Below are 287,947 nucleotides of genomic sequence, written 5' to 3' on the forward strand. Positions count from 1 at the left end.
GAAATATGTTTTTGATGCTGTTTTTCTGTCATCTTGAACACTGAGCAGAATAAAGACATCATACAGCTGTTGTGGATTAGTCACATTCCAAACCCTAGGGCCACAGCAACCAATGATGTTACATATTATATAGGTCACTCTCCAAAGTAGCTAACTATTGCACTTTACTTGCCTTTTAATTTGTGGTAAATAATTCCATTTGAATCCAAACGGTGTGTTACCAAATAGCTCCAGATGGTTGACATGAATGAATAAACATGCAAATACTGGTGCAGCTGATGTGCAACTCAGAATTCTTAATAACAAGACAAATAACAATTACTTGCTGAATTTATGAAAATTCTGGACCAGAAGCTGAGCTGTAGTTTAACAATGAGAACAAGCACATAATGGAATCACATCCACGCTGTTAAGCTGGAAAGATGGCGCACTGCTCAGCTAAAAACCTTTGGCACCATTAACAGTTGACATGGTTGATATTAAATACAGTGTTGCATTCATCACAATTCACATGCCTGCACAGTATTTACTCTCATTTTGCCTAGGAGCGCTTGAACTAGGAATGCATCGCACTACTGTTGGAGGCAATTTTCTTGTATGAATCTTTAATGAAAACGGTCTTCAGGAGGATGGGAGACATTGAGGCTGATGGCTGGGACTCCCTAAAGAACAATTCAAAAGCTTGCAAATGAAGTCCTTGCTGTGCCAAGGCTGTGTTGAAGTTCAAAAAACCAAACAGTTAACATATAGAAGACATCACCATAAAACAAACATAAATACATATATACTTTAAAATTAGTCTTCAATACCAGTTTCACTGTTTTTTCTACACACAAGTACATGTATATGTGCATATAAAGAATGATGTCATCTGAGAGAATGAAGATTTATATGATTCAGAAAGACATTCTTAACCCCTGTCAAACAATACTGATTTACACAGTCCCATCTATGAAAATTTTACTCCAGTCCTGAATATATGCATGTACAGTATTAGATAGAAAGTAAGAGGTCCCTGTGGCTCACCGATTGGATGGGAAGCAAACCGAGCAGTCAGACAGATGATCCCCCGAAGTGGTTTTGGAATGTACATTCATATGCTGCCTGCTGTGGTGAAATATGCACAGTCACTCATTTAAATTGCACTAAACATGTGCAAGGCAGAAAACTGTTCTGAAGAAGTAACAAAAAAAAAATGTTTGCTTCACTTCTTCTTGTTTTACATCCTAAACAGTGATGGTGGATCCACCCTACCCTCCCAGCCCCAAATTAGATAGCAGATAGACATTTTAGACATTGCAGCTGGGTGAAAATGAAACACAATTTGAAGAAATATATGCAGAATAAACACAAATTTTTTTTCACGGTAAGCATGTGAAGATTTTTGTTAACTGACATCACAGATCAATGCTCTCAAACATATACCCTCATCTCTATGGGCACAGATACTAAAATGCACAACACATGCTCAGATGAGTCAGACACATGGGTCAGGTGACCCCTCGCCTCACAGCTGAGTCACCAGTGACGTAGTCTACTGGAGCTGTTTCATGTCAGACACGTGATCACACCTTGGTCCTTTTTTCCTCCTTTACATCTGTGATTTTTTCTTCTACCTGCTTCTTCTGTGATAACAAACTGGCATATGGTGAAAGCAAGAATACAGATACACTACTAAAATACTGATTCTCTTCTACTGTCTATTTGACATAGGTCTGTATTCCACTCGATTTACAATATATATCATTTTACAGTCTAATATATCTCTGTGTACTCTACATATAGGCAGTAAATGTGCTCTCCTGATATTAGCTAAAGAGGAAGTACAAGAGTAGGCAAACAGACTATTACAGTCTTTAGCTAAGCCTCTATTTGGGTCACCTGTCAACTCTGTTAGAGCGGTGATCAGAAAGAAGTAAATGTGGAATGATTAGGAAATTTGTCTCACAGCCTTTACTGTCTGAGGTGCTTTTTCAACCTCCACCAGAGAGCCACCCTATTATTATTCTGTATGTATGTCACTCTTCCCTCTCCCCAGCTTGCTTTCTATAGGCCTCATTGAGCAGCTGTATCTCCTCATGATACCCCGAGCTCTCCTGTGTCTGGCGTCGGCTGTTCTGCCGATGAGCCTCCACAGTGTCAGGTATAGTGATATTTATGGTCTCTGCTTCTGTGGTGCCACTGCTGGGGATGAGCAGGGAGTAAGAGGCAGTCTCACCCAGGTCACAGGAGACAAAGCGGTTCTCCCTTCGGGAGTAACGAAGTGATGGCGAGCGGGCATGGGTGGAGGACTGACTGATGTTAGATATGATAGAGACGCTGTCCATTGCCTCTTCATTGTCACAAATTTCCAAAACTTCAAGATGGATCTTGACATTAGTGTCCCCAACCCCAGCTCCAATTCCCATCTCCATTCCAATCTCCATCCCCATTCCTACACAGCTGGCGTTCACATCTCCACCCTGGCCTCTGGATGCTGTTTCGTCTGCACTGGGCTCATGGCCAACTGACTTCGAACGATAAACTTCCACCTGAGGGGAAGAGAGATTTCATGTTTTGTTTTGGACCACAGTGTACTTGATGTCGTACAAAAATATCTCACAATGTTATAATTGATTTCTAAAACTCTATTCCATTAATCTTTTCCCAGTGGAACTCCCTGAAGAAATTTTAAATCTACTTTTTTAAGCTAGTCATTTTATGAAAATAAATGGTTTCTTTTTATTTGTTACATAGCGCATATGGACATATTTTATATTTATTGATAACTAGGAATTTCCTTTTCCACATTTCACTGATTCAAGGTCTTATAGGGCTAATTCTAGAAGTGAGTTGTGTTGCAATCAGGAGCACATGACAGGATAAATAATCTAGAATGTTTTTGATGGTGAGAGAAATGGCTAAAACTATGCCGCTCTTGATGGCTATATAAGAGAGTAAAATTGATCTCACAAACAATATTTACCTTGCATAAATCTTAAATATGATGCCAGAGCCAGGCAGCTCTTAGCTTAATTTCAGACTAGATTTACTTACAGACTGGAAAATGATTTCAAAGCTTAAAAATGTACCTAACAACATTTTTAAAGCGAACTAAATCATAATTTACCCCTTTCTTTTAATTTAACCCTCCTGCCATCCTTTAAAAAACTCACACCCATCACCCTAGGGACCATTCTCAGCCACGCCATAAAAAGACCATATATCCATATTTTATTCCACTTTAAATTAGCCAACCTTGTAAAACTACTTCTCCCTGAAATATTCATGTAAAGTTTTAATTATATTTTCGTTGTTTTAACCCTTCAAATCCCAGTGTTATTACATGAGCGCCCTGTGTTATAAGCCCCAAAAACCAAAAAACGAAACTAAATATTTCCACAAAAAACCAGTTGAAGTAATATGTGATTGTCATTATAAGTAGGCCTTTAGATGGACCAAAGATTGGCACCAACATACATTTTGACCTGCCATTATTTTTTTTGCATTTTTTTTGCAATTTAAAAATTAAAACTTCAAGGCCCTGAGTCTTCATTGACATCCAAGAAAAGAAGAAAAAATAAAATCATATGATGATAATTTGGGGTTGAAAAATAGCGTTTATAATGGAAGTCAATGGGCAGAAAATGGTCCCCAGGGTGATGGGTGTGGGGATTTCTGCTGCTCAGCCATTTTAGGCTGATTTAAGGAATTCACACTGGAATATTAACATTGACAGGTAAAAACTATCCTGTGGCAAGTTTGGTTATATTCCACTGAACACAGTGGAAATGGCAGCCATTTAACACATAGCAGTGGCACAAAAAGGTCCCAAGAAGGCAGGAAGGTTAAACACAAACAAACACATTTAAGTAAATTATAGTGATCGATGATCACAGCATAACAAAGGAGTAAGCAAGCGATTCATATTTGTATTTATTCTCAGTACGAATGCAAAGAGCATTTCCCACAATGCCATACTACGGAGGAAATAAATTCTGTCTTCCAACGTGAGTTTAAACAAAGAGAGTGCTGAGATGACATTACCTTTTTGGCATTGTTCGGGGAGATCTTTCGACCATCACTGCTGACCTCGTAGGTGGAGAGAGACAGCGTCTTCCCTGTAGGTGCTTGTAAAGATACAGTTCCCTGAAAGGCGCACAGGGGAATTGATAGACCACCTGATGATCGCTGCACAGGAAAAACACAGAAAAGAACAAAAATTCAGTCAGAATTTAGCACATCGTCTTTATTTGAAAATCAAACTGCTATTAAATTCCGCCTTGGCCGCTCATTCTTGACAATAAATCCAAAGCAACTAATACTTCACTGTGACTACAACTCATTTTCCATCTCATTCCTGTTGTTTAAAGTAACTGAAGTTACATTATGTGCCTGATGTCAAGTGCAGTAAGATGAATGTGCTGACCAGTCATTTCTATCCAAGAATTAATGAGGCTTGCATGTAGAGCCCTAACAACAGCACTCGGCTGTTAAAATGAGATGTCAAGACTTCATGCATGTAGAGGCCAACAGACCTTTCAGTGAAAAAACACACAAACACAAATAATGACTGACATATTTTTTTGGCCGTTATTAGATTCGAATAGCAAAGTTTCAGTGCACAGTATCAGGCAGATTTTCTCCAACGGCTTATCAGCTTGCTTTTAATTATGAGTCTACATTTTTAGTTTAATTTTCATTTTTTCAATCATATTTCATGTTTTTCAGTCACACATTTACACTGCTTTTGTAGAGATTATGATGCCAGAGAGTAGATCAAAGTGAGCCTCTGTGAAAACATGTTTGAGACTGTGCATACTAATGGCAGAGGGAAATAGAAGCATCATGTGGCACAGAAGTAGGGAGACCTGTGGCAGGTCTAATTAAGCTTCTAAATTATTTAGTTAAATATAATAATCTTATTGTGACTATGATGCACAACAGAAACAAAGCAGATGCCAGTCTCTTGGCAATCTCCCCCAAATCTGCCTGGTTCCCTGTCATTATGTTTGCCTCATTGTGAATGGAGAGAGACATAGAGGGAGAGACAAAGACTGCAAAGCTGAGCTGAAAACACATTGTCACGTAGATCAAATAATGTTCAGAACACATCATGTGGGAAGCACACGGATGGATTTCTTTCTGGATATTTTCACATGCCTTTCTTCATCTTACATATAAAATACTATTTTAACATGCTCCCCAAAGGATCACCTGGCTTTTCCTTTTCCAAGTTAATTTTTTCTTTTATTTTTAAAATGCCTTTAAAAAAAAATCCACAATAACCATTTTGCACCTCTTTTGGTCTGTCCAACGAAAATCTAACTTGTGCTAGAGGACTTTGTTCAGCTGAAGCTATTTGCAGATCGAATGAGTTATATAAGGTTAAAAAAAAGTCTGCATAAAAAATAAGAAGTGGTGGGACTACACAGAAGGCTTACACCTGCGTGTGAATGTTGTCAGATATTTCCGTGCATATTACCATGCTTTTCTAGTGGGTGTAGGGTGCAATGGAAAGAGGGGCTAAGGGACTAAGGGAGCTAATTTCAAATTCTGCCAATGCAGATGTGATGATATTTTAAAATGAATACTAATAAGGCCTGTACTTGTATAGCGCCCAGTCAGTGTATTCTAACATCCTTTGAACTGTTTCCTTATTTGCTGACAGTAAGTCTGTTCTGATTTTTTATGCCAAATTGATGTTGACCCCAGTGATTAAGGAAATGGCAACAAAACTACTGGATCACCATTAAATGTGGTGCTGACCTTTGCAGTGATGATAACTTTTTTTTAAAATTTGCTAACAGAGTTATGGTGCAATCACTTGCGTAGTGAGTGCGCATAAAACTGAATCAAAATATAGATATTATTTAAATGCACCAAGGGAGAAAATTATAGTAAAACACATTAATATTACTTTATTTAGTATGAAAAACTAAAGTTACTTACTTGCACTCCTAAACAGAAAAAAATATTAGGGGTGGAATGTTGTACTTGCTTAATTCCTAACTTTCTTAAAAATGAATTGAATGAACATGAATTACGTCCAATGAAGTCAGTTATTGTTTTGTATAAAAACAAGCTTCTGAAAGATGCTTCTGTTTTCTTGTTTTTTAGGCTAATAAAGCTAATAAATTTGTTAAGCACTGCACATGGATGCTAACATGTCCAGGCACATGTTGTGATCCAAAAATTGGCATAAAGCTAATATTTGTTTCTAAGGAACAGTAAATAACTTTTACTGTAACAAGTTAGATCCAGTTCGTTTTTTTTCCTTTTTAATTTACAGCAGGTGACAACTGAAGAGCACAAATACTGTACTGAAGTTAACTAATACTGAGATATTTTTTGATGTGTCACTATATTTCATTCCCTTTTTAGATGAATACCAAGGCTTGCTGTTAATAGGTTATATATTGTTTAAATAAGATATTTTGTGTAATGTAATGAACTGAACAGTTAAATAACAAGTAAGTAAACAGTAATTAAGTTATTCTCAATTACTAATTAATAGTAATTAATACGCTTGTGTAGTTCTTTGTGTTTAAGGTTAGTTGGTATTAAAATCTTGGTATTCAAATACACTAAATAAGGATAAACACATTAGGACAGCAAAGCATCAGGTTGTCAGCATGACTCATTTGCTTATTTCACACCTTTAATTAATTGAAGTGTCATTAATTGAAGTGTCAGCATACACACGTACAGTAATCTATTATTTAAATTGTATCAACTTCATACTTATTCAAAGTCAGTATTTTTTTAAGTCTCTATATTTCATTGCATTGGACAATCTTTTTCTTTAGAGTAAATTGGTTTCAGTCCTCCATACCTTAATGCACATTAGTTCTCCATTTCCTCTTGGGGAAAAGGGCTTGTAAGTGGACCCTGACTCTGTGCTTGCTAACAGATATGTCACAGAGAGGGTAAAGATGTGTTTAAGCTCTAATTCCACCTCTTTCCCTGGCTCCCGAAGGCCAGATGGGCTGACAGTAAGGAGAAAAGACGATGGGTAATGACATCCAGTCTGCTAACACGGAACAAAACACAGCTTGGAAGAACTATAAATCACAAAGTATTTTGGCTTGTCTTTCATCTGTTGTTTGGCTTTCTGTATTTATACAGTAATAACACATTGTGTGTGTGTTTCTTTATGTCTTTTGTAAATGTGTTTGAGGAACATAATGGTTGGTGGATACAGAAAAAAAGGCTTCATTTTTCTTTGTTGTTTGGCAGTGTTTTTATCTTTGTTTGTAAACTGCACTGTAATCGTGATTCCACATTTAAAGACCCCAATCAATGATTAAGGCCTAGAGAGACATATATATAGACTGGTATACTGAGAAGTAGGGCAGGGAAACGCACACACACATACACACACAAACACACACGCCAGCAGTGAGCATCTTAGACTTATACATGATGCAAAGTGAGTGCCAAAACCAGGCTGTAGATGCATGCTCCATGGATTTTCCACCCTCTGGTGATTTTCAGAGTGAAACATTTCAAACTTATAAGTAGAGCAGAGAAAGAAAAAGAAGGAGAGACAGCTACAGCGTGCGTTCATGTGTGTACATGCCTGTATGTTTCCATGTCTGTTTACATCCACAGTCTACTGAATGAGCCTATATCAAATCTAATAGTGTTATTGTTCTAATAGTCACAGTTTGGTTTCAACGTTAATGCTTGTGGCTGCTCTGTTTCACAAGAGAGGCTGCTCTCTCATCTGTGTCGTTTATCTCCAATGCCAGGATACATTAATCATTAGGCCTTTACTGCTTTGTCCTTGTTTAACAATTCAGTTGGCTCTAGCGAAACACAAAGAGAATTAAGCTTCTGGTATTATAAGAACACAGGATGTCAACAACAAAGAAAGAAATGGATTAAAATGGATTAGTGGATAGTGGTCTCTAGCAAACTGTCTCAAGCTTTAGTGGTCTTTGACTTTGCTAGTGGATAGAGTAAAATATTGAGTACCTGAATAAATGATAACTTTGAGTCCCGGTATAGAAACACCACTGTACAGTATATACTGAATCAATGTGTGTGTTTGATTAAACTTGAACTACAGAATGAATTGGAAATAAGTTTGTTTTTTTGTTTGTTTGTTTTTTAAATTCAACTTTCACTCAAATATTTAACCTGCACAACTTATTCATAAACACATATGAAGGAGCTAACATCCAACGAATCTCACTGATGCTGATCTTTAAACTGTAAGCATTTTAAAGCTGCACATTCCTCCAACTTCAACTTATTTCTAGTGAAAGAAATTCACTAGACATAATAAATTTTAAGTTTGTGGATGTATATTTGGTTTTGAAAGACAGGCTGGCATTGGCTACTAAAATGGTGTGCGGTAACTTGATCAATTGCTCTATAAGTGATAAAAGCTCAGAACAGATAAGAATATGTGAGGAGAGGAGAGGAGAGAAGAGAGGATTTTAAGCATTTTATCTAAATCTCACGCACAGTTCCAAGGCTGTCAGCCTGATTATAAAGAGGCATATTTTTAGATGTGGAAAAAAAAAATCCAAACCAACAGTATGTAAGCCTTTCTCATCAAACACTTCCTTAAAAACTGTCTGTGTAAATATTGCACCCTATTCCATCGTCTATCATCCTGTGTCTCTATACAAGTGGACCACAATAAAAATTTTTAATTTCCTTTCAAACAAAATGTAAATGCACAAAGGGAGATTATAAAATGTGTCTGTTTTACGGTCGCGAAACACTAATTACTCTTAAATGATCACCACTACACTATGTTACTGCACGTTGCATGGTAAAGCCTAGGTTTCTTTGATTAATTTATGAAAGCAATAGAGTTGCAGTGTGTGGAAAAACTGCCTAATGCCAGCCATAAACCACAAAGTGACAGACACAAATGATTCATTTAATGGTTCAAGAGCCAACAAATAAACTGGTTACACTGAATGCTGGTGTACCTGTCTGGGCGTTCTCTCGGATTTACTCCTGCACCACTCCCAGTCTGTCAGCTCGATTTTCCGACACTCCTCATGTGAAAGCCTCCTCTCAGGCCCCTCAAACACTGATGACGTGTCAGTGAGACTATGATCCTGTTCCCGGTGATGAGAAGCCAATGAAGGGACACAGCAGAATTTCTCATCATTCCCATGGTTCTCATGGGGAAGTGGAGCACAATCAGCCAGTGCCTCCCCGCCACCAGCCACTGCTTCCAATAGAAGATCTGCATGAGAGGAGCTGTCCACTGGGCACGTGGTGCTGAAATCAAAATTGGGCCCCAGCCTAGAGAGCGCACCACTTTGAAGCGCATCATGACGGGCATTAGGGAAGTCACAGTTAAAAAGGCTGTGATAAGCAGGCTTCTCAATGGGAGGACTGTTATGTGACATGGTGGCATGTGACAACTTATACACTCCGTAGCCTTGTTGGAAGGAAAGGTTGAACTTAAATCTTCTTTTCATCACTGTGAGAAAGAAAAGTGAGAAAATTTTATTTTCTTCACCCTGCAAAATCATCACTGTTTCCCCCTGTACCACACGGGAACAGTTGTTTTGGCTTTTACTGTGCAAAAAGACATTTGGTTGTGCACAGTTAATTAATTTGTGCTGTGCCATCATCTACCTGAGGGTTCTGGTGTTGGTTCCCGTTTGCAGTTAATGAAGCAGCCACATGGCATGTGGATCCAGCGCTCAGAAAGCATGAATAACGGAGTGACCGCAGGCGCCAGCAGAGTGAGAAAGAAGCTCAAAGTCTCCAGGGAGGAGCTGCGTGCACTGATTGCGTGGCGCACTAGTACCAAAGTCTGTGAGGGGGGAAAAAAGGAGAGAAATTAAGTCATTGAGGAGTCTCTGACTTAATATGCATGAGGAAGTTGTGGGAGGGAGACACATGAATGAAAATAAATTGCATAGACCTTTCACACATACTGGGCTTTCTTGATTTTAATTTTCCTATGTTCCGTATTCCAGTGGGCCAGCGGCACTTTAGCATTGCACCTGAGTATTCTCAATTTTAAAGATGGCTACAAATAATACAGCTACAATAAAACAAAACCAACACCAATGAAAATATTCTAATCCACAGAAACAAAACAGAAATTACTGTATTTCTGACCGGTGATATCTTGACATTTTTGTATTAATCATCATTTGTTTTTATTCATTTAAGAGGGTTGCAAGTTTGGAATGCCAATTCTCTTTGTCCATCACTGCTGCACAGCATTTATCACCTACACTTTATTCTTTTGCTTTCTTTTTTCTTTTTTTTTGAACAAGAACAACTCTTGTAACAGAGGAACTTGGTGTTGCAAAGCATGGATGTATTTCACAAAGCAAACCCAGTGAATAGTGCCCTAAAGGCTTTACATAAAACTTGCAAACAATTGTTCTCAAAGCCTTTTAGGGAGATTATTTTGTGAAATACAAAAAATGCATTAAAAAAAACGTATTTTTAAAAATATCAAGGTTTTACAAGACAGGCAGCAAACCATGAAGTTAAATTGAAATAATTTATTAATATTAATAAATTCCATAATCTCTGACATCATTCACAATGTGTCCTCCTCACTGTGAAGGATTTCTGATGGAGTCTTTAACAAGATAAGGAATTTCATTCATTTTTAGTGACAGAGAAAGTAAAAAGAGAAGAAAACACTTCTATTAAACGACTCCACTTTATTTCCCCTCCACATTATTAACCCTTACAGCTTACAGCATATGCGCCACCAAGAACAGTGATCTGATTAGGGGATACTGTTCAACCGCGTGCCACACAGAGACCCTGGTAGTCTCTAATTGGCTGTTAAGCACTTTCGTGGATTTGCTCGGATGGTGGCTGCTGACGTCACCCTTGGCCAGAAACATACAATATAACTCTTTACGATAATTTCCAGTGGTCTGCTCACCTCACCGATTACGGCAATAAATCACCAAAACAATCTGTGTAGCTATATAAAGCCAAACAGAGACCTTGGGTTAAAGTGATTTTACTTTAAAGTAAGATATTGAGGTTTTATTTTGTTGTCCAGAGGTTGTTCTATAATTATGAGGCGGTTTCGTGTTAGATTTCGGTTGGAGTTTCATAGATTTTCTACACACAGAGCGCTGAATAGCATTCCAACTAAATGAATAATAAATGATTTCATTTCAAGGTAATACAACTAAAAGGCTCCAAGCCAAGTAGAGCAATGGGTTGGCAGGCCATTTGCTAAAAAGTTATTATGGTGTTGTTTTTGGCACCATTTACTGGGACATTTGCTTTTATGAGGCTTCTTACCATCATTGGCATCCATAAAACAACTCTGACAACCGCCAGGATCATGGAGAAGCGCTTTTGTGCAAACACCACAGGCGAATCCCCGACAGTAGCTGTCCTTTGATCACTGGCAGACACTGGGGACAAACTGCTGTCCTCTTTCTCCCTGATCTCTGTCCCGCACGGACTTGGACTCAGTTCGTTGTACGCCCCGAAACTTTTATTCAGGCTGTCCCGGGAAAAGGACTGCAGATCACAGAGAGGAGTGGTCCCGCTCAGTCCTCTTGCCATTTCTAGATAGCTGGGGTACAATAAAGTCCTTTGGGGCTCCCTGGAGCACAGCAGCTGGTAAGTGAGGGGGATAAAGAAAAATAACAAGCCGCAAAAACACAGAAAATATAAAGAGAAGAGCAGCAAAATGTAAAAACTGTCGCTCTCTGGGAAACACCCGAGAGAGGCCGGCGTAAAGCTTCCCCATCCGCATAAAGGTAGGACACTGACGGCCAGGCTGACCGCCCACACACCGGCAATAGCCCACATTACTCTCAGTGGCCGGCGCACAGACTGAAGCACTCCGAATCTCTTGGTGACATAAAAAGTGTAGGCTGCTATAAGGCAAGCCTTCATATTGCTCGAAACACCTTGGAACACGTACAGAAGTCCAGATAAAGTGCACAGGCTGCCCGACCCTTCACCTCCATTTGCTTCCCACTGAAGGAGCATGAATAAAGCGAGTGGGACCAAACTGAGCAGGTCGTCCACCGACATGGAAGCCACAATGACACACAGGGAGGTTTTTTTCCTCATCCGGAGGACAGACAGCAGCGAATACACACCTCCAACTAACGTTACAGCGGCGATGGTTACGCACAAACCGAAAAGCAGCAGGCGGATTTGCCTCTCCATCCCGGAGGGGTCTGGCGTGTCGTAGGTGGCAGTTGGAAGGTAGCTTTGGTTAGGCGCTGGGGAGCTCTGATACGTCGTAGACATCTCCAGTGAATTCATTGTTCTGCCTCTTTTGGCACTTTTAAGTGTTCAAATTTGACTCATTAGCTTGTAAAGTTCACCAGGCTGGAACGACGCGAGAACAGCACAGCATTCGGCTCATGCTTTTTTTTCTTTTTTAAAAAAAAATAAATAAATCACCATCCAACTGAGAACGTGTGCAGACGCTTTCCAGTCTCTTGGATGTGGAGCTGGTGAGGTTGTGTCGGGAGGCACCTGTGTCCACCGTTCAAACGGCGCAGCCAGAGTGCCTCTCGTTTCCAGCTGCTGATTTACGCGCTGTCGTCATCAGTGGTTACTTTCACGGCAGTCACTGGAGGGTTGAGCCAAACGCAGCATACTACTACAACCGGTTCTATATCCGTGTAGGACCGGTTCGATTCATCAGGGTGTATTTTTATTTGTGTCATGGCTCGACTCATTTGACGAGTCATTCCAATAATCACCCCTGTCTGAACAAGCCCTTTGACAGAATTTAATGCAAATGATAAAAAGTAGAGGGTCTTATTCATGTATTTATTTTTTTTATTTTTGGACAATTCAGATTTTTGTTTATGTGTAATGGTGGAGCCATCACTTACTGAATAATTCCATTTGAAATCCATCTACACAGGCTGTGCGAGCCATTTTCAGCAGATTGGTTTTCATTGCTTTGTTTTCAAACCCCCCACCCGCGCCTTTTTTTTTTTTTTTTTGCTTAATGGAGTCAGGAAACTAAATGCCAGGGCTAAAATAATAAGGGAATCATGTGGGGTGGATGCTCTCTCGAAACAGAGTAAGGCCAGTTTACTGTAAGTGCTTACATGGCTGTTTGTATATGATCCCATGTCCTTAGATTTGAAAAGTACTCGTAAAGTAAGATGAAAAAAAGTGTGGCAAAGGTTCTGAAGGTTATAGAAATAAATTACCCTTATCTGTAAAAGGAAGCTGTGTTACAGAGAGCTACTACATGATGTATTTTCTTTCAGAGAATATTGTGATAAAGAATATTATGAATGTTCATTTACTTTTGTTTTTTCAAGAAAAAGAGATCACACCTCCTGTGTTGTGCTTTGTTATCATTGTTGATAGCTTTTTGGTCTTATGCCCTTTGTGCAAATATGCACAGAGATGCATGATGTCAGCTCAGGCTCATTTATTTACACTCCTCATGTTCTTACTCACTGTATGATATCATTATCTGTGGATGCTCCTGAGTGTAAGTGCATCTGACTTCAGGTCCTGTAATTAAATTATAGTCTGGGCTAAGTGACTTCCAGCTATTCTAATGACTCAACTCTCTCGGGGGGCAGGAGGACACAGAGGGGAATGTAAAAGGACAAAAACACAATCCACAAGGGTACATAAACACTAAAACACAAATACACACAAACCCACACAAATATACCAGCTGAGCACAGCCTCACACATCAAGGTGACCTACTTTATGTGTATCTATCTCTGTGTGTGTACTGCATGCAGTGGTTTGTTCATGTGAGCGCAAGGTAAGTGTGCAGCTCTGTAAAATAAATTCAGAAACACTGTGCAAAAGTGCATCGATGAGGAACAGAGTAAATGCAGGGTCACATGATCTGTTAGAAAAACGAACACACTTTCATTATCTGTTGATGGAACAAAGACCTAAAGTACATTTTAATTCAAGTCAGTTCGATACATGATAAAAGAACTTCCTCCATCTGCAGACTGACACACATGCATGCTGCACTATGAGGGTAATAAGAGTTTACACTGAGCAAATCTGCATAGACTCTAACATGAATTTTATTCTTATTGGATTGTGTGTTGTTGCACCTCATTTAAATCTTTCAAATGAGGCTTGCTATGGCTAGCATTCTCCTTGTGTTAACATGGAACGTGTGCTTTGTAACATCTGACATTTTTATTGGTGTGTCCACCAATTAATGACGTCCCATGAAGGAAAATAAAATTAGATTCAAACTAATAAAGAGCTTCATTTGAGAATTACAGCCATATTACCACATCTAATAAATCCATTTACTGTAATATTGGCTTTGATATGAAACCAAAACCATGGGAATACTTTGAAGTAAAACCTTGGTGTAGTTCATCGGGACCATGAAAAGGAAACAGCTAATCGATGATTGATGATTGTAATATACTGTTCAAATGCCCTTCAAATTCATAAATGATGTACTGCATTGCATCATATACATGAATACGTGTACAAATATAAAACTAACAATCCTCTGTTGCTTACTGGCCTCTGGTGGTACATCACAGCTTGTAACTTTAAACTGTAGAGCTGCTGGAGTGCAGCTCTCGTCCTCTCTCTAAACACAAATGTACCCACATCTACATGCACATACACACATATAAACACAGAGTGTCTAAGTGCATCATTATCCTAAGTCACATCAAATATTAATGAAGCAGCACTTGACAGAGATATAGAGACAGAAACAGGATGGAAGATTATATTTGCATAAAAGAGAGAGCTTTAAATTTAATGAGCAGAGGAGGATGAATAGTTAGTGCCATGAATTTATAATTGCTCAACACTCAATTCTCTGCTGAGTGTACCATGTAAAATACAACTGGTGCATGTTGGCATTGTTCAAATGCTGTTTTTAGAATTAAAGTGACTTTGAGATCCAAATTATATCCAATGTAATCATTAAAACTTGTATGGTACAAACAAGTTAGTCCAGCATTAGTGAGTAGAAATGTCTAAAAGACACATTAAACTTGTGTTAAAAATGTTTTCATAGAAGTGCAACAGTGAATCAAATGGTTTTGTGCAATTAGGTTTTTAGTGGTAAACTCTGAACTAAAAGGAGAACAAATATCTTAATGTCAGTAAGTGAGCAGAAACCATTCTCATAGTTGTTGGAGTAAGCAGTTGCTTCCATACATTCACAACATTGCCTCAGTTCATTGTGGTTTGTGGGCTTTTGTTTATGCACAGCTCTGACACTACTCTGACAGCATTCAGTTAGCTTGAGGTCTAAACTAAAGTCATTGTCCTGTTGCATGAGCCAATTTGATCTAAGCTTTACCTGTCAGACAGAGGGCTTCACATCTGACTGTAGGATGCCATGAGTTCATGGTTAAATCAATGACTAGAAAACGTCTGGGTTCTGTGACTGCAAAATAAGCCCAAGTCATCCCCCCTCCTCAGCTGTGCTGACAGTTGATATGAGGTGTTTATACCGGTGAGCTGTGTTTGGTTTTTGCACGTACATTGCCACTTTCTCTAACTCTCATCTGATATTGTTCCAGAAGTCTACTGTGTACTGTTATAATCTTTAACGTTTAACATACTATCTTAGGCCTGTGGAGTCTAAGATGTAGCTCCTGGGTTTTTTTGCAGTTTCTCTGAGCATTGGACGATCTGGCCTTGGGGAGATTGCTTGGTCGACTCTGGTGTTTTCTGCTAAATGAAAACATTGATTAAGGTTGGTTGAAGAATACAACATCTTTTGTATATGCATATACTATTAACTGTAAGGTGTGTGTGTGTGTGTGTGTGTGTGTGTATATATATATATATACACACACACACACACACACACACACACACACACACACACACAATAGGGTGTTTGATCAAATATCCTGTGAACAGATCCACAAATCCAAACTAATTTCACCAATTGTAAAATTGACTGAATTTTCATTCAGGTATGTAAGATAGTTTCCAGGATCACTGCATTTTTTTTAGACCACTCCCTGTTTGTCCAATTTAGATGGCTTAACAATTTTCAGGCTATGATGCCTCAAACTTGTGCAGAGAAACTCAACTCAACAAAATGTGATGAGACCAGGATCTCCAGCTACGGCCAAGACATTTCCAGTGTTTCCCAGCTGAAGAATATTCAAAGCCAGTCAAATAAAGAGCGAGATAGGGAGCATGATTTGCTCTTTTTTTTTTTTTCTTTTCGAACAGAACTGCTCTTTCCTGCTAGCTCAGAGTGCACTGAAAACACAGGTTTTGCCACAGAAACAAAGTCTGGATCCTTTCCCAGATTTGCCTTGTGCAACTTAGTCCACATCTCAAAAATTTAAATCAAGTTGAAAAGTCATGTTTTGACATGCTGGAAGTGATTTAGTGTCCATTGCAGAGGCTCAACTGCTGCAGAAAATAATGGGACTTACAGCCATGCTGAAAATGGTGCAGACGCGCACCAGAAATATATTCCCAAATCTGTGATTTACCAAATTTAAATAAGATAAGGCTTTTCTTTTTCTTTTTTTTTTGTAGTAAATATACTTAGGTGCATAAAATTTTGATAATAGATTAAACTTCAAGTAAATAATGTCAACCCTATGTTTTAAAATGTTATCACTGAAAATGGGAAATACTAAAAAATGTTCCCAGTTAAATTAACTTTGTATTTTGAATTTCACCTTGATTTTGCAGTAACTTTTTTTTTCTATTTTTACTGGAATCTATACTTAATAAAGGCAGTGTTGAAAAACAGAAAAGGCGCATGGTGAGCAGGCTGAAGGACAAGGACCCTCTCTTCTATTAAAGTGGGCTTTTAAAGGTTATTATAATAAGCAAGCAGGCTGAAAAAAATGCCTAAAATCAATACATAAATCAGCACATTCACTGCTTGTCAGTTTGTCAGTATCTTTTCAGAATGCTTTTCAAATTGTGCAGACAAAATTCAAATGAAACTGGAAGTGCATTTATTGTCCATTTGGTTCTCTGCTGTATGCACCTGTAAATGACTGAGATCTGAAATAATGTATGCAGATGTGTTAGGAATCTATATCTGCACGCAGTTTAAGTGTTGTCATATATCACAAATTAGGCAGACTTGTGAGCAGATTCTTCTTCTTCTTTTGTAGTTTTGTTTTTTTTAACAAAGTAATAATACAGTGTAGTTAATAATTAATTATTCAAGCGCTTAAATGTAGGGATTATTTACAATAATACTTATAAAGGTGAAGCAGTGTGTGTTTGCTTTGAAACAATAATGTGTTGATTAACACTTACTTGTGATTTTTGTTGCACTACATAATGAACTACTGATCAGGGGATGTCAGTGGTAGTTAGATGGTGAAGCACATTATTTTATTACCCACCCTGAGACAAATGAAGTGTTTTTTTTAGGGAGATTGAATAGCATTAGGGGTGTCAGGTGCATAATAGCTCATTTCTACTTTGTGTGTGTGCCATTTCAACTCAAGCCAAGTTGACCATCAGAAATTCTTATCAGACCACAAACAATTCTGCACCTGTTTCCACGGAAACGGTGACAGGAGTTTAGCGATATGCAGGTTTGGTTCGGTGCTGTTTCCCTTATTTATCTCTCACATAAGCAAGGACATATGCACCAGTACTCAGTTTCCATCAGCACTAATTGACTGAGTTTGAATATAAATTTTTTACTTTCCCAAACAAGTTACAAAAGTGACTAATGGTGCACTCATAGAGGTTTAAGTGGAGGTCACATCCCCATCAGCCAAACAAAATGTGGTATACCTTTTAGTAATAACGGTTCCTTTTGTTGGCTGCGATGAGTGCGACAACATATGGCAGTGACAGTACCCACAGAAACAAATAACTGCCTAACACAAATGCTTGAAATTGAAATTAGGCTGAGGTAAAGTTAAAGAAGGCAACACCTTCCAAGTAAGGAAGACAATCCTTTTGCGTTATTAAAAGTTTTTCAAAGCCATAAAGTTCAGTGCTACATTAAGCTGATTTGCATTTGTAAAAGCCGATGCCTTGTTGGGCTGGAATGATTTTAATGCACCTGGTAGAAATGAAAACAGTAAAAAACAACATGCTATTTATAAGCCACAGACCTCTGCGCAACCACACTGTGTGGTTTTTTTTTTATATTTTGACAAGGAAGCAACAGATAACTGGTTAAATGAGGGGGAAAATGTAACACATTCAGATGCTTTCATACTCATTATAAAATTGCATAATGAGAATGAAAATGATCCATGTTTCAGGGGAGATAAACACCAACAGGTAATTTTGTCTGAAAGATCGCTATCCATCACTATTGCCATGATAGTGAATGAAAAGACATTTTAGTAGGAGGAACTTCATCCTTCCAGTACACTTTTGGAGTTTTGGAGAGTCTTGACAAGAAGAACTGAGGCTATTATGAGATCCCAACACCTTTCAAGGATACTCTAATGGGGCTTTGCTTTTTGCTTCGCCACCTATTTTGAGATTTGTAAGTATATGCTCTTTCCCATATGTTCCTCTGAACAATGCCTTTGTTTGTTTAGGGGGATCACTGTGAAATGTCACAACCACTAAATTCATGAATCATTCAATGAATCCTGACTGGAATCATTTAAATGACAAGTTCAAAATGTTTTATTAAACAATGACTAAATTACAGGGATCATGGATCATAATGGATATTGTGGTCTCTGTATGTGATTTTGTTACTTTTCTGTATTAAAGCTATAGATAATAAAGTGTGTGGCTGTATTAGCTAATAAACAATATGAATATGTGTGTTACAGAGTAAATATTAATGGAATATATAACCAGTTTCCTATGTTTTGTGTCATTTATTGACTTAATTTCCAACCTAAGAGCTGCTGTAAGATTTCTAATGCAGGCTGTCACTGGAAAAAAGAAATATGGGCTAGTAATTAATTAATGTCTATTTTTCTTACTTGCCATTACTTTGTATGTGGAAGCAATACCAAATAACTCATCAAATCAGAATGTGTAAGCCATTCTGATTACCCATATTTGGGTAACAGGACCATAATTTGTTCAGAAGCTCAGTCTGAAGGGTCCTGAGACTATATGAAAACGTAAAAGTAGGAAAAAAATCCAGAAGTAGACCTGGCTTTTTCTAAGGGGCCGGTTTGGGTTTCAGTGTGATTGTTCTCATGTTGTATTCCTACTGAAATATTATTTCAAACTCTGTTTCCTGGACTGCACTTTACTGTGGCTAGAAAAACAGATTTTCTACTAAAAAGTCCACTTTGCTCAAAAAGATAAACTTTAGAACATACTTTTGCGTATGTTTGGTGGTTCTTGGTGTCCGGGGCTGGGCGCTCACGTATGTACCAGCTCACTCCCGGTGGCTACTTGGCGGGGCCTGGCGCCTGTTGCTCGGTCAGGCCTCTTCCGGGGCGCGGGGTGCCCTCGGGCCTCCGGCCTCTGGGCCTACAGCTCGGTTCACTCTGGCACAGCTGGCTGCCGGCAGAGCTGGCGGGCACGCCGGTGCAGCCCCCTCTAGCTTCTGCTCGGTGGCTACTGGGTGACCCCTCGTCTGGGGATCCTCAGCCCTTCCCATGAGGGTGGCACGGATGCCCCTTTAGTGGTCCTCCTTGGGCTCTTGCACTCTGGGGCCTCTGGATGTCTGGGGCCTGGATCTCCTCCATGCCTGCTTCATGCCCTGGGGGACAGGGCTATGGCTCTCTACATCCTCTTGCAGATCATTACATGTGGAAACCATTTGAATACAAGCGCGCTGATCCACACAGGTGTGCACACGGGCGTTCACTGCTCGTAGACTTAAATTACACCTTTCTTGGCTGCTACTTCAAAGCACATTGTGCGCTGTCTGTCCTGCGTGCTGCACAACAACATTGAATATTTAGTATTTACTGCTGTTTACACTTAGCTAGATTAATGCGATGGTGTTGTGTTTAGTATGTTGCTTTGTTTTTTTTTTGCTTGTTTTCTCTTCTTTCTCTCTCAACAGGTGATCCAGGAGATTGTTTTCCCCTTTCTCACTGTCCCTCTCCCCTTCTGTTTTTCTTTTCCTTCCTCTTTCTTTCTCCCTTTCCTATCCCTCACTCATGTCTGTCCCGTCTGTAACAACTGAAAATAAAATAAAATAAATAATAAAAACAAGGGTCGATCAAATGGACCAATACGGCAATGCCGTGATGATCCATTTGGCAAAATAAATCCATTGGGTATCCTTGTTGGTCTTCAGACAACAATTCTGACGGCTAAAGAACCAAATGGGACAGACAGAAAAAAAAACAAAAAAACCCCCATACTTTTGCACATAACAAGGATTGCATTGTTTTTACCCAATTACCAACATGGCAAACACACCTGGAACGTCACTTAATGGCCAAAATGAACAGACATGAACAGGTCACGTCAAGATTCTAATTTGGCCACCAGATGGACCTATTGCACTGTGTAATGGCTCAGCTGTGTCAGAGTCAAACATAACCAATCGTGGATCACTCAGGAGGAACCAGGCTTCCAAAGCTTTGCCTAAAGCCAGTGTAAGATGAATACAACCAGAGACAGATAACACTGTATCTGTCTTCTACACTCACAATTCCTTTCTTGCAGATTTGTCACCCTGCAGGGGGTGACAAATCTGAGGGGGGACTCTGGCGCCACTCAGGTGGGCCAGTGCTGTAGTTCTGCAGAGACAGAACTCATCAAGGCAGCTGATTGTGGAGAAATGTGTCAAATTAGCTTTTTGCTTCTTTGACCATCTCTCTCCATGATCTCTATACTCCATCTCAACAACCTGCAGCACACTAATCAGCATAACGAATTCATCCAGCATGCCTGGCTTAATGGAATCAGTTACTAAAACAACAACAAGAGAAAACCCAGCTTGTGTCTGAGATAACGGGGGAGTAATACGTCTGATCATTTATGCAAATCAACTGATGATGATAAACTATTATTTGTTTTATTTCTTATTATACAAAAGAGATGGAAGGGAGAGAAGATAAAAGGAGCTCATATAAAGGAGGTGATGTGACAAGCCCATCTGTCTTCATATGCATGTTTTCATATGTGTGCCCAAGCATTGAGCCTCGCTTCCTTTCCCTATCCATGTGTGTAGTGTGTGTGTATGTACTTCAACATTAATGAGCAGACCAAAGATTTTCATTAAGGCCCCATTAGTACCTCTTTTTCCCTATGGGCTTCTTTGCTCTCATTCATTCTTCTGATGCAATAACCAGAGAGAGAGAGACAGAGAGTGGAAAGAGACATGCCTCACTGTCACAGGAGTTCAGTAAACTGCAATATATCTGGCACCATTTTAGAATACCCCAGCTTGTTTGAACTCCTTTTCATTTTAGAAAAAGAAACATCAGCTGTTGAGTGATGACAAGTAAATGATGAAATATGATTGGTTATTAAATAAACATTTTGGCACTAATCATTTCAACTTGAGAGGCAGATGCTTCAATTATAGAAAACAAACAGATCATAAGGGACTGAGCTCAAATCCGAAAGGTTTCCTTGACTGACATCTATGCACTAGCTTGGCTATCATCCCCGTGCTGCTGACAAGCATGGCTGGGCAAACTTTTAAAAACCTTTCAAGCAGCCACGCTATCAAACTGGAGCGCACTTCAAAACACTGTGGACGGGTAGCGACTCCCCAACAAGTTAACTGGCAGCAGATCTTATCTTGGGAAGTGTGTTTTCAATCTTGGTGTTTCCAATCCAGTGCTCATCTCAGACAGAGATGAACAGTTTGAAAAATTTGGCTGGAGTAGAAAAAAAAAAGCCTTTCTCTTGAACATCACTAAAAATAACAAATATGCTTCACCACAGGGGGTTACAGCTAGGAATAAAACATTGCTGTGCTTTCATTACAGAACATTAGAGGGCAGTGGGTTTGCATAAAGTGCCAAAGCCGATTTCAGATCAACCAGAAACTTGTGAAACAGCAGACACAACACTCAGTGGCTGGTGTTAACTAGTCTCTCTTTGTAGCCCGCTGTGTACTTCACCTTCATGCTTACTTGACCTTAGCTGTTGCATAATTTTCACTGCCAATCAGTATGCTCACATTTTGCCAAAGAAGATGGAAAACTCAAACAGGAGTAGCCCCCTGAAAAGTCCAAGAGGAGAGATAGATGCTTTTTCTGTGTCTCTGCTGACTCTTCAAAGTGAAGTAAAACATTTCCTGTCAGAGGATTTCAGACAGAGGGGAAAACAAGCGAGGGTGAGGAAACAAAGTAAACCCAAATAGAAGCGTAGGAATTTCGGTGGTGGTCGACAGATCATGTTAGAGTGTTAAGACAAATATTGCTTGAAAACATACAATGTCCGCTCACAGAAAATGGCACACTGTAAGAGGTGACAGCATGCAGCAATGCTGCTACTCACGAGGAAGCTTGGCACATAGTAGAGTGGTTAGTCACACAGCTCCAACCCAGATACCACACAATTAACTCTACGATTCCTGCTGATTCCCAATGAATGAAAAAAACTGTTTTGGAACTGGTCTAGACATGTCTTACATTTTGATCAGGAGGTGTATTCAGTGAAATCTCTTTTCAGTGTCTGGATTAGGATAAATCCCACTGTACCTGCATTGTTATGTCCCCACATTTTGTCAAGTCTTGATTCCTGCTGGAACATGTGGTGTGATGACAGAATGAATATAAAAGGCACAAAAGAATATAATCTGTGTGGAAATCAAGTCATTGCTACCCTAAAGATAACATCCTATACATGGAGTGATATTGGATTTAGTGAAGTGTGCGATGTGAATGGATATCACACTTGTACTTGAAGCTTTTTGAAAAATCAGTAATCCGTGAGAGCAGAAGACAGAAGTATAGATACTGTTCCGTTATGGCTCAGTCAAGGGATTATTGCATAAAAGCACGCCTTTGTCCCATTTTAGGAGTAGACTGACTAAGAGCCTTCTCAGAAGAAAGAACCATAATTACTTATGACAGCATTATTGACTTGGAAAAACACTGGTAATGAAATGAGTCAGGATGTAACAGGAACTTTCACAGTGCCTGTATGTTAAATAAGTGCTTTGTGTTTGTTTTGTTTTTGTTTTGTTTTTTCTTACAATTTTTGACTTGACTTGAACTCCTTATAAAGTCTTTCCAAACTCTTTCAAAATTAACGCTTCAATTTTTGTATTTTCCCTGGAGCCGATCTCAGTGCAAACCATTCTGTTTGTAATTTAAGCGGCAATCTCAAAGATTTAAGTCCTGGTTGATTTGGTGACACCCGTAGTTACTAGTGGTAACTCCAAATGCACTTTAATACTGCGTGTGACAGAGTGCTGGGACCAGAAAAGCAAACTATTGTTGTTTTGATAAAGAAGTCAGGCAATAAATCGAGCTTTCTCCATCATTCTGTGAGCAAGTCTGATCTGATTTAATGCTGCACATGGTTTGAGTCTGCAAACAGCAGAGCACAGTGAAAGGACACAGTAGTTACCTTGCTGAGAAGTTGGTGGTGCGCAGCCTGTCACCTATAGTCCATTGTGGCTGCTCCTTCTTGTGCTATTAATCTGTGCAGTATTCTAAACTGAAAATGAATGATGTCCTTTTTGTATATACATTTAGCACTGACCAATAAAGGTAAGTCCTAAAAAGACTAATAAAATATTGCATTTCATGTGACTGTGTGTTACTGCTTCATAATAAAATACAACTTGTAATTTGCCAGTTAAATGTTTCACTGTGAAGTTGCAGCAGGAGGAAATATTGATCCCTCCATTTTCTAAAGCGGTTGAGGATTGAAGGAGGTTCGTGGGGGGATAGGTCACCAGCCTATGGCAGGGCTAACACACAGAGACAACCATTCAAACTCACACTTACGGTCCATTTAGAATCACCAATTTTTTGCCTGTCCCGTTTGGATCTTTAGCCATCAGAATTGTTGTCTGAAGGCCAAGAAAGATGCCAAGCGGAATTACTTTACCAAGTGGATCATCATGGCCTTGCCATATTGGTTAATTTGACTGACCTTTATTATAATTATGTGTTTATTTTATTAGATTTTCGGTTGTTACAGACGGGACAGACAATGAAAGAGGGGGAGAGAAAGAAAAATAGAGGGGAGAAGAGATGGTGAGAAAGGGGGGAAGAAAAAAAAGAAAAACAAACAAAACACCTGGATCACCTGTATGAAGATAAAAAAAAACAGAAGAGAAAACAAACAAAAAAGAGCAACATAATAAATAAAACACCATCACAATACACTAGCTAACAGTAGATAACAGTAGATACTAAATATTACATGTTATTGTGCAGCACGCAAGATCGACAGCGCACAATGTGCTTTGAGGTTCCTTGGCTGCAATGTGCAGCCAAGGAAGGTGTAGTTTGTGTCTGTGAACACCTGTGTGCACACCTGTGTGGATCAGCACGCTTGTATTCAAAAGGTTTCTCCATGTAACGATCTGCTAGGGAGTGTGGAGAGCCATAGCCCCGTCCCCCAGGGCATGAAGCAGGTATGGAGGAGATCCAGGCCCCAGACATTCAGAGATCCCAGAGTACGAGGACCCGAGGAGGACCACTAAAGGGGCAACCGTGCCACCCTCCTGGGAAGAGCTGAGGAGAGCCCCAAACGAGAGGTCACCCAGCAGCTACGGAGCAGAAGCCAGAGGGGATTGCAGTGACGCGCCCGTGGGCTCTGCCAGCAGCCAGCTGTGCCAGAGAGGACCGGGCCTCAGGCCCAGAGGCCAGAGGCCTGAGGGCACCCCACCCCCCGGAAGGGGCCCAGCCGGGCCACAGGCGCCAGGCCCCGCCAATCGGCCACCAGGAGTGAGCCGGTACATACGTGAGCGCCAAGCCCCAGACACCAAGAACCACCAACACACCAACGTCTGAGGGCATCAGCCACCAGCAGGGAGTGTGGTGTAGACATGTAGAATCACCAATTAACCTAACCAGTTTTTAGACTGTGGGAAGGAACTGGAGTATCTTTAGAGAACCCACACAGACATGGGGAAAACATGCAAACTCCACACAGAAAAGCCCCAGTCTGGTTTTGATCTCGCTGTGACTCAGTGGTGCTAACTACCTCGCAGCTGGGCCTCAAAACACAATTTACATTTTGCAGTAATATAACAGCAATTATCCTGTTTATATCTGAAGACAACCAATTTATAGTACTTCATGTATAACTATCATCTGAAAAAAAAGTATAACTATCATCTTACTTAACAGACCTTTATTTTAATACAAATCTTCAAGATTGCCAGTTAAGATCATTTAATTCAGAACTGCTCCTTGGTATTTCTTTTACTAATTGTAGTTAATTCTTTGAGACAAGCTGTTCAGGTCCAAGTCACTCATGCTTGTGGACCAACCTCTGTCAGATCATTTGTGTAGTAAGACAAATTGTTCAGTGGTGGACACAGTGAAAGGGTTTATCACTTCTGAAAGCTTGGAACAGAGGTGCCAGAGGGTGGAACACACTCAGGAGCAGGCATGCTAAATGGCCATGACTGATGAGCACTATTAGATAATTCTTCTGGGTCATGCATAACCAATTCAGACCAACTCAGGAAAATACACTCATGAGCAACACACAGAGATGCATTTATATATTTATATGCATTTAACCAAAAAATAGTGCCAATTAATGATATGCATATTTGTTTCTTTGATGCATCTTATAGAAAATAATTACAAACAAGAGTCAAAAATATGGCTGGATAAGCCCGTATTTGAAGCCAATTAGTCATAAAAACTGGATACCTCTTCATAGCAGAGTGGCTTTATCCCTTGCACACTGGAATTCAAAGAGAAACACATACTGTACTGAACCAGTAGACCTCAGTCTGGGAAGTGATCACACTAAGTCTGAGATCAAAGCTGTGTAGCAGCAATCACCTTGACCTCTTCAACCTCCAGCTGTCAGCAAGTGAGAGCTTTTGGAGGGACAACTTTCTGTGTGTAGGTGTGTGTGTCTTTGTGTGTATGTGTGTGTATGTGTGTGTGTGTGTGTGTGTGTGTGTGTGTGTGTGTGTGTGTGTGTGTGTGCATAGCTGTTAATATATGAGAGTGAAAAATTGAGTAAACAAGGACATGTGGGGCTGATGTGAAACACCTGCCCAGCCACAGTTCTGGACCTGAGATTCTAAGAGAAGTTACTGGCCTACTGGAAAAGCAGGTGAAGAAAAGTAACAGCAGCATCAGTTTAGAACTGCTGGTTGACATGTATTGAACTGGTGTGACATAACAGCTCCCCTTTGGAGAGTCTGTAGCTTGTTAAATGTGAAGTATTGAGTCTGTCACTGAGCTACAAGCCAAGTCCAAGTGGTGCTTCTAGGCAGGAAAAGGACATTTATAGCCAAATTATGAAGATTTTCTTATGACATTATGATGGGGTAAGTATATATGTCCTTCTCCCTCTGGGCTGGAGTGAGGGAGGTTCTGAACAGTAGAAGCATGTGGCCTGTTTTTGGGGGCCCCAATGAAGGAAATTCAAGAAAGAGGTAAAACACATATATTATCAAGTCATAAAATTCAGATTGATGCAACTCGGCACAAAAAACACAGTTTTCATTAATTTAAATGATAAGAGTTTATCACCTCAGCAGTAGAGTCAGTACAGCAAACTGGAAATACAGAACACTCTGGTGGGACTCCTGTCCTTCCTCCTGTACTTCTCCTGCACCACCTACCTGTGACTACACTTGTTACAAGTTGTTGTTGCTACTACTACTACTATTTTGGTGCATTTGTTTTTTTGTTTTCTTACTGACTACTTCCACACTAAACTAAACTAAACTAAACTAAACTAAACTAAACTAAACTAAACTAAACTAAACTAAACAGATAATAAATCTCAGCACAGCTTAACAAATGCGCACAGCTTTAAAGGCTCACTTTCTTCCACTCTTTTAATTATGGAAAGAAATTTGCACCAAAAGGGTTGCAAATGTGTACATAATAAGAAGTAATCTGACCACACATTAAAACAATTTTACAAATGCGTATGCCCAAACCTGAAAAAATACTGATCATTTTTGCACAATTTATTAAGTCAAGCTTTGTGAATCAAATAGTTTTGTCTTAAGTTTGCCAGTGAACATCTAAATTATTCAGATAAGGCTTGGAAGAAAGTGCTGTGGTCAAATGAAACCCAAATCGAGTCCTTTGGCATCAACTTGACTCACCGTGTTTGGAGGAAAACAAATGCAGAGTTTGACCCAAATAACACCATCCCCACAGTTATATATATATATATATAAAAAACACCCAGCACGCCCCTGCGGGCGGTTTATCCTTCAAGCTCGGGTCCTCTACCAGAGGCCTGGGAGCTTGAGGGTCCTGCGCAGTATCTTAGCTGTTCCCAGGACTGCGCTCTTCTGGACAGAGATCTCCGATGTTATTCCCGGGATCTGCTGGAGCCACTCGCCTAGCTTGGGAGTCACCGCACCTAGTGCTCCGATTACCACGGGGACCACCATTACCTTCACCCTCCACATCCTCTCGAGCTCTTCTCTGAGCCCTTGGTATTTCTCCAGCTTCTCGTGTTCCTTCTTCCTGATATTGCTGTCATTCGGAACTGCTACATCGATCACTACGGCCGTCTTCTTCTGTTTGTCTACCACCACTATGTCCGGTTGGTTAGCCATATATATATATATATATATATATATATATATATATATATATCCATCCATCCATTCGCTTCCGCTTATCCTTTTCAGGGTCACGGGGGGCGCTGGAGCCTATCCCAGCTGTCATAGGGCGAGAGGCGGGGTACGCTCTGGACAGGTCGCCAGTCTGTCACAGAGCCAACACACAGGGACAGACAACCATTCGCATTCACATTGATTCACACATTCACACCTAGTGGCAATTTGGATTATCCAATTAACCTATCCCCACAAGCTGCATGTCTTTGGACGGTGGGAGGAAGCCGGAGTACCCGGAGGGAACCCACGCAAACACGGGGAGAACATGCAAACTCCACACAGAAAGACCCCGGCCTGACGGTGGAATTGAACTCAGGACCTTCTTGCTGTGCGGCAACGGTGCTAACCACCGTGCCACCCATATATATATATATATATATATATATATATATATATATATATATATATATATATATATATATATATATATATATATATATATATATATATATATATATATATATATATATATATATATATATATATATATATATATATATATATATATATATATATATATATATATATATATATATATATATATATATATTAACTGTGGCAAAGTCACAAAGTCTTCCAGCATGACATGGTTTCAAAACATACTGCCCAGGCAATAAAGAAGTGGCTTAAGAAGAAACACTTTAAAGTCATGGAGTGGCCTAGCCAGTCTCAAGACCTCAATCACACTAACAAATCATGTTTTTTGGGAGATCAAATACTTATTTCATTAGATAACATGCAAATCAATTTCTAATGTTTATGTAATGTGTTTTTTTCTATATATTTTGATGATATTCTGTCTCTTTCCACTAAAATGATGCTACCATGAAAAATTAGAGACTGTTCATTTCTTTGTAAGTGAGAAAACCTAAAAAGGCAGCAGGGGATCAAATAATTATTTCCTCTGCTGTATGACTTTAGTTTGAAGTTACAGTATACATGCGAGTTGTTAGTGAAGAGTTACCTATTCATCTACTAAGCAGAAAAAAGGAACACACTACCTTCTGAGACACACATTTGTCTTTTTAGCTGCTAACACTCCATTATAGTGGCTTAACTTTTAAGTTTGATGTTTGGTGCTAGGGGCAGCAGCGTCTCCTCACATTAAAAATGGGTTCAGGGACTCAACCTGCTGCTTGGTAATGCTTAAAAGCACAATATTAATAGTAAACCAAAATACTAATGACTTCAGAGCTGACACATTAAACTGAGGGATCGTAAAACATGTGTGCTAATTCTCCTCACTTTTAGTACTATAGGTAACCTTGTTCACATAACTGTTCATATATTTATAACCAGCATGGTTGGTTGCAAGTGCTGGCATGCATCAGAAAAAGTATCAGGTAGTAAAGAACAAAATGTCTCTAGAAAAGAACATACTGAGCTTAAACTAGCACTGCATTTATATAATGTCATATTTATCAAAATATATATTTTTTTACTTTGAGGAAAAAAAGAGAGTTTATCTGATTGGGAAGGAAGTTTTTTGAATCGGTTTGCATTCCTTTCCACGTCAGGAATTCTTAGAGCAGCTCACAACTGCAAAGCAAGAATGGACAAGTGAAGAGGGTAAAGAAGCTGTCTTTTGAATTTTCACAGCGTTTATGATGACTATCGATAATCATAAAAAACAGTGACGCAGACGAACGCACTCACAGTTTGCCTGCAGGCCTTTTTGTCAGACATGATCTCTAAGGTGTGGTTACCAGTTTTAAAAGGGTGAGGTTTAACCCAAACCGTGATCTTTATCTAAATCTGATCACACTGCAGCTGAGAACTGGAAATAGGATAAGGGAAAAGAACGCTTTTATGCCTGACAGCCTTGCTAGCGGAAAGCCCTGAAGGCAAACTTCTTTCAGGAAGACGCAGGAAAGAAAGAGGAATAGATATTTGCCCCACTTTTGCAATTCAAACACAGCAAGTGAAATTATCAGCACAAACAATCTCTGCACAAATAATGAATACAATAAAGAACACTGTATATTAATGGGTGTGGGTGTGAAGTTGTATTATTGATAACAAAAAGTTTTCACAGTAAGCACATGGCAGAGATTATGTTTTTTATTAGTGGTTGGACTTGGCCACATGGTAGTTATGCATATGATTCAAAGCAAGGGAATAAATGTAAGTCACTAACAAATACATGATATACATGCTAATGGAAGGCATTTGCTCAAGTGGAACAGCTTTCATAATATTCCTGCACTCTATGTATACATCTACCTAATACTACATATAGTATTTCCCAGTGATTCCAGTAAATCACTGAAGAGTTAGTGTCGTGGAACTGTAAAATAACAACAAATGAATTTTGTTAGTGTAGTGCAGAGTATATCCAATTCCTTGTGACAATAATTCATAAAAAATAAGAACTAAACAGTCTGAGCCTGTGTGGAAATACTGAGTAATCTGGTACTTTTAACCATTTTCCTGTGTTTTCTATGTTTTGCACTTCTGTATTCCTCTGCAAGCAGCCTCATGACTGTCACAAAGCTTGGGCTGAAAGTCCATCTCTATGAGTGACAAGGTTATTAATGTTTGTGCAGTAAATGTGAGTCATTAATCTTGTGGCTGTGTTTCTGTGGATCTGTACTTCGGGTGTAGATTATGTGTGCATGTTTATGTGTACTGACAGCACATTTTGAGCTGAATTGGATGGCTCGTCCGTTGCTGATAGTAGAGGTGCTCCCGTGACAGTTTCTGAAAGGAGCTGCTGATAGTACAACCCATCTGAGCGACCTTGATACAAACCGAAAACCCTTCGTACCTTGGCTCCTCTGGCGACAAACGCCTAACACTTAGACATCAGTTACATTAATTACGAACAAAGCATATATTTTTAAAATTGTGACAAAGTGCCTGTCCTGTGTGATTCAAGCATCCATCTATTTGTTTTCTTCAGCTTATTCACAAGCATATGCCTACCAAATGCAGAAGTGGTTATTAGTCACGGTTTTTGCTTCCAGTTGTCTGGAAATCAATTACATCCACAAAATTGTCACACAAAACTCAGCTGATGAATCATCTAATGAAAATGTGGAAGTTTTTATTTTTATTCTAAGAAATAAATGGTACTAAATTGAATTAAAATGACAGAAAGGCAGCATTTCTTTTTATTCAACCCATGCGATGTCCACGAGGGTAATTGATGCATATTTGTATCTGTGTAATGCCATTTAGAACTGAGATGGTAAACATGGAATTGAGCTTGGATGAAAATCATTTTAGATTAGTGTGGGACCCCGTTGAGCTTGAAAAATACAGCCTACCTAAAAAAGACCCAAAGACCTAAAAAGAATGAAAAGAGTGTGTGTCTGTATGTTTGTGTCTGTTTTTCCACACATCGACCTATTTTTTACAACAAAAGACTTTTTAATACCTGTGTCACCCCAGGCACAGCGCAATTAAAATCCAATACTCTCCAGGAGTCCATAACATGCTGGGTTTACTGACAGCGAACAGAGCTCAAATGGCCAACAGAGAAGGGGCAATAGGTTTTATGTGAAGAGCACAGAAACACAACGATGGAAAATATGATCACAGTGGTTGCACTCCAGGCAAATGAACATCCTTTAAATGCACTGACAGACAGCTGCTGTGAAAACCGCTGTCAGTTCAGCTTCACAGATATTCAAAAGATATACACAGATGGGAATTCCTTGGAGGGCATGCCTACTGTTTTTGTGATTGCAGACAATGAAACATGGACAGGATAATTGGGTGACATTAAATAGGCTTGCTTATTTTTTTTTCCTGGTGTAATTCACATGATTGATAGTGGAGCTGACAAAGTAGCTTATTGTGATCTATGACCTTCTGTTTTATTGTGATAAGGTCTTTTATCTATAATGACAAGAGCTAAAGAGGAAGTAAGGTCACATAGTTATACAACCACAAAAGCTATCTAAGAAAGAGCTTGGGGTGAATGAATGGATCAACAAAACTATAACTACTAGGCTTTAAAACTATAACACAGGAGAGTGATGTTTATTTTTTGAGTTTTAAACCGGGGGAACTATGAGCACATGTTTATTTCCCCACCCATAGCAATGTTTTTTTCTTCCTTAAACTCCATCAAGCAATCATTTTTTCTCAACCTGGACTAACTGGACCATTCTATTGAATTTGGACATGCACGAAAAAGTAATTTGGAGTTCTGGATCTTAGAGTTTGAGTGCATTTTGCAATAGGTGTAACTAAATCATGTCTCTTTGACCAGATAGTCCATCTTTATTACAATATTGTGAAATGTTTATTATACTTACTAATAAATAAATAAATAAATAAATAAATAAATAAATAAATAAATAAATAAATAAATAAATAAGACATGAATAAATGACATCATTCATTTTCCAGTGTCATGTAGTTTCTACCCCTCTCACTTTAATGCTGACTTTCACTTTCAGTTCAAACACCACTGTTTGTTAACTGGTCTTACAGGAATGGCCCACTGGCGAACATTGTTGTTAAATAGTAAGTGGAGTAGGAGCAAAAGGTCACAACTAACTCAACAGTAACATGGAGAATATAATAAATTTAAGTTTTTTGTTTTTTTTGACTTGTCTTAAAAACTCACTAACACCCAATAGGCACGATACTATGACAAGGCCAAACAGTTCTCATACATCCACAGATATATTTAATATAACACTCCCAGCCCTGGTAACATTAAACATGATTTAGGTAGAATAGACTGACAGTTTAAAAAGAATTAGACAATCTCTATTCACTGTTGAGATCACTCCACATAGACGGTGTAGATTTTTATGGTTCAGTTCAGTTCAATTCAATACAATTTTATTTATATAGCACCAAATCGGAACAACAGTCGCCTCAAGGAACTTTATTATTCTGAGATAAAGACCCTGCAACAATAAGTAGTCAATGGTGAATCAGTGGTGAATACATGTTTTATGTTTGCATCTTTAGGACTGTCTAGGCCTCCAGGGACAAAAAAAAGAAACGAAAAGAAAAGAAAGGAAGACTAATCCACGTGTCCCTATTGCCTACATGTCGATTGCACTATTACAAATCATTTTTTCTTGCATATGTAAATCAATGCAGGCAATATTTCCATTAAAAGCTGCTCGTCCTTATTAATTCAAATTATGCATTTTAGACCCATTAAGCATAGTGTAGCTTAAAAACAGAGAATTTGCTGTACATTTTGCCATTATTGCTCAGGCTTAAAAGCTACTAAAAGCTGTATAAGTAGGCTATACGAAATAAGGTACACATCAGTCCATGGCACTGTTCATCTGAATTTGCGCCTTGGGGCTATTTAGGCACCACTAGTAGCAAGTGCAGCTGACAGGGTCACTTCTAAACGTCGCCCTAGCGGAGGAGGCAACGACTCTATGGACGGCTAACTTCAGAGGGCTACTTCACTGCTTTACTGTATGTCACGGGCTGTATAAATATGGGGTCTCCCCTGTGTGGATCACACAGTTGCGCAAGACTCTGATGGATCATTTTCAATTCAGCGATCCTCTCTGGGTAGATGTGGTATAGTACAGTAGGTAGTTGTAGAGAAGGGTCTGTGCGTGAGTGTGTTCGTTTGTGTGTTCTTGTACTCCTAGAATATACAGCCAGAGGAAAGAGAAGAGGGAGAAGAAGGAGAAGAAGAGAGGCGGGATCGGTTTGTGTCTTGTTGAAATCCCGGGTGAAGCAAATAGATCGTCTGGAATAGATCGATCAGCAGTTCGCGTTCCCTCCGTGGATTTGATGGATGTTTGATCAGTGGATGTGATGCCCATATATATCATCGACCGTAAATTTCCCGACATATCTGGTAAGTCGCTCACGCAAACCAAGCGCTCTTGTAAAGCTGTGCCATCTGTGTGCGTCGGCGCCTCTATGTATGTGTGTGTGTGAGCGTATGTGTGAGTGTGCGCGCGTGTGTGCGCGCGCATCGGTTTTGCTTGTGCGCCCGTGCTGCTTCAGTGACACGGGGCAGCGTGCACCAGTTGATCCTGCCACCCCCCTCGGAGTTTCTGACGTGCAACAGGAGATGAGGAGCTGGCACGCATTTCTCGGTTGCGAAGCACGGTGTGTGCGCTGAGGCTTATATTTTTCCCCACCATAGTTTAAAACTTAGATGCATTTGGTGCGTCAAGAAAACACTGTTCCAGCTGGGTATCCTCTAACCTCTCTGTGATACTAGTGCACTGTATTCCAGCTGTGTGCGGACTGGTGGTGTTGCTGTAAGTTTGGTGTTATATCCCTTTAAAAGTTATTTTTACTGTTGCATTCATACTGCTTTTGCAAAAACCATTTGGACAGCAATTTAAGAGGTGGACTTCATTTCATCTAGATCACAGCACTTTTGCGCACAGGGACTCTTCACTCAAAGATGATTTTAGTCTTCAGTGTGCAGCTATAGGCCCCGCGCTAAAAATCATATCTCAGAGAAGGTGTTATTTTCAGTTAAAGTAGGCCACATTCCTCCATGTATTCAAACCCATTTAGACTCTGGACATATTAATTGCTCACATGTATGTAAGTTGTAAAAAAAAAAAAAGTGACTTTGCAAATAGTGTTGTGTCGATTGTGTATGTGTGCGTGTGCGTATGGGCACATGGGTGTTTTCAGGTGTCTCAGTGAATGATGGGTTTAATTTTGAAGGGGTTTGTGTGGTCTCACAAGATTTGGGCTGTTTATGTTTTAGATATATCAAGAAAGGCAGACAGAGTGGGAAAAAAATGAGTTTTGATTTTTGTGGCTCCTTTCATAAACTATTATCTTAAAATACAGACACAGCAGTGCATACTTTTCAAATACACTCAGAGCCACAGCATTAGAAAAAAAAAATATTGACTGCATCCTGTAACTGGAGTAGCAACATTTAACATAGTAAACCTCTTTAATAAAAGCATCACTGTCACTGCTAACAGGTCCCCTTAACCTAACCAGATCCAATGTTAATGAGTAAATGAGAATAACCTTACTTTATATTTGTAGCCCCAGAAACACAGCAGTAAGCGTAATGACAAATAGAACACGAGTGGGACAGTATTAGTGCTCCTATAGGACTCCGCTAAACGTGCCTGGATACACTTTTAGGGAGTCACTCAGGACCTCTCAGTGTCCTGCTCAGTTTTTCTTGCACCTTTTCTTCCTCTTGCTCTCAACTCTTTTTGCACATTCCTTCACTGCGTCTTTATGTTCAGTTTCCCTTTTAATATATTTTGCAGACATTCGACTTCTTGGCATGCAAAGTGTCAAGAAGCGTGGCTGAATATAATATACAACCTCTACAATGCTGACATGCACACATGGTTTTATTAGAGCTGTGGGACTGCTGTCACAGTGATGTGTGTGTTCGCAGACAACGTTTCTGCCCCCTCCTGCAGTCTGAGAGGGGTTGACAGGAAGTTGCGACTAACATATCAACTTGTGTCATCGTACTGTCTCATCTCCTTTTTTTATCTTTTCAATCACTTGTTTCCCCTCCATATTTTCCCTTGCCTTTATTACAGTTGTAGAAACAAATCCAGTTGTCACTTCCCTGTAGTAAATCTTGGTGATGTCTTACATGCTTTGGTTTCGGTGTAGAGTTGGGAAAGCACCCTGCCTGTGGGGATCTGTGCTTGGTGTGTGTAATAGTGGCTTATCATGCTAGATAACAGCCATAACCTCAGAGGTTTACTTTACCTCGGGTTATTGTTTAGTCATGAAGTGGATTGATAGGTGAATTTACATCCAGCAAGACTGTGGTTACGTTTGATAAATGTGGATTGGGGGTGTGTGGGAGTACAGGACATGATGTGTGTCTGTAGTTGTCTGTTCGTTCAAAGAAAGTTAGGAGACTTTGTCCTTTGGTCACGCAGCGCTCTCATCTCAGCCTGCATGTGGCAAGACTCACCCATCTGCATAGACACCTCATGACACTATAGCTTGTAGTGTGTATGAGAGCATGGCTGTGGATGAGTGTTTGTGTGCAGTCACTGAATGAGTGCATGTCTGTGCAGCGTTGTTAAAGGATTAAGGATTAATTGCCTTCAGAGATAGACTTAACTACTTGTTTCATGAACTTTGTAAAGTTCTCACTTGGCCCCGGAGAGGAAAACAACACTGCATAGAGAAGAGCAGAGGAAAGGTTCTGCTTGTTTTCTGTTCTTCAGAAGTGTGTGCTTCCTTCTCTGTTTTTGCGTTTTGTTCTTTTGTTTTTGTTTTTGTTTTTGTTTTCTTTTGCTTTCCTTTTTTTTGTTGTTGGGAGCGTACAGTCACCAGGGTAAGAACTTCCATTATTTTCACCTTTCACTCCAAGAAAAAAAAAGTTTTTACGGTTTCTTTTTTCCCCCTCATTTGTTTTCCTAACATTGCCGTGTCTTTTATCTCCTTTTAACTTTTTCTTTCTTTTTTCTGCATGTGCCTAAGAAAGCAACAAAAAGATTCAACTAATACCTTTCATGTTAGAAAAGTACATGGTCCAAAAAAACAGAGAAAAAAAAATTCCCAAACTTTAAGGTTCCCAAAGACTGGGATTTTTAGTTCTACTTATATTTTTGGCTCACTGCTATTATCTGAACCCATTCATTTTGTTATATTTAGATTGAATTATTATTTTTATATTAAATTATTGAATCATTTCTAATAAATTAAAGCAACATTTGCCACAAAACTGCAAAAATGTCCCAATGTGCCAACATTAAGTTACTTATTTTGTGCAACCAGTATACACAAACTACAAACGTCAGCATATATGCATTTTAAGGTTTTTGCTTACTAAATCAGAATTTGTTGCTCATTAGAATAGCTGCTGATTAGTTTGCTCTCAGCTGACTAATCATTTCAGTCAAAACTCCGTAGGTGAGTTGATACAGGCGGCAGTTGAAGAAGGAGTGCCAAGAATGACAGAGACCAACACCCCCAAGTCGGCTAAGAAGCTCCGATGGACCTCCCTGGAGATCGGCCTCATTACTATTGTCTCCCTGCTCTTCATTGTCATCATTGCCCTCATCATCCTCTTTGCCACACAGAAGACGGGTGAGTGATCTAACAACAGAAGACTGATAAAGATAAATAAGAAATATCGAAAACCTTGAGTAGCTCAAAGGACAAACATTTTGGGGTTTTTTGTCAGGCTCATGCTGATGAAGGTTTTCTGCACCTAACAAAATCCTTATCAATACAAATGCATCAAGTAATTAAAAATACTTTTGACAGTCACCGAGTGTTACCGAACATTTTTTTCTCATCTTAACCAAACTTTTCCAAACTTTTCAAGATTGCCTTTAAACTGTGTACATGGAAGGACAATTGCTTTCAACTGAGTTCATGGTTAATGGTGAGCACAAAGAAGCCTGCTGAAGAGCAGCACTTTGTTCAGGTGATAGATGACACTTGAGCTGTGTACTTTAAAAACACAGTGCAGAAGTGCAGTCACTGAGACAGAATGAAGAAGACACTCTTAAAGGTCCTTTTTTTAAAGTTTCCATTGTGTTTTTTGGCACCTTTGTACACCCATTGTACAAAATCTGACCTCAGATGAGAATATATGGAAATATATTTTGATGTTTATTTCAAATCAGGAGAAATTATGATAAAAGGACACTGAGAAAACCTTTCTTTGCCAGTGGAAGCCAAATAAGTTTGTTTCATTTGTCAGTTTTTTAACATATACATGAATTTTCGTGCTTTTTTATGTTCTTTATGATTTATTAAACTGTCACTTGCACATGACAGAAGGCTCATTTTACATAATATTAGGAGTTTCACTTATATCACTGCAGATCCAGGGTTAATGGAATGTGGCACAAGCTATGTAGGAATAAATTAACAGTGATAATAGGAAGCTTATTTATAGATGTACAGATTAAATAATAATAAAAGGAATGTGAAAATTTGCAGGTTTAGAAAACAATCATCTAACAGAAAGAGGAATCAAATTAAGTTTGAGGCTTTTATAGCATTTTGCTTCATAAATGTGTAAACTACCAAGTCATGAAGATTAAAGTTCAACAACTTGTTTGTGCCCGTTCATGCACATAGCTGTGCGCACATCATGTGCAATTCCACATAACTCATGAAGCATTCTGTTCAAGGTCGTACAGTACTTTGTTTCTTGTGTCAGACTGAATTTCATTAACACTTTACCATCTAAATCATTCCTGATAGTGAGAGTTACACACGTTATTTGCAAGAAGAAGAACAAATAAACAAAGGAACTGAGAGAAAATGGAAGTGGAGTAAGAGGAATAGGATATGACATCATGACTGATAGCTGCAAAAATCCCACTGAGTAATGATTTGTTTTGCATTTTCTGTAGATGAAATCTGCACCACAGCAGACTGCACACAGTCAGGTAAGCAGTGTTTGTTTGTGCATTCTCTTTAATGGCTCGTTCCGCAGGCTTTGATTCTTCTCAAGGGAAGACGGAGAAGATAGGAAAACTGAGTTTGCCTCATGAAGCCCAGGGATTTCAGATACATTCTTGGAGAAATTGTCACTTCAGATTCTCATAGGAAACAGAAGCTGAGAAACTGGTAATTCGTTAAGCGGGTATAGATGAAGCAAAACAGTCCAAAGCTGAAACTTCTTTTTCTCAGCATATTAAGATTTTGTTATGGAGTTCATTATTTCAACTGCAAATATTCTTTGACCACGTCTCCAGCAATAAGCAATCTTGTATAACGTTTATGAATATCACACAAAGCTGTTGTCACACAACCAATTTTTCTTATCTTTCTCTCTCTCCTCTTTTTTTTATCATGATTCCTGTCAGTGAACATGACATTTTTACTAAAATTGTAAGAGTAGCTCCCAACAACTCTGTTGTTATCCTTAAAAAAAAGAACCCCTGCCTCTCTCTTCATCTATACTAACATAAAACATTATTACTTTATTTTTTCACATTGTTAAAAACATCTCATAGGAGAGAAAAATACATGAAATACAAGTTTAACTGGTTAAAACTCTACCTCCCGTTTCTAGCAACAGATGCTGATTCATTTCTGATGCATTTTTGGGGAGCTGGTGTCCCAGTTCAGTCAAATTTGACAGACAGCCTTGTCACAGGAGATCTCTGAGCTGCCTTGTGGAATTTAATTGCAGTTTAAAAAAAGTATACATATCTCGAGTACCGGTGCTAAGCTGAACTCAATCACTGTCATTATACCGCTTTTTTTCCTTTTGCATTGCTGCAAATGTTACATTTATACCAGAGAATTGTATTTTTGTATCTTCTTTTGTTGAATATTATGCTACTGCAACAGCAAGCATTTCAGGCTTTAGGGAGATCATGATTGCAAATGCTCTTTTCTTTTTACAGGTTATTCAGTGACCTACAGAAAGAGCCCTAACAATTCCTACCTTCGTTCTGCTTAGTCAATGTTCTCTGTGAAGTTTCAGCATTTCAGTGTTTTGAAGTATTTTTCACTGTCTTGCTGAATCGTATGTGAAAAGATGCCGTCAACCATTTATAATGCCTCAGACAGCTCATATCTTTAGCTTTATATAACAACTGAAAACATGGAAAGATTTTCACAGATCACTTATCAATGTGTTATATCACATTATTTCAAGCCATATAAAAATGGAAATGCTGGCTACCATGTTAACTGGAACTTCAAGTTGCCATCTGCCATTATCTACCTAAATTGCAGTGATTAAGAATGGACATGTGTGTTCAAGGAGAATATCAGTTCAGCTGACAGTCATTTATGAAACAAAATTTGATCTGTGTTAGTCTCTGACCTATTTTTCTGCTTGTTATCCATCTATTTGTGCCATCTATGACTGGGAGAAGGGCAGGTTGATCTGCTTTTGGGGAAACCCAATAAAATTAGTTTCAACTTTTTGGTTATTTAACTTCACACACATTTACGGGATTTCATTTACTGTATATTTTCTGTTTTCAGCCTAATATTTATTCTTTGAATGCATTTATTTTTATTAAATCTAAGTTAACAATGGTTTTAATTATTAAACAAAAATGTGTTCACATCAGTAATACTCAAATAAGTCCTTTTAGTGTAGCCTGCAGCTTGTTAGCTTTTTGCTGTCAATACATTTGTCCAAATATAGTGCAATGGTAGGTTTCACTGACTTGCACTTGTTGAAAAAACTATACAGCACTATACACAATTTTGAATACAAATTATAGGTTGCATATACACTGTCATATATTTGTTGGTTATTTTTTACTGAAACTGTATATCCTTAAACAATGGCTTGCTTATTTCTGTATTCCTTCATTTCATGGAGTTTGTTTCCTCTCTGTCCATGCAGCGTCTCGTCTCATTGAGAACATGGACGCTAACGTGGACCCCTGTGACAACTTCTACCAGTATGCCTGTGGAGGGTGGCTTAAAAAGAACATCATCCCTGAAACCACCTCTAGATACAGCACCTTTGACATCTTACGAGATGAACTGGAGGTCATCCTCAAAGGTCAGACACCTACACACACCCACGCAAGCAGATGCACGCACAGAAAGACAAGCAGGCAATCAGACCAAAGTGTTTATACAAATCCAATTCGGAAAAAGTTGGGACGCTGTGTAAAACAAAAATAAAAACAGAATGCAATGATTTACCAATGTCATAAAGTTGTATTTATTTCACAATTGAACACAGAAAACATATCAAATGTTTAAACTGAGAAAAATCTGAAGAAATCTCTGGAAATCATTGAAAAGGCTTATGATCACTTCCAGAAACCACTGTCTGTGAACACAGTTCCCCATGCCATCCACTAATGCTGGCTAAAGCTCTGTCGTACAAATTTGAAGCCGTGTGTCCATGATGCAGAAATGCCAACATCTTCTCTAGGCCAAAGCTCATTTAAAACAGATTGAGTCAAAGTTCTGTAGTCAGACAAATTGAAATTTGAGTTGTGTACTTTAAAAACACAGTGCAGAGGTGCACTGAGGCAGAATGAAGAAAACAGTGTGCAAAGGTCTCTGTTTTAGTTTTCCATTGTGTTGAAATTATTTCTGGAAAACATGGATGCTGTGGCCCCCTGACAAAAGGAGAGAGGGGCCGTCCAAGTTGTTGGATTTAAAAGTAGCCAACATTTGTCTTAAAATTAAGCAATTTCTCAATTGAAACATCTGATATTCTTTTATATTCTATTAAATAAAATTCTGTTTGTCTTTAGATTCTTTTGGAATTAGGGTTGTATCAAAGCTTTTAGCTTATGAAAACTTCTGAAGCACTCGCACAATACGTTCTTATTGGTCTACTTTTTGTAGGACTGAGGACAGCTTGACTTGGTTTCTCTAGTTTACATGTAAGGAGGACTGTCCATCAGGGACCGCAGCTCTATAGATATCATTGATGCCACGGGGGCTGGGAGTTTGTTGGCATTATCAATATGTGTGCATGTGTGTGAGCGTGAGCTGTTTTCTAAAGATCCCAACACATTATGATGAAAAAAGCACAATTTAAGCATTGCATGTGTGAGTGCGCCCAAGTGTATTGTAGGTTTTTAGTAGGCATTAGAGTGTAGTGTCCTTGTTACAAAAAAGGCAGTTAAAGTGCAAATGTGTTTGCAGATTTGAGCATGTGTGTACATATGGGTCCATGCTTCATTTCAAGTTGTTTGCATGAAGGTTGGCAGAGCCCTTTGTTTCAGGGTGCTAAATATTTATGGGACACAAACTTTCCATGGAAAATGAAAACTCTTCATCTGCCATAAATTTAGAAATGTATATATCAGTACCTTTCTCTGTAATAAAAACAGTGTGGAGTGGCTGCAGGAGAAACAGAGTGATTAGAGAGGATGAGAAAGATTCATCCTTATTGGGAAAGGAAAAATGGGGTTTAAAGTGCAGCTTGTCTTGTGGACTTTGCAGCATCCTTGAGTAATCCATTTGTCCAGTCTCGATGGATAAACACACTGTTTAGTGCATTGGGACAGTATCGTCTTTCTTTTGCTTTCTACCCTGATATTTTCAGTTGGTGAGATTTGTTTCAAAACATAAAAATGATTGTGGATGTGAATGAAGTAATTTTTGCATTTAATCCAAAATGAAGTATATATTGTCTGCCGTCTGTTACAATGATTTATCATGCTATGCTATTTTTAAAGTGAAAAGCTTTTCTTTTCTAAAACTTTTTTGTTTTGGAAAACAAATTCTTTAATTTTGTTACTTTTTCTTTACTTCTTGATCAACACCTTTTTACCAATCAATAGAACATTCATTAGGGTTTAGAGATTGCCTTGTAACATAATGATCATTTATTTATATACCTTTGTTCAGAGGGTCCTTTTAGTGGTAGAATTGCATCATTATTTCTTCTGTGTAGTGTAATTATAAAAGTGTATTGCTGAAATTCTGCCTCTTACGCCTTCACAGTGATTTTCTTGAACACGAGATTCTCAGAGGTACTGCAGGGATTTTAAATTAGACTTCTAACAAACAGCCTAGGGATGGTATAAAAAGCAGTGCACATTAACTTATTCGGACTGCACAACTCACAGCCATTCATTTCTGCTTTATTCTGTCTTCTCAATGACAGTATAAGCACTCATAAAAATCACACAAAGGGGGCAAGAAGGAAACATTTCTCAACAAAGACTCATTTGACCATTTGAAAATGCTATTGTATGTGCCGTTATGCACATTGCATGGCTCCGTGTGGGTTTGCGGCATGACTTTACACATACAAAATATGCTTACTCTTGTATTGTTGCTGAGACCTGGCTGATTTATCAGGTCTTGCACTAATATCTGCTGCATTACTATAAAAGGAGAAAGGAAGAAAGCAAGTTTTGGCAGAAACACTGGGCAAAGTGCAGTGGTTGATGTTTTACAATCATTAACTTAATTGCTCTAAATGCTGTGCTTACCACAGAGAGACATGAGGTTCCAGTCATTCATCAGATTAAATCCCCAACAGCAGTCAGTGTTGCGCTCATTCCTTCAGCTTGTCACAGTAGGAACGTCTCAGACTGCACTGTATGCACACATGTTCAGGTTTACTTTCTGTTTGCTTCTCTGTGTAAGTCCTTTTTTTTTCATTTAAAAAAACAAAATAAAAACACAACGCCTTGGATCTGAAGTGCACATTCTATTGTTTTGAAGACTTATAGCCATAAAACCTTTGCCCCTAAAACGTTTCTATTGACTAAATATGTAAGAAGGCAAATTTACTGTAAGTGTGAGACCTAAGAGTTGTGACCTCTGCTCTGAGGTCTCAAATATAAGACCTCTGATCTTAGGCCTGGCTGCCGATGCTTACTTGGATACTACCGCCTACTGATGAGCACATCCTTTTCCTGTCAACAGCTGCAGGGGCCTGAAAACACCTGGATACCACAGAGCTCTAAGCTCTCTGACATGCAATAAAAATGACTCCATCTATGTGTATGTGTGTGAATAGCTGTGTAGATTTGTGGCTGCTTGTAAATGCCTTGGATTGTTCTCAGATGCTGTAAAATGCTGTAATGATCCGTAATGAGGATCTGCACCCTGAATGTGACCACAGCTGTGTGTACGTAGGTGCACGAGGCTGGTAGAATTTTGTTTTTCAGTTCCCCCTCCTCAGGTGTGGCATGCTGTGCAATAATTTAACTAATTGACCGTGACTCTTTTAATTACTAACTAGTGTGTTTCAGGAAGGAACAAACTAGTTAGGAAGGAACAAAGGCAGATATATGTGTGTGTGTGTGTGTGTGTGTGTGTGTGTGTGTTTGTTTGTTAAAGTGCAAAGTGTGTGTCTGTGTCTGTGTGTACATTTATCTGTGCATTATCTGTATATGAGCACACTGCTGCTCTCTTGTTTTGTACACATATTTTGTACATATTTTGTACACATATTTGTAAAATATGTGTACACACACACACACACACGCGCGTAGAAAAATATTTAGTATACACATCCAGAAATGCATATACTATTATATATTGTACATATATTTATTAGTTTCAGATGTAGCCATTCTTGTATTTTGCTTGTTTACATTATTGTATTTTGCACAACTCTGTTGCTTGTGAAGCTCGCACACAAGAATTTCACTCACATGTGCTGTACCAATGTACCTGCACATGTGATGTGACAATAAAAGTGATTTGATTTGATTTGATTTGATTTGATTGTGTGAGGTGCTTCTTATATAGGTCTAAATCTGACTATTGAGAGCAAAATCCAACCAGGGCAGCGCCTGCAGATTACGTTTCTTGTGGAATTCGGCATAATCAAGAGCTTCAAAACAAACCTGTGTGGTAGCTGTGGCATCAACACTGTGTCCAGATATGAGATTTTCTTTCTGCATGATGCTAACAACTTATGACAAACTGAAGAGACTGTCTGTCTGTGACAACAATAACTGAAATACGGCTTTACTGTAAGACAAACAGTACTGACCACAGTAGGACTTGCTCATGATAAATAGCTTGCTCACATGACCTCCTCATATCAAAATTCCAGCAAGAATCGTTGCAAAACACCACAGAAACTCGACTCCTCATAAACACATCAAATAAATATAGCTGACCTGAGGTGTGTGGCCAAGAAAAATAATATGAATATTAATGCAGTAATTCTTCTCCAACAAAAACATATTGAACTAAAATCCTGAAGTGAATATGTTTTTGCCAGAAAAAATGCTTATGAATAAAAGGAAATAGTTTAGACCTCCACTAAGGTAATAACCTCCCCTGCTAGCTGTCCTAAAGCCAAATGTCTGAGTTTCCTGTGTAAATAACACTAAGAGTAATAAAGTGGCATTTTGACTAACAAGAACTGACAGAACGAGTGTATAGTATATACAAAGTTTTGATTTTGCTTTTTTTGGGGGGGAGGGGGGGACTAAATACTTACTACCTTTACTTGAAAACTGCAGTGTTGAGCTATATGGCTGTTTCAGCAACTGCTGGGATTATTTTAGTTTACACAATAGCAAAGTAGGCTGTGGCGCAGCCAAGCTCTAAGAAATTACTGTTTTTGTCACTGAATGGGGAACAAGACTACATGTAATAGCTCTATAACCACTAAGTATATGAAAGTTGCATGTAACTTATGGGTCTGAAACATGAAGCCAGTGCTGATGTGCCAGCAGGAGGCTACTACTTTGATTTCAGAAAGCAATCTAAGATCTAATTAAACATTAACCTGAGTAAACACTTTCCAGATCCGTTGAAGGTTTTAGTTCAATTTGTCTGCTTCTTATTGAACGCAAGATATTATTTATTTTTAAAACTATAATTAGAGTCAAAAAGGATGATAGAGAGGGGTGTGCCTTAGGTGGGCTTACCTGGTGACTGACAATTTGCCACAAGGCCCCCCTGTTCCTTTCTTGTGACCTCTATTTTCTAATAGCTAAGATGATGACAGCAAAAGCAGTCAATGCGGCAACCGTGGTTGGGAAGCGCATCTGTAACCGGAAGGTCGCCGGTTCGATTCCCAGGCTCTCTGTCCTGGTCGTTGTGTCCTTGGCAGTAGGCGGTAGACACTTTACCCTACCACCTACCGGTGATGGCCAGAGGGGCCGATGGCGCGATATGGCAGTCTCGCTTCTGTCAGTCTGCCCCAGGGCAGCTGTGGCTACAGCTGTAGCTTACCTCCACCAGTGTGTGAATGAATAGTGGCATTGTAAAGCGCTTTGGGTGCCTTGAAAAGTGCTATATAAATCCAATCCATTATTATTAATGCGAGGCCTCATAATGGGATTTTTCTATCCAATGACTATATTGGCTATGTGCATCTTTTATGTACATTCTATTAACAAAACATCATTTGTATTAACTAATTAGTATTAATATTAATTGTAATTAATATTTAATTTAAACAAATGGAGATTTAAAGTGCAGTTGTTCAGCCTATTTTAGTTTAAACATAAGTAACAAAAAATAGTTTTTTTTCCAACCTAATTGCTTCAAACGTTTTATTTGTGGGGCAGCTGACCCTCAGAATAGCTCCTCTGCCCAAATATTTCCCAGCAATAGCACACAGAGAGCAAACAAAAACCTGACTAGCCAATTTCACTTAAACAAAAAATAAATAAAAACTCACTGGGCATATGGAGTAGAAATGTATTTTTTCAGAAAAAAAGCAGAATGATTTCCTACCATCCTTTCGCCTAGACCACAGGGGGTTGAATCATAGGATGTTCTGATTTTGATACTCTTTTCAAGTCTGCCACTGATTGGCTAGAATTATGGCTCTAGACTACTCTGTGACATTTAGAAAAATATTATGGTTTTATGCAATTGCTTCTTTACAACATTAACCGATAGAAGCTTCTCCAGAATATTCTTGAGTACACGGTCTGATATAATATCTTTTACCTGAAAATGTACAGCATTAGCAAAGCCATGAAAAAAAGACAAAGAAATTTTAATTAGGAAGTCATTTTCAGATATATCGCAAACAAACAGTCTTAGATAACACATTTCAATAAATTTTAGCTGAATGGGAACAGGAGACGGGGCTGCCTCAGAGAAGCTGAGATGTTAAAGCTATTGCATAAAATTTTTAAAGCTAATCTGTATTCCTTTGGTAAAGACGTTTCCTCGCAGTGGGTTTATTGTCCCTACAAATGTGTAAAGCAGGAAACTTAGAGTCTGAAAACACTTTTGACTCATTTCAGTCTTGACTTCATTTGCAATTTCTGCTCGTAATATACACTAAGTACATCCTTTATAGTCATGTATTGTAAGCAAATCCAGCTGCACTAAAAACACTGCAAGTGAAATGCCTTGTGGAATGAAAAACACTCAGGGATAAAATGGCAATGCAGAGGGTAGAAACTCCAAATTCGGATTCTGTATCATGCTGAGTGGTTTGGTTCAAATTGACGTGACGTCTCAAGCAAACATCAGGTGGCACAAAATCCATTCTCAAATAAATCCAAATACACACATAAGGGGTGATAGAAAGTGTGTCTGTTTGTTTGTTTGTGTTTGTGTGTGTGTGTGTGTGTGTGTGTGTGTGTGTGTGTGTGTGTGTGTGTGTGTGTGTGTGTGTGTGTGTGTGTGTGTAGAAAAGAGAGTGAAAGGGTAAGCCTTTGCTGTGGTTAAACATTAGCGCCAGGCAGTCAGTAATCCAATCACACACACATGATCTGTGCCCTTTTGCAGGAAGCGCCCTGTGAAGGGTCTCTATCTCAGGACATCATTACAATTAAATGAGCACATAAATAGTGCACACATGGTAATAAGAAAATGGGAGGATTCGAAATACGAACACGGTATAAAGAGTCTGAAGTGAAATGCAGTTATGCAAGAAGTGAAAACAAGTAGACCTATGAGGGAAAAAGGAAGGAAATTACTTAAAAAAGTAGCAAATGAACCAAAAAAAAAAAACCCACTCAAAACTACACACTGAGCATTTGGTGCAAAATTCTAGCCTGTGTTTGTATTTGGATAAATGATGTTCTCTGTGTTTCAGCATACCAATTTTGAAAGAAACTAATGGATACAACATCATTATGGTGGAATATAGGAGGATGAAGAATATACTTGTCCCTCACCTGATCTCAGTCCGATTGAGCTGCTGTACCATTTAATTAGGTGATAACAGCCTACTCAGAGGTGGGGGAGGCAGTATCTGAGCCACGTTAATTATATCTTCTATTTTCCGAGGCAGATCTATAGATAACAGTGCTGTGCTATGATCCAAAAACACATATAAACATAAAATAAGCACAATAAAGAAACCTCTAAGTTGGTTTTATATGTCATTTTAAATCTAACTCTCTCATCAGTTGGGCTACTTGTAGGTCTGTGTATAGTAGTCAGGATTTCCTTTGAGGATGTCAATACTGCCACCCGGAGCTGCTGGTTCCTGCTATATTGTTGCCCACTCTTATAGATCTTCCTTTTAAAGAATGCTCCTCATGTTCTTAGTAGGCTTGAGGTCAGTGGATGGTGGCTGTCACAGCGTGATTGTTTTCCTTTTTATTCCAAGGGGTAAAGGATGTTTTGTGCAGCAGGAGATAGAGATACCATTTGAAAAGGTATCTCTTGGAATCATTTCATGTTTTGTGGAAATCTTTTTATGACTCTTCTTTAACACTAGAATGAACCAATTATAATTTGATGGTCACTGGTACAAACCACAGTAACCCATATGGCAAACAAACAAAAAAAGCTGTGTCCAAGGATTTCTGAATCCAACCTTTTCTCATCACATACTAATGTGTGTAATGAGTGGCTGGCTTTGCACATCTCTCACCCCCTTACTCACCCGTTATGAAAGCTTCAAAGGCACTCTTTTGCACCACATTTAAACCTAGTGGTGAGGTGTCATTTTCCTACATGCAGGATTACTGTTGTGAACCATGACCAGCTGTATTCATTGTCTAACGATAACACGTGAGTGACAGTGTAAGTCAAAAGCCCAATGGAAGTCAGATGCTGAAAATGAAATAATAACAATAATAAGAAAAGAAAAACCTCCGGCCATCCCTGAGTCACAGGAATATCAACCTTTGAAACAGAACTGTTATCTTTCTCTGCCACAGCTGCTGCCAAAACACTTTGTGTGTAAGGAAGAGATGCCAGCAACATGTGACAGATCAGCAGTATTTGATGCACTGAGGTAATAATGGGTCACCAGAATCTGTAGAAAACAAATTTAATCCAAACTGAATTTGCAGAAACAAAGAGTGAAACTGCTCAAATATGTATTTTGCAGACCTACTGCTTATAAAGGGGAAAAAAAATGATATTTCATATCAGATCTTGATAAATTAAATATTAAAGTTGATAATCTTTCCTAAAAAAAAATGAATTGTGTAATTTATGGAAACCCAGATCTTTAAACTGTAGAGAGCTGCATTGAAAATCCTTTTTTTTTGAGCAGTTAAAAAAATCTAATTTGTTCTTATTGTTATCTTTTCATATCAACCCAACTCATAGTGACAGGATTGTTGTCCTTTTGGACTCAGGGGAAAGTTGGCTGTCAAGCGCCCGTGTAATTTAAACTCCATCCTCTTTCCTGTATTGATCCTGGTGTGTCACTGAGCTGTGCAGCATGATGGTGTATATCTGTTGATGCAATATTTATAAGATAACTTTATAATTGTCAGGAAGCTTTCAGGTCATGTTGAGCTATGTGACGGCTTGTCAAAGTCAAAAGGTTATCAAAGGTTATCTTTCTAACACATCCTACCTACTTAACCACCCACTGAAGAGTTTACTTTTGATAACACAGAAATTGCTCTCCTTGGATAATGTCAAAACAACCAGGAAGAATAAAACAAAGAAAATATCATTTAAGCTTTTGAAATGTTGGTAGCATTTTTTGTCAGGGATATTTTGTATATCCTTCTTAGATCTTAGTCAAAAGCTCTGCAGCAACACAGCACATGATTTATATATTATTTCATTTCTTATTTTTTATGAGTTTTGTGTTGTCAGAAAGAAAAAGCTAATTTTCAGACATCAGGGTGAGTGCAGCACGGGAAGTAAATTATGTCATCTACTAATTGGAAGGTTGGTGGCTCGGTCCTTGGCTACTCCCAGTCTGTGTGCCAAATATCCTCGAACAAGACACTAACCCCAGATTGCTCTCTATTGCATCCGTTGTAGCATGAATGTGCGTGAATGTTTCTTTCCAAGCTCTTGAGACTGTGTGTGAATGTTAGATAGAAAGCATTCACAAAAAAGTGAATGGGTGAATAAAGCGCGTTGAGTACAGGTAGAGTTGAAAGGTGCTCTATAAGAGCCAGTCTGTTTACCATTTACCATGCAGGTTATACATGCTTGTATTTGCCGAATATTTAGTCTGCTACACTAAAAGCCATGGGGAAAATGACCTTAAATCCTTTCTTTTAGACTCAAGAAAGGAGGATTGTACTAACCAGACAGTGTTTGCACAGCTTGTCTTTGTGGCTATCAACAAGCGGAAGTTTATGAATGCAGAGGAGACACACAGTCTGAAATACTAAGCTAGCTATACCAATGAATTCTTCCATTAAATCTTCAAAAAGCCATCCCTGAGGGACTAAATGTTTAAACATGCTACAATAATCTAAATGAATGACTTCAATCGTTCACTCTTGTTGTTTAGATGACTGGTTCTCTAGACAGCAGGCCAGTTCTGAGAAGCCACGAGTTCATGAACGGGCATTATCTCTGTAGTTCGGTCTGTAGCAATTTCTCTTTGGCTGTACCTTGGCCAAAAGTTTTTGTTAGTTATCTGTGTGCACAGCATTGAAAGAGCTAAATCTACTCTGTAGATACTACTATAGATGTTTTGTACTTCACTTGTCCAGTTTCCTCTATTGTTTTAAGGACACGCTGCAGACTGCGCTGGGATATGCCAGGTTTTCACCTAGCTCCTTGGGAATCACCTTGTTGGTGCAAACATGTTATTTTATGCCTAAGAAACAGTGTTATCCTTGGCATTTTACATAGGATTTAACTATAGAGTTAGGAACAAATGATGTGTTTGTACGACAGGCTAGTAACAAAATACCTAAAGACACCATTTAAAATGGGTTCTTTGCTAAGCTCTCTGTTCTGTGTAGACACAACACTGGTTCATCCCTTGAGTTAGGTGTTTTTTTTTTAATGCATGAATCATACACAGTGTTAAGGGCTAAAAAACTAACAAACAATGGTTAGGTTAAAGGACTGGACTGAAAATAAGAGAAAAAGAAGCCCATGTCCCACGAAAAACTTTTAAAAAGCTTTGAAAAGTGTAGCTTAAAACCATTTAAAATAATTACAAGAAAGTCTGGGTCCTCAGAAGCAAAATATAAAGAAATGGGTGACACAAGACTTTTGCACAGCGCTGTAGTTGTAAGCACGTGCATTTGTACTGGTATTCACAACAAACAACTACTACTTGTAGCTGGGAAAGGTGTTAGTTGTAGACAGATATGAACCTGGGTTACAGTCTTTGAAAGGTCAGTGCACTAGCACATTAAATGCACTATCTTGTGCTGAAAATGTAAATGCACATATAGTCCTGATGAGATACATTTTCAAAATGTGAAATACATAAAGGCTGCTTCTTTCTCTTGAGTTGTCATAAACAATAGCAACAGCAATCATAAGTGCAGCTATTTACATACATTCCGTATGTAGACAAAGCATATCACAAGGCACTTAGACTTGAAAGACATTTACATCATGTATTATTCATGATACAGGCCATATAAAGCAACTATACAGTTGATGAACAGAAACAAAAAATCTAAAAGCTGGGGAAAAGTTGAGACTTTTTTCGATGGAGAAAAATAAATGTAATTATGTTTGCTTTTTTTTGTGATACCAGAATATCTTTAGTCTACATCATGTTGTGTTCCTACATTGTTACAATGTTTCCTATCACTTCAATGCACTCAATGCGCTCACCATCTCTCTAATTTTTTCTTCAAGGTTCCCTGAACCACCCCTAGAAATCCCAGCATACTAGTTGAACTGCAGTGAAACATTATGACGTGATAGTCATGCTCATGAATTTATCAGCGTAGTGCAGGGAGAGTTAAGTTCTTCATATTGTTGGTGCTGAATGACAAACCAGCAGCTGGACTTGAGCTGAAGTTTCAGATACCTCCTGTGTAGGTGTAAGGTTTTGTTATTTTGAAGCACCGAGGACACAGACTCTGTACCGGCATCACATAACAATAAACTTGCTTTAACCATAGCGGTTTGCAGCAAACACAAAAATTACTGACTGTGTGGGTGTTTGAACCTTGATGATGAGAAAATGTATTTAGGCACATCCTCGTGTTGCTCCTGCTCGTGTGCTGCTGCTGAAAAGTGACAGCAGTCCCTGTAGGAATAGTTACACTTTAAAGCTACAATATGCAACTTGGTGCCTTGAGGCGGCACAGGAAAAGAGTATTGGTCCCCATGCCCTCCCCCTCAGTTTAGCAAGTTTACACCCCAACACTTATCACTCATTTTGATTAGCTGTCTACCTAGAAATGCTATCTAGCCTGAGGCTGAGCTAACTGGCGTCCATATGCCCACAACAGGTGTTGAAGAGGCAATGAACGCAGGTAATAAAACAAGCGCTGGTGCTCACTCTTGTTTCCAAATGGCCCTTTACTGCCACACCTTCAGCTTTGTTGCACCTTGATTTCTTTCCACCTCTTTTCGTCTGCTCTGTGCCGTAACTCCCATGCCAAAAGGTATTTGTGACAAGCACAGAATAAAATATGCATTTATTTTTACATGATTTTGCATGATAACATTTATCATGCCCATTTAAAAGATGGGAGCTAGAACACTATTTATTTATCTGTTTACTCATTGATTTATTTATTCATTCAAAGTAAAACTGGTTGTTCACCTTATTCACATTTTGACAGTGTATTGATGTGTTAGCTTTGCTCTTGGGGCACCTGGTATATCAAAGGAAAATTCCAATACACACTATGTTGCTTGTGTTTTTATATAACATTTAAAATAAAAATGATCAAAGCTTTGTTTTTGTCTATTTTCTGCAAACCTAAACTATCTTCAGAAGACCATTTATTCTGTACTTGTTTATGACTCAAAAAAATGCACTTTCTGAATATTTTTTTCATAATAATTATTCAGGTTGTTTTTATTTAGAGAGAAATAAAACAATTAAATTGAAAAGAACAGCTGTGACATGTTTTTCTTCTTAGAATAATTACATTTCTTCTGTTTTGTCACCGGTTACTATCTACTGCAAAGGCTTTATATCATAATTTACTTAGTGTCGCCATTTTCTGACAAAAGGACCGAAAGCATCCCTTAATTAAAATAAATAAAATGCATACGCATGACAGCTGAATTCTTGAATTTTTGAATCCCCAGAGATAAGAAAAATAAAACCTCTATGTTGTACCTGAGGTTATATGCACCCAACTACTCCCTCTTTCCTTATTGTGCAGTGAGCAACTTTGCTTCTTCATCTTTGTCTGTGATTGTTTGCTTCATGCTTGCTCTGTTTCTTTATTTGAAGGTGTCCTTGAAAAAACAGTGGAGGGGGAAGCTGCTGCTCTCACCAAGGCTAAGACCCTTTACAAGTCCTGTACCAATGAGAGTGAGTCAGCAGGCAAAAGACATTAACACGCTATGCCTTTTTAGATCTTCTATTATCCTAATGTGAACAGTCATTTTGTAAATTGCTGTTGAAGGTTAAATGTTTCTTATTCAGTTTTTGTGTTGTCTATCAACAAAACTGTTATGAAAATATACATGAATCATCAATTTAAAAAAAAAAAAGAACTGCAGTATTTCAGCTTTACATGATTCAAATGAATGCTTTCTTCAGAAGTGATTTGCTTTGGAAGCCACATCAATAAACTCCTCTAAGGCCTCTGAATTGCCACAGGTTTAGTATGTACTTGATAAAAAGCAATACAGTGGTTGAATTTCTTTTTAATTGATTTTCACAATTTTATGGGTAGAAAATAAATGTATCTACACCGCAAAACCTATTTTCTTTGATTTTCGCTTCTAACTAGGTTTAATTGAGCTGAGAGGGGGGAGTCCTCTGCTTGACATGCTGCCTGACGTGTCTGAGTGGCCTATAGCTGTTGACAACTGGGAGACCAATTATGGTAGAGAACTTTGGTTCTTTTTCAAGTGTCATTGGGCATGATGTTATTGATGCCATTTCTTTCTTTTCACTTCTTTTTTCTTATTTCTTCAGGGAGAACATGGAGGTTGGAGGACGTTATTGCCAAGTTGAATGAGAAATATGGAACTCTGCTCTTGGTTAACTTTTTCGTCGGCACTGATGACAGGGATTCAACCTCGCATATCATTCATGTAGGTGTATGCCTGTGGCAAGGAAAAGAACTCACCTCCCTCTGTTCATATTCAAAAAGCCCTCATGTCCCTCTGTTCACTGAAGGTAATGACTAAGCCTTTATTTGGCTTTGATACTGAAAATAAATGTCTTCTTCTCCTTGCCAGTTTGACCAGCAAACAAGCCTTGGCCTGGTGTCCAGAGATTACTATGCATGCACTGGTCCTTATGCAGAGGTCAGTTTGCATGTTTACATGTATACAAATCCACACGCCAGTGCAGTGCAGTTAAAGCGTTTTAATCAATGAATAATGAAAGCAGTTCCAACTATTCACCTGAGCCCCTGGATTTCATGTCCCTCCGAATTTGTTCCAAAAAAACCACAAATGATGAGGCTATCAGCCGAAACATCCGTTCACATCAGTGCACAAATAAATTTTATTCCTACTCTTAGAAATGTAGTGAGTTTGTATGTGATGAACGAAAACACACATAATGCTGATAACTCTATCTCAATCCAAACCAGATGTGTGAGTGGAACAGACGTCCGTTGCTCTGGTTTCACTTTACAGCTTCCTATTTTGCCTTAATTGATATGCATGTTTGCTATAGACAGACTTTGTATCAGTCAAATCTTGATTTAGTCAGTGGTTACTGAAATCAGTGAGTTACAAGTTGTGTTTATTTTGCAGGCATGTCGGGCCTATGAGCAATTCATGATTGACCTGGCTAAGCTGATGCGCAAGGACCGAGGATTAGCGATCAATGAAACTCGCATTAGAGAGGAGGTGACACGAGTTATAGACTTGGAGAGAGACATTGCTAATGTAAGTATGGATTTGTGCTTTGCCGTTTTACAAGTAGAAATATGAATTCAAATACTTAAGAACCTCCTGTACTTTTCAAAATATGCTTATTATGGCTTTGAGAAACCATGGGAAAGAGATCTTGTTTTCAGTAATGCATACTGTAGTTCAAGCCTGCTCAGTTCCAAGTATTCATCCAGTTCCAAGTCTGATTATGATCAATAACTGAATGTAAAATAATTCCCGGTCCACTGCGAGAAGTGTGGTAGATATAAAATAGATATCGTCAAACTAAAACTGGCTAGTTGTCACTGGGCACTGTTGCTAGTGTAGACTTCCTGGTGGTTGAGAGCTGTCCATAATGAAACAGCTAGCAAGATTATGTGGCAAACTGAACTACACCACAATCAAAAATAAACCTCTTTCTCACATCTTACCCTTTTCCAATGATAAGCAACAGAAGGCGTGTAGTTAAACACATATCATTTTATAAAATATGAAATACACCTTTTTTTCTGAGCTTCTTCATTCCCGTTCTCCTTGACCTATGTGCAGATAAGGGAGTGACATTTTCTTCTTGTTAGCTGAAAGAGAATATTTTTCAGGTAATGGAAAGAGAGACATTGGGATGTCATTGATTTAAAACTACTGTTAGTGATGCAAAGCAGGCTGGTATTAAGCTAAACTAATCTCAATTTTGAGGCTAGTGAATGAGGTGACAGCCATTGAGACTGAATAGTACAGTCAACTAAAATATTACAGAAGAAAGTTAACCATAACCTGGAATGGTAACTTGGAGTAAACTGTCAGTAATAAAGCAGTAAAATAGCAGATACCTTAATAAGCAAGTCAACATAATGAAAAACACTTGCACATTTTTGAGGAGATTCAGTGAGTTGCCTCCTTGTGAAATCCAAGATTTTCTGAATCATACCTGATAGAGCTCACTGACCTGCAGTTAAATGTAGAGCTGCAGGCTGTGGTGACATAATTACTGTGATCATTTCAGTATATAGAGTGTTACGGATTCAAATATTGGGGATGGACACAAGAGGAAAAACCACAATAACAACACTGGTCCGGCCGGGTTGAGTCAAACAATGATTTTAATGATCACACGCGTGGGAGATGGACACCGTACGCAGACAGCATCAGATCTCAAAATGGTGGAGCATTGATCAACCTCTTATAGCCTCTAGTGGCCCCCACCTAATCATAAAAGCCTAAACATTCACATTCTTTCTCTCACACAGCGCCTAAGCTACGACCTTGGCTCCCTGTTTATCTGCTCCTGCTGAGATGGGGCAGAAAACTCCAGCATGTTCTGTTCTCTTCTAATCAGACAAATAAGGCGATGACTTTCTGCGAACAGTATTTCTTATAACTCAGCAGTATAATGCATCATAAAACAATATCATTCATTCACAATAAATCAGCAGTCTAATGTAATGCAAATCAGTTTAACAAATGCAATAGTTATCACCTTCTTCTAATTCAGGAGAATAATGCAAACTAAAACGACATAATAATTCACAATCTTTATTTAGGGGTATAACATGGCATAAAATAATATTATAATCCCACAAGAGGCAACCTACAACTGATGTAAGTTAAAATGCAGGCAAAAACTTTAGCAGGGCAAAGACTTTGTGCAGGTTCAGTAGCTTTATCTTTCTGTCTAAGCTGGTACTTCTTGACAGACTGGAAAGATGATGGTTCAAAGGTTCCTTCTTCCTTCTGTATTCTAGTTCTGTTTTTTTTCATCTAACTTAACACAAAAGGTTTCTGTTAGCAGGATGACCCTCCTGTCATCCATTTGTAGACCAAACCTCCCTCCTCTGTGTGTGTGTCTGTGGTTCCAGTCTGTAGCAGCTGATGTCTAAAACAAGCTGTTAACCAGCCTGATCCCAACACCGTGACTTTTCATCAACAGTTTTCCACACTCTGTGTTTGTCATCCTAGTCTGTTCTGCTCTGCTCTCTGCCATGCTTCACTTCTCCTCCACTCAGCTGCTGGCTTTTACAAGGCAGTCACACCATTCGCGCTCTGACATTTACAGAGCCAAAGCCTCCTGGGACGCCAAATACTTTTGATGCTGCTGGACCTGCACTGCAACTGTACGCATGTGTCGGGAAACAGGAGGGTTGTGACAGCATTCTTGACTTTTAGCCCCTCTGTCTTGCTCTTTCCAAGGCTACTGATACCCCAGAGGATCGTAACAACCCGGTGTTGCTTTACAACAAGATGGAACTGGGGGACCTGAACGCCAACTTCACCCTTGAGGTTGAATCACAGGTAAAAAAAAAATTCTTTATGTACCACAGTTTGCTGTTTTCATTTCACATAGATACTTCTTTCTCATCTTTATCTTCTTCTCCTCTTTATCTCTGGGGGGATTAAAAAAAACCCAAAACTCCTTTTGAAGCTATTTGACTGGAGTTACTTCACAGCTAAAATAATGAATACAGTCAACATCAGCGTCCCTGACACAGAAAAGGTCATAAACTACTCGCCCAACTATTACAGAAGGCTCAACCTGATCTTGGCCAAATACACCAAGAGGTAGGTGTGTTCATTTAAGTCTGTATCTGTGATGGAGTATAAAAGCCTGTTTTTGTCTCTAAGCTTGTGGGGGAGGGAGTGCACAGTATTGATAGCTTTGTGTGAGTATGATTGCTTTTTTCTCAACATGTTTCTGTCTACTCACAGGGATCTGCAGAACTACATGGTGTGGCGTTTTGCTATGAACATGGTGGTGGGTCTTAGCAGAGCTTACAGAGACACCAGGAAAGCCTTCCGCAAGGTACACGTACAGGACCTTGATGCTGTTATAGTCCATGGAAGGTCCTGTTTGCAGACACTGCTGCTTACCTAAGTTATTAAAAGAAATGCAAACAACACAGGGTGCAAAGCAGTTAAAAATGTTTGCAGTAATGTTCCTGCTGGTATGGGGCTAAATGACAATACTTATGCTTTGAATTAAATGCTAAAGTTAGCATGGGATCATGTTTAAGATGCCAACATGCTGATCATTTGCAGGTTTGTTTACCACTGTCACCACCTTGCTGGAATATGTGAGCATGTTAACACTTGGCAATTAGTGCTAAACAGAAATGATCTAAACCACAGTTACATTAGCACATAAGGCTGCTTCCAAATGGTTATTTACTGCACTTTTTTGCTACTTTCACAAAGCAATATCAGTTACCTTAAGCTGATACAGTTTATCTTCTAACACTGACAAGGCTACTGGAAAACCATCTAAGGTTAAAACATGTTTGAGATTTGTCTATGCAACATGCAAAATAGGCACATTTTTAGAAATTAGAAGATTTTATATTTTCAATGACTTTTTTGGGGGGGGGGGGGGGGGTGGTGTTAAGAGTTTTCATTTTGAAAAATTCTTTAAAATAAAGTGGGGGATGGGAATCAAACCCTACCACCACCCACACACCTATTTAATTGATGCTAAAACTGCAGTATCAGTCAGGCTCTAATAAACAGTCGATTTCAACACGTTGCTTCATTCATATTCTTCCTCCATGCCTTAAAAATCTTGGTAATCCTTTTTCTAATCTAATCATTTCCCCACTGCCCCATTTCCTATTGCCATGAGCCTCTTTAAACAATATGCTGACCAGTTTATCCTTCATCTTTAATTGATCTGTGCCTTGTTACTTTCCCTGCAGGCTCTGTCTGGTACGACGTCAGAGGCAGCAGTGTGGCGACAGTGTGCTCTGTACGTCAACAACAACCTGGAAAATGCTGTGGGACGACTTTATGTGCAGGAGGCATTCTCTGAAAAGAGTAAAGAACTGGTCAGTAGAAGGTGCATTAGGCTTTGTATTGTTAAAACACATTAGACTCAATCAAAGATAAAGAGCTCTTGGAAATATCCTTCATTAGACAAGATACAATCTCTGTAATGGAATTCCGCACCTTGTTTATTGAAAGCTGAAACTGATAATCTAAAAATGCCTCTGCAGGGCATTACAAGAGGAGTGTGGACGTTTATGTATTCAGTTAGTCATACATACAACAAAAAACATGTGTTTCAGGCACATCTGATGGAGAGTATTTTGACACCCACTTGTGTTTTTGTCACATTTGTGTCTTGTCTATCAGAATACTGTAGTTTTTGCTTGCCTCCACTCAAAGCAGCTGAACAAGGTGTCCTTGTTAGCATGATCACACCACCCACACTGTAAATTCAAACTGCCTATGCATGTGTATGTGTGAGCTGTGGCATCTGACATTGTGCATGTGAATCAATTTTTATTTGCGACCATGTACAACTTTCACAAATAGAAATACATTATTGTACATTTCTGTCATATCATCAAGAATTTTACAGTATCTTTGTATGGCAGTACATCCTCTGATGCACACAGTACACACATTTCATTGTGACTAACTGACCTGCAGCTGCCACACTTTCTTTAAGTGACACAGATACAGTATCTTTTTGATATGTTCTTCTTTCCTTTCAGTGCGTACTTTAGGTAAATTGTTGTTTTATACTGCTGCTATTAGTATACCATCGATACAATATTTACTCATCTGCCACTTTATAAACCAAGGTATGCAGAAGAGCATCTCAGAGGTCACAACACCTCAAATCTTAAAGCAGATGGGCTACAGCAGTAGAAGACCACAATCGCTGCCACTCCTGTAAACTTAGAACAGGAAACTGAGGCTGTAACTTACATCAGCTCATCAGAACTAGACAATAAATGATTGGAAACATGGTACCTGGTCTAATAAATCTCAGTTTGAAAGCATGGTTCCACCTTGCCATGAATCAATAGCACAAGCTGCTAGTGGTGTAATGGTGTGGGGGAAATTTAATGATAGACTTTGGGGTTTTAAATTAAGTGTCATTTAAACACCATAGTCTATGTGTATAGTCTATCTATCTTCTGATGTTTTTTGTGTTCCAACAGAATAACACACTGTATGATAAAGCTGGTTTATTGAACATAACATCACCAGATGTCAATACAATAATAAACCACCCTTGGGACAGGGTTGAACGGGATATATGCAGAAACAAATCTGCAGCAGCTGATGCTATCATGTCAATATAGCCCAAAATCTCTCAGGAGTTTTTCCAGCATCTTGATTAATCTAAAAATTAAGGCATGGTACTAGAAAAATATACCTAATAAAGCGGCCAGTGAGTGTATATATGACTTCTCAAAAAAATAAATAAATAAATAAATAAAAGGAAAAACCCTAACAAAAGTTATTATTGCAATGAATAATTTAATTTAACCAACCTTTCAGATGTAATTAGCAAATCTTATATATAATATGCATTCAGAAATATATTTCGGCTAAACATGTCATGGTTGCGGCTGTGTGCAGGCAGGATGAGGACCCAAACGCAAGCTCACGGAGGCAGGATTGAACTCAAAACACAGCTTTATTGCTGGACAGAAAAACCATACAAACTAAACTGGAAACTATAACATATTGCACGGAGAAACACACAGCCATGAATGAGGGAGAACGTGACACAGAACTGAGGGAGACACAGACATAAACACACAGAGGGTTAATGAGGGAAGTGGGAGCGCACGGGGAACACAGGTGAAACTGATAATCATAACAAGACACGGCAGGAGTAAACGCAACACTGACGGGAGACTGTCAAAGTAAAACAGGAAGTACACAGAGGTTCAGACAGGAGGAGAGAGAGCCCGGGGAGAGCACAGACATAACGGGCTGGGGAAAAGATGGAATAAAACACAAGGAGGGGAAACGAGGGCTCACAGATACACAGAGGGTAATCAAATAAGCAACATCTTAACAGAACCTAGGAACCACGGCATAAATAAAGAACAAAATACAAAACACATGGAAACTAAGAATACTGGGCCAACATGGCCCAGGACCATGACAAAACAACACAAACACTCACAAAGCAAATAAGAGGAATGTTTCCAGCACTTTGTTGAATCTGTGCAACAATGATTTAGGACAGTTCTGAAAACAAAAGAGGGTCCAAACTGGTACTTGAAAGGTGTACCTAAAAAATTGACCAGTAAGTATATATGGTATATAAAGTAATTCAAAATAGTTAATGTAGATGGTAAATATGTAACTCTGATAAGTTGAATTACAATATTTTTCATTAGATTGTTGCTAAAGCATTACATTTCTAAGCATCCCTCTTTTTAATACGATAAGGTAACTTTGGGTCCAACTGTCTACTTTTCCAAACTCAGTCCATGTGGACTAAATCATGGTGAATGAAAAATATCTATTTTTGAGCACTTTGCTAGCTTTGGGTAGATAATGCACCTAATTTGCAGCACTGTGTGACAAAGAAGCATAATCATACTAAAACTTTGACTAAAAGAAAAAAACCAACAACTGGAACACAGCGTATCCATGCACACAACACTATCACAAGTATGTTAAAAGGTTTTTAGAAAAGCCTCTTAAGTATAATCGCTGCTGGTTTGTCAGCAACCACAGTGTGCTCTCCAAGTCGTCACGCATTATGTTAGCTAGGGCTCTGCTAATGTGATGAGAAGCTGGTGTGCCTTTTGTCTGCCTACTGTGGCCTCAAAATAAATCTGTGGTTAGAGGACTCTTGAAGGGTGACCTTTGATGTCTCTGAAGTTATTTTTTTTTTAATTTCCTGTTTCTGTTCTCTTTGCATTTGTTATTTGGTGGCGATTCATTTCACTTTCATTTGAATTGTCCCAGTTGTGTATTTGTTGTGCTTGTGGCCAAAAAACCTTTGCCTTTTTAAGTCTGATGGCCAAAGTACAGGCATGGTTTGCACTGGTGCCGTCAGTCAGATCGTGAAAACATGTAGCTCAGGGCAAATACATTATAGAAACATGCACCACAGGTTTCACTGAAAAGTGAGCTTTTGATGTGATGACTGATGATTTTTGAATTTGCATAAGAAAATCTCATTATCTGAAGCTACTATTGCTCTGAAGCATCTTTTCACTTGCACTCGTTCATGTGTTAAATAAAAATAATATAACTGGCCTGCCTATCGCATGGATGCCGTTATGCTGCAATATCTCTTCTATAATTTAAATTCATAAAGCTCAGGATCATTCGAGTAACCAGAAATGAAACCCTAAAATGCTGAATGCATCTATAAGCGAATGTAGATTTTTAAAATATGTAGAGCAGTAGCATGATCAATAATGTATTTGTAACCATGCAGTCAAGGAGTGAAGACATCTACTGTAGAGAATTTTAAAACAAGATGAGACTTTTATATGTACAAAGAAATATCTATTTAATAATAATTTTCTTTTGGTAGTTGTAGTTGTTTTTAGTCACTAATGAAGCATATCTGATTATTGCCAATTTACAGCCAATTTTAACACTTGATAGAAAAAAATATGTCATGTTAAACTAATATCACACTTCTGAAAATGTCTGCCAAGGTCTCCTACACAGAGTGTAACCTGGAGTTGTTCTGCATTCATACGTGACTATGTAATAATGAGGCTTAATTCAGGGAAGTGCATTTTTATGAATTTGTTGCCCAGTATGTTGCAAGATTGCTTGGCATAACTTCAGATGACTTTTGATGATAGTCTCCTTCTGCAGTAAATCTGTTCTGACTGATATGATGAGGTTTTCACTCTTTGTTTGTGTTTGTGTGGTTTGGCTTAGATGGAAGAGATGATTAAAGGCATTCGGGAAGTGTTCATTAGTAACCTTGATGACCTGACATGGATGGATGCAGAGACCAAGAAAGCAGCTGAGGAGAAGGTATTGCTTATACTTTTAGCTATAACAGTTAATGATTGTTATACGTATAGCCCATTCTGAATTTCAGGATAGTTGATGGCTAAAAATGTTTGTTCAATTTTCTCAACCTATTCTTGTGCAGGCCCGAGCTATTCGGGAACGGATCGGCTATTCAGACAACATCATGGATGGCGAATATCTTAACAATGAGTACAAAGATGTAAGTATCTGAAAATATGCAACTGAGAATGTTTTCCTTCTTTCATGGAATCATTTCAGCAGAATACAGAGCGCCTTTATTGTAGCCGCATATCGGTTCTGTGAAAAATCTCTGTGAATTCCTGGCTTTTATGAGTTTTGCTGGAGAATATATGGCCAAGTGTTGATAGCTCTCATCTCGGCTAATCCTCCTGTTTTTCTGTGTGTTGGTGTTAGCTGAGCTACAGTGCAGAGGAGTACTTTGAAAACATCCTACAGAACCTGGAGTATGTGCAGAAGAAACGCCTGCGGAAACTCAGAGTAAAAGTCAACAAAGAAGAGTAAGCTTTCCATTGAGGGGTAGAATAAACTGCCTTATTCCAGATGTATATTAAGCTGCAATTATTACCATTTAAATTAGCAGTAATAAATCAGTTTTTTTCTCTTTTTGCCACTTTTGGTGTACCCCAGTATCTCACATTTAGCACAGTGCACTGATCATTCTCCCACACATACTCCTACCCACGTATAGAGTTCAGCTTTCCTCGGCTGGGAGGCTAACATTAGCCCAGCTATTAATAACTGCAGGTTAATTTTGATATATTTCATCAAACATGCATTTCACAGTAGTCTAGTGCTCTTTACTGTAGCAGTAGTGCTCTTCACTGTAGGTTAATTCCAACATCTTTCTCCAGGTGGGTAACTGGAGCTGCTGTTGTCAATGCCTTCTACTCATCCAGCAAAAATCAAATAGGTATTTCACATATATGCAAAGATTAAACTGCAAAAGACTAAAACAATACATATTTTATGTATTTGCTGATTTATTTATTTTACTTTTCTTGGTGTCAGTGTTTCCTGCTGGAATCCTTCAGCCTCCTTTTTTCAGCAAAGGCCAGGCTAAGTCTCTCAACTATGGCGGCATCGGCATGGTAATCGGTCATGAGATCACACATGGCTTTGATGACAATGGTATGAGTTTCCGCATTGTTACTCTTTGTTCCTCCCTGGGGCAGTTCTGGCAGACTGCATTGATCTTTGGAAAAATAAATTATATATATATGTAATAGATTTCCCCTTGTAACTGGTACCAGAAAAACATGTTTTGTAACACCATTTAGGATCTCAGAACTTTTTTTCCAACTTGGTTCTGCTTCAGAGATGAGAGGATTTATTTGTACTGACATCTACTGTTCACAAACACATAAATGTAATTGAAATATGCAACTAACATAGAATATATATGTTAGTTGCTATATGTTATATAGCATTTAAGTGCTCTTGATATTCTTGTTTTCTTGTTCATCAAGTTCAACCTGTCCACGTCCCATTCATTCTTTAGGCCGTAACTATGATAAGGATGGCGACCTGAAGGACTGGTGGACACCAGACTCAATACAGAGGTTCCTCGAACTGTCGAAGTGCATTGTTGATCAGTACGGAAACTTCTCTTGGGATCTCGCTAGTGGACTACATGTACGTTCATCTGAACTATATCCATCCTTCTTCTTTCTCTTATCAAATTTCCTCCCATATTTTCCCCCAATATTATCATGAACTTTACTTTATCTCATAATTTGCTTTCCTGTTACCTTTGCCAGCTTATCTGTTGGTCATTTTTCTGTCTTTCCACACATTTTGCTGCCTCATACCTTCTCTGCTCCAGGTGCCCTTAATATTTTGTGTTGACATATCAATGGCTCTTCCTCTCCTTCTCTTTGTCTCACCTTCTGTGTCCTTTTCTTTTGAACAATGCTTCTTTTATCCCTTGTGAAATGATTTCCTATATCCCAAAAGTTATATGTACGATTTGCTGAAATACAGAGGAAAAATTACAGCCTCCTTCTGTCCTTTTCCCCTGTCAATCTTTGTGTTCTATGTCCCCATATCGCCTCTCCAGTTAAATGGTAACAACACCCTCGGAGAAAACATTGCTGACAATGGAGGGATACGACAGGCGTATCAGGTAATGAGCCTGGAAAAAAAAAGAGAGAGAGAGAAAGTCTGTTTAAGAGGCCCAGTTTACAGATAAGAGAGGAGGTGATTCAGTCTGCAGCTTGCTATTGTCATCTGCTTTCTAACATTAATAGACTAGTTATTTTGTTAGGTCACAGGCTGGCTCATTAGCTATTGTAAACACAGCAATAAAGGACATAATGTCGCTGCTGGATGTATCAGTTTTAGCTTGGCAAAGCACAGAAAAGACATTCAAAGACTTGAATGCAACATGAAAGAGCAGGTATAGTATTTTCACATAAATTATACATGTCTAACAAAGTACATACACGGTACACTTTTTTTTCTTTCTCTTTCAGCGCAAAGTCTAGATTATTTTTCTAATTAATACGTAGATCTCAGGGAGACAGGATGGATCCATATGCATTTATTTTTCTGTCTGCAAACATGGTGACATAAGTTATGATTTCATAATCAGTGTGATTTTTGGATGTATTCAACATGACTGCTGGGTAAGATTGTGTCACTGATTTAGGCCTACAAGAACTACGTAAAGCAGCATGGAGAGGAACCACCTCTGCCTGGAATTGACCTTTCCCATGATCAACTCTTCTTCCTAAACTTTGCTCAGGTAATAGCCTTACTGTCTGATGCAGCAGTTGTTTGTTGAATAATAAGCCATTTTTTACACATGCATTGTAGTTCTGATCTTTCCTAGGACTGTAGGCAACATTAGAAAAATATCCTGCAAAATGTGCATGCTTCGTGATGGATGGATGGATGGATGACTGGGTTAAGCAATGGATAGATGTGCAGATTTCTTGGTGCATCCTAATCACTGTCTTTTTACAGGTGTGGTGTGGAACACATCGGCCAGAGCAAGCTGTTAATTCCATTAAAGTTGACGTACACAGTCCAGGGAAATTCAGGTAAACTCAAACCAAGAGTATTTTCTCTACATCAATCAGCTATGTGCTGCCGGCAAAGGGCAGAAAACAAATTACAATGGTAGCTAACATTTTAAAACCTAGACAAAATGATATGTCATGTTAATTTCACTTTCAAGTCCCCGTCTAATATAACAACTTCAGCTCCAACCATCAATCTCCTCTCTACGTTCACAGGGTACTAGGCTCCCTTCAGAATTTCCCAGAATTTGCCAAAGCATTCAACTGCAACAAAAGCAGCTACATGGTTCCTGACAACATCTGCCGTGTGTGGTGATTCACATACCTCTGGGATGGGTCCTCCCCATTCCCCTACAGTACCTCTACCCTCTGATTTTTGAAGAACTCACCGGGGGCTGCATTAAAATGGAAGCTTCCCTTAGCTCTTGACTGGATGGACCATGGCTGGTGGACTGACACTGCAGTATGCACTTCATCCAAGGACGGCAGCACACTGTACCCTCGTAGATGGATGGACTGAGCACTGTCTCTCCACCTCTGACACTGTAGTTCATTCATTCAGCCCAATTATTCTCCTACTCATACAATCACTTTTGTATTTTTGTTTTTATTTTTCTCTCAATTTTTCTTGTTTTGCTTCTCATTTATGAGTCCAATGTGTATTTGTGAGTGCACATGTGAGTGTGTTTCAGTCTAAATTCTGCAAAAGTATTTGGCAGAAGAGCAGCAGACAGACAAATGTGCTCAGCCCACTGGCATATGAATACACCAGACACCCACTCACACTCATATACATGTAACAGGGCTGAACCACTCTATTGTATGTGGGACTGAGCTGTACTCTCATAAAACCTCAGCTGGTTTCAGCCTTCATCAACATGCTGATCCACTCTTCAGTGTACTCATAGTGTAATCTTTGGTCATCCATAAAACTAGATTAGATAAATTATTATAGAAAATCAAAAGTCATTTTATTATATAGAGCAGCGAGTATTTAATCGCGATCGCATATTACACAGTGCTGTTCTATAATCAATGCTAACATCTTTACCGCAGTTGGCAGGTGGCTGCTCTTCATTAGCAGAACGTGGATTATAAACCAAAATGAAGTTTTTGCCTTTAAGATGACACCTGGTCATAAGTCATAAAGACGACAATTGACAGACACCAAACCCTTTTCGTTCTTCGAGACTCCTGAGTGTTTCCGTGTGAACGAATGTCTCTGTGTCTTTTCCAGTCTTTGTACGTCATTTGTTATAACTGCCTGCTGTTTGTCAAGCAGATTGGTATGCCTTACAGTTGTGCTACTCTGTGTGAGTGTGTATGTGCATTTGTGGGAGAACAAAGGATAAGAAAATGTATTATTAAACAAGTAGCTCGGCTTTTTCTCATGCTCGTTTGCTTTCTCGTTAAGAATTGGATGAGAAAATCAACACCACTCTCACGTCTCAGTGTTTTAGCCAGCTGCCATATGACTTAACTTAGCATAACGAGTGCAAAGAGCTGTCCGTGGTCTGTCCAGTTTATATAATAACCCCGGCTTGATTTCAGTAATTGCCACATTGCGTTTCATGTTTTTATCAGTACGAAAAGCCAAAGTCAAAAAAGAATCTGATTTTTAACAAACTCATGTGAGCGTATTATTAAGCTTCCAAACTTTTGATAAGACATTGAATAAGTGTGTTCATAAAATGTTTAACTATTGAGAAGAAGCATAGTGATTTCCCATTTTTATCTTGGCTTAATCTTACAAAGTGTGCCATATAGCCAATGTTTTCTGTTTTTGTTTTAAGGTGATTATAAGCACAAAGCAAAAAGATTAAGCTTCTTATATAGTTTCAGAAACATTAAAAAAAATCACAAGTGCATCCATTTTTTGAATACAGGTGATTGTATTAAATCAGTAGAATTTAATTAACCATTTCATGTGGTTTTATTTTTTAATGTTAAATTGTAAGTTGAAAAAGCTAGAAAAGCTAGAAATTAGTGCAATGAATGATGTACATGATCATGTAGACCATGTAGACTGTATACGCCTTCCATGTCCAAACTATATATATATATATATATATATATATATATATATATATATATATATATATATATATATATATATATATATATATATATATATATATATATATATTCAAGCTCCCAGGCCTTTGGTAGAGCACTACAGCTTGAAAGCTAAACTGCCTGCAGGGGCGAGCGGGAGATATATGTATCGATATCTATATAGAGATATATATATATCTATATATATATATATCTCTATACATCTATATATATATATATATATCTATATATATATATATATATATATATATATATATATATATATATATATATATATATATATATATATATATATATATATATATATATATATATATATATATAGACAGATATTCTCAATGCTATTTGTGCTAGCTGTTTTTGTGTCTTTATTGGTCACTCGGTTTTCTTTCTCTCACTTTCAGTCCACTTGTAGAAAGACAGAAATACCTCAGTTGCCTGTATTTAGATACTTTCTAAGAATGACTGATTATCATCTTGAGAAGCATCTTTCTTTCAGAATAAACCTTTAAAAAACACAGTATGTCTGCAGACAGCTTGACTTATTATGTTCATGGGTGTTTTTGTTCTTTAGCTCAAATATATTTCTGAATGCATGTTATCTGGGATAGGAAGGACGTGCTAGTAACATGTGAAAGGTTGGTTAATCTTGTCAGAAATCCTTGAGAAACAAGAAATCAAAATTTTGGGCGAAGCTGAAGTCATTTACTACAATAATTAGCTGATGATATGTTTTTTTTTTTTTTCCTCTTCTTCTCAGTTTTTCAGAAATGCCTAATTCTTAGAATAAACAAAGCACTGGAAACCTTACTTAGCAATTTTGGTTCATATTGACATGATAGGATGCCAAGAGAATATCTCCTACACCACTACAGCCTGAACTGACATAACTGGGATGGATCAATGTTTTTATGTTGTTTAAGTCTGACCATACTATCTGAAACCAACAAGTCAACTTCTTCTTATCTATTCTAATGCTCGGTTTGACCATGTCTACATAAGTGCTGCCATGTAATTGGTTGATTAAATATTTGTGATAAAGAGCAGTTTAACAGGCGTACCTAATAAAATTGTGCAGAAAATCATTCAAATATTCTACATCAAAGCTTGAAATCTGCATTTCCCTGATGGCCTTGTAAAGATTAAAGTATGGACATACATTACATTCCACTCACACAATATTGTTGACTTGATGCGTGTATTATGAATAAAGTGGTTTATTTTTGAAATTTCCACAGAGAGGGCAAATATTTAATCTAAATGCAGCTTCCCCCACTAATTAGGCCTATAAGAATTGGGGGAGTAGGAGCTGAGTGTGAAGCCAGCCAAAAGTTAGTCACAATGCAAACAAATGAATGTGCAATATCTTTATAGCAGCTCCCAAGCTGCCTGCTAGTAAATATACCCCATGCTGCAATGAACTAGCAAGCACATTTCCTGGCACGGGGATGGCTTGCACCTTGGCTGAGACTAGAGAGGGAAACTGTCAGGGACGTACAGGGAATGAGAAGAAGAAGAAGAAGAAGGAAAACAACACTTCAGAAGTTCAGAGGTGAGCCAAAGAGAATTATAACGCACATGATGTGAGGGACAGGGATGCCAAGTAGGAGCACAGGAAATATGACCAAACTCTGAAGAAAAGTGTCAAAAATATCTTAAGAAAGGGGAGAGTGCTGCTGCAGGGGCAAGGGCCAAAAAACACATACTTGTGCAAATAGACAAAAAGTAAAGCCTGGAATTATTTTGTTTATGTCTTCATTTTTGTAGTTCTTCTTTACCACACTATAAAAACTTTCACGTGAGTGCATGCTTCTCATTGGCAGAGCAGACCAGAAGTATTTGGGGGTTATGCTGGAGTCTACAAAATGTCGCCAGTGTGTCAAACAGGGTGACTTTAAAAAGCAAGGACAAACTTTATTTAGTGTTTCTTGACTGCATAAAACAACAAACAGCCAACAAAGATATTTTCACCTGCTGCTTCTGGTTAACACATTTCTGCCCTATCTGAGATTCATTCAGTTACTGTTTTCAGTAGAATATTAGTTGCGGTTGCTTATTTACTGCCAAGATTCCCCCTTTTGCTCCCACTGGCTGTAACACTTTGGCAGTTAGCTGAAAGTTCACACCACCCACTTTCCTCGTGCTCTCACCTTCCCAGTCATTAGCAGCTACACTAGCTAACATCACAGCTAACATTACAACACCTCAGCATGTTCCTAGGAGGCTGAACAGTTTATTTTGCACTGTGAACATTGTAGACTGCTGTGGTAACCCAGAGGGGGGATATTAAACGAAAACACATTAAAGAGTGACTTGAGTTTTTTTTTGTTTTTTGTTTTTTTTAATTTGCTGTTATTATTTTATTTTATATTTCACAACACAACTAGCACTTCTGGGCTTAAAATGTTAAAGCCTACTGCCATTTCAACTTTAAGAAAGTCACCAGTGCCAGCTCTTCTTTTGTTTTCGCTCCCACTACAAAGTTCCCTTCTGTTGCCCTCTGGTCATAAAACTACTCAGTTTTCCATCGTGCGCCCTTTGGGTGACCTTAATGGTGGGTCTACTGGTATGTGTGTGGGTATGTGTGTGTTTGCGTGTGTATCTTGGGGGGGGGGGGGGGGGGGGGGGTGTCTCTTCCAGTCTCTGGAATGCTTGTGTGTGTTAGTGCTTGGGGCACTGCACGGTGTATGCACAAAAGCACATGTGCATAGGCACACTGCCACGTGCAAATAATATGTTAGGAGAATCATAAGTGAGAAAGTGTTTCAGGTAGGAAATCACATCTTGTTATTGCTCACTTGATTCAAAAGGAGCTCTTATTATGAAGTGCCCTCTTGCTGTGCTCTTGTTTTTAATGGCTGCTGATAGCCACCCATTTTGAGTTCAAACTGGTTGAGTTTTCCCTGAAGTTTTTTTTATATGGCTCTTTACTTTTTCATGCATTAGTATAAAAGAAAAGAATTCATAAGATCACACGGGCACGGGAACAATTCACTGTCGCTAGTGGTTTTCATTTAATACATAAATTAACATATAAAATTCTTCAGCTTCACATTAGTGAGTGCAGATATATCAAAAGAAACTGTTTAATGCCTTTTCTAAAAATATTGTCAAGAATTTAAGAATTAAAAAAGACATATGTGTATTAGTTTGCCTCAAGTACTCAGCATAGACAATGTGTAAATACAGTTTAAAATATTTGAAAAAAGGACATGATAAAACTTTAAAAAATATTTTTTGCATCAACAGCTTTAAGGCTTCACATTAGTGTCTGTGCTCACTTCATAATTAATATAAAACAGTGACCTCCTGTGGTTGTTCAGTAAATCTGTTTTTGTTTTTAAATATCTTTTTCTTTGTTTGTTTACCTATTATTATTTGTTTTTTAGCTGAGTCCATTTGGATAGATAGCTGCAAAAGTTTAAAAGTTTAATCCGATGAGGATTACTGATTACTTTGGCTGCACACAACTTTCCACACTGGATCTTGTTTCTCTTTCGCAGGTGAAACTGCATGTTGTAGCTCGCTCTAATCGACCCTTGAGCTGACAGCTAGGCATCCACTTCAGTTATCTGAAGACAGCCACATATGCTTTCCCCCCCTCTCCCTTTCATGTTTCAACCATGTCTACTCTAGTGTGTTCTGCCATTAAACTAACCATTGATCTTCTTTTAGCAGATAACAGGTGAAAGATCAGTTCCATTAATTTTACATTTTGTCTCACTAAGTGGACCACGCATTTCTTATTAACTGCTTCAAGACACTGGCACACAGGTCACAGCACTTAATTGGTTCAGCTGATGAAACACTATTATCTGTCACAATCAGAAATGCCAGTTCGACATGCAGCACTTTGTAGGGCTTTCTGGGAATGCAGTCTTTCCATTTTGCTGGTTTGCTGATTTTGCTGGCCAGATAGTTGCTTTGTTAAACACTCTTGATAAAATATCATCAAATCATCAGCTGCTAGATATTTGGATCAAATCAGACAATTAAAACATGATGTGCATTCTTTCAACCTCCGTCTTTAATTATCAAGAAAAACCATCAGTTCTACTTTAATCTCTTGTCTTGGCTGGTCATGGTGCTTATGTTAAGGCAGTGCTTTTATATATTTGGCTTGTTCACTATGTATCAACTCCACAACAAGATTTGACTCAAGTTTAACTGTCATTTTCCGTGTTTATTTTAAGAAGCTATTGATTTCTTAACTACAGCTGAATTGGCCCACAGCTACTGTTAAAACAAATGCATTTATTCCCCATGAGTCTTTCAAGAGCATTAGATCCACATACAAGCTACTTTTTTCCCATCCCAAAATAAGTTTAAGACCAAAATGGACCTGGCTTTGCCCCAGGTGGTGGTGGTATCAAACAGCCTCTGTTAGGCCAGGTGGTTCCAGGGTTATATATAGGAGAACTGCAGCCGTATTGCCAGCATCATTAGTGGTGTTAAATTTACTGCCAAAATCAGCCTAAAGCCTAAAAAAGACTCTTACATCACTATAACGTTACAATTACAGGTATTATTGGAAACAATAAGCAATATTATTGCTGTTACCATCCAATACTTACAGTAAGGTTTGACAGGAACGATGCATCTTATTAGAATGATCTCAGTTTTGCGTTCCACTCATGCATGTTTTATGTTTTTCTACTAAACAAGGGCAAAACAACAAGGTGGTAATTGTGTAATGTCAAGTGTAGACACATAGAATTAATTTAGAGTTAATGTACCACACCTGGAAGACATGTTTTTGCACAGCACCATGTGGTGTACCTGTAAAGTGATCTATTAGTGGGAAGGCATGCCAAAGTGAGGCTGGCTGCAAGTTTTGTGAAGAATGCGTATCTCGATGTGAGGTGGTGTAAGGCAGGTTTGCTGTGAAGTGAGCACAGTGGGTGTGTTAACAGCATAAAGCATGATTATTCTGCAAAATATCTGTTACGAGCAACCTGACGCTATTAAATTACTACAAATCATTGTATGCGTGTTTAATGAAAGGTTATATGTGTATAAGTAGGATGCAGAGTAATTGCATGTGTTTGCATGTTTGTCAGCATGAAGATGTGTGTGCGAGTCACTATAATTTACATGTGTTTCTGCTATTACGGTGTTGTGGTATACAAAGTTTCCATCTCAGCCTCATTACCCTTTAGACTGATGTTTGCATCTGGTGCACATATTGAACATGACACTCAATGTACAGGCTTATTTGGCCTGTGCCCGATTATAAGGCTTACACCTCTTGCTTACTGGAAAGTGGATGTGACACAACTTGCAGTAAAAAACCAGACAGTGTAATAGCCTCTTATTAAATGCAGTCTTTAAAATGCCTCTTTAAGCTGACAGCGCCATTGCAGTTTGGTCATTTTAACTTATGAGCTAAGATGTTTGATCACTCATAGCTGAAGTCCAAATACTGGCTTCAAACATTTCCTGACGTGCTACAGTAAATTCTGCCTGAATTCAGTAGTGTGCAACAGTTCATCAGGTGCTTACATTTCTTAGAACAAATTATGAACAAAAAGTACTCCTCAGATGTCTAATCTCTCAAGAGTTATGGTTTCACAGCCATTGAGAGTGTGGGACTGCTAAAAAAAAAAGAGACTTGTGGTAGCCATGGTAACAATATTGCTAGTCCTAAGACTAAGAAAGAATTTTGATGCACAGCTGTATGACAGGAATATACAGAGAGGGCTCACGTGCACATGCACACACAGACAACTTTTTGGAACAAGCACCAAATGGGGTGCATCATTTTAGCAGAAATTACACCCAGCTATATACATTCACTGTAGACTATAATTGAGCAGAACTTGGCATGTCCCAGTAATGTGGCTATGTGACACTGACAATACAGTATATTCCTGTTTTTTTTTTTTTTTGGCTTTGTTTTTTTTAACATGAAGCATTATTCTTTTTAAAGTTGAAATGGTTTACAAAGTGAAGTTCAGCAGCCTAAATATGCAAATGTTTCACATTTAACACTATCTGACAAAAAACAGCTGGTGTTCTCAATAGGATATCTACTTGATTGTGGAGTTAATGGATTTCAATCCCAGATGCCTGAAAGTGTTTTAATTCATGTTGTAGTGATTACAGTATAATATAAATACTGCAATTGAATGGGAGATAATTGCAGAAATGTGTTTATTTGAAAAAAACAATATATGACAGGACAGAGAATTATTCATGTGAACATTATTATCAAACAATCACAGTAGGGAACCGTTCCCTAATTTCATACAAACATTTTCTTGTCTGTCCAGACCGTATCTGATAGAAAATTAATATTGAAGCGTACAGATGATCTTTTCTTCCCCGTGCCCTCTGGAAGGAGAAGTTATTTTCTGTGATGAATTGAATTTCTTCCTCACATACCACTTTTCTGCCAAACAAAGAAAATCAAAATGCATTAGTAAAACAAACACACAGGATGTCTGTGAAGGTTCTCAGTCATCCAGGTCATCGTAGTCAAAGGAGCTTGCAAAGAAAAGCGTCTGGACTTCTTTGAATTGCTTGAAGACGTTTCACTTCTCATCCGAGAAGCTTCTTCAGTTCTAAGGTCAAAAGGTGGAGAGTCCCAGATATAAACCCAGTGGGAGTTTCCCCCAAAGAGGGACAAAAAGACCCCCTGATGATCCTCTACCTAATCACATGAGCCAAGGTGTGAAAGCGGGTGTGGGTCACAATCAGCCAGAGTTTCGGGTGAGCTCATTGTGAAACCTGGCCCCACCTTATCATGCGATTTCCTGAGGTCAGATGGCCCAGGATGTGAGTGGCCGTTAAGGGGTCTGGGGAGGGAACTCAAAACTGGATTATAGATGGCAGACAGTTGGTGTCGTAAACCACCGCCTCTGTTCAAAGATGGTCGCTCACAGTGGACATAGATGGCTTCTTTCACTCCTCTTTCAAACCATCCTCTCTGTCCAAAATGTGAACGTTAGCATCCTCGAAAGAGTGACCTTTGTCCTTAAGATGCAGATGGACTGCTGAGTCTTGTCCTGTGGAGGTGGCTCTTCTATGTTGGGCCATGCGCTTGTGAAGTGGCTGTTTGGTCTCTCCAATGTAGAGGTCTGAGCATTCCTCGCTGCACTGTACAGCATACACCACATTGTTAAGTTTGTGTTTAGGAGTTTTGTCTTTCGGGTGAACCAGTTTCTGTCTGAGTGTGTTGCTGGGTCTGAAATACACTGGGATGCCGTGCTTGGAGAAAACTCTCCTGAGTTTCTCTGATACACCGGCTACATAGGGGATGACAATGTTGTTGCGTCTATCTTTCATGGGCTCCCCCGTGTCACCTATTGTAGTGTAGAGGAGTGAAAGAAGCCATCTATGTCCACTGTGAGCGACCATCTTTGAACAGAGGCGGTGGTTTACGACACCAACTGTCTGCCATCTATAATCCAGTTTTGAGTTCCCTTCCCAGATGCCTTAACGCCCACTCACATCCTGGGCCATCTGATCTCAGGAAATCACATGATAGGGTGGGGCCAGGTTTCATAATGAGCTCACCCGAAACCCTGGCTGATTGTGACCCACACCTGCTTTCACACCTTGACTCATGTGATTAGGTAGAGAATCATCAGGGGGTCCTTTGTCCCTCTTTGGGGGGATACTCCCACTGGGTTTAAATCTGGGACTCTCCACCATTTGACCCTTAGAACTGAAGAAGCTTCTCGGATGAGAAGTGAAACGTCTTCAAGCAACTCAAAGAAGTCCAGACGCTTTTCTTTCCAAGCCCCTTAGACAACACACAGGATGAGACTTCAGGCTGGCTTGTAGGTTTTGAAACATAATCTCTAGTCACTATTTTTTCTTTGAGGTACTTTTCCTCTTGTGTATACATGTCATCTTGATCTGATGAAATGTGAAATATTAAGTGGTTGCCAAGGATAAAATATTTCACCCAGATTGAGCCATCCATGTCTATCTTAAATTTTCTAAATTTTAAGCCATCCAGCCATTTCTGTTTTAAACTGAAACCATGACGTAGTGCTAAAAAGGAAAATCAGGGGATCAGCTAAGTCACAGCAAATCATTGTCTTGGGGCTTGCAGGTCTATGCAAAGCCCCATGGTAACCTATCAAATATTTTTTGAGATAGTTCAGTCTGAGTCAGAGTGGTGGGCTGAAAGTCTGACTGACTGACAAGCCACTGGCATTCACAACTTATTCAAAAGTATTCACATTTAAAAACATCTAGCAAATACATACATTATTGCTGTATTACATTTAAGCATGTCATACATTTTAAAGAGAAATCAGATACCCAAGCAAAAATGAAGACGAAGTAGACAACAGCTATGCAACCGAGAATCCATCCTACGATCAACAGAACAGGGAATAGTTTGTAGGATGAATCTGTTGGACCCACAACTAGAGACAAATAGAGAAACAATATCAATGTGATGAGTGGTTGAGGAAAAATTTATTAAACGGAGCCCCCCCCCCCCACCCCCACCCAATGTTGTGTCTCATTTCTGGGTAGTACGTGTGTGTCTTACCTCGCCTGGACATGGCACTTCTCTCTGTTCTAATCTTTTTGTTGTGATGTGTGCAAAACCAGCCTCCTTGCTGTGAGGGCTTGATGTTGGCATCCGGCAGAGCAGGGTGAAACAAATCTGGTGGAGTTGGAATACAATCCATCTTTAGCCCTTCTTCAGTCCCATTTGATTTTAGCCTGTTCTCCTCTACCCAACATTCACAATACACTTTATATTACCAACAGAACATTTACATTTTCCTTTATTTTTATTTATTTATTTTTTTTGGAAGTGATGCAGTGGCTGTCACATTGTTTTCTCTATGGACCAAGTCCCAGCTGTGGTGGGTCCTGGTCTTCTCCTCTCTTATCCTCCCGGGAGAAACTGTTACAGCTGAGGCTGGCAATGTTGTCTCTAGAGTGTATTCTGACTCTCCAGCAGCTCAATACTCTGGGTCAATATTAGAGCAACGTGAGATAAAACGCATTTTTCTGAACGGTTTCTTTTGTGGATTTTGACCTGTCTGTTTTTTTTTCTACACAGATTAGCCAAAACATACAAGAAACTGATTATTAATATTTAAATATTAAAATCAATTTGATTCTTACAAACCATGTGTAAATATATTTTTTAAAAAAGGTTTGGAGTGTGCAGGACTATTTCTTGACCAGGAGCTGTGGCTCCCCAGAGTCTGGGCAGGTTACTTGTCAGTAAAACCACAGTCAGTCATTTCCACACTTTGTGTTTTCTGCACAATAATCACATTGGATGCAATATGCCAACTGATGTGGAAACAGATTTTGTTTTGTACGTTGATAGAAATAGGCGTGTCGACGAGAGAAGGAGAGAGGAGTGGAGGAGAGGAGCAGTAATTACTGGAGACCTTTTAAGACCCAACAAAGGATGAAGGAGGAGAGCAGAGGAAAAGTGAGATCATGTGCCCTGGAAAGCAGAGGGCACAGGAAGATTCAGAGGAAGGGAAGAAAACGAGAACGCAAAAGAGACGGCACTCATGGTGTAATTGGATGAGCACTTGCAACTGACAGGCTGTCCTTCTGAAAATGACAGCTCTTTTTCTCTGGCTAAGCCCTTTCATTGTTAATACCCCTCTAGTCCCCCCTTCTAATTGTAGATCCAGCACCCTCACCTGCTAACATATGGCCCAGAGTCTGTATGCTGAGATCTGAAAAGTATGAGGTTAGGCTGATTGCAAGATTACATGAAAGTGCCCAACGTCTGCTGTCAGTGCAAAGTGTGGGTGTTGATGAAATTGACACAGCTGTTTCCAATGATTTTACACCATTGCTGCAACAACTTACTTTGAGGTGAAATGTAAATATAGCATCTATATTTTAAAACCTCTTTCCCTGGTGATCTGAATGTGCACACCTGGGTGTTACGCCATTCCTGTGTTAACTCCATATTAGCCTGTAATCTCTTTCTCCTCCTGCTAAGCCTTGATCAGACTTTCCATCCTTGCTGCAGTGATTCTTATATATTAGCTACATTGTTTTCCTCCTCTTTCCTTTAGTGTGACAAAGATTACTTGAAACCACTGTTGCTCAAAGTAACTGTTCATTTGTATTGTTGATTTGTGATTAGAGGATTTATGTGAAGTATTTTCATGCGCATATCTGTTGTACTAACTAATCAACTTTGGATATTCTTTGAATTTCTCTTACTGCACTTTTTTCTATCAAATATGCATTTCAGCTCCATGGCTGCTTTGCTGACAATAACCTTTATGGAGAGAAGTAGGAACTCTTGCCAGTGGTAAAATATATTCCAGGTAGTGTTTATCAGGTAGGTAGGTTATTGATTGATGGCCTCATCTGTGTTCATGTGGGAGCAGCACAGCCTGAGCTGGAATTTCAGACTGAGAAAGCTAGTGCTTCCCCTAAAACATTGGACTTTAAAGGATGTAATGTTTTCTTTTCCTTAATATTAGCTAATTCAATTCAATTCAATTCAATTTTATTTATATAGCGCCAAATCACAACAAAAGTCGCCGCAAGGCGCTTCATAGATACAGAGAAAAACCCAACAATCATATGACCCCCTATGAGCAAGCACTTTGGTGACAGTTGGAAGGAAAAACTCCCTTTTAACAGGAAGAAACCTCCGGCAGAACCAGGCTCAGGGAGGGGCGGCCATCTGCTGCGACCGGTTGGGGTGAGAGAAGGAAGACAGGATAAAAGACATGCTGTGGAAGAGAGACAGAGGTTAATAACAGATATGATTCAATGCAGAGAGGTCTATTAATACTATGCATTTTTCATTGTATGGCTTTATTTCTGATGTTGATCTTTCTTGGTGTTATTTTCCTGTGTGACTCATGTAGCAGTTTTAACCAGTCAGCTTGTCAACGCCTTGGGGATACGACCTTCGCAGTGAAGGAAATGAACAGTAACTCAGACCTCCTGTTCAGCGTCACCCTTGACTGTCTGAAAGCTGAGAGTTGCCTAGCAAAGGGCACCACTCTGTTAGCAGCCATGTCTATGGTAACTAGAGATTAAGTTCATGCCCCAAACGTTCCACTGTAGAAGTGATGAAAGGTCAAACAATCATGCTTCCAAGTTTGCAGGTAGACACAAGCCCCTGGATAATGTCCACATGGGTCAGAGCAACACTTCAATTGCAAGTCAGCGACAATATTGCTGTCAACACACTGACTGTTTTGTTACTTTGTTGCTCATACCAGTAATGAAGCGTTACACATTTGTGTTTGAATTACACTGTGTTGCACTGCTACCTCAATAACAAGCTTGCAGGCTCTATATGTTCAACTTTCAAGTTTCCCCAGTTTTCATATGGCTTTCCTCTGACCGCTCCTAATTTCCCACAAATCAAAGGCATCACTGTTAGGTATTAGACATGCTCCCACAATTGCCTTTGACAAAAGCAGTGGCCTCAAAAATGAAGTCTTTCTCTAGGATTACTCATATTTTATAACTCAACTGATGTGTCAATTTCCATTTTTTCATACTCACTGTCTCTGTCTTTTTAAACTGTCTTTCTTTCTCTTTCTATCATCTGTCACTCTAACCACTGCTATTCTTCACAGATGAGCTACCTAGCCTTCATTGCCCAGTGATGCTGCACAAGCATGAGCCATAGTTGAGCTGCTGCCCTTGATGGGATGGACTTGGGTGGAATTGCTGTATGCATATGATGATTCTGGCAGATTTAGGATTCAGGGGGTTGCAAACAAACTCAAAGCAATGCCTCCTTATTAAAGTAGTTCTATGAGTTCCTCCTCTGTATTCTTAAAGCCTCCAGTTCCCGTTTTTATTCAAAGGACTAACCAAAGGTGGTAATGGAAAGCATTGCTGAAAGCTTGAACTCTACATAATACACCTCTGCTTCTCAGCTCTTCGGGTACTTAAGCTGTGAATCGGTAATGAGGCTTGAGTCATATAGATTACTGTTTGCATCCCATGTAATGTCCTCTCATTTGATAGGACAATACTATTTGCTTTGTGGAAGGTTGATATCTCTGGCTTTTAACACAGAAAGGATGCCTCGTGAACTTCATGCACCTCAGTTCTGATCCTTTCATAAAACTATCTCCAAGGAACGCTGTGCGGTTGCTCTCTTAGTGCTGACATGGAAAGAAAATGCAATTAATTAATTAATCCATTTTTTTCCTGCTTATCTGGGTTGGAGTTCTGGGGACAACAGTCTGAGCCGAAAAGGCCAGGATTCTCTCACCCCAGCCCCCTTCTCCAGCTGATCCGGGGGGACGCCAAGATGTTCCCCATCCAGCTGAGAGATATAATCTTTCCAGCAAGCCTTGGGTCTGACCAGGGGCCTCCTCCTTGTAGGACATGCCTAGAATACCTCACCAAGGAGGCAACCAGGAGGCATCCTTGTCAAATGCCCGAACTGGCATCAACTGGCTTCTTTCTTTCTTTCTTTCTTTCTTTCTTTTTTTAAAAGAAAAAGACATGAAAACAGAATTCAATGATTTGTAAATGTCATAAACTGATATTTTATTCACAGTAGAACAGAATATCTACTAAATGACATTTTGCTTTTTCATGTAATATTAGCTTGTGTTGAATTCAATGATAGCAAGATTCTCAATAAAGCTGGACGGGGGCAACAATAGGCTAAAAAGTAAGTGCTACTGAACAGATACAACTTGATTGACATTTAGTGGCTAATTAGCTTAAGTGCCAACAGTATTGGATGTAGGGTTGCCAACCGTCCCTTAAAAAAACGGAATCGTCCCGTATTTAGAAACAAAAGTTCACGTCCCGTATTGAGCTAATAAGGGACGCACTTTGTCCCGTAATACAGTGAGAATCAAAAGTAGTCTATAAATGTTTATGGAATTAACGCTTTGTTTGAAAACATAATTCCCAGCCCCTCTCCTGCTTTGTGACACATGAGCTGACAGCACACTTATGACAATTCGAGTATGACAATTCAGATTACCGCTCATCTCATTGGTCGAGGAAAGGTCGCTTACGGAGAAAATACCGGAAGACAACAGATGACCACAACAACAAGCATGGCCAACAGGGAAACAAACGCCGACACTGCGGTGCAAGTCTCGGACGACAGTACACCTAAAGCTGGGCAAACACTGTGCGATTTTTTTCAGTCACGTTATTCAGCTCCTGCTCAAACTGCACGATTGACTCGCAGGGGTTAGAAGTTCGTAGGTCACGATGCAGGTCTCACACTATACCGCCCGATGCTCTGATGCGACCTGAGTGCGCACACTGTGTCTCCATAAAATGAAGGTTATAACAGAAAATCTGTCGCTCTCCCTCTCTCTGTCTTTCACTCACACAGACACGCACACCACTATGGGCTCAAAATGTGGTCATAAATATTTTGTACGTGTAAAAAAGATTTGTATGTGTAAAAAAGATTTGTGTGTGCGTAAAAAAGATTTGAAATAATACCTCAACTGAAGCCAATTATACTAAATGCACTATATGTGCACTGTTACAAGAATATTTTTCGTTCTATTGTTTTCTATTAATTTATATAATTTTAAGTTAAGCAGGACAGAGTTCTTTTAAAGAAAGATTTACTTATATTCTCAAAAGTTAAGCATGACAGGCTTCTGTTTAAGAAAGAGACCTGTTTTACTGTGTTAATGTTGTCATTTTGAGCTAAAAATAAATGCCTAAATGATCATTTGTTTCCCATATGGTCATATCACAAAGAATATGCATCTGCTTAAATCAAATTCAAGTCAAATGGTTAAAAAATAATTTCACACACAAAAAAAGAGCTACAAAATTCACCACACTGTGAAGGGTGAACTGGGTTGCCCGGCCCTGGCCACGAGGTGTCCCTTATTTATTTTTCAGGGAGTTGGCAACCCTAATTGGATGCCAGTGTTATTTAAGACCACTGGCAGCACTGTGTTAAAACAAAATAATTCCATAATTCATGGAAATCACTGCATAGGCTCAGGAAAACTTCCAGAAGGCACTGTCTATGAACACAGTTCACCACCTTAAATTACTAGTTAAAGCTCTGTTACGCAAAACATGGATCCACCTTGCTATCAGAACTCAGTTCAAAAGCATAAATCCCTGATGGTATGGGTGCACGATTACTTTAAATTGAATTGTCAGTTTGCAGATCTGGAAAGCAACCCTCCATATTGAAAGGTTTAAGAATTCATTTAAGAGTAACATAGGCTTCCATCCATCTATCCATCCATCCATCCATCTATCCATTCTATTCCACTTATCACTTGTGGCGGGGGGTGGGGAGTGGAGCCTAACACAGAGAGACAGACAACCTTTTGCACTCATAATCACACCTATGGGCAGCTTAGAATTACCAGTTAACCTGACCCTATTAACTGCATCTTTGGACTGTGGGAGGAAGCTGGAGTACCCGGAGACAAGCACAGGGAGAACATGTAAACTCCACACAGCCAGGTGGTGAAAACAAAAATCAGGACCTTCTTGCTGTGAGGCAACAGTGCTAACCACTGTTCCACCGTGCTGCCTGTGATGTGCTGACAAATCATGAAACAAAAAAAATACAACAAAGTACGGCCAGGACTGTCAAAAAAGCTAGAATCCTTGATCAGACAATAATAGGACAAAAGTAACAGTAACTGCTCTCCATAGTTCTCAGACATAAACAGGCTTTTGCTAAAAGAAAAATTAATGCTACACAGTAGTAAATATGGCTGTATTACAGATTTTGAGATGTGTTAATGCCATCAAATTCAATATGACTCTGGGTTATGATTTCTATGTTTTATTGTAAATAAAATCTGTGATTTGCAAATCATTGCATTCTGTTCTTAATTACATTTCTGTTAACATTTTGCACAGTGTCCTATCTTTTTTCAGGGATTGTACTATTTATTTGCATTATTTGCAAGGAGAGACATTTAGGCATTGAAATGCATGTGTACACAAATGTGCCTCAACTAAGAATTTCAAAAGCAATGAAATAAAAGATGCACATGCCTTTGAAGCTCAAAAAGAAACGCATGACTGCATGACTACAGTGGGGTTCAACTAGTCTCTTAAAAATATCGTGCCACTTCTTGCAGATAGTGCTATCTGAGACAGGACAGGATTGGTTCTTTTCACTTCTAAAACTGATAACATCTGTGCCTTCTCAAGATTGTAGAATTTCATTTACAGGTACAAACTGAACCTGACCTCTGGACAGTCTCATATGACATTGAATGGTCTCTGACAGGATATGAAACAATAGTTTGACACTGTTGGTCATCTTGTGATGCGAGCATCAGTTACACATTGACACTGACTGAGTGGTTGTAAGGAAGCAATTCCCATAAAGTGAGAAAAGTTGACTTACCCCCTGAATCTCTTTTACGCACTCAGAATCTTGTTCTGAAGTCTGAATGTGACTTCTTTTGAATTCTCAGAGTCTGATGTAATATTACCATGTTAACTGGTCCTGGGTGCCTGGGTGTATATGTGGTAGTCCTTGTCCTCCTGGTTCAAGGAGAGCAGTGCTGACTTACATGTTTCCTTGACTGCTGGCCTTGTGCTGAGAGAGAAAAGGGTATTTTTCAGGATTCATTATACTGAAATAGTGTTTGAATAAATACATAATAATAACTGGAAAATAGCTCTTCTTCACATGCATTTAAGAGAAATGAAATACATAAATAATGTGTGTCTTGTGCTATAGACCAACCCATATCCATAGCCTTTCTTTAAAAAAGTTTTCCATTCATTTTATGTATCAGTAAAAACTAAATTTCACACTTCAAAATGCCTTCAAGTTGTCATATTAATATTAAGGTGAAATGTGGAATCATAAGGTATTTTAATATAATAATTTCATGTAGCTCCACGGTAACTGTTAATTATTTAGGCCTTTAAAATCTTAATGAGAAGCACTTTTTTTTCATTGAAATATTTCCTTTAAAGTTCACGGAATAGAAAATTAAAGGAAACTTTAGGGAAATGTCCTGTACATGCGGTTTCCCTACAACGTGTAAGTCATTACTATAATAGTGCTACTCCTCCTCCTTGTCATAACCTCCAATTGTTCTTGTCTTTCTGCATTTTATGAGTCATTAGGTTTTGTTACTTAACATAAGGAAAAGCCTAAACATAACTGTTATCGATCTCTCTTGTGTGCTGCCTTTCTCTTTGTGTTTTCACAGATAATTTTTTTTTCTCCAAAAAAACACCATCATTCATTCGACTGTCACAGCTTAGGCTGCACTGACAAATGAGCAGAGATTGCCATAGGTGTGTGTTGTTAGTATAAATAACCAATTCAGGAAAAGATGTGCCAGCAAAGTGTAGCACCACCACAGGTATTAAATTACATTTTTGAAAAAACGGCATCTTTTTTTTACCATGCCAAAAAATATAATTATTATATAATCATAATGCAGTTCTGTCATTCATAAAGTCTTCCTTTTTAAAAAAAAAAAAAATCTCCCTTAATTTGAGGTGTGAGCTAATCACCCAGAAATGAACTTCATGCTCCTGCTTTCACTGAATTTGCTTCTTTTCCGAGGGGGTTTTCTTTGGGGAGCCTGCATTTTGGTCTATTGTGGCCAGATATTAGTTGCAGTCTGATTTATGTTGTCTATCTGCTGCCTGCTGAGTTGAGCTTCGGTGGTCCTGGTGGCTTTTCATTCTGTGGTACCACAGGAGAACCTGATGTGTTGTCAGCAGAGGTTGGGAATTTGCCCTCTGTAGAGGTGATCCTATGTTTAAAACATAGCACTTCTTTAGGTCTGTAGTGATTGGCGTACTTTTCATACTAGTGCCCATATGAGGACATGCAACAGAGATTTAGTCTTGTTCAAAGCCCTGTGCATTGCAAACTGCTTTATATTCACAATTTGAATTTCCTAATATGATTTGTATTCTAAACATATTTCCCTTTTCATTTCCTCAGTCAACCTTATTTTCACAGGCACTGATCTGTGCACTGTGGCTGACCTTGCCTGCTCATCAGCCAGCAGAAACAGACATCATGGACAATAGGGAACCAAGATCATTACTGAATGTGCAGTGGGGTCAGTATAGTGCCTCTCACTAGTTTTGGGCTACATTGGTCTACTGGCCTTTGTCTGCCTCCTCCTGGCCTTCTAGCCAACAAATGTCCTGATTTTAATGAAGCCAAACTAATCACCTTCAGTATGCTGATCTTCTGTAAGTGGCCTTTGTGCCAGCAGTACCTTAGTTTTCCTGGAACTGATACTTGCATAAAGAAGGTATTTGCACTGTACTGAAGTTAAAGCACTCTGTTCTGTATTGCACCAAAGTCTTTTTTTATTCTTCTTCTGATGCCTGAGACAAAACACACATACACTTACAAAAAAACCAAACAAAACTAGGAATCAATCAAACAAACAAGAATAAATCTTGATGTCCTAATAGCATGACACATTGATCGATAGGAAAAAACATAACAGACTTAAAACAAAAGTGAAGCAAAATCTGACCAAGTACTGACCCTTTACAAAATGCGATGTATTTATCATGACACCATTCCCTAATGGTCAGATAAAATGAGATTGATCTGTCCATTTTCAGCTTACCTTACTCTAAGGAGGAGTATGTATTTCTGCATAAATAGAACAGAAATTTTATCATACTATCAGCTCATGAGCTCATTTGGTGCTACTCATATGACAGTCCAATAAACATTCATCAGAGCTCACGTGCGAGTGTGCTGCACATTGTGGGAATTGTTTGCTCTGTCACATATTATTCAGTGTGAGAAACTGTATTGCTATCTCTCGTGTTCATTCTGTCAACACATTTCTTATCTGTCCTCCCATTTTGAACCGCTCCAAAAATGAATCTGGTACCTAATTAGATTAACATGGTGACTCATACTATATCAAAAAAAAAGACATCATCACACTTGCTTCTTCAATTTCAGAGGATTTTTTCTAAAACCCTCTAATCATTTGGTGTCCTATATAATGGAGGCAACGATGTGGGCTCCGGTGAATGGTGCTATTATGGAAGAGACCATTAGTTTCTGCTGCAGTTACTATGGTGCCCATCTCCCATGTGACTATTTCTCTTACTACATAATAGGTAAAAGAAAGAAAAAGCAACCTCAAAAGAGTTGGTGTGAGGAGCAGAGAACTACAGAAAGCTTTGGGAATATAGCAAAAGAAAGACCATCATCACAAAAATAGATTTGAGGTCATGGTGCACAATGGTTATACAGTGTGACAAATATATAGACTTACCTTCCTTACCTACTTCCTTAAAATAGTTTTTCATATTCATTACATCAATACATCGTGTCCTTTGATGTCATCGGTAACAATGGCGCATTTGAAAAAAAGTGGATAATAGAAAGACTGCACCTAACAATAAAATGCAACAGATCTGCATCTACGCAAAATGACTCTCAGAAGCTTTTATCTTTTAAAAATATAGTTTTGCACAAATATCCAGTGATTTGCACTTCCTCAAATGCAGGCAAGGGGTTTGTTGTGATTAACTTTTTCTTCTGTTAATCTGTTCTTTTTTATTATCCATATAATGTCTGAATTTTGTAGAACATTTCCCTTCTAGCAATCCAGGAAAGAGATATGACATTTTTTTTCATCTCTGCCAAATATGTTGCTTTGATGGCTTGTCTTAATGGAGTCTGTGAGACTAAAGGCTGATTGCTGCTTTTATTGCTTACAACCCTTTAAGTAAAAGTTTGCTGAGTATTAATCAACAAAGTCAGATTCTCAACAGTTCCAGCTTTTTGACATAATAACAGAGTATTTACCCAACTTTACAAACAGCTCCCTTAAAGTATAATGTAACGAACCGCAGCATCATGCTGTTACTTAATGTAGGGCTGCTGGAATTTATAGTGAATTTAGTCATACGTTTATCTCAAGTTCAGTCATTTCTAATACTTACAGTATATCTTATTTTAAGCACTTCATAATAATGATACAATCTTACTAATAATTATTCTAATCTCTGTCACTGTAAACTCTTGGGTAATCTGATAAACATTTAATCTGCATTTACCACATAACAAAAAAACCCCAAAAAACAAAGAGTGATAAATGATGAGAGTAAATAGCTGTACATAGAAAATAGCTGTATCTATGAAGAATTCATGCTCTCATCCTAACATTTTGTCAGTATTTTTATTAATGGATTTACTCGAATCCTGGATGTGTGCATTCTTCACAGTCACTTATATTTTTAACACCAAGCCACACTTCAAATTAATTCTGTATGTCTGGATATTTAAAGACCATTCATTTTATTGAAGTTTTCTCCTTTTAAACCAAATTAATTATTTAACCTTCCAATGGAGATTGTTTATTCTGGTTTCTTCAATTACATCTAGCAAACACAGTTATGATCTAAATGATTACTCTGAAATTAATCAGGCAGGCAGTGCACTTTGAAGAGGAGTTGTATTGGAATTTGCATACAGAGAAGATACAAAGGCTAAGTGTAAACAGGGTGTAGATTAAAAAATAGTTAATAAATGTAAATCAGTGAGGCACTTTTGTCTATGTGCCACTCCCACTCACTTGTTTTCCCTGTCTATCTCAAATGAATGACAGAGGCCCACCATTTCTCCATTTCCCAAAGTATTCCTCTGCCTTGGGAGGAACAACAGATCAATCAGTGTTGGATAATCAATGTTAGCTTGAGAGCAGCTGGGTAAGCCAGGAAAATGTCTAATGCTTTAGTTTGTTATTGTAAGGAACAGCCAAGCGTGATGTTTATATGTAAAGGCCCCAGGAGTAGGATTTAATTAACAAATGACAGCTGGGATTTCTAGAGAGCATACCTCAGATACCCTGGGCCTCATTATTCTATCTCAGGTCAAATCAGCATGGACACCATTGCCAAAACCCATTCATGTCTGGCAATGACTTGTCCTTCAAATTTCCACTGAAGATGTCAAAGAAGTGTGTAGCCTGAAAAATACAACTGTGGGATTGTAAAGAAAAAGAAGAAGAAAAAATAGTGTTCATGCATTCAGTTAACAGGATAATGAACACGTAAAACCCATGTAGTCAGCACTGACTGGATGACCATGATTTGTGTCCATTATTTTGGCGGTGTTCTGATGATGGATGGTGTGTGTGTGTGTGTGTGTGTGTGTGTGTGTGTGTGTGTGTGTGTGTGTGTGTGTGTGTGTGTGTGTGTGTGTGTGTGTGTGTGTGTGAGAGACAGACACACTGAGACACTTGGAAAAGTTCTTAGAAAGAATAAAGGTATCTGACATTTCCTGATATGATAAACAGCAGAAGAGACAATTGACAGCACACTACCACCATCTGGTGGCAAAACACTGATGCCACCACTTGCATTTATTTACCAATCAAATACACACAACTGTTTGCTGATTAATTAGTTTAAACTATGTGAAAAATAGTGAGTGACTGTAAGTTCAGAAATAAAATTAATACAATGTTCTAAAATCTTTTGGATGTGGATGTTTTGGACATGAGATGTTTCCTTGTGTTCTTTTCTGGCCTTAGTAGAATTATGTAGCACTTGGGGGCAAAGATGCAGCCCAGCAATCCATAACTTGAGGCCAAGATAGCAAACACCTCTGTGACTGTGGAGTACTTTCCAGGAGAGCTGATGTAGGCAGGAATAAACGCTATCCACACAGCACAAAAAATTATCATACTGAATGTGATGATTCTGGCCTCATTGAAATTGTCCGGAAGTTTCCTGGCCAGAAAAGCCAAGACAAGACAGAGAAAAGCCAGCAGGCCAATGTAGCCCAGGACCAGAGCATATGCTAGATGGGAACCTTTGTCACAGAGAAGAATGACAATAGGGCTATCACGTGGCATTAGTTTTTGTGGCATTGGGGGAGCAACAACCAGCCATACTGTACAGATGATTACCTTTATTTTAAAAAAAAAGTACATGTTTAGTATTTCAACTTTTTAAAGAAATGTTCCATAATTATTCTTATCTTAATAAAAAGTAAAAATTCTTTACCTGGACAAGTGTACAACAGGTAATGATTATCCTTTGCTGCAAAGGCCCAAACCATTTTATGACATGACTGCCTGGAAGTGTAGCCTTAAAGGCAATTAGGACCACTATGGTTTTCCCCAGAATGCAGGCGATACAGAGGACAAAGGTAATTCCAAATGCTGTGTGGCGCAGCAGGCAGGACAACTTAGAGGGCTGACTGATGAAGATCAGGGAACACAGGAAACACAGAGTCAAAGACAAGAGTAGCAGGAAGCTCAGTTCAGAGTTATTAGCCCTAACAATGGGGGTGCTTCTGTGACAGTAGAATATGAAGGCCACAAAGCAGGTGCTGAAGATGCCAGTGAGGGAAATAACCATCAGAATGATTCCCATAGTGTCACTAAAGGAAAGGAACTCCATCTGTTTGGGGATGCAGGCAGTCTTCTCAGCACTGGACCAGAACTCTGGCAGGCATTGGATACACTCTATGGCATCTAAAGGAAAGACAGAAAGGCCTTAACTGCCATATTGTGACTTTTCCACAGCAAATGCACTGGGTAAGTCACATTGTAAACAGTAATGTGGCCAAATGGCATTTCCTCACCAGTCTGATTGCTAATCTCCCCAGCTGCACAAACCACACAATCATGGCAGCAAATAGGGAAGTTAGGTCTGATTGCTTTCCGGGTCCCTGGGGGACAAACATTGCTGCATACTGACAAGGGAACCTAAGGCAACGTGGAATCACAAACTACACTGGTCACATAATGAAAACCTGAATATACAAATTACAGTTCAGAAAATTGTTGTTGTATTCTGCTGAGACCCTTACTTTGGTTTGGTTACCAGTCCATAAAATGTTCTCTTCCTGGATTTGAAGTTTATGGTGTGAAGCTGCAGTTGTCTCATCAAATTTACCGACAGTGACAAAATCCATTTTTCCATTTGGCTTCAGCTGCCAGTTAACAAGGTCATACATGGCTCTAGGGTCACCATTCCCATCAAACTTTGTTTCGTCACCAAAAGTGTTGAAATATTTTACCTGTTTTATATAATGAAGCAGCTAGAAAAAAAGTAGATATGATCATTTGAGTAAAGTGACTTCTGTAAATTTATAATGAATTATTAAACAAAGTAGTACCTGCCATGGCTTTATACTGTCCATATCTGGACATGCTTGCTGAAGAAATGGTCCTTTTCCTTTCACACAGCTTCTCATAGCCTTGATTGCATGGGCAAGGGCATACACAGCGTTATAGACATTGTAGGAAATCCTTAGCTGTGACACATCTGAATAGATATTTGCTATGCTCCCCAACTCTTCTGTTCCAGAGCATGGAGGATTACCCTCAGTATTATATTTTTGATCTTCAGCCTCTACACCCAGACTGCACTGAAACACCTCTTCCCAGAAGGGTGCCAGGAAGGGATCATTACTTGCATCTGAGCTTAAGGGATTCAAACGAAGAAGGAAATCTCGCAATCCAGGTATGTCTGCTCGCCGAATGGCAAATCCCATCGAACCCTGGAGGATGTGATGGTACTTTCTAGGGGTGGAAAGAATGGCAGCTGTGCTCCAAGCCTCACTGGCCAGCCATTGTATCCCAGCAAGCTCCATTCTGAATTCATGAAACATGTAGATTTGTGTTTTTACAGTGATAAAAAAACATTATAGACTTAAAGTCAGCAAATAAAACAGATGATACTGAGGACTTGTGGAAGAATCCAACCTGAGCACTTCATCAAACAGAGCTGCTGCGTCTTGTTCCACGGCAAACACCAGAATCACCCAAACCCCAGATGATTGGATGTTGGAAACAATAGATGATATCGTGCTCTGCGCTCTGTTCTTAGGTATAATTTCATGAAGAGCAACACAAGCACCCAACTTTGTAACCTAAGAGAGCAATAAAGAAGATAAATAACAGTAAATATCATTTTCATAGTTATTTTAGTAAGATACTCAAAGAAAAGGAAAAGAATGCAATTTTATTATGAATACCTTTATTTGTAATTGTCTGACTCACCTCATTTACAAAGATATTAGCCCCACCACGACCATAATCATCATCCCCTGCAATCACACCCACCCAAGTCCAGCCAAAATGCTTGACAAGTTGTAGTAGTGCATCTACCTGGCAGTAGAAAAAAAACCAAGACTAACACAGAGAACCAAAACAAAAAACAAATATAAAATAAAACAACAACAAAAAACAATGCAAAATATATTTTTGTTTGAGTGTTGCAGTGAACCTGGAAGAAGTCACTGGGCATGGTCCTTAAAAAGGCAGGGAACTTGTTTTTGTCACTGAGACATGCACAGCTTGAGAAATAGCTAACCTATAAAAACAAAACAAACAAAAAAAATCCCATAAATTTCAATGTAAAATAAAACCTTGATGATGACCGGTATTGAACCTTAAAAGACTCTTAAATTAGTCTGTTGGATTTAATTCACAGGCCTGACCTACCCTAGTGGTAATTCAAAAAAAAAAAAAAGACAATAAGCAATGCACACTACTATGTCGATTACAGAATATTTTACAAGCTGTGAGAAACCTACCTGTGGCACATGAAAGACTCCCAAGAAATGAGCTACTACAAGAGACTGAGTAGAGCCCCCATCTCCAATCACTGCTGGTATGGACTCATGACAGACTCCTTGCTGGTGTGTATTTCCTGCTGAATTGTTCTCTGTACCCCTTAACTCTAATACAGCCTTTAGAGCCTGATGGGGTGTACTGCATGAATCATATATCTTATAGCCCAGTGTGATGTTGGGAAGGAGATTGCCCTTTCTGTTAATTTCCTCAATGGCAAAGATCATAGTTTGCATCCAACGGAATGTCCGAAAATTAAACCTGGAAGAAAACAGCAAGAAATTTACATTTGAGATGCACGGGTTGACTGGCCAGGGACTAGAACTGGATGATTTCCATTGTTCTGAGTCAGGACTGGTAACTGGCATACCAGTCTCACGTAGTCTCACGTCATGTACAACACATGCACAGTGATGCAAGCAAATAGTTACTTGTTACATGGTACCATGTTGCTAGGATACAAGCTCCTTTCTGTGAGAGTAGACACAAAGTTCACCAAAGCTATCAGGTAGGGGACTACAATGAAAATAATCCTGTCAACTAACATTTGTGACACTTAAATTATCTTAAAGATTAAAGATTTCTAACAAAGGCAATGTGGCACAAGCTAAAGCTAACAAGAAGTCAAATGGGTTGATCTAGTCACAACCCAGCAGCCTCAGTATGCACAAAGGATCACTAATTATAAGGAAAATAATGGAAACAAGTTAAAACAGAGGAAATGATCAGTGTCCTGTTATTTGGTCAATTTATAAACATTCTGGAAAATTATGTCAGCAACTGACATTTGTTTTGTTACATAAACGTGTTGCACCTGTGTAAAGCTGGGGGTACAGTGTGTGCATTAATTACAGTTAATTGTTCTTAAAATAACTTTATTTTCAGTTGGTTCAGTGAGAGAAGATTCTCCAACGTATTGCAGTTTGGGGGAAATTGTAAAGCTTAAGTTATTTTGTATCCATAATAAACAAAATATTTTGCATTAAAAGTTTATTTTTATTTGTACATGCTTTTAATTATAGCTCTTCGGAATCAGCAAAAATGATATTCCCAAGTAACACTATATTTCAACATCCTTAATGTGAAGTTCCAAACAGCAATGTTAAGGATATTTAAAGAACTCTTACCTCGTGCACTGGGTAGACGGAGGTGTAGAAGTGAAAGACAGACTGGGCTCCACCACCATGTCATGAAGGGAGAAGAGTCCTCCTAATATGATGTCCCCTTTTTTTTCCAGTGCAGGCAGGCTCATCGTGCCAGGAATTATCTCACATTGATCTTGGTACGAGTCATAGGCAAAAATCCCTGTCCACAAAAGACTAAAGAGGACAAGCCTTGCTCTTCTCCATGAAAGACTAAACTTTGTTAATGTCAGTGTCATCCATAAAGGGTTCATCCTTTCTGGAAAATAAATAACTATATACATCTGATAGTAAATTTTGCAAAACTTATAGAAATTTGACCATGACCAAAAAAAACTAATAAATTAAAAAACAGTTAACTTGTTAAGAAAAAGCATGAAGAATGCATCATTACATCATTAACTTATGCTGACACAAACACAACATTTAAAGAAATTTAACATACAGTATTTGGCCAACATAAGTTGATTAATATAAGCTCAATCTAGTAGTTAAAATACTTTCTATCAATCTGCTGTATCTTCCACCCCTACCAGTGGTGCACAAATAACTGTATAGTCTTTGGCATCAAGTAAGAGATGCTGCCCTGTATGATATATATGCTCTCTGTCTCATGCTGCAACTGTCAGATTGGCACTATCTCCCTGGAACTTATGATCAAAGGAAACAGAACATGAGGTTCACAACAAGTAACAACAACAACAAGGAACTGGGATGGGCACCTGACCATAATGAAGAAAGACATGAGCTGTCTCATGTCTTAGTGTTATGCCTGACTAGGTATTCATCCTTCAGGGATAAGGAAAGGCACATAGTAGTGCAGTGTTAGACAGGGCTTCTACACTACATCACACGTGAATACATTACTTTTAGAACATACACACAGCTGTACTTTTATCAATATAAAATACATTAAATTGACTTACACTGATTTACTCTAACCCTGAACCCTTTCTCCTACAATTCCCTAAACTTTTAAGGTACATTTAAAATAACCATAATTCAGCCATAATTTGATTTTTATGCTTTTAGGATTTATGTTCTGACTTACTTTTGGTGCCTAAAAGAAAGGTCAGACTCTGGAGTAATTTAGTGATTATTAATGAGTCATTGGTGTGTTTTGCATATTGTTATCAAGACAAACTCTGCAGGCTACAAAACACAGCAAAGCAGAATGAATATCACATGTTGTATGTTGTGCTGCCTCAGGCCATGCGATTGTGTTATGCACCTAATATGTCCCTGAGTGATGCTCAGAAGTGGAAGGATGGTGTCCTAGGAGACAGTGTTTAGTATTAGGATACGATAATCTCTGTATTGTTTAGTTGAGCTTTTTAACAAGACCTTGGGCTCAAAGGATCAAATACTCTCATGGGAAAGGATTAACATTATTTTATTCTAAAAACAACTTGATGAAAAGAAAAAAAATAGACTGTAGTTAAAAGCTATCCTCGCTGGGAGATGGGTATCATGGTAAGTGAAGTTCCTCTCTTATAACAATACAAAGACAATATAAATGAATCAACTTTCTAAAAAAGGAAGAACAGAAAGAAAATACTGAGTCACAGTTAAGATCTTTGTCTTGCCTTCCTCCCCTCACCCCAACTGGCAGCCCCTCGCTGAGCCTGGTTCTGCTGGAGATTTCTTCCTGTTAAAAAGGAGTTTTTCTTTTCCAATGTTGCCAAGGCACTTACTATGATGTGTAGGGGCGGTTTTTCTGTTTTCTTTGATTATTTTAGGAGTTCTCACTTGCAACATCGTCACCATTTTCTCTGCAACAGCTGGAGTTAAGCGTGTGAGAAATCGGGCAGGGCAAACTGTATGGAGATCGCACCAGGCTATTGGTTCTGAATGATTATGATTCACTAACATGGTGGCGAGAACAAAATAGACTGGTATGCAACACCGTTACCACACATTTCTGTCATTTGACTTTAACATTCCATCCTTGTACCTTACATCTCCCATCATAAATCAGACAGACACACATACATATATGCACATATATCATTATACACACACACACACACACACACACACACACACACACACACAGTTGCTAGCTCATATATAACAAATTAACTTACTGTTCCTCAGATAGATGATTTTGTTGGCCCTTACTGGACACTGACTTTTAACAATACATGAATGGATGGTTGTTAGTGGCATATGAAGGAATCCAGATGAGGGTTGATACCTTCATGTTTGAGGCCAGTGAAGTGTCAGTTGTTGACTGTGAAGCAGACAGGTAAGACCCATATGCTGGACAAATGCGCAGTTCATTTCCCCAAATTTGAAGTGTAGACCGGTGTAGACTTTGTGGTCCCATATATCCCACAATTCATAGCGCGGCGGTGGGTGTGGATATTTTGTTTCGAAAAAAACGGCGGATGCCTGAAGCGTGGCCGCCAAAGAGTAAACTTCCAAAAGTAAGTACTGAATATTATGTCACTTATTTATGTGCGATGTATGTTTAATAATGAAGAACATTAAAACATTACTGTTGGCCACATGTTGGCAAATATATGTGTCATTAGTGATGTTTGTACTTTCAGCGTCAACTTGGTTTTAAAGCTTTTACTTTAAAATATACGCTGTTCAATAGTTGACTTAATCTTACAGAGAATGTGATGATTTTATAGATAATTAAAGTCAGTCATATATCCACAAACACAACAAGCTGAAAGTCAGTGATGCTGCTCGGTTTGCAGTCGTGAATATCACGGCACAAGCAGGATTCACTGCATTGTTAATGTTTGCTATGTTATATTGCTGCCTCTGTTCGGTGGTGTCGAGCCAAACAGACTTTAACATGTGTTTGAACGAGCTGACGTTTCACTCGTTAAGCTGAAAGAAAGATGCTTTAATCACAAGAATCACACATGTGTCCTGGGAACCAGGGGCGATTCTAGGATCAGAGCTTTGGGGATGCTGAGCACCCAGACAGCTGCGCAGCCAGGCAAGATAAACTTTACTCGTCACGATGAGACTTCTTCCCTGTCTCTGTCAGTCCCTGCATTCCTAAATGTCTCCAGTTTTCCCGAGTTCTTTCTGATTGTCTCCTTGGTGCATTTAAACCCTGTTCCTCCCTGTCCTCATCATCTGTTGTCTTCGTCTCCGTTATCAGTCATCATAATTTTACCATCTCTGTTCAAGTCTGCAAATTTCTTTATTAAATCATAAGATTCTTAAATTCATCAAGTCTCTCTGTGCCTGGGTCCTCGTCACAAAACATGACATCACTGTTTTGTACATCTTAATACAATTTAATCTCCAGACTTGTGAAAGAAAAGCAAAACACTTTTTTGAAAAGTCTGTAACAAAACCATCAAATCTAATCATGGTTATTTAAATGCTGCAAAAGAAGAATGGATTGGAATAAAAACAAATACATATCCTAACCTTAATTACTGGGGGAGAATAATGAATGATGCTCATAGTGAGTGATTTACTTAATCACTTTACTTTTTACATACACATTTTTAATGTGTATGTAAAATATAATACAGATACATAAAAATACACTTCAAAAATAGAAGTCCTTGAAATGTACAAATGTACAAAATATTAATTTAAAACAATTATAAAAATGGAGGCAACTTTGCCAATGGTACAATGTATACTATGTATGAAAAGATCTTTATTGCAGATACTACTATGGCTCTGCAGATGTTTTTATTTCATTTTAACCTATTTCGCCTCACCTTGAGGTTAGCACATCTGTCTATCACTTTTGGTGGTCAACTCTCTCAAGCAGTTTAAAAGTGTCTGTTTTGCCTGTCACTATTCCCTGTCTGTTTTCTTACCTGGTTCTTCCTGACCTTGTAATTTCTCCTCACGTTCCCCTCTTTCCTCTCTCCCTCTTTGGACTGACAATCATACACAAATAGATTGTATTCAATTAAATGAAAAAATTACATTAATATGAAAAAAAAAATACTATTATGATCACTAATGAAAAAGTCCTCTCTCAGTGTACTTTCAACCAAAAGGCAAATAACCAAACTACATGTACAGCTGATAGAAGATATAAATATTGAAACACTGATCCAGCGAACTGCGTGTACTACGAAGCGTGCGGTCGCTGGATTGGGACACAGCCAGAGAGATGCAGTCAATACATACACAGGAGGAGATGGGGAAGTGGAGACAGCTGGGAACACAGCGGGGGCAAATCAGGAGTAACGACACAGGTGAAGCAAAGCTGAACATAATGCACAAGAGACACCGGCCACCACAATAAAACAGAAAGCATAACCACTGAGACAGAGACAAAGACACGAACTTGACATGGACAAGAAAGGTAAACAAACAGAGACACAACTGACTTCATGAGGAAGGACATGGGAGGAATGAAATCTAAAGACTAGATAATACAACAGAAAAAATAAATAAATATAAAACAGAGGGATTACAACTACAATAAGAACCAAAACCTGGAACAGAATCTTAACTGCAGAATATTAAATAAAACAAAATCAAAGGTCCAAACACATAAATGCTAGGTCGCAGACCCACAACTATGAAAACAGATTGTTTTATCTTTTCTGTTTTGGAGAAAGTCACTGCTACAAGTGGTCTGAAGTAGCTTTGGGTATTGGTCGCAATTGAGAAGGATGAAGATTAAATTCCACAGACAGATTAGTTCTGTCTCAGCATTAATGTGGGAATTGTAACCACACTTTTTCACTGATGCTTCCCTTTGTTGGATTTACCTTACAAGCTCATTTCACTGGACCCCGCCTGGTAGAGTGACAAATCAGTGACATGCAACACTAAATCTTGGAGAAACTCTAGGAGAAATTATATAAAAATGATGAAATTATATCTTTCTTGGGACGCCTTTCTAGGCTGCATCACGTTTCATGTGTGTTGCTCCTCCATATCGTCCCTCTGGTGACAGGCTGATTGCTGAAAGGAGCATAAATTGAAAGTTTCGGAGGTCTTGCTTAATTTACAGTCATCTCTGTCCCATCAGTCTGAGTCTGCAGATATTATCAGCTCGATAGAGAACAACTTGTTCATTTTCTTTCTTCCTTATTAGATGTCATTTTTGCGCCGTTATATTGATGTAAAGGGCTACAAACAACTAGTTTGATAATCAGCTAATCCAAATCCAATCTATCTATTTATCTGACTTCTTTTTCTCATCTTTACGTTAGGTAGTGAGGTTAGGTGTAGTGTAGTTTCTTTCTTTTGGTTAGGATATCTTGATCTAATTGGAGATAAAATATCTGAATTTCAGGAGCAGGACCATGCCTCCAAACATGCTCATTCTGGTTCTCATCTATATATGTCCCCCAAGTTTACATGCCCCACCGTCCCAGCCCTTTACAATTCGTTAACGTCTTCACTTCTATTTAGTACATGGGGATCTGCCAGGCCCGGGAACCTCCGCCAGTCCCCTTCGAGGCCTTTCCCAAACCGTAGCTCAATTTATGTCCAAGCCATTCACCTTTATCTACTAAAACGATGTAAAACCTCATATGAGGACGTGGGCCCAGCGAGTGAATCTATCTATCATGGAATGCATGTCACACATATCTAATTCCTTAGATTTGTTTGTCTGATATTTTCAGCTAGAACGATCTCTTTCTCAGCCTCATCCTAGAAGGGACATAACATGACAGTAAAGGAAACACTCTGGATTTAGCAGTCAATTTGAATTTAAAGTATTACCTGTGGCTTCAGCTTTTAAGTATAAGCTGGATTTGCAGAATGCCTGGAAGGTGAAGAGCTCAGAAATCAGGAATAACATTGAGTATAATAAGTGCAAAAATTACATGGCTGTATCGAGCACACAGAAGAGATTAAGAACATAGAATTACAAATTCTAGCTGGCCTGGAAACACATTTTCTCTGCTGTTCTAAGGAAAATGAAAATGATCCAGGCAATATGTATGCCTATACTCTACATGCACTCTGTTGGATATATATGGAAAAATAAAGAACCTCTGGTTGTGATATGATGGTATAGGGCTTGATTCACTATGCAGATCAAGCAATTCCTTGTTGTTTCTCACACAGTGAATATTGAGCAAAATTTCACTGCCTCTCACTGTCATGCAAAAATCATTTCCTTTTGTACTGGAAGAAGTAAGAGACCTGCGGCCTATTAGAGTCTTCAGAATATTCAGTCTCCAGGCTAATAGTCTGTTCAGAGAATGAAGGTTACTTCAAACTTTGCTGTTTGATTTTCAGCATTTTTAGCATGAATATTTTTTCCCACAAAATCAACTTAAAGCCAGTGGTGTGGGGCAACTTTTCTTATTATTATAATAAAATAATAATAAAGAATCAGCTGAATTAAGAGGCTTGAGCAGACAAAGTTAACTGTAAATATCTACACAGTGGGGATTGAAAATATGAATGAAAAATGAATCTGATGTGTTGACAAAGCAGCTGGTTAAACATATTCAGATAATTTCATAGATGCTACTTCGAAAGTGTACCTACTCTCCCATCAGATTACCGTCAAAGACCAGTGGTTTATCCATAATGTGCACGTGCAAATTACAAGAAAAACACAGCTGGCCTTTCAGCTTGTCCAGTTAAAGTAATTTTTAATGGAGAATGGACACGTCCCCAAAACAGAGAGAACTGGGTTTTTTCTGAGATTGACACAAGTGAAGCTGACTGCAGCCACAAGATGGCAGCAATATAAAGGATGGATGCACATGTTAATTGACAGGCGCGAAGATCTCTGACAGTGACAGCATTGTCTGAGATCAAAAGAAAGAGGTTGGTTTCCTATGGTACACATTATTATATATGTATTTTTAGACAGCATTGCTTGCCTTGCTTGTCCTGTCAGAATGCCACAGGAGTTATGGAAAATTTTGAAAATTCTTGTTATTAATTAAAATGGTAACTATTAAGCAAACTTCAGTTAAACACCACAACTTTTGATTTTCCTAAAATAAATCTCATATCTCAAATCCTATACATACTACAGGCTATAGTAAGAAGGAACAATTGGGTGGCATACACACAGTTGTACAAGCTATTTGGATAGAGCACCACTTTGCTAACGTTTGGAAGAAGACCCAAAATGTCACAATAAGAAGAAAGGGAAGTTGGTTAGGATGTTCAGCAACAACCCAGGAACCACCAAGCCTGCCAGAAACTAGAAACTGCTGAAAAAGTAGTGTCACTGTCCACAAGAAGCCAGTTTTACATAACCATGGACTGAATGGTTCAAAATTGCCACTTTCAAATCAATATTCAGCTGCCCAAATTGACAAGCCAAATGATTTCTGGGAGAAATGCTTTATGGTCAAACAAGAAAAAGATCAAACTATTTAGCCAAATTGACAAGAGGTATTTTTGGAGTACGAGTACCAGTTATTAAGCATGGTGGTGGTATCATGCTCTCGGGTTATTTTGCTAGTACATTGCACAAAGTCAATGAAATAATTAACATCACCTCAAATCAACAGCTTCAACTTAAAAACAACTGGTTGTTCCAAGACAACAAACATCAAAAGTGATTTTGAAACTGATAAAGTTATAAAGTAAAGAGTTGTCAGTTATCCAACCAGAATTATGCTAGAAGGTTGTTGCTGTCTACCAGGAGCATTTGGTGTGGTGCAGCTCGATAAAGTCATTTAAGGGGTAGTGGTCACATCACAATTTAGACTCAGTGCCATCTTATAAATGTATAGATATAATATACGATTTAAAATATATATGCATACGCTTATGTATAACATGAAATATGTCACACATATTCACAGACACAAAAGTTTTTAAATATCCTTCACTTGTGGCAAGTTTTTTTGATGTTTGCATGTCACTTGTTTGTGAACTTGTAGATGATGAAAACAACATGTGTTGTCTTAATCTGAATGAATAACAACATGCATTGAAGCATAAGTGTGTGCACTTGGGAAGCACTTAAACTTGTTTGTGAGCATATTATGAAAGGGAAACTATGTTATGACATCAACCTAAACCTGCCAATTTACCTTTTTCCCAGAGGGGTGAGAGGTAGACAAGGGGCAAACTGGGCAAGAAAAGACAAGCAAGTGTTTTCGACAAGACTGATGACATCTGGCCCTTAGGATAGAAAACAAGCGTTCACCAGGTGTTGCGTTGAAAACTAATTAATTTAGAATTTTTTTAATTGAAGGTTACCTTGTTTCTCTCAAAACAATTAGCATTGATGCCATTAATTAGTGAGATGGCAGTGAGACATTAGTTACTGTCACCTGCAATTATTAGTTTAATATTGAAGAGAAGAAAAAAAAACTCTTCTAAGTTAACTTTAAGAAACATACACACATACTGAGTACAAAGGTATACAAAGTATAAAGGTTTCTATTCAAGGGTGTCATTGTTTTCACAATTTGAAATTAAACATTACATTTCAAAGTAGTTTATCTAATTTATGTTCAAGCTAATGCTGTACATATATATTTATATTCATTAGGTTTACAAGGATTAAAAATATCAGTATGAGTTCAAATAACATTGGCTGTATTCAGGCCACTCAAATCTCCATCATGACTTTCAGACTTCATTGTAACTCTAATTCTGCTGAATATCTTCTATTTGATTGTCATCTACCCACAATTTAATTGTAATTCAGTTATCTAGCTGTAAAACCTTTTAGGCAGAACTGGGAAATATAGTCTTTTTCTTCTATGAGCACAGTCATCTTTAGAATTTCCCTCGTTGCAGCCTTTTAAAAAGTATCCACACGTCATCATCAATTCTTTGGTAAATGTCATATTTTGATATGGACACTTGGGCCTGTGACTATCTCCTAGTATGCAGCAGAAATCAGGGCAGTGGGAAAAGACTTGCCGCCAAAGATGACCTTAACCAAGTACCCCTATTGGTTCCATTGAATTTTGGCAAACAAAGCAATTGTTTGATTTCAGTCCTTTTGTGAGTTTGCACTTCACATCAGAAGATGTTTCTCATTATTACTGAATGTCACCGTTATACCTGAAGCCCAGTGATATTTTGCAAACATTTGGATTTACTCTTAAGATTGTCCCTGTAAGAGAAACTACTGTGACCTTATAGAGTCATGAGAAAAGAAAGTACATCTTCTTTCAGTTCTAAGGTTTTATGTATCTGGACATAACAAAAAATAAATAAACCATCTGGTCCTTACCAGGTTCAAAAATTATTTCAACACATTTTGAGGTACACAGCAATAAATAATCTAACATACATATTACATACAGTATATCATTTTTGTTTTTAACAAAAACTATCCCAGAATGAACAAACAATGAGTCAGAAACTATCAAGATGACTCAAGAACCACCTTTAGCAACATAAACTTGAAGTAATGTTCTGCATATCTTTACCAATCCCTCACATCACTGAAGAGGAATTTCAACCCAATACTATTAACACTATTGCTTCAGATTATTGGTATTTGTGGGCATTTTTTTCCCAGTGATAGCATTCTGGCCAGGGTGAGGTCTGTCACCTTGATTCTTTACTTTCTCAGGCATTATGATTTGCTGCTGTGCTTTGGATCACTGCTCTGTTACATGATGTAGTTTAGGCCAAGCTTTAGCTCTCGGATAGATGATCTCACATTAGACTCTACAATACTTTGGTATCAATGTGCTCAGATTCTGTGGTGAAATGGGCCCAAAACATCACCCCTCTACCAATGTGCTTGATATGTAATAATTTCCCCCAGGGATCAATAAAGTATTCTGATTCTGATTCTGATTCTGATGTGGTATGAGGCGTCTGTGCTGATGTGCTGGATTTGGTTTCTAACAAACATGCATTATGGTTAGACATTTCCATTTTCTTCTCTGCTTTTGAAAGGATATTATTCCAGAGGTATTGTGGTTTATTAGGGTGTTGCCATACTTGTTAAGGCTTTTTTCTAATTGTACTGTCATGAACTTCAATATTTAACATGCCAACTTGGGCCTATAGAGTCTGAGATGTGACTCTTAGGTGTTTTTGCAATTTCTTTAAACATTGCACAGTCTGACTGAACAAGTCCCTTAATTGGTTTTAATTAAAGACACAACATTGAATTTTAGGGCTTATCATCATTGAGGTTAAGAAATTAAGAAATTAAGTTTCAATCTATAATAAGAACACACAGCCAGTGTCAATATTGGTGTGTCTGTGGCCATGCCACGTAAAAAAATAAATAAATAAATAAATAAATAAATAAATAAATATATATATATATATATATATATATATATATATATATATATATATATATATATATATATATATATATATATATATATAACTTGTCACTGTGCTTATGTTGAATTTCTTTATATTTCCCTCATGTGTTGGTCTACTTTTTGTTCTGTAATTGTTGTATATGTTTGTATTTATATGCATTTTTGTCCCCTTACAGTGTGTGTATGGACTAGTAATATTGGCTGTATACAGTTTTTTAGTTACTACTACTACTACTACTACTACTACTACTACTACTACTAATAATAATAATAATAATAATAATAATAATAATATGCTGCTGCTGCTGCTGCTGCTGCTGCTGCTGCTGCTGCAGCAGCAAAATATACACCATAACTGGAATTAGTATGGTTTTCAGTAATTCCACAATACTACCAGCAGATGACAGTATTGTCCATGGTATGGTGATCCAATGGAGGTACAAAGAAATCACTGATTTGTGATTGTGTGTATGTGTAATTTGTTAGGAAAAGTATTTTACTTTTTTTCTTTTATTTTCATTGATTTAAATCTTGCACTACATACTGTATTGCTGTCCCAGATGTGTTCTGTATAAGAACAAAATTAGGTTTCAGCTTTTATAATTTCTTATTTATTTCTCTCTTTCCATGTTCTACCCCATAATTTAGCTGACTTGTATTCTAAGTTCCCTGTTATGGTAATACTGACCTTCCAAGACTAACTCTAACACTTTAGTGTAGGCCGTTCACTCTTGCAACACTAAAATGCTCTCCTGAATATAAAGATCATTTAGTAATAATAAAGAACATCACTGGACTGCACAGAGATCTGACCTGATCCCCATTAAAAAAAGAACACAGGTAATAATCATCTGCTGCACTGCTACAAACTTATAAATACTACATAAGTGTACCAAAGGAAGCAGATCGTTTTTGGATTGTTATCGAAATGTAGCTTAAATATTTATTATTTGTCAATGTTTTGCTAACCTACCCTGCAACAACCCTCATAATACCAAAGAGAATAAGCCTAGGTGTATAAAAAGTTCAGATCCAGTTGATTGATAATATGTCTTTTGACACTAAAAAAACATATACGAAGTTACCTTCTGACTTTCATTCATTTCATCAAGTTCAAAAAGTAAGATCAATCATAGACTTTGGCCTTGACGGCACCAGCTCTCCAGTGGACATCATAAGGGTATCATGATGCAACACTCCTGGAAACAAGTATCTGCTAAGAGGATAGGTGTGTGAGCTGAGTGTATTCTGGAGGGAATTTCTCAGTTTGTTATTGTGCTTGTTACTGGGATGAGCCACAGGTGTAGGTCATGGTCAGGCCTTAGGCACCTGCACTTCAGCACCTGTGTTCGAACTTAATCAATACCCAAAGGTAAACAACCGTGACTGAAACACCAATTTAACTTTGCATAAACAAAATTAACAATATCTTTTGGTAATTCAAAAGGGCCCAAGAGGCACACCAGCTGCTACTGAACATCCCTTTGGCTGAAAGGCAACAATAACAAAATTAATTATTGCAAGGCTCAATACACTGCTAAATCAGTTATGCTAAATTGTTTATTTTGCTTCCTTGTCAAAAGTGTAACTTTAATCCCCTAATCCAAATGCAATACCTTCTTAAAGTGCCACACAGGGAAATAACTGAAAATACAAGGTAAACATGCCAAAAGCATTTAGCACAAATTCAAATCAAGAATGATTATGTGTAAATCCCCATGCAATATATAATGTTGTTTTTTGTTTGTTTCTTTTGTTTTTATTTCACATTCAAACTTTCTGTTCAAAGCAGACAGAACAAAGAAAGAAAGAAATTGACCGATTAAAAAAACAACAACATATTAGCCCAGATTTCTAGATTACTAGATGTAGGATTCCACATCACTATGTTCATCCAGCTGAGGTTTTGTTAGTCAAAAAGACTTTCAAATCATCTTCCCCAACTGTTCATAACAGTTTACAAAAAAACAATAGTTACTATCGAAAACTACTGCACTAGTTGTTTTCTGAAAAAAATGACTTACTTGGTATGTCATGTTACAATATTAAGTGTAATGAAAAAGGCAGATATTTGGGTCACATTACCAGGAATAATGTACACGGTTATGACAGTGTTCAGCAGTAATACTACCATTTGTATGCTGGAACACAAATTTCCTATGTGATCTAAAATAGTCAATATTAAAACTTTGCAGCATTTTGAAGCCCTGCAAAATGGAAGTGCCTTGTTTGTATAAGTCCCCAAGATGAACAACTGCAAACCATATACTATATTTAATTATGGTCCCCACTTTTCATACCTTTACATTTTGAGGAACTGTATGTACACTGATGTATAAATTAACTAACTCTAAAAATGTAATCTTATTGAGCTACAGTTACACAAGATATGGTATTACTTGTGTTTTCACAAGTCTGTGTTTAATTCACTTGTAAACTTCTGTTTTTCATTTGCAATGATATGGATCTATATATTATTGTTTTAGCACTGCGGTTATTGGAACACTGTTAATACAGTGGAATAAGTAAATCGGGTATAATTGAAGATATTCACAAATACATGTATGGATAAAATACTCTTGTAATTGTTTTTTGAAGACATATATTCTCATTATTTTCATTACAGCAAACAGAGTGTGTACAATCATATGTATAAAATAAAATATCTGAACACTTTCAAGTTAAACATACGGTAGCATTCATCATCTCTACATTTTGAAATCAAGGCCTGCTGGCCATAACTCTGTGTGAAAATAGCCAAATAGTACATTTTACTCATAAATCAAATCCCACTAAACATCATATCTATATTGGGTCCATCAATTCTGGTCATGGATTAATGTCCAAAGCAGGTCCAGATCTTGGACGTCCAAACTTGGACGTCAATATGATGTTCAACGTTTGAGCTTTGGACTGGGTAATATTTCTGGACATTATGTGTCTATGACAGGTGCAGGAAATGTACATTATTTATACATTTTTTTTAAATCATTTTTTAATTACAAATGTGTTTTATTACAAAGAGCTTATGGTTGTAAGAGGAAGTGAACATGGTTGTGATTGGTAGAGAAGTTGCAATGACAAGTAGGAGAAGTTTGTGAAAGTGTATATGTATGAACTGGACTATCTGCTCGACAGTCTTTGTCAACGCGCACATTTTCCAAACTGTGAGAAGCTGGGGACATGTCCACCGAGCAGCTGCTCACTTTTGTTTTAGCTTCAAGAGCCTGCGGCATCTTGGAGATGTGCACTGATCACTCTGCATTTCTTTGTACATAAATGTTATGATCTAGACCCATTTCAGAAGGTGGCATACTGTTCCAGATCATTTTCCAATAACTTCATTTGATTGTCTCAGCCACAAATGATAGCTATAGACGGATACAAAAGTGTAAACAAAGCAACAAAAAGATTAACTGGTAGTCTATAGAAAACATGTCCTTTACCCTCTGAAAATATGTGACTACTGACACTATCCGGTCTTTAAGTGATGACGTGACGAATCCTGCTTCCGGGCCTAAAGTAGTCTGTGTTTAATATGGCTTTTGTGTTGTTAACATGTTTAATGTTATGTATTTTCTTCTATTTAATCTCAAAAAGCTCCTAAAACAGTCAGTGATCACTGTTGACCTCCCTCGGCTTTCATTACTGCTAATCATTTATTTAAGCTCAGTTTTTAAAACCTTAGGATGTAACTACAGCCCAGCCCATGCAGCAGTATATGAATGACTAACCTTGTATTGTGGATGGATTATCTCAGTTGTTCTCCTGGCTGAAGTTTGGTCCTTTTACAGCATCCTGCCATGCGATTACATTTGTTCCTGACCACCGAGAACACTCACGTTAACTTTTATCGAGTGGAAAAAAGTTAGCTTGTTTATATTATGTGTGTGTGAATGCCAGAGTGAATGAATAAAGTGCTTTGGGTGCCTTGAAAAGCGCTATATAAATCCAATCCATTATTATTATTATTATTATTATTATTATTATTATTATTATTATTATGCTCACATAGCTGTGTCACTAGCGGTCACGTAGCAAATCATTATATACCAGCTAGCCAAACTTCAGTAACCCTACAAACGTCACTGCTGTTCTGACTTCATTTATGTTGGATGTGATAGAAGAGCCGTACGTTTGAATTTGTTTCCAAAATCCATCAGTCAGTATTTAGATGGAAGCTAGCGAGCTAACTTTCTGCTAATTTCTAACTCCGTTAAATGTCATAAATTCCGTTTTCATGGATGCCCGGATGTTAAACTCAATTGTTACACCTGGTAGAGCAGAACACTGATCATTTTATTACAGATGAAAAACTTTAGACAGTTTTTCAGCTCTCAGTGATGCCACAGTGATCATTTGATTTATGGACCTGGAGTTTGAGCCCAGACACGGCTAGTGACGTCAGACTTAAAGACCGGATAACAACAGTATAAAAACAACATTTAAACAGGCTTTAGGCTTTAGGCTAAGTTTTGTTAAGTTTGGCATTGAGAAGATGTCCACAACAACCACAGTTTGACTATAAATAGCCTGTACATGGAGGTCCTACAGACATCTACACTAGATGTTCTGTAGACGTTGAGAAAAAAATGTCACCTGGCATTACAAAACAACCCCTCCAGTGGACCAAAACTGGATGTCCAAAAGTGACATATTAAAAAGGTTACTCTGACATCACTTTGCATAGTGGGATTAAATTAAAATTTTGAGTATTTATGGATTTTTTTTCAAAATGCACAAGTTTTATCTAATATTTTATGTTAAATCCTCAAATTGTGTATAATTATGCATTGATATCCACTGGACTTTATGTTTGTTGGTCTGAAGTTATAATTTGTTTCATTTGTTTAATATAAATTTGGAAATCTAAAAAACCTAAAATTGTAACAAATCATTATCAACACATAATATCATGACGAGGCCCAATGAAAGTTTTCCTGTCTCTGATTGGTTGGTAAAAACTAACGTATCCTGCCATGGTCTAAGATAAAATTCTGCTCTAACCCAGACAAGAGTAGCTTTTTCCCACCATAATGCATACATAGAAGATGTTGTCATTGATAACAGGGCTAGTGTTCATTGGATTTTTTGCATTTCAAACTGTAGAGGAGAAAGCTTCTCTGTGTCAAATACTGGGGAGTCCAGAGTTTCCTATGATGTCAAAAGAAGGAGATGTTATGATCGGTGGAGCCTTTTCCATCCGCAGCAAAATAACATCGCCTTCACTTGTCTTTACAGAGAAACCCAAACGCCTCAGGTGTTCCAGGTAATTTTATGCTATTAACAAAAATACTGAGTTTTGTGACAGTAAACACAAGTTTATATTTCCTTGTCATTTCTCAGTGTCAACCTTAGGGAGTTTCGATTTGCACAGACGATGATATTTGCTATTGAGGAAATAAACAAAAACAGTTCTCTTCTTCGCAATGTTTCTATTGGATATCGTATTTATGACAACTGTGGCTCAACACTGTCCTCAATGCGTGCAGTTATGGCCCTGATTAATGGTGATGAATGGATGCTGGGAAAGAGCTGCTCTGGCCAATCAGCTGTGCATGCTATTATTGGGGAGTCTGAATCCTCTTCAACCATTGTTCTGTCACAAACTACTGGACCATTTAAAATACCAGTGGTAAGAGGGATGTTGATGGATATTCCATGTATGCATATGAAATGTAAACTTTCCTTATTCTGTCTCTCTTTCTTGCATCTTTCTATTGTGTGTACTCAGATAAGTCATTCAGCTACTTGTGAGTGTTTGAGTAGCAGGACAGAATATCCTTCTTTTTTTCGAACCATTGCCAGTGACTTTTATCAAAGTCGAGCCCTCGCTCAACTGGTCAAGCACTTTGGCTGGACCTGGGTTGGAGCAGTCAATAGTGATAGTGACTATGGTAACAATGGCATGGCTATCTTCCTCGCTGCGGCCCAAGAAGAAGGAGTATGTGTGGAATACAGAGAGAGGTTTCACAGGGCAGAACCAGAAAAACTTCTAAAAGTGGTTGATGTGATCCGTAAGAGCACTGCCCGGGTTATTGTTGGTTTCCTGGCCCATGTAGAGATGAACAACCTTCTGGAGCAATTGAGTCTGCACAACATCACTGGCAGACAATTCATTGGAGTGGAGGCCTGGATTACTGCTAACAGCCTTGTGACTCCTACCAGCTTTGCTGTATTGGGAGGCTCACTGGGCTTTGCAGTGCAAAAGGCTAATATCAGTGGCATGGAAGATTTTTTAGTCAAAGGCTTTTGGGAGACAGAATTTCAGTGTAAGGAGGCAAACCAGGACAGTATGATAAATACTACATTTTGCAAAGAAAATCAGGATCTAATGGAGCTGATAGATTATGATGATGATGTGGCAGAGCTGAGATACTCCAGTAACATTTACAAAGCAGTCTATGCTGTAGCCTATTCTCTGCATAATATCCTAAAGTGCTCAAACATTCAAGGGTGTGACAAGAAAGTTCATGTTACTCATAGGCAGGTAAACTAAACTAATGACTAAACGTTTCTTTGTTTTGTACATCAAAATAGTGATATTAATATAATGGCAATATATGACACAGTTTAGTTTTCTGGTCTTCAGGTAGTGGAGTCCCTAAAGCAAGTGAACTTTACTATTAAGAATGGGGATCGAGTGTGGTTTGACAGCACTGGAGCAACTGCTGCCAGGTACGAGGTGGTAAACTGGCAGCATGGACCAGATGGATCTGTTCAGTTTATACCAGTTGGCTATTATGATGCTTCTCTACCTCCTGGTCAGAGGTTTGTTCTTAAAACGGAAGCCATTGTGTGGCCTGGAGGAAGCAAAGAGGTAAATATTTTAACTGATAAAACAACAGTTAAAAATGCGTCTCTTCAAAAACTTTCACATATTCCTCTTTATTGGATCTGAAGTTGCCTGTCTCAGTGTGCAGTGTCAGCTGCCATCCAGGAACACATAAAGTTCTTCAAAAAGGAAAGCCAGTCTGCTGCTATGACTGTATGCCATGTGCAGAAGGAGAAATCAGCAACACCACAGGTATCACAGTCCTGAATTACAGCAACGTGCATACACTGTTTGCTTTCTACAGTTTATGTGTCATGTTTAAGTCTTCTGTGGTACAGTTACTGATTTACAGTTACACTGATTTAATACCAATAACGGCAACACTATTTTCATTACAGATTCTAATGACTGCAAAAAGTGTCCTGGAGAATATTGGTCCAATCAAAACAGAGATGCATGTATATTAAAAAATGTTGAGTTTCTTTCCTTCACAGAATTTATGGGAAAGATTATTGTGTTTTTTACTTTCTTTGGTGTTCTCCTTAATTTGATAGTGGCTGCTCTATTCTTAATCAAGAAGGACACTCCACTGATAAAGGCCAACAATTCTGAGCTGAGCTTCCTGCTGCTCTTCTCCTTGACTCTGTGTTTCCTGTGTTCTCTAACTTTCATTGGTCAGCCCTCCAAGTGGTCCTGCATGCTTCGACACACAGCATTTGGCATAACTTTTGTGCTCTGTATCTCTTGTATTCTGGGGAAAACAATAGTAGTACTGATGGCCTTTAAAGCTACACTTCCAGGGAGTAATGTCATGAAATGGTTTGGACCTGTACAGCAGAGACTGAGTGTTCTAGCATTCACTCTCATACAGGTATTGATTTGCATTCTTTGGCTAACAATAAACCCACCATTCCCCTACAAAAATATGAATCATTACAAAGAGAAAATTATACTTGAATGTGCCCTGGGATCACCTGTAGGTTTCTGGGCTGTGTTAGGATACATAGGGCTGCTGGCTATGTTATGTTTTGTACTTGCTTTTTTAGCTCGAAAGCTGCCTGATAATTTCAATGAAGCTAAATTTATCACTTTCAGCATGTTGATATTCTGTGCAGTGTGGTTAACCTTTATACCAGCTTATGTCAGCTCCCCTGGAAAATTCACAGTTGCTGTGGAAATATTTGCTATTCTGGCATCAAGTTATGGGCTACTCTTTTGTATTTTTGCACCAAAATGCTATATTATTGTAATTAAACCTGAACTGAACACAAAGAAACATTTGATGGGAAAAATACAATCAAAATAAATCAAGGCACCAGTTTTATTTCAAATGCATTTAGTCGTATACTTTTTGATTTCACTACTTACCCTTACGTTTTGGTGTGACATTCATTTTCACATGTATTGTATTTGTATTTTCTAGTTTTTCAAAAATCTTCAAAAAATTGTACAAAGTGAATGTACGATGTTTTCTGTAGAATGTAGAGTTTTCTTTTTTGTATTGATTTTGATAATTTTATAGTGTACTAATTCTAACACTGTCAGTAATATTAACAATAACAATCAACAATAAAAATGTGTAATAAAAATTTGATACACTTTTTTTGGTTCATTATTAAATTGGGAATTAAGTGAATATAACGTTCTTTAGTTTAATATGAATAAATTAAACTAAAAAAAACTACTTGTCGCACTTTATTATTAGCATAGGTATAGTCTACAGTATAGACAATGCCTTCTGATTTGCAAACCTTTATCATGTACACATGAGTCAAAAAGCTTTGTCATTACAAAATAAAAATGCTTGAAAAAACACAGAAACCTGAACCTGATCCTGCAAATTGTTGGATTATTGCAGGGTCTTTTTACCTTATAATATAAAGCACCTTGAAGCAACTGTTATTGTGAATTGCTGTTATATAAATAAAATTAAATTGAATCAGTTCTGAACTGAGTTCTGTGTTTAATATGTTAAAAGTAATTTTTTCAAATATTGCAGTATGCACTTGTGAACCAGGCCTCTTTCTCAGGCATGACCTGTTCACACTCAACCTTTTAAAAACAATCACTCCTCAGCACTGATCAAGTTTGTTGGACATAGTACAGCCTCACTGACAGAAAAGTGCAAGGTACAGTGGGGCAAAAAAGTATTTAGTCAGCCACCGATTGTGCAAGTTCCCCCACTTAAAATGATGACAGAGGTTAGTAATTTGCACCAGAGGTACACTTCAACTGTGAGAGACAGAATGTGAAAAAAAAATCCATGAATTCACATGTAGGATTTGTAAAGAATTTATTCGTAAATTAGGGTGGAAAATAAGTATTTGGTCACCTCAAACAAGGAAAGTCTCTGGCTCTCACAGACCTGTAACGTCTTCTGTAAGAAGCTTTTCTGTCCCCCACTCGTTACCTGTATGAATGGCACCTGTTTGAACTCATCATCTGTATAAAAGACACCTGTCCACAGCCTCAAACAGTCAGACTCCAAACTCCGCCATGGCCAAGACCAAAGAGCTTTCGAAGGACACCAGGAAAAGTATTGTAGACCTGCACCAGACTGGGAAGAGTGAATCTACAATAGGCAAGCAGCTTGGTGTGAAAAAATCAACTGTGGGAGCAATCATCAGAAAATGGAAGACATACAAGACCACTGATAATCTCCCTCGATCTGGGGCTCCACGCAAGATCTCATCTCGTGGGGTCAAAATGATCATGAGAACGGTGAGCAAAGATCCCAGAACCACACGGGGGGACCTGGTGAATGACCTGCAGAGAGCTGGGACCAAAGTAACAAAGGTCACCATCAGTAACACACTACAACGGCAGGGAATCAAATCCCGCAGTGCCAGACGTGTTCCTCTGCTGAAGCCAGTGCATGTCCAGGCCCGTCTGAAGTTTGCCAGAGAGCACATGGATGATACAGCAGAGGATTGGGAGAATGTCATGTGGTCAGATGAAACCAAAGTAGAACTTTTTGGTATAAACTCAACTCGTCGTGTTTGGAGGAAGAAGAATACTGAGTTGCATCCCAAGAACACCATACCTACTGTGAAGCATGGGGGTGGAAACATCATGCTATGGGGCTGTTTTTCTGCCAAGGGGACAGGACGACTGATCCGTGTTAAGGACAGAATGAATGGGGCCATGTATCGTGAGATTTTGAGCCAAAACCTCCTTCCATCAGTGAGAACTTTGAAGATGAAACGAGGCTGGGTCTTCCAACATGACAATGATCCAAAACACACCGCCCGGGCAACAAAGGAGTGGCTCCGTAAGAAGCATTTGAAAGTCCTGGAGTGGCCTAGCCAGTCTCCAGACCTCAACCCCATAGAAAATCTGTGGCGGGAGTTGAAAGTCCGTGTTGCTCGGCGACAGCCCCAAAACATCACTGCTCTCGAGAAGATCTGCATGGAGGAATGGGCCAAAATACCAGCTACTGTGTGTGCAAACCTGGTAAAGACCTATAGTAAACGTTTGACCTCTGTTATTGCCAACAAAGGTTATGTTACAAAGTATTGAGTTGTATTTTTGTTATTGACCAAATACTTATTTTCCACCCTGATTTACGGATAAATTCTTTACAAATCCTACCATGTGGATTCATGGATTTTTTTTTTTCACATTCTGTCTCTCACAGTTGAAGTGTACCTCTGGTGCAAATTACTGACCTCTGTCATCATTTTAGGTGGGGGAACTTGCACAATAGGTGGCTGGCTAAATACTTTTTTGCCCCGCTGTATATCAGACAACAGTTTACGGACCATATTCAGTGTTAGTATTTATCATACAAGCCCAATTCTGAAAATATTGGGATATTGTACAAAATCTGTTTAAAATTTGTTTACGCTATTGTGGATAAAGTATGGGTTTCTACGATACCATCTCACACACATGTCCACACAGAGAGAAAAGAGAGAAAAAATGTCAGCCATAGACATCGCCACTATGATACCATGATGTCACCCATTAGTTTTGGACTGCATTTTAAAACCTCAAGATTAATGTGACTTCTGTGTTAATGCTATAATAATGCTAACATTTCACTCACCACTGCTGTCAGGACACCTGTCAGTCACAGTGGCTATGCAACTAACTACAGTATCTATGTGAACGAGTTACAATAAAGTCCAAAGATATCAACAATACATTTTGTACTCACTTATAAACATGATTTCAGTTGTAAAGCTCCTTGTGATTGCTTTTTTTCTCTAGCTGATTGCCACAGTCACCCACATTTTGAATCAAACGCACCAACCTGTTAGTAGTCATTTACCATGTACTCTCAGACATACAGCGAAACCTGAAAAAGTGTGATGCAGGCCAGAAATGTAGAATATTTGCCCTCAAAGTAAAGGTTGTGCTTCATAACTATAATCAACATGTTTCAAGAGGTAAAACTTTAAAGGTAAATGTTCTCTGTTTCTGGTTTATGGGGCGCCGTTTGTAAACTGAAGCATGCTGAAATTAACTACCAGCATGTCCAGAGATTTAGCTGGACATATGCTGCGGTGATTGTAAAGTGGACACTGCAGTTGCTTAGTGTGACTACTGCTGAACCTTTGGATGGCCAACAAAATGGCTCTTTCGATGTTTTCAGCTAAATCGCTGGACATGTTGGTAGGCAAGAAGTGAAGCAGCCCATGGCGGTTAGATGTGACTGTCAGGCAAGAGCAGACAAACAACCTGACCACTACCGGCACACTTTAGCGCCGGAGGTTTTTGTAAAGCTTTTATTTTGGTTTTCTGTTGACCTGTATGTAACCCATGTGAAATACAGGGCTGCAAAATCCCTTTTTGTAATCTAAGGCTATAGCCTGTTATTGTCACAAGGGGGCGCTGTGATGCAGTCTTGTGTTCTGACGACCTTGCGTCTAGTGCGCAGGAAGTATTACCTCTCTCTTCCTGTGAGATCTTCCCTCTGATGGCGGTCAAGTACGTGTCGGAGCGCATGGAAAAAGTATCTTGGTATGCAATACTGCAACCCGGTTAATGAGACCAGATTGTTTTACGTATAAATGCTAATAAGGTACTCTTTTATTAGGCCCCGAACTCTGACCACAAAGGGAATAACGTCTGTCAAGTTATTTGTGTCTGAAAATCCCGGTGAGTCACGTGCTTTCGTTAGCTACCTGTTAAGTTAGATAATGTATTTCACTAGCCGATTCAGCTCAGAAACCTTTGAACAAAAACCAATCGGGAGCTATGAGAATCTGGCGTGTTGTTTCACTTCTCCTGTTGTTCTTTACAGTGTGTTATAAGTGTTGAATGCTTTGAGCTAAACGATGCCGATGCTAGATGCGATGCTAGCTGCTAATAGCTGTTAGCCACCCCACCCCGCTGAAGCCATATTCCGATCGGGGAGGTATTCAAGTAGAAGCAATAGCTCTGTTTATATTAGAATGGTTATGTCTTAATAGATATGAGCATATTTCAAGTTTAATAGTATTTGCACTGAATTAAGTTACATTTGCTTGTAAGCCTTAAGGATGAATGTCGCTTTCATTGCTATGACTGTTTACATTACAGTTTAAGCTGCTGATGTTCTTTGTTGTGATGTAATTTTGATAAAATTGTTGATACTGGTACAAACAAGTTACTGTAACTCTTGTAACTTGGTAAAGCTAAAGGGAATGCCATTTGTGATTAATACATTTGGAAAAGAAGTTAATGAGCTCATGTTAAGAACACAAAATGGGAAAAGAAATTGATTGTTCTGCACTGTTTGTGTAGATTGGTTTTTTTGAACTACTAGAAGGATTCTGGAGAACCACTGACGGCGAGAACAGCCCAAATGAGATCCTGGATGATCGTGAAATGGTGTGGCCAGCCATGCGATCGGATTGTGGGATTTGCCTGAGAAACTGATTCAAGCAACCCTGGATTACAGATAAGCCCTATGCACTACTTTTCCTACCCGGATAATAGGGTTTGCACACTGACAATTCCCCTACAGTACACCTGTTTGGGTTTTCAACGACTTTAAAGGACAATTCAGACTGGACAATTCAAACTTCACAACAGGAACACTTTAATCTGTTTCATTCATTCCCAAGAGCTCTGATACTGTTCAGTATAAATCTTCCATTTAAATGTCTTTATTTTGTTTTGTTTTACATGTATTCACCTTTAAAATGCACTATTAGTGTGCAATTTGGGTTATTGTGTTGTATATGTATATAAATGGTACTGAGGCAATAAAGGTCCCAGTTATTCACTTCCAAGCCAACTCCTTTTGTGAGTCCCCAAAACAAAACCTCCTCCTGAACCTAGTAAGATGTCTAGGGTCTCTATTTGAAGTGAGAGTGTACTGGTCCTGAGTAGAGGCACTACACAAAACGTGGCGAGCCAGCCAGGAGGTTTAATTCCTTTTATTTTGGAAGTTGAGCAACTGGTGCTTTCATGCCTTTTGGGTCAAATCATTACAATTGTCCATGACATTCTGGGTTGGAGCAATAAGACAACATGGATGTAATCCAAAGTGAAGGTGTCAAAGTACCTAACTCTGTCCTAGTAGGAGGGTTAACAGGCGATGAGGTTGACAATGAGGTTATTGATTACTTAGGGCAGTTTGGTTCTATTGGAAGAGTAATCAAAGTAACTAGCACAGAGGCACAGTTTAAAAAAACAGCCATTGTGGAGTTCCAATCAGGTGAACCAGTCCAGTTCCTTAAGGATAGCTTGCCTTGCAAAAGACAAAGCCGTAACCCAAGTGTTGTCCATCATATCCAGCTTCTGTCTGCGCTGTATGCTGCAGACAGGGGTTCATGTTTAACCCATTCTTACCTAACTGAACTGAAAGGGCTTGCTAAACTGAGTGGTGCAGATTTTGAGAAGGTTTTACTAGATGAGCTGGCCAGAATGAAGAAGTCCACTGAGAGTGATCCCGCAGTTGGGCCAAATGTAACAGTGCCTAATCAGAATCTGCAGCTCACTAGTGACACAGACCAAGATGAACCAGCCATCATAGAGCATCAAAGTCCTCTTAAACTGGGCAGTGATTTAACCCACTTGCCTGAGCATGACTCTCACTCATCCTCTCCAAGTGTAGAAGTGACTCCCTCGCACAGAAAAACCACTATCTACTTACCACCTGAACAGCTCACTACACCTGAAGTACAGAGAGTAGTAGTTGAGCATGTCATTAAGAACAATGAAATGCCTTCTCAAGGTCATGCAAAGCTCAGGCCCTTCTCTGGGAAAACCCCTTGCTCTACTTTCGAAGCTGATTATGATACGTGGCGCAACAATGTTGAATTCCACCTCATAGATTGTACCATATCTGACAAACATATGTTAAGGAAAATAGTTGAGAGCCTTCTTCCACCAGCTGCTAACATTGTAAAGCACCTTGGTCCTAACGCTTCTCCCCATGACTATCTCAGCCTTCTTGACTCAGCATATGGTACTGTTGATGATGGGGATGAGCTTTTTGCCAAATTCCTGAGCACAAACCAGAACTCAGGTGAAAAGCCTTCTGCCTATTTACAGCGGTTGCAGATAACCCTGAGTAAAGTCATTAAAAGAGGTGGCATCACTACAAATGATTCAGATCGCCAACTGCTTAAACAGTTTTGTAGAGGTTGCTGGAACAACAGCTTGATCACAACCTTGCAGCTTGAGCAGAAGAAGGACAAGCCACCTTCATTTCCAGAGTTGCTCCTCATGCTACGTACTGAGGAGGACCGGCAAGCGGCAAAGTCCAGCCGAATGAAACAGCACTTAGGCATTTCTAAACCTAAGGCACATTTGAACTCCCTTGAAGTAGGAGAGTATGTCACTGATGATACAGACGTATCAGCTGTTAATGATAGGCTAGTGCCTTTTGATGCACATAAGTTAGAAAGGAAACTTGCAAAGCTACAAGCCCAAGTGGCTTCACTGAAAGCATCAGCTATTGACAGTTCAAGCCAGAACTCTGACAAGCCAAATAAGAAAACCAAACCTAAGTTCAAGATTCTTCCTAAAGAGAAATCTGACCCAAGTGAGACTAAGCCCACTAAGAAGCCACGCCCATGGTACTGCTTCAGGTGCGGCGAGGATGGTCATATTGCTCCCTCTTGCAGCAATGAACCAAACCCTGAACTAGTTGAAATGAAACGTAAGGAGTTCAACCAAAAACTACAAGTCTGGGAGGAACAGAATATGTCAGCTTTAAACTAAAATCAGTTTCTGGGGAGGGACTACCAGGAACTGAAAGTAATCATGAACGTCCCAAACCGGAACCTCAGAGCAAAGTATCTTCTCTCTCTCGTGCAGCACGACCCCAGATTAGGTTACCCAAGGGACTTGTAGGACAGAAATGTACAGCAAATGTTACCGTGTCGGGAGTCAATTGCAGTTGTCTCCTTGACACTGGGTCTCAAGTGACCACAGTGTCCGCTTCATTTTACAACACCAATCTTTCAGAACATCCCATTCAGCCTATCAGTGGCCTGGATGTTGAGGCTGCTAGTGGCCAAAATGTTCCTTACTTGGGATACATACCCATCAGCCTTAAGTTTCCAAAAAGCTTTATTGAAACTGAGCCTGAGGTTTCTAGCCTTGCTTTAGTAGTACCTGACTTACGCTCTAACTGTGACTTGCCTGTGCTGATTGGGACAAATGCACTTGATGTTCTGTACGACGAATATTGTCAAGGTAAAGATCCCAATGATTTGTCGTCGGTCTATGGCTACAGGCAGATCCTCCGTACACTCAAGGTCAGGAGAGAGATAAACCTAGCCGGAAACGATGGCTTTGTAACTCTTAAGGGCAAGGTGCAACACGTAGTACCAGCTCAAGGGAGGGTCCTCCTTGAAGGCTGTGTCAGATCCAGCAGTGCTGGTGAATGTGCCATTGTTGAACAGCCAACGACATCCACCTTACCAGGGGGAATTTTTGTGGAGTGCTGTCTTGTCACTTTGCCCAAGAAGCATCCTCATAGGTTACCTATATGGGTGAGAAATGAAACTGAGCATGACGTAACACTGCCTTCTAGATGTGTCATTGCAGAGCTCCATAGTCCTGCAAAGATATATGACGAATCACCCATTTCAACCAAAAATGATGACACTGTGAAATGTTGTAATGTTACTGCACAGCCAGTTGATGAACCTGCTCACCCAGATTTGACATTTGACTTTGGCAATTCTCCCCTCCCGCAGGAGTGGAAAGAGAGGGTTACCCAGCGTCTAAGTGCCTATGCTGATGTTTTTGCCCAGCATGATTTGGATCTTGGACATGTATCTAAAGTCACACATCACATAAACTTAAAGGACGAAGCACCCTTTAAGCAAAAGTCCAGGCCAATCCACCCAAATGATTATGAAGCTGTGAGGAAGCACTTGCAAGCACTCCTTGATGCAGGAGTAATCCGTGAATCAGAGTCCCCTTATGCTTCACCGATTGTGGTGGTTAAAAAGAAGAATGGAGAGGTCCGTCTTTGTATTGATTATCGTAAGCTCAATGCGTTAACAATACGAGATGCGTACGCACTTCCAAACCTTGAAGAGGCTTTCTCAGCCCTTGCTGGATCCAAATGGTTTTCAGTAATGGATCTCAAGTCTGGTTATTACCAGATTGAGATGGAGGAATGTGATAAGCCCAAGACAGCTTTTGTGTGCCCCTTGGGATTTTACGAGTTTAACCGTATGCCCCAGGGGATCACCAACGCTCCCAGCACCTTCCAGCGCTTAATGGAACGGTGTATGGGCAGCCTCAATCTGAAAGAAGTTCTGGTGTTCATAGATGACATCATCGTGTTCTCCAGCACTTTGGAGGAACATGAAACCAGGCTTCTACGTGTCCTTCAGCAACTGAGAGAATATGGGTTGAAACTTTCTCCCAAAAAATGCTCCTTCTTCCAAAGTTCTGTGCGATACCTAGGACACATCGTGTCTACCAAAGGTGTAGAGACCGATCCTGAGAAGGTCAGAGCTCTCAAAACCTGGCCAAGACCCCAGACGCTCAGTGACCTCAAGTCTTTCCTAGGCTTTGCAGGGTACTATCGACGGTTTGTGAAGGACTATTCAAAAATTGTCAAACCCCTGAATGATCTTACCAAAGGCTACCCACCATACAGGAAGGGCAGAAAGGTGACACCCGGTCCTAGCGGATACTTGAACCCTAAAGAGCCTCTTTCCAGCCGTTGGACACCTGCTTGTCAGGAAGCTTTTGAGGTAATCATAGAGAAACTGACATCAGCTCCAGTGCTTGGATATGCTAACCCAAAATTACCATACGTCCTCCATACTGATGCGAGCACCTCTGGGTTAGGGGCAGCCTTGTATCAAGAACAGGGTGGTGAAGTGAGGGTTATTGCCTACGCAAGTAGAGGACTTTCACCCAGTGAAAAGCGGTATCCAGCTCATAAACTGGAATTTCTTGCATTAAAGTGGTCCATTGTAGAGAAGTTCCAAGATTATCTCTACGGGAACACATTCACGGTTTTAACGGACAACAACCCATTGACCTATGTTTTGAAGTCAGCCAAGCTTGATGCTGCCAGCTATCGCTGGTTGGCCGCTCTCTCCACCTTCGACTTTAATATTAAGTATCGTGCTGGTAAGAGCAATCAAGATGCAGATGGCCTCTCTAGGCGGCCACATGATACTGTGGATGATGACTATGCTTCTCTTGAAGAAAAAGAGCGAATGAAACAATTCGCTTCCCATCATCTCTCTTCATCTCCCAACAGACAAGATGTGACAGCTGACACATTCAGTGTCTTGTGCCACCGTCATCTCTTAGGTGAATCTGACAATAGCCTACCTTCTATCACTTTGGTAGAGTCCCTTGCTCTACATACCGATGCGGTGCCAGACGTCTACGCAGATGATGGAACATTAGGTTGTTCTGTCATACCTACCTATAGTGAGGTAGAACTCCAACAGCATCAGAGGTCTGACCCAATTATTGGGTATGTGGTCAACATGTTAGAAAATGGAGGTGAAGCAAATTCCAATCCTAACTCTGCATCCTTAGAGCTTAAACTAATGCTCAAAGAGTGGAAACGTTTGGAACTGAAAAATGGTCTCCTCTACAGAACCCGCAAATCAGGTGAAAATGTCACCTTTCAGCTTGTCGTCCCTGAGTCTTTAAGGTCCACCATTCTCACTTGCCTTCATGACGACATGGGGCATATGGGTTTGGAAAGAACCCTCGACTTGGTTAGGTCAAGATTTTATTGGCCTAAAATGGCAACTGATGTAGAGAGAAAGATTAAGTCTTGCGGACGTTGTGTTAGAAGAAAGACTCTTCCTGAAAGAGCAGCACCTCTTGTGAGTATCCAAACAACCCGTCCCATGGAACTGGTATGCATGGACTATTTATCCTTGGAGCCTGACAGTCACAACACCAAAGACATTCTGGTCATAACTGATCATTTCACCAAATACGCTGTTGCTATGCCAACAAAAGACCAAAAGGCTACAACAGTTGCGAAGTGTCTTTGGGAGCAGTTTCTGGTGCATTATGGTTTTCCTGAGCGCCTGCTTAGTGATCAGGGCAGGGATTTTGAGTCACAACTCATTAAAGAGCTCTGTGCCCTAGCTGGTATCACGAAGGTGCGCACCAGTCCTTATCATCCACGGGGAAACCCAGTTGAACGGTTCAACCGAACTCTTCTTGGCATGTTAGGAACTCTACAAGACAAAGAGAAAACTCATTGGCGCGATTATGTGAAACCACTAACTCACGCCTATAATTGCACCAAGAACGAGACCACTGGGTTTAGCCCATACGAGTTAATGTTTGGTCGCCAGCCGAGGCTTCCCGTGGATATTGCATTCTGCCTGCCAGTTAAAGATGGCTCTCCTACATCTCACTCTCAGTATGTGAGAGCTCTGAAGGCTCGCCTTCAAGAGAGCTATCAGATCGCTGCCAAAAACTCTCAGAAGGTTGCTGAACGGAATAAACGCCGTTTTGACAAAACTGTCAGGGAGTCAACTTTGGAGAAAGGTGATCAAGTGCTAGTGCGGAACCTGCGACTTCGGAATAAACACAAACTTGCAGATAAGTGGGAGTCAACCATGTACAGAGTGGTGGAAAAGATGGTAGACCTACCTGTGTATGTTGTACAGCCTATGAATGGAGATGGTCCTATTCGAACTCTTCACAGGGATCTCTTACTCCCTTGTGGTGACTTATCTGAAGCTGAGGAAGTTGACCAGGTCAAGCCAAAGAGTTGCAGGCCAAGAACGAGGCGCAGTCAGCCTCTGTTACTGGAGGAGCAATCAGAATCTGAAGACGACTCACCTGTCTATCCTAGGCAGTCTTCTGTCATTCCTGGAAAGTTGGTTCAGGTGTTTGAAATCCCGAAGAGACGACAGCAAACCGGAAAAACAGTACCGGAGGGTAGTTGTATACCAGCTACGCCAGCAGACTGTGTAAACCCTCAGCCTCAGAATGAGCCTTGCAGAGGCAGCTCCCCTTTGCTGCCTGCAGAGCCTGTAGGGGTACCTCCTGAAGTAGCTGAAGGAGAGGAGCCAGATGTTGTGGCTGAGCAACACCCTACTGAAGACGATGTAACTTTACCAACTATGACTAATCAAAAATCAGCTGTGGCCGAAGACAGCATTGATGTACCGTCCATTGATGTAGAGGCTCCTATAGCTACGGAAACCATTGATCTGAACCCACAAACCCCTGAGGTAGCTCTGGAGCATAAGGAAACTGTTGACAGTGGAGAAAAAAATGACCATGTTCGTAAGTCAGAAAGGACACGTCGACCACCAAGGCGCTTCCATTATCCTGAGTTGGGAAATCCCTTAATTTCCTTTGCGCAGAGCCTCATAGAGAGCTTTAACCAAGCACTTTATACAATAGGTGACTATGAGAGTTCATCTGTAGACCACAGCGTGACGCATGAAGGGGCTCATGCTGGGTCAAAGGGGGAGGGTGTAACCCATGTGAAATACAGGGCTGCAAAATCCCTTTTTGTAATCTAAGGCTATAGCCTGTTATTGTCACAAGGGGGCGCTGTGATGCAGTCTTGTGTTCTGACGACCTTGCGTCTAGTGCGCAGGAAGTATTACCTCTCTCTTCCTGTGAGATCTTCCCTCTGATGGCGGTCAAGTACGTGTCGGAGCGCATGGAAAAAGTATCTTGGTATGCAATACTGCAACCCGGTTAATGAGACCAGATTGTTTTACGCATAAATGCTAATAAGGTACTCTTTTATTAGGCCCCGAACTCTGACCACAAAGGGAATAACGTCTGTCAAGTTATTTGTGTCTGAAAATCCCGGTGAGTCACGTGCTTTCGTTAGCTACCTGTTAAGTTAGATAATGTATTTCACTAGCCGATTCAGCTCAGAAACCTTTGAACAAAAACCAATCGGGAGCTATGAGAATCTGGCGTGTTGTTTCACTTCTCCTGTTGTTCTTTACAGTGTGTTATAAGTGTTGAATGCTTTGAGCTAAACGATGCCGATGCTAGATGCGATGCTAGCTGCTAATAGCTGTTAGCCACCCCACCCCGCTGAAGCCATATTCCGATCGGGGAGGTATTCAAGTAGAAGCAATAGCTCTGTTTATATTAGAATGGTTATGTCTTAATAGATATGAGCATATTTCAAGTTTAATAGTATTTGCACTGAATTAAGTTACATTTGCTTGTAAGCCTTAAGGATGAATGTCGCTTTCATTGCTATGACTGTTTACATTACAGTTTAAGCTGCTGATGTTCTTTGTTGTGATGTAATTTTGATAAAATTGTTGATACTGGTACAAACAAGTTACTGTAACTCTTGTAACTTGGTAAAGCTAAAGGGAATGCCATTTGTGATTAATACATTTGGAAAAGAAGTTAATGAGCTCATGTTAAGAACACAAAATGGGAAAAGAAATTGATTGTTCTGCACTGTTTGTGTAGATTGGTTTTTTTGAACTACTAGAAGGATTCTGGAGAACCACTGACGGCGAGAACAGCCCAAATGAGATCCTGGATGATCGTGAAATGGTGTGGCCAGCCATGCGATCGGATTGTGGGATTTGCCTGAGAAACTGATTCAAGCAACCCTGGATTACAGATAAGCCCTATGCACTACTTTTCCTACCCGGATAATAGGGTTTGCACACTGACAATTCCCCTACAGTACACCTGTTTGGGTTTTCAACGACTTTAAAGGACAATTCAGACTGGACAATTCAAACTTCACAACAGGAACACTTTAATCTGTTTCATTCATTCCCAAGAGCTCTGATACTGTTCAGTATAAATCTTCCATTTAAATGTCTTTATTTTGTTTTGTTTTACATGTATTCACCTTTAAAATGCACTATTAGTGTGCAATTTGGGTTATTGTGTTGTATATGTATATAAATGGTACTGAGGCAATAAAGGTCCCAGTTATTCACTTCCAAGCCAACTCCTTTTGTGAGTCCCCAAAACAAAACCTCCTCCTGAACCTAGTAAGATGTCTAGGGTCTCTATTTGAAGTGAGAGTGTACTGGTCCTGAGTAGAGGCGCTACATGTACAATAAATTTGCATGTTAGCTAAATATTTAGTTTCCCGTAACATTTAGATTTAACATTTAAATTTAAATACAATATTTAGATTTAGTATTTAACATGTAGATTTAACATTTAAAATTGTGTTTTAAATATAAAAAGTTACAAATGTTTTAGTAAATGTTGTAAAAGTGACTCGAAAAAACATGTTTTTGTAAGGTTTTAAGCTATATGTGGAAAAATTTTGCCGTTAATTTCAGCATGTTTCAGTTTACAAACGACGCCCCATACTGGTTTGCTTCACCCTTTTCCCAGTGTAACTAGAGCTTGGCAAGTCACTTGCTTATCTTTATCGTTCATACTAACTTTCAAATGTGGGAACTAGCCAGCCATAGCTACGTATGCTGCAGTGCCATAACGGTTTGTGACCAGTTTCATGACTGCTAGCAATCTCCAGTAACTACTCATGAATTTCAGATTTCACTAGCAACTTTTGGTTGCCAGTGGGTTACTAATCAGTCTATATAAGTGTGTGAGTGTGTGAGTGTGTTTACAAAACAAATATTTACATATATGTCTTGTTTAGAGTCTTTATTTAGTTACCACAAAGGTTATGGAATGTTGCCACCTAAAATATCTTAAATAGAAGTTTGACAGCTGTTTAAGTATTAAGTATTTATTTTAAATTGTGTTGATTTTATCACACTGCCAAATAGTTCCTGTTTTGAACCATCAATTAATAAAGAAAACTGTGCAGCTGAATTAGAATATCTAGCTCTGTGTGTGTTGAGTTGTATGGTCCCACGTGGAGTCTTGTGTCATTCAAAAATTTAATGTTTTTAAATTATTAAATCGTTTCAATTACCACTATTATAACAATTTACATAATTTACAAAACAATTTACACTATTATTATATCAAATGTTTCCAAAGAAGACAGCTTAAAATATATGCATTTTCTGGTAAGGGTGACTCAAAAAAAAAAAGCTGTCTCCCATAAAAATCGCAAAACAGTGTGACAATGTATGTCATACTGTGATATGATAGGAGGACCTCAGGCTTCATCAATTATAGCTCTATAAAGCTCTGCCCATTAAAGAATACACATGCTTGGTCAGTAATATCAAAACAGAGTACAGGGCTGTACATGCATGAGTGTGGTTGTCTGTAAAAGATGTATGACTGCACATTCAGAGTGTTATTTTGGGGTTTATTTATGGGAGTCTGCAGAGCAGAGGAAAATACTGTTCTCTGTGAAATGCTGGGAAGTCCAGAGGTTCCTCTTTTGACTAAGAAAGGGGATATTACTATTGGAGGAGCTTTTTCTATCCATAGCCAAATCTCAAAGCCTTCGTTCTCCCTGACTCATACTCCAGAAACTCTCACATGCTCCAGGTTTGTCTTTTTTCCCTTTGCAGGGTTCATGACTTGAAGAGCTTTACATTACACTTTTTAAAACACTTTTTTTTACTCTTTTCAGGATAAATTTGAGAGAATTTCGTTTTGCCCAAACAATGATTTTTGCAGTAGAAGAGATCAACAATAGCAGCACTTTACTGCCTAATATTTCAGTTGGTTATAAGATATTTGACAGCTGTGGTTCAACACTGCCTTCAACACGTGCAGTGATGGGTTTACTAAATGGACAGGAAAGGACAGCAGAGAAAACCTGCAGCAGTCATTCATCTGTTCATGTCATCATTGGAGCTTCTGAGTCTTCCTCAACCATTGTGATGCTACAAATTTGTGGGACCTTCCAAATACCAGTAGTAAGTATTTATAATATTTGTGTCAATTTTTTATAATGTGACTCTCTCCAAAAATTGAAGTTTAGTAACTTTTTTGGTCACTTACAGGTTTATGTGAATCTTAGATTTAAGGCTTCCAAGCTTTACATTAAATTTAGTTACAAGCCAGAAACAACATTTTGTTTTGTCTCTGAAGACCCAACTGTAAATCTCTTCCCACTTACTTGTCAATTTGTTTTTGTTTTTCTCTTTTACTTCATTTCAGATCAGCCATTTTGCCACATGTGCTTGTCTGAGTAACAGAAAGGATTACCCTTCATTCTTCAGAACCATCCCCAGTGATTACTATCAGAGCAGGGCCCTGGCAAAACTGGTAAAATATTTTGGATGGACATGGGTTGGGGCAGTCAGAAGTGACAATGATTATGGCAACAATGGGATGGCAACTTTTATCACAGCAGCAAGTCAGGAAGGGGTTTGTGTTGAATATTCAGAGGCCATTTCAAGGACTGACTCTAGTGAGGAGGTTGCAAGGGTGATTGAAGTGATTCGTAGTGGCAGTGCAAGAGTTTTGATTGCCTTTCTTGCCCAGGGTGAGATGGACATTTTGCTGGAGGAAGCTCTGAAGCAGAACTTGACTGGGTTGCAGTGGGTGGGCAGTGAATCGTGGATAACAGCAAGTCATTTGACTACTAAGAGGTACTCTGGCATACTGACAGGGTCTCTGGGCTTCACTATCAAAAAGGCAAAGATTGCAGGCCTGCGAGAATTTCTTTTACAGGTTAACCCAAGTCAGGATCCTCAGAATAGTGTGCTAAGAGAGTTCTGGGAAACGGTTTTTGGCTGCAGTTTTCAATCCAGGCTGCCTGGTCAGATTCAGTGCTCTGGCTCTGAGAAGTTAGAGGACATAAACAGTCCTTTTACGGATGTATCACAACTAAGGATATCTAACAATGTGTACAAGGCTGTGTATGCCATAGCTCATGCTATGCATAACTTGTTAAATTGTGGTCAAAGTGCTAAAGCCATGAATCAGTCATGTATATGGAAGGATCATTTAGAGCCAAAAAAGGTAAGACATTACCTTACAAAATCGTAGAAAAAGTATTTATTTGATCTAGAATTCTATATATGCTAAGTTACCAACCCTCGTTTTGGATTGGTAGATTGTGAAACACCTCCAAGATGTCAATTTCACTCTTCAGTCGGGAGAAAGAGTATATTTTGATGAAAATGGAGACCCTTCAGCAATGTATGAACTTGTGAACTGGCAGAGAAACCAAGCAGGAGATATAATTTTTGTGGCTGTAGGGAGCTATGATGCTTCACTACCAAATGAAAGTCAGCTTGCCGTGAATGGAATCAATATAACATGGGTTTCTGAATCCCGAATGGTAAGTCTATTTGAGAGCAAGGAATATTTATTTAATACTTATTTTGCAGGTTGATTAAAATTAAAATTTTATTAATAAAAACTGTCATTCAGAAAGTTTTTTAATATTGAACTTTAGCAAATAAAAACAATCTCTCCCACATACACAGATATGTATAATCCTTAATTTTCAATGTTAATTTTCAATAACAATGTTAACATAACAGCTTCAGAACTATTTTTATGTTAATTTTCCCCTCTGATGCAGAATAATGAGTAAAATAATGGTCTGAAGGTTAAATGCATGTTTGTATGTTTTTCTTTCTTCAATATTATTAATGTGAAATAAATTGAACAATCTAAATTCAGTATGTGGATTACAAGAGGAACAAACTGTGACCTTTGAGTTGTGGTGTTGTTACAGAAGCCATTGTCTGTCTGCAGTGAGAGCTGTCTGCCAGGTTTCCGCCAGGCTGCAATTAAAGGCAAACCCATCTGCTGTTTTTCCTGTATTGCCTGTGCTGCTGGAGAGATTAGCAACTCAAACAGTGTGTAGAAAATTTCCTGTCATTTTTACTATGTAAAAAAGTGTTAATAAGTTGATACATTACTAGGAAGTGTTTATTTCAGTATTAGGTGTATCAAAATACTTTTTTATGTTTGACACTTTCTACTCAGATTCTGCAGTGTGTTTACTATGTCCGCTGGAGTGCTGGTCGGATGAAGATCGCAGCCACTGTGTTCCAAAGGTGATTGAGTTCCTGTCTTTTGGAGAAACTATGGGGGGCCTACTCGCCGCTTTCTCATTGTTTGGAGCAAGTTTAACATTGGCAGTGTCATGTGTTTTCTTTCGGTTTCGTCACACACCTCTTGTCAAAGCCAGTAATTCTGAACTGAGCTTCCTGCTGCTCTTCTCCTTAACTCTGTGTTTCTTGTGTTCTCTGACCTTCATTGGCCAGCCTACTGAGTGGTCATGCATGCTACGCCACACAGCTTTTGGCGCAAGCTTTGCCTTGTGTATGTCATGCATTTTGGCTAAAACTATAACAGTGGTGATTGCCTTTAAGGCTACAAGGCCAGCAAAAACAGTTCCTCAGTGTTCTGCTGCACTTCAGAGAACAAGTGTGCTCAGCTTTACTTTACTCCAGCTGCTGATTTGTGTGCTGTGGTTAATTTTTGCTCCACCATTCCCCTACAAAAACACAGTCCATGCCACTGAAAAGATTATACTAGAGTGTAATTTAGGTTCACCTTTAGGATTCTGGGCTGTTTTAGGATATATAGGACTTCTCAGTTTGCTATGCTTTATCCTTGCTTTTCTGTCTCGAAAGCTGCCTGATAATTTTAATGAGGCCAAATTCATCACCTTCAGTATGTTGATATTCTGTGCAGTCTGGGTCACTTTTATCCCAGCATATGTCAGTTCTCCTGGTAAATTTACTGTAGCTGTAGAGATATTTGCTATTCTGGCCTCAAGCTTTGGGTTATTTTTCAGTATATTTGCTCCAAAATGTTATATTTTATTAGTGAAACCCGAAAGAAATACAAAAAGACATATGATGGGGAGAAACCATTAAAAAATAATAAATGCACGAGGGTTTGCTTACTCAATCTTTAAGATTTGTTTATTTTAATTTGTATACAATCATTGATCAATTTATTACTTTATATATTGGTCCTGGAAACCAGTAATTCAAATATGTATTGCATTTGTTTATGTTTTACTCTTTAGTACGATGTTAAAATGTGAACCACAGATGGAATATGTAATAAACAATAATAACTTAGTATAAAGAGTGGTTATGTTGAATGAAAAGATATTACTTTCGTAGGAGGCCCTCTAAGCCCATTAACATCCCTATTCACTGGTCAGTCACAGCAGAACCAATATCATTGGTAGAGACAAAGACAATAAACACAGCTGTCACCCATAAGTCCCTGTGGCTTTGTGACATAAAAGTCATATTAAAAGCAGTGTTGAGGAGGCTTATCTTTGAGCATTTGTTAGGAAGCATTCAGCTGAGGAACTATGCTGCTGATAGCCAACCTACTACTTCTTTCCTGTCTGGCTGTGAGAGAAGGGAAGCCTGTGTGTCAGACCTATGGGACAAAAGAACTGTCTCAGTTTTCTAAGGAGGGAGAAATCAACATTGGAGGAATTTTTTCTTTCCATCAGAACCCCATCACTGTTTATCCAACTTTTGAAGTCAATCCAGGAAAAATACAGTGTGAAGGGTAAGACTGGGATGAAATAATTTATCTATAAATCCTATTACAATATGGGTTGTTTGTTTATATTTTAAATATAATCTTCCTCTTTGCTTATTTCTGCTATGAAAACTTTGGTCCTTCTTCTTTGTCCAGACTGGACCCAGGAGAGCTTCAGTATGCATACACTATGATGTTTGCTATAGAAGAAATTAATAACAGCTCAGGGCTGCTGCCAGGAGTGACACTTGGTTATAGGATCTTTGATTCCTGCCCCAGTATACCTTTGTCTATTAGGGCATCACTAAACTTGATGAATAGATATGAAAGTGGAGCAGGGAGCTGTAACAAACTTTCCAACGTACATGCTGTCATAGGAGAAACCACATCCACCTCCACGATAGGCATTGCACGCACCATGGGACCATTCCATATACCCGTGGTGAGTGTTGGGGGCATGCATGCTCAATGCACACATAAACTTCCTGAGATGCAATAATCTTCATTAAATGTCTTCAATGCTCAATATGACATTTAACCATGTTATTGTTTTCCAGATCAGTCATTCAGCTTCTTGTGCATGTCTTAGCAACAGAAGAGACTATCCTTCTTTTTTTAGAACCATACCTAGTGACATTTACCAAAGCAAAGCATTAGCAAAGCTTGTGAAACATTTTGGCTGGACCTGGGTAGGAGCTATCAGAACTAATAATGATTATGGGAATGGTGGTATGGCCACTTTCTTGGAAGCAGCAGAAAGGGAAGGTGTGTGTGTTGAGTACTCAGTGGCCATTTACCGAACTAATCCAAGGAAGTGGTTCTTAGATGTGGTAAATATTATAAAGAAATCCACCTCTAAGGTAATAGTGGCATTTGCTGATGGCACAGACCTTGACATACTTTTTAAAGAGCTTCATGCTCAAAATGTGACAGGCCTGCAGTGGGTTGGGAGTGAAGGCTGGATCACATACCGTTATATTGCCTCTCCAGTAAATTACGCTGTGGTTCAGGGGGCAGTTGGCTTTGCAGCATTAAATGCTCACATTCCTGGACTGCAAGAGTTCCTAGCCAGCAGCAGGCCTTCCACCGTACCTGGGAATCAGGGCCTTGTGGAATTGTGGGAGACAGTGTTCAGGTGCAACCTGTCTCCTCAAACAGAGACTCATGCTGAAGATCTGACAATAGCCTGCACTGGAAAGGAGTCTCTCCTGCATGTGAAGACACGTTTCACAGATGTGTCAGATGCCAGCCTGCTAAATAATGTGTACAAAGCCACATATGCTGTTGCTCATGCTCTACATATGCTATTTACTTGCAAAGATGAAAGGGAGCCTTTTAAGAACAATACTTGTGCTGATACGGAAAATGTACAACCATGGCAGGTAAACATAAAAAGAAACTACTGTGTCTAAATGCAAAATGTTATTTTTAATGACTATTGTTACATAGTCAGATAACATTAATGTTTGTCTGTAGGTACTGCATTACCTAACCAAGGTCAATTTTACAACTAAGACTGGTGAAGAAGTGGTCTTTGATGAGTTAGGTGAACCTGTGGCACGTTATGCATTGGTGAACTGGCAGATGGGTGAAAAAGGTTACATACTTTTTAAGACAATTGGTTACTATGATGCATCCCAGCCTGAGGGTCAGGAGTTTAAGATGAAAGCAGGTGTGAGAGCCATCTGGGCAGGAGAGAATTTCGAGGTAAAACAACACAGATAATACTGTTCCTTTCTAACCCTAAAGTTCTGACGCTTGATCTTTTACAATCACACTAAATGTATACAATTGTAAATCTGGAAGTAAATTGTTTTTAATATTGTCCCTATAATGCAGGTGCCAAGGTCTGTTTGCAGTAAGAGTTGTTTGCCTGGGACCCGTCAGGCTTTTGTTAAGGGCAAGCCAATCTGCTGTTTTGATTGCATCACCTGCGCTGATGGGGAGTTCAGCAACACTACAAGTGAGACAGCTGGATTTCTAGCCTTTACTCTTGTGCTCATTGTGTTTCTGTTGGGCAAAATCACTGCCAGCACTTTACTGGTCTATTTAAAGATGTATGTGGTGTACATCATGAAGATATTTATGTTTTCAGATGCAGTGAAATGTGACAAATGCCCTCCTGAATTCAAGTCCAATGAAGAGAGAAATAATTGTGAAATGAAAGCTATTGAGTTCCTCACGTTCACAGAATTATTGGGTATACTGTTGGTCTCCTTTTCTCTCTTTGGTGCGTGCATCTCAATGACTGTAGCCCTAATATTTTTCCAATACAGACACACTCCTATTGTCAGAGCAAACAACTCTGAGCTCAGCTTTTTGCTGCTCTTCTCCTTGACTCTGTGTTTCCTGTGTTCTCTGACCTTCATTGGCCGGCCCTCCGAATGGTCCTGCATGCTTCGACACACAGCATTTGGCATAACTTTTGTGCTCTGCATCTCTTGTATGCTGGGGAAAACGATAGTGGTTGTAATGGCATTCAAGGCTACACTTCCAGGCAGTAATGTTAAGAAGTGGTTTGGACCTGTACAGCAAAGACTGAGTGTTCTAGCATTCACTCTCATACAGATTTTGATTTGCTTAGTTTGGTTAGCAATAAATCCACCATTCCCCTACAAAAATATGAACTACTACAAAGATAAAATTATACTTGAATGTGCCCTGGGATCACCTCTAGGGTTCTGGACTGTGTTAGGATACATAGGGCTGCTGGCTATGTTATGTTTTGTACTTGCTTTTTTAGTTCGAAAGCTGCCTGATAATTTCAATGAAGCTAAATTTATCACTTTCAGCATGTTGATATTCTGTGCAGTGTGGTTAACCTTTATACCTGCTTATGTCAGCTCTCCTGGGAAATTCACAGTTGCTGTGGAAATATTTGCTATTCTGGCCTCAAGCTATGGAATGTTATTTTGCATTTTTTTGCCAAAGTGTTACATTATTTTATTAAAACCTGAAAACAATACAAAGAAACACCTGATGAGTAAAGGGACCTCAAGAACGATCTGAGAGGTTGCTAAAAAAAAAAACCAAAATTGAATCTGTCCTTTCTATAGTTTAAATATTGTTCAAATAATTCAAAACCCACTGACATCTAAGAAAACACAGCAATTAATTGTTTCAAAAACAAATGCTGGTTCACTACATGAAAGAAGGAAAGAAAGAAGCAAATAACTATAGTCCTTCCTACAAGCTCTATATCGTATATTAAATATTCCCAACAAAATCTGTAATTTCTTTTCCATGTAAAAAGTTCCGTTGATTTTTTTTTTTACATTTTTCTTTCCCTTAATTAATATTTGTACAAATAAAGTTTTGATAAATTCTGAATGTTCCGTTGTGTTATTTTGCGCACCCATAAAAAGTGAATAATGACAGACTCCAAGACTGTGTATGTATCAAAATTCCATTCAATTCAAGTCAGTTTTATTTATATAGTGCCAAATCACAACAACAGTCACTTCATGGTACTTTATATAATATAATGTAAAGACCCTGCAATAATGGAGAGAAAACCCCAACAATTCAACAACCACCTGGTGACAGTGATAAGGAAAAAACACTCTTTAACAAACAACCTGTGGAAGAGAGTCAGAGATTCATTATAATTAATGATTAAATGCAGAGTGGTGTATAAACACATAGTGTGTGCAGAAAAAACACTAATTACTGCCCTGAAAAATGACTAGGGCATATAGCCCATTAATAGAGATAGACTGATCATATTTAAGATTGAAGCATTAAGTAGTGGTAAGACTTCTGTGAGCAGTCTTGTAGTAATAGGGTCCAATAGAAATCTTGATGGTTTATTACAAAAGTTGTATTGATCAACAACTACTGATCAACGACCATTGATCAAAGACCAATGATCAATGGCCATGAGTACAATTCAGAGTTGATTCAGAGATGGTCTTTCCCTTTTCACGTAAATGGCTTCCCTTGACTTCCCGCTCAAACCAGCGTTCCTCCCTGTCCAGGATCAAATCAAATTAAATCACTTTTATTGTCACTTCACATTACTGGTACACTGTACATGTGAGTGAAATTCTTGTGTGCAAACTTCACAAGGAACAGTGGTGTGGAAAAATGCAAGAAACAAGAAACAAAGCAAATTATAAGAATTGAGAATTATAAGAATAATACTAAGCAAGCCTACCGTATGCTTACCGTTAGAGATTGACAAGGTACAATGCACATGCTATGGTAAGGGGTAGCCAGGATGACAGGTCAGGGGGAAGACATCATCAGTGCGAAAGGAACTGACTTGAAAGATAGGATGATGGAGTCGGAACAATACTGGAAGAACATATGGGAGAAGGACGCAACTTAAAATACGCTCAGTGGCTAGGGGATCTGAGACAGGGACCAGTAACCATCACAGTGGCAGATATCCAAGACAGGGTCTCCAGTATGAAGAGTTGGACAGCACCAGGGCCTGACATGGTTCACCCTTAGTGAACTACTAGGTATCAACTGAGTTAAACTGAACTGAAGAGCTTCACTCCTCAAAAGCTGTATAAACCAGAATAAAAACATGTCTGAAATTTTTCTTCCTGTTTGCCTATTGTACAAATAATTGAAAAACCAATTGAAAATGTTGAAGTAAAAGGAAAGGAAATCATATGGCTAACTTTATCAGGCTCACAAACGTCTGATTTTCTCGAATCTACATGGACCTATTGAAATGATAAATATTATATTGCATCCGAATCAATGAAAGTTGAAAACAATGAATTTATGGTAATTTATGGGCATGGTAATACAGAGAGGACATTTACAATAATTCAGTAGTGTTTTGCAGGGCCACTCCTCTGGCCCCTCCTTTTGTTCCACATAGAAGAAGCATGATGGTTCTGTTATTCATTTTTGCTGCTTCAAAATGTATAAATAAAGTCTGCATGTTTCACTTAGACTAGGTTACTTGCAATGCCACCCAGTGGTTTATTTTTTACAGACAGCATGTCATTTACACAGAAGTGGCCAGAACAGGGGTGGGCACTTTTCCAACTGTTATTGGTGGCATCTTTCTCTCAGGCAAAAGAACCTGTGTGCATACAAAGAGGGGATCCTGAGAATCCCCAGTTATCTAGGGATGGGGACATTATACTGGGGGGGATGTTCTCTTTTCACAGTAGCTGGAATGACAGAAAGGATACCTACATGCAGAAACCACTGCCACTTCAATGCACGAGGTAAATAACATTATAAAAATAAATTTAAAATAGATAAATGATCTAAGACATAAAACAATTCATCCTTTTATTTCTTGCTTTTATCTTGTTTTTCAATTTTCATATAACTGACTGATTTCAGTATTTTATGTGTTAGTAATCTATTGTCTTTATGTCAACTTTTTCATTTTTTCAATGAAGTTTGAATTTCAGGGAATTTCAGGTCGCCCAGGCTATGCTTTTTGCCATTGAGGAGATTAATAACAGTACAGACCTACTGCCAGGAGTCTCTCTGGGCTATAAAATGTATGATACTTGTGGTTCCATTGCCCAAAGCATAAAAGTTGCACTAGCCTTGATGAATGGTAATCAAATTATTTTCACAGCACCTGAGGCCCCTTGTACCAAACCAGCACAAGTGCAGGCTATAATGGGAGAGACTTCTTCCTCTCCTTGCATGGCAATAGCTACCGTAATTGGGCCATTTTATATACCAATGGTGGGTAGAATAGCTAAAAATATTTTTTTTTTCTGGAAACACAAATGTGACTCTTTAAAAGTTCTGCTTTCTTTGTATTTTTCCATTTTAGATAACCCTCTTTGCAGGGATATAATGTGCTTAACACAGTGAAAACTGAAATTAAATGTGGATGTGTGCAACATTTTTTTTCTATTTTTAATGGTCAGTGTGACTATAATCTCTCTTTCTTTTCTTTTCTTTTTTTCTTTTTGCTTAGATGAGTCACTTTGCCACATGTGCTTGTCTCAGTGACAAAACCAAGTACCCATCCTTCCTCAGAACAATACCCAGTGACTACTACCAGAGCAGAGCCCTGGTCTATTTAGTAAAGTACTTTGGATGGACTTGGGTTGGAGCTATTCGAACCAATGATGATTATGGAAATAAAGGCATGGCAACATTCACAGAAACTGCACAGCAGCTGGGCATCTGTCTGGAATATTCTGTATCTTTTTTTAGGACAGATCCCTATGAAAAAATTCAAAAGATCATTGACATTATAAAAGCTTCAACCTCCAAGGTGATTGTTGGCTTTCTGTCCCACTTTGATATGGATGTGCTATTACATGAGTTTTCTCTCAACAACCTCACTGGTTATCAGTGGATAGGCAGTGAGTCTTGGATATTTGATTCTCAAACCGCAGAAATGGATATACATCACATACTGGATGGTGCCATTGGTCTTTCCATTCCCAAATCACACGTCACTGGCCTGAAGGAGTTCATGCTGAATGTGAAACTTCTTAATTCATCTAATGATTTGTTTACTGAGTTCTGGGAGGCATTATTTAACTGTAAGTTCAAGGAGTTGAAGTCAACAGCAGAAAATCCGAGAGAGTGTACCGGACATGAAGATCTTACTGGAGTTAAAAACAGTTTCACTGATATGTCACTCATGCCTATCTTTAACAATGTATATAAAGGAGTGTATGCAGTGGCCCATGCCCTTCACAATATCCTCAATTGTAATAAAACATGTGAGAAAAATGTGCAACTAGATCCATTCATGGTGAGGTTACATTTAAACAAAAAGTAGCAGTTGTGCTGTCTGTGTTACAAAATGAGATTCAATAAATTAACAGACTGCCTGTCTTCTTAGATTTTGCAGCGCATTCTAAAAATTTACTTCAAAACAAAAGAAGGAGATGAGGTTTACTTTGATGAGAATGGAGATCCAGCAGCAAAGTATGAAATTATAAACTGGCAGCCAAGAAAAAACGGCATTGTGGAGTTTGTGACAGTTGGCCTTTATGATGCATCACTTTCTCCAGGCAAACAGCTGACTCTGCAAAATAACTCTTTAATCTGGGCAAGAAACTCAAAGCAGGTGAGTGATCAATAAACAATGAGTACAAATAATAAGCTTATTAAGAATAAAGAATTAATTATAACCAGGTGTTATTTTAAAACATTTGAACTTCATGCATATAAATATAAAATATGCATATAAAATTAAGAAATGATTGTAAAGATCATCATACATGCAGTTTATCCATGGTTATTATTGTACATTTATTCATGCAGGTGCCTGTGTCAGTTTGCAGTGAGAAATGTCCCCCAGGAACACGCAAGGTTCTCCAGAAAGGAAGGCCTGTTTGCTGCTATGACTGTATAAGATGTGCAGAGGGAGAGATAAGCAACACTACAGGTGTGGTAATATTGCAATAAAAAAACTTTAATGAACTACAAGCAATATTACTGTTCATGTTCCAGCATATTTTTTCATTCTTTCGCAACATTGAGGAAACCCCTCAAAAAATTTGAATAATTATGCTCTTTTTTTCTATACATAAAGCAAATGAAGAGTGAAATATGGGGCTGTTTCAGCCTACTGTGAATAATATGAGCACACTCCCTGCTTCAAAACCTGCCCTATCTATCATAACTTTCGTTGTTGTTCCAGCACCAGTTGCTTTATACCACAGCATGTAATTTCTTGATGCTGCAGTTTGTTCAGAATTAGTGTCAGTTTTACTGAAAAATGGTCAACGATGTTTGAAGTGACTTATTTACCATTTTTCATATTGACTGTGCAAAAGCATTGTCAACACATTTTTTCTCATCTTCTCATTGTGTAGCTTTAGCAGTAGCCTGACCAATGTAGAGTAATACTGTAGTTAGTGTGCTAGTGAGTATAATATGCTGTAAAGTAGATTCAAACGCATAAATCTAGTAAATCTCCAGAATTCTAACATTGTGTTAACATTAATTTGCAGATTCTGTTACCTGTTTGAGATGTCCCCCTGAATTTTGGTCAAATGAAAGAAGAGACACGTGCATAAAGAAGGAAGCAGTGTTTCTATCATATGAAGAAATTATGGGAGCACTCCTGACTGCTGCATGTTTATTTGGAACATGCATGACTACTGGTGTGGCATTAATATTCTTCAAATACAGGAAAACTCCTATTGTGAGGGCAAACAATTCTGAGCTGAGCTTCCTGCTGCTCTTCTCTTTGACATTATGTTTCCTGTGTTCTCTGACATTCATTGGTCAGCCCTCTGAATGGTCCTGCATGCTGCGACATGTAGCTTTTGGGATCACCTTTGTGCTCTGCATCTCTTGTGTTCTGGGGAAAACAATGGTTGTTTTGATGGCTTTCCGGGCAACGCGTCCAGGTAGTAATGTTCAGAAATGGTTTGGACCTACACAGCAGAGACTCTGTGTTACAAGTTTTACTCTTATACAAGTTATCATATGTATCATTTGGTTAACAGTTTCGCCTCCTTTTCCATTTAAGAATTTTAAGGAAATCAAAGACAAGATCACTTTAGAGTGTGCTCTGGGCACATCTGTGGGCTACTGGGCTGTGCTTGGCTACATTGGACTTTTGTCTGTCTTATGTTTCATTTTTGCTTTTCTGGCTCGAAAACTGCCTGATAATTTCAATGAAGCCAAGTTTATCACCTTTAGCATGTTGATATTCTGTGCAGTGTGGATCACATTTATTCCAGCATATGTCAGCTCTCCGGGGAAGTTCAGTGTTGCTGTAGAAATATTTGCTATTCTTGCCTCCAGCTTTGGACTGCTGATTTGCATTTTTTTTCCAAAGTGTTATATCATCTTACTGAAACCAGAAAAGAACACGAAAAAGAACATGATGGGGAGGGGTCCACGATCGCCATCATGAAAATAAATAAATAAATAATTATTTTGTTTGTGTGTGTGTACGTGCTTCTGTGCTTGGTTTGTTTGTACCAGCAGAGAATGCAAAAATGCAACCATAACACATTGCTCAGACATGCTTGGTCAAAATGACTAAGCAAATATTTTAACAATGTCTGCCTTTAACATGCATGATTTAATTTAAAAAAAGAGACCATATTATGATTGACAAACAGAGAGTTTTGAAGAGAAAAAGTGACAAAAAGTATTCCTTTGTACATGAATTAAAAGAAGATCATGTTGAAATGGAGGCTCATGTGAGATTGAGCTAATGGTAAATCTGACTGAAGATAATAGCATAAATTGAACAAGACATGAAGTGAGAATATTAATATGTAACTGAACATTCACATGGAATTATTGACTTTTCTTATTAAAGCAGCAAATAGAAAAGAAAAAAAATGTGATGAATTCATATTAATGAAGTAACCTTTGTCCTCATTAAAAGCGGGTGAAAATTCAGAGAGACTGACATTGAGTGATTGTATGTCAGAATCTGTGATTGGATGTCTAGAGAGAGGGAGAGAGAGAGGGGTATGCAAATCAAATTGACAAATGAGTATAAAAGGGGGTACCCAGGAACATTTGGAGCTGTGTCTTCTTCTAGTTCTCGCAATGAGCAGACAACATCGTCTGAAGATTCGGTCTGTGGACTCACTAATTTGATTTATAATTTTTGACTTTTTTCTGCTCATTTTTGTTGTGTTAGAGTATACATGCAAGAGGATTTGCATTTCCATTGTTTCCTACTGGACTTGGCTCCTCTCCTAATGGGTTATAGTTACACTGAAGAGATAATATTAATATTAATATTCAATTGATATTATTTGAATCTGCTTTTTCATTGCTCCTGCTAAATTGCTTTAATAAAAATATCCCACATTTAAAAAGTAAATTGCGGACATTTCCTTTTTAACCCACTGTGAAACAGTAATATTAAAAATCTGAGTATTGATCTACATTAGTATAAATACTACAGGTTACTCCAGCCTTTTAAAAGTAACAGACCCCTGGGGCAAACTGTTCAGACCACTAATCAAACTCAGCCATATTCCAAGAGCATTGATCTAGATGAAAGCTGCTGCAACAGGTGTTGCTGGTAAATACTGGGCCTGCAAGGCTACTTTTAGCTCCAGGGTTTTTTTTTTTTATCAGAGTAGGCAGGGTAGAAACCTGGGGGTTAGAGGCAGTTAGTCTGGAGGAAGTCCCTTCACCCATCGGCTCTAAGCTCTGCACAACCTACTGAGTAATACACAGTAGGTTTTAAACAGAGTCAATCCAGACTTCCTGTATTGGGGTGCTGGTTTTACAGGTCGACAATATATTTAAAGAAACTTTTTAGTAGTAGTTACAGGTTTTGTTGATTTCAAAGAACGGAATTTCTTTTCATTCACAAATTGTGACTGATCGTTCAGACCCAAGGTATGACGAGACATACAGAAGGTAGGAGACAATGCCACTTGCAGCTTAATAAAATATCACCATTTTCCTTCTCACCTAATGTTGAATTCTATAAGATTATTTGGGTAACAATGGACAGTTTGAGCTGAGACAATGGAGTTGGTGCAGAAGGTTATGTAGTCAGTGATACACTCATTAAGTCCATTGATGTCCTCACCCTTGGGTTCACAGAGTGTCTCCCAGTCTGTCATCTCAAAAACCGCCCTGTAGTTCTGCTAAAGCCTCTCCCTACCACCTCCTAATACTCCTAGTAGTCACAGGCTCCTTCTTCACCATAAGCACATAGCGGTGGATATGGTGATCATCTGACCTACCCAGTGGGGGGAAGAACTGCATGCATCCTTGACGTTAGCATACAGTAGGTCCAAATTCCTCTCCCTCTTGGTGGGACAAACCACATAGTGTGTAAGTTGGCTGTGTAGCGCCCTAGGGGACATGGTTGAACTCACCAAAGATAGCAATGAAGGCACTCGGGTGCTGAGGCTACGTCCACACTAGCCCGTATAGATTTGAAAATGGCATTTTCATCTGAAAACGCTCCGTGTACACACTATCGTTTTCAGTGGTTTTCACAGAGTTGTGTGTCCACATTGAAACAGCCGAAAACACTTACCTTCCAGTAATGCACATGCATGAAACGCATTTATTCTGCCACTTATTTACTTTCCGGCTCTTTAAAATTTCGCGGCAGAATGCTGAGGAAAAGCACTGAGTTTTTTAAATGGACTAACAATGAGGTGGAGTTGTTGCTGCGAGTAACACATAAGTACAAAGTTGCAAAAGCGAGTGAGAATTAAAGAATCTGAAGAAAAGCTATCAGCAGCATGTACAGACTGATATTAATCTTTAATAGGGCTGTCAAAGTTCGTAGCAAACAAAACAACTCAGAATCAGAATCAGAATCGTGTTTATTGGCCAAGTATATGTGGAGACACATACAAGGAATTTGGTTCCGGTAGATGGTGGCTCTCAAGCACAGCAATGTAAATCACACACACACACACACACACACACACACACACACACACACACACACACACACACACACACACACGCACACGTGTCTATATATACACATTACACATACATACACATACATACACAAAGCTGTGTAAACCAACTATAAAGAACTTATATACATAAAGTACAGAAATCAAATGAAGTGGAATGAATACTACAGAATGTACATAACGTGCAGTTGCAGTCTGGCAGTGGGAGCAGTGCGACAGGTCAACTGTTTAGAAGGGAGATGGCGAGGGGAAAGAAACTGTTCCTATGTCGGGTGGTCCTGGTCTGCAGGCTACTGTACCGTCTGCCAGAGGGCAGCAGATCAAAAAGTCTGTGTCCAGGGTGTGAGGGGTCTGTCATGATTTTCCCTGCCTGTTTCCTGGTTCTTGAGAGGTACAGATCCTGGATGGAGGGCAGGGGGGCGCCGATGATCCTTTCTGCTGCCCGTACAGTCCGCTGCAGTCTGCTCCTGTCCTGTTTAGTGGCTGCACCATACCAGACTGTGATGGAGGAGCACAGGACAGACTCAATGACCGCAGTGTAGAACTGGATCAGCAGCTCCTGTGGAAGACTGTACTTCCCCAGTTGTCTCAGGAAGTACATCCTCTGCTGGGTCTTTTTGAGGATGGAGTTGATGTTGGTCTCCCACTTCAGGTCCTGGGAGATGGTTGTACCCAGGAACTTGAAGATCTTCACAGTCGACACAGGGCTGTCTGATATGGTGAGGGGGAGCAGAGTTGAGGAATGTCTCCTGAAGTCCACTGTCATCTCTACAGTTTTAAGAGTGTTCAGCTTCAGATTGTGCTGACTGCACCAGAGTACCAGCCGCTCAACTTCCTGCCGGTATGCAGATTCATCACCATCCTGAATGAGGCCAATGACAGTGGTGTCATCTGCAAACTTTAGGAGTTTAACAGCCGAGTTCTTGGAGGTGCAGTCGTTAGTGTAGAGGGAGAACAGTAGTGGTGAGAGGACACATCCTTGAGGGGCGCCAATACTGAGGGACCGAGTTTCAGAGGTGATCTCCCCCAGCCTCACTTGTTGCTTTCTGTCTGTCAGGAAGCTGGTGATCCACTGACAGGTAGCTGGTGACACGCTGAGCTGGGAGAGTTTGGAGGAGAGAAGTTCAGGCACAATGGTGTTAAAAGCCGAACTAAAGTCCACAAACAGGACCCTGGCATAAGTTCCTGGGCGGTCGAGGTGTTGCAGGACAGAGGTGGGACCAAGTCATTGTTTTGCAAGTCTCAAGTAAGTCTCAAGTCTTTATCCTCAAGTCTCAAGTCAAGTCTCAAGTAATGTCAGGCAAGTCAGAGTCGAGTCTCAAGTCACTGGTGTAAAAGTCCGAGTCAAGTCACAAGTCTGAAACTTTGAATTTCAAGTCCTTTCGAGTCTTTAAAAAAAAAAACACGGAAAAATAATGTTGCAGTTATATGCTAAATGTAAATATTAGACCATGTAATTTTAAAATCTGTGTTTTTCTCAACACATGACAAAATAGTGAACTTAGAAAATATACACAAATTGTGAAATTGCACCTCTTTAAAATGCAGCTCAATTAAACCTAGCTCCAAGAATAATTTTCACCGACAGTTCTTAGCATATTTATATGCATATTTATAATCATACGGTTCTTGGAGTGAGTGCACACACTCGTGAAGTTTAGTAACTTCCGGTCACTGCAACAAGCCCAGGTACAGTTTACCGATGGATGGGTACAGGACCTTGAAATGCACCGTGTAGAACGAAAGACCATCGTACGTATCATAAGTTTACCAGTCTCACAAATTGTCGTCATAAATACACATTTGTTAACCGTTTATTAATAGCACCTTTGAGCTCAATGGTAATTAATTAGTAGTGGAAATAATTTCTGGTACCCATCACAGAAATGTAGCAGTGACAACAATATTGTATGCTGTAATCGTACTGGGCAATTAGTGATACAAAAAACCTGTTTTATCCTGTGAATAAAAGTATATGTTTTTGTCAATGTACCATAATAACAGAAGCGAAACGCAATATTGTGTCAGGGCAATTCACTATTTATGCACAATAAATAAAGGAGCATAGCGCGACAATTTCTGTTCAGCGCCAGACTTGCTTGTAACCTATATCACTAATTATGTTATGAAAATGACGTATTAACTACTAAAAAAACACTGACCTTCGTGTAAATGCTTGGAGCAGACTAACCTGTGAGCTGGAGTGTTCTGGGACGTTATATTTGATCTTTGAATGGCTGCAATCCAGGCCATCCGTCGCGTCTTTGTTACTTCGGAAACATGGCTTGAACAATTTCTCTTCAACGACGTAATCCGATAACAACCGATCTCTTTACCCGTCGGCTTCCCGTGGCTGTCATGCGACCGGCTATTGCAGTTAATAATACAACGGCTTCTTGACATTTTTGTGTTTCTTTTTATCGCTGTATAACTGATTTTAATTGAAAGCCTGCGTGCGCTAGTACCGCTTGCCACGAGTTCCCAGAATCCTTTGTGGTTCTACCCGTGAATGACGTCACATTTTCAATCTCTATATAATATGCATGTTAAATTTTATATTTGGGGTAAAATATCAAGTCTTTTCAAGTAAACCGGTTCAAGTCCAATTCAAGTCCCAAGTCATTGGTGTAAAAGTCCAAGTCAAGTCACAAGTCTTAGAACATTTTTTCAAGTCAAGTCTAAAGTCATAAAATTAATGACTCGAGTCTGACTCGAGTCCAAGTCATGTGACTCGAGTCCACACCTCTGTTGCAGGATGTAATGTAGCCCCATGAGGCGGCAAAACACTTAGCAGGGTAGCCAAAAGAATACACACTCACACTGGCATTGGGAATTCCACAGCGTGTTCTTTAATATACCTTCTCTTCATCAACCATATAAGCCCGGTTGAACGGCTGCAGCTTAACAAACATAGCGCAGAGTGTTCGTACAACCCATAACGTTGCAAACAAAGGTGTCTGGAGAGGTAAAACATAACATCCGTCCCTCCTCATGCACTAGCATGCAAGCACATGTCCACACAATCACAGAGAGAGTCAGTGGCGCATATAGATGACAACATTAACCCTCGACTTGGGTTGTCTTAAAGAGACAACACACCATTGTGACTGTTACAACACTGCGACGTGAAAGCACCGTTTCCAATTGTATGCGTTATCCAGAGCGTTTTCAACACGTTGCGTTTTCCATGAGCGAAAATGCCATCTCAGTCTGGACGAGAGGCCAAAACGGAGAGAAAATGATTAGTGTGGACATAGCCTGAGTCTGTAATCGGGCTATAGCAGAGTGGATAATCTCACATACAGCTGTGGGTTTAGCAGAGGGAGAAACATAAAGAGCCACCAAGATTACTGGGTAAATTCCCTGGACAATTAATATGGCCTGAGTCCAACAGTGCACAGTTCAGTTTCCGGGCAACAAATCCGCTCTTTGATTTTTATTTGAGCAGGGTTACACCACCTATTGTTAACAACAATGACAAGCCCCTCTTCGTTCTGCTTACTGCTCACAGTGCTGTCCAGTTGGCCTGAACAGTGTGGAAGCCTTTCATAGATGCACTGTCATTGGGTGCATCCATGATTCAGTGAAGCCTATCAAGCTTCGATCGTGGCTCAAGACTTGGGAGTTTGTCTTGAATCGGAAGGTTGCCGGTTCGAGCCCCAGCTTGGACAGTCTTGGTCGTTGTGTCCTTGGGCAAGACACTTGACCCGTTGCCTACTGGTGGTGGTCAGAGGGCCTGATGGTGCCAGTGTCCAGCAGCCTCTGTCAGTGCGCCCCAGGGTGGCTGTGGCTACTATATAGCTTGCCATCACCAGTGTGTGAATGGGTGGGTGACTGGATGTGTAAAGCGCTTTGGGGTCCTTAGGGACTAGTAAAGCGCTATACAAATACAGGCCATTTACCATTTACACAGAAATTCAAGCCTGGAACTTATAGCTCATCAAGGTCTTCAAGTCTTTAAGACATTACTACAGTTTAACTAACTGGCGTGTGTCATCTTGCCCCATAGTTAGACAGAGCTAGGTATCATCTGCATAGCAATGCCTTAAAATGATACTGTCCAATGGAAGCATGCATAATATAAATAGAATTTTTCATAGCATGAAATCCTGTGGAACTCCATAATTTACTTCACAGTGTAAAGAAGTCACCCCATTTATAAAAACAAACTGGAGTCTATTAGATAGACATGATTCCAACCACTGCCATGCTGTACATTTAATTCCTATGGCATACTCTAATCTTTGTAATAAATACCGTGATCAACAGCATCGAGCGCTAAACTGATATCTAGCAAGACATGCCCTAAATCCACAGTGGCGGGGCGTTGTCTTTGCCCTGCTGCAAAGGAGGGGTGGCGCAGTGAGTGCACAGGGCAGCACGGAGGTGGGGAGGGAACAGGTGTGCAGAACTGTTTAATGAGGGAGACCTGTCTTATGTCTTTGGCACTGAGAAGGAGCTGACACACGGGGAGTGACGGAGTGGCTGCGTCCAAGGCTGATCCCGGAAACCGCAGGAGGAAAAGACACTGTATTTTGAATAAAGCACAGTTACAAGCACAACCCAGACGTGTGTGTATGTGGGTCCTGTGTCACAAGTGGTGTCGAAACCCAGGTGTACGCCGTGATGTCTACATCACAATAAAATGTACTGACTCCAAAATAAAATGTAGTCAGGAGCCACCAAACTCTGTCCAGCATTATGAAAACGTGCCCAAGCAATGCGCTGCACAGTGGTGGAAATGTCACAGTACTGGTCCACATAACATGGGTTCTTCCCTCCCAGAATCAAGGTGACGGGTGTGAGTGTGCTCAAGAAACTACCTGGTACCAGACCCACCTGGCCTTTTTGACGGCCACGTCTGGCCCATGTACCTGAAACATAAGAACATGTGCTTGAGCACATTGTTTCCACATTTCTCTTATTTCATGAACAAAGTCTTGTTTAGCATTACCACATGTACCAATAATTTAATGTTTAAATGATCAGAATTGTTTTAAATACAATGTAGCTGCCATCACCAGTGTGTGAATGCGAGTGTGAATGGGTGGGTGACTGGATATGTAAAGCGCTTTGGGGTCCTTAGGGACTAGTAAAGCGCTATATAAATACAGGCCATTTACCATTTACCATGTCGGACCCCTGCCAGGTCAGCCCGCCGCCCAGCCTGCCGCCCAGCCTGCCGCCCAGCCACCTGTCCAGCCATTGCAGATTCTGGGGCAGATAATGCAGGATCTGGCTGCTATGTCTGCTCGGCAGGCGGCGGTCCAGGACCAGCAGCTGTCTTTGCTTCGCCAGCAAGCGGTACAGCAGACGGCGGCGCTGCAACAGTCGCTGGGAGGTCCGGCTGCGCCGCCTCAGCCTCCCCCACTGTTGGTGATGCTGGACCGGATGGGTGATGGGGAGGATCCGCTGACATTCATTGAGACATTCCAGGCCACGGTGCTTGCCTGCCGGTGGCCTGAGGAGGAGTGGGCTCCCAGGCTGCTGCCGCTGCTGCCAGGGGAGGCACAGATGGCGGCCCTCAGCCTGCCCCCTGCGTCCCCGAGCGTCTTCGTCAATGTCTGCAGGGCAGTGCTAGATCGGCTCGGGCTTACCCCGGAGGACCACCGGAGGCGGTTTCAAGCAAGCTGGATGTCAGCGGGGGAGCAGCCATTCACTTGGGCTCGTCAGCTGGAGGAGGCGGCGGCGAGATGGCTGCGACCAGGGCCGACGGAGGAGGAGACGTGTCTGCTGAACCTGGTGGTGTCTTTAGTTAAGACAGCTGGGTTATGTGATGGCTTTTAAAGTAATGGTTTAATCACTGCCCCCCAAAATGCCTGTGGTATATAACCCATTAATGGAGATAGACTGATTATATTTAAGACTGGAACATTAACAAGTGGTAGGACTTCTTTGAGCAGTCTTGTAGGAATAAGGTCTGAAAAATTTTGAATGTTTGGAGAAGGTGATTTCTCAAGTTAACCCAGAGAGATCAATTGCAGAGAAAGAGTATAAATAAATATCAACTGAACTGAATAGAACTGAATAGCTTCACTCCTCAAAAACTGTAGATGGCTGTTTTTCCTCACTGTACACAAACTGAAACCAGAATATAAACATGTCTGATTTTTTTTTCTTCCTGTTTGCTCGTTGTGCAAATATTGGAAAAACTGATTGAAAATAAAACAGTGAAAGAAAGGAGATCATATGGTTTCATTTATCAAATTTAAACATTTCCAAATATAATCTTAAAAGATAATAAAGGTTTTCTTGAATCTTCATGGACCTATTGAAACTATAAATGTTATATTGCATCTGATTCAATCAATAATGATATTGTATAGTAGTGTAGTGTTTTGCAGGGCCACTCCTCTGGCCCCTCCTTTTCCTTCCACATAGAAGAAGCATGATGGTTCTGTTATTCATTTTTGCTGCTTCAAAATGTATAAATAAAGTCTGCATGTTTCACTTAGACTAGGTTACTTGCAATGCCACCCAGTGGTTCAGTTTTTACAGACAGCATGTCATTTACTCAGAAGTGGCCAGAATTGGGGTGGGCACTTTTCCGACTGTTACTGGTGGCATCTTTCTCTCAGGCTAAAGAATCTGTGTGCATGCAAAGAGGGGACCCTGAGAACCCCCAGTTATCTAGGGATGGGGACATTATACTGGGGGGGATGTTCTCTTTTCACAGTAGCTGGAATGACAGAAAGGATACCTACATGCAGAAACCACTGCCACTTCAATGCACGAGGTAAATAACATTATAAAAATAAATTTAAAATAGATAAATGATCTAAGATGAAAAAAACCCCAAACATTTTTTTCTTGTTTCTTGTTTTTTTCCTATTAATATAACTGACTGATTTCAGTATCTTATGTGTTAGTAATCTATTGTCAACTTTTTCACTGTTTGAATGAAGTTTGAATTCCAGAGAATTCCGGGTCGCCCAGGCTATGCTTTTTGCCATTGAGGAGATTAATAACAGTACAGACCTACTGCCAGGAGTCTCTCTGGGCTATAAAATGTATGATACTTGTGGTTCCATTGCCCAAAGCATAAAAGTTGCACTAGCCTTGATGAATGGTAATCAAATTATTTTCACAGCACCTGAGGCCCCTTGTACCAAACCAGCACAAGTGCAGGCTATAATTGGAGAGACGTCTTCCTCTCCTTGCATGGCAATAGCTACCGTAATTGGGCCATTTTATATACCAATGGTGGGTAGAATAGCTAAAAATATTTTTTTCTGGAAACACAAATGTGACTCATTTTAGATAGGCCTCTTTGTGGGGATATAATGTGCTTAACACAGTGAAAACTGAAATTAAATGTGGATGTGTGCAAAAAATGTTTTTCATTTTTAATGGTCAATGTGACTATTGTCATTATTATTCCTTGTAACATCTTTAATTTTATCTCGTTCTTTGTCTTTTTCATGGCCTTTCCCCCCCCTCTTAGATCAGCCATTTGGCCACATGTGCTTGTCTCAGTGACAAAACCAAGTACCCATCCTTCCTCAGAACAATACCCAGTGACTACTACCAGAGCAGAGCCCTGGTCTATTTAGTAAAGTACTTTGGATGGACTTGGGTTGGAGCTATTCGAACCAATGATGATTATGGAAATAAAGGCATGGCAACATTCACAGAAACTGCACAGCAGCTGGGCATCTGTCTGGAATATTCTGTATCTTTTTTTAGGACAGATCCCTATGAAAAAATTCAAAAGATCATTGACATTATAAAAGCTTCAACCTCCAAGGTGATTGTTGGCTTTCTGTCCCACTTTGATATGGATGTGCTATTACATGAGTTTTCTCTCAACAATCTGACTGGTTATCAGTGGGTAGGTAGTGAGTCTTGGATATTTGATTCTCAAACCGCAAAAATGGATATACATCACATACTGGATGGTGCCATTGGTCTTTACATTCCCAAATCACACGTCACTGGCCTGAAGGAGTTCATGCTGAATGTGAAACTTCTTAATTCATCTAATAATGATTTGTTTACTGAGTTCTGGGAGGCATTATTTAACTGTAAGTTCAAGGAGTTGAAGTCAACAGCAGAAAATCCAAGAGAGTGTACCGGACATGAAGATCTTACTGGAGTTCAAAATAGCTTCACTGACATGTCTCTCATGCCTATGTTTAACAATGTATATAAAGGAGTGTATGCAGTGGCCCATGCCCTTCACAATATCCTCAATTGTAATAAAACATGTGAGAAAAATGTGCAGCTAGATCCATTCATGGTGAGGTTACATTTAAACAAAAAGTAGCAGTTGTGCTGTCTGTGTTACAAAATGAGATTCAATAAATTAACAGACTGCCTGTCTTCTTAGATTTTGCAGCGCATTCTAAAAATTTACTTCAAAACAAAAGAAGGAGATGAGGTTTACTTTGATGAGAATGGAGATCCAGCAGCAAAGTATGAAATTATAAACTGGCAGCCAAGAAAAAACGGCATTGTGGAGTTTGTGACAGTTGGCCTTTATGATGCATCACTTTCTCCAGGCAAACAGCTGACTCTGCAAAATAACTCTTTAATCTGGGCAAGAAACTCAAAGCAGGTGAGTGATCAATAAACAATGAGTACAAATAATAAGCTTATTAAGAATAAAGAATTAATTATAACCAGGTGTTATTTTAAAACATTTGAACTTCATGCATATAAATATAAAATATGCATATAAAATTAAGAAATGATTGTAAAGATCATCATACATGCAGTTTATCCATGGTTATTATTGTACATTTATCCATACAGGTGCCTGTGTCAGTTTGCAGTGAGAAATGTCCCCCAGGAACACGCAAGGTTCTCCAGAAAGGAAGGCCTGTTTGCTGCTATGACTGTATAAGATGTGCAGAGGGAGAGATAAGCAACACTACAGGTGTGGTAATATTTCAATAAAAAACTTTAATGAACTACAAGCAATATAACTGTTCATGTTCCAGCATATTTTTTCATTCTTTCGCAACATTGAGGAAACCCCTCAGAAATTTTAATAATTTTGCTCTTTTTTTCTATACATAAAGCAAATGAAGAGTGAAATATGGGGCTGTTTCAGCCTACTGTGAATAATATGAGCACACTCCCTGCTTCAAAACCTGCCCTATCTATCATAACTTTCGCTGTTGTTCCAGCACCAGTTGCTTTATACCACAGCATGTAATTTCTTGATGCTGCAGTTTGTTCAGAAACAGTGTCAGTTTTACTGAAAAATGGTCAACGATGTTTGAAGTGACTTATTTACCATTTTTCATACTGACTGTGCAAAAGCATTGTCAACGCATTTTTTCTCATCTTCTCATTGTGTAGCTTTAGCAGTAGCCTGACCAATGTAGAGTAATAGTTAGTGTGCTAGTGAGTATAATATGCTGTAAAGTAGATTCAAACGCATAAATCTAGTAAATCTCCAGAATTCTAACATTGTGTTAACATTAATTTGCAGATTCTGTTACCTGTTTGAGATGTCCCCCTGAATTTTGGTCAAATGAAAGAAGAGACACGTGCATAAAGAAGGAAGCAGTGTTTCTATCATATGAAGAAATTATGGGAGCACTCCTGACTGCTGCATGTTTATTTGGAACATGCATGACTACTGGTGTGGCATTAATATTCTTCAAATACAGGAAAACTCCTATTGTGAGGGCAAACAATTCTGAGCTGAGCTTCCTGCTGCTCTTCTCTTTGACATTGTGTTTCCTGTGTTCTCTGACATTCATTGGTCAGCCCTCTGAATGGTCTTGCATGCTGCGACATGTAGCTTTTGGGATCACCTTTGTGCTCTGCATCTCTTGTGTTCTGGGGAAAACAATGGTTGTTTTGATGGCTTTCCGGGCAACGCGTCCAGGTAGTAATGTTCAGAAATGGTTTGGACCTACACAGCAGAGACTCTGTGTTACAAGTTTTACTCTTATACAACTTATCATGTGTATAATTTGGTTAACAGTTTCGCCTCCTTTTCCATTTAAAAACTTTAAGGAATTTAAAGATAAGATCACCTTAGAGTGTGCTCTGGGCACATCTGTGGGCTACTGGGCTGTGCTTGGCTACATTGGACTTTTGTCTGTCTTATGTTTTATTTTTGCTTTTCTGGCTCGAAAACTGCCTGATAATTTCAATGAAGCCAAGTTTATCACCTTTAGCATGCTGATATTTTGTGCAGTGTGGATCACATTTATTCCAGCATATGTCAGCTCTCCGGGGAAGTTCAGTGTTGCTGTAGAAATATTTGCTATTCTTGCCTCCAGCTTTGGACTGCTGATTTGCATTTTTTTTCCAAAGTGTTATATCATCTTACTGAAACCAGAAAGGAACACAAAAAAGAACATGATGGGGAAGGGTGCTCCACGACCACCATCATGAAAATAAATAAGTTATTTAATTAAAATATTAAGTTTGTGTGTGTGCTTCTGTGCTGTTTTTTTTTTTTTTTTTTGTACCAGCAGAGAATGCAAACATAGCACACTGCTCAGATCTTGTCTGAGGTGTTTAGCGTGTGGTCAGAATGACTAAGCAAACATTCAGACAATGCCTGACTTTAACATTTATGATTCAATAAAATAAATTTTTTTTGAGTATATTATGATTGACACACACTTAATTCATAGTGCACAGTTCTCACTACTGTTGGGTTCAATCTTATGAGAGAAGACAGCTCAGCAATCTGTACGAATAAAGAGCACCCAGGTAGTAAACACTTTTATTATGAGATAGAAAAACAAAATGTTAATTTGATTGGCCAAAATTTTTCGGGGGAGGTTGTGGTCGTGGACTTGTTTCCCATTATTTGCCTTGGGTCCATTCCATGGATCACCATACACCCTGGTATGGATATCTCCTTCTGCAATGAGAAGAACAGATAAAAAACCACCGACTGTCTAAACAGAAAACGTATTCCTTGTGGTATTTTTTAAGCAGTCTGGTTTTGGATGGGCGTGACATTATCTTTTCAACACTCTATTCTACAACACCGATTTGTGTAATAAAAGATAAGATATAAATGTGTTATTTTAGATAAAATATAAGTGCGTGATAAAAATTGTGAGATAATTGTAATATGTAAGACAATGGGGCACACATATTAAAAATTTGTTTAAAAAAATTAAAACAAATCTCTACTTTCACACCTTTTAACATGTAAATCCATAATCCATCTTAAAGCCTCATGTCCTTTCTTGGTATCAATGTGATATTGGACCAGAGTGGTCTTCCTCTCTTAAACCTGTTTCAGAAGTCCCCAGAAGGTGAGAAAAATTTTTCACTCTTCTAATAAAAGTTAATGGACCTTACAGGCCATCATCCTTTCCCATCAGGAGAGTGCAAAATGAGGTCCTCTGGACAAGCCTGATGACCTGAATGTTGGAGGGAAAAAGAACAAAAAACCGAAGTTTCCTCTCTCAGTACCTTCCTTCTGGCTTCCTTGACTGTCGTCTTCACTTTTCAGGTCCTCTGCCATACTCTAACAATGGCATCTGAAGCTATGTTTTTAGGAATGAGAGTGCAGCACACAATACCAAACACGCCAAGAGCGGAGAGGGGAAGTCTAAGGACTTCCTGTTCTATACCACCCTCACTGACTTGAAAACAAATTTTTCAAATGGACCTGCAATGTTATCATCAGATTAAGTTAGCCAATTGGATATTATAGTGTGGTCCACATGTTATTAGGGATTCCCCAACAGGATGAATGTAAACACGTTTACAATTTAATTAGGTAACACATGCTCATTAGACACACATCTTAGAACTTCAATAACACCAATTTGTATCACAATCTTTATGAAATCAATATTAAAATTGAGGAATCATCTTAACCACAAAAGTATTGGAGTTAGGTTTGACCAGTACCCTATTACAGTCACTGGAAGCACTAGTCTTACCATTGTACAGGTTCCTAACCACATCCAAGCAGGAAATCCAAGTCTTTTCCTCCACAGAACCACAATAGATCAGACTTGGAAATAGGTATCTGGTATTGGACCAATTCACAATGTTTATTATTTTATTAAACCATGAAAGCTTTGCTGCACTTCACCTACCTCTGTTGCATTATAGTAAACATGTATAATTACCCTCCTTTGGCATTTAGTTGGGTGGTGTGGTCATGTTGGACGCTCTGAAAACAAAGAACTCAGAACATAACATTTAGCAGGGGTGTGACTCATGTGCAAAGCAATCATGCAGTGTAAACCTTTTAATTCTTTACACATCATGATTTCTCTCAGTAATGATACAATAGCATTTGCTGGTGATGTTCAGTAACAACAGCATTAATGAGACAGTCAGGTCAAGGCAATATGACAAGATCAGACCTAATTATTAGGCTGATGATTAACAGAAATGACATTCATTCACTGTAGCAAAAGTAATTTGTAATAACATATAAAATCATTAGTTCATCTTCCTCGCAATGGTATTTGCTGATAATCCATTGTGGGCTGGTTTGGAGGGGGCCCCCAAAGACCTGGTGGATTCAGCTGTTGTTGTGATGCCAGTGCTGCTGCTACTGCATGTTTTTATCTTAGTCTTCAAATCCATAGGTGTTGTGACCATCTGCTTGGCCTGTTTTGTTAATTTCCTTTTCATTCTGTCAGGGCTCTGTGTGCGGGTAGGCAGAGGTGAGGATCCAAAAGCAGGACTCGCTGAAAACCATAGCTTTATAGCTGGCGATAAAAACAAAACATGAACTGAACACTGACTGCAGAAAACAGAAATCAAACCAGGGAAAAACACAAACTAGAACACACAGGCAAAATCTGATTGTACGACGCGACACTGAGCAAAAACAAACACAGAGCTAAAATACACAGGCCTCGACGTACCTGGAAATCCCTCACCTAGGGTCTTCTGGGTGAGGGATTAGATCAAACACAGAGTGATTCAGAAGGCCCCTATGAGAAGAACACTTAGGGAACAGTTCACCCTGCCCATGATAGGGTTGCCGGGGCCCCTCCCTAAAGCCAAGCCCAGGGAGGGTGCCCAAGGGCAAGCCAGGCCTTAGTCCATGGGGCTTGGCCAGGCACAGCCCAAAAAAAGGACATGGGCCCATCGTCCTGCAGGAGGCACCGTAGGGGTCATGGGTGCATTGTGAGCTGGGTGGTGGTCAGGAGCAGAGGCCCTGGCGGACTGATACCTGGATACCAAGACTGGCAATTGGGAAATTGAATTTTACCTCTCTGATGGGGACAGAGGCTGAGTTAGTGTGTGAGGTTGAGAGGTACCAGCTGGATATAGTCGGGCTCACCTAAATGCACGGCTTGGGCTCTAGAACCAGTCTCCTGGAGAGAGGTGGTGGACTGGAGCGGGTATCCTAGTATCTCCTCGGCTTCCTGTCCGTACATTGGGCTTTCTTCAAGTGGACAAGAGGGTTCGTTCCCTGCGCCTTCGGGTCGGGTAACGGGTCTTGACCATCGTCTGCACTTATGCACCAAGTGGCGGTTCAGAGTACCCAGCATCTTGGAGTCCCTGGGTGGGGTGGTAGAGGGTGCTCCACCTGGGGACTCTGTGTTCCTACTGGGAGACTTCAATGCTCATGTGGGCAATGACAGTGAGACCTGAAGGGGCGCAAACGGCCTCCCGGATCTGATTGTTGTTGGACTTCTGTGCAAAACACAGTTTGGCCATAAGGAACACCGTGTTTGAACATGGTAACGGGCTTGGTTAGCCTGTGGGAATTTGGAGGCAGCTGATAGCTACCAACAGGCCAAGTGGAACACGGCTTGGGCAGTGGCTGAAGCAAAATTTTGGGTGTGGGAGGAGTTCGAAGAGGCCACAGAAAAAGACTTTCGGACTGCCTCGAAGAGATTCTGGCACACTGTCAGGCGACTTAGGAGGGGAAAGCGATTGCTCTACCTACACTGTGTATAGTGTTGGTGGAGCGCTGCGGACTTCAGCTGAGAAAATATTCAAGCGATGGAAAGAATATTTTGAGGACCTCCTTAATCCCACTGTCATGGCTTCCATGGATGAAGTGTGAGATGGCCCCACAACAGCCCTTTTGAATGTCTCCCTAATTATGAGGTCTCAAGGTTGGCAAGTATGCTCCCACTCCCCAAATGCTCTCAGCCAGCCACAAGCATGCTCTGCTACTCTGTCATAGTTAGCTGATATGACTGATAGGCTTAACGGCCTCTAGACTGTGGAGCAGCTATGCCATAAGTGAGTGGCAATGTGAACACAATAACACAACAATCAACTAACTTGTAATCGAGTGCGTTACAATATGTAAGGAAACATGTTAGAAGTGGCTACAGGTTGTATTTATTTTAAAGAACAGAACAGACTCAATATATGAAGAATCATACAGAAGGGTGAGAGAAGGCCAACAACATCCTAATTGTCCTTCTCACCTCAAGCTTCATGTTTTGAACAAGGCTCAAACACACAAATATGCATAAACACGCATATTTAACCCTGATAAAGTTATTTATTGTTAGCAGATTAGACATGCAACCCTTCTGCCTCCAGACAGCAGACAAGTACAAGCTAAACTACAACACTAGCAGGATATTCCTTTGTTTAGAAAAACATTGCATATAAGATAACAAAGCAGGTTTTTGTTTTGAGCCTACCATAGATCAGAAAGCAGGTTGTTGTTTTGAGCCAGCCCTAAATCAGAAAGCAGGTTGTTGTTTTGAGCCAGCACTAAATCAGATTCTCTTGAGTCTAATTAAAGTTAAAGAAAATGTAGTTTAAACTGTATCTCAGTCAATTAAAAAATTGATAACAAATACGTATTTGGGATTTAAGCACATATAGAATATATTTTGAATAAGACTATAGTATATCACAGAGTTACTCCTCTCACCCCACCTTTTTGTTCCACAGGGATTAATTTTTGCTACTTTAAAATGTATAAATACAAGTCTTACTGTATACAGTGCCATATAATGCCACCCAGTGGTTTAGGTTTTCCAGACAGCATGCCATCTACGCAGAAATGGCCAGAACAGGGGTGGGCATTTTTACAACTGTTATTGGTAGCGTGTTTCTCTCATAGTGAGGAGATATGCAAGAGAAGAGGGGACCCTGAGAACCCCCAACTGTCTAAGAATGGGGATATTATACTAGGAGGGATGTTCTCTTTTCACAGCAGCTGGAAAGACAGAAAGGATAACTACATGCAGAAACCACTACCACTGCAATGTACCAGGTATAACATTGCAAAAATTTATTCAATTTTGAAATATCTAAAAGTGGTCTCCAAAAAAAAAAGGTGTCAGGTCTTTTGTCTCATTCTGGTTTAGATATTCATGTATTTCAGTTGTGTTACTGACGGATTGATTTTAACTGAGTGACATTTAACAAAGTTCTGTGTCTTCTTCAATGTGAAACTAAATATTATATCAATTATTTACTGTTTGGATCAAGTTTGAATTTCAGAGAGTTCCAGTTTGCCCAGGCTATGCGTTTTGCCATTGAGGAGATTAACAACAGTTCAGATCTACTGCCAGGAGTCTCTCTGGGCTATAAAATGTATGATACTTGTGGCTCCATTGCCAGAGGTATAAAAGTTGCACTTGCCTTAGTAAATGGTAATGAAATTTTTTCTGCAGTGTCTGGAGTACCCTGTACCAGACCTGCATCAGTGCAGACCATTTTGGGAGAGACTTCTTCATCTCCTTGCATGGCAATATCAACTGTAATTGGGCCATTTTATATACCAATGGTAGGTAGGATTGGTAGAAATGTAAGAATTTCTGGAAAAAAAAACCCCCAACAAAAACCATTTGCCTTTATTGTTCCACTTTATCAATATATATCATTCTTTGTGTTTTTCCATGTGAATGAGTTCTTTTTCCTTTCTTTTAGATCAGTCACTTTGCCACATGTGCTTGTCTCAGTGACAAAACCAAGTACCCATCCTTCCTCAGAACAATACCAAGTGACTACTACCAGAGCAGAGCCCTGGCCCATTTGGTCAAGTACTTTGGATGGACTTGGGTTGGAGCTATTCGAACCAATGATGATTATGGAAATAATGGCATGGCCACATTCACAGAAACTGCACAGCAGCTGGGCATCTGTCTAGAGTATTCTGTATCTTTTTTTAGGACAGATCCCTATGAAAAAATTCAAAAGATCATTGAAACTATAAAGGCTTCAACCTCCAAGGTGATTGTTGCCTTTCTTTCACACATGGATATGGATGTGCTAATAAATAAACTGTCTGTCCATGGCCTAACTGGGTACCAGTGGGTAGGCAGTGAGTCTTGGATATCTGATTCCCAAATAGCTGCAATGGATATACATCACATACTAGATGGTGCCATTGGTCTTTCAATTCCAAAAGCACATGTCAGTGGCTTGAAAGAGTTTATACTGAATGTAAAATCACTGAATTCATCTAATAATGAACTCTTTATTGAGTTCTGGGAGACACTATTTAGTTGTAAGTTCAAGGAGTTGAACTCAACAGCAGAAAATCCGAGGGAGTGCACTGGACATGAAGATATGACTGGAGTTCAAAACAGTTTCACTGATATGTCACTTATGTCTATCTTTAACAATGTCTACAAAGGAGTGTATGCTGTGGCCCATGCACTTCACAAAATCCTCAGCTGTAATGAAACATGTAACAAAAATGTGCAGCTAGATCCATTCATGGTGAGGTTACATTTGAACAAAAAGTAGCAGTTGTGCTGTCTGTGTTACAAAATGAGATTCAATAAATTAACAGACTGCTTGTCTTCTTAGATTTTGCAGCGCATTCTAAAAATTTATTTCAAAACAAAAGAAGGTGATGAGGTTTACTTTGATGAGAATGGAGATCCAGCAGCAAAGTATGAAATTATAAACTGGCAGCCAAGAAAAAACAGTATTGTGGAGTTTGTGACAGTTGGTCTTTACGATGCATCACTTTCTCCAGACAAACAGCTGACTTTGCAAAATAACTCATTAATTTGGGAAAGTAACACAAAGCAGGTAAGGTATTAGAAAATAATTAAAACCGTAATTAAAAGCTACAATTTCAATTTTGAATGTTTGAATTTGGTTTGAATTTGAGGCAATGAAAAATAAAGCTCAAATGATACAGGGACTTTTGTTGTAGTCATTGTGCATTTATCCATACAGGTGCCTGTGTCAGTTTGCAGTGAGAAATGTCCCCCAGGAACACGCAAGGTTCTCCAGAAAGGAAGGCCTGTTTGCTGCTATGACTGTATAAGATGTGCAGATGGCGAGATCAGCAACATTACAGGTTTTGTGCTCTAACAGAAACTTTAGAAGTTAGTGAGGCAGGCTTTGCATTTTTGTTTAATTCACATATCCCCCAAAGCCAGTAAAATACACCTTATACACCTTATAAAAAAGAAACAGACAAAAAGACCTATGCCAGATGTCTTTTCACAGTTCAAGAGTCAACTCCAGGTGACACCAAATCTTCAACGTTAATAGAAATAAAAAAAATATAACAAAACAGTCAACTCAGCAGATAACATGGGTTTGTAGGTTGATCTCTTTTCATTTTTGTATGCTCTATATTTGGCTAGGTGCAGAGTAGAAACTGGAGCAATGTAAGAAATGCATCATCTGCTATGTTGATGAGAAAGTGAAGAAATGTCAGGAAACATGTTGCTTCTTCTCTTTATGATTGTGTGACATCAGTAGCTTACTAGAGTAATTGTAGAAATGATATAGGATAAAGTAGATGTAAACACTGAAAATTATGCACTTGGGGAAAAGTGAAAAATCTACTCATGAAGTGTAACATCTGGTTCATTATCAATTTGCAGATTCTGTCAGCTGTGTGAGATGCCTCCCTGAGTTTTGGCCAAATCAGAAAAAAGATGCCTGTATTAAGAAAGAGGCAGTGTTTCTATCATATGAAGAAATTATGGGAGCACTCCTGACTGCTGCATGTTTATTTGGAACATGCATGACTACTGGTGTGGCATTAATATTCTTCAAATACAGGAAAACTCCTATTGTGAGGGCAAACAATTCTGAGCTGAGCTTCCTGCTGCTCTTCTCTTTGACATTGTGTTTCCTGTGTTCTCTGACATTCATTGGTCAGCCCTCTGAATGGTCTTGCATGCTGCGACATGTAGCATTTGGCATCACCTTTGTCCTTTGTATCTCTTGTGTTCTGGGGAAAACAATGGTTGTTTTAGTGGCTTTCCGGACTTCACGTCCAGGGAGCAATGTAATGAAATGGTTTGGACCTGCACAGCAGAGACTCTGTGTTACAGGTTTCACTCTTATACAAGTATTCATATGTGTCATCTGGCTAACAATTTCTCCGCCTTTTCCATTTAAGAATTTCAAAGAATTTAAAGATAAGATTACCTTAGAGTGTGCTTTGGGCTCTGTTGTAGGTTATTGGGCTGTGCTTGGCTACATTGGACTTTTGTCTCTCTTATGTTTTATTTTTGCTTTTCTGGCTCGGAAACTGCCTGATAATTTTAATGAAGCCAAGTTTATCACCTTTAGCATGCTGATATTTTGTGCAGTGTGGATCACATTTATCCCAGCGTATGTCAGCTCTCCAGGGAAGTTCAGTGTTGCTGTAGAAATATTTGCTATTCTTGCCTCCAGTTTTGGACTGCTGATTTGCATTTTTTTCCCCAAATGTTATATCATCTTACTGAAACCAGAAAGGAACACAAAAAAGAACATGATGGGAAAGGGAGCTCCATAATCATCTTTCTGAAAAAAATAAATAAAACAATATGTAAGCAATGGTTTGGATATTCAAACAACAGTTCACTTCATCCTTCGGTTACAAAGATTGTATTTTTAAAATGCATATGAATATACCAGTGACATTAATATGGTCATATTGCGAAAAGTATTCACGCTCACTCATCGAAATTATTGAATTTAGGTGTTTCAATCACAGGTGTATATAACCATGCATGTAGGCATGCAGACTGCTTCTACCATCTACTATCAAAAAGTTGATTCTGTTCATTGGACATAGTGTTTTCAGTAGGAGAAATGTTTTGTCACTCATCCAAGTGACTTCTTCACTCTCAGCTGACTTCAGCTTTCCCAAACCTACTCTACTTGGCTCTACTTTAAGAGTCACCACCATCTCAAAGCAGGATATCAAAGACATAGCACAAGTTTGTCCACGTGGAGGTATTTCTCCTCTTTATTGTGAGTGTTGTTAGAGTCATTGCTCAAAAAAGTTGTCATGGTGTGCGCTTTGTGAAAGGCCGGAGGAAGGACCCAAATGCAGGCCCAAAAATTAAACTCAAAGCGACAGCTTTATTTGCTAGAAAAACTCAAACATGAAATACAAGATAACTCAAACTAGAAACTCAAAGCACAAAACTCTAATCAGACAGCTGGGAAAACTAGAAAAGAAAACCAGGAACAGAGAACCAGAATGTTACCATAAGCACAGAGGAGAAAACGCAGCACAATGAAGGTACAACACAACAACTAACAGAAAGAAACACAGGACTTAAATACACAAGCAGGACAACAAGAGGATGGGGAACAGGTGGTAACACAACTGGGACAAGTCAGACCTAACGAGACAAGGGAAGCAAAACCAGACACAGTGCACACAGTACAGGGAATATCAAAAGAAAACAGGAAACATATGACAGGCACAGAGGCATGGACTTGACACTGAACAGAGGGAACATGGAGCACGGGGACAGGATTAGGGCTGCACGATATTAGGAAAACCTGCGATGTGCGATAACTGTGATCAATACTGCGATAACGATATGACTTGCGATAAAATAAATAGCAAAAAAAAAACAAAAAACAAATACATAATTTCCGTTTTACTGCACAGTTTTATTTAATGAAAGCTGCTGTATTAGCAGTGTAACAACAAAGTGCAGTCAAACATTGAAACATTGCCCCCATAAAAAAATTTCTGAGGCTTGAATTCTGAAAGACATCCTTCCCGGTCTCTATAATTAGTTTTAAATAAACATAACTTAAATTATACTGCAAATTATCTCTATGCAGTTGTTCATCATTTTACCACTCACCAAGTAGTTATGATGCAAGTCAAAACTGGAGTGGAAACTTTACTAGATTAAACTATAGGTAAGAACTTGTCTGCTGTGGGAACACACCAAAGAACAATTGTCTACCTTTGTGGTCGTACTGGCCAAGACTAATATTATCAACAATTAAGAACAATGTAGGTAGTGTGTTTTTGTAATTTTTTGAAAAAAAAAAAAGGTTTCTCTATCTTGCATTCATCCTTCCTGAGTGAATGTTTTTTATGGCAAGTTCTTGTTAAGGAAAACCAACATGTTTACTCTCCAAGGTTTTAAACATGTGCGCTGACATGTTACTATGTTTCCTGATGTACTAAAAAGTCTCTCTGAAGGTGAGCTACTTGCAGGTATGCAGAGATACTTCCTTGCAAGCTTGCTTAGCTGTGGGAATGTCATTTTGTGGAGTTTCCACCATGCCAAGGGGTCTTCCTCACTGTCTATGGCCGTGGATAGCAAGTAGCTGTTAAGCTCAGCTTCAACAGCTTGTGAGAGATGCATAAAAGAGGAGGTAGGGATTGGAGCTGCCTTGAAGAAACTGCCCAGGGACTTTTTTGCCTTCTTCAGGGGACGACTGGGTGGATCATCTGTCTGGGCCTCTGGTTCAGCGGAGCTTCTCTCCTGGAACAGAAAGCAGATTATAAGAAAAGTAAACATTTTGGACTAAATATGAATTGAAAGGTTTTATATATAAGCATGCATGAATACCTTCTGTGCCACTGCTTCCATTTCTGACATCACTCTGGTCTTGATGTCTGAGACTCGATCAGTGCTGGTGTAGCTGACTTTAAATCTGGGATCCATGAAGCACGCCATGTCCATAAGTTCCTGGGTAGCTGGATTTTCATATTTAGTAATCAGGTACTCGAGGATTTTCTTCTTAATTGATTTTGTCAAATCACTGTCTTCTTCCTTCTCTGCAAGCACCGACGTCTTCATCAGATGAAGGACTGGTTTTACATATGAAACACTAACGTAGCTCTCACCAGACAGGGCATCTGTAAAGTCTTGCAGGGGGTGTAATGCCTGGTTGACAGACTCCAGTACCTCAAGATCCTGCCAAGTAGGAATCAAGTGTCTTGATTTCTTGTCTGCTGAGATGACATCAGAAATGGCCCGCTGCTGCTCCAGGACTCTCTCAATCATCTTCTGCCTGGAACCCCACCTGGTTGGGCATTCTGTGATCAGTGTGTGCTCTGGGAGGTTGAGCTTCTGCTGTGCTTTTTTCAGAGCCATCTTTGCTTTCCAGCTGTGGCAAAAATGTCCAACTAACTTTTTGCAAAGTCCAATGGCTCGGGCAATGCGGGCATCATCTTTGATAGAATTTTCTGGAGAAATAAGAGGAAACAAAAAAACTGTCATGTTTAAAACCTTTTTTTTTAAAAAAAAAAAAAACTAATTGAAATTTATAACTAAAGTTGTCTAAAAAGGTAACATTATCCTTATCAATATCAATTTGATAATAATGTATAGCACATTTTCATTGCTAAAAAGATCTGCCTTGAATAAAACTTACCGATTGCAAGGTGCAGCCTGTGTCCAAAACACTGAAGTCTGACCCAGTTGTTTAGCTCCGTGGCTCTCACAACATTGGCACCGTTGTCTGTGGTGATGCACACTTGTCGATCTTCTTTAAGATCCCAGCTGGCTAACACCTCACGTAATACATGGGCTATATTTTCACTAGTGTGGGAGTCTGGAAAATACACAGTCTCTAGACACCGTGTTTTCAGTTCAAAGTCTTCGGTGAGGAAGTGCACTGTGAAACTCATATATGGTTCCGTTGTACGACTTGACCATAGGTCTGTAGTGCTTGCGTAGTTTTCAGCTTGGCTCAGTTCAAACATGACGGTCTTGCGGCATGTTTCATACATTTGTGGAATGGCGACATGTGAAAAGTAGTTTCGTGAGGGGATGCGGTATCTCTGGTCCACTTTATGTATCAGACTGGTGAAGCCCTCTCTGCTAACTGTATTTATAGGCATCATGTCTTTAGCCAAAAAATGTGTAATGGCCTCTGTTATTTCTTTGTACCGCTTCGACGTTTTCTCATAAGGAATTCCACTTGAAAAACTCTGATACAGAGACGGCTGTTGGACTGCTGCGCTCTTTGTCTTAACATTAGCAACCTTTGTTTGGCTAGCCCTATCTTTCTGGAACTCTTCAAACAGTTCTCTGTGGTTGTATTGAAGATGATGGTGGAGATTAGTCGTGTTTCCTCTGGTGGTTGCCACGAGTGTTCGGCAAGTTTTGCAGAGTACCTGTGTTTGGAGAACGTCGTCTTTATCAAATCCAAAGTACCTCCAAATAAGTGAGGTACTATTTTTTTTTTTAGCCACGAGTTCAGTAGCATTCTCGTCACGCGTCTCGCTCTCAGCCATTACAACTCTGACTCGTTGCTGCAGCGTTGTTCGCGCCCGACCTGCGTAGGAGGCGGGCCTCTAATCCATTTGATTGGTTAATGCCGTGAAGGGCTCTATTCGACTGGTCAAATGTGTAAATGGATTTCTTTGATTGGTAAATTCTTTACAGCACGTGTGTAAACATTTTAAGGTACCCAATTATCGCAGTTTACGCCGTCTTTTGCGATGGGCCCATCGCGCAGGCTGATATCGCGATGACAATAAATTTTCGATTTATCGTGCAGCCCTAGACAGGATTAACTGGGGAACAAGAAAATAAACATGAAGACAGAACTACGCCTACACTAAACATGAGGGGCACAGGAACAAAACCCAAGAACTAGAAACCCCAAAGAAGAACTAGATAGCTAGAAATACAATACCATAAACCAAAAAGACTATTAATAATAAACTATGATGAAATCAAATATTAATAATAACACAAAACACTGGGTCACCAACCCATGACCGTTACAAAAGTAATGTATTACACAAATTACACAAAACACTTTTCTTAACCCTTTAAAACCAGTCGGAGCGGGCACGCTCTGTTTTGCATAACTATTTTTAAATCGCGGTAGCACTGCAACCACATAAGCTAGCGCAATAATTTTTTTTGCATATGAAACCGGAGGAGTTGTACTTACATCTTATGCCATCAGCTTGTCCTAGGTCACGGTTTCCTTCCACATATAGCTTTGCAAAAACTGCATAAAAAGTGTTTGCAGGAACAAAAACATAATATTCCAGAAACCCCAAGTGTTTTGGAGTTTGTACGTGTTTTGGAGTTTGCATGTGTTTTTTAGTTTGCAAGTGTTTTGGATTTTCCAAGTGTTTTGGATTTTCCAAGTGTTTTGGAGTTTGTACGTGTTTTGGAGTTTGCAAGTGTTTTGGAGTTTGCACGTGTTTTGGAGTTTGCATGTGTTTTTTAGTTTGCAAGTGTTTTGGAGTTTGCATGTGTTTTTAGTTTGCAAGTGTTTTGGAGTTTGTACGTGTTTTGGAGTTTGCATGTGTTTTTTAGTTTGCAAGTGTTTTGGAGTTTGCAAGTGTTTTGGAGTTTTTACGTGCTTTGTCTCTAGGGGCCAACGTACAGTTGCATTCAACTAGCGCTTCAAAATAGGAGTGAGAGGAGCAAAAAGTAGCAGGTAATTTCAAATGGAGCATTTCTGTTTGTTGCACTGTGTGTCTGCTAGCTAAATTTACAGCAGCTGTATTTCACAGTAGTGATGCGCGAATCATGAACGAATCGTTCAATACTCGAGAATCACTTTACTGACTCATGAATCATGATTCACAAGCCCAACTAACTCACTGACTCATCCCTGTTGCTGTTAGCAGCAATGTATCTAGCTTATAATTAAAATTGTGGAGAAAAACACAACATCCAGTAACATAACAAAAAAAATTCTGCTCTGAACTTGAAGAAAAAACCCTGAGTACAAGCTCACATCAAGAAAATAGCTCCTCGGTTCACAGTAGCATCGCTCTGCTAACATGCTAACAGCACATTTGAGCTACTCACCCCCTCCCTTCCTGTGCTGAATCGTAAGCCTAAGCGAATCACTCAGGACTCACTAACCCCCTACCTCCTGTGCTGAATCGTAAGCGTAAGCAAATCACTCAGGACTCGCTCACCCCCTCCCTCCTGTGCTGAATCATAGAGCGAATGAATCACTCACTCGCTAACCCCCTCCCTCCTGTGTTGAATCGTAAGCGAATCACTCAGGACTCGCTCACCCCCTCCCTCCTGTGCTGAATCATAGAGCGAACGAATCACTCACCCCCTCCCTCCTGGCTCACAGCTTCTTCTTCTTCTTGGTTGGCAACCACTGTTAAGGCACATTACCGCCCCCTGGCTCACAGCTCAGTGGACATTTAGATGAGAAAATATATATTTAACACATTTAAGGAAAATACTAATAAAATAAAAAATAAAAATATATTAAAATAAAAATAAATAAATGTTTATTAAGCAATTTTGATACGAAATTGCTTAATTTTAGAAATGTTTTTGCTCTTTTTTGCTCTATAAAATAGTTGTTTTCTTTTAGAATCATTCATCTTAGCAGTAGGATTTACATGAAAAGAGAAACAAATTAAGTTTGAGTGAAAATGTATATTTTTTGCACTCTCTGGTCGACTGACTCAGTGACTCAAAAAAACAGATTCACTTTGGTGAGTGATTCATTAAAACTCGATTCAGTAAAAAGAATCAAATTTACCATCACTATTTCACAGGGAGCAAAAAGAAAAAGAAGTAACTTCACTCAGAGATACTGTAGAGCTTTCCAAAGCCCGCCCGAGCCATTGCAGGGGGGGGGGGGAGGCGGCGCTATGAAAAAGGAAAAAAAACAAACAAACAAACAAACAACAACTGTCACGATTTGTCCCGTCTGTCTAAACAGTATCCTACAGTTGTTGACGTTTTTAAGCCCATGTTGCACAGAGAGGCATATGTTGAAAAATGTATTGATAGCAATGTTGAATATTATTACACAGGAAAAAAACAACTACACATAAAATAATTACACCATGATGCCTCTGCCTTTCTAAATGGGGGGACAGTAACTGCGTGTGTATATGTAAGCGTGTAAAACCTGAAGATAGTCAGATTAACAGTAACAATATTTTGTCTCTATCTGCCATTCTGCAATTCATCTCATGTAAACAATAACGTGCGCACAGCATGACGTGAAAAAAGGCACACACCTTTGAGGTTGTGTGACGAACTCTGTATTCCTCGTTCACACGTAAACGCAAAAAAGGAGTTTTAAAAAAATCTCAGTTTTCGGTGATTCGAAACGCCGTTTATGTGTGGACGAAAGTCCCAAACGCATAGAAAAAGCTGCGTTTTCAAAAAAAACAAACATTTTTCTTGTAAAAGAAAGGAGGGCCTAACGAAAAAAGTTTGATATAGAGTAAGATAAGAAAGACAGGACAGGAGAGGAAGAAGAGACATTCTGATTGGTATTTGATTATTGGAAATTTAAACCTTATTAGTAAGTCCTCGTGTTTTGGACTTTGTGTCTGTACATGTGACATTATGTTTTTTCATGTTGTAAGACGTGCTGCAGGTAGATTGTTATTTAAAGGTTGCATGGAGTTTAGTGCAGGGTAAGCAGTAATGGATTCAAAATAAAGCACTGTGTTGGACTGGAACACAATGGCTGCTGTGGTGCTCATGGTCAAAGTGACTCTTTACATTAGGAGTAACGGAATACATGTACCGCCGTTATGTATTTAAAATACAATATATGAGTAACTGTATTCTGTTACATTTACAGTTTAAAAAGGTGGTATTCAGAATACACATGCTTTTTTGAAATAAAGAGATTACACGGCGGCCTTTTCCTGTTTCATATGTTAGGTTAGGCCAGGGGTTCCCAAACTTTTTTCGCTGGGCCCCCCTTTGTTTTACAGAAAAATGTTCGCGCCCCCCTCGCACGCACACGCACATCCTCCAACCACACACACGCATATTTTGCTCAATTGTGGTTTATTTCACACCTCAAACATTTAGTAAACAAATAAGCAAATACAAGTAATCTACAGGTAGTAAGAAAATAAACTAGTAACTCTTTTACGCTACGTCTGCACCTACATGGGTATTTTTGAAAACTGCAACCACAGCCTCCCAGACACTGTTCAGAGAGGTGTACTGTTTTCCCTCCTTGTAAATCTCACATTTGATGATGGACCACAGGTTCTCAATGGGGTTCAGATCAGGTGAACAAGGTGGCCATGTCATTAGTTTTTCTTCTTTTATACCCTTTCTTGCCAGCCACGCTGTGGAGTACTTGGACGCGTGTGATGGAGCATTGTCCTGCATGGAAATCATGTTTTTCTTGAAGGATGCAGACTTCTTCCTGTACCACTGCTTGAAGAAGGTGTCTTCCAGAAACTGGCAGTGGGACTGGGAGTTGAGCTTGACTCCATCCTCAACCCGAAAAGGCCCCACAAGCTCATCTTTGATGATACCAGCCCAAACCAGTACTCCACCTCCACCTTGCTGGCGTCTGAGTCGGACTGGAGCTCTCTGCCCTTTACCAATCCAGCCACGGGCCCATCCATCTGGCCCATCAAGACTCACTCTCATTTTATCAGTCCATAAAACCTTAGAAAAACCAGTGTTGAGATATTTCTTGGCCCAGTCTTGACGTTTCAGGTTGTGTGTCTTGTTCAGTGGTGGTCGTCTTTCAGCCTTTCTTACCTTGGCCATGTCTCTGAGTATTGCACACCTTGTGCTTTTGGGCACTCCAGTGATGTTGCAGCTCTGAAATATGGCCAAACTGGTGGCAAGTGGCATCTTGGCAGCTGCACGCTTGACTTTTCTCAGTTCATGGGCAGTTATTTTGCGCCTTGATTTTTCCACACGGTTCTTGCGACCCTATTGACTATTTTGAATGAAACGCTTGATTGTTCGATGATCACGCTTCAGAAGCTTTGCAATTCTGACACTGCTGCATCCCTCTGCAAGATATCTCACTATTTTTGACTTTTCTGTGCCTGTCAAGTCCTTCTTTTGACCCATTTTGCCAAAGGAATGGAAGTTGTCTAATAATTATGCACACCTGATATAGGGTGTTGATGTCATTAGACCACACCCCTTCTCATTACAGACATGCACATCACCTAATATGCTTAATTGGTAGTAGGCTTTCGAGCCTATACAGCTTGGAGTAAGACAACATGCATGAAGAGGATGATGTGGACAAAATACTCATTTGCCTAATAATTCTGCACTCCCTGTAGTTGTTTTTTTCCTGTGTAATAATATTCAACATGATGCTCACTGTGCAGGTGCTAGCAAAGAGTCAAAATTGTATTGTTTTTTTTTCTGAAAATGTTTGCACATTACTGTTGTGCTCTCATCTTTTTGTATGATAAAAATAAAAGTAATGTACATATCCATACTGTAGACTGTGCCGCTATTTTCCTTCTCTGGAGCACAAACTCAAATTAGCTCACTGTAGCAGAAGTACAAGTGGAATCAATAAACGGGATCGAGAGACAAGCAGACTTAACAGTTCCAAGGAACTGGACTTCTGGGAATCTGTTCTTAAGTCCCGTTCCTAGACACTAATAATAATGCACCAACCTACTCGAGAGCTTTCTTAATTTGGTTAGATGTTGTGTTGTCTTCAGTTTTTCATTACCATGGAAATAATTCTGTCAGCACGCAGTTTAGTTGTCTTATGCACACTTTCAAGTCCTTTGATGCTTTTTTTTCTTTTATTTATTAATTTTTTTAAATGTAACAGATTGTTGCTTTATGATTTATTCACATTCAAAGCAGTATGTGTTAAAAAATTTTTTAGTAATGTGACTATGTAAACAATTTTCATTGTGTAACCAGAAATACTATAAAACATTATGTTGTATATTATTATAACGTATTAAATTACGCTAGTAGGTAGGTAGGTAGGTAGGGTAGGGTAGGTGTAAGACCACAATTTTCCAAATGACCAAAAGAGGGTGCTAGGCATTGTTGGAAAAGAAAGAAGAAAAGAGAAAACAGAAAAATGGATGCAGCAGAATTTGGTGCTTTAGAAAGTTAGCCTGGATTAAACACAAGAATTATATTTTTTTCTTTCTGGTTAAATGTTATTAACAGTGTTATTTTATCATTATGTGTGAAATACAACTAAGATGTGGAATAAGGTACTATGCTGTTTTGTAATGATATAAAATATTGCAGTTGCTGTTACACTTTATGAACACAAGTAGATTAGAAATTTTTTTTAAGAAAGCAATCGTTAAAATTACATTTTTGTAATTTTTATTTTTAAGTGTTTCATTGCAACTAAGAGTGTGAGTCTTTATTGCTAAATTTATACTCTTTCTCTTCTCAGTTTCATTGTGATTTTACTTCCTCACACAGACAAAAGACGGGTGAAGTGAAGAAAATCAAATTGGTAGCTAGTTGTTGCAGTTGGAGAGGGAACCACTGTAAACACAAATTACTATAAAGAAAAAGTGAAATTGTTGATACTGACAGCCTGAAATACCTCCAAACTGTCGATTTTTTAGTATTAGCTTCTCCCCTTCTAGCAACTGGTAGACTGCTGGTAATCTTTATTGTAGAAAACACAGAAAAACATCAAACTGAATCGATCTGACCCATCAGTTGCCCAACTGTGAGAAATACAGTTGTTTTAAGATTGATATATAATATTGCATCACTAATATGAATGTAGGTGTGTGAATGGGTGAATGTGACTTACACAAAGCTCTCAGAGCAGCCTGAAAATACAATATAAAGTGAAGTAAATAAAGTAGGCAGCTCAATTATTTTAATTGAATTAATAAATAAGTATGTGTTTTCTAAGAAAGTAATAATAACAACTTTTTTGTCACTTACTGTAGGAAGAAGCCACTATAATTTCATAATTTTTCAGTGCATATTTATTTATAGTGAATCACTTTTTGTATTATAACTACATATTACATACCTACACACCTAAACTGCATTTCCTTCTTTTACAAAAAGTAACCTCCATAAAATTGTATAATTGGACATGTTCCTCCTCTTCCTCAACCTGAGAATGCATCATCTCTCTTCTGTTATTACATCTTAGGTTGCACCAGAAGGTATAAATATCAGTGCAAGTCTTTCATTTACACGAAGGCATTTATAATGGCATTAAGTGGTTTAGCTCTAGACTTGGCATCCTCACACAGATGGCCAGAGCAGGGGTGGGCACTTCTCCAATTATTATTGATGGCTTCTTTTTCTCAAGCTGAGGACCCAGTGTGCACGCAGAGAGGTGATTCTGGGAACCCAGTCCTATCAAAAGATGGGGATTTTATATTAGGGGGGATGTTCTCTTTTCACAGCAGCTGGGAAGACAGAATGGACAACTACACACACAAACCAATGCCACTACAATGTACCAGGTAAATGATAAGAAATGAATTTAATACAGTCATTTAAGAAATTCATCAATTCTTGGCTTTAAACATCCTTTGAAATGTTTTTTCCAAGTTTTAAGGGAAAATGTGATGCAATTCCAATTATTTGTAAATGTCTCAAGTTTAAATTTCAGAGATTTCCAATTTGCACAGACTATGCTTTTTGCAATTGAGGAGATTAATAACAGTAGAGACCTACTGCCAGGAATCTCTGTGGGCTATAAAATCTATGATACTTGTGGATCTGTGGCCAGAAGTGTAGGTGTCACACTGGCTTTGGCTAATGGAAATGAAATTGTGTCTGTACCCCCGAAGGCACCATGTACCAGACCTGCACATGTGCAGGCGATAATAGGAGAGACCTCTTCTTCTCCATCCATTGCAGTAGCTACTGTTATTGGACCATTTGTTCTGCCAGTGGTGGGTAGGCTTCTTTCTTTATACATTTTATATATATATAAAGATATATATAATGTTTAAAAAATATTTTTATTCTCTTAGATCAGTCACTTTGCCACATGTGCTTGTCTCAGTGACAAAACTAAGTACCCATCCTTCCTCAGAACAATACCCAGTGACTACTACCAGAGCAGAGCCCTGGCACATTTGGTCAAGCATTTTGGATGGACTTGGGTTGGAGCTATTCGAACCAATAATGATTATGGAAATAAAGGCATGGCCACCTTCACAGAAACTGCACAGCAGCTGGGCATCTGTCTGGAGTATTCTGTATCTTTTTTTAGGACAGATCCATATGTGAAAATACAAAAGATAATTGAAATTATAAATGCTTCAACCTCCAGGGTAATTGTTGCATTCCTTTCCCATGTGGATCTGGATGTGCTGCTACATGAGTTTTCATACCATAACTTGTCTGGGTACCAGTGGGTAGGCACTGAGTCGTGGATATTTGATTCACAAACAGCAAAAATGGATATACATCACATACTGAATGGTGCCATAGGTCTTTCCATTCCTAAAGCACATGTCACTGGCCTGAGAGAGTTCATACTGGATGTTAAGCCACTGAATTCATCTAATAATGAACTCTTTATTGAGTTCTGGGAGACACTATTTAGTTGTAAGTTCAAGGAGTTGAAATCATCAGCAGACATTCAGAGAGAGTGTACTGGACATGAAGATCTGAACGGAGTTCAAAACAGCTTCACTGATATGTCTCTCATGCCTATCTTTAATAATGTATATAAAGCAGTGTATGCAGTGGCACATGCACTTCACAATATCCTCAGCTGTAATAAAACATGTAACAAAAATGTGCAGCTAGATCCATTCACGGTGAGCTTTACACCAACTTAAAAGATTAAATCACATTAGCACGAACATTGTTGTCATAATTAAAAAAATATTTTGTCTTTCATAATCTTTGACCATTAGGTGTCCAAGATATCTCTATTGCAAGTAACTGAGTTTTGGCATGTTATCTTAGGTTTTGCAACACATACGAAAGATTCACATCACAACAAAGGAAAGAGATGAGGTTTACTTTAATGAGAATGGAGATCCAGCAGCAAAGTATGAAATTATAAACTGGCAGCCAAGAGAAAACGGCGTTGTGGAGTTTGTCACAGTTGGTCTTTATGATACATCATTGGCTCCAGAAAAACAGCTAAATTTGCAAAACAAGGCTTTAATTTGGGCAAGAAACACAAAGCAGGTACACATTCATACAACTTTGGGGTTTTTTGTTTTATTTTTTTCAATTTATAAATATGTATTTAATTTGTTTTACAGTATTTTGGTTTTGATCTTTCAAAATTAAGAAATTGTTTGACAGAGAACTTCATTTTTTTCTTAAAGTCCATATGCAGTTTAATTTTCTTGATCATGCAGGTTCCTGTGTCAGTTTGCAGTGAGAAATGTCCCCCAGGAACACGCAAGGTTCTCCAGAAAGGAAGGCCTGTTTGCTGCTATGACTGTATAAGATGTGCAGAGGGACAGATCAGCAATGTTACAGGTGTGGTGACATTTCATTTTAACTTTGGTGCATTACAAAGCAAAGTTAGCCATGTAGGACGGTCATACGAGAACTATTTAATAATCGTGATGTTTGTTTTTATGCAGACATAATATGCATTTAGTACGGAGCCCTGCAGGGGACATGGGAGAAAAAAAAATTAAGACGGACTTTTGCGAGATCTCGCAAAACTAACTCGGGATCTCGCAAAAGTTTTGCGAGATCTCGCAAAAGAAACTCGGGATCTCGCAAAACTTTTAGCCGCATTCTTCGGATGCCGGCTCGAAGCCGACCGGGAGGTCGAGGCACGATGTGCCGGGAAAGCGGTGTTCCTCCCGGCTGTAGTAGGTCTCGACCTCCCGTTAGCTTCGAGCTAGCGGGAAGAATGCGGCTAAAACTTTTGCGAGATCTCGCAAAAGTTTTGCGAGATCCCGAGTTTGTTTTGCGAGATCTCGCAAAACTTTTGCGAGATCCCTCCCATGTCCCCTGCGGGGCTCCGTAATTTCGATTTCCTTCTCAAACTAAGTAAAACTATTTAACTAATAGTCACAGAATCATAACATTTCAACAGTAAGGAGACAGATTTATGTTGGGCATTGTTTCAGTTGACGGTTTTGGATTTTTACAGAGCTGCATAGAACTATATGTGCATTTTTTCACATATATACTCATAATTTAAAATACATGAAACTAGTAACCAATATGATGAAGAAGAAATCATCCATTCATTTTCTGCTGCTTATCCATGTCTCGGTCATGAAGTAGAATTGATAAAAAGAATTAGATAAAAGTTTACATGGAAAAAAAGAACAGGTTTATTCAAGACGTTGTATTTAGTCTTGTTGTTGCTAATAATAATAATAGAAATAATAATAAATTTTACACACAGAGACCCGCAATAACATGCACAACTTACAAGTCAAAATAGAAATATAAAGATATAGTCTGTGCCAAATTTCATCAGGTCTTTTTATTTATATTGTAGTGTCTCTCCAACAGAAGACAGAGACAGTCGGTTATTCTGTTTCTGAGTTTATTTGGAACAGTAACACATGTTGTTCTACAGACTCTCTGTCATAGGTAGCTGATATAATTGACAGGCTTAACAGCCTCTAGACCAGGGTTCTCAAACTTGCGGCCCCTCTACTTGCGGACTGCATATTGATGTGAAGAATTTTTTTTAAATTATTATTCAAAACATAATTTAATATGAAGGCAATGTGAGCAGAGTGTTACAGGTATTGCCCTTTAAGAATGTAGCCAGTGTAGTCTGTGCTTTAGGGAGATAGTGTGGGACTGCCTCTCCGTTATGTGTGTGAGTGTGAGCGAGGGAGAAAAAGGGGAGTCAAAAAGTATGAGTTCTCACCGACCAGAAACAGGAGATGGAAGCATGTAAATATAATAACAACCACTCCAGCCAAAAAGAATGCTTGACGAGCCCAGTTGTAAGTAAGCTGTTAAGACTAGACTGTACACTGTGTTCGTGTTTTCCTCCGAAACAATAGAGTTCAGTTGGAGCAGCCTTTCAACACCTCTCTCTGTCTCTCACTAGCAAAGTTGACCCAGACAGTAAAGCTAGTTCCTGGCTATGAGCCCAACACAGAACCCGACATATTAGCCAGAGGTCTCTTTACTACGGTATGGAGCCGTTGACCTGGCTGAGGTAGCAAGAGAGTACACACACGTGGAAGGATTGGCTGTGCCAGTTCAATGAGAGTCAAAAACTAATGTGTACACTTACGTCTGCATTTTTATTTTGTTAAATATGAACAAAATTATAGCAGAAGTGCTGTCACGTGTTTGGCCAGAAAGAGCGTACCAATTTGTTTATTTGGTAGTTCAATGAAAGGCTTCAGTTAAGAGTGAGAAAAAGAATTCCTTTCATGTTTGCAGTTTTGTCTTGTTATACAATATTTGAAATTTAAAACAAACAAACAAAATACAACATTTTAGGAAATATTAGTGGGTGTTTTCTGGTTTGTTTGGGTTTTTTGTACTACTTGAACATGAAAGTGGCCCTCCAATGAGATGGTGGTGCCAGCAGTGGCCCGTGGCTCATTTGAGTTTGAGACTCCTGTTTTAGACTATTACACCTTCAAGGATACTCAGTAAATTACTTCTTTGCAGGTGTGGAGCATATCTGCCAAAACTGTGTGGCAATTCTGAAAACAGTAATAACACAACAATTGGATTAACTTGTAATCCAGTCCATTACAATATATTTTAATGCCTTACAAAACCATGATTATACATAGTCTGCTTTTTTTCTGTAAAGTAACTCTTATGTTAGCCTCTCAGTTATAGTCAGTGTTTAATATTTACCACAATCCTTTGTTCTAAACTTAGAGTTAATACAATTAATGGTGATTAATACTCAATAAATGTTTTTCTCTATCTGATAACACCACTGAGGCTAAATATTAAACACTAAATAATATTTGGAATAATATCTGGAAAGTATAGAAAATCTATTATAACTCCTTGTAAAATTTAAATAAAAAGTATGCCACAATCACAAACACTGATGGATGCTCAATTTAATTTAATTCAATTTTAGTCATACAGCTCTAAATTGCAACAACTGTTGCCTTGAGGCTGTTGTTGTTGTTGAAAGCTGGTTCAAAAGTAGAAAAAGAAGCCTGAAAACCAAAGGCTCTGGCTCCCATTCTACTTTTAAATACTCCAGAAACCACAAGTAAGCTTGCAGTCCAAGAGTGAAGTGCTCTAATAGGGTGATATGGTTATTAAGATAAGATGCGACCTGAGTATTCAAGAGCTTAAAAATGAGAAGCCCGATTTTAAATTCAATTCTGGATTTAACAGGGAAGGGAAGCCAATATTGGAGAAATATACAGTACACTCTCTTTCTAGTTCCTGTCCATAATCTTGCTGCAGTATTTTGGATTACGTGGAGGCTTTTCAGGGAGTTTTTAGGACATCCTAATGACAAACCAATTAAAAATACTCCAGCGTAGATGTACTAAATGCATGCACTAGTTTTTTAGTGTCACTCTGAGATAGGATATTTCTAATTTTAGAGATATTGAGCAAATGGTAAAAAGCAGTCCTACATATTTGTTTAATATTTGACTTCAAGTTTCCTCACAGTGTTACTGGAGGCTAAGGTAATGCCATCCAGAACAAGAATCTGGTTAGATACCATATGTCTTTGATTTTCAGGCCAGTGCAATAACCTCAGTTTTATTTGAATTTAGAAGTAGAAAATTAGAGGTCATCCAGGTCTTTGTCTTTTAAGACATTCCTTTCGGTCAAACTAATTGGTATCTGGCTTCATGGATAGATAAAGTTGGGTGTCATCTGCATAGCGGTGAAAATGTATGCTATGCCTTCTGATTATACCTCCTAAGGGAAGCATGTGTAATGTAAACACAATTAGAACCATGTGGAACTCCATAATTGACCTTACTGTGTGAAGAGGACTCTCCGTTTACTTGATAGCTATGATACAAACCACTGCAATGCAGTACCTGTAATGTCTACAGCACACTCTAATCGTTGTAATAGAATATTATGGTCTACATTATCAAACATTGCACTGAGGTCTAACCGGACAAGCACAGAGATGAATGCATTGTCTGAGGCCATAAGAAGATAATTTGTAACCTTCACTAAAGCTTTCTGTTTCTGTACTGTGATGAGCACTGAATCCTGACTGAAACTCTTCAAATAAGCCATTCCTCTGTAGATGATCAGTTAGCTGTTTGATAACTACTCATTCAAGAATTTTTGAAAAGAAACAAAGGTAGGAGATTGGCCAGCAGGGTCAAGAGATGTCTTTCCAAGTAATGGTTTAACTATTGGCAGATTGAAGGCCTGTGGTACATAGCTGATTATTAGAGATAGGTTGATCATATTTAAGACTGATGCATTATTAATGGTAGGGCTTCTATGTGCAAATGGGAAGTAATTACTGAAGTTAACTCAGAAAGATCAATTGGAGAAAAATACTCAAAATAAGTACCAGTGGTACTGAAAGTAGCTGTAGATAATGTTACAATCTTTGAGATGATTATGAGTAAATTTTTTTTCTCCAATGGTTACAATTGTATTTGTCGTGGTGGAGGGTTTATGTGTCCCAGGGACCCCAGGGGCTATGTTGTCCGGGGGCTTGTATCCCCTAGTAGGGTCTCCCATGGCAAATTGGTCCTGGGTGAGGGACCAAAGAGTGATTCAGAAAACCCCTATGAGTAGAACATCAAGGGAACAGTTAACCCTGCCCGGGATAGGGTTACCGGGGCCCTGCCCAGGAGCAAGGCCCGGTGAGGGTGCCCAAGGGTGTCTGGTTAATGGGCCTTAGCCCATGGGGCCTGCCAGGCACAGCCCAAAAAGGGGACATGGGTCCACCGTCCTGCAGGCCACCACCTGCAGGAGATGGGGTAGGGGTTGGGTGCTGGGTGGCGGCCAGGAGCGGAGGCTCTGGCGGACCTGGAGAGTTTCTCAGTCTGGAGCTGCCCCTGGTGAGAGGCAGCAGGCTGGGGTGGGTATCCATAGTATCACCTTGGCTTGCTGCCTGTACATTGGGGTTTCTCCCGGTGGACAAGAGGGTTTACTCCTGCGCCTTCAGGTCGTGGAATGGGTCCTGACCGTCATCTATGCTTATGTGCCAAGTGGCAGTTCAAAGTACCCAGCCCTTTGGAGTCCCTCTTGGGGTGGGGGTTTCAATGCTCATGTGGGCAATGACAGTGAGACTCGGGGGGCATAACTGGGAGGAAAAGCTTCTCTAGACCTAACCGCGGACTTCTGTGCAAACCCCAGTTTGACCATAACAAACACCATGTTCGAACATAAGTGTTCATAAGTGCACGTGGCACCAGAATGCTCTAGGCTGGAAGTCGATGATTGATTTTATAATCGTATTACCAGACCTGCGGCCATATGTTCTGGACACTCAGGTAAAGAGACGGGCTGAGCTGTCAACTGATCACCACCTGGTAGTGAGTTGGATCAGGTGGAGGATGCTGGACAGACCTAAACATATAGTGAGTGTGCACTGGGAACGCCTGGCAGAGGCCCCAGTCCACAAGATCTTCTTTTTTTTTTTTTTTTTCTCTTATGGAAGTGACAAGATCTTCAATGCACACCTCCGGCAGAGCTTCAACAGCATTCTGAGGGAATCTGTGGACATTGAGTCCAAATAGACCATATTCAGCACCTCCATTACCAAAATCACTGCACTGTGCTGCAAGGTGGTTGGTGAATGTCATGCTGGTAACCCCTGAACCAAATCGTGGACACCAGAGATGAAGGAGCCACCAGGCTGAAGGAGGAGTCCTATCAGGCTTGGTTAGCCTGTGGGACTTCAGAGGCAGCTGATAGGTACGGACAGGCCAAGCAGAACATGGCTCGGGACTCGTCACTGCACGGATATTGGACTGCCTCAAAGAGATTTTGGCAAACCGTCAGGCGACTCAGAAGGGGAAAGTGGTACTCTACCTGCACTGTGCATAGTGCGGGTGTAGCGCTGCTAACTTCGACTGAGAAAATTGCCCTGAGTTCCTGAATGCTCTGGATTTTTTAAGGCTGTCTTGGCTGACACACCTCTTCAATGTTGTGCGTTACCTCTGGAATGGCAGACCGGATGGTGGTTCCCACCAGAGGGTGTGTTCCAATTACAGGGGGATCATACTCCTCAGCTTCCCTGGGAAAGTCTATGCCAGGGTGCTGGAAAGAAGAGTCCATCCGTTAGCTGGACCTCAGATACAGGAGGAACAGTGCGGTTTTGTCATGGAACACTGGACCAACTCTTTATCCACTCGAGGATACTTGAGGGTGCATGGGAGTTTGCCCAACCAGTCCACGTGTGTTTTGTGTATTTGGAGAAGGCATTCGACCATGTCCCTCGGAGTGTCCTGTGGGAGATGTTAACAGAGTATGGGGTATCTCTCCCATGGCTACATGCCATTCAATCCTTATTCAACTGTTGCAAGAGATTGGTCCACATAGCCGGCAAAAAGTTGGTCTCATTTCAGATGGGTGATGGGCTCCGCCAGGGCTGCTTTTGTCACAGGTTCTGTTTGTAATTTTTATAGACAGAATTTCTAGGCGTAGCCAAGTGTCGGAAGGCTTTTATTTGAGTGGTCTCAGAATCTCATCTTTGCTTTTTGTGGATGATGTGGTTCTGTTGGCTTCATCAGGTGATGGCCTTCAGCTCGTGCTGGAATGGTTTGCAGCCAAGTGTGAAGCGGTAGGAATGAAAATCAGTACCTCCAAATCTGAGGCCATGGACCTGGAAAAGGCTGAAAAAGAGTTCCTGCCCCAAGTGGAGGAGTTTAAGTATCTCGGGGTCTTCTTCATGAGTCACGGGAGAAGGAAGCAGAGAGAGCTGAGCGTAAAAGGGAAGCTCTCAATTTACCGGTCGATCTACGTCCCTACCCTCACCCTATGGTCATGAGCTGTGGGTAGCGACTGAAAGAACGAGATTGCTCTCCCTTGCCTCTCCCTTAGAGAGGGTGAGAAGTTCAGCCATCTGGGAGGGGCTCAGAGTAAAGCCGCTGCTCCTCCACATTGAAAGGAGCCAGTTGAGATGGTTCATGCATCTGATAAGGATGCCTCCTGGGCACCTCCTGGATGAGGTGTTACGGTCATGTCCCACTGGGAGGAGACCCCGGGGCAGACCCAGGACTCGCTGGAGAGATTATATCTCTCGGCTGGCCTGGGAACACCTTGGTGTTTTCCCGGACAAGCTGAAGGAGGTGGCTGAGGAGAGGGAGGGTTTCTTTGCTTAGCCTGGTGTTAACCTGGCATTCGAGGCTAATTAGGATAATTTACATCTGGCTCTGCATTTAGATTATGTAATTATTTTATATTTTATATCTGTAATTTATATTTCATATTGTGATTTTACCTGTATCATGGTTTTACTGGAAAGCACTTTGGTGTACTTCGGACTTTAAATGTGCTATATAAATAAATTTGATTGATTGATCAATGGTCATGAGAATTTGCATATTAATGATCAAGGAATGGACCTCCCAGCCCATTGTTCATTCAGTGGTGCTAGTTTCAGACATGTTGTGTTGAGTCTGTCATATTTAGCATTTACATGGATGTTAAAATCACCAGCAATAATTATTTTATTTGATCTGACCAGTAAATCAGATAAAAAGTCTGAGAAATTAGACAGAAACTCTGTATAAGGCCCAGGTGGAAGATAATAACAAATAAGACTGTTTTTTGAGTCTTGAACAAGGCTAAGCATCAGGCTTTCAAATGAATTAAAAGTCTGTCTTGGTCTTTGGTTGATTAATAAGTTGATGTGGAAAACTGCTACCACACCGACCCCTCAGCCCTGATAGTTACTATGGCTCAGGGGTGTTGATTCATTTAAACTAACGTAATTATTCTGCTGTAACCAGGTTTCTGTAAGGCAGAGTAAATCAATTTGTTAATCAATTATTAATTAATGTACGAACAGACTAAAAGACTTGGAAGAGAGAGACCTAATATTTAATAATCCACATTTTACTGTTTTACTCTTTGTTGTAGAAGCGCATTATTTTATTGTCCCTTTTTTGCGATTTTTTATGTTTAAGTTGTTTTTTGCCGGTTTTTAGTTTGTTTTTTTGTCTGTTTGGGAGCTGACACTGTCTCTGAGGAGATGGGGTTTTGGGGAATAATGGGAGGAGAGAAGCTGCAAAGAGGCGTGTAAGACTGCAACTCTGCTTCTGGGTCCCAACTCTGGATAGTCAGGTTTTGGGGGGAATTAATACATTTGGCAAGACTTCTAGAAATGAGAGCTGCTCCATCCAAAGTGGGATGCATGCCGTCTCCTCTCTAGACATCACATCTGTTAATCCTTACTTGATCACAAACCAGTATACCTGTGTGCTTAACTTAATAAACATATTGTTTATCACCTTGTAATTGTACAGCATCAGTAGGATGTTTCATGGATGTTTTAAATGCAAACACATATGAAATTGTGCTCATTAAATTTAACAACTTGTAACATCTGCATCAATATTAATTTCCAGATTCTGTCACTTGTGTGAGATGTCTACCTGAGTTTTGGTCAAATGAAAGAAGAGATTCCTGTATCAAGAAGGAAGCAGTGTTTCTGTCATATGAAGAAATTATGGGAGCACTGCTCACTGCAGCATCTTTATTTGGGGCATGCATGACAATTGGTGTGATACTCATTTTCTTCAAGTATAGGAAATCTCCTATAGTGAGGGCAAACAACTCTGAATTGAGCTTCCTGCTGCTCTTCTCCTTAATTCTGTGCTTCCTGTGTTCTCTGACCTTCATTGGTCAGCCCTCTGATTGGTCCTGTATGCTCCGACATGTAGCATTTGGCATCACCTTTGTCCTCTGTATCTCTTGTCTTCTGGGAAAAACAATAGTTGTTTTAATGGCTTTCAGAGCTACACGTCCAGGTAGTAATGTTAAAAAATGGTTTGGGCAGACACAGCAGAGACTCTGTGTTACAGCATTCACTCTTATACAAGTTGTCATTTGTATCATCTGGTTAACAACTTTTCCTCCTTTTCCATCTAAGAATTTGTTACAATTCAAAGATAAAATCATCTTAGAGTGTGCCCTTGGCTCAGCTGTAGGCTTTTGGGCTGTTCTTGGTTATATAGGACTTCTGGCTATTTTATGTTTTATTTTTGCATTTTTAGCACGAAAACTACCCGATAATTTCAATGAGGCCAAGTTTATCACTTTCAGCATGCTGATATTCTGTGCAGTATGGATTACATTTATCCCAGCATACGTTAGCTCCCCTGGGAAGTTCAGTGTTGCTGTAGAAATATTTGCTATACTTGCATCTAGTTTTGGACTGCTAATTTGCATCTTCATACCCAAATGTTATATAATCTTACTGAAGCCAGAGAAAAATACAAAAAGGAATATGATGGGGAAGAAGGTACCAAATTCACTTTGAAAATTGAATTTAGTAAAATGGTATTTTACTCTTATTATTTTTCCCAAATTAGTTTGTCACCATCCTGTCAGAATATGAATAAGCTCCTTCTCCTTCCTGATGCATTTTCATTACTTAGTTTGCAACTAGGTAAAAAAAAAAGCATACCAAGGCACTGATAGCTAGAGGTTATTGAGTCAATCATATATTTATCATGGCATGCCTTTATTTTGTCTTTATTTTATGTCAAACCCTGGAAGTTTGAAATTTGAATTACATGCCACTGCAGATAAAATCAGTAAGAGTACCTGTTCTTCTATAACCTGTTCATTTTCATTTTCAAGAGGTTTCCATTGCCATTATCAAATTTTTGTGCGCACCACAATGCAACTCCATCAATTGTTTTGCTTTGTGCATGTATGTGTTTAATGCATGGTTCTCAAAGAGCAGCTATACATATATATGGCAAATGAAATAAGGAAAGTAAAAAAAAATCTGGGGCAGCACGGTGGCACGGTGGTTAGCACTGTTGCCGCACAGCAAGAAGGTCCTGAGTTCAAGTCCAACATCAGGCCGGGGTCTTTCTGTGTGGAGTTTGCATGTTCTCCCCGTGTTTGCGTGGGTTCCCTCCGGGTACTCCGGCTTCCTCCCACCGTCCAAAGACATGCAGCTTGAGGGGATAGGTTAATTGGAAAATCCAAATTGCCATTGTGTGAATGTGCGAGTGAATGAGAGTGCAAATGGTTGTCTGTCCCTGTGTGTTGGCCCTGCGACAGACTGGCGACCTGTCCAGGGTGTACCCCGCCTCTTGCCCTATGACAGCTGGGATAGGCTCCAGCGACCCTGAAAAGGATAAGCGAATGGATGGATGGATGAAAAAAAAATCTCTTACTATATCAGTAAAAGCAATAACAGTAAAGCTCTTCCTTTGTATAGGATTTAAAACAAAATATAATATGTGGTACTTTAAAAGATGAGTTTTTAGTGTAAACACAAGTTACAGTAAATAAACAAATAAATCTTTTGGTGTCAGATGTTTGAAATATCTCTAAACTGCTGATTATTTGCTGTTGCCTTTGTTCTCTGTTACCTCTTCATCTGCAGCTGGCGCAAAGACGCACTTATCCACACAACTGTCATTTGCAAAGTGGGTCTACAAACCCAAGCATTAGGGCCACAGGTGGATTGCCCTATTTCAGTACACCAAGCAAAAAATGTAACACCAACCAACCAACCCAGTGATATCAAGTTCTGTACTGATACAAGATGGCGCTACACATGCTGTAAAATCTTTAAACACTTTCTTAAACCATACTTCAAAGACATTGTTAAGTCCATGACATGTTTTTAGAGTAGGGTTCAATGGTGTAAATTTTCCTTACCATTTCCTATTAACTTCAGACTGAATTAGTATCAGACTGATGACAGATCTTAATATCACATCTATGCATCACAGATGTGAAAGTGTAAGTGAATGGATGACTGTAACTTGTATAAAGTTCTAAGAGTATAAAAGTACTGTATAGGAAAAAGATTTTTTTAGTACATTATTTGTAGTGAATTGTTCTTTCCATTGTTAATTTATATTTAAATGGGCCTTTGTATACACTGTTAGACTTTTCATCGCCACTTTACGGTAACATACTGGCCTCACTGTGCTGTGTTACGGTAGCTTACTGCTCTGCAGGATGATACAGTTTTTTGCTGGTGTGGTATAATACTCTTGGACAAATTATGGTAACACGCCGTAGCCTTTTTTACGGTATCTCACTGGCAACAGTGACGCCAGTGAGATACCGTTATGTCGTTATGTCGTAAATTACGTCAACAAAGTAACATCATACTGTGATTAAAAAATTGGTATACTACTGTTTATTCACGGTATGCCACTGTAAGCCCGCTGCAAGGTAATAAACTGCAATTTATTAACCAGTAACTTACCGTTATCACGCATCATCAGTACCAAAAATATTCATCTCTGCTAGAGGATACCGTGTCCCAACAGGCGGTCATTTACCGTTTAACAGGTCGTAATTTTACCGAAATTTCAGTTAACAGTAACATACTGTAAGAGACTGGAGGGTTCCAAAAAAAAATTGGATGGATGGATGGATGGATGGATGGATGGATAGATAGATAGATAGATAGATAGATAGATAGATAGATAGATAGATAGATAGATACACACAAAATATAATTCATGTGCTTTACACCACTTTATTTATTATCACTGATTTTTCCCTGCTGAAATACACATTTCCAAAATCAAAAACTAAAAAGAACTGAAAACATTTTCATTGAGGAAGCACTTGTTTTTACTAAACCATGTAATACATTATTTTCTCAGATGGTTGTACAAACAATAACGATATTATGTCATATCCATATCATGGCAGACAACATATGCTCAAGTGTTGGGTTTTCTTAGTTATATTTTGTAGGGTTTTGAAGTGCCTTGGCATTCATTTTGTTGGCACCATACAAATAAAGTGAATTGTAATGAATATAATATCAAGCCCCACACTTCTGCCTTTATATACACTTTGTCCAAAATACTGGCTCACCCCACCAAATCATTGCACAAAACAGGGTCCACGACATGGATGAGCGTGTGTGGTGTGAAGGAACTTGACTGACCTGCACTGAACCCTGATCTTGCTTTGTGGACTGAGTTCATTGATTTGTAGGGTGAGCCAATACATGTGACAATTAAAGTGTAAGTAGCTGAAATAATTCTTAACAAACAGGTAAAAGAAGGGAAAAAAATCAAAACTGTTGCACTCAAAAAACCTATTGGACAGAGACAGCGTCTTGCAAGATGGCAAGAGAGCTTGTCTTCATTGTTGTTCGTCTTGTGTAAATGTCCAGAAAGCATGGGCCATGGATCATCTGTGGAGACACAGGTAACAACACATTGGTCACTTAAATTATACAAGAAATTCACTAAAAATGGCAACAGTTACCTAATTTGAAGTTCTCCACTCAAATTCAGTAAGCCGCTGGAGGAAAGTTGTGACATGAGGGTTAATGTAAACAACCTTTCGCTTCACAGTGGTCCCAGTCTTTCTGCTTGTCCCAACCTTGGAGGTACATTTTGTTCCCTCTTCAGGGTTTATCCTTACAAAAAACTTGCACACGCTGACTCCTGGTATTCCAGGTTGAATACATCAATGTCAGAGACTGACATTGCATCAGCAAAGGTGTTCTCTTTGTCCAGCTCAACAATTACACGCCCCTCTGCACTCACCATCCAGCAGGTGGCGGTCATTGAACTTTGTCCTTAAATGTATAGGGGCAACATGTTGTCATTATGCAACATAAAATAATTGTAATACTTCACTTCTTCACACTGTCTAGATAGTCATAAAGCAAATAGCTACGTACTGTTAATTATTAATGGCCTTATGTACATAAGTCCGTTTTAACATATTATAATTGTACATAATTGGGAATTATTCTGCACATTAAACACACCTAACAAACAGTCAGCCCAGTTAAATTACCAGAGATGAATCAACTCTATGGTTATTTTGGAGTTCATAGTTTGTGCTGCTGTTAAACTTTACAGTATTGACTTCAGTATTTCTGCTGTTGGTGTAGCTAGACTACTACGTTGATCAGTAATATGTATTGTGAAATTTGATATTGTTACTTTGCTGGATTCACTGAGACACTTGTCCAACAACCTTGGTTTATAAAGGAAATTACAGAAATTTGAGCTAACAAAACAGACACTGGATACCTGTGTCCACGAAAAGCTCCTGTGCCAAACAGAAATTCTAATATGGTCTAATCAGCTCTATTTCATAAATGACTTCTTACCAAGCATAATCAGCCTTGGGGTGATGGGCAGGTTGCTCTCTGCTTCAAGGGACATCCTGGTAGATGTTTCCTGCCAGAAAAAGGACCAAGACATTTTATGTAACAAATAAAAAAAATATAACAGGACAGCAAGCAACAGCATTAAACATACAGGGAGTGCAGAATTATTAGGCAAATGAGTATTTTGTCCACATCCTCTTCATGCATGTTGTCTTACTCCAAGCTGTATAGGCTCGAAAGCCTACTACCAATTAAGCATATTAGGTGATGTGCAACTCTGTAATGAGAAGGGGTGTGGTCTAATGACATCAACACCCTATATCAGGTGTGTATAATTATTAGACAACTTCCATTCCTTTGGCAAAATGGGTCAAAAGAAGGACTTGACAGGCTCAGAAAAGTCAAAAATAGTGAGATATCTTGCAGAGGGATGCAGCAGTCTCAAAATTGCAAAGCTTCTGAAGCGTGATCATCGAACAATCAAGCGTTTCATTCAAAATAGTCAACAGGGTCGCAAGAAACGTGTGGAAAAACCAAGGCGCAAAATAACTGCCCATGAACTGAGAAAAGTCAAGCGTGCAGCTGCCAAGATGCCACTTGCCACCAGTTTGGCCATATTTCAGAGCTGCAACATCACTGGAGTGCCCAAAAGCACAAGGTGTGCAATACTCAGAGACATGGCCAAGGTAAGAAAGGCTGAAAGATGACCACTACTGCACAAGACACACAAGCTGAAACGTCAAGACTGGGCCAAGAAATATCTCAAGACTGGTTTTTCTAAGGTTTTATGGACTGATGAAATGAGAGTGAGTCTTGATGGGCCAGATGGATTAGGCCCGTGGCTGGATTGGTAAAGGGCAGAGAGCTCCAGTCCGACTCAGACGCCAGCAAGGTGGAGGTGGAGTACTGGTTTGGGCTGGTATCATCAAAGATGAGCTTGTGGGGCCTTTTCGGGTTGAGGATGGAGTCAAGCTCAACTCCCAGTCCCACTGCCAGTTTCTGGAAGACACCTTCTTCAAGCAGTGGTACAGGAAGAAGTCTGCATCCTTCAAGAAAAACATGATTTTCATGCAGGACAATGCTCCATCACACGCGTCCAAGTACTCCACAGCGTGGCTGGCAAGAAAGGGTATAAAAGAAGAAAAACTAATGACATGGCCACCTTGTTCACCTGATCTGAACCCCATTGAGAACCTGTGGTCCATCATCAAATGTGAGATTTACAAGGAGGGAAAACAGTACACCTCTCTGAACAGTGTCTGGGAGGCTGTGGTTGCTGCTGCACGCAATGTTGATGGTGAACAGATCAAAACACTGACAGAATCCATGGATGGCAGGCTTTTGAGTGTCCTTGCAAAGAAAGGTGGCTATATTGGTCGCTGATTTTTTTGTTTTTTGTTTTTGAATGTCAGAAATGTATATTTGTGAATGTGGAGATGTTATATTGGTGACACTGGTAAAAATAAATAATTGAAATGGGTATATATTTGTTTTTTGTTAAGTTGCCTAATAATTATGCACAGTAATAGTCACCTGCACACACAGATATCCCCCCAAAATAGCTAAAACTAAAAACAAACTAAAAACTACTTCCAAAAACATTCAGCTTTGATATTAATGGGTTTTTTGGGTTCATTGAGAACATGGTTGTTGTTCAATAATAAAATTATTCCTCAAAAATACAACTTGCCTAATAATTCTGCACTCCCTGTAGAGCTGTATGAAAAAAGCTTACATTTGCTAAGACAAAGAGGGAGTCTTCATCTTCCTTGTAATACTTCATCATGAGAAGTATGGCTGCTGTGCCAACCTTGTTGTTGGTCAAAACTCCCTCACTTTCTATCTGCTGGATGAGTGTCCTTATACCAAGGTTCCATTTGAGCTTCTGGGTGGAGAAATAGTTAACAATCCTTCTGCCTTTGGTTACGAGGGCCTGACCTAAGCACTCACTGACATCGATGCCTGTGAGTTTGTAAAAGTGGTTCGAAAGACCTTTCCGAGTAAACAAGAATGGCCACTGCTCCTGAATTTCAGCTACTGAAAGTGAGGGACAACTGTTGATAAGCTGCCGCTGAGAAATATATGTGATGCACATGAAGTCATCCACATCAGGTCTCTCCACAGCTCCAGGTCCTTCTGAATTAAAAATTGTTAACAAGATGTGTTTCTTTTCCTCTAAAGAAGCTGGCGTTTCCCCCTGAGGAAGTTCAACTGGCTGCCAATTTATACAGCCATAGCTATCTGCAAGGCATCTAACTTTTTTATGTGAGGTTGCATTACTGTTGGGACTGCAGTCTTCCTCATTCCTGGTTCTCTTTGTTTGACGAAGTCTATGTGTTGTATTATCTCGATTAACATGTTGAACTCTAGATTTGATGCTTCTTAGTAGTGAATAATATCCACAACCCAGTCTTTCTCCCTTTTCAGTAAAATCTGCAAATGTTTGAGGGTATCTGTTTATAATGACCTTAGCAACCTCTTCACAAGATGCACGTTTAGGGTTTCTGCAGTTAACTTGCATGGCCTCCACAACAATTTCTAACCATACTTCTGTCCTCTGGATGACCTCTGTCTCCTCTTGTGATTGCATGGGACAGTTGGAGTGGAAATCATTCCCAAGCTCCAGAGTAATGGTGTCATTCAAATTCTTTGGTCTGCCATCTAAAAAAAAGAGAGATGGTGTTAGATTCAGTGTCTACTTTTGTTACAGCTGCAAAGATCCTGAAAATCCTCTATGATGCTCTGTATAGTGCTGGTTGGCAAGAGCATTTTAGCCTGCATTTTTAAATGACACAAAGTCAACTGTCTTCTAATAGATTAACTGTGTCCTCTCCTTGTATTATGGCAAATCCTCCAATTTCTTGTTGCCTTGACTGCTGAACTGTCTACTTATGTTTTCGAGAAATATGGCTGGAAAATGATGTTCGGACACTGAAGTATTTAGAGCAACCTTCAAATGGACATAATACTTTCTCCCCCATCTTTGATATGAAATCTGAGAGGGGCACAAAGAGCTGTGAAGTTTTGCGCAGCATACCCACATCCAGGAACTTGACAGCCGAGGTCACCAGTGAACATATAAAACTCCTCCTTAGTGGTCTCCCTTCTTGTTCTGTGATTCCTAGGCATATGTGAATGAAGGCAGAAAATGTTCTGAAAGTGGCAGGGCAGTTCTCAGTTCCACAAGAAAGCCTATAGTTAGCTACATGTTTGTGGCTTTTAACATGCAAACTGAACAATATATATTTGCGTGCACTGATGCCACAAAATTTAGAAATACACATAGTTGCAAAAAGTTCAGTGACCAATTACCTTTCCTAAATGACATATGCAATGCAAAAAGTAAGAGTATTGTCAATAGGGACCAATTCCCAGTTTTTACATGATCAAAATTATTCACAAAAGGCTTCAATAAACAGAAAATGTGTGCCGACAAGAGAGCAGTGCACAAAAATGAAAAGATATTTGAGCTCGACTCTTTAATGGGTTTAACATGACTTAGTCAGCACCCCGTACCGTACAGGTAGTACAAGCACACCTGAAAACACTGACCAGCTAACAGCTTTAAGCATTTGGGCGCAACCTCGGTAGTTCACCGATTCACCTGTTGCAAACGTCCAAGTTTCTATCAAGTCTCATAAATCCATTGGCAACTATTACCTAACTAGTCTCTTGAGTCTCCACATTCATAGATATTGACATTTTTTCTTAGCATTTGACTGAAAATATCCTGGTAGGGTAGCTTGAAAGTCAAAACAAACAGTACTAAGAACGCATTTCTGACTTCTCTCGAATAAGAGAAAAAAACACTTACCTTCAGACTGATTAGCTGGTGTCAATCCAACTTTAATGTGTTCCATGTCAGTCCGTTTTAGGGAAAAAGTGTTATATGGTTTCATTTAATTTTGAGATACTCCCGCATGGACGAGCAATTTGGAGTCTAGCAGAGTTATCACGAATAGCATACGATCTTCAGATATAATCCAATCAACCTTGCATTTAACCCGATTGAACATCCAGTTAACTCTGACTACTTCTAAGTTGCACATGTTAACCATCTATTCATCAATAGTTGATGGTTATGTTGTTCTCCTGCTTTGCAGCTTTGTTTGAGTCTGAATTGCGACTTAAACGTGCAAAACTTGAGAAACAGATCAATATTTTCCTCTTGTTGTTATTTAATGGTGGTTGGCAACCAGCGAAAGGAGCATTAACCACCTCGAGCAATATTTTCTATCCCCATTGTTGTTTTGAAAGTGAATACCCGACGTGTGCGTCATACGTCACGTTGTACGTCAGGTGAAGGTGTGGTGTCGGCTATCGCACCTGTCGCATTACAAAGCTTCAAAAACGTAACAATCGCTTTAAAAACACAACCCAACGCGCTAAACATGAACAAACATAAACACCCGTGTTACATTATCACGTATATCCAGGACATCTCTTCTGAACCAAGACGAAGTGGTGCTACAAAGGAATTATTTGTTTAGGAGAGTGCATTTAATAGCAGTCTGGCCTGCCACAAAATGCACCGCTAAAAATACAGTTTCTGCTTGTCCCAGAATTTATTAATTTTGAGAGTGAAGTTGTAGGACTGATGCTGGTTAGTGGTGTAAGTTTCATGGATGTGACACCTTAACTTGAGTAAAAATGATGACCAGAGCATATTATTAGGTTAGTTCACTGTAGTTAGGCAGAGGTGTCTTAAAAAGTACCACCTTATACAAACCAAATGAAGGTCCAGTATAAGAAAGAATAAGAAGAGAACAAAGGAACACCCTGCTAAATGAAGTCATTTTTAAACATTACTCTAAATGTAGCCATTAGTTTTTGTTGCTGGCCATACAAAAAATAAGTATACTTCAATTATATTTCCCAAGTATACCTTACCTAGTACGTATACTAATAATGCTTCTTGGGATTATATTGGCCCCCGTTTTAGTACATAACAGTATTCTTGAAATTAACTTTTAGATGTACTTTTTGTTCACCATAAATGTACTAGCATAATGTCATAATGTCTACAAGAGTATAATTAAATATACTCGACTCTATCACAATACTAACCTTACAGTATTAATAATGTTTCACATTGTTTGAATAAACAAATACATTTATTAATATATGAGGTTCCATTCAGTTCAAGGAATTAAATTTTAGTGCGGCTGTAACTTACTCCTTCAGTTAAAAATTACGCTGTATATTGTAGTTTATATGTTATACTACTTTCACAGTGAATCGCATTTTATAGTAATACACTCTGAATGAGGATTTAAGTAATTACTCTTAGATCTACAGTAGAAAACAACAGAAATCCGGATGGTGTAATAGTAATCTCAGTAACATCACCAATTGTTACATTTGCTGTATTTTACAGCTGTTTCCATGGGTACGGTGAGTTACCGTAAAAATAATGTAATCTCATGGAATTTTCCCACAATTACATGCAAATTACAGTACTAAACTGCTAACATCCTTTAGAGTTTTTTACTGTTGATTTTGCAGTACTAAGCTATGGAAATTACTGCAAAGGCTAACAGTGTATCGTTATTTTCTGTATATGAACCAACATTAAATTGCAAATTTGGGCGAGTCCCTCCGTTTGCTGAACCTGTACATCAAATGGGAATGATCTGTCTCTATTCTATTTTTTCTTTTGCTGCACCAAAAGGTATAAATACCTTCATCTACATTGTGGTGCTTTAATGCTACTAAGAGTTTAGCTCAAGAAATGACATCGACACAGAGATTGCCAGAGCATGGATGGGCATTTCTGCATCTGTTGTTGGTGGCATCTCTCTCTCATGCTGAGGAGCCAGTGTGCAGGCAGCGAGGAGATCCTGAGAACCCACTGCTGTCTAAGAATGGGGATATTATATTGGGTGCTATCTTTTCTTTTCACACAAGCTGGAAAGACAGAAGAGATTCCTACATGAACCAACCTCTGCCACTACAATGTATCAGGTAAATGACACAATACAAATCAATTTACATTTAAGGAATCTGTTGGCTATCAAAAGAGGAGTAAAATGTATTTTGATTTTCTCAGTTATTTCATTTCCTTCCATTGAATGCTTTAATTTGAAATGCTTTTTTTTATATTTTGAGATTTATCCAGATTATTTATGTCTGCTTTAAGAAACACAATGCAATGCAAATTAATCATAATTGTCTCAATTAAGTTTAAATTTCAGAGATTTGCAGTTTGCCCAGGCTATGCTTTTTGCCATTGAGGAGATTAATAACAGTACAGACCTACTGTCAGGACTCTCTGTGGGTTATAAAATCTATGATAATTGTGGATCTGTTGCCAGAAGTGTAGGAGTTACATTAGCTTTGGCTAATGGTAATGAAAATGTGTCTGTACCATCCAAGACATCATGTACCAGACCTGCACATGTGCAGGCCATTATAGGAACAACATCTTCTTCTACAACCGTAGCAGTAGCTACTGTCATTGGACCTTTTTTTATTCCAGTGGTGGGTATTATATATATTTGCCTGGTGCATCTTATGTACAAGTACCGAGTAGAATTGTTCTTTTTGTAATTTTGCATTATATTTGAACGTTTTATTTTTAACAGTTTCATCTTTTTTAATTCTGTGTCTTTTTCATTTATATTTTTTTATTTTTAATTCTAGATTAGTCACTTTGCCACATGTGCTTGTCTCAGTGACAAAACCAAGTACCCATCCTTCCTCAGAACAATACCCAGTGACTACTACCAGAGCAGAGCCCTGGCCCATTTGGTCAAGTATTTTGGATGGACTTGGGTTGGAGCTATCAGATCCAATAATGATTATGGAAATAATGGCATGGCCACATTCACAGAAACTGCACAGCAGCTGGGCATCTGTCTGGAGTATTCTGTATCTTTTTTTAGGACAGATCCATATGTGAAAATACAAAAGATAATTGAAATTATAAAGGCTTCAACCTCCAAGGTGATTGTTGCATTCCTTGCCCGCGCAGATTTTAATGTGCTTCTACATGAGTTTTCATACCATAACTTATCTGGGTACCAGTGGGTAGGCAGTGAGTCTTGGATATTTGATTCACAAACTGCAGAAATGGATATGCATCACATACTGGATGGTGCCATTGGTGTTTCCATTCCCAAAGCACATGTCACTGGCCTGAGAGAGTTCATACTGAATAAGAAGCCAATTAATCCATCTAATAATGAATTGTTTACTGAGTTCTGGGAGACAACATTTAGTTGTAAATTCAAGGAGTTGAAGTCATCAGCAGACATTCAGAGAGAGTGTACTGGACATGAAGATATGACTGGAGTTCAAAATAACTTCATTGACATGTCTCTCATGCCTATCTTTAACAATGTCTACAAAGGAGTGTATGCAGTGGCCCATGCACTTCACAATATCCTCAGCTGTAATAAAACATGTAACAAAAATGTGCAGCTAAATCCATTCATGGTGAGCTTTTTGCTAATTTACATGACAGTGTTCACATTAAGATTTTTAATTAAAAATTGATTCTTGCATATTTTTCAGTCAGTAGGTGTGTAATATCTTTGTCATGCTATGAATTGAATTATGACATACTTCTTAGGTTCTGCAACACATACGAAAGATCCATTTCACAACTAAGGAAGGAGATGAAGTTTACTTTAATGAGAATGGAGATCCAGCAGCAAAGTATGACATTATAAACTGGCAGCCAAGAGAAAACGGCGTTGTGGAGTTTGTCATAGTTGGTCTTTATGATATATCATTAACTACAGAGAAACAGCTAAAACTGCAAAACAAGTCTTTAATTTGGGCAAGAAACTCAAAGCAGGTAAGCTATCATACAATTCCTTTTTTATTGTATGTATATGTACTTAAATTGTTTATTTTGGTTTTAATGCTTCAAAATTAAGAAATCGTTTGACATAGAACACCATAGACACAATTTTTTCTCAGTGTCTATACACGGTTAAATGTTCTTGATCATTCAGGTGCCTGTGTCAGTTTGCAATGAGAAATGTCCCCCAGGAACACACAAGGTACTCCAGAAAGGAAGGCCTGTTTGCTGCTATGACTGTATAAGATGTGCAGAGGGAGAAATCAGCAACGTTACAGGTGCGGTGATATTTCATTCTAACTTTGGTGCATTACAAAGCAAAGTTATGTATGTAGGAACGCCATACGAGAACTATTTAAGCATTTTGATGAATGTTTTTATGCAGAGATAATCTCCATCTAGATTGCCTGATTGAAATATTTAAAAATATTTAACACATTGCCACAGAATAGTATATATGTTTGCATTTGTTATTACAGCTCACTTATAAAGTGATAACCACTTAATATCGAAGTAATATCATGGTAGCATAATATAATAATAAAATGCTGACATTTATGTAAATGGATAGTAAGTCCCAAAATCTAGGGGTAATAATGTGGAACTACAGCTTGGTAAAAAAGTGGAAATAGTAGGGTAACAAGGCAGAAACAAGAATGTAATAATATGGTACTTTCTAATTTATTAGCACTCAATTACTGTTTGAGTGTTTGTGTAATAATCAGGAAACAGAGCTGCAAAATGCAAAACTGCCTGTTTCTATCTAATAACATATTAATAATCACACTTAAAGAATAGTAATGACTACCAGGAAACACCTTTTGCGTTTTTCAATTCAATTCAATGCCAAATCAAAACAATAGTAATCTCAAGCCACTTTACATTATAAGGTAGGCCCTAGAACAATGCATACAGAGAAAAACCCCAACAATCACATGGCCCCCTATGAACAAGCACTTTGGTGACAGTGGGAAGGAAAACCACCTTTTTAACAGGAAGAAACCTCTGGAAGAACCAGGCTCAGGGAGGGGCGGTTGGGGTGAGAGAAGGAAGACAGGATAAAAGATAAGCTGTGGAGAAGAGCCTGAGATTAATAACAAGTATGATTCAATGTAGAGAGGTCTATTAACACATAGGGAGTGAGAAAGGTAACTGAAGAAGAACTACTCAATGCATCATTGGAATCCCCAAGCAGCCTACACCTATTTCAGCATAGGTAAGGGAGGACTCAAGGTCACGAGATGCAGCCCTAACTATATGCAAAAAGGAAAGTTTTAAGCCTAATCTTAAGAGTAGAGATAGTGTCTGTCTCCTGAATCCAAACTGGAAGCTGGTTCTATAGAAGGTGGTTTCAGGGGCCTGAAAACTGAATACTCTCCCTCCCATTCTATTTTTAATTATCCATCCATCCATCTTCATCCGCTTTATCCGAGGCCGGGTCGCGGGGGCAGCAGCCTAAGCAGAGAGGCCCAGACCTCCCTCTCCCCAGCCACCTCCTCCAGCTTATCCGGGGGAACACCAAGGCGTTCCCAGGCCAGCCAAGAGATATAATCTCTCCAGCGTGTCCTGGGTCTGTCCTGGGGCCTCCTCCCGGTGGGACATGCCCGGAACACCTCACCTAGGAGGCGCCCATGAGGCATCCTTGTCAGATGCCCGAACCACCTCAGCTGGCTCCTTTCGATGTTGAGCAGCAGCGGCTCTACTCTGAGCCCCTCCCGGATGGCCGAACTTCTCACCCTATCTCTAAGGGAGAGGCCAGCCACCCTTCGGAGGAAGCTCATTTCTGCCACTTATATCCGCGATCTTGTTCTTTCGGTCACTACCCACAGCTCGATAGGTGAGGGTAGGGACGTAGATCGACCGGTAAATTGAGAGCTTCGCTTTTATACTCAGCTCCCTCTTCACCACGACGGACCGGTGCAGCGTCCGTATTACTGCAGCTGCAGCCCCAATCCGTCTGTCGATCTCCGGCTCCCTTCTCCCATCACTCGCGAACAAGACCCCGAGATACTTGAACTCCTCCACTTGGGGCAGGAACTCATCCCCGATCCTTTTCCGGCTGAGAACCATGGCCTCAGATTTGGACGTGCTGATCCTCATTATTGCTGCTTCACACTCGGCTGCGAACCGTTCCAGTGCGAGCTGGAGGCCCCCACCCAATGAAGCCAACAGAACCACATCATCCGCAAAAAGCAGAGATGAGATTCTGAGGCCACCAAAGTGAAAGCCCTCCGCCACTTGGCTGCGCCTAGAAATCCTGTCCATAAAAATTATGAACAGAACCGGTGACAAAGGGCAGCCCTGGCGGAGCCCATCACCCACCGGGAACGAGTCCGACTTATTGCCGGCAATGCGATCCAAGCTCTTGCAACGGTTGTATATGGATCGAATGGCCCGTAGCAATGGGCCAGACACCCCATACTCCCGCAACACCTTCCACAGGACACCCCAAGGGACACAGTCGAATGCCTTCTCCAAGTCCACAAAACACATGTAGACTGGTTGGGCAAACTCCCATGCACCCTCAAGTATCCTTGAGAGGATAAAGAGCTGGTCCAGTGTTCCGCGACCAGGACGAAAACCGCATTGTTCCTCCTGTATCTGAGGTTCGACTAGCGGACGAACTCTCCTTTCCAGCACCCTGGCATAGACTTTCCCAGGGAGGCTGAGGAGTGTGATCCCCCTGTAGTTGGAACACACCCTCCGGTCTCCCTTCTTAAAGATGTGGACCACCACCCCGGTCTGCCAGTCCAGGGGTACTGCCCCTGATCTCCACGCAACATTGTAGAGGCATGTCAACCGGGACAGCCCTACAACGTCCAGAGCCTTCAGGAACTCGGGGCGGACCTCATCAACACCAGGGGCTCTGCCACCAAGGAGTTGTTTAACTGCCTCAGTGACCTCGCCCCCGGAAATTGGCGAGTCATTCCCCTCATCCCCAGACTCTGCTTCCTCCTCAGAAGACATGTCAGTGGGATTAAGGAGGTCCTCAAAGTATTCCTTCCACCGCCTAACAATTTTCTCAGTCGACGTCAGCAGCACTCCGCCAGCACTATACACAGTGTAGGTAGAGCACCACTTTCCCCTCCCGAGACGCCTGACGGTTTGCCAGAATCTCTTCGAGGCAGTCCGAAAGTCTTTCCATGGCCTCTCCGAACTCCCCCCACACCCGAGTTTTTGCTTCAGCCACTGCCCAAGCCACATTCCGCTTGGCCTGTCGATACCTGTCGGCTGCCTCCGGAGTCCCACAGGCTAACTAAGCCCGATAGGACTCCTTCTTCAGCCTGGTGGCTCCCTTCACCTCTGGTGTCCACCATTTGGTTTGGGGATTACACCACGGTAGGCACTAACCACCTTGCGGCCGCAGCTCAATGCAGCAGCTTCGGCAATGGGGACGCTGAACATGGTCCATTTGGACTCAATGTCCCCAGTCTCCCTCGGAATGCTGTTGAAGCTCTGCCGGAGATCTCGCAGACTGGGGCCTCTGCTAGACGTTCCCAGCACACCCTCACTACGCGTTTAGGTGCACCGGGTCTGTCCAGCGTCCTCCCCCGCCACCTGATCCAACTCACCACCAGGTGGTGATCAGTTGACAGCTCAGCCCCTCTCTTTACCCAAGTGTCCAGAACATATGGTCACAGGTGTGGTGATACGATTACAAAATCGATCATCAACCTACGGCCTAGAGCGTCCTGGTGCCACGTGCACTTATGGACACTCTTATGTTCGAACCAGGTGTTCGTTATGGCCAAACTGTGATTTGCACAGAAATCCAATAACAAAACATCGCTCGGGTTCAGATCAGGGAGGCCGTTCCTCCCAATCACACCCCTCCAGGTCTCGCTGTCGTTACTCACATGAGCATTGAAGTCTCCCAGCAGGACAACAGCACTCCCCCCCCCCCCCCCCCCCCAGGGACTCTAAGAATGCTGGGTACTCTGAACTGCCACTCGGCGCATAAGCGGTCAGGACCCGTTCCCCTGTGTCGGGGAACGGGTTACAGGCGCAGGGAACAAACCCTCTCATCCACCGGGAAAAACCCCAACATACCGGCAGCAAGCCAAGGGGATATTAAATTGGAATTAATTAATTAAATAAAGATATGACACATGTAATTAATTAATTATTGACACATTTAATTAATTATTTATGTATTTCACATTTTAATTAATTATTGACACATGTAATTAATTAATTATTGACACACTTAATTAATTATTTATGTATTTCACATTTTAATTAATTATTGACACATTTAATTAATTATTGACACATTTAATTAATTATTTAATGATATATTTATTTATTTCATTTTGGCAGTCCTGGCACCTGGCTCTCATCATGAAAAAATTTTATCTGTCAGCCTCACCCATCAAACTCAGGGGGCGGGGTTAACGCTGATCGAGTCAAAACCATTGCTTTGGCCTGGTGGCCATTGTTTCTAGCACACAACAACCGGCACATGGAAGCTAACAGAACTGAACTTTGAAAAACCCTGTTTGTGTGTCACCAAATACCGTTTTAATATTTTTTTAGCCGAGAATGTAGTGGTTTAATCTTCATGTGTTTGGTCGGTTTGTCAAGATACAGCCTCTTTGCAAAAGTGCTTCGATGATGTCGGAGATGTCTGCCCAGTCTCACGGCAAAGCGTGGGATAGACCCGCTCGCCTCGCAAGCAATCCCACCGACAAAGTGCAGGCCCCGGTACACAGCTGTAGTAACCCCCGCTGACTTCTTTTACTGAGGTTATATTTATCGGTGTTTTATTTCCTGAAGTTCTTATGTGTCCTACGTGTTTCAGTCGCCAATTCTGAATTATAACTAACATTAAAAAAATGTTTAAGGAGGAGAGAGAGCAAATAAATCTGTTTAACATCTGATCTTTGGGTTTTTGTTCAGTAATCAGCGTGACCTGTGTATAAACGCATAAAAGAGATAACGTTGGTGTTTCTGTCATGTAGTAACTGCTGGCTTTAACTGTACAAAGGTTGTTCGACGCTATGAAACACATACAGACTTCATGATGTTCGGCTAATATTTTTATTGTGAATATTAATCATGAGGGTAAACGGCCCTGTACACCACGGAGCGAGGTCAGCATATCCACGATATCCTCAGCTCCATGAGTTAACACAAAGTTTCCCAGCTGACTATCTAACTGCCAACTATTCCAGAGACGTGAAAATATACAGCATAAAGAAAAGTGCAAGAGACTCAGCAGCAGATTAGAATAACAGTTATAGATTTAATAAATCACCAAATGAATCCAAGAAACGAGCAAACCTGTTCCGACAATTTGAGTTTGTATTCCCTCAGCTGCAGACTCGCTGCTGTTTAAATGTTTGAAAAGGAAGATTAGATATAAACAAATGTGAGGCAAGCACGTATAGTGGCTGTGTCCTGTTTTAAGATCATACATGTAAAATTGTTGTCTGACCTCCGTCGATCCAGCCGCTCAGAGTCCGTGGTTACCATGGTTACTGCATAAGCAGCTATAATGTTAACAGCTGGCACTGAGAAAACCTACCGGCAGCATGGGTGTTTATGTTTTTCATTGCAAAAGAACTGTCTGAATGGTTAACTGAAGTTAACTTGGATAAATTATAGTTAAGGAGTATCACAGATAACGCCTACGTCAGCTGTGTGACTGTTCACCACTACACTGAAATCAGCAGGCTATTACTGAAATACACGTGCTATATCATAAACTATGATATAAATAGGGAGGTCCTATTAACATGTTTAGTTTTAAAGGACACCTTCCTGCCTTTAGTCTCCTTCATGAGCAGTATTAGTTTTCTTCTAACATCCAGAAGTCTGCACGATGTGTTTCATAGTTTGTAACAAGCCTTTGACAGGTAAACATAACATGACCGAAAAAGCCAAAAAAAAAAAAAAAAAAGAGAGAGAGTGTTGACATAAGAAGAGAAAATGCTCTCAATAATGGGGACAGGCAAATGGTTTATTTATGTTTGATGTGTGTTTATTCCTCCCTAAATATCGTCGGTGAAGTTCGCCATGCACGTCAGATTTTCCTGCGCATTTTTATATCTCTGCCAACAGAGAAAGAAAAAAAATCACATTCTAACAGACAGCTGGTGCTTAGAATACAGTTGAATAACTATTAAAAATCAGATGATATTTAGATGATAGTTCAGTCTAACACATGTGCCAGTGAACCATTAAACGTCTGTGAAACTATGCAGTTATGAAACATAACTCTAACCCCAGCCAAACCGATTTGCTCAGTTGTAAATAAAACAGCGAAGTAAACGTGACCCGACAGACAGAACCTGAGTGAATTAAGTCCAGCGTTTAACCACTGAGAGCTAAAACTCAGCTGAGGTTTCAAAGCTGTGTGATTGGACATCAGCCGCTGATAAAGCTGGCTCGCCTATAAAGTGCTCTGTAAGGAAAAATGTCTGTGAAGGTTCTCAGTCATCCAGGTCATCGTAGTCAAAGGAGCTTGCAAAGAAAAGCGTCTGGACTTCTTTAAGTTGCTTGAAGACGTTTCACCTCTCATCCGAGAAGCTTCTTCAGTTCTAAGGTCAAATGGTGTAGAGTCCCAGATATAAACCTAGTGGGAGAAACCCCCCACAGAGGGACAAAAGGACCCCCTGATGATCCTCTAATCGCCTGAGCCAAGGTGTGTAACTGGGTGTGGGTCCCAATCAGCCAGAGTTTCGGGTGTGTTCATTGTGAAACCTGGCCCCACCTTATCATGCGAATTCCTGAGGGCAGATGGCCCAGGATGTGAGTGGGCGTTAAGGCGTCTGGGAAGGGATCTCAAAACTGGATTATAGATGGCAGAGAGTTGGTGTCGTAAACCCCCGCCTCTGTTCAAAGATGGTCGCTCACAGTGGACATAGATGGCTTCTTTCACTCCTCTTTCAAACCATCTGTCCTCCCTGTCCAAAATGTGAACATTGGCATCCTCGAAAGAGTGTCCTTTATCCTTAAGATGCAGATGGACTGCTGAGTCTTGTCCTGTGGAGGTGGCTCTTCTGTGTTGTGCCATGCGCTTGTGAAGTGGCTGTTTGGTCTCTCCAATGTAGAGGTCTGAGCATTCCTCGCTGCACTGTACAGCATACACCACATTGTTAAGTTTGTGTTTTGGCGTTTTGTCTTTCGGGTGAACCAGTTTTTGTCTGAGCGTGTTGCTGGGTCTGAAATATACTGGGATGTCATGCTTGGAGAAAACTCTCCTGAGTTTCTCTGATACACCGGCTACATAGGGGATGACAATGTTGTTGCGTCTGTCCTTCTTATCCTCCCTCGCTGGTGTCTGGTCTTCTTTTCTGTGCCTCTTTGCTGACTTTAAGAACGCCCATTTAGGATAGCCGCACGTTTGGAGTGCTTCCTTTACATGTGTGTGTTCCTTCTTTTTTCCTTCAGGCTTAGAGGGAACATGTTCTGCCCGGTGGTGTAGGGTCCTAATTACTCCAAGTTTGTGTTCCAAAGGGTGATGGGAGTCAAAGAGGAGGTACTGGTCCGTGTGTGTGGGCTTCCGGTAAACTTCGATGTTGAGTTTGCCGTTCTCTTCAATGTGCACAGCACAGTCCAGGAAAGGCAAACAATTGCCCTTTGTGTCTTCCCTGGTGAACTTGATGTTTTTATCCACAACGTTAATGTGCGCAGTGAAGGATTCCACTTCTTGTGTCTTGATTTTGACCCAGGTGTCGTCCACGTATCTGTACCAGTGGCTGGGTACTCTTCCTTAGCAGCAGGTGTTAAACAGCTGACAGGTGAGGAGGGGGATGCATGCAGGTAAACTGAGGGTCTGTTGAGCTGATCGCTGGTTTCGTGAGAAAAATGTCAGCTCGTTCTTTATGTTACAGAAGCACAGAGACACAAGACCAGGCGGAAAGAGACGATCGTTCGGTGAAAATGAGAATCTGCGAATGCAACATGTGGAACACGGAGAGTGGAATATGTAAACAAACCGGTTAACGTAACCCCCTGGGTGCACTCTGCATGCTAATTGTTAGCAGAGCTAGTAAAATCTCTGAAAACATCTGAGCACTTTTGCAAACATGTTCTATGGTGACAACCTGACCAGACGTATGGCGCGACATTCGCGGCTAAAACACTGTTAAAAGTGTAGCTGGTGACAGAAAAACGGGGTATTTTAAAACTACTCCACCACCATTGCTGCCTGTGATTTGATCTGCATTCTGGGATACCTGGCTGCCCCAAGTCTACACAAGCAATCGATTATCTAGGATCGACCTGTTTTGACTTACTTTGCACGGCAACCAATCAAATGTTAGAGAAGCTGCATGGGCAGCGTTAACCCCGCCCCCTGAGTTTGATGGGTGAGGCTGACAGATAAAATTATTTCATGATGAGAGCCAGGCACCAGGACTGCCAAAATGAAATAAATAAATATATCATTAAATAATTAATTAAATGTGTCAATAATTAATTAAAATGCGAAATACATAAATAATTAATTAAATGTGTCAATAATTAATTAATTAAATGTGTCAATAATTAATTAAAATGTGAAATACATAAATAATTAATTAAATGTGTCAATAATTAATTAATTACATGTGTCATAACTATTTATTTAATTAATTAATTCCAATTTTAATTAATTATTGACACATTTAATTAATTATTTAATGGTGTATTTAATTAATTCATTATGGCAGTCCTGGCGTTCCATAAGCTTGAAGGCCTACATAGCAAATTATTAGAGATAGGTTGATCATATTTAAGATTGACACATTAATTAATAGCAGGACTTCTTTGTGCAGTCTTGTATGAATGCAGTCAGGAAGACATGTTGATGGTTTGGAGGAATTAATTACGGAAGTTAACTAAGAAAGATCAATTGAAGAAAAAGATTCTAAAGACTTTCTAATATGTTATTAAACAGAAAGGCAGTTTTGCATTTTGTATTTCTGTTTCTGCTTATTACACAGAAACTACCACCAGTAATTGAGTGGTATTACTTACAAATGCCGAGCTGTAATAAAAAGTGCTGCCATAGAAAACTATGTATTATTAGAAAGAGAGATACATGTTTGATCTTGTAACACAGAGGTTCCCAAAGTGGGGGACATGCCTAAGAAATACCGCAGTGTCATTGCGGTATGAATTTTTAAAAAAAAGAACGCTTGGACACTGCTAGCATAATGGACAGGTTTTTGACAGGGCTCCCACAGAAACGCAAAGCAGAAGATGAAGCATCGCAAAATATGCTTCCAAACCAACTTCCCAACCCAAAGACTAGAAAATATGATGAAGCATATCTTACCTTTGGCTTCACCTGCACAAGTGCGAAGGTAGGTCTCCCTGACAGAATTTGTTTCCCATGCGTCGGGAGCATGCGCTGGGCTTTCCAAATCAAGGACAAACAGTATCCCACAGTTGTTTATGTTTTTAAAACCATTTTGCATAGAGGCATTTTTTGAAAAATGTATTGATAGCTATGTTGAATATTATTACACAGGAAGAAAAACAGCTACACGTAAAATAATTACATTCTGACGCCTCTGCCTTTCTAAATGGAGGGACAGTAACTGTGTGTGTATATGTAAGCATGTAACAACTGCAGATAGTAAGATTAACAGTATTTTGTCTCTATTCGCCATTGTAGAAATTCATCTCATGTAAACAAGAACATGGCGCACAGCGTGATGTCAAAAAAGGCAAATACCTTTGATGTTGCGTGAAAACTGAGTTTTTGAAAATCTCCAACCTGACAGGAGTTTTTAAAAATCTCAGTTTGCGGTGATCCGAAACGCCGTTTACCTGTGGACAAAAGCTCCATGCATAAATGCATAAAAAACCTGCTTTTTCAAAAATATCCGTGTATGTGTGGACGTAGCGTAAAAGAGTTAAAAGTTCATTTTATTGCTACCTATAATTTATTGCACTTTAATGTATTTGTTTGTTTACTAAATGTTTGAGGTGTGAAATAAACTGCAATTGAGTTTGAAAACAAAAAATATGGGTGTGTGTGGTTAGAGGATCTATTTGTGCTGGGGGATGGGGTTTAGGTGGGGGGGGGGGGGGCAAAATTTTCTTGTAAAACAAAGGGGGGTGCCTAGCAAAAAAAACTTTGGGAACCACTGTTGTAACAGGATGTATTATGTAAAATTGTGTATCTTTCTGCCTTTGTGCTTGCTACTAAATATTTAGAATTATTTGCACATTGCTTCTAAAATGCAAAGGACAAGTATACCACATTCATAAACTCTGATGAATGCTCTAGAAGTTATATCTTTAAATCGTCATTTGATCACAAAACAGTGTGGCAGCCATTCAATAATAATGTTGTTTATGCACTTCTAATTCAACACCAGTAGAATATATCATAGCAGAGGCATAAAAAATTGTATTCATTAAGTGTAACATCTGCTTCAATATTAATTTCCAGATTCTATCACCTGTGTGAGATGTCTACCTGAGTTTTGGTCAAATGAAAGAAGAGATGCCTGTATAAAGAAGGAAGCAGTGTTTCTGTCATATGAAGAAATTATGGGAGCACTGCTCACTGCAGCATCTTTATTTGGGGCATGCATGACAATTATTGTGATACTCATTTTCTTCAAGTATAGGAAAACTCCTATTGTCAGGGCAAACAACTCTGAACTGAGCTTCCTGCTGCTCTTCTCCTTAATTCTGTGCTTCCTGTGTTCTCTGACCTTCATTGGTCAGCCCTCTGATTGGTCCTGTATGCTCCGACATGTAGCATTTGGCATCACCTTTGTCCTCTGTATCTCTTGTCTTCTGGGAAAAACAATAGTTGTTTTAATGGCCTTCAGAGCTACACGTCCAGGTAGTAATGTTAAAAAATGGTTTGGGCAGACACAGCAGAGACTCTGTGTTACAGCATTCACTCTTATACAAGTTAATATTTGTATCATCTGGTTAACAACTTCTCCTCCTTTTCCGTTTAAGAATTTTAAGGAAATCAAAGATAAAATCACTTTAGAGTGTGCCCTCGGCTCAGCTGTAGGCTTTTGGGCTGTTCTTGGTTATATAGGACTTCTGGCTATTTTATGTTTTATTTTTGCATTTTTAGCTCGAAAACTACCCGATAATTTCAATGAGGCCAAGTTTATCACTTTCAGCATGCTGATATTCTGTGCAGTGTGGATTACATTTATCCCAGCATATGTTAGCTCTCCTGGGAAGTTCAGTGTTGCTGTAGAAATATTTGCTATACTTGCTTCCAGTTTTGGACTGCTAATTTGCATCTTCATACCCAAATGTTATATCATCTTACTGAAACCAGAAAATAATACAAAAAAACATATTATGGGGAAGAAGGCACCATAGTCACTTTCAAAAGTGAATGCAGTAAAATGGAATTTTAATGTTATTATTATTTTTACATAATTGGGTCATCATCCTTTCAGAATATAAATAAGCTGCCACCAGGATATAGTCCATTGATACTGGCTTTGTAGAAACTGCTTCTTCTTTCTGATGCATTTTCATTACTTACTTTGTAATTTACTCAAACAAAAAAAAAAAACATACCAAGTGACTGATAGCTAAAGGTTATTGAGTCATTCACACATTCATCATGACGTGCTTTTATTTTGTTCTGTCAAACTCTGGAAATTTGTTATTTGAATGACATGCCACTGCAGATAAAATTAGTAAGAGTATGTATTATTCTGTAACCTGTTCATTCTCCATATCAAGAGGCCTCCAACCACTGTTGAATTTTAGTGTGCAGCACAGTCTTGATTACAGTAGTTGCTTTGCTTTGTCCATGTATGCGTTTTATGCATGATTCTCAAAGAGCAGCTACACATAGATACATGGCTAATGAAATCAGAAAAATTTAACTTTTTTCTCTTAATTTAATGATAATAGCAATAACAGTTAAGCTCTTCCTTGATATAAGATCAGAACAAAATACAGTCCCAAACGCATAGAAATAGCTGCGTTTTCAAAAATACCCATGTAGGTGTGGACACAGCGTAAAAGAGTTAGTAGTTTATTTTATTACTGTAATTTATTGCAGATTACTTGTACAGTGGAACCCCAACTTACGAATACCCCATTTAGCGAAAAATTCAAGTTACGAAGGCACTTAACGGCAATATTTCTGCCCGTGTTACGGCAAAATGCCCGCGTAACGAAATCCGCTGGCTCTGATTGGCTGAGCCCAGAATGCCTGCAGTTAGCAATTAGCCTATAGCCTATCGTTCACTCAAAAGGCGCAATGGGTGCTTCGACTTGTGAAAATTTTCGACTTACGAAAGACCCTCAGGAACGAATTAATTTCGTAAGTCAGGGTTCCACTGTATAATATATGGTACTCTATACGATGAGATATTAGAGTAAATACAAAAACAGTAAATATACAAAAAAATTCTGCTGGTGTAAAATGTCTAAAAAACCTCTAAACTGCTAATCATTTACTGTTGCCTTTCTGCTGGCAACAGAATCGGTCTCCCAAGTAGATTGGGAGACAGATTCTAGCTAATTAAGGTGGACATTAAACTCTAAAAAGCTGTCATACTGCCCCTAGTAGCAGCAATAGATTTAATTTTAAGAACAAAAACACGAGGATATGCAGTTCATTTTCAACTTCTGTCTAATAAGCAACGAGTGATTTTAATTATTTATTTATTGTTGGCTAACTGAACTGAAATGAAATCCACTTGTTAGCCATAATGCATAGTTTTGAAGAGTCAATTATAAATGAAGACTTTGTGGAGGAGAGCCTGTTTGCGTGGGTGCACCAGTGGTTCACCGGACCAACAGGCTAAAGTCAGATTAGATTTTTCCTCACTAGATCAGTATACAGACCAAGCTGGCAGAGCAGATGTCTGTAAGATGCGACCAACAATATTTTATGCGAATAAAATGCTGCTCATCAAAAAACATGATAACTGGTCAGTTTACAGAGTAAGCAGAAAGTATCAAGTAGTGTAACAAATGGCTTTATCATAGGAGTAAGTAACATACTGTGCTACTCAAAAGTAACACGTAATGTATAATACATTACTGTTTTTGAGTAATGACCGCAGCACTGATTGCAAACTGGTTGTAAATTGATTTGATGTGCTTGGGTACTCATCGCACATCTGCACTGCCAGCTGATTGTGCTGCTTGGCCTTTCCACGCGGCCTGACGAGGAAAAGTCAAACACAGAGGGGACAGTGTCAACTTCAGCTTGTGGGTCTGGTGAACCACCGATGCAACTGACTTAAACACACACTTATCCACCTAACTGTCATTTGCAAAGTGATCTACAATCCCAAGCATTATGGCCCACAGGTGGATTACCTTATTTCAGTGGGAATCAATTTAACAATTAAAAAACAACCAACCTAGTGACATCAGGTTCTGTACGGGCACAAGATGGCGCTACACCTGTTGTAAAAACTTAAAACACTTATTTCCTAAACTACACTTCAAATGTCAAATCCTCCCTGCTGTAAATTTCCCTTAGCATTTCATGTCATCTTTAATTTAGTATCAGACTGTTGACAGATCTTAATATCACATCTATGCATCACAGATGTGAAAGTGGAAGTTAATGGATTACTGTAACTTGTTGTATAAAGCTCTAAGAAGAGTGTATAAGAGTAATGTATAAAAAAGTAAAGTTTCCAGTGCATCCAGTTCTTTCCTTATTAAGCAGGTGCTTTCTAAGAAAGTAATTTTATGACCTTTGTTACCACTTTGGAAAAGGATACTGCATGTTTAACATTTGAATACATTTTAATGCATATTTATTTCTAATAAATTGTTTTTTGCACTGTTACTTCTTATTTAAGCCCTGTGTGATGTGTATGTCCTTGTTTTACATACATAAACTTACATTTAAATGCAAATTTGGGCATGATTCTCCTTTTGCCAGACCTGTACATCTACTGTGAATATACTGCCACTCTTCGATTATGTCTTATGCTGCACCAAAAGGTATAAATACCAGCTTAAGTATTTCATCTTCATTATAGTACTTTTAATGCTACTAAGTGGTTTAGCTCAAGAAATGACACCAACACAGAAATGGCCAGAGCAGGGATGGGCATTTCTACAACTGTTGTTGGTGGCATCTGTCTCTCATGCTGAGGAGCCAGTGTGCAGACAGAGAGGAGATCCTGAGAACCCACTGCTATCTAAGAATGGGGATATTATACTGGGGGGGATGTTCTCTTTTCATACAAGCTGGAAAGACAGAAGAGATTCCTACATGAACCAACCTCTGCCACTACAATGTACCAGGTAAATGACACATTACAAATCAATTTGCATTTAAAGAATCTTTTGGGAATCATTACAGACAAAAAGGTATTTTCATTTGTTTTAGTTATTTAAATTCCTTTCATTAAATGTTTTAATTTGAAATGTTTTTGTTTTGTATTTTGAGATTTATCCAGATTATTTGTGTCTGTTTTAAGGAACACAATGAAATGCAAATTAATCATAATTGTCTCAATTAAGTTTAAATTTCAGAGATTTGCAGTTTGCCCAGGCTATGCTTTTTGCCATTGAGGAGATTAATAACAGTACAGACCTACTGCCAGGACTCTCTGTGGGCTATAAAATCTATGATACTTGTGGATCTGTTGCCAGAAGTGTAGGAGTTACACTAGCTTTGGCTAATGGTAATGAAAATGTGTCTGTACCATCCAAGACCTCATGTACAAAACCTGCATATGTGCAGGCCATAATAGGAGAGACCTCTTCTTCTCCAACCATAGCAGTAGCTACTGTTATTGGACCTTTTTTTGTACCCGTGGTTGGTATTTCATATATAGAACCTATTTTATCATCTTTGAATACTTTTTTTAAAAAAAAATTTTTTTTAGATCAATCATTTTGCCTGGTACATTTTATGTACTCAGTATAAGTATTGAGTAGAACTGTAATTTTAATATTTTTACTATATTTTTTCCATTAAATTTAAATGTTTTATTTTTTAACACTTTCATCTTTTTTCATTCTTTGTCTTTTTCATTCATAAGTTTTCATTTTTAATTCTAGATCAGTCACTTTGCTACATGTGCTTGTCTTAGTGACAAAACCAAGTACCCATCCTTCCTCAGAACAATACCCAGTGACTACTACCAGAGCAGAGCCCTGGCCCATTTGGTCAAGTACTTTAGGTGGACTTGGGTTGGAGCTATCAGATCCAATAATGATTATGGAAATAATGGCATGGCCACATTCACAGAAACTGCACAGCAGCTGGGCGTCTGTCTGGAGTATTCTGTATCTTTTTTTAGAACAGATCCATATGCCAAAATACAAAGGATACTTGACATAATAAAGGCTTCAACCTCCAGGGTGATTGTTGCATTCCTTTCCCGTGCAGATTTGAATGTCCTGCTACCTGAGTTTTCATACCATAACTTGTCTGGTTATCAGTGGATAGGCAGTGAGTCTTGGATATTTGATTCACAAACAGCAGAAATGGACATACATCACATACTGAATGGTTCCATTGGTCTTTCCATTCCTAAAGCACATGTCACTGGCCTGAGAGAGTTCATACTGGATGAGAAGCCATTGAAATCATCAAATAATGAACTGTTCACTGAGGTCTGGGAGACACTATTTAGTTGTAAGTTCAAGGAGTTGAAGTCATCAGCAGACATTCAGAGAGAGTGTACCGGACATGAAGATATGACTGGAGTTCAAAATAGCTTCATTGACATGTCTCTCATGCCTCTCTTTAACAATGTCTACAAAGGAGTGTATGCAGTGGCCCATGCACTTCACAATATCCTCAGTTGTAATAAAACATGTAACAAAACTGTGCAGCTAGATCCCTTCATGGTGAGCTTTTTAGTAGCTTAAAATACAGTTTTCACATTAAGTTGTTAATTAAAAATGTTATCTAAAAAAATGAATTCTTATATATATATTTTAACCAGTCGGTATGTACAATCTTTGTCATGCAATGAATTGAGTTATGACATACTTCTTAGGTTCTGCAACACATACAGAAGATCCATTTCACAACAAAGGAAGGAGATGAGGTTCACTTTAACGAGAATGGAGATCCAGCAGCAAAGTATGACATTATAAACTGGCAGCCAAGAGAAAATGGTACTGTGGAGTTTGTCACAGTTGGCCTCTATGATGTATCATTAACTACAGAGAAACAGCTAAAACTGCAAAACAAGTCTTTAATTTGGGCAAGAAACTCAAAGCAGGTAAGCTATCGTACAATTCCTTTTTATGTTCTTGTTTCTTTGTTCAAAATATGTAATTAATTATGTTTCACAATATTTTGATGCTTCAAAATACATTGTTCTACAGAGAACATCATATGGACATTTTTCTTTGTCAAAGTCCATACACGGTTAAATACTGTTGATCATGCAGGTGCCTGTGTCAGTTTGCAGTGAGAAATGTCGCCCAGGAACACGCAAGGTTCTCCAGAAAGGAAGGCCTGTTTGCTGCTATGACTGTATAAGATGTGCAGAGGGAGAGATCAGCAACATTACAGGTGCAATGATATTTCATTTTAACTTTGGTGCGTTGCAAAGCAAAGTTAAGTGCGTAGGAAGGCCACAGTAACCATATAATAAGTTTGATGTCTGTTTTTGTGGAGACATAATATCATTTAGATTTCCTTGTTGAACTATGTGAAAATAATTAACTGCTTATCACGGAATCGTGAGTAAGGAGATAAAATTAATTTGGACATTATTTTTGATAATTTATATAAATTTTACATATGTCTGCATATGTAAATATAGATAAATAGAGAGAGAGTTTTTATGTTATAACAGGACTTACATGTGGTCTTCGTAAAATTGTGTATGCACTCTGGAAAATATTTAGAATTGCATGTTCATTCATTTAAAGTGCAAAGGAAACGTATGCAACAATCAAAAACAGCAAGTCAATGCACTAGATAGCTACACTGTGCAAACTCACTTAACCATAAAACCGTGAAGCACTGTTTTTTGGTTTTTGTTTTGTTTTTTTGGGAGGGGGGGGGGGGGTGCTCAATAAACATGTTGTTTTTCATCTTGTAACTGTAAATCATCAGTAGAATATTACATGGATGTTTTTGATGCAAATGCAGGCATATGACAATTGTACTAAATATTAATTTCCAGATTCTGTCACCTGTGTGAGATGTCTACCTGAGTTTTGGTCAAATGAAAGAAGAGATGCCTGTATAAAGAAGGAAGCAGTGTTTCTGTCATATGAAGAAATTATGGGAGCACTGCTCACTGCAGTAGCTTTATTTGGGGCATGCATGGCGATTGGTGTGATACTCATTTTCTTCAAATATAGGAAAACTCCTATTGTCAGGGCAAACAACTCTGAACTGAGCTTCCTGCTGCTCTTCTCCTTAATTCTGTGCTTCCTGTGTTCTCTGACCTTCATTGGTCAGCCCTCTGATTGGTCCTGCATGTTCCGACATGTAGCATTTGGCATCACCTTTGTCCTCTGTATCTCTTGTCTTCTGGGAAAAACAATAGTTGTTTTAATGGCCTTCAGAGCTACACGTCCAGGTAGTAATGTTAAAAAATGGTTTGGGCAGACACAGCAGAGACTCTGTGTTACAGCATTCACTCTTATACAAGTTATCATTTGTATCATCTGGTTAACAACTTCTCCTCCTTTTCCATTTAAGAATTTTAAGGAAATTAAAGACAAGATCACTCTGGAGTGTGCCCTTGGCTCAGTTGTGGGCTTTTGGGCTGTGCTTGGTTATATAGGACTTCTGGCTATTTTATGTTTTATTTTTGCATTTTTAGCTCGAAAACTACCCGATAATTTCAACGAAGCCAAGTTTATCACTTTCAGCATGCTGATATTCTCTGTAGTGTGGATTACATTTATCCCAGCATATATTAGCTCTCCTGGAAAGTTCAGTGTTGCTGTAGAAATATTTGCTATACTTGCTTCCAGTTTTGGACTGCTAATTTGCATCTTCATACCTAAATGTTATATTATATTACTGAAACCAGAGAATAATACGAAAAGGAATATGATGGGGAAGAAGGTACCAAATTCACTTTGAATATTGAATGCAGTAAAATGCGATTTACCAAGTGACTGAAGGCTAAAAGTTACGGATGTATATATATTTATTATGATTTTTCTTCATTTATTTCGTTATGGTAAAGTCTGGATTTTCTAATTTAAATTTGAATGACATGGGACTGCAGATAAATTCAGAAAGCATATGTCATCTGCTCAATTTTCCCTTCTTTTTTAAGAGGCTGCCATGTAGAGCCATAGTTGAATTCTAGTATTAATTGCAATGTAACTTGATTAGTATGTTTTGCTTTCAGAAATGCTGTTTCTGCATGATTCATAGACAGCAGCTACATTCATGAGATACGTGTCAAATGAAATAAGGAAAGTTAACCCTTTCTTCCTTTTATTATATATGGGATAAAACAATAAAAGCCAAGCTTTTTCTTGGTATTGGATCAGAAAACAAATGCTATATGGTACCTTACATGATGATAACTAGCTGTTCTCAGCACATTATTTAACCGTTTTAAACACAAATTACTGTAAACAAAAAATAAATACAATTTATTGATTTACTGTTAACTTCTTTGTTTTTCTATGTTAATGCCTCATTTAGACACATTGCTGAACAAGAAAAAATGTAATTTTATGCAAGCCAGAATTTTTTTTCTTTCTTCTGTTAGATACACGTATTTTTACTCTTACATAATTTTATGTTAATTTTTATATTTGCACATTTTCATTCTCATATGTATACATTTTAACATTGATGTACAGGGTAAAACAATGGTGTACTTGGTTTCTAGTCATAACAACACCACGCATATGAAAAAAACAAAAACTTAGGCTCATCGTGCTGGAGCTAGACATTCCAAGTAAAGAGCAACTGTTCATAAACCGAGCGCCCAAGCCGCTTGGCTGATTCAGCGTGTAGGGAACAGTAGAACCAAACCAGGACCCGGATGAGGTCAATGATGCAGTAATAATGGGTGGAAGAAGAAGCAAACGGAAAGGGATTCAATCAGGTAGGGAAGCCAGGAAATCCTGCACCTGCCCAGGGGTGGAGAATCTCCTCCTTGAGCCGTTGTGTGTCACCTGGAGTGTCGCCGGAAAGAACATGGCGTACTGTATCCCCCGCTCCCGCAAAAGCAGCTTCACTGCATCATAGGCCTTTCACTTCTTCAGCACCGCCGTGGAGAAGTCATTGTAGAATGACACCGTTGAGCCATTAAGCTTGAGCCCCCCATCTGAGTCGGTGCACCGCTTCCATGACTCTCTGCTTATCTGTGAAAGAGTGAAAACAAATGAGCAGATTCAGTGTCCTCCGGTAGGCCAACAAGCCGAACGTTCAGTCGTGTGCTGTAGTTTTCTGCTGCATCCAATCTTTCCATGAGAGCGCTGACTTGATTTTCAAGCTCGGTGATCCGGGGCTCGTGAGCAATAGCAACGCTGTCCACAGCTGGCACCCTAGCTTCTGCTTTGTCCAACCTTTTATGTGCTGACTGGAGTTCCACCACGAGCTTAGAAACAGCCTCGGTCAGAGGACTAAGTTTCTCGTCAATTACTTTAACAACATTAGCCGTCATCAAGTTAAAGGCATTGGCAAGGGATGGGTCCAATTCGGCAGTAGGGTCAGAGTCGGAGTGGGCACCATCTTGAGGGGCTTCGATCAGTTCAGACGGAGTGTCTTTCCTTTCTCTATTCGGTCGCTGCTTACCCATCTTGTCAAAAGACTGTGGCCAAAAGTCTTTCAGGGACATAGCCCACAATGTACAGGGTGGGCCATTTATATGGATACACCGTAATAATGGGAATGGTTGGTGATATTAAAGTCCTGTTTGTGGCACATTAGTATATGTGAGGGGGCAAACTCCTCAAGATGGGTGGTGACCATGGTGGCCATTTAGAAGTCGGCCATCTTGGATACAACTTGTTTTTTCAATAGGAAGACGGCCATGTGACACATCAAACTTATTGGTAATGTCACAAGAAAAACAATGGTGTGCTTGGTTTCAACATAACTTTATTCTTTCATGAGTTATTTACAAGTTTCTGACCACTTATAAAATGTGTTCAATGTGCTGTCCATTGTGTTGGTTTGTCAATGCAACCCTCTTCTCTCACTCTTCACACACTGATAGCAACACCGTAGGAGAAATGACAGCACAGGCATCCAGTATCTGTAGTTTCAGGTGCTCTCGTATCTTCACGCCATAGACAATTGCCTTCAGATGACCCCAAAGATAAAAGTCTAAGGGGGTCAGATCGGGAGACCTTGAGCGCCATTCAACTGGCCCACGATGACCAATCCACTTTCCAGGAAACTGTTCATCTAGGAAAGCTCGGACCTGGCACCAATAATGTGGTGGTGCACCATCTTGCTGGAAAAACTCAGGGAATGTGCCAGCTTCAGTGCACAAAGAGGGAAACACATCATCATGTAGCAATTTCAAATATCCAGTGGCCTTGAGGTTTCCATTGATGAAGAATGGATCCACTATCGTTGTACCCCATATACCACACCAAACCATCACTTTTGTTGTTCCAACAGTCTTGGAGGGATCCATCCAATGTGGGTTAGTGTCAGACCAATAGCAGTGGTTTTGTTTGTTAACTTCACCATTCACATAAAAGTTTGCCTCATCACTGAAAAAAATCTTCTGCGTGAACTGAGGGTCCAGTCCAATTTTTGTTTTGCCCATTCTGCAAATTGTCCTACCAGGGGGGATATAACACTGGACCATTTGTGTACTAACATGAAGCATGCCTACAGAGCAACACCCCTCTCTCAACCTGAGACAATCTGACCACCTCTCTCTGCTCCTTATCCCTGCCTACATCCCCCAAAGAGAAAATAGTTCTCTAAGCACCCAGGTCATTAAGACATGGCCAGATGATGCTGTCCTCCAGCTACAGGACTGTTTTGATCTGACAGACTGGTCCATCTTTGAACAGCAGGACATGGAGACCTTCACTAAGTCTGTCAATGGAAGATGCCATCACCCTTCACAGAGCACTGGCCCTTTGGAGAACAGGAAGAGCTACATGAAGATGCTCTTTGTGGACTACAGCTCAGCATTCCACACCACAATCCCAGACATCCTTACCACCAGACTGTACCACCTTCAGAAGACTTTCTAATCAGCCAGCCTCAATCAGTCTGACTCCTCGCCCACTGTCACTCAGCACCAGATCTCCATATTGCTGTATTCACAGCCCCCCACTTTATGCCCTGTACACATTTGACTGTACACCAACCCACGCAGCCAGGGTCATTGTCAAGTATGCCCACAGTGGTTGGGTTCATCTCTCAGAGAGATGAGACAGTGTACAGGTCGGAGGTAGAAAATCGGTCCTGCTGGTGTTTAGAAAATAATTTGAAGCCAGATGCCCTTAAAACAAAAGAACTCATAACGGAGTTCAGGAGGCACAGACAGTCCACTCCTCTCTTATACTTAATGGAGAACGGGTGAAATCTGTCTCCATCTTCACGTTTCTGGGCAACCACATCTCTGCTGATCTCACCTAGACCCACAACATAAACGCCCTTGTAATGATGACCCAACAGTGGTTGCACTTCCTCGGAGTCCGGAGGAAGAATAACCTGGACCAGAAGCTGCTGCTTGATTGTATATCTCCTGTTTGTTATTTATTTCTGCTGTCTTGCAATTTATATTTTATTCTTGCATATTTGGCATGGAACACACATAATTTCACTGTAAATGTACAATAACAATAAAGGGCTATTCTCTATTCTATTCTACAATAAAATTTAAAACCCTTCTCCTCATTTACAAGGGCTTGAATAATCATGCCCCATCTTATCTTAGAGAACTCATACTGCTGTATCACCCTAACTGAGAATTTCAGTCTTAAACCGAAGGCTACTTGTGGTTCCTAGGATATTTCACTAGCTGGGCCCACATCCTCATTTTAGGTTTGACAGTGCTTTTAGTAAAATGGTAAATGGCCTGTATTTGTATAGCGCTTTACTTAGTCACTATGGACCCCAAAGCGCTTTACACTACATTCAGTCATCCACCCATTCACACACTGGTGATGACAAGCTACATTGTAGCCACAGCTGCCCTGGGGCGCACTGACAGAGGCGAGGCTGCCGGACACTGGCGCCACCAGGTCCTCTGACCACCACCAATAGGCAACAGGTGAAGTGTCTTACCCAAGGACACAACGACCGAGACTGTCAGAGCCGGGGCTCAAACCGGCAACCTTCCGATTACAAGACGAACTGCCTTTCATTTTTCAATGATAAATGCAGAGAAACTGCCAAATCAGTGGTAGAAAAGCTTGATGCTGTGTTTGTGAATGAGGGCTAGAGAAAGATCCTGGCATCCCAGTGCCAGAAGGGTTAACAGCTGCTTTTTGCAAAAAGAAATGCAGAGAAACTGGCAACTCGGTGGCAGGAAGTTTGCTGCATTTTGCGAATGACAGATAGAGAAAGAACCTGGCATCACAATGCCAAAGTTTGCTTCTGCACTTTGCGTAAAGAGGGATGGAAAACATCAAAGCTGACATCCTATGCTTAGCAGAGATAAACAGCATGGAGGAGCAGTAGAGCATGGAACTAGCGACTATTTTCCAGCTGTGCATTAAATGGTTGTGGGGTGCAGGTGCATAGTACTGAGCTTGCCCCTGCTACCTGGTGCTGATGGGTGGGTGGAGCTACAAGGTACGCAGTAGCTTTTGCTTTTGGAGCTGCAATTTTGCTTCTGCACAGAAGAAGACTTTGGACTGATATTTAGTCCGAGGTTAAAAAACTACAAAAGTTAGAATACTGGTGAACAGAAGCAGTTAAAACCGGGCTACAACCCAGTCTGAATCCTTAACGGCAGCATATTCGGAAGACCTTACAGAAGCGTAGGAATGGCATGGCTTCTGGGTCGGGTGCTGATGTCTGTCGGCTTTCGGCTAAGTCACCCGGCCTGTGGGCCAGTTTCAGAGTAACGTGAGTGGAGCTGCGAGCTTTGCTGGTGAGTGATCTTCCTGAATTTCGTGGAGGTGGCCAGTGGCCGGACTTACTTCATAACTGAATTTACTGGAGAGAAGATGACTGAATAGATCAAGCTAACAAAAAATTGCTAAAAAGTTTCCCAGGATGGCAGAGGGCATTCGGTCTCTCTGAACCGCTGCCGTGACATTCAGAGTGTTTGGGTTTCTTGGATCGCCTGAAGGATATCAGATAAAATTATGTTACTCTTTTAAGATAAGCTGTGTTAAAGACCTTCTTAAATGGTATTCACACGAAAACGAGAACCGACAAAAACTAACCTTGTTTGCACGAAAAAGAGAACGAACAGCTCGTAGAACTGAGGGTCATATATAGATAAGAAACAGAAGGGGCGTGTTTGGGGGAGTGGTTCTACTCCTGAAATTCAGATAATTTATCTCCAATTAAAAGTAGTATGGGAGGAGCTTTAAGGCACTGTTTTTAATTTTGTTGTTCTGTTGTTTATGAATCTTTTTTGTCTTTCAAGTAGTACATGTTTTATATGTGAAAATGTTTTTTGTTAAAAAGTTTCTCTGACCCCTGGATTGCAGAAGCTAATGGAACCGGATGCTTGTTCATCTCTAGCATCATCTAAAACACTCTCTCCTTGAAAACTCTTCTGTGGAAAAAGCTCTTAGCTTGGATCTGGGGACAGACACCCTCTCTACTTTTCAGATAAGGCTTAAGGCTTTCTTTTTTGACACAGCTTACAGTTAGGACTGGATCAGGGGACTCTGAATACACCCTTATGGTATAATAGACTTGGCATCTTATGATACACTAAGCGTTTCTCCTTATCTCACCCCTTTTCACTCACCATGTGTTTAGACCACTCTACATTTAATCACAAGTAGTGTTGTCAAAATTAACATGTTAACGCAAGTTAATCTGCCATCACGGTCAAGGCAATACATTTTTTAAACGCATTTAACGCATCTATTTTTTTGATCTATTGACAGCACTAATTATAAGTTATTATTAATCTCTGGCAGCAAAAACAGATGTGGTAGCATATTTCATCACACACCACACTCAGCTAGACTCTGGGACCTTCATCTCCCTCTGCAAGCTTCAAAACTCTGCCTGCCAAATAAACCATGCATATCCCACTAACCTTCATTTCCTCCTGGATACATTTTGTGTCCCTGCTAATTCCCATCTCCTATGTCCACAATTTACCAGCGCTAGACCACCATGCCACGAGTCTCCCCCAATTGTTTACCTTTGGAGCCTTTACCCCTTCACTTCACCACACCATGCACTTTTTCTTGTTGTTCATGATCTTAAATAAAACTTGTGTGAAACTAACTCAACCTTCTCCATATCTGGTTCTGCAGGCACAGGCCCTCTTGACAGTCATGCCCAATACAATATCCTCTTTGTTAGATAGCAGTGGGTTTTTAGGATCTCCTCTCTGCCTACACACCGGCTCCTCAGCATGAGAGACAGATGCCACCAACAACAGTTCGGAAATCGGAAAGGTAACAGCGGTCACCATGGTGACACTCAGTGCAGTGACCCGCAGGTTAGACAAGTGGCTCCAGCAGATACCAGGAACAATATCTGAGATCTCTGTCCAGAAGAGCACAGTCCTAGGAACAGGAAAGATACTGCGCAGGACCTACAACCTCCCAGTCCTCTTGCGAGAGGATATATAGATATCATTTGTTTTTATTTAAAAAAATGTTTTACTCTGTTAGATCAGCCACTTTGCCACATGCGCTTGTCTCCGTAAAAAAAACACAAGTACCAAAAAGCCAAGACTACTACCAGAACAGAGCGCTGGTCCATTTTATCAAGGAAATAAAGTTTTAAAAAAAATTTCTCTTAATATATTGGTAATAGCAATAACAAGCTCTTCCTTGGAATAGGATCAAAACAAAATATAATATATTGTACTTTACAAGATAAGTTTTTAGTGAAAAAAATTACAGTAAAAACAAAGATATCTGTTGGTGTCAAATGTCTAAAATACTTCTAAAATGCTGATCATGTACAGTTGCATTTGTGGTGTGTTAGCTGTTCGTCTAGCATTTGGTGCATTGCTGCTGATGCTGAATGGAGTCTGTCTTCCAAGTAAATTGGAATGGAGCTTAACCCTTTAAGACCTACCATAGAACCAAGTCCGCCAGAGCTTATATTAAATTTTTACATGCTGTAGAGCCATTTTTGGGAGCATTTCAAGTTCATATACATCAATAAAACCATTATAGCCTAAAGTTTAATAATATGTATGCATTAAGTGCATAGTACTTACATAAATTGCAAAAAAGTGCAATAAACTACAAAAAAATTGAAAATCCTTTTGGTTTTTTTAACATATATTTCTAGTTAGAGAAATTTAAGAGGCTTATCCCTCAAAACTGTAAATACAAAAAAGTTGCACAAACTAGTTTCCCACCACAGGAAATTTATTTTAAGTGTCTTCATAGTTTTATTTTTGAAATACACGAATTTTCATATACTGCAGGAAAAACGAAAATATTATAATGCAAATTTTCAAAATAACAGCATATGCATCAAAATAAACTATTTCCAGCAGTGCTATATGAACCTTAAGCATCCCAGAAAGGACACAGAAAGTCATAAAGTCAAACATAACTTTTAAAAACACCAGTATAGGCTCATGATGGTAAAAAACTACATTAGTTCACGCTGATGGACGTAGGAAGTGTTATGAACAGCTGATCGGATCGGCAAAGCGTGTTTCTGGAATATTATGTCTTTGTTGCTGCAAGTGCTTTTTATGCAGTTTTTGCAAAGCTTTATGTGGAAGGAAATCGTGACCTAGGACAAGCTGATGGCATAAGATGAATGTACAACTCCTCCAGTTTCATATGCAAAAAAAAATTATTGCGCTAGCTTACGTGTTTGCAGTGCTACCGGGATTTAAAAATAGTTACGCAAAATGGAGCGTGCCCGCTCCGACCGGCTTTAAAGGGTTAAACCACACTTCCAAGACAGCGGTAAATCTATGACAGCTTTTAAAGTAGGGGTCCATGCTGTAAATTTCCATTAGCATTTCATGTCAACTTTAATTTAATATCAGAGTGATGACAGATCTTAACACATCAATGAATCACAGATGTGAATGTGGAATAGATTATTGTAACTTGTGGAATAGAGCTCTAAGACTTCTGTATAGAAATATGATATCTGAAAAATATTGTTTAGTTTATATTTATTTCGAATGCATTGTTTTTTGCACTGTTGCTTCATATTTTGCTTCATGTGTAATGTGTATATCCTTGTTTTACATATATAATAACCTACATTTAAATGCAAATTTGGGCATGATTCGCCTTTTGCCGGACCTGTACATCTACTGGGAATATACTGCCACTATTCGATAACTTCTTATGCTGCACCAGAAGGTATAAATAACAGCTTAAGTATTTCATCTTCATTGCAGTACTCTCATTCCACTAAATGGTTTAGCTCAAGAAATGACATCAACACAGAGATGGCCAGAGCAGGGATGGGCATTTCTGCAACTGTTGTTGGTGGCATCTGTCTCTCATGCTGAGGAGCCAGTGTGCAGACAGAGAGGAGATCCTGAGAACCCACTGCTATCTAAGAATGGGGATATTATACTGGGGGGGATGTTCTCTTTTCACACAAGCTGGAAAGACAGAAAGGATACCTACATGAACCAACCTCTGCCACTACAATGTATCAGGTAAATGACACACTACAAGTCAATTTGCATTTAAGGAATCTGTTGGGATTCATTACAAATACAACTGAGGAGTAAAAGTTATTTTCATTTGTTTTAGTTACTTAATTTCCTTTCATTAAATGCTTTAATTTGAAATGCTTTTGCTTTGTATTTCAAGATTTACCCATGATTATTTGTGTCTGTTTTAAGGAACATGATGCAATGCAAATAATTGTCTCAATTAAGTTTAAATTTCAGAGATTTGCAGTTTGCCCAGGCTATGCTTTTTGCAATTGAGGAGGTTAATAACAGTACAGACCTACTGCCAGGAATCTCTCTGGGTTATAAAATATATGATAATTGTGGATCTGTTGCCAGAAGCGCAGGAGTTACACTAGCTTTGGCTAATGGTAATGAAATTGTGTCCATACCCTCCAAGACATCATGTACCAGACCTGCATATGTGCAGGCCATAATAGGAGCGACTTCCTCTCCTACAGCCATTGCAGTTGCTGCTGTCATTGGACCTTTTTTTGTACCAGTGGTGGGTATTTTATATATAATTTTATATTTTTATATATAATTTTCATCTTTTAATATTTTTTTAAAATGTTTAATTCTCTTAGATTAGCTGTTTTTGTTTATTTGTACGAGTACTAGTATTTTCATATTTTTACAATCGAGTTTTGCAGTAAATTTGAATGTTTTATTTTTAACAGCTTTATCTTTTCTCATTCTCTGACTTTCACATCTATATGTTTTTCATTTTTAATTCTAGATCAGTCACTTTGCTACATGTGCTTGTCTCAGTGACAAAACCAAGTACCCATCCTTCCTCAGAACAATACCCAGTGACTACTACCAGAGCAGAGCCCTGGCCCATTTGGTCAAGTATTTTGGATGGACCTGGGTTGGAGCTATCAGATCCAATAATGATTATGGAAATAATGGCATGGCCACATTCACAGAAACTGCACAGCAGCTGGGCATCTGTCTGGAGTATTCTGTATCTTTCTTTAGAACAGATCCATCTGACAAAATACAAGAGATAATTGGCATTATAAAGGCTTCAACCTCCAGGGTGATTGTTGCATTCCTTTCCCGTGCAGATTTGAATGTGCTTCTACATGAGTTCTTGTACCATAACTTGTCTGGGTATCAGTGGATAGGCAGTGAGTCTTGGATATTTGATTCACAAACAGCAGAAATGGACATACATCACATACTAGATGGTTCCATTGGTCTTTCCATTCCTAAAGCACATGTCACTGGCCTGAGAGAGTTCATACTGGATGAGAAGCCACTGAATTCATCAAATAATGGGCTGTTTACTGAGTTCTGGGAGGCATTATTTAACTGTAAATTTATGCAGTCAAAGTCATCAGCAGACACTCAAAGAGAGTGTACTGGACAAGAAGATGTGACTGGAGTTCAAAATAGCTTCATTGACATGTCTCTCATGCCTATCTTTAACAATGTGTACAAAGGAGTGTATGCAGTGGCCCATGCACTTCACAATATCCTCAGTTGTAATAAAACATGTAACAAAACTGTGCAGCTAGACCCATTCATGGTGAGCTTTTTAGTAGCTTAAAATACAGTTTTCACATTAAGTTAAATTATTACAAAGACTTTTAATAAAAAATGATTCTTAAAATTTTTTAAGCAAGAGGTGTGCAAAATCTTTATCATATAATGAATTAAGCTATGTCATATTCCTTAGATTTTACAACAGATACGAAAGAGTCACTTCACAACAAAGGAAGGAGATGAGGTTTACTTTAATGAGAATGGAGATCCAGCAGCAAAGTATGAAATTATAAACTGGCAGCCAAGAGAAAATGGTATTGTAGAGTTTGTTACAGTTGGTCTTTATAATCCATCATTAGTTCAAGAAAAACAGCTAAATCTGCAAAACCAGTCTTTAATTTGGGCAAGAAACTCAAAACAGGTAAAATTCCTTTTTTATGTTTTATGTTTTCATTTCTTTTTTTCATTTTAGAAATATACACTTAACTTTTTTTCACAGTATTTTGGTTTTGATGCTTCAAAATGAGTAAATTGTTTGACAGAAGATCATAGACAATTTTTTTTTGTCAAATTCCTTATACAATTAAATGATCATACAGGTGCCTGTGTCAGTTTGCAATGAAAAATGTCCCCCAGGAACACATAAGGTTCACCAGAAAGGAAGGCCTGTTTGCTGCTATGATTGTATAAGATGTGCAGAAGGAGAGATCAGCAACATTACAGGTGTGGTGATATTTCATTTCAATCTTTGCACAAACCAGCACACGCATACCTTATACATTTGGCACCACTTTTGTTGGATTTGAAGAAGGTGGGTGGGCGGGGGGGCAACTGCACTCACTCCTTTCTGATTCTGTGCACTCTGGAAAATATTTAGAATTGTATGCAAATTACTCTAAAATGTAAAGGAAAGTATGCCACAATCACAAATATTGATGGACACTCTAGATGTCACATCTGTCAATCCTCACCTGATCACAAAACAGAATGCAAGTTTTATTCACTCAATAAACATATTGTAAAGCATCAGTAGGATATTGCATGGATGTTGTAGATGCAAACACGGGCATATGGAATTGTACTGAGTGTAACTACTTGTAACATCTGCTTCAATATTCATTTCCAGATTCTGTCACCTGTGTGAGATGTCTACCTGAGTTTTGGTCAAATGAAAGAAGAGATTCCTGTATCAAGAAGGAAGCAGTGTTTCTGTCATATGAAGAAATTATGGGAGCACTGCTCACTGCAGCATCTGTATTTGGGGCATACATGACAATCGGTGTGATACTCATTTTCTTCAAGTATAGGAAAACTCCTATTGTCAGGGCAAACAACTCTGAACTGAGCTTCCTGCTGCTCTTCTCTCTAATTCTGTGTTTTCTGTGTTCTCTGACCTTCATCGGTCAGCCCTCTGATTGGTCCTGCATGTTCCGCCATGTAGCATTTGGCATCACCTTTGTCCTCTGTATCTCTTGTCTTCTGGGAAAAACAATGGTTGTTTTAATGGCCTTCAGAGCTACACGTCCAGGTAGTAGTGTTCAAAAATGGTTTGGGCAGACACAGCAGAGACTCTGTGTTACAGCATTCACTCTTATACAAGTTGTCATTTGTATCATCTGGTTAACAACTTCTCCTCCTTTTCCATTTAAGAATTTTAAGGAGATCAAAGACAAGATCACTCTGGAGTGTGCTCTAGGCTCAGCTGTAGGCTTTTGGGCTGTGCTTGGTTATATAGGACTTCTGGCTATTTTATGTTTTATTTTTGCATTTTTAGCTCGAAAACTACCCGATAATTTCAATGAGGCCAAGTTTATCACTTTCAGCATGCTGATATTCTGTGCAGTGTGGATTACATTTGTCCCAGCATATGTTAGCTCCCCTGGGAAGTTCAGTGTTGCTGTAGAAATATTTGCTATACTTGCATCAAGTTTTGGACTGCTAATTTGCATCTTCATACCCAAATGTTATATCATCTTACTGAAACCAGAAAAGAACACAAAAAAACATATCATGGGGAAGAAGGCACCATAGTCACTTTGTAAACTGTATGTATGAAAATGGGATTTTACTTACTTACCAAAAAAAAAGACACACAGTAATAATTATATGTATGGCTCAATAACCTTTAGCCTTGGTATGGTTTCTTGATTATCTCAAAAAGTTAGAAGCTTTTTTATTTATATTTACTTGAATTGGTTCTGCAGATAAATTCAGAAAACATATGTAACCTGCTCAATTCTTCCTTCTTTGGCTGCCATTTAGAGCCATAGTTGAATTCTACTATTAAGTGCAATGCAACTTGATTAGTATGTTTTGCTTTCAGAAATGCTGTTTCTGCATGATTCCTAGAGAGCAGCTACACTCATGAGATACATGGCAAACGAAATGAGGAAAATTAACCCTCTCTTGACTTTTTTTATTAACTGGAAAAAGCAATACCAGCCAAACTTTTATTTGGTATTGGATCAGAAAAAAGTGGTATATGGTAGTTTACATTATGACAACTTACCATTGACATCTCCTTACTAAACCATTGTAAACTCAAATTACTGTAAACAAAATAAAAATAAAATGTATTGGTGTTAATGTCTGAAATATATCTAAACTTCTAAACATGTAGTGTTACTTCAGTTTTTATTCTATTTTTCTATGTTAGTGCCTCATTTAGACATATCATTGCTGCTGTTGCTGAACAAGAAAAAATATAATTTTACCGGTACCATAATTCTTTTTTTTTTCATTCTCACATACTTTCTTTTATTAGATACACATGTTTGTTTGTTTTTTTTGGTAGCAAAGAGGAACAAGAGGTAAGTGACGAAAGTGACGGGAAAAGGTAAGTGACTCAAAAAAAGTGAATGGTAGCGTAGAATTTAACAAATGTTTCTTTAGACTTCAAGTATACTAAATATACTAATCAATATACTAATCAATTGTCATATAGCTAACCACATCTGTATTATCATCTCCAACACCCTGGAGGCCACCCTGGAGAGTTTAGATGCTCTCGAAGATTTCATTGATCGGTGCTTCCAGGACATAGTGATGAAGAAGGCCCAGATTGCATCTTCCTCGGACAAAATTGAGACGGCGTCATCGAAAACATGTTGCCTGGCACAACATTGCCTGCCAGCAATGACATCGCAGACATCCTGGAGTCAATCGACAAGCGATTGTTCAGTTTTAATGCGAGGCTGTCCCTGGTGGAGATTTTACATTGGGAATTTAAATTTCTGGGAGAATCCCTGGAGTTCAGCCAGGAGCAGGTGGAAACGCTTGCTGCTGAAAATGCCACGCTATGGGAGTTGGTCAAATCATTTACTGCAAATGTGACTCAGCTAAACATACAGGGAGTGCAGAATTATTAGGCAAGTTGTATTTTTGAGGAATAATTTTATTATTGAACAACAACCATGTTCTCAATGAACCCAAAAAACTCCTTTATATCAAAGTTGAATGGTTTTGGAAGTAGTTTTTAGTTTGTTTTTAGTTTTAGCTATTTTAGGGGGATATCTGTGTGTGCAGGTGACTATTACTGTGCATAATTATTAGGCAACTTAACAAAAAACAAATATATACCCATTTCAATTATTTATTTTTACCAGTGAAACCAATATAACATCTCCACATTCACAAATATACACTCTAATAAGTAAAACATTGGTTCAAATAAAAAAAACATGTTAACGTTTTCCACTAGAATTTTTGAGTTAAGCCAACTTCTGGCAGAATAACATTAATTCAAAGCAATATTTTTGAGTATGGTGAAGTAGCTTTTTTGGCCACAATTAAAAACATTCTTAAGTAAAATTAACTTAATAATTTTCGACTAGAACACAAAAATTTAAGTTGATCCAACGTGAATTTTATGTATAGTGAAGTTACTTTTTTGCCACAAAAAAAACCACATTCTGAGTAACATGAACTTAATAATTGTCAACAAATACACAGGAATTTAAGTTGATCCAAGATTATATTTATGTATGGTGAAGTAACTTTTTGATCAAAATAAAACACATTTATAATTAAAATGAACTTAACTGTCGGCATAAATAGTATTTATGTTGGTCAAATATGATATTTTGGTTACAGTGTAGTAATTTTTTGGTCCCACAGGAGATTCTATAAGGCCATTTACCTGTTTCCCAGCAGGCTAATTCGCTCCAAAATACAACCTTGATCATTTGGCTGTGTCTTATAACCATGACTACCGCGTAGGCAGGCTCATGCATGGTGGTGCCTGCCCACAAAGAAGTCAAGGTTCTAAGACCTTAGAAACTTGTCGATCACTTTTTTCCCCAAACGAATGTCAGCCTTAACATGGGCTGTGTGTGCGCTTGTGTCATGACCTTCAGAAAAAAGAAATGGATGTTGTGTGTATTTGTTTGAATGCGGCAGATGTGATGCCAAATACCTGGACATCAGCTAAGGGACTCGTACCTGGTGCTCAGAAAGAATAGAAATTCAGACAGATGTATTCAAATGAGTTAGACCCATTTAATTACAATAACAAACATCACAATTCTTTAACGTGCGTGCGAAGTGCAAGATTTGTGGGCTTCAGTTTCCTAGAACACAAATTGCCCGCTGAAACTTAAGGAACTGTGTATTAAAATTGTAATAAAACCTACTACTTGAATCCTCTTTTTTTTACTTTAACATGTGACAGTGAATCAAAACAATAGATGACAGGCTGCTATACATTAAATGCACTAATTTAAACATAAAATGAGCAAAGCTTCTTTCATTCAACTTTGTCAGCACTCTTACAAAGTATTCTTGATTCTCTTCCATATTTGACTTTTCACCCTCAAGATTAAGGCCAGCTAAAGAGGGCATTACACAAACTTTAAAACACACCAATACCCTCAGAACACAGGTCATGGGAGAAATTAAACGCATTCCTTAAAAATGTGCAAATAACAGCATTTAAGACACAGCAAACCATTAACTCAGAAGACTTAAGAACAGCGCTTTAAAATTTAGTAAAACACAATGAAGTAGTGCCAGAAATGCAGGAATAAGGTTTTTGTGAAACTCACTCACGAATGGTCTATCAAGTCTGCTCTAGAAAATACCAAACTTAAGATTCATTACTTTAGAGCTGGCTTTTTGTCCATCAAGCTCAAGGCATAGCTTTTGAAATACCTCAAAGGTAAATTTCAGCTGCTTGGGATAGGTAAGGTTCAGAGCGTAGATTACTCCCATCATCAAAGCACAGGATCTGGCAACATCAATCCTCTCCAGGATCTTGGATCCCTCAACGATGATGGTTGGAGGCCCATCACCAATGATAGCAATCTTCATGATTTGCATTGCAAGGTCTGCATTGAGCTCCTCCTCATCCTTGTAGGAGAAATTAAATGTTAGGATGTATAAAATACATAGCTCAAGCACTTCAGGATGACGTGCATAAGGGAATGAACTACTACAGGTAGGAAAATAAGCTAAAACAGGTTGTCTTTTGTGTTTTTCAGTGATTTTACTTTGTCATTCTGTAATTTTTAAAAGCTAAATTAAACCATAATCCAACGTTTAAAATAAAAAATGTCTTGTTTTTCACAGTTTTGTTTTTCCACTTTGAAAAGAAAATCTAATAAATCATTTTTAAGGGTTATTCCACTTCTAAGTGAAATTTTATCTATTGCCATATTGCCACAGTTAGAAAGTGAGAAACAAGCCTTTTGTAAACAGCACACTAATTCTCCTGATCCGGAAGCAATCCATTTGCTTTAGCAGAGCACAAACAATGGAAGTGAATAGCAGGTGCTAGCATGTTGTGTGCAAAAGTGATTAAAATGACTAACAAAAATGAAAACAGTAATGAAAACAAATATTTCTTGGGAGCTCAGTAATCATGTTCACGGCAAATGAAAAGTGCAAAAGTAACACGGAAGATTTGCAGAAGCTGATTTAGACTTGAGACTACATTGCAGTTACAACAAACACCGCTGTAAACATCCACTGCATGGTGCATGGATATAACGCAACAGTTGGAAAAGCCTCCAGCTTCCATAAACAAACACACACAGCCACTACTATACAAGCATGGTAAGCTGCAGTAACAATGGATGGGTCTTTGATTTGTTGAAGAAATATTGCACAAATAGCATGTTGGTTTATAGACACTGGTCGGCAGTGGCTTCAACTGCTGTGTTATAACCATGTGGAGGCTTACAGCAGTGCTTTGTCGTAATGTAGTCCCAAGTCTAAATCGGCTCCTGAAAATCCTTCATGTCAATTCATACTTTTCATTTGCAGTCAGCATGATTGTTGAGCTCCCCAGGAATACTTGGTATCATTATTGAGTGATTTTAATCACTTTTGCACACAAAATGCTAGTACCTGCCATTCACTTCCATTGTTTATGCTCTGCTAAAGCTGCTGCCAGATCAGGAAAATGACTGCGCTGGCTACAAAATTTTTTATCCTGTGTGTTTATGTTGCACCTTATCACGGAAACAGGTTTCTATTCAGCAAATTATGTTCAATGACAATGGCAATAAACATCTTCGGATTGTAATTCTGAAATGCTTTTTTCTCACTTATACATGGCAATAGACATATCTTCACTTAGGGTTGGAATGTCCCTTAACTCATTCAGTGCCAGCCACTCTCAGATTTCATACTCCCCTCAGTGCCAGAGATATTTAGCTTTTTCACTGATTTTGAAGGCTCACAGAATATTTTGTTCTATGACTATGTGAATTCTGAAACCACCATGACAAAAATGAGTCTCTCTTCTTTCAGCAGCAAAAAAAAAATGTTTCTACCTCTGTTATTTAGAAATCTGCAGTAGAAAAGAGAAACTTTCATGACAAAACACCTGTTTCTGGATCAAAAGCGCTTTGTGTAAATAGGTTTTTCTAGCAGATCAGTGACTTTGATGTAAATATTTCGTGTTTCAATGATTCATGCAACATCTCAACTATGTTTTACTACTATGAAGTAAAAAAATCACCTGTAAACATGTACTTTTGGCAGATTATTTTTTGTATAAAAATAGTTGTTTATAGACAATTTCAACATTTGAAAAATATATAAGAAAAAAGCGACTGATTTATGATTCAGAGAGTCTGTGTGTGTGTGTTACTCCCGCATGTGCACAAGTGAGTGCGCGACTTAGTCTGTTCACCCCCCACCCGGCCATCGGTTCGTCTATCAACAATTTCTGTGCGTTTTATGCAGCAAATCGTTCATTATTCTGGTCCCTGCTGCCTTCAGAAGTTTCTAACAGGAGATACTGGTCAGATAAATCCGGTTCATGTTCACTGGAATCGCTAGAAAAACCATGACGTCAGGCTGCAGACACCTCAAGCTCGAAATGACGAGCTGGATCAAAAATCGCGCCACAATACTCGTTCTCAGTAGAGCGTTCGGATTCATTTTGACATCTAAAGACGTCTATGGCACTGAATGACTTAAATACTCAACCCTGAACAGAAAATCCAATGAACAAAACACAAAGACCCAACAGAGACATGCATTCAAAACTAAACAAAAAATTAAAAACCAACTCAAGTACTTGCGCTGTATTGTTTGAAAAGATCCTCCTCCTTCTCTCCAAGATAGACTATGAGGCAGCGAATAGCAATTTCTCTGCGCTTTTCAACTGTGTTGTCCTGATTGATAGAAAAAAATAGAAGGTGTTCAAAATACTCTTTTTCAGTGGAAAATGTGCCCACATTACAGAACTGACAACAGAAACTGAGTATTTCAGAGGTTCTCATTGTTGAGTGAGTTGAGTGTTTCCTTGATATGTGTGATTTTAGGCTACCCCATGACTTAAATGAACAAAAACAATCTAGGTAAGGACATGGCAGAGGCTGTACACTGGGGATATGGCGTAACCTATAATGTTTCATCAGCTCTTCCTTAGTGGAGGTTGCAAATTTACAGATTTTGCAAGGCCAATCCATACTTCATGATTCTGAATTACTCAATTCAAGCTTACTTGTTAAAGCTTACTTCAGAAGGTCCCTTGGTATTCGATACCAGGAGAAGATGATGGTTTGAGCCTTTGTCCTGGCAAGAAACACAGCAAAGTAACTGAATATTTTGGTGAGATTCCCACTTTCTTTAGAAGGCTGACCACGTCTTAACTGGAACCCCTAGATCTGCAACGCCAGGACAGTGTATAACACCAGAAAGTTGTGCCTGCACAAAAATACAAAAGATGGTATTTTCAACTTCACCTGTGAGTCTTCAATACAGTGAATAAGTTTCACCTGTCAAAGCTGTGTGAGCTAGAACCAAACATTCAAAACTACATAGACCTGAATACACTGGGTGCTGGAAGGCCTAACGTGGCTTTCCATAGATCAAATATACATAGAGGTGACATGGACTGGGCCAGTCTGTTGGAGCGTGTATCCCCAACGACCGCGATCTTGGAGGGGTCTCCACTCGCCCCCAGTGCATGTATTTCTACTGAGGAATGTGTTAACTCAAAAAAAAAATAAAAATAAAAATAAATAAATATATATATATATATATATATATATATATACATACATACATACATACAGTGGGGCAAAAAAGTATTTAGTCAGCCACCGATTGTGCAAGTTCCCCCACCTAAAATGATGACAGAGGTCAGTAATTTGCACCAGAGGTACACTTCAACTATGAGAGACAGAATGTGAAAAAAAAAATCCATGAATCCACATGGTAGGATTTGTAAAGAATTTTTTCGTAAATCAGGGTGGAAAATAAGTATTTGGTCAATAACAAAAATACAACTCAATACTTTGTAACATAACCTTTGTTGGCAATAACAGAGGTCAAACGTTTACTATCGGTCTTTACCAGGTTTGCACACACAGTAGCTGGTATTTTGGCCCATTCCTCCATGCAGATCTTCTCGAGAGCAGTGATGTTTTGGGGCTGTCGCCGAGCAACACGGACTTTCAACTCCCGCCACAGATTTTCTATGGGGTTGGGGTCTGGAGACTGGCTAGGCCACTCCAGGACTTTCAAATGCTTCTTACGGAGCCACTCCTTTGTTGCCCGGGCGGTGTGTTTTGGATCATTGTCATGTTGGAAGACCCAGCCTCGTTTCATCTTCAAAGTTCTCACTGATGGAAGGAGGTTTTGGCTCAAAATCTCACGATACATGGCCCCATTCATTCTGTCCTTAACACGGATCAGTCGTCCTGTCCCCTTGGCAGAAAAACAGCCCCATAGCATGATGTTTCCACCCCCATGCTTCACAGTAGGTATGGTGTTCTTGGGATGCAACTCAGTATTCTTCTTCCTCCAAACACGACGAGTTGAGTTTATACCAAAAAGTTCTACTTTGGTTTCATCTGACCACATGACATTCTCCCAATCCTCTGCTGTATCATCCATGTGCTCTCTGGCAAACTTCAGACGGGCCTGGACATGCACTGGCTTCAGCAGCGGAACACGTCTGGCACTGCGGGATTTGATTCCCTGCCGTTGTAGTGTGTTACTGATGGTGACCTTTGTTACTTTGGTCCCAGCTCTCTGCAGGTCATTCACCAGGTCCCCCCGTGTGGTTCTGGGATCTTTGCTCACCGTTCTCATGATCATTTTGACCCCACGGGATGAGATCTTGCGTGGAGCCCCACATCGAGGGAGATTATCAGTGGTCTTGTATGTCTTCCATTTTCTGATGATTGCTCCCACAGTTGATTTTTCACACCAAGCTGCTTGCCTATTGTAGATTCACTCTTCCCAGTCTGGTGCAGGTCTACAATACTTTTCCTGGTGTCCTTCGAAAGCTCTTTGGTCTTGGCCATGGCGGAGTTTGGAGTCTGACTGTTTGAGGCTGTGGACAGGTGTCTTTTATACAGATGATGTGTTCAAACAGGTGCCATTCATACAGGTAACGAGTGGGGGACAGAAAAGCTTCTTACAGAAGACGTTACAGGTCTGTGAGAGCCAGAGATTTTCCTTGTTTGAGGTGACCAAATACTTATTTTCCACCCTGATTTACGAATAAATTCTTTACAAATCCTACCATGTGGATTCATGGATTTTTTTTTCACATTCTGTCTCTCACAGTTGAAGTGTACCTCTGGTGCAAATTACTGACCTCTGTCATCATTTTAAGTGGGGGAACTTGCACAATCGGTGGCTGACTAAATACTTTTTTGCCCCACTGTATATATATATATATATATATATATATATATATATATATATATATATATATATATATATATATATATATACACCCAGCACGCCCCTGCGGGCGGTTTATCATTCAAGCTCGGGTCCTCTACCAGAGGAGCTTGAGGGTCCTGCGCAGTATCTTAGCTGTTCCCAGGACTGCGCTCTTCTGGACAGAGATCTCCGATGTTGTTCCCGGGATCTGCTGGAGCCACTCGCCTAGCTTGGGAGTCACCGCACCTAGTGCTCCGATTACCACGGGGACCACCGTTACCTTCACCCTCCACATCCTCTCGAGCTCTTCTCTGAGCCCTTGGTATTTCTCCAGCTTCTCGTGTTCCTTCTTCCTGATATTGCTGTCATTCGGAACCGCTACATCGATCACTACGGCCGTCTTCTTCTGTTTGTCTACCACCACTATGTCCGGTTGGTTCGCCACCACCATTTTGTCCGTCTGTATCTGGAAGTCCCACAGGATCTTAGCTCGGTCATTCTCCACCACCCTTGGGGGCATCTCCCATTTTGACCTCGGGACTTCCAGGTTATACTCGGCACAGATGTTCCTGTACACTATGCCGGCCACTTGGTTATGGCGTTCCATGTATGCCTTGCCTGCTAGCATCTTGCACCCTGCTGTTATGTGCTGGATTGTCTCTGGGGCATCTTTACACAGCCTGCACCTGGGGTCTTGCCTGGTGTGATAGACCCCAGCCTCTATGGATCTTGTGCTCAGAGCTTGTTCCTGTGCTGCCATGATTAGTGCCTCTGTGCTGTCTTTCAGTCCAGCTTTGTCCAGCCACTGGTAGGATTTCTGGATATCAGCCACCTCCTCTATCTGCCAGTGGTACATACCGTGCAGGGGCCAGTCCTTCCATGATGGTTCTTCGTCTCCCTCCTCTTTCTTGGGTTTCTGCTGCCTGAGGTATTCACTGAGCACTCGGTCAGTTGGGGCCATCTTCCCAATGTATTCTTGGATGTTCGTTGTCTCATCCTGGACTGTGGTGCTGACACTCACCAGTCCCCGGCCCCCTTCCTTCCGCTTAGCGTACAGCCTCAGGGTGCTGGACTTGGGGTGAAACCCTCCATGCATGGTAAGGAGCTATATATATATATATATATATATATATATATATATAGTTTTTTTTTTTATCAACAAAAGCAAACATAAGGTGTGGCATGACAGGACAGAATCATTTCTGACAGTAAATACGAAAAAAAACCCAAACTTTTTTATACACAAGCTACAATGTCAATAATCCCACTTGATCTGTTTTCATTTCATTCTCCAAAACCAAATTGGAATCAATGCTGAGTCAGCAGCTATGGTCATTTTTGTGCACCCTAGTGTTGCAAAAACTGGCATACTACTGAAACCATATGTGGGATTATTGACCTTTCTTGCCTTATCTGTTTGGAAAAATATTTAAACATTTTCCTTATTTACCATGGGTGAATACATTCCTCAGTAGAAAAAATGCACTGGTGGCGAATGGGGACCCAACCAAGATGGCGGCCCGCTATTGATTTTTTTCTTACTTTCAACCTTTATTGAGGCATATCAATGTTACAGCCAGTGCCAATGCACGTCGCCTCTACGTCTCTACAAAACACGGAAAGTACCCAAAAATTAGGGACAGCTAACTAGCCTACCATATGCGGCACAGTGCACTTAAGTCTGGTCTTTTACCTGTGAAAATAGGCCGAGCAGCCGGTGAAGAACCGCTCTTAGCGGTCAACAGACACACCGGACTAATGGCGACCGCACTTCCTGCGCAGAAGCCAATGGGGTTGAACTTCACCCCGTAACGTTACGAAAATTTAGAAGCGTTTCTTAACAATTACTAACATAAAATGCTTCCCTTCAAAAAATAAATTTCACATTTCAAAAATAAAATCACAGTGAACACAACTTAGCTTGGCTAGCTACGTTAGCATAGTAGTTTGCGCCGGGGCGAACAACGTCCGCTATCTTTTAAAAATTATAAGACAATTACAGTGGTCTGCATTAGAGTAACGTCAGTGTTAAATTTTCCAAAAAGAGCCCAACAATTTATGCTATCGCGGAATTAGCTGCTGTGTGTATATTAAAACACACAAACGCGGGGGCAAGCTAAGATGTATGTTATGTATGTTACGTCGTTGTTTTAAAGTAAACTAACAAAATCCAGAGCGACTGCAGATATGTGTAATTTCGCATAAAATTACTCACCGTTCGCGACGAACACAGCTCTTGATAAACCTTGAACACGTGCTGTTGAATATGTCCGCTTGTGTAGAAGAAGGGAACTGTGAGCTGTTTACACGTCATCAAGTTGTATTTTACATCGACAGAACTTAAAATTATATTGTTTTTTGATTAAAAGAAGATTTTAAATTCAGACAAATCACGATTATATATTGAGTAAAGAGGCATAATTTATGTGTCACCCGAACTCAATAAAATAAAAATTTTAATTAGGAAGTCTAACAGTATTTATGAACTTGATTTTTCATTTCACAACAACATATATATGTAAGTAATGACTAAAGATCCCATTAATTACTTTTTAGAGTGTACATTTCTGACATTCAAAAACAAAACAAAAACAAATCAGCGACCAATATAGCCACCTTTCTTTGCAAGGACACTCAAAAGCCTGCCATCCATGGATTCTGTCAGTGTTTTGATCTGTTCACCATCAACATTGCGTGCAGCAGCAACCACAGCCTCCCAGACACTGTTCAGAGAGGTGTACTGTTTTCCCTCCTTGTAAATCTCACATTTGATGATGGACCACAGGTTCTCAATGGGGTTCAGATCAGGTGAACAAGGTGGCCATGTCATTAGTTTTTCTTCTTTTATACCCTTTCTTGCCAGCCACGCTGTGGAGTACTTGGACACGTGTGATGGAGCATTGTCCTGCATGAAAATCATGTTTTTCTTGAAGGATGCAGACTTCTTCCTGTACCACTGCTTGAAGAAGGTGTCTTCCAGAAACTGGCAGTAGGACTGGGAGTTGAGCTTGACTCCATCCTCAACCCGAAAAGGCCCCACAAGCTCATCTTTGATGATACCAGCCCAAACCAGTACTCCACCTCCACCTTGCTGGCGTCTGAGTCGGACTGGAGCTCTCTGCCCTTTACCAATCCAGCCACGGGCCCATCCATCTGGCCCATCAAGACTCACTCTCATTTCATCAGTCCATAAAACCTTAGAAAAACCAGTCTTGAGATATTTCTTGGCCCAGTCTTGACGTTTCAGCTTGTGTGTCTTGTTCAGTGGTGGTCGTCTTTCAGCCTTTCTTACCTTGGCCATGTCTCTGAGTATTGCACACCTTGTGCTTTTGGGCACTCCAGTGATGTTGCAGCTCTGAAATATGGCCAAACTGGTGGCAAGTGGCATCTTGGCAGCTGCACGCTTGACTTTTCTCAGTTCATGGGCAGTTATTTTGCGCCTTGGTTTTTCCACACGCTTCTTGTGACCCTGTTGACTATTTTGAATGAAACGCTTGATTGTTCGATGATCACGCTTCAGAAGCTTTGCAGTTTTGAGACTGCTGCATCCCTCTGCAAGATATCTCACTATTTTTGACTTTTCTGAGCCTGTCAAGTCCTTCTTTTGACCCATTTTGCCAAAGGAAAGGACGTTGCCTAATAATTATGGACACCTGATATAGGGTGTTGATGTCATTAGACCACACCCCTTCTCATTACAGAGATGCACATCACCTAATATGCTTAATTGGTAGTAGGCTTTCGAGCCTATACAGCTTGGAGTAAGACAACATGCATGAAGAGGATGATGTGGACAAAATACTCATTTGCCTAATAATTCTGCACTCCCTGTATAAACATGCTGGCTGCTACCGCAGTCAGACTTGAGCTGGTGTCTCTATGAGCTCGGTCTCCCTTTTCCGGAAAATGTAAAATTAAAGATCATTATTTGAGTTAGACCACTTTGAGCTTGAGTCTTTCTTCGCCTCCAAAAGAATGCAAATAACTGAATTTAATAAGGGTCTACACTGTATATAGTGAAGTCTGCGGTTTTCTAACAGCAAAATTTGTTTTGTGCCCAAGTCATTTTGCAGAGCATTAGAATGAAAATTATTGGCCATGTTTGCATAGCCCTTTTTAAAAATATGCTTTCATGACATTATTGTATGTTGGGTGGTGGTCAAGGCTATCCAGACTGACAAGTGGGACATTGAATGTCACCTCTCTGGTGGGGAGGGAGCCTGAGATTGTCTAAATTGGAGTCTGTTCTATACCAAATCCAGAAAAAAAATGTTTTAAGAAAGCAATTAAGTTCGTGTTCCAAAGAATATGATTGTTTGCTTGCAGGACACCAGGAGAGATGAGTCCTCCGTCACAGATGGTGTGGTAAGTGAAGATGGTCGCCTGCAGGTTCAAGCTCATTGCATCTCCAACCCACATCCACTGCCACTGTACTTAAGGGAAGTTAAAGACTTTCTTCTGCACTTACATTTGGATCACCTCGACCCATGATAGTAATTCAGGCAGTAATGCCTGGACTGGAAACAAGCCATCCTTAAAATATTACAACATTCCAGCTCATGTGTTGGAATGAAAAACAAATGTGTTGTTTAATAAATTAGAGACTGCACTTGTGACAGAACAACAAATATATTTTATTTTGATTATATAAGTAATGTAAGTACAAAACAAACTTGAGGAAGGCCAAACTTAGTTTCAGAATAATTACATCTGAGACTTTGTTTCATTGTAAGATTATAACAGTGATGGCAATATAATTGTTTGTTGTTCAAGAGAACAGTGTCCAGTATGTTGGCTGTTATACTTTGTTGCGTTTAAAAATAAAAGTTGGGCTGATTTTTAACATCATTACAAAAAGTGTTGTTAATTATTTTTAATCATATTCAGGTTACTACAAATTGTTTTTTCATTTAGTTGAACTTGAAATGTTTGTCAGTAGGTAAACAATTAGTATTGTAAAGTCAGAAATATCAAGTTATTCTTAATATTGCATACTTACAATGAATAAGTTGTCCTAACAATCATCTTAAGTAAGCTTTACTTGGGTTTTTTTGAGGTAACAAGTTTGCATATTTTTTTTTTTGAGTCCTGGAAACTAAATAGGTTTTTACTCTGTACTCAAAGTGAATAAATTGCCTTAACTTAGTCATCTTAAGTAAATATTACTCAATTTTTTTGAGGCAACAAGTTTGCATAGTTTTTTTGAGTTCTGGGAACTAATGAGGCTGTACAGTATACTCAAAATGGGTAAGTTGCCCTAGCTTAATCATCTTAAGTAAAACTTTACTAAATTTTTTGAGGCAACGAGTTTACATAGTTGTTTTTTTTTTTTAGTTCTGTGAACTAATTAGATTTTACAGTGAACGCCGACCACAGCATTCTGCAGCACCATGCAACACCCTCTGAGTGTTGCTGTAGAAGTTGCTCAGGCGTTCATCCTATAGCAAGATAATAACCCAAAACATAAGTCCAATCTATGCCAGAACTACCTCAGGAAAAAAGAAAAAGATGGTAAGCTTGAAAACGTCGAGTGCCAAGCACAGTCTCCAGACTTAAACCCAGTCGAGCTGGTTTGGGATGAACTGGACAGAAGAGTGAAAACAAACCAACCTACAAGTGCCCCACATTTATGGGAACTTCTCCAACAGATATGGGAATAACATTCTGAGGAATATTTGATTTCTTTGATTTCTAAAACGTTTTACCAGTAGTGCACGTATGTGAAAGAAGAAGCTATGTATGTAAAAGTGAAAGAATGAATTTGGACTTGGAATACTCCTCCTAGAATTAGTTTGCCCAGTGTATTTGACTGACTTTCAGTAATGTGCAGTGTGACTACTTAAATGATTATATCAGACTGGTATTAGATTGATGATAGTTTCAAATATTACTTCTTCAATGCGAATATAGACATGAGTAGGTGACTGTGAGTTGTTGTGTAAATCTCTAACCCAAAAGTACTTTATTAAATAAAGTAAATAATGTTTCCAATGCATCCACTTGTTTAATAACATATTGACTTACCAAGAAAGTAAATATATGACCTTTATTGCCATATAAGAAGAGATCATTGCACATTTCACATTAGAAAAATTATTTTTAGTGGATATGTATTTGTAAGGAGTTCTATTTGAATTGTTACTTTAAATTTAAATGGGCATATGTATGTATAGCATTATTTTACATACATGAAACTACATTAAATTGCAAATTTGGGCATGTCTCTACTTTTGACTAACCATGTAGGTCTACGGAGAATAAACTGTCACTATAGTATTATTTCTTATGTTGCACTGAAAGGTATAAATACCAGTATAACTCTTTCATTTTCATCAAGGCACTTTTAATGCCACTAAGTGGTTTAGCTCAAGAAATGACATCAACACAGAGATGGCCAGAGCAGGGATGGGCATTTTTGCAACTGTTAATGGTGGCGTCTGTCTCTCATGCTGAGGAGCCAGTGTGCAGACAGAGAGGAGATCCTGAGAACCCACTGCTATCTAAGAATGGGGATATTATACTGGGGGGGATGTTCTCTTTTCACACAAGCTGGAAAGACAGAAAGGATACCTACATGAACCAACCTCTGCCACTACAATGTATCAGGTAAATGACACACTACAAGTCAATTTGCATTTAAGGAATCTGTTGGGATTCATTAAAGATACAAATGAGGAGTAAAGGGTATTTTGATTTTCTTAGTTATTTAAATTCCTTTCATTAAATGATTTAATTTGAAATGATTTGTTTTAAATTTCAAGATTTATTCATGATTATTTGTGTCTGTTTTAAGGAACATGATGCAATGCAAATTTTTAAAAATTGTGTCAATTAAGTTTAAATTTCAGAGATTTGCAGTTTGCCCAGGCTATGCTTTTTGCCATTGAGGAGATTAATAAAAGTACAGACCTACTGCCAGGAATCTCTCTGGGTTATAAAATCTATGATGATTGTGGATCTGTTGCCAGAAGCATTGGAGTTACACTAGCTTTGGTTAATGGTAGTGAAATTGTGTTTGCACCCTCCAAGACAACATGCACTAGACCTGCATATGTACAGGCCATAATAGGAGCAACATCTTCTTCTACAACCATAGCAGTAGCTACTGTCATTGGACCTTTTTTTGTACCAGTGGTTGGTATTATAATCTTTTTTTTCTATTTTTGAATACTTATTAAACCATATTTTACTCTATTAGATCTGTTGCTTTACCTGTCACATTTTATGTAACAGTACTGAGCAGAACTGTTATTTTCATATTTTTACAGTATGTTTGAATGTTTTATTTCTAACAGCTACAGCTTTTCTCATTCTTTGTCTTTTACATATATACATTTTTCATTTTTCATTCTAGATCAGCCACTTTGCCACATGTGCTTGTCTCAGTGACAAAACCAAGTACCCATCCTTCCTCAGAACAATACCCAGTGACTACTACCAGAGCAGAGCCCTGGCCCATTTGGTCAAGCATTTTGGATGGACTTGGGTTGGAGCTATTAGAACTAATAATGATTATGGAAATAATGGCATGGCCACATTCACAGAAACTGCACAGCAGCTGGGCGTCTGTCTGGAGTATTCTGTATCTTTTTTTAGGACAGATCCATATGCCAAAATACAAAGGATACTTGACATTATAAAGGCTTCAACCTCCAAGGTGATTGTTGCATTCCTTGCCCGTGCGGATTTGAATGTGCTTCTACATGAGTTTTCATACCATAACTTGTCTGGGTACCAGTGGGTAGGCAGTGAGTCTTGGATATTTGATTCACAAACAGCAGAAATGGATATGCATCACATACTGGATGGTGCCATTGGTGTTTCCATTCCCAAAGCACATGTCACTGGCCTGAGAGAGTTCATACTGGATGAGAAGCCACTGAATTCATCTAATAACGAACTGTTTACTGAGTTCTGGGAGACATTATTTAGTTGTAAGTTTAAGGAGTCATCAGCAGACATTCAGAGAGAGTGTACCGGACATGAAGATATGACTGGAGTTCAAAACAGCTTCATTGACATGTCTCTCATGCCTATCTTTAACAACATCTATAAAGGAGTGTATGCAGTGGCCCATGCATTTCACAATATCTTGAGCTGTAATAATACATGTAATAAAAATCTGCAGCTAGATCCATTCATGGTGAGCTTATTACAAGCTTAAATTACAGTTTTCACATTAAGTTGAAGTATTAAGAAGATTTTTAATTCAAAATTGATTCTTGGGTATCTTTCAATCTGTAGGTGTGCAAAAATTGTCATGCAATGAACTGAGTCATAACATATTTCTTAGGTTCTGCAACACATACGAAAGATCTATTTCACAACTAAGGAAGGAGATGAGGTTTACTTTAATGAGAATGGAGATCCAGCAGCAAAGTATGATATTATAAACTGGCAGCAAAAAGAAAACGGCGTTGTGGAGTTTGTAACAGTTGGACTTTATGATACATCATTAGCTGCAGAAAAGCAGCTAAATCTGCAAAGCAAGTCTTTAATTTGGGCAAGAAAAACAAAGCAGGTAAGCTACCATACAATTTTGTTTTTATGTCTTTGTTCCTTTGTTCAATTTATACCTAATTAGTTTCACATTGTTTGGTTTTAATGCTTCAAAATGAATAAACTGTTTGATACAGAAGATCATTGGGAGATCTTTTTTGTCAAAGTCCATATGGTTAAACGTTCTTGATCATGCAGGTGCCTGTGTCAGTTTGCAGTGAGAAATGTCCCCCAGGAACACGTAAGGTTCTCCAGAAAGGAAGGCCTGTTTGCTGCTATGACTGTATAAGATGTGCAGAGGGAGAGATCAACAACATTACAGGTGTGGTGATTAGCAAAATTAAGTATTTAGGAAGGCCAAAGGAGTCGTTTCATCTTGTTACAGGACATATATGTGGTCTCTTTCAAATTTTGCATGTACCTTTTTGTCTCTGTGCACTTTGGAAAATATTTAGAATTGTATGAACATTCCTTTGAAATGTAAAGTATTCCACAATCACAAATGCTGATGGACTCTCGATGTCACATCTGTCAATCTTCACTTGATCACAAATCAGGATACTAGTTATTCACTCAATGAAGGTGTTGTTTTTCATCTTCTACTTGTACAGCATCAGTATGATGCACGGATGTTGTAGATGCAAATGCAGGCATATGACAATTGTACTGAGTTAGTGTAACATCTGCTTCAATATTAATTTCCAGATTCTATCACCTGTGTGAAATGTCTACCTGAGTTTTGGTCAAATGAAAGAAGAGATGCTTGTATAAAGAAGGAAGCAGTGTTTCTGTCATATGAAGAAATTATGGGAGCACTGCTCACTGCAGCATCTTTATTCGGAGCATGCATGACGATTGGTGTGATACAAATTTTCTTCAAGTACAGGAAAACTCCTATTGTCAGGGCAAACAACTCTGAACTGAGCTTCCTGCTGCTCTTCTCCTTAATTCTGTGCTTCCTGTGTTCTCTGACCTTCATTAGTCAGCCCTCTGATTGGTCCTGTATGCTCCGACATGTAGCATTTGGCATCACCTTTGTCCTCTGTATCTCTTGTCTTCTGGGAAAAACAATGGTTGTTTTAATGGCTTTCAGAGCTACACGTCCAGGTAGTAATGTTCAGAAATGGTTTGGGCAGACACAGCAGAGACTCTGTGTTACAGCATTCACTCTTATGCAAGTTATCATTTGTATCACCTGGTTAACAACTTCTCCTCCTTTTCCATTTAAGAATTTTAAGGAAATCAAAGACAAGATCACTTTGGAGTGTGCTCTAGGCTCAGCTGTAGGCTTTTGGGCTGTGCTTGGTTATATAGGACTTCTGGCTATTTTATGTTTTATTTTTGCATTTTTAGCTCGAAAACTACCCGATAATTTCAATGAAGCCAAGTTTATCACTTTCAGCATGTTGATATTCTGTGCAGTATGGATTACATTTATCCCAGCATATGTCAGCTCTCCTGGGAAGTTCAGTGTTGCTGTAGAAATATTTGCTATACTTGCTTCCAGTTTTGGACTGCTAATTTGCATCTTCATACCCAAATGTTATATAATCTTAATGAAGCCAGAGAAGAATACAAAAAAACGTATCATGGGGAAGAAGGTACCACAGTCACTCTGAAAACTGAATGTAGTAAAATGAGATTTTGTTTACTTACTTAATAAAATAAAGACGAACGATAGTAATTATATGTATGGTTCAATAACCTTTAGCTTGCATTCACTTTTTATAGTTTCTTGATTATGTTAAACGTTAGAATTTTTTACATTTAAATTTAATTGACATGGTACTGCAGATAAATTCAGAAAGCATATGTAACCTGGTCAATTCTTCCTTATTTTTCAAGAGGCTGCTATGTATGAATTGTAGTATTAAGTGCAATGTAACTTGATTAGTTGCTTTGCCTCAAGCACTTCTGCATGATTTCTAGAAAGCCGCTACACTCATGAGATACATGGCAAATGAAATGAGGAAAGTTAACCCTTTCTTTTTGGAATACAAGCCAAACCTTTGCTTGGTATTGGAGTAGAAAAAAATGGTATATGATACTTTACATGATGACAATTTACCATTGAAATCTCCTTACTTAACCATTGTAAACACAAATTACTGTAAACAAAAGATAAACTGTGTATGACAATTCACACTGTTTATTATCAGTGTGAATTGTCTGAAATATATCCAAACTCCTTATTAACTTCCATATTAGTGCCTTGTTATGACCCATCTAGGGGCAGGGTCATAACATGAATGAAGCACCCCCATCCCCACCCTACTGAATACCCAAGCAGCCACAAGAAACAAATATCTGTTCATTGCAATGTCATTTATTTACAACATAATGAAAAGGAAACAACAAAACGGGAGAGTCAACAACTTAGGGTGAGACAAGGCCAAAATAATAAACTAAACTAAACTCGTATTCCCACACACCTAACTTTACAGAAAACAAAAGCCAAAACCAAAGGCTGAGTCTGACCTGGAAACCTGGAAACCTTTACTTCGCCTCTGTCAGTGCGCCCCAGGGTGGCTGTGGCTACACTGTAGCTTGCTATCACCTGTGTGTGAATGTGTGTGTGAATGGGTGGATGATTGTGTATAGTGTAAAGTGCTTTGGGGTCCTTAGGACCAAGTAAAGCGCTATACATATACAGACCATTTACCATTTACCATTTACTTAGTTTGTCCATGGAGGATGCCATCACCCTTCACAGAACGCTGATCATTCTGTAGAACAACATTAGCTACATGAAGATGCTCTTTGTGGACTACAGCTCAGCGTTCAACACCACAATCCCAGACATCCTCACCACCAAACTGTACAACCTTGAGAAGACTTCCTGCCTAACCAATTACAATTAGTCTCAGACTTCCCACCCACTGTCAGACAGAGGCTGCCCATAGAGACTGCTGCAACCAGCCGGCGAGTTTGGAAACCGTGGTCACCCTAGCTGAGGATCATCTGGCTGCATGGAGACAAGCAGAGGAGGGCCGCAGCCAGCCGGTCAGCAGGCCCTGCCCCATCGGAGTGGGTTAGGGCTAGCCACCACTACATTCCACAAACCCAGTCGTTGCCGATCTGTCACCCTGGGCCCTGGCAACAACAGGCACTGCACCCAAGCCACTAGGGGTGGGAGTGCTGAAAGTGTGGTCGGTCGGGACACCCACTACAGGATTGTTAGCTGATGGAGGTCAGTTGGGTGTTCCGCTTTGGCTGCTCTCTGGTAAGGTGTCAAGGGGGTATACAGCAGGCTTTTGTGGACATGGGCTGCAAGCATACCCTAGTTCACGGTTCACCCCAGGACATTGTTGGAAGCAGAGTGGGTGAAGATTAAGTTGTTCATGGGAATATTCACAAATACCCCACTGTGCTGCTGCTATTAAAATACAAGGGAAAAATGCATGGGATAAAGGTTGCACTTAGCTCGTGCCTGATGCATCCCCTAATTCTGGAAATGAATTGGCTGGGGTGTAATAACCTGTTGAGGCAGTGTGTGGAGATGCGATCATAACCTTTAGTAGCGTGTACTGACTGAGTAGACCTCACTAGAAGGTCCTGCTGGCTCCAACGATTTGCCCCACGGAATTTTCCACTGAAGCAGTCTCATGATGACCCCTACACTCAGACTTTAACTAAGTGATAGAAATTAATGGTTACTTGGTGCACCCTGAAGCCGCATGGTCCTACTTGCACTTCATATTGTTAAATGATAGGCTTTATTGAGTAATTTGTGATACTCGCACAGAGGAACACACACAGTTGTTGTTGTCTATGACAAAACTCTGGAATGAATAATGGCCAGATGTTATTGGCCGGGGCATCCACGTGGATTATGGACCTTAAAGTCCATGATTCGGAATTTCATTCATAAGGATGAACACAATTGTGATTGCTGGTTAGACCCTCTGTTGTTTGCAGTGCATGAAGTGCCCCCTGCAGAAAGCCGCAGGGGTGTTGGACCTGCTTAAAGAAAACTGAGAGGAAGGTCCAAGCCCAGCAAAAAATCAGATTCAGTAGGTTCTGGACCTGAGACCAAAGCCGTACACTTTGGGGAGGTTGTCATGAGAGACACTGCTCAAGTCCCAGCAGCACCTGTACAACAGAGGGGCTAGACTCAGGCAGTTTTCACCAGGAGACAAAGTGCTTGTGTTACTTCCCTCTTCCAGTTGCAAGGACCCTTCTTGTTCAACCAGCGAGTGGGAAACAAGTTATCCTTCATATATAACTAATATCACTAATACATATGTATACTATCGTCAGAACACGTGATCAGTACACTAAGGTAAAAAAAATTTCCATCGGAACCTCCCGGAACACTCGTTCGCCCTCTGCTCAGACCCTGCTCCGCTGCAGTGCTTCCAGCGCATGAAGGATGCCAACGCCCAGATCACCTGGTGGGATCTGGCTTTTTAGACCTTTAAATTCAAGGTGATCCATAGGACTGGTCCTCAGATGGCAGTGGCCGACTTCCTCTCCCACACCCACAGGAGGAGTAGGTTCGGCCAGATGGCTCCCCAGTCTCGGCCAGGTGGTGAGGGTGGTGGTGGGGATGTGTCTTTGGGGTAGGTGCAGGGGAGGGATGAAGCAGCAGGCTTGAGGGGCAATGCCAGTGAGGCTGACAGGGCAGCTGTTCCTTATCCTCCTAATTAGTGTCTTCCTTTTTCAGTGACGCCAGGATGGGAGAGAGGAGAGGAGTCAGCTTGAAAGCTGAGAAGGCCATGTGGACATGTCCACTAGTTTGTATATGTTTCTCTTTTTCCACCCTTATGTTGCAATAGACTTGGCATCTCATGATACACTAAGCGTTTCTCCTTCTCTCAGCCCTTTTCACTCACCATGTGAAACCGTGGTCACCCTAGCTGAGGTGACCAGCGGGAACTCAGCGTAATTGGCAGTCCACAAATATAATCAAACAGTATATGAGCGACTTTGGTCTTTGCAATGCATGGCGCTCTCTTCACCCCACCAGTAAGGAATATACTTTTTTCTCACATGTCCATCACTCCTACTCTTGTCTGGATTATTTTTTGGTCAGCAGCTCACTGCTGAACGACATTTCAGACACTGAGATTCATCCTATAGCTGTCAGCGATCATGGTCCTGTATCTTTAACACTAATGCACAAGAATAATACTACGCCAAGAAAAAACTGGAGATTTAATATATCACTACTTAAAGATGAAGACTTTACTAAATATTTTTAAAAAGAGTGGACTTCATATTTGGACTATAATGACACTCCCGAAACATCAGCTTCTGTTCTATGGGAAGCAGGGAAAGCTGTGATGAGAGGTAAAATAATTTCTTTCTCATCACATAAAAAGAAAAAGGAAAACAAAAATATTCAGGAATTAGAAAAAAACATCAAATCACTAGAAGAAGCCTACGCGTCCCACCAAGATCAGGAAACATTGAACAAAATACGCAAAACAAAACTAGAATTAAATGAGATAATTGATAAAAAAAACAAAATTCTTAGTACAAAGACTACGCCTACAAAATTATGAACATGGTAATAAATCCGGTCAATTTCTAGCAAACCAGCTAAAAATAAATAAAGAAAAAACAACTATATGTGCTGTTCAAGATTCATCTGGGAACACAATATATGATCCGATACAAATAAACAACATTTTCAGGGATTTCTATAAAACGTTGTATTCACCACAAATAAACCCATCTAAAAAAGAAATTGATCAGTTTTTGGACAACATAACTCTTCCAAAATTATTGGACACTCAAGCAATGGCACTGGATTCACCATTGACACTGAACTCCAGGAAGCTCTGATAAGTATGCCCAATAATAAGGCTCCAGGTCCAGACGGCTTTCCTGCAGAATTCTACAAAGAATTCTGGTCGATTCTAGCACCAGTTTTCTACAGAACGTTGTTGGAAATTAAAGAAAAGGGCAGACTTCCATCAAATATGAATTCTGCAAACATTAATCTCCTGCTAAAACCAGGCAAAGACCCTGTATATCCCTCAAGCTATCGTCCAATATCCCTTATAAACGTAGACCTTAAAATAATCTGCAAAGCTCTCTCAAAGAGACTGGAGAAAATAACCCCCCTCTTAATTCATCCTGACCAAACTGGTTTCATAAAAGGTAGGCACTCATCAACAAATACACGTAGATTACTTAATTTGATAGACTACTCATACAGTAAAAACCTAGAAACTACAATATTCTCTTTAGACGCAGAAAAAGCATTCGACAGAGTTAACTGGAAATTTCTATTTGCAACTTTACACAAATTTGGTTTTGGATCCTCTTTCATAAACTGGTTAAAAATATTATATAATTCCCCAACAGCTTGTGTTAGAACAAATGACCAGACATCCTCCAGCTTCTGTCTCTTGAGGGGCACCAGGCAGGGATGCCCACTCTCCCCTTCACTGTTTGCAATTTTTATTGAACCACTAGCAGCAGCAATTAGACAGAATTCAGTAATTAAGGGCATAAAATGCAAGAACGTGGAACATAAAATCAGCCTTTATGCGGATGATGTGTTACTCTTTCTCCAAAATTCACAAACCAATATCTCTGGGGTGATTGAATTGATAAACTCTTTTGCAAGAATATCAGATTACTCAATTAACTGGTCAAAATCTACAGTTCTACCAATTAATTGCTCCCTCCATAATTCCTCTTCTACACCACTGCAATCGGGAAATATAAAATATTTAGGTATTAATGTTTCTCCCAAGCTTGCAGATCTAACTAAATTAAACCATATCCCACTTTTAAAGAAGGTAGAAGATGATCTGGCTAGATGGAAATGTCTACCCATATCACTCATGGGAAGGGTTGCCGCTATAAAAATGATGGTCTTACCAAAAATAAATTATTTATTCTCAATGATCCCAACTAAACCGCCACAAGATTGGTTCAGATCTCTAGATTCATGTATGTCCAAATTCCTTTGGAAAAATAAACCCCCACGTATAAGCTTAAAAACACTACAAAAGACCAAGGATAAAGGAGGACTAGAACTGCCTAACTTTCAGCACTACTTCTTAGCCAACAGGCTTCAGTTTATCTCAGGATGGCTAAAACATACCCTCTTAGATGAACCTTGGCTAGATGTAGAAATCCTGATGGTGCCGGTGAGGTCGGCTGCCGTCACGACTGCTCCGACCACTTTTTGTCATATGCTGTGGGAGTGTCTTGTCGGGCGTGGTCCAGGTTCCTGTCATTCGTCCCTGGGGGTGGAGTTGGCCAGCTCATCACCTGTTGTCAATCTCCGGGGCTCCACCTAGAGGGTTTTTAAGCCGGCACGGCCTGCCACTCCTCGCCAGTTCGTCCTGCTACCATCTGTGGTAAACTCGCCCTCCTCTGAGCTCTGACTCTGTATATCTGGACCATGGGTTAATGTGTTTTTGTTTCCTGTATTCTTCAGATTCACCACCCGTCGCACTCATCAGTAGTGCTGGTTTGGTCTCCATTCTGTTCTTCCGTCTGCTCTGAACCCGAGGATTATATACTCCACTTCTCCTCAGCCTGCCCTTCAGTCCGTATTCTCCACCTCCTTGGAATCTGGACCGGACTCTCTGGAATACTCCCACGGCAGCCCTTTTCCCGCCTAATAACTAGGGTCTCCAAGTAAGCCCAAGACTATCCACTGGCACTCCGTACCTCTGTCCCTTACTCGTTTTTTTCCCATTCAGTAACATCTCTCTCCTGTGTTTACAGAAGTTCCCCTTAGAGTTCTCCCCGTGCTCTACGCCGGTCTCTCCGCCCACGGATTTCCCTTAGTTTCTGTGTATGGTTTCTGTTAAACCCAGTTCTGTTCACGTTTTGTTCTTTTCAATAAATTATACACAGTTCGAAGCAAATTGAGTCTGCTCTTGAGTCCACCGCATTCTCGCCCGTGACACTTTTTCTTTGTCTTTGTTTTTTAAGTTAGTTTTCAGCGTTTCTAAATCGGCAAAATCATCACCATTGGGTACATTAGGTATGACAGTGACACTCTTGTTTCTATTGGTATACAATGTACTCACAATTCGAAGTTTTTAACTCCGGATCCGAGCTGGCCGAGTGAGATCTCGAGGGAGAACAAAGGGAAGCGGCGGCGGCCTAGAGGGAAGCGAGCCGGCGTCAGGAACAGGCTGAGAGCTCGTGCACACCGCACACCTCTGCCTAGCATCCTGCTCGCCAACGTCCAGTCACTGGAGAACAAGCTTGACGACCTCAGGGCCAGGATAAAGTTCCAGAGAGACATTCGGGACTGCAATCTCCTCTGCTTCACCGAGACATGGCTGAACCCAGCGGTGCCGGACCACGCCATCCAGCCGGCCGAGTTCTTCTCGGTTCACCGCATGGACAGGACACGGGACTCGGGGAAGTCAAGGGGAGGCGGCGTGTGTTTAATGGTGAACAACAACTGGTGCAACAGTGCGAACGTTGTTCCTCTCACACGCTCCTGCACACCAAATCTGGAACTACTGTCCATCATGTGTCGTCCTTTTTATCTACCTCGGGAATTTACATCGGTCATTGTAAGTGCCGTTTATATTCCACCACAAGCGGACACGGTCACCGCCTTATGCGAGCTGCATGAGGCACTCACACAGCACTAGACACAACACCGGGACGCTGCGCTTATTGTGACGGGGGACTTTAATAGCGCCAACCTCAAACGCGCAGCACCGAACTTTTATCAACACATCACCTGCCCCACCAGGGGTGAAAGGACACTGGACCACTGCTACACTACGGTCAAGGACGGCTACAAGGCACAATCCCGCCCCCCGTTTGGCAAATCTGATCACGCCGCCATCTTCCTCATGCCAAAATACAAACAAAGGCTGAAACAGGAAGTTCCGGTTCAGAGGATCAATCGGTGGCCGCGTTACAGGACGCACTCGATGACGCAGACTGGGGCATGTTCAGAAACAGCTCCGACGATGACGTCAACGTGTTTACGGAAGCGGTTGTGGGATTCATCGGGAAACTAGCAGATGATACCGTGGAGACAAAGACTATCACAACGTTTCCCAACCAGAAGCTGTGGGTGGATAAAACCATCCGCGACGCTCTGAGATCCCGCACCGCTGCCTACAACACGGGACTCATGACGGGGGACATGGACCCGTACAAAGCCGCGTCATATAACGTGCGGAGGGCGGTGAAAGAGGCGAAGCAGCGCTACGGGAGGAAACTAGAGTCACAACTCCAACAGAGTGACTCTAGGAGCCTGTGGCGGGGACTAAGGACAATAACGGACTATAAAGCACCAACAACCGGTATGACGAACGCGGCCGTGACTCTGGCAGACGAGCTGAACACTTTCTATGCTCGCTTCGAGGCTGCAGCTAAGGTCTCCAACAATGCTAGTGTTAGCGGTGCTAACGGCTGCAGACAGGAAGATACTGCCAGCACCGGAAACGTGCTCGTCATCTCCGAGCATGAAGTAAGGAGAGCCTTCAAGAGAGTGAACACCAGGAAAGCAGCAGGACCAGACGGCATCCCAGGTCGTATCCTAAGAGACTGCGCATACCAGCTAGCTCCTGTGTTCACTGAGATATTCAACATCTCTTTATCTCAGTCGGTGATCCCCACATGCTTCAAAGAGTCCATCATTGTTCCTGTCCCGAAGAAACCCCACCCTGCTTCTCTCAATGACTATTGCCCTGTAGCCCTCACCTCAGTAGTGATGAAGTGCTTTGAACGCCTGGTCAGAGACTTCATCATTTCTTCACTACCAAACACACTGGACCCACTACAGTTCGCTTACCGTCCAAATCGTTCCACAGACGATGCCATCTCTCATCTCCTCCACACATCACTCACTCACTTGGACACTAGAAGGGGGAATTATGTTAAAATGCTCTTCATAGACTACAGCTCTGCATTTAACACCATAATTCCCTCCACACTCACCACCAAGCTGGAGCATCTGGGACTCAGCTCATCTATGTGTCAGTGGATCTCCAACTTCCTAACTGGCAGACCACAGGCAGTAAGGATGGGCGGACATGTCTCAGCCTCCACCACTCTCAGCACTGGAGCCCCCCAGGGGTGTGTTCTGAGCCCCCTGCTGTACTCTTTGTACACATATGACTGTGTGGCCACTACCAGCTCCACCACCATCATCAAGTTTGCTGACGACACCGTCGTGGTGGGCCTGATCTCTGATAACAACGAGACGGCCTACCTGAAGGAGATTAGGAATCTGGAGAACTGGTGCCAGAGGAACAACCTCCTTCTAAACGTCAGTAAGACAAAGGAGCTGATAGTGGACTTCAGCACTAAGCAGGAGAGGAACTACCAGACCCCCGTCATCAACGAGTGCCCAGTGGAGAGAGTGGACAGCTTCAAATACCTCGGAGTTCACATCACGCAGGACCTGTCATGGTCCTGTCACATCAACACCGTGGTGAAAAAGGCCCGACAGCGTCTCTACCACCTCAGACGCTTGAGAGACTTCCAACTGCCCTCCAAGGTGCTCAGGAACTTTTACTCGTGCACCATAGAGAGCATCCTGGCGGGAAACATCTTAACCTGGTTCGGGAACAGCACCATGCAGGACAGACGAGCTCTACAGAGGGTTGTGCGGTCAGCTGAGCGCACCATCCGCTCCGAGCTCCCTGACCTGCACTCAATCTACAGCAGGCGGTGCTGGACCAAGGCCAGGAAGATCGTGAAGGACCTCAGCCATCCCAACAACAGACTGTTCTCTCTGTTGAGGTCAGGAAAGCGATTCCGCTCCCTGAAGACCAACACAGAGAGACTGAGGAGGAGCTTCTTCCCGCAGGCGATACGGTCTCTCAATCACACCACCACACAGTACTGACCCACACATATGGTTCTTACACACACACTGGACTTTCTGGACATTGTTTTTGCACAACACTGGTCACTATATTCTTCATTTCCGGTTAATACTTGAACAGCTGCTGTTATTGTGTATATATTTATTTAGATTTAGATTTCTTCATACATTCTTATATAGTTCTATATTGTGTATTGTGTATTTTGTTGTACAGTTATTTTATTTTCAACTTTAATTTATATATTTTATCTTATTCTCCCAGTTAAATTTACCCTTCATTCTAATTTGTGTTGTACAGTTATTTCATTTTTAACCTTAATTTATATTTTATTCCTTCCTAGTTAAATTTACCCTTTTTAATTTTTCATATTTATTTCCTATCTTATTCATAGCCTTTTCCTTTTTTGTTTTCTTTAGGTCACGAGCAGTTGTCCAAGCATTTCACTACATATTGTACTGTGTATGACTGTGTACGTGACAAATAAAATTTGAATTTGAATTTGATTTAGAACAAGCACTTTGCAATAATCTAGAGATCTCAGACCTTCCATTTATTAGCTCAAACATCCAATGACATGAATGCTTTAAAAGCATCAACATCAGCGCTTCTCTGACAGCATGGTGGGAGTTTCTAAAATTGACAGCGTCTTCATTAATCCCATGCAAACGTACACCTATCTGGAACAACCCTGACATATTACAAAACAATAATATGATAAACTTTTCAGATTGGAGTGGTAAAGGAATCAAATATTTAGAACATATACTAGAAGGAACAGAATTTATTTCATTTGACAGACTAGTTACACAATATGGGATCAACAAGAAAAGATTTTTAGAATATCAACAAATTAAATCCATAGTAAAAAAGAAATTTAAACCGGGTCAAGTTGAACTACAAACACCACCAAGTGTGGTTCAATTTCTTACTCTTAAAACCCCCAAATTACTATCCAAAATATACAGAATGCTTTCTAAAATGGATGAATCAATATCACTTCCTATTGCAAAATGGGAAGCGGATTTATCAGTTAACTTAGACCTAAACTTCTGGTCTCAGATTTGCTTAAAAACCTTTCATCTAATTAGAAATCCCAGTCTTCAATTAATTCAATACAAAATATTACATAGAGTGCACTATACAGGTCATCGGATGTTCAAGATGGGCTTTACGTCTACCAACAACTGCTCACACTGCCAAACCAATTCACCGGACAATTATATCCACGCTCTTTGGTTCTGTCCACCAGTTCAGAAGTTTTGGCGCGAGATATGTGAAGACTTATCAAAGTGTCTGAAATGTAACATTCCAACTTCCCCCTTAGTGTGTTTGTTGGGCAGCTTAGATAATGTCACTTCAGAAAAGAATATCGCCCATATGGTTTTCACTGCCCTATGCATAGCCAAGAAAACAGTCCTCATGAACTGGAAAAATAAAAATAATCTTAATTCTAACCAATATAGAAATTATCTATTAGATTACATTAGTCTTGACACAGCCTCTGCCACCACATCAGATCAATTGCTCTGGGCTCCTTTGATCAGCTCCATCACCTAGTGGGGGTGGGGGGTCATAGTTCCCGGAGGCATTTTCCTTGGGGGGCTCAACCCGGGGTAGCGGTCATGTCCGGTTAGGGGCTCTGTTGGCTCTCAGGTGACTGTTTCCTCGCGGCTGCGTGCAGCGGGACTAGGGGAGGGTCTGTGCTGACGGACGTGGGTTACTGACCTGGTAGCCTGGCTGCCCCTGGGTGGGTCCGGGATGGGCGTGAGGTTCTGGGGGCGCTCCGTCTCTGGGCTGGGGCCCGGGCCGGGCCTCGGGGGCTTGGGTCCTGGTTGGTGTGTTGCCGGGGTTGTGGGCGGGTGGGTGCATGGGGGCCCAGCCCTGGAGCAGGGTGCCGCCGGTGCATCGAGCCACCTGGGGGGCTCTTCAACTGGTGGGGAAGATTGTCACATCTTGCAGGAGCTTTCCTCTCCTCAGGGGCTCTCTCTACAGGAGGGGGAGATACAGGAGAGGTGGAGGAAGATCTCAGCCTGGGTGTTTATTGTCTTATGTAGTCTGGAAGAAGAGTGGATGGTGGGGTGGGTGCAGTTTTCTCTGTGGTGGGGTTGGGTGGACTGTCCTGGGCTCTGTGGGGCCGGGAGGCGCTGCTGCGCTGGGCCCCGGTCTGGATGGGCCTGGGCCCCCTTTCCCTGGTGGGTCGCGGAGTATGGGGGTGCCTACTGGGGTCAGCGGGGGAGCTGGCCCCAGGGAGGGGTCACTTGCCCCTCCCTTCCTTCCCTCCCCATCTCCAGTTGCCTCCCTCTTCCCGCTCCATCACAACCACCCACACATGCAGGACCTTGGAGTAGGGGTATGTCACCAGGGTGCAGAGGAGGCCACCCCCCCCCCCCCCCCCCCCGTCCCCTTCTGGCTGCCCCTGCCTCAATTTTATCCCACAACTTAGACATTCACATTACTCACACTCTCATTACACATACATATAGGATCTTGGGGGTGGGCACGATACACGGAATCCAAAGTACCATCAGGGTGTACACCCCACCCCTGGCGTCGTTGCCCACCTCTCAATGTTAAATACACGTAGACATTGAGGGCCAGCAGGAGGGACCATGCGCTTACCTGCTGCTCTCTGGCAGGTAGCTCCATGCCCTCCTGGGTTTTAAATGCACCTTAGAACACACATGCATCAACACTACAATGAGCGGGTGGAGGGAGGTTTGGAGTCTTCTCTCACCCCCATTCTCTGCGACCTGCTGGAGCGGGGGGGCTAGGAGGAGGAGTTGGCCGTCCGACTGCGGTCTGGAGTGTGGGGCCTCCCTGCTGCTGCGGAGTCGGGGCGGTCTGCCTCTCCCCACCGCAGGGAAAAGGGTAACACCACCTGGGTCTGGGTGCAGTTCCCCCCCCTCCAGGGGCAAGGGTACCTAGACCCGGGGCTTAGAGTACGCTTGGGGAGTGTGATCGTGTGTACAGCGTCTCTTTATGTCTGTCTCCACGTTGGTTGAGTGTGGAGTAAGTGTATATGAGAGCATGAGGGTGGGAATGGATGTTTGTATATGTGTGTGCCTGTATTTCTGTGTCTATATGTCAGGTTGGGTGTCAGGCGCCACCTCTCTGGGGACATCTTAGGCCCTCCAAGGTATGGAGGCCTATCTCCCCCTACCACCACTTCCCCTGCCAGTGGCGGACTCCCTCAGACGTCGGTGCGTTGGTGGTTCTTTGTGTCCGGGGATGGGCGTCCAGGTACACACCGGCTCACTCCTTGGCGGCCGCTTATCGGGGCCTGGAGCCTGGGGCTTGCTCGGGCCACTTCGGAGGTGGGGTGCCCCCGGCCTCTCGGCCTGGGGCTCGGTCACTCAGGCACGGCTGGCTGCCGGCGGAGCTCACGGGCGCGTCACTGCAACTCCCCCTGGCTTCTGCTCCGCGGGTGCTGAGTGAGCCCTCATCTGGGACTCTCCTCAGCTCTTTCTGGGACAGTGGCACGGCTGCCCCTCTGTTGGTCTTTCTTGGTCTCTTGTGTTCTGGGGGCCTCTGGATGTCTGGAGTTTTGATCTCCTCCATACCTGCTCCATGCCCTGGAGGACGGGGCTGTGGCCCCCCCACACCCTCGAGCAGATCATTACATGAAGGAACCTTTTAAAAAACAAAAAACAAGCGCGTCCATGCTCACAGGTGTACACACGGGTGATCACACCCACAAACTACACCCTTTTTGGCTCCTACCTCAAAGCACACTGTGTTCTGTTGATCTTATGTGCTGCACAATAATGTTTAATATTTAGTATTTACTGTCATATTCCCATATATCATTGTGATGTTGTTTATTCTATTACTCTTGTTCTCTTCTGCTTGTTTTCTTTTTTCTTTCTCAGCAGGTGACCCAGGTGATTGATATATGCATTTTTTTTCTTTTTTTCTTCTTTTTTTTCTTTTCCTGCTCATTCTGTTGGTTTTTGGTTTTTGCCCTTCTCCCCCGTCCCTCTTCTCAGCTGTTTCTCTTTCCCTCTTTCTTTCTCCCCTTCTTTCCCCCAGTCAAGTCTGTCCCATGTTCAGTAAGTGAAAATAAAATAAACAATAAAAGGTGAATCAAATGGACCATTATGGCAAGGCTGGGATGGTCAATTTGGTAAAGTAAATCCGTTGGGCATCTTTCTTTGCCTTTAGACAACAATTCTGATGGCAAAAGAGCCAAACGGGACAGGCAAAAAAAAAAAAAAAAAAAAATCTACATTTAATTACAAGTTATTATTAATCTGTGGCTCTCTTCCACGACATGGCTTTTGTCCTGTCTCCCTCCCCTAACCCCCACTTGGTTATGGCATATGGCCGCACCTCTCTGAACCTGGCTCTGTCATTGATTTCTTCTCGTTAAAAGGGTAATTTTCCTTACCACTTTCACCAAAGTGATTGCATGTGATTGTTGGGGTTACTCTGTATTATTATAGGTTTTTCATCTTACAATATCAAGTGGTTTGAAGAAACTGTTGTTGTGATTTGGGGCTATATAAATAAAACTGAATTAAAATGAATTGAAATATGCCCTCATAAACATGTATACAGTAATATATGAATGTGAAAGAAGAATGTATGTATGTGAGAGTGAGCAAATGAATTTAGACTCAAAATATTACATCTTCACTGTGAATATGGAGATGAATAAGTGACTGTGACTTGTTGTGTAAAGCTCTAAGAGTAGCCCAAAATATTGTATGAAATACAGTAAATAATATTTCAGTGCATCCACTTGTTAATTAAGATATTGACTTGATAAGAGAGTAAATATATGACCTTCATTGCCATATAAGAAGAGCTCAATGCACATTTCACATGCGCAAAAAAAATTTTGTGCATATTTATTTTTAAGAAGTTTTGCACTGTTACATATTTAAATGGGGATATGTGTGTATACTATTATTTTACATATATTAAACTACATTAAAATACAAATTAGGGCAGGTCCCTCCTTGTGCCCAACCCTGTAGGTCTATAGAGAATACACTGTTACTATTATATTATTTCTAATGTTGCACTGAAAGGTATAAATACCAGTACACTTTCATTTTCATCAAGATACTTTTAATGCCACTAAGTGGCTTAGCTCAAGAAATGACATCAACACAGAAATGGCCAGAGCAGGGATGGGCATTTCTACAACTGTTGTTGGTGGCATCTGTCTCTCATGCTGAGGAGCCAGTGTGCAGACAGAGAGGAGATCCTGAGAACCCAGTACTATCTAAGAATGGGGATATTATACTGGGGGGTATGTTCTCTTTTCACACAAGCTGGAAAGAGAGAAAGGATTCCTACATGAATAAACCTCTGCCACTACAATGCGCCAGGTAAATGACACCGCAGAAATTAATTTAGTTTAAAAGAATCTGCTTGAAATATGTAGATGCTAATAAGACTTGATAAATATTTTAATGTTCTCAGTTTTATAAATTGTTTGCATCAAATATTGTTGTTTGAAATGCTTATGTTGCTGTTTAATGATTTATACATAATTATTAGTCTCTGTTTTAAAGAACATGATGCAAAGCAAATTATTCATAAGTGTCTATTATCGTCTCAATTAAGTTTAAATTTCAGAGATTTGCAGTTTGCCCAGGCTATGCTTTTTGCCATTGAGGAGATTAATAAAAGTACAGACCTACTGCCAGGAATCTCTCTGGGTTATAAAATCTATGATACTTGTGACAATGTTGCAAGAAGTGTAGGAGTTACACTAGCTTTGGCTAATGGTAATGTGTCTGTACCGTCAAAGACACCATGTACCACATCTGCACATGTACAGGCCATAATAGGAGCAACCTCTTCTTCTACAACAATAGCGTTAGCTACTGTCACCGGACCTTTTTTTCTACCAGTGGTGTGTAGACTTCTTTCTTTATATCTAAAGACAGATAGATAGATTTTTTTGTCATTTCTATATATATATAAATTTTGTACTCTCTTAGATCAGCCATTTGGCCACATGTGCTTGTCTCAGTGACAAAACCAAGTACCCATCCTTCCTCAGAACAATACCCAGTGACTACTACCAGAGCAGAGCCCTGGCCCATTTGGTCAAGCATTTTGGATGGATTTGGGTTGGAGCTATCAGAACCAACAGTGATTATGGAAATAATGGCATGGCCACATTCACAGAAACTGCACAGCAGCTGGGCATCTGTTTGGAGTATTCAGTATCTTTCTTTAGAACAGATCCATCTGCCAAAATACAAAGGATAATTGAAATTATAAAGGCTTCAACCTCCAAGGTGATTGTTACTTTCCTTTCCCGTCCAGATTTGAATGTGCTTCTACATGAGTTCTTGTACCATAACTTGTCTGGGTATCAGTGGGTAGGCACTGAGTCTTGGATATTTGATTCACAAACTGCAGAAATGGACATACATCACATACTGGATGGTGCCATAGGTCTTTCCATTCCCATAGCACATGTCACTGGCCTGAGAAATTTCATACTGACTGAGAAGCCACTGAATTCGTCTAATACCCAACTGTTTACCGAGTTCTGGGAGACACTATTTAGTTGTAAATTCAAGGACTTGAAGTCATCATCAGACATTCAGAGAGAGTGTACTGGACATGAAGACATGACTGGAGTTCAAAACAGCTTCATTGACATGTCTCTCATGCCTATCTTTAACAATGTCTACAAAGGAGTGTATGCAGTGGCCCATGCACTTCACAATATCCTGAGTTGTAACAAAACACGTAACAAAAATGTGCAGCTAGATCCATTCATGGTGAGCTTTTTACTAGCTTAAATTATATTTTTCATATTAAGTCACATTGGCAAGAAAATAGTTTTAATTTAAAGAAATGGTTTCTTTCATATTCTTCAGCCAGTCCATTTTCAGCATATCTGTCAAAACTAATTTAGCTATGTCATATGTCTTAGATTCTACAACACATACGAAAGAGTCACTTCACAACAAAGGAAGGAGATGAGGTTTACTTTAATGAGAATGGAGATCCAGCAGCAAAGTATGACATTATAAACTGGCAGCCAAGAGAAAACGGAATTGTGGAGTTTGTAACAGTTGGTCTGTATGATACATCATTAGCTGTAGAAAAACAGCTACATCTGCAAAGCAAGGCTTTAATTTGGGCAAAAAACTCAAAGCAGGTATGCTGCGATACATTTTCCCTTCTATTTTACTTTTAAGATATCAGTTTGTATTTAAATTATTTTGCATTATTATTGTCATTATTTTAATGCTTAAATTTTAATAAATTACTTAAAATTCATCCAGGTGCCTTTGTCAGTTTGCAGTGAGAAATGTCCCCCAGGAACACGCAAGGTTCTCCAGAAAGGAAGGCCTGTTTGCTGCTATGACTGCATAAGATGTGCAGAGGGAGAAATCAGCAACGTTACAGGTGTGGTGATATTTTTTTTAAGGCTTTTTGCATTTCATTGGCAAGTTATTGTCAGTTATAAATACTTCCAACACATGTTAGAAGCTCATTGGAGAATTTCTGAATCATTTTAAACTATGTTTTTAAAATTAAATAATTGGTTTATATTTACTGCAGATAACATCAGCATCCAGATCGCCTTCTTAAACTATGAACAGTAAAGCCACATATAGAAATGTAAATTAAATCCCATCTTTACCATATATTTCATGTTGAATTTTTATTATGTTTATTTTCATTTGTAGAAAGATAAAGACATGATCAAGAACATTGCTCCAGTTTGTAGCTCTATGAACACAATAAGAAATGTTTGCGTGGTTTTCAGACCATTTCTGGTATTTTAACACACTTCATACCAGTAACCAATATAAAATAACAAGAGATACTTGTCATTTTATAAATGATGCTGCACTGTCAAAATAAGGACTGATGCCTTATAATAATCCAATACAACCAAAATAATAAAAAAACATATAAAGGAGTAACAACAACAAATTGAAAATTATAAATATTACACATAATCGACATTCATAATAAAAACACAGTCTTCTGTTTAGAGTAATCTTGAGTTCAGTGTACAGTGTGGATATGGTTATACAGTAAAAACCTCTTTAGCTATCAATATGAATATGGTATATGGTGAAGTGGAAATCATCCATCCATTTTCTGGTGCTCATCCAGGTCTCAGTCATGAATTAGAATTGAAAAATAAAATCAGATAAAAATTTCTCACATCAAATCAAATCAATCAAAATTTATTTGTATAGCACATATTAAAAACAACAATGTTGACCATAGTGCTTCACAGTCAGTAAAAGCATGAGAAAATTAAGACAAAACAATAAAACAGGACAACAAACAATAGGTAACAACACAACAAGTTAGAACAGCCAACTAGTTAGAATCAAAAGATGGGTTTTAAGATGAGATTTAAAAGACTGGATAGACTCGGCGGTATGAATATGAACAGGGAGGTTATTCCAGAGTCTAGGTGCCACGGTTGCAAAGGCCTGATCACTTCTTGACTTAAGTTGAGACCTAGGTTGAGCATGTGATTGGACGATCCAAGTGCTCTGTTGGGATTGTATAAGTGGAGTAGTTCAGAAAGATGAACTACGTGAAGAAATCAAAAAGTAGTCTGTGCTAAATTGCATAAGTTCACTTTATTTTCTGTATTTATTTTGGCGGCTTACAAAATCATATTTATACATACAGTAGTCCACTTTCTTACTGTGACATGATAATTCTTGTTTAGGCCTCTCAATAGTAGCTGGTGTTTGTTGTTGATGAAAAATAATTGAGTTCATTGAGTTCATTTTTTTCTCCTCTCAATAACAGAAATGAGGTCCCAAAATAGTATTTGAGGTTGTTTTCATTGCCAATTTTTATATCCAAAAAACAGAGGTGTATGCAGAGCTTTATGAATTTGTATATGAACATTTCTACTTCTGTGCTCCTTGGAAAGAAATTATAACATTATGCACTTTGCTTTAAAATGTAAACAAAAAATATGCCATAATCACAAGAGCTATTGAACACTTTAAATGTCTCATTTATCCATCCTCACCTAACCACAAAACAGTGTAGCAGTCACTGAGTATATTTGTTGGTTATCATCTTCTGACTGTACAGTACCAGTAGAATATTACATGGATGTTGTTGTAGATGCAAATGCAGGCATAAACTATTATTCTCAGTAAGAGTAACATTTACTTCAATATTCATTTCCAGATTCAGTCACCTGTGTGAGATGTCTACATGAGTTTTGGTCAAATGAAAGAAGAGATGCCTGTATAAAGAAGGAAGCAGTGTTTCTATCATATGAAGACATTATGGGAGCTCTGCTTACTGCAGCATCTTTATTCGGAGCATGCATGACGATTGGTGTGATACGTATTTTCTTCAAGTACAGGAAAACTCCTATTGTCAGGGCAAACAACTCTGAACTGAGCTTCCTGCTGCTCTTCTCCTTAATTCTGTGTTTTCTGTGTTCTCTGACCTTCATTGGTCAGCCCTCTGATTGGTCCTGTATGCTCCGACATGTAGCATTTGGCATCACCTTTGTCCTCTGTATCTCTTGTCTTCTGGGAAAAACTATGGTTGTTTTAATGGCCTTCAGAGCTACACGTCCAGGTAGTAATGTTAAAAAATGGTTTGGGCAGACACAGCAGAGACTCTGTGTTACAGCATTCACTCTTATTCAAATTAACATATGTATCATCTGGCTAACAACTTCTCCTCCTTTTCCATTTAAGAATTTTAAAGAAATTAAAGACAAGATCACATTGGAGTGTGCTCTAGGCTCAGCTATAGGCTTTTGGGCTGTGCTTGGTTATATAGGAGTTTTGGCTATTTTATGTTTTATTTTTGCATTTTTAGCTCGAAAACTGCCCGATAATTTCAATGAGGCCAAGTTTATCACTTTCAGCATGTTGATATTCTGTGCAGTATGGATTACATTTGTCCCAGCATATGTCAGCTCTCCTGGGAAGTTCAGTGTTGCTGTAGAAATATTTGCTATACTTGCTTCCAGTTTTGGACTGCTAATTTGCATCTTCATACCCAAATGTTATATAATCCTAACGAAACCAGAGAAGAATACAAAGAAACACATGATGGGGAAGAAGGCACCAAATTCACTCTGAAAAATGAATGCGGTAAAATGGGATTTTAATTTGATCATTTGTACATAATTAGTTGGTCACCATCCTGTCAGAATAGAAAGGAGCTGTCAGCAGGATACACTCCAATTGATACTGTCTTTATAGAAACTACTTCTCCTTTGTGATGTGTTTTTATTACTTACTTTGCAACTTACCTAAACAACAGCAACAACAAAAACAACAAAAAAAAACATACCAAGTGACTGATAGCTAAAGGTTATTGAGTCATTTACACATTCATCATGACATGCTTTTATTTTGTTCTGTCAAACTCGGGAAGGTTTTGATTTGAATAACATGCAATAAAATGCTGATAAAAACAGTAAGAGTATCTATTATTCCCTATCTTGTTCGTTCTCATTATCAACAGGCTTCCACGCATAACCATTGCTGACTGCAGCACAGTCTAACTTGATGACAGTAGTTGCTTTGCATTGTCTATGGATGTGTTTTATTCATGATTCTCAAAGAGCAGCTAGACATAGATACATAGCAAATGAAATCAGGAAAGATTAACTTTTTTTCTCTTAATATATTGGTAACAGCAATAACAGTCAAGCTCTTCATTGGTGTAAGATCAGAACGAAATACAATATATGGTACTTTAGAACATGAGTTGTTAGTGTAAACAAAAATTAGAGTTAACAAAAAAAAATGTGTTGGTGTTGAATGTCTAAAATACCTCTAAACTGCTGATCATGTACTCTTGCCTTTGCGCTGTGTTAGCTCTTCATCTCACATCTGGTACATTGTTGCTGATGCTGAATGGAATCTGTCTCCCAGGTAGATTGGCCCATTGTCAGTGACACAAAGTCTAGCTACTGAAGGTGGACATTAAACTCTACATGTATTAAGGGTAACTTACCCCAAGGAGCACTGCTCTAAAAAGAGTCATACTGCTCCTAGCAGCGGAAATGAGTTTTATGTTTTAAAAAAAAACAAGGATGCTGTCCACTTTCACCTTCCATGTTTTAAGCAATAGGTGTTTCTTTTTTCTTGCTTTTTTTCATTTGATTTGATTTTATTGATTAGCATTCAAATATCTCAGTGAAGACAGAACAAAGATCTACCACAAAGCAAGAAAGCATGAGACAAGGCTAATCAAAAGGTATTGGCTGAAGCATTTGCTTATTACACCAACCCTTTTAACAAAAGATCTTTTTGCATGCAGCTCCTGTACACAGGGCTCGGAGCAAATAATAAAACAAAGCAAAAACAAAACAAACAAAACAAACAAACAAGAAAAAAAACTTTCCACCTTAGATAAGTAACTACATCAAAGCAAAAGAGTCAAGAGGTTATTTTGGGGGTTTTCTTTTTTTTTTGCTCTTTTCATTCTTGATATATATATTTTTCTAATACTCTATTTTTAAACATATTTTTAAACAAGGAAAATGGACTACACCTTTTTAAATCACTGTCATAACTATTCCACAGGTTAACTCCTCTAACAGAAACACATCTCTGCTTTATACTTGTCCTTATCTTGTTTTTTGGTAAATGCTGTAAATGCTGCACTGAAATGGGAGAATCCACTTGTTAACTGTAATGCTGAGTGTTGTATAGTACTTTATATTAGAGATGGCACGATACCACTTTTTTATGTCCGATACCGATACCGATATCATAAATTTGGATATCTGCCGATACCGATATGAATCCGATATAGTGTTTTTTAACCTTTGGTAGAACCTCAAAATCCCATCCTTTCGTGAACCTCGGGGCCAAAAATGGTCCCGCCCCAAAAGTGCTCTAAAAATGTTATATATCAATATTTTTTTCTACTTTAAATTAGTCAATCTTTTAAAACTACTTCTGCTTAAAATATCCATGTCAAGTTTTAATTATATTTTCATTGTTTTAACCCTTTAAATCCCAGTTTTATTACATGAGCGCCCTGTTTTTTTAGCCCCAAAAAACAAAAAAACTAAATATTTTCCAAAAAAAACATTTGAAGTAATATTTGTTTGTTATTATAATTAGGCCTTTAGATGGACTAAAGATTGGCACCAACAGTCATTTCGATCGCCTTTTATTTTTTTTCCAGGAGCGCATTTCATAAAATGCACACTATCGACCACGCCCAAAAAGTGCTATAAAAAATTTATATATTAATATTTTATTCCACTTTAAATTAGCCAATCTTTTAGACCTACTTCTCCTTGAAATATTCATGTCAAGTTTTAATTACATTTCGCGGATTTTAACCCTTTATATCCCGGTTTCGTCACATGAGCGCACTGCTTTTTTTGCCCCAAAAACATAAAACATAAAATATTTTCCAAAAAAAACATTTGAAGTAATATTTTATTGTTATTATAATTAGGCCTTTAGATGGACAAAAGATTGGCACCAACATTAATTTCGATCCGTTTTTTATTTTTTTTGCAGAAGCCGAAAATGTCCCCAGGCGGCGCTGCTGCTCCTGCTCCCCCGGGGAGGAGTGCCTCTGCCGCGGGTGTGTTTCGCGCAGCGCCGGAGCATATGGTTCGGTTCCCGTGTCTGCAGCACACACTTCCGCTACCACGTGAAAACAAATACGTCATTTCCTGTTGATTAAAAAAAATTAATGCACCCTCAAACGATCCTAAGGGCAGAAAATGGTCCGGAACGAGCAGCGGGCCAAGCTGCTGCTGCACGCGGGAAATTAGTCTGCCTTTTCCGGGTATCTGTCTCGAGCAGGCCGCTGGAGAAGGTGTGTATGTTCCAGCAGGCGTCACATGTGGAACAAGGGCGCCACCCGGTGGCCAAATAAAAAATTACAATTCTAAGGCCCTGAGTCCAGAATGAAAGTGAAAGTTAAGCCATCGCCACGACGTTAATGGTAATAATTGTACAGTGAAAAATAGCGTTTATAATGGGTTTCAATGGGGCACAAATCGGCCACGAGGTTCGATAGTGGATGTATGCCTTTTATTCAGCCATTTAAGCTCATTTAAAAAACTCAGACTGAAATTTTAAAATAAAATGGGAAAAAAATACATTGGCTATACTCCATTAAACACAGTGGAAATGGCGTGGAATTAAAAAACGGAAAGGCCACGAAATGGTCCCAGGTTCTACCAAGGGTTCAACAAAACTGTTTTTTTTTTAAAATATCTTGCTGCATTTTGTATAAGTTCATACTCAAGTTTAAAACAACAACTACACTAAAGCTATTCTGTTATACCTATATGCAAAAAAAAAAAAATAGTTCATAGTTCAGCAATACTGATCAATCTAATAAACTTAAACCTACACCATCCTCCCTATTCTGGTATTTTAAAGAGTACTTAGCGTAAATATTAAGCAACCTAACTAATAGGGTTCCAACTCCCAGCAACAACAAAAATAAATAAAAAATAGGGAACCACCCCTCACACTCCACCTCATGATGCTTAATCAACGTAATCAACCTTAATTTGATGCAGTGTGAAAAAAAATGCACAGAAATTAATTATTTTTCAAGAAATATTAAATAGATTCAACATCTTTCTTCAACAAAATTGCAGACTGCACAGATGGTACCTTCTCAAAGGAAAAAGTACTATAGCTTACTAGGGTATATATATTAGACTTAATAGTCACTATATACAGTAATTGACTTCTATTCATTTTACATCAAATTAAAACTTTGGGTGTAAGATTCGGATAATTATTTATTAAAAGCTCGACATTTTAAATGAGAATAAGAAAGAAAAGTATGTCTTTGTGCCCCCTTTTCCCTGTTAATGCCCTATCGGCCCCCCTGGCTAAACTTTGCTAGATCCGCCCCTGCACAGTTACCAGCCGTCAGCTACGTAGAAAAAGATCCTCGAGTAGAAAGTAATAATAAATAAATTCTAACAACAGCTGATCAAGCTTAAACGTGCTGCTGTTGTTCAGCCGCTGGTTTCCTCTTTCTGGTGCAAAGTGGGCCAAAAACAAACCAGAGACACGAACTCGCGACAGAAAAGCCGATCAGCTGATCATTAAGCAGTTTCATGATTGAAGTAGCAGCCCGAGAGCGAGAGGCAGTCGCTTGTTAAGCTTAACGCAGGAATGCTTTACAAACATTCAGAGATGGACTTACACACTTGCTTTACTTCTCTCGGGGATAACTTTGTCGGAGATGAAATGCCGGGTTGCTAGCGAAGCTCCACATGCTATCCAGACCACAGGTCCCGCATGCCACAGCCGCTCTATCACGTGATGCATACTGCTCGACGTGCTAACGTTCTGAGGTGAGTTACGGCGTGTTGCAAGTTTTGTGAGGTGCTTTCGTGATATTTAATGGATCGGATTACATTTTTTATTTTTCTCCGATATCCGATCCAGTAATTTAGGTCAGTATCGGACCGATACCGATACGTAATATCGGATCGGTCCATCTCTACTTTATGTATGAGGACTTTGTAGAGGAGAGGCTGTTTGTGTGGGTGAACCAGTGGTTCACTGGACCAACAGGCTAAAGCCAGATCTGATTTTTCCATGCTGGGTCAGTATACAGACCAAGCTGGCAGAGCAGATGTCCATTGGATGCAATCAGCAATATTTTATGCGATAAAATGCAGCTCATCCAAACAACATAACTGGTCATTTTACAGACTAATGAGAAAGTATCGAGTAGTGTAACAAATAACTTTAGCCTAGGTTACTCATTGAACATTAAGGACATCTGCACTGCCAGCTGATGTGACGCTTGGTTTTTCCACATGACTCAATGGCAAACACAGAACAGACAGTGTCAACTTCAACTTATGTGTCTGGTGAACCACCGATGTAACTGACTCAAGCAAGTATCCACACAACTGTCATTTGCAAAGTGATCTACAAACCCAAACATTACGGCCCACAGGTGGATTACCCCATTTCAGTGCATCTAGCAAAAAAATTTAACACTAAACAACCAACCTAGTGACATCAGGTTCTGTACTGATACAAGATGGTGCTACACATGATGTAAAATCATTATACACTTTATCTTAAACCACACTTCAAAGACATTGTTAAATCCACGACAGTTTCTTAGAGTAGGGTCCAATGTTGTAAATTTTCCTCAGCATGTCATGTAAACTTCAGAATGAAATTAGTATCAGACTGATGACAGATCTTAATATCACATCTATGCATCACAGATGTGAAAGTGGAAGTGAATGGATGACCGTAACTTACTCTAAGAGTACTGTATAACCGTACTCTATAAAAGTATGTATTGGAAAAATATTTTTTCTACATATCCATTTGTAAGGAATTGTGATTTACATTGTTAATTCATATTTAAATGAACCTGTGTATATCCTTATTTTACCGATATGAACCTACATTAAATGTGTATGTGAGGGCGCTGTGCATGTGAGGGCGCTGCTCCTGTGGCGATCTGAAGCAGGTGTTTATTAGTGTTTTCTTTCTCTTTTTCTTTTTGCTTTTAACTTTGTTTTAACTCTGTTCTTAACCGTGGTTTTAACTTTTTGCCGAGATGGAGATCTTCTACACGTTAGTTTTATTGTTGTTGGCGATATTCACCTGGAGTCATTCACTCTCACTGACAATCACTTATACACGCGAGGAACTACTTGGATTACGGTGGTCCTGTTTGTCTATGTACGACTCTTCTAATGCTCGGACAGATGTGATTCTTGGTGGCGGCTTTGGGACCCCTGTCAGATTGGATCGGAACTGTGGAGTAACACGCAAATCTCACGGAGGAGGGGTTTGTTTGTATATTAACCAGGGCTGGTGTAATAATTTTACTGTGCGGGAACGGTTGTGTCTTCCTGACATCGAGCTCCTTTCAGTATCTGTCAGGCCTTTTTACTTACCGAGGGAGTTCCCTCAAATTTTTGTCACTGTTGTTTACATTCATCCTGAGGCTGACATTAAAGTTGCTGCCGATGCCATTTTTAAAGTGGTACACAATCTGCAGACTCTCTCACCGGATGCTCCTAATTTTATTCTTGGTGATTTTAACAATTGTAATCTTAAGAAATCACTGAACAATTTCTTTCAATATGTCACTTGTCCTACAAGGAATAACAAAATGCTGGATTTGTGTTATGGACCAATTAAGGGGGCATATAAGTCTGTGGCTGGACCTGCGCTAGATTCTTCGGATCACAATGTTATTCACCTCCTCCCTGCTTACAGATTTGTGATTAGGAGGGAGAAGGCCTGTGTGAAGCGGACTAATGTCTGGACAAAAGACAGTTGTGTTGCCCTTCAGGGGTGTTTTGATTGCACTGACTGGTCCTTGTTTCAAGAGAGCACTTCTGATTTGGATGAACTCACTGATGTGGTGTGTAGCTACATCTCATTTTGCAAAGACTCTGTGGTTCCAGTCAGAGAATTTAAGACTTTCCCTAATAACAAACCGTGGCTCTCTAAAGATACTAAGGATCTGATTCTTAAAAGTAAAATTGATTTTAACGAGGGAGACGTTCCCACTATGAGAATATTGAGGAAGGAGGTGAGGGCTGCAATAAAGATCGCCAAGATGTTGTACAGAAATAAGATTGACGCAGAACTCAGCAGTAACAACCTCAAAAGAGCTTGGCTTGGTATGAAAACAATGGCAGGGCTACACACGAAAGGTAAAAGTAGCATTACCTTAGAGGGGTTTACCTCTGACAAACATCTGGCAGACAGTCTTAACAGTTTTTACCTTCGTTTTGAGAACTATGACTGTTCTAGGCAGACCAGCACACTGAGGGAAAAGACTATCACTCCCCCATCTATTTATATTGATGAGAGGGGGGTAGCTAATCTCTTTAGACACACCAAAAGCAAGAGTCCTGGACCTGACAACATCTGTGGACAGGTACTGAGAACTTGTGCTGATCAGCTGAGTGGGATTTTTCACTATATCTTCTCACTTTCTTTAGAGCTACAGACAGTACCTAAGATTTAGAAACATGCTATTATTGTTCCTGTTGATAAGGGCAGTTCTACTAAAGCACTGAATGATTTTAGGCCTGTGGCTCTGACTTCTTTAGTGATGAAGACATTTGAGAAGATAATTAAGAAGGAGATTTTAATGCAGGTTGAACACCATCTTGACCCCTTCCACACTGTAAAAACGATAACTAGTAATTGTTGATTTGATTAAAGTTTTCAAATTAAACTGACTTAGAAATAAAACTTTCCATTTACAACCTGAAAAAGCATGTCTGCCCAACAAATTTCTTCCATTGTTGTCCTAACTAAGATTTTCTAGAGAGCATAACAAAGATTATCATCTTTTGAGTAGATTTTTCGAGTCAAGTTGGGAACCAGTGCGAAACCCCGTAGATGACTGGCACACGTGGTCTGTGCCAAGTTTGAACTAGACCAAACGAGCCTGAGCAGACCTGAGCTGTGTGATAGATAGTGGTTTGTCAATGTGTTCTGGACTGAAAACCTGCTAAGAAAATTTGAAGACACGTGTCCAAAGTTGGATGGAAATTAAAATTTTTCGACCATTACAGATTTTACCTGGTCTGAAGTTGGAGTGTATTTTTTGAACAGGACAAGCTGACTATTTGCCCTAGCAGGTAAGCTAACGAGATCTATTATTAGGATTTTCTACAAGCGCCTAGGCTGCATCCTCCTCAGGACCCAGGAGGGTGGAATGAGTAAAACACTGAAAAAAAGCCAAACAATAACATATTTAAGTTATCTAAGTGACTTATATATCATGCTTAAGCTAGCGAAGGACTGCGTGGGGGGTTTGAAAATGATATACCAGCTAGCTACCATAGCCGGTGGTAACAGACGTCTCCGAAAACATAGAAGCATGTTTGCAAATATGTGTTATCTTAATAAACTGAGCAGATATTTGAAATGTACACAGCTACATTCTCGCCTGAAAATATCTTAAAATAAGAGTAATATTAAAACTAAGTGGCTTCCGCCATTGTTGGAGACTAGAATCAGCTGGGCCGCGCTATGAATTCTGGCATAGGGTGGGCCACGAAGGATACACCTGACCCATCCTTCAAAGCTGTGGAAAGTATGGTATTGTTTTGAGAGCCTTTGTGTTGGTGGAGTATTGATTTTATGTACAATTCCACGGGTAGACGCGATCTGTACGGTCCGACTTCGCACATGCGCAGTAAGGATCAGGGAGTCCAATCCGTAACTCGTTTTTTTTTCTGTTATATTGAAATGTTTCATTATTGCAAACATTTTCTCTCAGGCGGAGAGAGGTTGTAGAGTGTCAGCCTATGGTGTCCAGTGTGTGTGTCCAGGAGAGATGACCTGCACTGTTTTACTCTGAGGAGGTAAGACTGTCCTAATTTATTTATAATTTAATTATAAAGAAGAACCAAGTTGGCAGAACTTGTAAATCTTAGTTAAGTCAACAACAGTTGCAAAAGTTGAGAAAACTCAAAAATCTCTTGCATCATGTTGCCTTGAAATTTTACGTTTTCTCAACTTTTTCTTTTTTACAGTGCAGTTCGCCTATAGAGCAGGGAGAGGTGTGGAGGACGCTGTTGTCACACTCCTGCATCTCTTGTATAAGCATCTTGAGGCCCCCCACACCCATGCAAGATTATTATTTGCTGACTTTTCATCTGCATTTAATACAATTCAACCTCTCTTACTCGCTGACAGGCTTTACAATCATTTCAAGCTTGAATCAAAATCACCAAGAACTAGTCTGGTCGGCTGGGTGACAGACTTTCTGATCAATAGGTCACAATGTGTGAGGGTGAATTATGTATTTTCTGATGTGCTTTCCTCCTCTACTGGATCACCCCAGGGTTGTTGCCTCTCTCCCCTTCTGTTCATTCTGTACACGGAGTGTCGCAGCAATTTCACAAACAGACACATCCTGAAGTTTGCTGACGACACAGTAATCGTCAGTCTTCTAGTGGGGGATGAGTCAGGCCATGGACAGGTTGTAGATGATTTTGTGAATTGGTGTGATGAGTCCTTCCTTTCCCTTAATGTGTCAAAAACTAAAGACATGATTATTGATTTTAGGAAGTTCTCTTATAGCTCATCACCCACTATCATTAAAACTGCCGATATTGGGATCATTGAGAGTTATAAATATCTAGGTGTGGTACTTGACCATAAACTGTGTTTTGAATCTCATGCTGATGCCACTACTAAAAAAGTTAAACAAAGACTGTTCTTTTTAAGGAAAATGAGATCTTTTAATGTCTCATCTGAGATGTTGTCCTTGTTTTATAGAAGTTTTATCGAATCTGTGATGTCTTTTTGTATTGCTGCCTGGTTTGGTAACCTGACGGTGAAGAATAAGAATCGGTTGGGACTTCTGGTAAAAACTGCTAGCAAACTTTCAGGGCGCTGGCAAGATGGACTTTTGGCCATTTACAATAGAAATGTGCTTAGAAAGGCTCATTCTATTATTAATTGTGTGAACCATCCACAGTGAGTTTGAGTTGTTGCCTTCCGGCCGCCGTTTTAGAGTACCTCCGAGGAGGACTAAAAGACTCCAGGTCTCTTTTATCCCTACGGTGTCTTGTCTCCTTTATGGCAAATAATTGTCCTTGAACTTTCTATCATTATTATTGTTATTATTATTTTATAGTATTGTTCTGTTTATTTTTATCCTCCTGCTGCTAAACTAATTTCCCCTTGTGGGACAATAAAGAAATTGAATTGAATTGAATAAATGGCAAAGTTGGGCATGTCCCTCATTTTGCTGACACTGGGAATGAACTCTCTCTATTCAGTTATTTCTTATGCTGCACCAAAAGGTATAAATACCAGAATAACTATTTCATCTTCATTACAGTACTCTAATGCCACTAAGTGGTTTAGCTCAAGTAATGGCATCAACACAAAGATGGCCTGAAAAGGGATGGGCACTTCTGCAACTGCTGTTAGTGGCATCTGCCTCTTCTGCTGAGGAGCCAGTGTGCAGGCGTAGAGGAGATCCTGAGAAACCACTGCTATCTAAGAATGGAGATATTATACTGGGTGGGGTGTTCTCTTTTCACGCAAGCTGGAAAGACAGAACAGATACCTACATGATCAAACCTCTGGCACTACAATGTATCAGGTAAATGACAAGATACAAATCCATTTACATTTAAGGAATCTGTTGGGAATCAAAAGAAGAGTAAAATGTATTTTGATTTTCTCAGTTGTTTAAAGTCCTTTTCACACGAAATGGTTTTGTTTCTATTTAAACATTAATCCATAAATATTTGTGTCTGTTTTAAGGAACACAATGCAATGCTAATTATTCCTAAATGTTTGTCTCAATTAAGTTTAAATTTCAGAGATTTGCAGTTTGCCCAGGCTATGCTTTTTGCCATTGAGGAAATTAATAACAGCACAGACCTACTGCCGGTAGTCACTCTGGGCTATAAAATCTATGATGATTGTGGATCTGATGCCAGAAGTGCAGGAGTTACCCTGGCTTTAGCTAATGGTAATGAAATTGTGTCTGTACCGTCAAAGACACCGTGTACCAGACCTGCACATGTGCAGGCCATTATAGGAGCGACCTCTTCTTCTACAACCAGAGCAGTATCTACTGTCATCGGACCTTTTTTTATACCAGTGGTGGGTATTTTATATATTTAATCTTTTTTTTAAATCTTTGAATACTTTTAAAAAATATTTTATTTTCTTAGATCAAAGCTTTGCCTGGTACATTTTATGTACTCAGTACTGAGGGGAATTGTCATTTTTGTATTTTTACAGTAATACAGAATCTTTTATTTTTAACCATTTCATTTTTTTTTTCATCTTGTGTCTTTTTCATTTATAAGTTTTTCATTTTTTATTCTAGATCAGCTACTTTGCTACATGTGCTTGTCTCAGTGACAAAACCAAGTACCCATCCTTCCTCAGAACAATACCCAGTGACTACTACCAGAGCAGAGCCCTGGCCCATTTGGTCAAGTATTTTGGATGGACCTGGGTTGGAGCTATCAGAACCAACAGTGATTATGGAAATAATGGCATGGCCACATTCACAGAAACTGCACAGCAGCTGGGCATCTGTCTGGAGTATTCAGTATCTTTCTTTAGAACAGATCCATCTGCCAAGATACAAAGGATAATTGACATTATAAAGGCTTCAACCTCCAAGGTGATTGTTACATTCCTTGCCCGTGCAGATTTTCATGTGCTGCTACGAGAGTTTTCATACCATAACTTGTCTGGGTATCAGTGGATAGGCAGTGAGACTTGGATATTTGATTCACGAACTGCAGAAATGGACACACATCACATACTGGATGGTGCCATAGGTCTTTCCATTCCTAAAGCACATGTCACTGGCCTGAGAGAGTTCGTACTGAATGAGAAGCCGCTGAATTCATCAAACAATGAACTGTTTACTGAGTTCTGGGAGACATTATTTAGTTGTAAGTTTAAGGAGTTGAAGTCATCATCAGACATTCAGAGAGAGTGTACTGGACATGAAGATATGACTGGAGTTCAAAATAGCTTCATTGACATGTCTCTCATGCCTCTCTTTAACAATGTCTACAAAGGAGTGTATGCAGTGGCCCATGCACTTCACAATATCCTCAGCTGTAATAAAACATGTAACAAAAATGTGCAGCTAGATCCATTCACGGTGAGATTTTTAGTAATTTACATTACAATGTTCACATTAAGATACATTATTAAAAAGATATTTTAGTTAAAAATATTTTCAAGAACTTCATTTTGCAGTTCTTCTGTATATTTTTCAGTCAGTAGGTGTGCAAAATCTTTGTCACGCAATAAATTGAGTCATAACATATTTCTTAGGTTCTGCAACACATACGAAAGATCCATTTCACAACTAAGGAAGGAGATGAGGTTCACTTTGATGAGAATGGAGATCCAGCAGCAAAGTATGACATTATAAATTGGCAGCCAAAAGAAAACGGCGTTGTGGAGTTTGTCACAGTTGGTCTTTATAATCCATCATTAGTTCAAGAAAAACAGCTAAATCTGCAAAACAAGTATTTAATTTGGGCAAGAAACTCAAAGCAGGTAAGCTATCGTACAATTTCATTGTTTTTATGTTTTTGTTCTTTTTTTCATTTTATACATATTTACATACTTTGTTTATTTTGGTTTTGATGCATCAAGATTAAGAGGGGCTTTTTTGACTAAGAACATCAAAGAGACATTTTTTTCTATGTCTATACACATTTAAAATTTATTGATTATCCAGGTTCCTGTGTCAGTTTGCAGTGAGAAATGTCCCCCAGGAACACGCAAAGTTCTCCAGAAAGGAAGGCCTGTTTGCTGCTATGACTGTATAAGATGTGCAGAGGGAGAAATCAGCAACGTTACAGGTGTGGTTATATTTCATTTTAACTTTGGTGTGTTGCAAAGCAGTGCTACATATGTAGGGAGGCCATACAAGAACTATTTAATCATTTTGATTAATGTTTTCATGCAGAGATAACCTCCATCTAGAATGCCTGATTAAAATATTTGAAAATATTTAACTCATTGCCACAGATTAGTATATCTCCTTGCACTTTCTATTACAGCTTGGTTATAAATTGATAACCACATAACATCAAAGTATTATCATTGTAGCAACACTGATTACAGTAAAGTAATATTATGCTGGAATTTATGTTATTGAATCATAAGGGCTCAAAAATTAGGTGTAATACTGTAGAAATACAGCTCAGTAATAGAGTGGTAATAGTAGGTTAACAGGGCAGTTTCCAAGTAATAACTGCTGAATTACTACTGAATTACTACCCTACTATTACCACTTTAGTACTGAGCTGTAATAAAACGTGCTACCTTATATACCAGCTAGTCCAACTTCGTGCTACCTCCTTCCCCTGTGGGTGGTCTATGCTTCAAGTTCGGGTCCTCTACAGGACGTGTGGGGCTTGAGAGTCCTGCGCAGTATCTTTGCTGTTCTTAGGACTGCGCTCTTCTGGACAGAGATCTCGGATGTTGTTCCTGGCATCTGCTGGAGCCACTCACCTAGCTTGGGAGTCACTGCACCTAACACTCCGATTACCACTGGGACCACTGTTACCTTCACCCTCCACATCTTCTTGAGCTCTTCTCTGATACCTTGGTCCAGTTTCTCATGTTCCTTACAATGCAATACAATACAATTTTATTTATATAGCACATTTAAAACCAAAGGTAGACCAAAGTGCTTCACAATAATGCAATAAATCATTGATATAAAACATTAACAAAACAAAACAAGTACAAAACAAGCACCAGTACTAATACTAACAGACAGGAAGCACTAATTAAACCAGGAGTGTGGGCAAAATAAAATAGATATCGGGCCTTAGTTCAGAGATAGGGTCAATTCAAAATATAAAATATTATCTAGGAGAATCAGGAATAATGCAGTAAAAGGTTAAAATAGATTAGATAAGAGCATTAGCTAGTGGGGAATGCCAAATTAATTAGGTACGTTTTCAACCATGTTTTGAAAGATTGAACAGAGTCCAAGGCACGAATAGTAACAGGAAGACTATTCCAGAGGCAGCTGAGACAAAAGCACCATCGCCCCTGGTCTTTAGGCAGGACCTAGGTTGGACCAGGAGTAGTTGACCAGATGATCTTAATGCTTGAGTATACAAGCTAAGAAGGTCGGCAAGATTGCTAGGAGCAACATTATTTAAAATTTTAAAGGTAAGCAACAAGATTTTAAAATCAATACGATATTTGATGGGTAGCCAATGTAAGTCAGCAAGAACTGGAGCAATGGAAGCAAATTTTTGGGTTCAGGTTGGAGACGAGCCCCAGCATTTTGAACAAGCTGAAGTCTATGAAGGTGTACGGATTGAAGACCAAAGTAAAGGGAATTGCAGTAGTTTAATCTGGAAGTCACAAAAATGTGTTTAAGTTTTTCAAGATTGTTGCACGGTATAAAATGTTTGGCTTTAGCGATTTGGCGCAATTGATAAAAGCCAGATTTGACTACTGGGGACACTTGTTTATCGAGCTTAAATGAACTGTCCAGGAAAACACCTAGATTGCTTACAGTGTCAGAGAGGAAGATGGCAAGTGGCCCAAATAGAAAGGCTAACTGGTCCTGAGGGATATGACTATCAAACACCACAATCTCAGTTTTCCTTTCATTCAAAATAAGAAAATTGGCTGACACTCAATCTTTGACCTCTGTCATGCAATCTAACAAGCAGTCCAGTGAAAATGACAAATCATCAGTCAATTGAAAATAAATTTGAATGTCGTCAGCATAATAGTGGTAAGCGATTTTATATCAAAAATAGAGCCCAGAGATAGCAGGTACAAAGAAAACAACAAAGAGCCCAGCACAGACCCCTGGGGCCACAACAAAGAGGAGCCATGGTGGATGAATAACATCCCATCTTCACAGAAAAAGACCTTAAACCAGTTAAGGGCAGAACCCTTAATGCCTAAAGCATATTCTAGCTTCTTTAAAAGAATATTATGGTCCACCATGTCAAAAGCTAAAGACAAGTCCAATAAAATTAAAAAAGCAGGGCAACCTGAGTCAGTAATTAAAAGAAGATTGTAGAAGACCCTCAGCAGAGCTGTTTCAGTACTGTAGCGTAGTTTAAAACCAGACTGAAATTTGTCACCAATATTTGTGTTTAAGTAGGCCTGTAGTTGCAAAAAGACAAGTTTCTCTAAAACTTTAAATAAGAACGGGAGTTTGGAGATCGGTCTATAGTTCGCAAGTTCATTGTGGTCAAGGCTGGGTTTTTTTTTAGAACAGGTTGCACTATTGTGTGTTTAAAAGCAGTTGGGAGACAGCCCACCAGTACTGATAGGTCCATCAAAGATAGAATGTAAGGCCCCATTACATCAAAACCATCCTTAATAATGCAGGAGGGGAGAATGTCATGTACAGAATTTGAACTTCTCAGCTGTTCAATTAATCTCTTGAGGTTGGAGAGTGGGATTGGCTCAAACTGATAAAAAGTCGACAGAAATCTTGAAGTAGGAAGAGGATTCACCACAGAAGGGTGTAAAAGTGAGGCCCATAACAATACAATTTTTCTTGTAAAATTATTTAAAAATTGCTCACAGAGAGCTGGGGAGGCCAAATCCAACATTCCAGGACAAGGATCGATCACAGAGTTAAAGATCTTGAACAGGATTCGGGGGTTATGACTATTAGTTATAATAATATCCAACAGGAAAAATGCTATAGCTGTCTTAACAGAGTCCTGGTATATAGAACGGTTCCTGCGTAGAGTGTCAAGGGATACTTGAAGATTGTCTTTTTTACAATTCCTCTCAGATGGACGAAAGACACATCGCAAGGCTTATATAGAGTCATTTAACTAAGGTTAAGATGAAGATCTGGGACTTTTCAACTTTACTGGGGCCACTGTGTCCAGAATAGAGGAGCAGGTGACAACATAGAATTAACAACATCATCAACCAAGGGGGGTGTATAACATGTAGTGCTATCAGCACGCTATGTCTGTGACTACAGCTGTCTTCTTCTGCTTGTCTACCACTACAATGTCAGGTTGGTTAGCCATCTCCATTTTGTCCATCTGTATCTAAAAGCCCCACAGAATCTTAACTCGGTCATTCTCGAGGGGGTTTCTCCCAATTTGACCTTGGGACTTGCAGACCATACTCGGCACAGATGTTTCTGTATATTATGCCAGCCACTTGGTTACTGCGTTCCATGTATGCCCTGCCAGCTAGCAACATGCATCATGCTGTTATGTGCTGGATTGTCTCAGGAGCATCTTTACAACTTGCACCTGGGGTCTTGCCTGGTGTGATAGACCCCAGCCTCTATGGATCTTGTGCTCAGAGCTTGTTCCTCTGCTGCCATGGTTAGTGCCTCTGTACGGTCTTTCAATCCAGCTTTTTCCAGGCACTGGTAGAATTTCTGGATGTCAGCCACTTCCTCTGTTTGCCATCATACATATTGTGTAGGGGCCTATTCTTCTACGATGGTTCCTCCTCTTTCTTGGATCTCTCTCTCTCTCTCTCTCCATATATATATATATATATATATATATATATATATATATATATATATATATATATATATATATGCATACTCCTTTATAATGCTGGGGAAAAGAGTACCACATTCATATTCTCTGATGATCACAAAACAGTGTAGCAGTCATTCAATAATAATGTTGTTTTTCAACTTCTAATTCTAAAGCACCAGTTGAATATATCATGGCAGAGGCATACAAAACTGTACTGAGTAAATGTAACATTTGCTTCAATATTAATTTCCAGATTCTATCACCTGTGTGAGATGTCTCCCTGAGTTTTGGTCAAATGAAAGAAGAGATGCCTGTATAAAGAAGGAAGTGGTGTTTCTATCATATGAAGACATTATGGGTGCACTGCTGACTGCAGCATCTTTATTTGGGGCATGCATGACAATTGGTGTGATACTTATTTTCTTCAAATACAGGAAAACTCCTATTGTCAGGGCAAACAACTCTGAACTGAGCTTCCTGCTGCTCTTCTCCTTAATTCTGTGCTTCCTGTGTTCTCTGACCTTCATTGGTCAGCCCTCTGATTGGTCCTGCATGTTCCGCCATGTAGCATTTGGCATCACCTTTGTCCTCTGTATCTCTTGTCTTCTGGGAAAAACTATGGTTGTTTTAATGGCCTTCAGAGCTACACGTCCAGGTAGTAATGTTAAAAAATGGTTTGGGCAGACACAGCAGAGACTCTGTGTTACAGCATTTACTCTTATACAAGTTAACATATGTATCATTTGGTTAACAACTTCTCCTCCTTTTCCATTTAAGAATTTTAAGGAAATCAAAGACAAGATCACATTGGAGTGTGCTCTTGGCTCAGTTGTGGGCTTTTGGGCTGTGCTTGGTTATATAGGACTTCTGGCTATTTTATGTTTTACTTTTGCATTTTTAGCTCGAAAGCTACCCGATAATTTCAACGAAGCCAAGTTTATCACTTTCAGCATGCTGATATTCTGTGCAGTATGGATTACATTTGTCCCATCATATGTCAGCTCCCCAGGGAAGTTCAGTGTTGCTGTAGAAATTTTTGCCATACTTGCTTCCAGTTTTGGACTGCTAATTTGCATCTTCATACCCAAATGTTATATAATCTTAATGAAACCTGAGAAGAATACAAAGAAATACATGATGGGGAAGAAGGCACCAAATTCACTCTGAAAAATGAATGTGGTAAAATGGGATTTTAATTTGATCATTTGTACATAATTAGTTTGTCACCATCCTGTCAGAATAGAAAGAAGCTGTCAGCAGGATACACTCCAATTGATACTGTCTTTATAGAAACTACTTCTCCTTTTTGATGCATTTTAATCACTTATTCAAACAAGAAACCATACCAAGTTAGTGATAGCTAAAGGTTATTGAGTCATTCACACATTCATCATGACATGCTTTTATATTGTTCTGTAAAACTCAGGAAGGTTTTGATTTGAATAATATGCAAATGAAGGTAAAATCAGTAAGAGTATCTATAATTCTCTATCTTGTTTGTTTTAATTTTCAAGAAGCCTCTATGTGTATCCATTGTTAAAATTTAGTGTGCAGCACAGTCTAAAAGATGACAATCGCTGGTTTGCGTTTTCCATGTACCGTATTTGTCACGGCTAGACGGTCCTCATCGGTCGCCTTGCCAATTTTTGTTGTGTTTGTGTGTACTTTGTGGTGCTCTCCTCTCCATCCTGTGCATGTGTGTTTGTATGCTGGAACGTGTACTTCCGGAAGCCGTGGCACGGAACGGCAGCTGACCCGGGGGGAGTATCCTGAGCTGGAATCGTCGCACCTGTGCTTAATCACTTCGCCGGCTACTACTAATCCGAAGCAGACCTATTTAACGGTGCAGTCGAGTCACAACCAACGCTGGAACGTTGAGCTAAACCGGGTAGCGTAGTCGCGATTAGCATACCTAGTTTGTGAAGGAGAGAGAAATTTTTCGTTACCGTGCGTATGTTTTTCTCATCTGCCACTCTGCAAGGAGTCTCGCACCTGAGTCCTTTAACCCAATTCACCATGACAGAATTTTTCTGACTATAAGGCACACTGTCGATGAACGGGTCTGTTTTCATACGTAACGTGCACCAAATTAAAAGGGGCATTAAGCAAAACAGTCAGATAGGTCAAACTTTACTCAAGTCATTCTTCTTGCTTCCTCCACTTCCGTACCATTGATTCATTAATGTTGAATTCTCTCGCAGCTGCTCTATTCCCATGTTATTACAGTATATTAATGACTAGCCTCATATTGTGGATGGATTATATGAGGTGTTCTCCTGACAGAAGTTTGGTCTGTTTACAGCATCCTGCCATGCGATTGCATTTGTCCCTCACCTTCGGAAGCCCTCACATTAATTTTTATCAAGTGGAACAAAGTTAGCATTCATCATCCAGCTTAACTGTTCTAATGTTATGCTAACATAACTGTCTCGAAGTTGGACTAGCTGGTATATAATGATGTGCTAAGTGATCGCTAGCACTTAGCACATCATTATATACCAGCTAATCCAACTTCATTAACCCTACAAACGTCACTGCTGTTTATTTTTCTGTCTTCATTTATGTTGGAAGTCATAGCAGCGCTGTATGTTTAAATTTTTTCACAAATTTCAAAACATGGTATATCATGTTTAGATGGAAACTAGCGAGCTAACTTCCTTCTAACTTCTAACTCTGGTAAGTTTAATTGTACTGCCTCTGCTATGGTTGGGCAGTCAGCTAAACTCCTTCCCCACATCAAGACTCTGATGACACGATTCCCAGTTCACAGGTTTATTGACACAGGGAAAGGTGAAACTGTAACAAACAGTACAAGGCATAATCACTGTACTTATTCACCATGTACATATATAATGATGAAAATATATTAACCCAGTTTTTTTAATATGTCAACATGCAACGTTCATATGAATTACTTCCCTTTTTAACTCAAATACAAACATCAAATTATGATTTTAACAAGTCTTGCTATAATGAATGCCTCCAATTCGTTTGTCATTCCCCTTTAACTAGCTCCATAAGCGATTGCTAGCGTAAACTGCATAAGATTGGTTTTATCATTAAACTTACAGAAAAATTAACTTACTTAAAAGAAAGTGGTCTATACATGCACATAAAATATAAAACAAGTCCATACATACCTACAATGCTACCAAATGCATAGGATGTATGTGGATGCCACTGGATTTATCTGGCTAAGGCCACCATGCTGCACATGCCTTCTCCTTAATTCACAGACTTACTTCCTGTTTTCCAACGACATCATGTCCTATTACCGACTACATGTTTTAAGGTGGCACCAGAGAGTTACAATTGCATATTTAAACATTTACCAAATCTAAGAAAACAGTCCACCTTAAAAACTTTTGATATCAGAACATTAATAAATTCTGTTTTCATGGATGCCTGGCTGTTAATCTTAATTGTTACACCTGGTAAAGCAGCAACACTGATCATTTGATAGACAGTTTTTAACTCTCAGTGATGCCACATTGTTCTTTTGACTTTGGGACCTGAAGCGCAGTTTGGACGCAGATTACTCCGCAATGTTCCTGACTATAGTAGCCGTAATGCTCAGACAATCCATCAAGCGGTGCACCTTCGTAGCTTATCAAAGTTGTACTAAAACATTTTTTGACAGATCTTTGAGCGCCGTGTACCACATAAAATCTGTGCAAGGTCAGTAAGCACAACCAGAATTCATACATAATGCGCACTGGATTATAAGGCACACTGTTGATTTTTGGGAGAAGGATTTTAAGTGCGCCTCGTAGTCCGAAAAATATTGTATGCATTTCATGCATGATTCTCTTTTTTTTTTTTTTTTTTTTTCCCGCCTGTCCCATTTGGTTCTTTAGCCATCAGAATTGTTGTCTGAAGACCAACAAGGATACCCAATGGATTTACTTTGCCAAATGGATCATCGTGGCATTGCCGTATTGGTCCATTTGGTCGATCTTTGTTTTTATTATTTATTATATTTTATTTCCAGATGTTACAGACGGGACAGACATGAGTGAGAGATAGGAAAGGGAGAAAGAAAGAGGAAGGAAAGGAAAAACAGAAGGGGAGAGGGACAGTGAGAAAGGGGGGGAGAAAAAAAAATCTCCTGGATCACCTGTTGAGAGAAGAATAGAAAACAAGCAAAAAAACCAAAAAAAACCAAACAAAGCAACATACTAAACACAACACCATCGCATTAATCTAGCTAAGTGTAAACAGCAGTAAATACTAAATATTCAATGTTGTTGTGCAGCACGCAGGACAGATGTGCTTCGAAGTAGCAGCCAAGAAAGGTGTAATTTGGGTCTACGAGCAGTGAACACCCGTGTGCATACCTGTGTGGATCAGCGCGCTTGTATTCCAAAGGTTTCTCCATGTAACGATCTGCTAGGGAGTGTGGGGGGGCCGCAGCCCCGTCCTCCAGGGTGTGAAGCAGGTATGGAGGAGATCAAAACTCCAGACATCCAGAGGCCCCCAGAACACAAGAAACCATGGAAGACCAACAGAGGGGTAGCCGCGCCACTGTTCCAGTAAGAGCTGAGGAGAGTCCCAGATGAGGGTTCACTCAGCAGCCGCGGAGCAGAAGCCAGGGGGAGTTGCAGTGACGCGCCCGTGAGCTCCGCCGGCCGCCAGCTGTGCCTGAGTGACCGAGCCCCAGGCCGAGAGGCCGGGGGCACCCCACCCCCGAAGGGGCCCGAGCGAGCCCCAGGCTCCAGGCCCCGATAAGCGGCCGCCAAGGAGTGAGCCGGTGTGTACCTGGAAGCCCACCCCCAGACACAAAGAACCACCAACGCACCGACACCTGAGGGAGTCCGCCACCGGCAGGGGAAGTGGTGGTAGGTGGAGATAGGCCTCCAAACCTTGGAGGGCCTGAGGTTTCCCCAGAGAGGTGGCGTCTGATACCCAACCTGACATATAGACACAGACATACAGGCACACACAGACACAAACATCCATTCCCCCCCTCATGCTCTCATATGCACTCACTCCACACTCAACCAACGTGGAGACAGACATAAAGAGACACTGTACACAGGATCACACTCCCCAAGCGTACTCTACAAACCGGGTCTAGGTACCCTTGCCCCTGGAGGGGGGGGAACTGCACCCAGACCCAGGTGGTGTTACCCTTTTCCCTGCGGTGGGGGGAGGCAGACCGCCCCGACTCCGCAGCAGCAGGGAGGCCCCACACTCCAGACCGCAGTCGGACGGCCAACTCCTCCTCCTAGCCCCCCCGCTCCAGCAGGTCGCAGAGAATGGGGGTGGGAGAAGACTCCAAACCTCCCTCCACCCGCTCATTGTAGTGTTGATGCATGTGTGTTCTAAGGTGCAATTAAAACCCAGGAGGGCATGGAGCTACCTGCCAAGGAGCAGCAGGTAAGCGCATAGTCCCTCCTGATAGCCCTCAATGTCTAAGTGTATTTAAAATTGAGAGGTGGGCAACGACGCCAGGGGTGAGGTGTACACCCTGATGGTAATTTGGACTCCGTGATTGTGCCCACCCCCAAGATCCTATATGTATGTGTAATGAGAGTGTGAATAATGTGAATGTCTAAGTTGTGGGATAAAATTGACGCAGAGGCAGCCAGAAGGGGACGGGGGGGGGGGGGGGGGGGGGTAGCCTCCTCTGCACCCTGGTGACATACCCCTACTCCAAGGCCCTGCATGTGTGGGTGGTTGTGGTGGAGCGGGAAGAGAGAGGCAGCTGGAGATGGGGAGGGAAGGAAGGGAGGGGCAGGTAACCCCTCCCTGGGGCCAGCCCCCCCGCTGACCCCAGTAGGCACTCCCACACTCCGCGACCCGCCAGGGAAAGGGGGCCCAGGTCCATCCAGACCGGGGCCCAGTGCAGCAGCGCCTCCCGGCCCCACACAGCCCGGGACAGTCCACCCAACCCCACCACAGAGAAAACTGCACCCACCCCACCATCCACTCATCTTCCAGACTACATAAGACAATAAACGCCCAGGCTGAGATCTTCCTCCACCTCTCCTGTATCTCCCCCCTCCTGCAGAGAGAGTTCCTGAAGAGAGGAAAGCTCCTGCAAGATGTGACCATCTCCCCCACCAGTTGAAGAGCCCCCCAGGTGGTTCGACGCACCGGCGGCACCCTGCTCCAGGGCTGGGCCCCCATGCACCCACCCGCCCACAACCCCGGCAACACACCAGGATCCAAGCCCCCGAGGCCCGGCCCGGGCCCCAGCCCAGAGACGGAGCGCCCCCAGAACCTCACGCCCATCCCGGACCCACCCAGGGCCAGCCAGGCTACCAGGTCAGTAACCCACGTCCGTCAGCACAGACCCTCCCCTAGCCCCGCTGCACGCAGCCGCGAGGAAACAGTCACCTGAGAGCCAACAGAGCCCCCAACCGGACATGACCGCTACCCCGGGTTGAGCCCCCCAAGGAAGATGCCTCCGGGGAACCCCCCGACGCCCTAAGCCTGTCCCTACCCCCACACCAATCACAACAGTGAAGGTGGGACCAAATTATGACCCCCCACCCCCACTAGGTGATGGAGCTGATAAAAGGAGTCCAGAGCAATTGATCTGATGTGGTGACAGAGGCTGTATCAAGACTAATGTAATCTAATAGGTAATTTCTATATTGGTTAGAATTAAGATTATTTTTATTTTTCCAGTTCATGAGGACTGTTTTCTTGGCTATGCATAGGGCAGTGAAAATCATATGGGCTATATTCTTTTCTGAAGTGACATTATCTAAGCTGCCCAGTAAACACACTAAGGGGGAGGTTGGAATGTTACATTTCAGACACTTTGATAAGTCTTCACATATCTCGCGCCAAAACTTTTGCACTGGTGGACAGAACCAAAGAGCGTGGATGTAATTGTCTGGTGTATTGCCTTGACAGTGTGAGCAGTTGTTGGAAGATGTAAAGCCCATCTTGAACATCCGATGACCTGTATAGTGCACTCTATGTAGTATTTTGTATTGTATTAATTGCAGACTGGGATTTTTAATTAATTTAAAGGTTTTTAAGCAAATCTGAGACCAGAAGTTTTGGTCTAAGCTGACTGATAAATCTGCTTCCCACTTTGCAATAGGAAGGGATATTGATTCATCTAATTTAGAAAGTGTTCTGTATATTTTACATAATAATTTGGGGGATTTAAGAGTAAGAAAATGTGCCGCACTTAGTGGTGTTTGTAATTCAACTTGACTGAGGTTAAATTTCTTTTTTACTATGGATTTAATTTGTTGATATTCTAAAAATCTTGTCTTGTTGATCCCATATTGTGCAACTAGTCTGTCAAATGGAATAAATTCTGTTCCCTCTAATATATGTTCTAAGTATTTAATTCCTTTACAACTCCATTCTGGGAAATTAATCATATTATTGTTTTGTAATATGTCAGGGTTATTCCAGATAGGTGTACGTTTGCATGGGATTAATGAAGACTCCGTTATTTTTAGAAACTCCCACCATGCTGTCAGAGAAAAGCTGATGTTGATACTTTTAAAGCATTCATGTCTTTTGATGTTTGAGCTAATAAATGGTAGGTCTGAAATCTCTAGATCCTTGCATAGTGCCTGTTCAACATCTAGCCAGGGCTCAACTAAGAAGGTATGTTTTAACCATTCTGAGATGAACTGAAGCCTATTGGCTAAGAAGTATTGGTGAAAATTAGGCAGATCTAATCCTCCTCTATCCTTGGTTCTTTGTAGCGTTTTTAAGCTGATACGCGGGGGTTTATCTTTCCAAAGGAATTTGGAAATATATGAATCCAGAGATCTGAACCAATCTTGTGATGGTTTGTTAGGGATCATCAAAAATAAGTAATTTATTTTTGGCAAGATCATCATTTTTATAGTGGCGACCCTTCCCATAAGTGATATGGGTAAAGATTTCCATCTAGTCAGATCGCCTTCTACTTTCTTTAGAAGTGGGATGTGGTTTAATTTAGTTAAGTCTGAAAGCTTAGGAGAGACATTAATACCTAAATATTTAATATTTCCGGATTGCAGTGGGGCAGAGGAAGAATTATGGAAGGAGCAGTTAATGGGGAGAACTGTAGATTTTGGCCATTTAATTGAATAATCTGAAACTCTTGAAAACCAGTTTATTAAAGTAATTACCTCAGAGAGGTTGGTTTGTGTGTTTTGCAGAAAAAGCAACACATCATCCGCATAGAGACTGATTTTATGTTCTATGTTCTTACATTTTATGCCCTTAATTGTTGTAGCCTGTCTAAATGCTGCTGCTAGAGGTTCGATAAAAATTGCAAAAAGTGAAGGGGAGAGTGGGCATCCCTGTCTGGTGCCCCTCAGGAGATAGAAGCTGGAGGATGTCTGGTCATTTGTTCTGATACGAGCTGTTGGGGAATTGTATAGTATTCTTATCCAGTTTATGAAAGAGTTTCCAAAACCAAATTTGTGTAAAGTTGCGAATAACAATTTCCAGTTAACTCTGTCAAATGCTTTTTCTGCATCTAGAGATAATATTATGGTTTCGATGTTTTTATCGTATGAGTAGTCTATTAAATTAAGTAATCTACGAGTGTTTGTTGAGGAGTGCCGACCTTTTATGAAACCAGTTTGGTCAGGATGAATTAAGAGGGGGGTCATTTTCTCTAATCTCTTTGAGAGAGCTTTGCAGATTATTTTAAGGTCTACATTTAAAAGAGAAATTGGACGATAGCTTGAGGGAAATAAAGGGTCTTTGCCTGGTTTTAGCAGGAGACTAATGTTGGCAGAATTCATATTTGGTGGTAGTCTGCCATTTTCCTCGATTTCCTGCAACATGCCGTGGAATACTGGTGCCAAAATTATCCAGAATTCTTTGTAGAATTCTGCAGGGAAGCCGTCTGGACCTGGAGCCTTATTATTGGGCATACTTATCAGGGCTTCCTGGAGTTCACTTGGCGTCAGTGGCGAATCCAGTTCCATTGCTTGACTATCTAGTAATTTTGGAAGAGTTACGTTGTCAAGAAACAGATCAATTTCATTTTTAGATGGGTTTATTTGTGGTGAGTATAAAGTTTCATAGAAATCCCTAAAAATGTTGTTTATTCTTCCAGGATCATATATTATGTTCCCCGATAAATCTTTAGCAGCACATATAGTTGTTTTTTCTTTATTTATTTTTAGCTGGTTAGCTAGAAATCGACCTGATTTGTTACTGTGTTCAAAATTCTGCAAGCGAAGTCTTTGTATAAGGAATTGTGTTTTTTTATTAATAATTTCATTTAATTCTAGTTTTGTTTTGCATATTTTGTTCAATGTTTCCTGATCTTGGTCGCACGCATAGGCTTCTTCTAGTGATTTGATGTTTTTTTCTAATTCCTGAATATTTTTGTTTTCTTCTTTCTTTTTGTGTGATGAGAAAGAAATTATTTTACCTCTCATCACAGCTTTCCCTGCTTCCCATAGAACAGAAGCAGATATTCCGGGAGTGTCATTAAAGTCTAAATATGAAGTCCATTCCTTTTTAAAATATTTAATAAAGTCTTCATCTTTAAGTAGTGATATATTAAATCTCCAGTTTTTTCTTGGCGTAGTGTTATTCTTGTGCATTAGTGTTAAAGATACAGGAGCATGATCACTGACAGCTATAGGATGAATCTCAGTGTCTGAAATGTCACACAGCAGTGAGCTGCTGACCAAAAAATAATCCAGACGAGAGTAAGAGTGATGAACATGTGAGAAAAAAGTATATTCCTTACTGGTGGGGTGAAGAGAGCGCCATGCATCGCAAAGACCAAAGTCGCTCATATACTGTTTGATTATATTTGTGGACTGCCAATTGCGCTGAGTTCCTGTTGTGTTGAGCCTATCCATGTCTTCATTTAGTCCAAGGTTGAGGTCACCGCCAAGAATGAGTGTGCAATCAAGGTGTTCAGAGAGTGCACTAAAAAATCCGTGGAAGAATGAGGGTTCATCAACATTTGGACCGTATATACTTACAATACATAGTTTTTTGTTCAATATTGATAGTTTAATAATTAGAAATCTACCCTCTGGATCTATAACTGTATCGAGTACTGTAAAATTAACATTTTTATGTATTAAAATTGCTACTCCCCGTTGTCTAGAATTATAACAGGCTGCAAACACGTTAGGAAACTCAGGTGTTTTAAGTTCGTTTAAACCTGTGACAGGTCTGTGAGTTTCTTGTAATAAAACAACATCTGCCTGTAGTTTTTTAAGCTGGTTAAATATCTTTAACCTCTTTCCTCTGGAGCCAGCTCCATTTACATTCCATGTGACAAACCTCAGCATGCCCATAATTGTGTGTGTATGTCTAATGAAGTATGCTGGGTGTTTCGTTTAGACAGGTGGAGAGAATGTGGAAACATCCCTTGTTTGTAAATAGAAAGAGAAAAAGAAGTGTGGTGAGAGGCTCCATAAGTCTGACTATGTGTGTGAATATTCACTAATATGAACAAGCGTGGCTTGCTTATGTGTCCTGCAAGTCTGTGCGTGCTGTGAGGCTGTTGTGAATGTGCTGCCGTTGAGCTGATGTGTTTGCGTGATCGTGGTGTGAAAATATGGAGAAATAGGGGGTGTTGTTTGTAGGTGAGTGGGGAAGTAGGTGACCACAGCAGTGAAAGACAAGAGAAAGAAAGAAACCACATGAACTGTGAGCAACAACAACAAAAAAGAAACGAAACGGAAACATTCCAATTAAAGCAATGACGGAGGGTGACGGTGTTATATCTGCTATGACATCATATTGATATTACTAGGTTAAACCCATGTTAAAAGAGAAAGTGTGAATGAATAAGAAAAGAGTGTAGCGGGTTCTTATCTGGAGTGCAGTCAATATAACCACGGTGTAGTGCCGGGGTCGCGGTAGAGCTGTCCGTCCACGTAGAGCCGGTCCACGGCGATGACAGCACGGGAGCCTTTCTGGATGAAGCTACGTCGAACTGGGAACAGGACCTTGCGTCGTTCCAGGATCTCTTTGGGGAACTGGTCGTTCACGCTGAAGTCCGTTCCTTTCAGCTCTCTGCCGCGACTCTTCACCTGTTCCTTCTGTTTGAATTGACCGAATTTGGCCACAATAGGCCGTGGTCTCCCGGTCCGCGACCGCACGCCCCCCAAGCGATGTACTCTATCGAAGTTGATGTTCTTTACGGTGTCCTCCGGCAGCTTCAGGTGGATTTTAATGAAGCTTTTCACCGTTGCCTCTGCGTCCTCTCCAGCAGTTTCTGGAATACCAGAAAACACAAGATTATCTCTCATGCTACGGGCTTGTAGATCGATAACGGACTCTTTTATTTTTTTATTTTCAATGTTTAGCTGGGTCACGTTATCGGTGAGAGATTTGACCGACTCCCGTAGCGTGGCATTTTCAGCGGCAAGCGTTTCCACCTGCTGCTGGCTGAATTCCAGGGATTCTCTCAGAGATTTAAATTCCCGGTGTAAAATCTCCACCAGGGACAGCCTCGCATCGAAACTGGACAATCGCTTGTCGATTGACTCCAGGATGTCTGCGATGTCTTTGCCGGCAGGCGATGTTGTACCGGGGGAGTCTGCCGGGCGACATCTCTTCGATGACGGCGTCTCAATTTTGGCCGGGGAAGATGCACTCTGGGCCTTATTCATTACTAAATCTTGAAAACAGCGGTCGATGTAATCTTGGAGAGCGTCTAAACTCTCCCCGTTGTCCTCCAGGGTGTTAGAGATGATAAAACAGATGTTGTTAGTTATATGACAGTTGATTAGTATATTTGGTAATACTGAAGCTTGAAAAACCTTTGTTAAACTCTATGCTACCATTTGCTTTTTCTCCGCCAAAATCTCCGGCGTCTGACGTCACCTACAACATGGGTCGCTTACCTTGTCCGTCACTTCCGTCACTTACCTCAGTTTCATGCATGATTCTCAAAGAGCAGCTAGACACAGATACAGAGCAAATGAAATCAGGAAAGTTTACCTTTATTCTCTTAATATATTGGTAACAGCAATAACAGTCAAGCTCTTCTTTCGTATAGAATTACAACAGAATATAATATATGGTATTTTAGAACATGAGTTTTTAGTGTAAACAAAAATTACAGTTAATAAAAAAAATCTGTTGGTGTTGAATGTCTAAAATACCTCTAAACTGCTGATCATGTACTCTTGCCTTTGTGCTGTGTTTGTTCTTCATCTCACATCTGGTACGTTGTTGCTGATGCTGAATGGAATCTGTCATCTAAGTAGAACCAGTGGTTCACTGGACCAACAGGCTAAAGCCAGATTTGATTTCTCTTCGCTGGGTCAGTATACAGAACAAGCTGGCAGAGCAGATGCCCGTTGGATACAATCAGCAATATTTTATGTGATAAAATGCAGCTCATCTAAACAACATAACCGGTCATTTTACAAAGTTACCAGAAAGTATTGAGTAACATAACAAATAACTTTAGGCTAAGAGTATATAACATACTGTTTTACTTAAATGTAACACATAATGTGTAATACATTATTGTTCTTGAGTACTGACCCCCCACACTGGTTGCAAACTGGTGTAAACTGGTTGGAAGTGCTTGGTACTCATTGAAAAAGGATATTGCACTGCCAGCTGATTGCAACGCTTGGTTTTTCCACATCATGACTCAACAACACAGAGGGGACAGTGTCAGCTTCAACTTGTGGGTCTGTTGAACCACCTATGCAACTGACTCAAGCAAGTACTTATCCACACAACTGTCATTTGCAAAGTGATCTACAAACCCAAACATTACGGCCCACAGGTGGATTACCCCATTTCAGTGCATCTAGTAAAAGATGTAACACGAAACAATCAGGTTCTGTACTGATACAAGATGGCGCTACACATGATGTAAAATCACTTTTTCTTAAACCACACTTCAAAGACATTGTTAAATCCACTACAGTTTCTGAGAGGAGGGTTCAATGGTGTAAATTTTCTTCAGCATGTCATGTAAACTTCAGAATGAAATTAGTATCATACTGATGACAGATCTTAATATCACATCTATGCATCACAGATGTGAAAGTGGAAGTGAATGGATGACTGTAACTTGTTTCATAAAACTCTAAGAGTGCTGTAAAAATATACTCCATAAAAGTACTGTTTTGGAAAAATAATTTTTTTTCTACATATTCATTTGTAATGAATTGTGATTTGCATTGTTAATTCATATTTAAATAA

The 287,947-nt window shown here is 39.7% G+C and overlaps 15 protein-coding genes and 4 pseudogenes across 19 annotated transcripts; 15 read left to right on the forward strand and 4 right to left on the reverse strand.

The window, feature by feature from the left end:
• Positions 1-331: 331 nt before the first annotated feature.
• Positions 332-12,503, reverse strand: LOC146654197 (putative G protein-coupled receptor 149). Its single transcript, XM_085379969.1, has 5 exons — positions 11,245-12,503; positions 9,592-9,772; positions 8,931-9,433; positions 4,027-4,170; positions 332-2,531 (listed from the first exon to the last, which is right to left on the reverse strand). The coding sequence occupies exons 1-5, from the start codon at positions 12,226-12,228 to the stop codon at positions 2,019-2,021; spliced, it is 2,325 nt and encodes a 774-aa protein (XP_085236095.1). The 5' UTR covers positions 12,229-12,503; the 3' UTR covers positions 332-2,018.
• Positions 12,504-32,874: 20,371 nt separating this feature from the next.
• On the forward strand, positions 32,875-66,927 carry LOC146654198 (neprilysin-like). Of its 4 annotated transcripts, XM_085379747.1 has the most exons (24): positions 32,875-32,981; positions 33,164-33,375; positions 36,396-36,572; positions 37,856-37,891; positions 39,817-39,978; positions 52,426-52,506; positions 52,931-53,026; positions 53,119-53,237; positions 53,385-53,453; positions 53,910-54,044; positions 56,217-56,318; positions 56,449-56,585; positions 56,733-56,826; positions 57,713-57,841; positions 61,677-61,775; positions 61,897-61,974; positions 62,190-62,293; positions 62,648-62,706; positions 62,805-62,924; positions 63,295-63,428; positions 63,853-63,918; positions 64,444-64,539; positions 64,761-64,837; positions 65,033-66,925. In XM_085379747.1, the coding sequence occupies exons 2-24, from the start codon at positions 33,333-33,335 to the stop codon at positions 65,130-65,132; spliced, it is 2,313 nt and encodes a 770-aa protein (XP_085235873.1). In that variant the 5' UTR covers positions 32,875-32,981; positions 33,164-33,332; the 3' UTR covers positions 65,133-66,925. The 4 variants fall into 4 exon arrangements, with proteins under 4 accessions (XP_085235873.1, XP_085235872.1, XP_085235875.1 ...); XM_085379746.1 differs by having other exon boundaries at positions 32,896-33,375; XM_085379749.1 differs by lacking the exons at positions 32,875-32,981; positions 33,164-33,375 and adding an exon at positions 33,455-33,787 and having other exon boundaries at positions 65,033-66,927.
• A 20,346-nt stretch (positions 66,928-87,273) lies between these two features.
• Positions 87,274-91,789, reverse strand: LOC146654199 (extracellular calcium-sensing receptor-like). The gene is made up of 10 exons (XM_085429294.1): positions 91,521-91,789; positions 90,357-90,654; positions 90,047-90,133; positions 89,821-89,928; positions 89,524-89,690; positions 88,935-89,412; positions 88,626-88,856; positions 88,398-88,521; positions 87,815-88,287; positions 87,274-87,717 (listed from the first exon to the last, which is right to left on the reverse strand). Exons 1-10 carry the CDS (start codon positions 91,787-91,789, stop codon positions 87,274-87,276), a joined length of 2,679 nt encoding a protein of 892 aa, XP_085285420.1.
• Positions 91,790-106,770: 14,981 nt separating this feature from the next.
• Positions 106,771-109,800, forward strand: LOC146654200 (extracellular calcium-sensing receptor-like). Its single transcript, XM_085429295.1, has 6 exons — positions 106,771-106,988; positions 107,066-107,354; positions 107,454-108,209; positions 108,312-108,539; positions 108,623-108,746; positions 108,893-109,800. The coding sequence occupies exons 1-6, from the start codon at positions 106,771-106,773 to the stop codon at positions 109,798-109,800; spliced, it is 2,523 nt and encodes an 840-aa protein (XP_085285421.1).
• Positions 109,801-113,259: 3,459 nt separating this feature from the next.
• On the forward strand, positions 113,260-116,654 carry LOC146654201 (zinc finger CCHC domain-containing protein 12-like). The gene is made up of 2 exons (XM_085380227.1): positions 113,260-113,597; positions 114,225-116,654. The coding sequence occupies exon 2, from the start codon at positions 114,957-114,959 to the stop codon at positions 116,652-116,654; it is 1,698 nt and encodes a 565-aa protein (XP_085236353.1). The 5' UTR covers positions 113,260-113,597; positions 114,225-114,956.
• A 7,769-nt stretch (positions 116,655-124,423) lies between these two features.
• On the forward strand, positions 124,424-127,621 carry LOC146654202 (extracellular calcium-sensing receptor-like). Its single transcript, XM_085379839.1, has 5 exons — positions 124,424-124,693; positions 124,938-125,744; positions 125,839-126,066; positions 126,469-126,592; positions 126,723-127,621. The coding sequence occupies exons 1-5, from the start codon at positions 124,439-124,441 to the stop codon at positions 127,619-127,621; spliced, it is 2,313 nt and encodes a 770-aa protein (XP_085235965.1). The 5' UTR covers positions 124,424-124,438.
• Positions 127,622-128,073: 452 nt separating this feature from the next.
• Positions 128,074-131,261, forward strand: LOC146654203 (extracellular calcium-sensing receptor-like). 2 transcript variants are annotated; one of them, XM_085379543.1, is made up of 5 exons: positions 128,074-128,279; positions 128,409-128,694; positions 128,810-129,634; positions 129,729-129,959; positions 130,092-131,261. In XM_085379543.1, the coding sequence occupies exons 1-5, from the start codon at positions 128,074-128,076 to the stop codon at positions 131,259-131,261; spliced, it is 2,718 nt and encodes a 905-aa protein (XP_085235669.1). The 2 variants fall into 2 exon arrangements, with proteins under 2 accessions (XP_085235669.1, XP_085235670.1); XM_085379544.1 differs by lacking the exon at positions 128,074-128,279 and having other exon boundaries at positions 128,428-128,694; positions 130,092-130,215; positions 130,348-131,261.
• Positions 131,262-133,096: 1,835 nt separating this feature from the next.
• On the forward strand, positions 133,097-137,073 carry LOC146654204 (extracellular calcium-sensing receptor-like). Its single transcript, XM_085429296.1, has 7 exons — positions 133,097-133,120; positions 133,260-133,444; positions 133,625-133,922; positions 134,161-134,952; positions 135,043-135,270; positions 135,468-135,591; positions 136,160-137,073. The coding sequence occupies exons 1-7, from the start codon at positions 133,097-133,099 to the stop codon at positions 137,071-137,073; spliced, it is 2,565 nt and encodes an 854-aa protein (XP_085285422.1).
• Positions 137,074-146,503: 9,430 nt separating this feature from the next.
• LOC146654205 (extracellular calcium-sensing receptor-like) lies at positions 146,504-149,935 on the forward strand. Its single transcript, XM_085429298.1, has 5 exons — positions 146,504-146,782; positions 147,024-147,818; positions 147,909-148,136; positions 148,334-148,457; positions 149,019-149,935. Exons 1-5 carry the CDS (start codon positions 146,519-146,521, stop codon positions 149,933-149,935), a joined length of 2,328 nt encoding a protein of 775 aa, XP_085285424.1. The 5' UTR covers positions 146,504-146,518.
• Positions 149,936-154,548: 4,613 nt separating this feature from the next.
• LOC146654206 (extracellular calcium-sensing receptor-like) lies at positions 154,549-158,210 on the forward strand. The gene is made up of 6 exons (XM_085429299.1): positions 154,549-154,724; positions 154,943-155,240; positions 155,384-156,178; positions 156,269-156,496; positions 156,647-156,770; positions 157,306-158,210. Exons 1-6 carry the CDS (start codon positions 154,648-154,650, stop codon positions 158,208-158,210), a joined length of 2,427 nt encoding a protein of 808 aa, XP_085285425.1. The 5' UTR covers positions 154,549-154,647.
• Positions 158,211-159,690: 1,480 nt separating this feature from the next.
• Positions 159,691-162,183, reverse strand: LOC146654207 (E3 SUMO-protein ligase ZBED1-like). The gene is made up of 3 exons (XM_085380880.1): positions 161,054-162,183; positions 160,246-160,865; positions 159,691-160,158 (listed from the first exon to the last, which is right to left on the reverse strand). Exons 1-3 carry the CDS (start codon positions 161,916-161,918, stop codon positions 159,763-159,765), a joined length of 1,881 nt encoding a protein of 626 aa, XP_085237006.1. The 5' UTR covers positions 161,919-162,183; the 3' UTR covers positions 159,691-159,762.
• Positions 162,184-168,645: 6,462 nt separating this feature from the next.
• LOC146654208 (extracellular calcium-sensing receptor-like) lies at positions 168,646-179,734 on the forward strand. Its single transcript, XM_085379973.1, has 6 exons — positions 168,646-168,836; positions 168,974-169,271; positions 169,353-170,147; positions 170,299-170,526; positions 170,703-170,826; positions 178,821-179,734. Exons 1-6 carry the CDS (start codon positions 168,661-168,663, stop codon positions 179,732-179,734), a joined length of 2,535 nt encoding a protein of 844 aa, XP_085236099.1. The 5' UTR covers positions 168,646-168,660.
• Positions 179,735-182,676: 2,942 nt separating this feature from the next.
• LOC146654209 (uncharacterized) lies at positions 182,677-187,395 on the reverse strand (annotated as a pseudogene).
• Positions 187,396-189,314: 1,919 nt separating this feature from the next.
• Positions 189,315-202,697, forward strand: LOC146654210 (extracellular calcium-sensing receptor-like; annotated as a pseudogene).
• Positions 202,698-205,371: 2,674 nt separating this feature from the next.
• On the forward strand, positions 205,372-209,316 carry LOC146654211 (extracellular calcium-sensing receptor-like). The gene is made up of 6 exons (XM_085379875.1): positions 205,372-205,550; positions 205,770-206,067; positions 206,313-207,107; positions 207,260-207,487; positions 207,660-207,783; positions 208,403-209,316. Exons 1-6 carry the CDS (start codon positions 205,474-205,476, stop codon positions 209,314-209,316), a joined length of 2,436 nt encoding a protein of 811 aa, XP_085236001.1. The 5' UTR covers positions 205,372-205,473.
• An 8,468-nt stretch (positions 209,317-217,784) lies between these two features.
• Positions 217,785-221,527, forward strand: LOC146654212 (extracellular calcium-sensing receptor-like; annotated as a pseudogene).
• A 14,503-nt stretch (positions 221,528-236,030) lies between these two features.
• On the forward strand, positions 236,031-239,721 carry LOC146654213 (extracellular calcium-sensing receptor-like). The gene is made up of 6 exons (XM_085379589.1): positions 236,031-236,209; positions 236,440-236,737; positions 236,958-237,746; positions 237,897-238,124; positions 238,301-238,424; positions 238,808-239,721. The coding sequence occupies exons 1-6, from the start codon at positions 236,031-236,033 to the stop codon at positions 239,719-239,721; spliced, it is 2,532 nt and encodes an 843-aa protein (XP_085235715.1).
• A 14,316-nt stretch (positions 239,722-254,037) lies between these two features.
• Positions 254,038-258,954, forward strand: LOC146654214 (extracellular calcium-sensing receptor-like; annotated as a pseudogene).
• A 9,790-nt stretch (positions 258,955-268,744) lies between these two features.
• Positions 268,745-275,995, forward strand: LOC146654215 (extracellular calcium-sensing receptor-like). Its single transcript, XM_085379843.1, has 6 exons — positions 268,745-268,935; positions 269,147-269,444; positions 269,674-270,468; positions 270,645-270,872; positions 271,057-271,180; positions 275,082-275,995. The coding sequence occupies exons 1-6, from the start codon at positions 268,904-268,906 to the stop codon at positions 275,993-275,995; spliced, it is 2,391 nt and encodes a 796-aa protein (XP_085235969.1). The 5' UTR covers positions 268,745-268,903.
• The last annotated feature ends 11,952 nt before the right edge of the window (positions 275,996-287,947 follow it).

This window comes from Rhamphochromis longiceps, linkage group LG14 (assembly GCF_057381845.1).
Source record: "Rhamphochromis longiceps isolate RC_006_pf linkage group LG14, R_longiceps_female_GT1.1, whole genome shotgun sequence".
Lineage (NCBI taxonomy): Eukaryota > Metazoa > Chordata > Actinopteri > Cichliformes > Cichlidae > Rhamphochromis > Rhamphochromis longiceps.

What these genes read in the sequence shown, in the direction of transcription:
- LOC146654197 (XM_085379969.1), bottom strand. Translation starts at nt 12,228, where the DNA reads ATGAATTCACTGGAGATGTCTACGACGTATCAGAGCTCCCCAGCGCCT. An exon ending in TTTTATGGATGCCAATGATG is followed by an intron (nt 9,773 to 11,244) that starts GTAAGAAGCCTC and finishes CCCCCCTCACAG; the next exon opens with ACTTTGGTACTAGTGCGCCA. An exon ending in CCGAGAGAACGCCCAGACAG is followed by an intron (nt 4,171 to 8,930) that starts GTACACCAGCAT and finishes TTTCCTGTGCAG; the next exon opens with CGATCATCAGGTGGTCTATC.
- LOC146654198 (XM_085379747.1), top strand. Translation starts at nt 33,333, where the DNA reads ATGCCCATATATATCATCGACCGTAAATTTCCCGACATATCTG. An exon ending in CCCTTGAGGTTGAATCACAG is followed by an intron (nt 56,319 to 56,448) that starts GTAAAAAAAAAA and finishes CTCCTTTTGAAG; the next exon opens with CTATTTGACTGGAGTTACTT. An exon ending in AGAAAGCAGCTGAGGAGAAG is followed by an intron (nt 61,776 to 61,896) that starts GTATTGCTTATA and finishes ATTCTTGTGCAG; the next exon opens with GCCCGAGCTATTCGGGAACG.
- LOC146654199 (XM_085429294.1), bottom strand. Translation starts at nt 91,789, where the DNA reads ATGAACCCTTTATGGATGACACTGACATTAACAAAGTTTAGTCTTTCA. An exon ending in GAGTCTTTCATGTGCCACAG is followed by an intron (nt 90,134 to 90,356) that starts GTAGGTTTCTCA and finishes TTGTTTTTATAG; the next exon opens with GTTAGCTATTTCTCAAGCTG. An exon ending in GGACTGGTAACCAAACCAAA is followed by an intron (nt 88,522 to 88,625) that starts GTAAGGGTCTCA and finishes ACGTTGCCTTAG; the next exon opens with GTTCCCTTGTCAGTATGCAG.
- LOC146654200 (XM_085429295.1), top strand. Translation starts at nt 106,771, where the DNA reads ATGTTGTCATTGATAACAGGGCTAGTGTTCATTGGATTTTTTGCATTT. An exon ending in AAACGCCTCAGGTGTTCCAG is followed by an intron (nt 106,989 to 107,065) that starts GTAATTTTATGC and finishes GTCATTTCTCAG; the next exon opens with TGTCAACCTTAGGGAGTTTC. An exon ending in AGAAATCAGCAACACCACAG is followed by an intron (nt 108,747 to 108,892) that starts GTATCACAGTCC and finishes TTTTCATTACAG; the next exon opens with ATTCTAATGACTGCAAAAAG.
- LOC146654201 (XM_085380227.1), top strand. Translation starts at nt 114,957, where the DNA reads ATGGATGTAATCCAAAGTGAAGGTGTCAAAGTACCTAACTCTGTCCTA.
- LOC146654202 (XM_085379839.1), top strand. Translation starts at nt 124,439, where the DNA reads ATGATTTTTGCAGTAGAAGAGATCAACAATAGCAGCACTTTACTGCCT. An exon ending in ATCATTTAGAGCCAAAAAAG is followed by an intron (nt 125,745 to 125,838) that starts GTAAGACATTAC and finishes TTGGATTGGTAG; the next exon opens with ATTGTGAAACACCTCCAAGA. An exon ending in GGGTTTCTGAATCCCGAATG is followed by an intron (nt 126,067 to 126,468) that starts GTAAGTCTATTT and finishes GTGTTGTTACAG; the next exon opens with AAGCCATTGTCTGTCTGCAG.
- LOC146654203 (XM_085379543.1), top strand. Translation starts at nt 128,074, where the DNA reads ATGCTGCTGATAGCCAACCTACTACTTCTTTCCTGTCTGGCTGTGAGA. An exon ending in GACCATTCCATATACCCGTG is followed by an intron (nt 128,695 to 128,809) that starts GTGAGTGTTGGG and finishes ATTGTTTTCCAG; the next exon opens with ATCAGTCATTCAGCTTCTTG. An exon ending in GGGCAGGAGAGAATTTCGAG is followed by an intron (nt 129,960 to 130,091) that starts GTAAAACAACAC and finishes CCTATAATGCAG; the next exon opens with GTGCCAAGGTCTGTTTGCAG.
- LOC146654204 (XM_085429296.1), top strand. Translation starts at nt 133,097, where the DNA reads ATGATGGTTCTGTTATTCATTTTT. An exon ending in TGGTTCTGTTATTCATTTTT is followed by an intron (nt 133,121 to 133,259) that starts GCTGCTTCAAAA and finishes GCACTTTTCCAA; the next exon opens with CTGTTATTGGTGGCATCTTT. An exon ending in AGAGATAAGCAACACTACAG is followed by an intron (nt 135,592 to 136,159) that starts GTGTGGTAATAT and finishes ATTAATTTGCAG; the next exon opens with ATTCTGTTACCTGTTTGAGA.
- LOC146654205 (XM_085429298.1), top strand. Translation starts at nt 146,519, where the DNA reads ATGCTTTTTGCCATTGAGGAGATTAATAACAGTACAGACCTACTGCCA. An exon ending in TGCAGCTAGATCCATTCATG is followed by an intron (nt 147,819 to 147,908) that starts GTGAGGTTACAT and finishes CTGTCTTCTTAG; the next exon opens with ATTTTGCAGCGCATTCTAAA. An exon ending in GGGCAAGAAACTCAAAGCAG is followed by an intron (nt 148,137 to 148,333) that starts GTGAGTGATCAA and finishes TTATCCATACAG; the next exon opens with GTGCCTGTGTCAGTTTGCAG.
- LOC146654206 (XM_085429299.1), top strand. Translation starts at nt 154,648, where the DNA reads ATGTTCTCTTTTCACAGCAGCTGGAAAGACAGAAAGGATAACTACATG. An exon ending in CTACCACTGCAATGTACCAG is followed by an intron (nt 154,725 to 154,942) that starts GTATAACATTGC and finishes GTTTGGATCAAG; the next exon opens with TTTGAATTTCAGAGAGTTCC. An exon ending in CGAGATCAGCAACATTACAG is followed by an intron (nt 156,771 to 157,305) that starts GTTTTGTGCTCT and finishes ATCAATTTGCAG; the next exon opens with ATTCTGTCAGCTGTGTGAGA.
- LOC146654207 (XM_085380880.1), bottom strand. Translation starts at nt 161,918, where the DNA reads ATGGCTGAGAGCGAGACGCGTGACGAGAATGCTACTGAACTCGTGGCT. An exon ending in CAGGCTGCACCTTGCAATCG is followed by an intron (nt 160,866 to 161,053) that starts GTAAGTTTTATT and finishes TTATTTCTCCAG; the next exon opens with AAAATTCTATCAAAGATGAT. An exon ending in TGGAAGCAGTGGCACAGAAG is followed by an intron (nt 160,159 to 160,245) that starts GTATTCATGCAT and finishes TTTCTGTTCCAG; the next exon opens with GAGAGAAGCTCCGCTGAACC.
- LOC146654208 (XM_085379973.1), top strand. Translation starts at nt 168,661, where the DNA reads ATGGCTTCTTTTTCTCAAGCTGAGGACCCAGTGTGCACGCAGAGAGGT. An exon ending in ATGCCACTACAATGTACCAG is followed by an intron (nt 168,837 to 168,973) that starts GTAAATGATAAG and finishes AAATGTCTCAAG; the next exon opens with TTTAAATTTCAGAGATTTCC. An exon ending in TGCAGCTAGATCCATTCACG is followed by an intron (nt 170,148 to 170,298) that starts GTGAGCTTTACA and finishes ATGTTATCTTAG; the next exon opens with GTTTTGCAACACATACGAAA.
- LOC146654211 (XM_085379875.1), top strand. Translation starts at nt 205,474, where the DNA reads ATGTTCTCTTTTCATACAAGCTGGAAAGACAGAAGAGATTCCTACATG. An exon ending in TGCAGCTAGATCCCTTCATG is followed by an intron (nt 207,108 to 207,259) that starts GTGAGCTTTTTA and finishes CATACTTCTTAG; the next exon opens with GTTCTGCAACACATACAGAA. An exon ending in GGGCAAGAAACTCAAAGCAG is followed by an intron (nt 207,488 to 207,659) that starts GTAAGCTATCGT and finishes TTGATCATGCAG; the next exon opens with GTGCCTGTGTCAGTTTGCAG.
- LOC146654213 (XM_085379589.1), top strand. Translation starts at nt 236,031, where the DNA reads ATGGTGGCGTCTGTCTCTCATGCTGAGGAGCCAGTGTGCAGACAGAGA. An exon ending in TGCAGCTAGATCCATTCATG is followed by an intron (nt 237,747 to 237,896) that starts GTGAGCTTATTA and finishes CATATTTCTTAG; the next exon opens with GTTCTGCAACACATACGAAA. An exon ending in AGAGATCAACAACATTACAG is followed by an intron (nt 238,425 to 238,807) that starts GTGTGGTGATTA and finishes ATTAATTTCCAG; the next exon opens with ATTCTATCACCTGTGTGAAA.
- LOC146654215 (XM_085379843.1), top strand. Translation starts at nt 268,904, where the DNA reads ATGATCAAACCTCTGGCACTACAATGTATCAG. An exon ending in GGGCAAGAAACTCAAAGCAG is followed by an intron (nt 270,873 to 271,056) that starts GTAAGCTATCGT and finishes TTGATTATCCAG; the next exon opens with GTTCCTGTGTCAGTTTGCAG. An exon ending in AGAAATCAGCAACGTTACAG is followed by an intron (nt 271,181 to 275,081) that starts GTGTGGTTATAT and finishes ATTAATTTCCAG; the next exon opens with ATTCTATCACCTGTGTGAGA.